Source organism: Pocillopora damicornis, chromosome 14 (assembly GCF_964200805.1).
Source record: "Pocillopora damicornis chromosome 14, jaPocDami1.2, whole genome shotgun sequence".
Lineage (NCBI taxonomy): Eukaryota > Metazoa > Cnidaria > Anthozoa > Scleractinia > Pocilloporidae > Pocillopora > Pocillopora damicornis.
This window is the reverse complement of record NC_142683.1, coordinates 11117403-11402858: the sequence shown is the minus strand read 5'-3', so window position 1 is coordinate 11402858 and position 285456 is coordinate 11117403. Positions and strand designations below refer to the sequence as shown.

Genomic DNA, 285456 nt, shown 5'->3' with positions numbered 1-285456 from the left:
TCGCGATAGAAATCGGCTACAGAAAGGGAGAAGGAAGAACATACGGGAACCTCGGAACTGTGTGTCAATCCCTTGGCGAATATCAGAGGGCCAAAGAATGTTACGAGAAAGTAATTGCCATGGCGATGGAAATCGGCGACAGAAATGGAGAAGGAGCAACATACGGGAACCTCGGAGTTGTGTTTCAATCCCTTGCCGAATATCAGAAGGCCAAAGAATATTACGAGAAATCACTTGCCATCGCCATAGAAATCGGCGACAGAAAGGGAGAAGGAAGAACATGCGGGAGCCTCGGAGCTGTGTTTCAATCCCTTAGCGAATATCAGAAGGCCAAAGAATATTACGAGAAATCACTTGCCATCGCGATAGAAATCGGCGACAGAAATGGAGAAGGAACAACATACGGGAGCCTCGGAGTTGTGTTTGAATCCCTTGGCGAATATCAGAAGGCCAAAGAATATTACGATAAATCACTTTCCATCGCGATAGAAATCGGCGACAGAAATGGAGAAGGAAGAACATACGGGAACCTCGGAGTTGTGTTTGAATCCCTTGGCGAATATCAGAAGGCCAAAGAATATCACGAGAAAGCAATTGCCATCGCGATAGAAATCGGCGACAGAAGTGGAGAAGGAATAATATATAGGAACCTCGGAGTTGTGTTTAAATCCCTTGGCGAATATCAGAAGGCCAAAGAATATTCCGAGAAATCACTTGCCATCGCGATAGAAATCGGCGACAGAAATGGAGAAGGAACAACATACGGGAACCTCGGAGTTGTGTTTCAATCCCTTGGCGAATATCAGAAGGCCAAAGAATATTACGAGAAAGCAATTGCCATGGCGATAGAAATCGGCGACAGAAATGGAGAAGGAACACGGTACCGGAACCTCGGAGTTGTGTTTCGATCTCTTGGTGAATATCAGAAGGCCAAAGAATATTACGAGAAATCACTTGCCATCGCCATAGAAATCGGTGACAGAAATGGAGAAGGAACAACATACGTGAACCTCGGAGATGTGTTTCAATCCCTCGGCGAATATCAGAAGGCCAAAGAATATTACGATAAATCACTTGCCATCGCGATAGAAATCGGGGACAGAAATGGAGAAGGAACAACATACGTGAACCTCGGAGTTGTGTTTCAATCCCTTGGCGAATATCAGAAGGCCAAAGAATCTTACGAGAAATCACTTGCCATCGCGATAGAAATCGGCTACAGAAAGGGAGAAGGAACAACATACGGGAACCTCGGAGTTATGTTTCAATCCCTTGGCGAATATCAGAAGGCCAAAGAATATTACGAGAAATCACTTGCCATCGCGATAGAAATCGGCAACAGAAATGGAGAAGGAAGAACATACGGGAACCTCGGAACTGTGTTTCTATCCCTTGGCGAATATCAGAAGGCCAAAGAATGTTACGAGAAAGTAATTGCCATGGCGATAGAAATCGGCGACAGAAATGGAGAAGGAGCAACATACGGGAACCTCGGAGTTGTGTTTCAATCCCTTGGCGAATATCAGAAGGCCAAAGAATATTACGAGAAATCACTTGCCATCGCGATAGAAATCGGCTACAGAAAGGGAGAAGGAACAACATACGGGAGCCTCGGAGCTGTGTTTCAATCCCTTGGCGAATATCAGAAGGCCAAAGAATATTACGAGAAATCACTTGCCATCGCGATAGAAATCGGCGACAGAAATGGAGAAGGAACAACATACGGGAGCCTCGGAGTTGTGTTTGAATCCCTTGGCGAATATCAGAAGGCCAAAGAATATTACGATAAATCACTTTCCATCGCGATAGAAATCGGCGACAGAAAGGGAGAAGGAACAACATACGGGAACCTCGGAGTTGTGTTTGAATCCCTTGGCGAATATCAGAAGGCCAAAGAATATCACGAGAAAGCAATTGCCATCGCGATAGAAATCGGCGACAGAAGTGGAGAAGGAAGAAGATATAGGAACCTCGGAGTTGTGTTTGAATCCCTTGGCGAATATCAGAAGGCCAAAGAATATTCCGAGAAATCACTTGCCATCGCGATAGAAATCGGCGACAGAAATGGAGAAGGAACAACATACGGGAACCTCGGAGCTGTGTTTGAATCCCTTGGCGAATATCAGAAGGCCAAAGAATATTACGAGAAAGCAATTGCCATCGCGATAGAAATTGGCGACAGAAATGGAGAAGGAACAACATACGGGAACCTCGGAAATGTGTTTCGATCCCTTGGCGAATATCAGAAGGCCAAAGAATGTTACGAGAAAGCAATTGCTATGTCGATAGAAATCGGCGACAGAAATGGAGAAGGAACAACATACGTGAACCTCGGAGCTGTGTTTGAATCCCTTGGCGAATATCAGAAGGCCAAAGAGTATTACGAGAAATCACTTGCCATCGCAAAAGAAATAGGAGACAGAGGAAAGGAATGTTCAGGATATTTAGCCCTTGGAAACGTTTACAGCAGCCTTAGGAAATATCGTCAAGCTAAAGAATATTTCGATAAAGCACTCAGCATCAGTACAGCAATTGGACAAAGAAGAAATGAAGGATGTGCTTCCATAGGTTTGGCAGCAGTGTTCGCTTTTATCAATGACAATCAGAAAGCAAAAGAACTTTGTCAAAAGGCGCTCACCATCAGCAAGGAATGTGGCGATAAAGCTTGGGAAGGAGAAATTTACCTCAACCTCGGAAATCTATGTAGATCGCTTGGTGAATGCGACGAGGCAGAAGATTACTTAGAGAAGGCTCGCTCCATAAGCAGTAGAATTGGACACATACTGACTGAGTTTAATAGCCTTCTCGGCATCACAAAGTTAAAGGTATCGCAGTCACAGATTGTGGAGGCAAAGGAACATCTCCTTCAATGTATTGGAAAATATGAACAATTGAGGAGTTTTCTTAAAGGAAACAAAGAGTTTGAAATATCTCTGTTAGAAGAGCACGGTAGTTTTCCTTATCACTTGCTCACTAACTTGCTTTGCAATACTGGCAAATTTCAAGACGCTCTTTATGTCGAGGAGCTGGGACGAGCGAGAGTCCTCGTAGAATGCATGGCAGAGAAGTTCTCCGTTGAAAGCCACATCTCGGCTGATCCAAAATTATGGTTCGGGATTGAACACATCGTGAAAAAAGAGAGTAACTGTGTCTTTTTGTACATTTCGTATGTTGAGCGGCAAGTTTGTCTCTGGGTTTTGAAAGCAAATGGAGACATTTCCTTTCGAGTCACCGACAAAGTGAAAGACAGCACTCTCATTCCTGAGAAAGTTTGCAACGTGGAGGGAATTTTTAAAAAGAGCGCCGCCAGCTTTGGCGTTTTATTCATAGCGAATTGCGAAGATCGATCTTTGGATGGCAACGTAACGACATCTCTTTTTGAAGAGAGCCGAGCAACTTTACGCGGTGACGAAACCAAAGAAACCGAAAGAATTCATCATTTGTGTTACAAATGGACTATCGCTCCTGTGGCAGATTTACTTACAGAGCCTGAAATCATCATTGTGCCGGATCGTTTCTCGTATCGAGTCCCATTTGCTGCCTTGCGTGATGAATCAGCCGGAAAGTATCTATCAGAGACTTACAGAATCCGTATCGTCCCTTCTCTGACGACCCTCCGGCTCATTCAAGATTGTGCAGCGGATTATCACAGTGAAACTGGTGCACTTGTAGTGGGTGATCCTACGGTTGGCCAGGTGTATTACAATGGACGTGTCGCTAACTTTGTACCATTGTCCTGTGCTAGAGAGGAAGCAGAGATGGTTGGGCGACTGTTGGGAGTTCAGCCTTTGTTAGGAGAGTCTGCAACTAAGCAGGCAGTGCTTCAAGCGATACCTTCAGTGAGTCTCATACATGTTGCCGCACATGGAAATGCCGAAAGAGGAGAGATTGCCCTGTCGCCTAAATGTCCCAAATGTACCACCAACAGTTTTCCACAAGAAGAAGACTACCTCTTGACAATGTCCGACATTTTCGGAACTCAAGTGCGAGCAAAACTGGTTGTATTGAGCTGTTGTCACAGTGCGCGTGGATTGGTCAAAGCCGAAGGAGTTCTTGGAATCGCTCGTGCATTCTTAGCATCCGGTGCACGTTCAGTGTTGGTAGCATCGTGGGCCATAGAAGACGAAGCAACGGAGCAGCTCATGAATCATTTCTACAAGCACCTTGTTCGTGGAGAAAGTGCCAGTGAATCTCTTCACCAGGCCGTAAAATGGTTGAGAAGCAACGGCTTTCCCAAACCTAATCAATGGGCTCCATTTGTGCTGATGGGAGACAACGTGACGTTGGATTTTACATACATCGGGTAGGTCTAGTTCTGATAAGAAATTTCCATTAGCTACCTTACGTTACCTAACATTAGCTATCTTAGGGACTGTTCAGCAGTCGGGGGGGGGGGGGATTGGGTGCTGCTCGAGGATTTTGGTTGTCTCCCAGTAAAATTCACCTGATCCCGTGTAAGGCTCCATAATATTCTTTAGACCCCCCTCTCCCCCTCCCCCACAGAACCAGAAGATTTTGATGAATCATTTTCAAAATTGGCCTTTAATCAAAGTTGCTTTTGTGTGTGAAATTTTCAGAAACTATTCTTCAAACGGAAGCCCAAGAGGATGATAGACAGGCCAAAGCAAATGCAATGAGAGAGATATAAGCTACCTAATGACTTTGAAGTTGATAGCTATTTGAGCTGTGTGTCTGGCTACTTTGAATCTTTTAGAAATTCTGATCCATATAATGATTTAGAGTTGAAATTGTATTATGTTTGTTTCAGGAAAGAGGAACACAAGGAGGAAAACAATGAAGCAGAGAAGAAACAGAGTAACAACTGATCCTGCACAAAGATTATCTTTCCTGCACATTGTTTTTGAATGGACACTGGTATTAGTTTGAACAGACATTTTTCATTTTATTGTAGATAAATGGTTATTTTTTAATGCTCTTTCAAATAAGGCTAAATCAAAAGCTAGTGACACAGAAAGCTGCATTTCAGCCCTCAGACCTATTAAGGGGACTACAATGAATCAGGATGAAAAAATTGACAGCATGGAATTAACTAAACATTTATTAATATGAGAATTTTGGAAAAGTTTCCTTTGAGTTGCAATCAGAAAACTTTAAAACTAAACACTAACTTGTTTTGTGAGTTGTTAGGTAAAAAAACAGGAGAAAAGGAGAACAAGCATTGCACAAAATATTACTGCCAAAGTCAAACTGAGGAGTAAAAACAATTCCTAAGATATCAATGAAACAATTTCCCAGAACTCAGAGCAGAAAGATAACTGATATTATTGAAAAGATAGTTGGAATACCTGAAGGAAAACAAAATCACAAACCAGGAATGCATGGCTTTGTTGAGTATGATGATGCACAAGTGGCAGTTTTCTACACATTTTTTCCTTTACCTTGGGGATTGGGTGGGGAGGTCAGTATTGTCATATTTTAATTTTTTAGAGCTTTCAGGAAAAGGTAAATGCTAAAGGCGATGTTGATATGATGTTTAAAATGGTTCATCAAAAGGATCTGTTAGGAAAAGTATAATTAGTGATTAGATGGCAGACTTTTGTTCCTAATGGTCAGTGGCTCCTAAAAACTTATTGATTCTTAGTAGGCCTACTTATTCTTTGGCCAACTTGAAAGCTTTTGTTCCTGTGATCACTACACATTTTTCTCTTATTTGAAGTACTTTTGCATTTCTTATTTTTCTCTGATTTTTCAGTTTTGTTAATTAAGTGAAATTTATTATTTTACTAAAATAAGTGTAAATAAATAAAACTGAGAATTGGATTGGATTGTTGGAGTTAATTCTCAGATTTATTTTGCAACCTTAGACTTGGTCTGACAAAATACACTAAACAATTGTTTTCTGCAGAGTTTATCCACAAGTTCACAATCGTGTCACATTGGTTTTTTTTTTCACTACCTCTTTTGGTGTTTTGGCCTTCATTAATCTTTCCCTGTGTTTTGCCTCTCGTTATCATTTTTACATTGACTCACAGTCAACTGTATTCAACAGTTCAGAAACTTCATCACCAAACTACCCCTGTTTTGGAATGACCACATTGAATTTTGATGTTGTATGGGGGCTGAAGGGCAAGAGTCTATGGAGAGAGATTTGTGCTGAGGACTGTGTGCTGTTTGAAAGTGAAATGATGGTGGTGGTGGGGGGCAGGGGGGGGGGGAAGGCAAGACAAGCCATAGTTCCTCCACCCTCCCTCCTCTAGGTTTTCCTTAGGTTCTCCTATCCCTGATGCTCCTCCTTATGTCACTTCATACCAGCCAACTTTCACAATTCATTTTCCACACTGAACCATTTAGCTACCAAAAGTGATGAACATGCAACTTCCCGTGAAAACATAAGTGCATTGTAGAGTGAACAAGTAATGAGAATTAAGTTCATCAGCTTAGAGGAGGTAGATTCCATCATCCTTTCAGCTGACATCCCAGGAAATGAACAACTACAAGGTCAAGATAATTCTAAATCCTTTAACCCTTTAACTCCCATGAGTGACCAAGACAGAATTTCTCCTTATAATATCAACACAATATCAACCAGATAAGTGAGGAGATTAAAGAAAAATATCAATTTGGAAATAATTAGTTGATCCAATACTAAATTGTCTGAACTAACATTATAGGAATTGTATGGTTGACATTAAGGAGAATTAGAAATTTGATCTGGGAGTTAAAGGGTTTAGTTTACTTCCCAGCTTCGCAGGTGTCCTTCAGGAAAAAATTTGTACGCGTGCTAGTTTAACCAAAATCATAGCAAATTAAATATCAGAAGAAAGTTTAATAAATGCAGAATACAATAAAACTATCATTTAAGGGACTTTTCTTTAACCCTTTCAATCCTAAGATCTGATTAGTAATTCTCCTTACTATCTGCCATACAATTCTTATGATGTTAGTTCAGAGAATTTGGTATTGGATCAACTAATAATCCCATGATTGATATTCATCTCTATTCTCATCACCTGCCTGCTTGATATCATATTCATATTGTAAGGAGAAATTCTGTCCTGGTCACTTGTGGGAGTGAAAGGTTAAGAAAGTGTCAGAAGCCAGTAAGGCATAAAGTGACCTAAGGTTCTTCTATTGAATTTCTCAGGCATCGGATGCTGCTGCATGAGCAAGATGGCTGCACAGTCTCATTCACAAGGCATCGATCAACAAGTGTGTGTCGGGCTTTTTCAATATTCTGATTGGTTGAGTAGATATCGGCATCCTTAAAGTTAGAGTAGCTAAAAAATATGTGAGACATGTTACATAAATGGACTCCATGGGACAAATATTTCAAATATCGAAATTTCCTGACATATTTTCCTCTGTCATTATTCCCAGAATGCTTTGGGGAAATTTGATGAACATCTATCAAATCTATACACCCTATAAATTTGCTCAAAGTTGTTGTATTCCTCCCTAAATCAAACATGAGATTTTAGCTCCTAAAGGTTTGCAAACAACTTGCACCATGCCAGGAGATTATCTCACTTCCTGAAACTGCACACCAATAGGACAATGGGACCTCCTGGTGTCAATGACAATGGATCAAGATTTCCTGCGTTCTATATCTTAAGAGTGTGAACTCTAGGAGCAGGTGAAAATTTAAAGATCTAAACAAAATGGAGGATTATTTATATCACCACTAAGTTGAAGTCTTGTTCACTTGCTTGCAAGGGCATAAAAAGAATATAAAGCAAGTTCAGTTTAATATGAAGAAGGATTTTTTTGTTGCATCACAAGTAAGGGACAAAACAATTCTGATGGGGAATCAAATCTCAGACTTTCTGAATCAACCCCACAATCGGACACTGAGCCACAGAGACTCTCTCTTGACGAAAGCCATTACAAGGTTCATGTGTCATGGAAGGTTGTTTACACTTTGTTACTGGATACAAAGCCATCTTTGAGTCCACAAACTACACCATACTTTTCTACATATGTTCTCTGCTCTGTTCTGGAATTGTTCCTTTTCAGCCAATATGCTTGTCTCACACCTGGCTCATATCAACTTTACTGGATTCACGAGACATCTCGCCTTAAGTCTCTCTTCTGACTGTTTCTGTGAGAAAACAACAACGAGTAAGTCAATATGTATCATTTTAATTCAAAGTGGTCCTATATTTAAGCACTTTGCTCTTGAAGTATACAAACTAGCTAGAATGGATGGATGAGATATTCTGAGGAAGCAGATGTCCTCGGAAGTTGTAGATTGTGAAGGGGAAATGTAAACAGGAACGAATTCCATCCCCCTGACCATCTCATTAAAAGATAGAACAAACACTAACTCCAACAATGCTAAATTGCTCATGTGCTAAGGAAAGAAACCTTAGTGAAGTTTACAAAATAACCTACTGGTAACACTTATTAAGATTTCCAAACTGCTTAAATTTCCATCAGATATAAAAAAAAATTGAATTATTTCCCCCTACATGTTTCCCCAACAAATTTATTCAAACAAATACTATCATGCCTATAAAGGACACCAGCCATAATAGAGAGAAGAAAATTTGTTATCCTCTTAGTCAGTAATTAGTGCATCATCAACCACAGCCTTGACCCATTCCACAAATACTGTACAGAACATCTTCAGCCTGACTGGAAAAGAACCCAATTTGGTCATTGAAAAAGTCATTTCTGTAGATTTACAGAAATTTTATTGCTACACAAGTGGTAAGTTGAAGACAATTGTTACAACATGCATGACAACAACATAAAAATATTATTATCATAGTTATATTATCATCAAAAATAGTCTACCAAAGTAATTTGCCTATTTGACATTGCATCTGGAATTTTTATTTATTTATTTTGCTAGTAGGCCTGCAATGCATTGGGAAACAACACTGAATGAAGAACATCTGACCTGTCAAGCAAATAAACCATCAATTTTTTTCTTTCTAAAGAAATAAAAATATGGAGACATAACAATAATCACAGTGAATGCAACTGAGGATTTCTGAACTATATCACATATTCTGTTCATGGCTGCACATCAGTGAAAAGAGTTTTTTTTTTCTCATAAAAGGCAGTCTAAGCCTGAAAACATAAGGCAAGAACTTATATCAAAATTGCAGTTAGCACTTTTGGCACTTAGAGAATTATTGTTATTATTGGTATTATTACCGGTACATGTATTCTTGTCATTATTAAAAAAAGTAAACAATAGGCTTGCAATGCATTGGGAAACAAAAAATCTATCTCACGGCTTATTTGTGATTGTTAAGGGACTCTGTAAGCACTCCAACATAGGTCTACAGTGCATACCTGTGTTGCTTTTCATTCACAACAAGGGGTTTTCTCTCTGACAAATCACTAAGACCAACAAATGGATGAAACACAAAACCTCTCTGAGTTTTTAAGAGAAAAGAAATAAGTCTTTAAGTGTAATGAAGACCCCTATACATTTCACCCTTTAACTCTCATGGCAATCACGACAGAATTTCTAATTATAGTGTCATAACAATATCAATGAGACAAGTGATGACAACAAAGAGAATCAACACCATCATCATCTTCATTATCACAAAGTAAGATCTCCATGTACACCTCAGCAGTCTTTTTAGGTAAAAAACAAAACAAAAACAAAAAAAATGGAAGAATCATTATTATCATCCTCACTGTTATTATCACAAGAGATATTTTCTATGAAAAATTACCAAGACCAAAGAATGGATATAACAAAAAATCCTATCTGAGTTTTTACAAGAAAGTGACAATGTGTAATGAAGACCCCAACAGATTTAACCTTTTCACTTTCAAGAGTGAAAATTTATCATTATAATAATATCAAAACGAAATCAAGGAGACAAGTGATGAGAATAAAGAAAAGTATGAATTAGGGGATTATTGGTTGATCCAATAACAAATTCTCAAAACTAACATCATAGGAATTTTAGGGTAGAAAGTAAGGAGAATTACTAATGAGTAATACTAATTGTATTTCAAAAGCATATGACAAAGGAAATATTTTAGCTTCAGACAAGTTAAAGAATCCTTCATATAAACACTCAAGCACTTTGAGGAAAATTATAACCCTCAATTATTCTCAGACAAAGCCAAAGTCCTAAAAGTTAGATAAGTGACAATGTATGATGAACACCCTGATCATCATCATCATCATCAAATTTGAAGTACATAGGACAAAGGAAATGTCTCAGGTCAAGAAGAGTCAAAGAATCCTTTATATGAACAGTCAAACACTTAAAGGAAAGATTTCCCTATAACCCCATACTTTAAAGATGTAGTCCTAAAGCCTATGCCTATGTTTCTATGTTCTTATAACTGAGTGTATAATGATCTATGTGTTACACAGAAATCTTGCCTACTCTGACATAGAGCAACACATGTAGAGATGACTGGCCTCAATTCAAATCATTTCAAACCTCATAATTGTTTAGCCATGTGAGACCTTGAGATCTCAAGGTTGCTTATATATATATCACGCATTGTGTTAACAACTAGGTTGAAAATGTAAATTAGCCACCATAAAGGGTAAAAAAGCTGACGTTTCGAGCATTAGCCCTTCGTCAGAGCGATTAGAGGAATTGTGGGTTGTGTGTGGGTTTATATGCAGAAAGTGGAGCTATCCCATTGGTGGGAATATGGTGACGAGAAAACAGGAATAAATTAGTTAAATGAAAAACGCTCGTTGATTCCATGGGGATTAAGGGTGCCAATTTGGAATATAAATTTTTGTTCTAGTGTTTTACGGCTTTCCGAACTAGTTGGACTAGTTTTACCCTTTAACTCCCATGAGTGACCAAGACAGAATTTCTCCTTACAATATCAATACAATATCAAGCAGACAAGTGATGAGAATAAAGAAAAATATTTATTTGGGAATTACTAGTTGATCCAATACCAAATTCTCCAAACTTTCATCACAAGAACAATATGGAAGACAGTAAGGAGAATTACTAATGAGATCTTAGGGGTTAAAGTGTTAGAGTGATTCCTCATTATAGCACTGCACATCGTGTACTGTGCATAATCACATAATCAAGCCAATAAGCATTTCCATTCCAAGAACATGGTATTGTTTATCAATGGACCAGGTAAAGAAGTGCAATGGTCTTTATCTCTTAAATGAGCACAGTGACTATGTTTTATTTCCCATAATTTTGGTGCACAAAGCCATTACTCAAAGAAGCAAATTATGAACCTGAAAGGAATGACTCAGGGAACATTTTGAGTTGATATCATTTAAAATTTGTGTGCTATTGCGCACAAACACGCAATCACGTGCACAAACACGCGACCAAGCGCACAAACAAAAGCCTTGATTATAAACAAAAGCAAAATGTCACACACATAAACAAAAGCTGAAAAATGTCACACATTTAATTACAGTGATAAACAAAAGGAAAAAAGTCACATTTAATGACAACCTTCCGTACATATTAATTTTTAGCCTTCCCTCTCGGGAAACACAGTTTTAAAGTATAAAAACAATTCAATCAACAAAATCAGTAGTCGCAAATTTACTTCACCTGGTGAACATTATCTTGCGAAGTCTACATTCAGCACAATCATGCCAAACACTCGCCGTCATTCTTACGATCTCAACTTCAAGTTGAAAATTGTAGCTGAAGCTGAAGCTGTTAACAACAATCAAGAGATAGCGAGGGAATACGGAATTTCTTATTTGCTTGAAATTGTAACAATAACTGTGATAAAAAAAATTGTTTTGGGAAAATATTCACCTATAAGACGCACCCAAACTTTGGTGGTAATTTTTAGTAGAAATTAGGAATTTCTTAAAAAAAACAGTGCACCTTATAACCGAATAACTATGGTATATCTCCTATGGTATATCTAAACAAGCGAGATGACCTATCTCTCTTATTGTATTTTTCGAAACAGACATTGGTAAGGAACATTTAGGGAAAGTTTACAAAAGATTGTCCAATAACTTCTTTTCTGATGAATCACCTTGAAGGTAGTTAAATAATTAAATCGAGTGAAATCTATTTCAGAAGTTGTATGTTGTCACTCCAGTCATTTGTAATAGGTCAACTTATTATTCATCCACGACATTAGGTTATCTACTGAGAAAATTGAGCAAGAAAGCACAATGTGTACCTAGATTGAAACACTATAACTTTTAATATTCAGAGCTGTACACAGGAACTTTCTTTCTTACCTCATTCTGGAACAATTCTGTTAGAAAGGGAATGTGCCTGAAAAAGCGTTTATCGAAAAGTGTTTCTCTGTGGTATCAAATACTTTGCTACTGCAAATCCATCAAAAACCAAAAGAAATATTGTCAACATCAAACAACTGTCTATTGTCAGGACTTGGTATTATTACAGTAGGTGATTTGTATTAACTTCCACCAATTTGAAGAAAATTTGTCTTTAAAGAATATTAAAATGTTTACAATTTGTGCCATTCCTGGCTACTCTCCAAGATGATAGAGTTGACTAAAAATATGAGACAAAAGGATGACCAACCATTCACAGAGTTATTAAATAGATTCAGAACTGCTTCACAAACAGAGTGATATTCAATGCATTCAGTCAAGGCTAATGCATCCTGAAGATACTGATTAATTGGATCCATTTTGTATTTTTGGGCAGTTTTTTCTGTATATTTTCCTGTTTATTTTTCATATTCCTAAATTGTTTTTTCTCCAAGAATATTGTTTTCTCTGCTGGCTCCATTGCTTTATAGTGTTGTTTTCTTCCTTTTGTTTAATCATCAATTTTTTTCTTTCCTTTCTATCAACTACTTTACATGAACATGTACCAAACAGTATTCTGTATTGCCCTAGAGTATTATATTTCTCTAGTATTTTTCTAATGGCATCAACAAGTGAAGCCATTCCATCTATGTTTTTAATTTACTGAATAGGGGACGTGTCTTTCATTATAAAGCAGGGGGGAATACATACATTTAAATCTCTTTGTGGGTTTAAAGGTACAACTGATGCAGTATGAAGAATATGATATAAAAAATCCTGTGCATTCACTATTATGTATTATTTCATTCTCAAGAATTGACTTGCTTTGAAGTGAATCAGTTAATAGTCCTTCACTCTCAAACAAATTAGTCAAATTTACTTCAGTTTCACAAACATCTAGCAGTTCTTGGAAGATTAACTGGTGATTGCTGGTTATGCTCTAAACTTGATTTACAACACATCTTTTTGCCTTTGTCAACAATGGTGGGTAAGGATGAATTGTTATTCCAGTAATTACATGATTTCATTATAGAGTAGCAAAGAGAGTGTAGAGCTACAGCACAACTTAGATTAAAGTTTATGGGTTTCATTCAGACTGTTTAGAGAAACCATCCTTTTTGAATATTCTCAATTTGTACTCCTCTCACTTCAAATATATCATTATGTATGCTCTGAAAATAATGCACTAAACTATCAAGAGATGGTACCTCGAGAAGAACACATGTACCTTGAGGCTGCCCTCTACCATGCAAATCTCTTACATGAGAATCAAATATTTTGAACCCCATATTACTATTAGTAATACACCTTACTGTTAATATGAAATTGGTGTAGCTTTCAAATATGAGCAACTCAAAGGCTCTTGGTAAAGATGTACAGTACTGATACCCCTGTATAGCAATTTCTAGGTGAACAGTACCAGAGTAGCTTTCACCGTATTCCAGTTGATAATCAGTATCAAACACATTTAATGCTGTTGTTAATTCTGACTGCATTAATTGTGCCTGTCTGGCTAATCATGACAACATTGAATAAAGCTGATTTCCAATATTCATTATTTGTATAAGATCATTTGCAGAGCTGATCCCTTGTGTGTCATTGTAAATCAAAAAACACAAACTCATTGCAACACATTGTTGTCCTGCATTCTATCCAAAAACTAACTCGTTACCTTGGCTAAGGAAGCTTCTGTTGTTTTTTTAGGGTCAACATATGTTGGAGGGCCAGGATTTTTCTGTCTCAGCTTAATTTATAGTTGCAATAATTTGCTACGAGCTTCATTCTTGCAAGAACACTTCAGTTTGTTACAAGAAAACAATTTTAAATATCGACTGGCACGATATTTTACCTTTCATATGCATTGACGAATTTTTTCACAACAGTTAAACTTCAACGTGTTTTTATTTAATAGTTTTTAGCGCTAACATAACAGTATGATGTAGATGACATGGGGATTCATGGGAGAATACGTGCATAGACAAATTTTTCTAACCTTTCTGCTCTTGTTCCTAAACCTTTTCAAACTTCGTATTGGTATTCTGCTTGGTTCACGATCACGTCTACATATACGATGAGATTTGCGTCTATGCTTCTCTCGATTAACATTAGATAGCTCAGTTGATATAGCATGTTTCTCGACGAAAGGTTCACTCATAAATGTTCGCTCATAAAGAGATATCTCATAAGGTTCACAGACCAACCCGTTCCGAAAACGCTCGACATATTTTAGTGTGGGTCTACCACGAACGAAGTGAACATATTTTGTATGCGTTTTGAGCGTCTTACACACTGTGTCTGTGCTGATTTTGCGCGGCGAGAGCTTCTCTTCGCTCTTCGTCCGCCATTACACCATTCTGTGTGCTCATAAGTCAAAACGTCGCGCATGCGTCAGACTCAAACGATTACGCATGCGTGATGAGGACTCAACTGTGATTTGCGACCGAACGGGAAAAAAATCAAGCCGGAATTTCAACTCGGGCGTCTCCCTTGGAAAGCCCGAGTAATAAAGTACAATGCGTACCTAGATTGAAACACTATTACTTTCAATATTTGGAGCTGCATACAGAAACTTTCTTTCTTACCTCATTCTGGAAGAATTCTGTTAGAAAGGGAATGTGCCTAAATATGTATCTAGCGGAAACTGTTCACCAGATGACATAGTACAGAAGATTATTGCTGCGTAAGAAGACAAGGAACGACTCCATGTTGGAATCCAGTTTCCTCACGGCATGTTTAAGGAAAGGGTTGCACTGGACTGGATCCAGATATGTCTAGATATGTCTTCTAGCGCCCGCGAGAGGAGCATGTTTAGTAAAGATTGATGATTTGATCTCTCTCGCACTCTTAGGAATCTGTTTCAGTGGATTGTTACGTCAGTATCTCTCGCACTCTAAGGAATATGTTCAACTGATTGTTACGTCAGTATCTCTCGCACTCTGAGGAATATGTTCAACTGATTGTTACGTCAGTAACTCGCGGACTCTAAGGAATCTGTTTCGATGGATTACTAAGTCAGTATCTCGCACTCTAAGGAATATGTTTCAATTGATTGTTACATCAGTAACTCGCGGACTCCAAGGAATCTATGCTAATGGATTGTTACGTCAGTATCTCTCAGAATACCGGTCACTTCGCAAACGTGTCACTTCGCAAACTGTCACTTCGCAAACGTCCTTTGTCACTTCGCAAACGCATCCAAGTCTAATTCTTCAACAACTCTGAGGCGGTTTCGATCGAAGCATAGATAGATGTAAATTTGTGTTTTGTTCCTCTTTTACATCTATCTTGGATATGTATTCAATACCCTGTCTTCACTTCGTGCGTTCCAGCTTACACGGTTGTCGTCAATCACACAGAAACCATCACATTTGTAAATATTTGTAAATACTAGAGAATAGTTTAGAAGATCATTTAGTGGTTTAATAAAGTGATACTGCGCGTGTATTTTTCTACATTGCTCGTCAATCAGTCGAGTCACGCAATCAATTCATCATTTATAATGATTAAAAGTAACGTGATTCTCTTCTGTTGATTTTCGTTGATTCATATTACGTTTGCGAATCGACTGGGATGCGTTTGCGAATCGACCGAGGACGTTTGCGAACTGACAGTTTGCGAAGTGACACGTTTGCGAAGTGACCGGATACCATCTCTCATACTCTAAGGAATCTCTTTTAGTCGATTTTTACGTCAGGATCTCTTGCGCTCTCAGGAATCTTTCTTCATTACTCGTTCCTATCGTTTACGTTACCAGTAAACCAAAGTGGCTTATTACGCCGATAGAAAGTGCGTCAATTACTTAAGTAACTCGAAGCGGCGTGGCCAAGTGGTTACAGTGGTGGTCTTGTAATCTAGTAGTCTCGGGTTCAAGTCCTCCACCCTGCCATTCACTGGATTTTTCCCCGGTCGCCCCGAGTTCAATCTCTCGGCTGCGCTGGGTAAATAGCCAACTGGTCAGCCTCCTGTCAGTTGAAATTTTCAAGCACTCTATGTTTAATGTAAAGCGCTATTCGATAGCGATAGAAATAGAGCTATACAAATAAAGTATTATTATCATTGTTATTATTACAAAGGTGACTGATATCACTGTATGTCCCATTGAGAAGCGTCCACTCGACAGCCTTCACTTCATAACATTACCAAAGAGAGTTCGAATTTCCAGTAGAACAGTTTATTTTCCTTTTTACCCATGAAGTTCATCTCTTAAATTAATAAATACTTTTCTCTCTCAAAGCATATTTTTGTCTTTAGTATTTCTTAACTTATCTTTCTATCTCTATATACACCTACGTTATAGCTGGGACTATGCATAAAAATCTCGCCAGTTTGATTACTGGAAGTTCATGTGAGCTGTTGACTATCGGATGAAGCGCATGTAGAAATAAATACTGTTCATGAAAGAATCATAAATAGTCGCTTCATTAATACTTTGAAACGAACGGTTTGCCGTGTTAAGATGATAAAATGTATATTTTTTTCCAAACAAGATTCCCCTTAAGCGAAATATCTTAAAAAAACCTGGTTAAACTGTGGGGTTATAATATAGCACAGGGGCACAATTTAGTTGCTTTCAAACTGTTTTCCCCTCACTATTGTGATTTAGCGATTTTGATACAACACACTTGATGGAATCTTTCACAAAACGTGCAAATTCAGTGAGGGGAGCAAGTTCTTGTGAGCAAGTTCTTGTGAGCAAGTGGCTGATTCGATGTCAAGAAAAAAAATTATAAAACAAATAGCCTGGAGGCTTCTTCCCATCCTCCTCCAGTTAAAACATCCTGCTTCATTCCTAGTTATGTATAGTGCGGTATATATAGTTTACATCAAAGAAAGTTGAAAAAGTTAAGCTGCACATTTGTAGTTCACAGATCAGCGCGACAAAGATGTACTTGCTGAGAAGGGTAAGCAAAGAAATGATCTCCTTGTACGTATGTGTTGAGAGTAGTTTAAGACTTGTTTACTTTTTAATCTTTATGTCACTGTAAGATTCTTCAACATCATCGAATCGTCAAGAAACGCAAAGAGCCTGATTGTCTCTAACTTCTTGCGCAGACGTTTCTGTTTGACCACCACTGGCCACTCGAGCTGCCTGCGTCCGAGATGCCACTGACCAGCAATTGCCGCTAACAAGTTTACACAGAACTCCACCAGAACCTGCTCCACAGTCGCAGAAAAACCTAAAAATATGGATGAAAACATTTCTGATCATCTCAAACGTCGAAATAATCGACAGTTAACCAACTTAAAAAAACCTTCCCAGACGGGAGTTAAATCAAATGAGGGTAGGGAAAGAGATTAACGAAAAAACCGGGAGAAGTGTGCACCAACGAATTCTGTGGCTGATTTGGTTATTATAAATTCAATTCAAAATTCGTTCATGTATAAGACTGGAGATTTAATCCTTGTTGCTGGATTCTCATCATTAAAAATTAGACGATGAACTGAATGATACAGCACTGCCGTTCTTTCTTATAATATATGGGAGGTCAGACGCATAGATGACGTCGACATTAACAGCATTTTGCGTTTCTATGATACAAAACAAACAGATTCCCTGTAGTCATGGCTCTGTGCAGTAATAGACCACAGAAGAAGTCCGAATGTAATAGGAATATCTGTGATCACATTTTGTCATCACCTGTGATCTATAATTAATTATATAATAAGCTCAGTTATGCAAGCATTCTGATTGGTTCTCACTTATGATCTATTGGAGGACAGACGTATAGATGACGTCATCATTTAAACTTTTTTAAATTCTTTATTATATAAAACAAATAGATTCCAGGTTGCCGAGCGTCTGTTCAGTACTAGATCACAGAGGACGTCAAAATGTGGTAAGAACATCAGTGACACACTCGGCTGCGCCTCGTGTGCCACTTTTGTCGTCATCTGTGATCTAGTACTGCAAGACAACTTGGAATCTAGTTGTAAAACAGACACATGCCAAAATGGAATCTATTTTTAAAGTGTTATTGAGTCTCAAAGGGTTTTTTTCTTGACGAAAACCTACGAAGCTTCAGTCTCTTCAACCTATCACTTATCAAACAAGAAGCAAGGATAACTGACTTCAATTAGAGGAACGAATAACAGTTTCAAAATCCAGATTTATTAAAAAAAGTTTCCGTGTTGCTGTGCTTCTGTTCAGTGATAGATTTCAGACGACGTCAAAAAGAGGCGAAAAAGAAACGTGGCACACAAGGTGCAGCCGGGTGTGTCACTGATGTTCTTGTCTATTTAATCAGACTGTCATATATCTAACTAGTGGTTTAAGTGTTGTAATACTGTACCTGTCACGTCTGACAAACTTCACGTCATGTCCCTCGTGACACCCTTTCACACAACTGACGCAAATGGCGTAGCCATCCGACGTACCACAAGTGGTGCACCTAAGGGTTAGCGTAAACACGTTAAGAGATACGTCCATATAAAGAAAGCAGTGATGACTGGTTAAGAAATCAGTCAAAGATAATATTTGAAAACAACAGCGCTGCAACGTTAACGTAAGAGCTCTCCAACCGACCGTGCAAAATCTATTGAATTTGTGTTCACGCAATGGTGACTGAATAACAGAGCTCAGTTAGTTCATATGGCTTTGGAATGCTTATTAACTTTTACTAACTACGTAATCGACTAAATTTATACTAAATACGGAATCTTTATTTAACAAATAGAGAAGCCTTGACTGTGCTCTGTTCTGTTATAAAGCACGCAGGAGGCGGCTAGAGCACGAAAGATGTGTAGGGAGAAACACGAGACGTAGCCGAGCGTTTCTCCCCACTTCTTAAGTGCTCTAGCCGCTTCCTAAGTGCTTTATAAAAGAACAGAGCACAGTCAAGGCTTCTCTATTTGTTTTATAATAAAGAATCCATTAAATTCCCCGAGCATTACTTTCAATTTTCAAAAAAAACTTTATTTCCAAAGCGAACAACAGTGTCGTCAGCATGCTCTATACTCTCATAAAGCACGCTACAATAAGCCAATCAGAATCCCTGTTAGAATGGTTCAAATAATCTGATTGGCTGTACAAGACAAAAGCTGTCAAAAGTGTCAAACCATCAAAGTTCACATTCTACGATAGTTCACAAACTAAAATGGTTCGGCAGGTCGAATTTAACACTTTTGCTTGAAGTTTTTAAGTCTCTAATACAGAATCTTGAAGTGAAATGTTCCGTGAAATTCAGCCGAATTACGGCTCATAAAAACACGCGAGTTTTTTTACATGACAAGGTAGAAAACAAACTGTTCAAGGCGAGTGTTTTTTGAATGAACGACAGCCCAATTCACCGTAACATGAAGATCGCTAGGAATGACAGCGCGGCAAAACTCGGCTGCAGTGACAGATGTGACTTTCCACTCTACGCATCGGAAAGGATATCAGAGCAAGCTCTTATTTTTTCATTCGAAGGGTGGCCGATGTAGTTTCTGAGGCTTGCTTTACTGTGATGAGCGAGCCGCGATGGACTTCAGCATGATCATATTCGCTCAGACACCGTCATGATTAGAATGAATTTTAACAGTTATGCCAGATTGGTTATATTTTTCATCATTTCTGTTTTGTTCTGTTTTGTTTTTGAACACTGAACTTTATATACTGTATGAGTGATAGCTGTGTTTGATTTTTATTTCCGTACGTAAACTTGCAATCTAACTGTGCGTGAATTAATCTTTAAAACTCGGAATGTCTATTTTGTTTTTTCTTTGAGGATTTTCGTATCTGCTCACGTTTTAATAACGTAAATTACGGCGCCTGGTAGGTTTACAAACCTTTGTTTGGTTCTTCTGTTGCTACTTGCCGGCTTGCTTGTTCCGAAATTTCACTTTTAATTATCGGAAAAAAAGCTAATCAAAGTGCTCTGTGAGCAAACTCGCGAATTGACACATGATTTTTTAGATTATGTTTAATGTTATCTGGTTTAGGGAATTTTGTGGTTGATTGTCATATCTAGAGTACAAGCAGTAGTTCAGTGTTCGCTAATGTAGCAAAGAAACAAAGTAACGTTGGGATAAGAAGGCATTACAATTGAAATGATCATGCTATTACATTTGACAAGGTGGATGATGTCATGTGTTTTAAACGTCTATCATTTTTGTTTCTGGTTCAAAAGAAAAGGTTGGAAGTAAATGTGGGTGAAAAATGAAATTTACTGTCTTTCGTTGTAAATATTAGAAAATCAAGGCAATACTGTCTTAATGAAAACATTAACGATTCCCTCTTTATCAAATGAGACAAACGGGAACGAGTTTTGAGTGATATAATTAAGCCAAGCCTGCCACCGTCATTTTGGATCTCCGCCTGGGTAGATTTAAGTCACGTGCTAGGCAACGTATAATCAATAACAAGATAGAATTTCATTTCAGGCCTAGTTATCAATTTCGTGGTGTGTAACTTTCGCATTTTAGTACGTTGTATGTATGTTGAATCTTCAAATTGTCTTAAAAACTTAAAAGAAAATTTTTCTTTAAAAATTCACTGAAATCGGTAGCTAAAATTGTTTGTTTAGGTGTTATCTGATTTTCGTGTTAACTTGTTATTTCGTCAGTCGCCGGCATCTTTTGTTGCTTCACACAGGAAAAACACACGCGACGAAACGTAATGATCAATTTTGTCCTCAATCTCACGCTATAACAGAAAAAGCTTTTGAACATCTGTAAACTCCGAGCGCTTCGCAGTAAGTGATATTTTCAATGAATCTTCGGATTGTTTTCAAGTTCAAGGATTGTAAATTACAATTTTATGAAAAACGAAGGTTGTTCTGTTATTTCAGTGTGAATCCTTGCATGCCTGCCAGTCGCTGGCGCCGCTTGTTGAAACTAAAACGAAAAAAAAAAACTTTTAAGATTATCATTGACTTCTTTTTCACCCCACCACTATTCTTGGTAACAAAGGTCGCCATTTCGTCTGTTTATTGCTCGCCAAAAACTATAAAATGCACTCAAAAGCCTAAAATCTAAAAAAAGTTTACAGGAATCGACCAATCGAGCGAGCGAGCGAATTCCATTCCCCACATCGTATCTATAACTCGCTCTTGCGCATGCGCGCAATTCACGAGTTAAAAAGGAAGTCCCGGAAAAGATCGAACATAGTACAATTTGGCAGATGGCGTGACAGCTTTAGCTCAGCTCTATGCTCTATTTAACAATTATATAATAAGCTCAGTTATGCACGCATTCTGATTGGTTCTCACTCAAGATCTATTGGAGGAGAGACGTATAGATGACGTTATCATTAAAACTTTTTTTTTTGAGAGTTCATATCATCAGTAACACACTCGGCTGCGCCTCGTGTGCCACTTTTTTGTTCTTACCACATTTTGACGTCATCTGTGATCTATTACTGAACAGACGCACGGCAACTTGGAATCTATTTGTTTTATATAATAAAGAATTAAAATATACGGAAAAAAAAGTTTTAATGATGACGTCATCTATACGTCTGTCCTCCAATAGATCATAAGTGAGAACTAATCAGAATGCGTGCATAACTGAGCTTATTATATCAACTCTCATAGAGCACACTCTTTCAACCAATGACAACGCACGTTATATCCGAACTTTATTATAATGTCTGATAGACCGCTGGACTAAGTTGCTGACTAAGTCACTATCCAGCAGAAAAACAAAAAGATTGAGGGGTAAAACGATGGGGACGGTGAGTAATATATTCTGAACTCAGCTTATATTGGTAAATTGGTGTCTCAAAAAAACGGCAGGGCGCTAAGAGATAGAAAATGGAACATAAAATAGATCAATCAATAAAAATAAAAATAGCCCTCCAACCCATGAAGCAATTTTCGCGTATGCATTTCCTTGTTTATCTCTTTGACGAGAATTTGTTTTTTTGTCAAGATGACACCTTACGCCTTAAACGTCTGTCTATCTTATCAGCTGTTTTCTGGATAATGTGTTGATAGTGTTAAGAGAGGTCACATGCTTAACACCTTTGAGTATGCCCACCTGTAAAAATCGTGCATCGGATAGCATGTGTTACCAGACACTTGATACAAACAGCGACAAGACTCTATAGCTTGCTCAACTTCTCTTCTGTTACCGTGTACTTTGTTATCTGAGGGAGGGGAGAGTAGAAATCATTAGTGCCAGAGAATGTAACACTGATAAACGGGTAGGGTAGGGGTAAGTCAAACATTATGCTCACTGCCAAGTTTGGGCTCGACACCAGTGGCCAAACAAATCCCGTCAAACCGGTTATTGAAGACTTCGTTTTCTTCTAGAACTCCGCCTGAAAAAGTAAGAATGACATGATTTGTTTCAGTGTTAGTTTATGGTCAGGAGATTAAACGAGCAAGACTTAATCCTTTGACTCCCAGACCAAATTTGTAATTCTCCTTACTGTCAACCATACAATTCTTACAATGTTTAAAGAATTTAGCATTGGATCCACTAACTATCCCCAAACTGATAGTTTTCTTTACTCTCATCACCTGTCTAGTTGATATTGTGTTGATAGTGTAAGGAGAAATTCTGTCTTGGTCACTCGTGGGAGTTAAAGGGTTAACTCATTTCGGGTCAATTAGAGAATCTATGAAAGTACGAAGAGACCATTTTTAAGATTAATCTTTTTGATGATGTGCAAATTCAAGATGAATTTTATTGCCAAGAGTAAATTCTTTTTCAATTTTTGAAGTGCACAGATCTAGAGGAACAAAAGTGATAACAAAAATTCATGGGTGCAGCAAAGGGAGGTGAGATTTTCTAAAGATCATTCAATAAAGAGTGATGATAGTGAAGGAGTTATGTTGCTCACCAGCACTGTTTGTTATCTCAATTCCCGCGGCACCACCATCAAAAATACGATTGCTTTTTAACACAGGAAAACTTGCTGTACTGATAAGCACACCTGAACAATAGAGAAGTGCACAGGATCAATACATTGTTTAGTAAAAATACTGACGGACTTATTGTTCACGATTCATCGAAGGTTTTGAGTGAGAGTTATTTTCAACCATTTGTCTTCAAAACTCCCGCCATCCTCTTACTCTTCGATCAGATGCTAAACTAACACCAATCACGACTAGCAAACTCGCGTTTTCTTGCCCTTAAAGAAGTTTGCTTATGTTTTATTTTTATTTGATTGGTTCTTTAAAGTACTTCCATCGCCTTTTTTCTGATTGGTCGTTTTCAACACTTTGTTTTTGCTTTAAAACACTTGATTTCCACGAACCCTAACAGATCAACCATGTATCAGAAAAATAATTATTGCTTTAAGTAACTTCGAAAGGTAATATTCAGATTTCTGTAAAGAGAGTAAAGAAGACTGACCTATGCCAGGGAACGAACTTTTATTCAATCCAAATTTACGAGGCTTACCTGTCAAGGCATTTCTGAAGATGTCATTATTCTCCAAAACACCTGAAAAGGAATATAATAGTAGATCAGTGACAGTGAGGTACATCAACTGTTTGTAGACAAGAGATGGCGGTCTTCCTGGGGCCCATTTCTCGAAGAACCGATTCGGGAGTTTAAGAAAACCACTATGGTAACGGCAAAGTTTAATGAGCAGAACAATGGCTGTGCACGGCGTTATAAATCTTTGTACATTTCTTTGCCTCCTCTGCGAAACAACGCAAAATGACCAAACTCTGTGTTGTCTGGAGAACGTGAACGACGACGGCTAATTACTTACATTTCTATTTCTAATTTAACGCTGTGTTCCATATTCAATTTAGAAATAGTTTTGACAGTGAGAAACAAGCCAAACGACTTTACAGTATCGCGAGAATCGCAGGTAAAATATAAGTTCATTTTTTAACCGACTTTGTTCACGGCGTCGCCGCCGTCGTTTCTTAAACTCCCTACTAAACTAACGGGCCCGTAAAGTTGTTCTGTTTTTATATTCAAAATGGAGGTTTCGAAAAGTTGTGAGAATTAAACAGAAAAACGAGCAGCCAAAAAAACAAAATGGACTGGTCAGGTTGCCAGAGCCTCCTTCCCTTTTCAGTAACTTTTGATTTCAAAATATGGCTCCGGGGCCGTTAAGTTACCATGACATTCGAGAAACGGTCCGCAGGTCAGGTATTCTCGTCAACGATGATTAACTCGTTCATTTCCCTGGAGTGACTCGCAACTAACTTGTCCTTGGAACAACATATTACCCAGCACAAAGATAGAAGAATAGAAAAACGAAGCAGCTTGAAAGTTTCATTTCTACTACTAAGTTTACAAAGAAATGTGTTGCTCATAAGAGGGAGAATTATTTAAGATATAAAAGGTTAAATTAGCCGTGGTATGTCGAAAGGGTTTAAGGATACAATTCCAGCCCCAATGGATTCCTAACTCTACACGGCACGTTCCGGGATTTACGTAGGAGTTCCAAGCCTTACCTTTTCCATGGTTGAACACACACACCCCTCCCTCCCGACCGTCGTGAATCTTGTTTCTCCTGAGGACTGGGTTACTCTCAGTCTTGATCCAGACTCCTGCCATCGCGTTGTCGAAAATCTCATTTTCTTCCAACAAACCGAGACCTTGAATAAAGAAAGAAATCAAACGACTAAAGCCAAAGTTTTTTTGTTTGTTTGTTTGTTTGTTTCTGATTTAAGGCGTAATAAATAAATAACTGAAGGACGGCGATATGAATTGCTCAGAGCCAAGGCATAGAGAGATAATTTTGTAAATACTCTACCTCCATTGTAGGCCAGAACGCCACCATTCTGTCCTCCCCAAATCTTATTTTTTCTGATACAGGGATTGCTGCCCGATCTACAGCAAGGAAAGTGCACAAGACATTTCATGATAAGTACACGAGGTTAGTAAAATAGAAAGCTCGTTTGAAGCGAGAGCTGGTTTATCTCGCAGTTGGCCTAAAGGCTCAGTTGATTTAAGCGCCACACAGGCGTGTGAAGCCATGAGTTCGAATCCAGTGCAAGTATGATCACATTTATTCAAACGATCCTTACGTATCAAGAAAAGCTGGTCAAATTCAAAGACAATACCCTTTGTTTAGTATCTCAAATATCCATAAAAGGATATCTTGAAACAATAGCTTTAGAGCCAAACAATGGCTTATTAATTTACGAGGGAAATTCAAACTCGCTGCCATTACAATAGCGAAATTCACGAGGTAAATTCAAACATAGCCGATTACTGCACGAGCGCGACACCAAGTACCATCAAGGCTCTAATGCGCATAAGTGCTACGTTTCCTTTATTTATTTATTTTTTTTTTTTCGATGTGCAAGCTTCAAGAACCAATCGACAAGCTCGAAATGGATATTATTTTTCAAATCCTTTCAAAATACATTTCACAAGTTCTTCACATGCATACGAATTTATGGGTGAAACACATAAGAAATCTTACGAGCGCAAGCGCCTTGTTATACGTAGATAGGCGTCGGCTCCATATACACAACTATTACAGTTTTGAAAAGAGTATGGAAAAGATGATCAACATTGGGTTCTGTCGTCGATCGAAGAAAGATGTCATTTTGTGTCTCTATTATTGTTGTTATCTTTACCTTATTTGTATTCCTGAATATTTGTGATTAAATATTTCGTTTTCCTCGAGAATTCCACATCCTCCATCATAGAAGTAAACTCCAACCTGGAAGACAACCGAATGTAAGTTCCTTAGGCCGTTTGAAGCTTGCTTCTTTGAGCTTTGCCCGAAGTCAGGCTCCCAAGTATGAGTGGGACAAATAACTGAGGAACAGAAGGGGGGAGGGGGGAGGAGAATCCCTGTCCCCACTGAAGAGCCATGTCAGCTGTCTAACCGAATGCTCCTTCACTGACAAACTCGCCCAAGGTTTCCTTCCATAACGTTTTGACGCCTTACTAATATATGGAGAATCGTAGCCTATATACTTCACAACATGCAAAAAGGCAACTATAGTTTGGGTTGCTTGCAGTTTTGTCAGCGTTCACACTCGCATAATATTATTTTCGAATTTTCTTTAAGGTAAGGTACCCCAACCTACTTCAGAGGAGCAGTGTATTTCGAATAGGTTATTAGCGACAGTAATAATCAAAAGAAATGGCTCAGAACGTAATACATCGGCTGAAAAGATAGACTGGACACTTGACGAAGACAAGTTTATCACCTTAGTGACACTGGCATTATAAATTTATATAGAACTGAGTTTATCAACAATGGGGAAAAGCTTAAAGTGAATAAATTTCTCAAAAATAAGATTTAAAAGTTTGCTTTTAAACACTTTGCCTTTTAAAAACATTTACGAGACATTTAAGAATTAACGTTTCATTTTAAATGACGTAACTTGATTGTAACAAGCTTCAGCCATTTTTTTAAAATTGAAACTAAGTTTAAAAGTTATGAAGCCATCATAATAAGGTCAGTCAAACGATACATGTTTGATAAACGAATAGAAATAAAATTAGTTTAGAGGATAATGTAGGCAAGTTAATTTGATACTTTTTTAATTTAAGATAAGCCTTTCATTTAGTAATTACGGTGCACTTTTTTATGTTTACTTAGTTTAAAACTTGGGACGTGTTTTACAATTTCAAACCGACCAAACCGGTTAAACTCGATTTAGCTTTGTGCTTTAACCTCAAGTGCAGTTGTTTGTCCCCAGTCCTAGGATGTGCGTCAATTTCTGAAAAACAAAACGGTTGTTCGTTATGGCTGAATTTTGTCTCTCCGTGTCCTTTGGTTATTTAAGGTGCAGAGTGTTAACGTTACACAGAATTGTTTGCTTGTTATGTCCAGTTTAGGTACGCTTAGCTGCAAGCTAAAACGTAGAGAGAGTGCATAAGCTCCCAAGGGAGTTTATCAAGACAAATATTGTTTCTATTCGTTTAGATTCAGTATCAGTTTCATCTACTTTGAACATTCGAAAAGAACTCTTAATTATGTTGGTTTCAATTGTTCAGAGCAGGATTAAGCAAATCCTAAACAATAGCAATTTTTAATAAAGTTGTCTTTTAAACATTTAATGGCATTACCGTCGGAAAACTTTACTCTATTGATGAATGTAGCTAATGTCGACGAGTTCTACCTGTTTTCCACTGTGGATCCTGTTGTTTCTGAGCGTGGGTGTGCTTCCTAAGCACAAGAAAAGGCAAAGAAGAACATCAATGATGGAGACTTAAGGATGGTTTCCATGTAGGCATTATTTTCATTGCAGTGTTTTAAGAATACTTTCCAGTTAAAATTCATCAGTCTTCACCAAGTTATAGGATAAAATAAGGTATTCCGAACTAAGTCTTCCATGACCATAGTTAATCGAGGGGACTATGCCATGAGCTATTTCATTAAGTCAGCAAGATGTGGGTGTAACCACCCCTCACCCACAAAAATAAATTTTGCAGCACCTCTCCTCCCCCAGCGTACTTTTCCAGTCTAATTGTTTATACCTGTGGTTATCCACACACCAGCCAGGGTGTTATTGTTGATTTCGTTGTCCTCTATGAGTCCCATACCTTCCTCGTGCTGAGAATAAAAACGACAAGATTCCTCGTGAGAGAAGCCGGTAAATCTGATGCAGAATCGCTGTTTTAGTCATAGCGGCACACAAAAGGAGAAAATACCCATTTTTTTTCGTGGTTCGGAAATGCAAGTGTGCACATCCTGGGTGAAGAGTATCTAAGGGATCTTTGTTGAGTTATTTTGATAGGGATACGCAGCGATACAAAATATCTGTTTGGGTATTAAAAAAAACCCGAAGAAGGCAATACTAGAACAAGAAGAACAAGTGTGACAAAGAATGGAGAAGATTAACACGGATTGCCAAAGACAAACTCGCGGAACAGGGCACAAACGTAGAATTATGAATGATTTTTGATTAGTTCTTTGAGAACATAACTCACAGATGACGTCAATTTGTAATAAGAACAAAAACGTCGCACACGAGACGCAGCCGAGTGTACCACGGACGTTCTCATCACATCTTGACATCTTCTGTGATCTATTACTGTACAGAAACACAGGAACTTAAATCTATTTCTTTCATATGATAACAAACAAAATGCCGTATATTTTGACGTCACCTTTGTGTCTATCCTCCAATAGGTGTTAAGTAAGACCCAATAAAAAAGCGAGTACAATTCAGCTCATCATGTAATACAATATCAATAGTTTCCTGCACTGGCCTTTTGTAAATACTTACCACATAAATTCCCCCGTGAAGTCCGCTGTGTATTCTATTGCAGCGAACAATAGGATTACTCTTAGTTCTGATCTGGATTCCGGCCAGCGCATTGTCTGAATGGGGAAAAAACCAAAGAACACCTTGATAAGTTACCGAAGAAGTTTCACAAAATCCGTCATATGAATTGTTGTAGTATCAAGAGTTTTACAAAACTGCACTGGTTTCCCTTTGCTGCGCGCTGTGATTGGTCATTAAAACTCATGCCATCCTCAGCGAATGAGACGCAAAATCATGACTTGATCGCTCGTGTTATCACGCACTTCAAGTAAGTTGAGTTTGTTTTGGGATAAATGTCAATACCTGACAGCACACATACCCTTCCCCTAACCCAAAAACAGTCAACTGATAACTAGTCAGGGTTACTGTTGGGTTAGGGGAGGGGTAGGTATGCAGTTGCTCAGATACTGACATTGATCAATGTTTTCTTTCAGGTCCAATTGACTGTCGTAGTTAATTTTGCTTTTGTTGTACTTAATCGAGAAAACTCTGGCACAAAGGATTATTTGAACAATCTGTTTGACAAACTTGAAGTAGGGACTAAGAGACAAAATCAATACAAACCATGAATGTTATTTCCTTCAATCAATCCTTTTCCTTCGCCGAATACATAAACTCCTACAAAAGACAAACGAGACCATAATGCTTTCGTAAGATTTTTATCAATCACGTCAAATAAAGGTAGCTTGGATTTAAAGAGAAATCTTGATTAAGTTCCCAGTTCACAACAATGGCGCTAAAGAAACATGATGGTGATTAACTTTTATTTGCATGTTTTCAGTGCAGTTATATCGAGTTTCGTAATGTTCTTAATCATGTCAATTTCATGGTGTATTGATGAGCGCGATCACGGAAAAAAAAAACAGTAACGACAATAACAAAGCAATTCAGATACAAAAAGTGTCGCTCACCTCCTTGTTGTCCATCGTAGATCTCGTTGTTTCTAAAATACAATAAATTAAAGTAGTTAGCAAGTTTACTTCGCACTTAAGCTGAAAATAAACCTTAATCTTGTCAAGGAGAAGCTAGAAGCGAAATGGTAAACCTCTCATACTGCACAACGAAGAGCTAACCATGCCGGAGTTTGTGCAGAGTTTGCAAAAAATAGCAAAATCACAGATTAAATAGTTGCTTTTCAAGAAATTGAGGTAATGCGAAGTGCAGCCTGTGAGCATGCGCTCACCATAAGCACTTCGGGACGGACGTTTCTTCACTCGTGGGATAGTATATGAGGCCTTGAGCAATGCAACTCAACTAGATGTCTGCCAGGGGTCTGGCACTGAAAATGCTCATCATTAGTGCCAGACCTCCGCCAAACCTTATCGATATTCGTCTCATATGTTCCCGCGGGCGGAGAAATGCGCGGTCTGCAGCGCTATTACGAGGACCTTCTCGCAGGCTACGCCAAGTGCAGAAGGCACTTCCTTGAAGGTGTACTCATGATGAGTGCGCACCTACTTTTGACAAATTTTCCCCGGCATTGAATATTGACAAGTTTTGCGTGCGAAGTTTTTTTTAATCCAAAAGACGTGAGAGATTTCGAACAAGGAGACTCATGAAGAAATTTTGCAATCTAATAAACAGAAGAACACGAAAATCTTTCTTACTTTATGGTTGGATTGCTCTGTGATGTGATCCAAACTCCAGCGTATGTGTTAGAATATATCTTATTTTCCAGGAATTCACCACGCGCCTGTTAGTTAAATACACCATTAAGTTTTTAAAACACACAAATACATTTGCAATGTAAATGAAACAAAGTGTACTTACATCGTCATGACAGTATATACCACCCGTCATACCGTGGTGTATTTTACATCCCACGACTGTTGGATTGGCGTGTGACCGAATCTCAAATCCGGCTATACGGTTGTTGTAAACATCGTTTCCTTCATAGTAGCCCTGCAATTACAAGAACTATTTTATTAGTCTGTAGTGTGACAAACGGCAAAACGGCCGAAGATGAGAAACTGCTAGAGGCGCATCCAGGAGCAACTGTAGATTCTTTAATGAAAGCTCAAAATAAATGTTCTTCAATTTTTTTAGGGCTCTTAGCTTGACAAAAGCCGAAAACCTGAAGAAGAGTTAGTATATACTAGTAGAGGAAGTTTCAGGTGTACTGCTTACACATTTCTTCGCTAGTTTTTTCCCACAAACAAGAACGCGCAGCTAAACTGGAGGCAAAATGCCACCGCGCACACCATGTTCACACGGCCGTGCCTCTCAAGAATTATATGATAAGCTGTTTTGTACACGTAGTTTGATTGTTTCTAACTTATGATCTATTGCGCAGCGTCTCGTGTGCCTTTCAGTTCTAGTTCTTACCACATTTTGACGTCATCTGTGAAGTCATACTAAACAGACTCACTTGTCTTATATGATAAAAAGGCAAAATGTAATTTATGGTGATGTCATCTATGCGTCTGTCCTCAATGGATCACACCAAGAGAATATTATCGTGATCATACGTAAGAACCGATCAAATGCGTGCGTAATTCTGCTTATCTTAAAAAGAGATGTAGACCAAGATGGTTCAATAAGACCTAAAGACCGCGCGCTATGTCATTATATGGGATGTTGAATGACAGAGATATTAAAATATTGAAATAGTCTGCGAAAAAACTCACCAATCCATAATCGAAGATAAAGAAGCCGACATCTCTGCCATGGTGCACTTTATTCCTTCTCATGATAGGACTGGCATGATTCCGTACCCACACCCCTGCCAACTTGATGTTTGTAATCTCGCAGTCTTCATACGTTCCCTGTGAAACAGTTACAATCAAAAGTGTAAAGGCATGTTCAGCTTTCTCTTTTTCTTCTACCAGTAAGACAACGGCCCAGTAGTTCGCGTGCTAGCCTCCAGTTTGAGAGGTCTAGGCACAAGCCTTGGCTGGGTCATTACAGTAAGGTCCTACTCTTACATGGTCTTTTCCACTCAGTAGTATTGATAAAGACCCCGCAAACTGTCAGGAAAACTAGTCAAAATGATGTAGTGGGGGTCTCCAATACGATATCGTAACAGGGTAAGTCATGAATGATTTTGTCAATTCATTTCCTGCTCTGCCGTTCGGGGCAAAAGCTCTGGTATGAAATCCCTTGTGTCTTTTGATGACCCACACTTGAGTACAGTCCACGGACTAGTGTTAAACGATAAAAATAGAACTATATTTAACCTGAAATATTGTAAGGGTTTCCATGTATTGGTGTTGGGAAAAAGAATGGAAATATTATATTACTTTAAGCCATTCGATACAAAAATTATAATAAGACAGGTTGATTATTTCTTATTCCTTTTGGCGGTCTCATCTAAGTACAATTTCTTTCACCTTTTTCTTATTGCGGTTGTGAATTTGGTACGGAAACAGTTGCTCCGTTTCTACGGTGATTAGATTTTGGTGTACTATTGTGTGATAAACTATGTTTTTAATTATGTCAATTTTCTAGTTGTAAATCTCTCTGGTAAAAGTTAACCTTGCACAGGAATTCCAGGAAACTCCTGCTTCTTATACTATTGATTACTATCAGACTGGTTTTTTTTTGGTCAAATTCTAAGTCAAATTCACGATTCCAGAATATTTCTTAAATTTTAAGTTAACACCTTCAACACCTCTTCTTAAAAAGGTGACTCTGATTGTAAATAGCTTATGCTTTTTCATCTCCGCACTGAATTTGTAATTATATAACTTATGCGAATAGCACGTAGTTTTCTTAGGAGCGGTACCTTGGGTACACCCCTTCTTCTCCGAATTTCTGTTGACTCTGTTGTTATATAACAATCTTCTAAGGCTATTTTCTCGTAAACTATCTTTTCCAGCGTAATTTCAATTCTACCAAAAGGTTAATTATAATTTTTATTTTATCAATCTTGTCTTCGTTCTGGCCGATCTCATCGCCCAGAATTCAGCGACATATCCGGGACTTTCATTGAGACGCTGGCGCTAAATTTAAAAGCTAATTAGAAAATGATTGTCAAACAATAAAGGAAAAGGGCTGAAAATGTCGAGGAAGGCTTACGTTCTCTTCTTTTACGGATAAACTACTTTTCAAATGCTACTTTTACCATATGGCTTTTAAAGAAGAAAGTTCAATTGAATAGTGTATCATTCTCACTTTGTTCTTGCGCTTTCAGAAGAGGTTGCAAATTTGCCTTGAAAATTGACTATGTTAGCATCCTGCTTGTATGAGAAGTCGATCTCAGCGCACTTTTAGGCGTAATTTATCTTCACTCAATTGCTAGATTTCTCTTTTACCATATGGTTATTTTTATTTGACATTCTAGAAAGCGTCATAGAAATTTTCAAGGGATTCCAAACTTTGGAAGTAGTCGCAAAACGCGAATTTCGAAAACGTTTGCTAAGCATCGTAGTGTTCTATCCAAATTTGTCCTTTGGAGACCCCCACGAGAATACAAGTGACCTATTTTAAACTTGAATGAAGGGGTAAGTTTCCAAAGAAACTGTGATGCTGCGTCGGTGGGAGAGTATAGCAGGTAATTTAGTGTTAACAACTGGGTTGAAAACGTAAATTAGCCACCGTAAAGAGTAAAAAAGCTGACGTTTCGAGCGTTAGCCCTTCGTCAGACTGACGAAGGGCTAACGCTTGAAACGTCAGCTTTTTTACTCTTTACGGTGGCTAATTTACGTTTTCAACCCAGTTGTTAACACTAAATTACCTGCTATTTTAAACTTCCCGCGAGAATATCAAGGTATGTTAAGCTCCGCCTCCGCAAACAATCGCGCACACGCCGCCTAATTAGTATTGAAATTGAGGTGGTAACTAGACAATGCTTAAAAAACTGTAAAAGCTTTTAAGATATGATCGCTGAGATCGCTGCAGAAATATTCAGCAATCGTTACTATCATATGGAAACCACATTCCTATTATTGTCGCAAGATAGACTCTAGTTCTATCTCGACGATCGTCGCACTCACAAGCCGGTTGTCGGAAGCATCGCTCATATTTTTCTCTACCAATTGAAGCGATTTTAACGAAGTAGATTCTTCATGATACTTTTTTTCTAAATTTTTCTTTTTTCTATTTTCTATTTTCATGATACTAATTTTTATAATTCCGATAACATTTTGACCAATGGGAGTCTGTCAGTCCATATAAGAATTCGCTGCAAACGAATTTGCTAAACGCTTTGTTAAGAGCGTGGCTATTGTTAATTATTGCTGTTGTTCACTTTATGTCACCTTGGGATTTACTTTACGCATCCAACCGTTTGATTAACAGCAGCTGAAATCTGCAAAGAGACTCATGTATTCCCAAAGCTTTACCTACTGACCAATCACAACCGACTAGTTCAGGATATGCAAATTATTATGCTGCCCGCTGATTAAATGGGCACTGCAAGTACATGTCGCGAAAGACAATAGCATTCTGGGCGATGACCGTAAAATTAAGAAATTTAAGGTAGAAGATGATTTTGTGATTGCGTAAACAATTCCAAGGTGCATACTAAGTATGCAGGAACTGTCGTACGTACTCTAACGTGATTCGCTGGCTGAAACGGAGCGATCGCGATGTAAGAAGATTGACAGCTTAGAAGCGTCATTTTTGGTGTCACCTTTATGAGCTGGTGCACAGCATTTCTCAATGAGAGAATATAGCAAAGCAGAACAGTATGGACTTATGTCGAAAGAAATAGGTTGAACGGTGGTGAATAAGATCAATACTGGGCTGGTTTCCGAGAGTAATAATTGTACCAGGAGTTCAAACCGGAAATAAAGAAAATTCAACCGAGTGTTAAAGAGTAATTCTTCTAACACCAGTTATTCAAACAAAGTTCAGCCATTGTTTAATAAAACCGCGTTCTTAGCTATCTTCAATTTAGCCAAAAGAGGGCCGAAAGCTGTTAGTGGAAGGACACTTAGTTCATTTAAAACCCCCCTATAGAGAATACCTGAGGCCCACTGCTTACGTAAAACCGCGGCTTGGGTTAGACCACGGGACGGGGTGAATAACTGGCCCCATAAGTCTGCAGCAAGGAAAGGGGTTCAGGAATTTGATGTAAATTTTGGATTATTTCTCACCTGCGCATCATCTGTGATGAAAATGCCAACATTTTCTGAGTCTGAGATAAAACATTTTGACAAAATCGGTCTGGCTCCTCTTCCATGTACATAAACTGTGGCACCAGCTATGAACAAAAATAAAATCAACTGTCCACTGATTTCCACATATTACTGACATTACTACAAGTTTGTTTGAACTTTAAAAAAAAAAAATTATAAATATGACGTCTAAATGACGTCTAATGTCTCTCTCTTACCACTAGCAAGGCTATTAAGCTTGCAGTTGTAGATTGTAGGACCACAGTCATCAACAACCTCCACACATCCTGATCTGATCACCTCAGATTCACCGTTTGGGCAATTCTGTGAACAAGGAAGTCCATCGAAATGAAAAAAGGGGGGTAAGTTTTCCAAGAAACAGCGAGAGGCCTGCAAGGGGTCTGGCACTGATCATTCTTAGTGCCAGACCCCCCAAAAAACCTCTCCCGACTCGCCTCAAATCTTCCAGCGGCAAAAAATACGCGTAATGCAGTGCTATTAATTTTTGTGCTAAGTCTAGCCAAGATTTTAAAAATTTCGTTTTTTTGCTATTTAGTTAGAGAAAGTAGTTAAGTTTAATTACCAAAAAAATTTTAAAATCTTATGAAGAACGCGAAATACGGCTGAAAGAGTGTTTCAGGGTAACTAGTACCCAAGAGCGAAAGGTGTCATAACAGGAAAGGCCTCCGGTAGAGTGTTGTAATTTTTTTTCGCGGGCTCTCGTATGGGATCTTGATTTGCATATTAATTCGTGTTCCCAGTTTCGCAAAATGACCTTTCCCGCGAATTTCAAGAGTTCCTTGTCACGAGATTTGCCAAGGGGTTCGATGTTGCGTTTCATTCGTCGGCGGCATAACCGCATGGACACGCTTAAATGAGGTGCGAAAACTGTGAATTTCTTAGGAGGCCGAAAATTCGAGGTTTGTTTTTACGCGAACTGCCTCTACTTGAACGAACCAAAAAAGGAGTGTAGATTTGATAAATTATCGTGAGAATCGGCCGGAGTATTTGTCAGATATAAACCCACAAAAGAGTTGAGTTTAAAGGTTCGCGCGCGCTTACCAAAATCAAAACTTCGAAAAATGTTACTTCCGCAATCCATACTTAAAAAGCTTTACAGTCATATATAGTTTTTCACGGTTTCTTTAAAAGTAGCGCGCGTAGTACGATTTTTCCGTAAGGTTCCCTATTCTTTTGACATTACCCCTTGGAGCAGTTTCTGTACATACCTTCAAGGTGACATGCCCAAGGAAAGAGCTGCCTGAACCAGCAATAAAACTAACAACTGTTGAAGAGTCACTCTGAATGACGACAGGATCATCTTCGCTCTTAGCTGTCGATAAAAAAAGAAGCCATCCCGTGAGCAAGTCGCTCATTTCTGGTTAAAATGTTAACCGAAACTTAACTTTTCATGATGTCTTGTCTGTCTTAGGATGTGGAGATGAAAAACAGTCATTTAATAATCATAAATGTATCATGACAAGCATGATCCATAATTCAGAACCTTGCCTTGGAAGACACTTCATGCCTTCCTTCAAAATCCAAGTTATACGCCCTGGATCCTAAAGATGTCACACGCAGGTTTGGATGAGCTCAGTGAGGAAAATGGAAAAAGAATCAAACAACAAAATGGAAAGGGGGAAGCAAGTAGTGACAGTTATCATGAAAATTCCTTATCGTTGATGTTGAAAGACACACACTTAGTCTAGAGAGGCTCCTTATATGCAAACTGGGGAGCTGGGGAGCAAGGGGGGGAGGGTAGTGTGAAACCCACAGGATGTAAATTTCCTTTCCCTACATTGACAGTGGCTACCTTCAAATTCCCTCTAAAAGTAATCAGAGGGAACAGTTTTGGATTGGCAAGTCGGTAGGAAGTTCAAATGATGAATTAAAATGCAGCTCGAACTGATGACACACTTTACATTGTAAGTTAAAGATCAACGTAGAGACCACCAAAGATGACACTCTAATTAGTGACAGACTTTTCACTGCAAGTTAAAGATTAATTTAGAGACCACTTGAGAGAAATATGAAACATTTACTATGGTTCTAGAAATTAGTAAAATTATAGTGTACCTGCTCCAATGATTGCAACAGGCTTGCTGATTGACAGCTGTTCATCATACACACCACTGTGTACAATTATGACCCCATCATCTTGTACAGCATCCAAAGCTTCTTTGATTGTTTCGTGATACTAAAAACAGAGAGAGTATAAAATATGCAGGTTGTCAACATATTCATACCCCATAAACCATCTCATTATTGGTTCTGATCTCTCAGAAAAGACAAAGGGACACTGTAAAAACTTTCTGCATCACCCACCAGTGCACATGAGAACATTTATGTGGATTTTACCAGATTCTAGGAGCACTATGGAAATTATTCTGACTGAATTATTTGCAAACAAAAGAAATATGTTCTTGGCAACTCAAATGATCAAAGAGGAAAATTTTTAAACAACTGGGTAAAAAAATTCTAAATTCAGTAGTTACCAATGAAAAAAGTTTGAAATTTCTCTGTAATTGTTGTGTAAAATATCTAATAAAAATATATCAATATATAATTCAATATATCATAAATTTTCAATTAAAATCTTCTGAGATACCACAAATGTGGTAAAAACATCATGGCATTTAATTTAAATTTCTCTGTAATTGTTGTGTAAAATATCTACCAAAAAAGATTGCATTTTACCATTCTATATATTGTATATTTTCAATTAAAATCTTCTAGGTTACCACAAATGTGGTAAAAATATCATGGCCTTAGCACTTTGACCCTTAAGAGTGACCAGCATCTAATTTCTCCATACAATATCACCCTCAAATCACAAATTAAGGTCATGAGAATAAATTAAATGATCACCAACTAAGCAAGCGCTTGATTGTAAAAAAAATTCTCCTTGTCAGCACAGGATGAAATGTATAGAGGACAGTATGGAGAATATGCATGCTGATGTTAGGGTGTAAAGGGTTAATACCCCCCCCCCTCCCTGCTCATAACAAAGTGACATGTTTGAATCACCAAATGAATATTGTTTAAATTTACTTTTTATATTAAAGCCAGCTTACATTAATTTTTCTTCCTGTGTATTGTAGTGGATTTAATTTCTGTTTTGCGGTGGTAGGATGAACATGATGGGCATGATAAAGTGTACGGAAGCTTCTTTTCCAGGACAAGTCATTTTCAGGTTCTTGTTTAACATAGACACCTTCAGAAGTCTTTATCATGATGTTTGCGATCTCAAATACTTGACTATAGAGGGATCGCCTGTATTGACATTAAAGACAAATTAGATAAGTGATGAAAGAGAAATGGAAAATCTCAGTCTTGCTTTCATCATGTGGCTTCATAGCTTGCATGTTAGTTTGAGAGGCACCCACTTAGAAACTTGGAGGTTAAGACTAGAATCCTGTTAAAGCCTGAAGGTCGGTCAAAATCTCACTCACTTTCAGGACTAATGGTCTTCTATACATTCACATAACATGATCAACAATGTTCCACTGAATAACTCCCCAGATACTTACCATAAACAGCCATCCTGGCAAATGGCACTAAGTCTGTTACATGTTTGTGCCATACTGCAAAGGTCTCCCTCTTGAAGATAGGAACATATCTGAAGCAGAACCTCATCAGGAACAGCTTTGATATAGCAGTTTGAAACAACTGCAAATTAAAAATGGCATGTAAGAGATATTGTGGACCTCAAGGTTCAAAAGAAGTCAGTTGAGAGGTAACCAGTCACCTCCCCATCAATAACGTCACCACCATAAGACCACCTTGCCACCAACCATTTGTTGCCACCAAGCAAAGTCACCTTGCCACCAACCACAAACAAAGAGATTAACTAGTTAACTAGTTGATTATATTCAGTCATTTAAGCTTGTAGTTTGTCACAGTTGAAATCAATAAACTAGTAAAGTAGCCAATTATATTTAGCTATACACGTTGAATCTATGCTCATTTAAGTAGATTTGATTTGATATACATTTAACCACCATTCATAGGAAAGCTGTGAAGGTCAGTCAAAATCTTTACACTTAGAGTTTGCAGTTTCCACCTGCAAACTATAAGTGTAAAGATACCTTTGACTGGTAACCAAAGTGATTGGTAACCAGTTGAGATGCTGCAGGGAGGTATTTGACCTTTTCATTCCCAGGATCTAAATAACAGTTCTTCACAATGTCTTCCATAATTTTTATGACTTAAGAAAAATTTAAGATATTTAAGTAGAAATTCCATTTTGATCCCTTCTGGGGTAAAGGGTCATAGTGGAAAGATAACATGAGCGTCACTCGATCGGTACGCTACTAAATCCATGCTGAGTTTGTGTCATTTCTGAAATAATACGCTTAAAATCTTGCTCTACTTAGGGCTACAAAACTTTTGCACATCCAAAGCGATATCTTCGTGCCTCTCGACTTGAGTTTACAACTAAATGATGCCAACACATTTCCATTCAAATATTTCGTGACAGCAATTACAATATTGAGTCAAAGGGCACGTGGAGGCTTGATCAACAAAGACGCTGTGAATGAAAGACCATTAACAAAGACATACGCTCACAAAAAGAAACAGCTCATTTCAAATGTTCATTGGAAAAAAAATTAGAACTATCGTAGGACGGCAATGCCTTGCATACCTTTCTGGGATGAAGATCGCTGATTAACGGAACTTGTAAGTTTACACAACCTCTTTCGATTGTGACTTTGAGTTTTGTCAAGATTTCGTGTAAACCGGGGTAGGATCGACTGCAATTAATTCAAAGAAGACATAAAAAAAAAATAACATTAAATTTTCACTTTCGATCCGGTATCATTAGTATAAAAAACCGTTTTAAATTATTCTTTAGCCAAGTGACGCCGACTTGTGCACAGAACAAAGAAGTGAGAAAAAAATTATGGTTAATCGATAGATTCGTAAAACACATGTCCGATAATTTTCACCGACCTCCTCTCTTTCCACGCGATTATATTTTTTATCCATCGAAGTATGATCAGTGCTGCATTTTCTTCGTGGCCTGTCCCTCTCTTTAAAGCGAAACAAAGAGCAAGGTTAGACAAAGTAAAGTAAAACCTGCCGTTACGATTAAGCCAACAGTGCTAGGAAAACACTACCGATTTGAAAGCCGATCACTAGAATTTCTTACTCAAACAACAGCCTCGCAAGTTCGAAGAACATGTCTTAGATTTCCGGTAGTACTCTGTGCAAAGCCTTGTCCTTTTTGAAGAAGACATCACCTTAGGTTTTCTCAAAAGCAAACGGACCCAGCTGTTTGCTTTGTCGTAAAAAACGGGATTGTTTTCATGTGAAGGAAATGACGAACCTTCTTTCAACTCTCTGAGCCAATCAGATCTCACAAAAGACAAAGGTGTGAGTTTCGTCCAATAGGGTTACGGCTTCCAATGTCAATGGAACGAAATTCAAATGCAGATAGAAATGCGATAGAGGTGCTGAGAATGAACGAAAAAATTAGAGGATACGACCTTAATTGGAAAAAAAAAAAAATCGAGGCGTAATGTTGCCTTTATTTCACAATCTTCTTTCATTCAAGACTTTTGTGATACAATTTGATCAAACGCGCTCTACCGTCTGGCAGACAAGTTCGGCCGTATTTTCACGTCTTCGGGGCTTCTGCCTAAACCTGTCGAAATCCTTACTTACGCCCCATTTTGAATTGTTTGGGTTTGCGTGGACGAATACCCTCAAGGCAGTACCTCACTGGAAAGTTAACTGAATAATAAAGATCCACATTTGAACGAAATAACCTTGAAAATGATAGACCTTGACCTTAAAAAAATGCTCTATCTGCTAACCTATGTTTTCACTATTGTCTAACCGACTCATTTATAACTCACTCCAGTCACTCTCTCTCTCTCGTTCGTTCATTGGTTCATTCATAATTCATTTTTCTTCTATACATCATATCTCTATCCTATCCTGTACAAGGGTCAAGGCCGAGACTAAACTCATCAACAAAGTGATATGCCAAAACATTTCAAATTTCGCCGCATTAGAAACTGAAAGGAGAATACACACTGGCACTTTTTTAATTGTGAATCCGGGGAAATTAATTACAAAGAAAAACATTTTGTTTAATTGTTTAACGTAATGGTTTCAGGGTGAAACACCGCAAACCGAGGGTGTCGAGACTGACCGCAAGCAAGCTAGAATGACAAACCACAATAATTTTTTTCCACGCTTTAATTACCGTTAAACCACCTGTAATCTGGCATATTTTCTTTCTTTTGGCAAGTTTCCTGGGTTTTGTTGATGGAAATCTTAAAACGCAAGTTTATTAGCAAGGAAATGTCAAGTGAAGACCTGTAAGAAATGAAACTTGCCGCTGACTGTATACATATATTACTCTCCCTTATAACAATCATTATTTTTTTTCTATAAGAGTAAATTCAGCTATATTTTTATTCTAGATTTGCTTGTAGCCGGCGCTGTTAGTTCCTGGACTATGCTTCCGATCAGCTTCTGCATAACATGTTCTTTAACTCGCCCTGATAACTGAGGGCCTGGAACTGGCTACCGTGAAAAATCCCCCAGTATTACCATTAACAGGGTCTGATTGAATGTCTATCAGAAACAGAGAACTGAAAAAACCGAATTTTCCATAGGATTCAAGTATTTGCTAACTTGTAGACTCAATGTGCTACATTTGATGTCGAAAAACATCGGTTTAAGCCGTGTTTCACAAAACTGAGCTTTCAAAAACGTGTTTAAACTTTGGTGTGAATAGGGTATTATTCATGGAAGTTACTCTCCTACGACCACATATGCTACATAAAAAGGCGACTAGAGACGTACGGAAATCGCCAGAACATGTTACGGAAGCTGCAAACCCATCGGTTGTGCTAAGGAGAGTACCCACCTGTTCTGAACTTAAGGGTACGAATCGAAAGTGATTATTTTACCTGGATCATTCCCATTCTGATTGCGTGAATTCTTAATTAGAAGCCATTTTCCATTGTGCAACCTTCATGTCAGCGCATGAAGTACATGATATATGTCTACATGATCTCTACTGACACAAGTCAGCGTAGCATTTATCAAACTTCAAAATAGAAATACTCGCTCAAAAAAAAAAATCTAAACGAACAACAATAACAAAGACAACAATTGCCAGAAAAAAATTGTTTAAATTTGCCCAGCAATTTTTACTTCCATTTTCGAGTCACTTCGTTTTGTTTAAATCTTATCCTTATGTGCAAGAGCATGCAAGGAAGCCTTCATTATCAACGCTGCGACATAAGCGTTTTTCAACCCGCGGGAAAGTCTGCGTCCTTGAGTAAGGCAGGCCGGCCAGGGGTCTGCTGGGAGTCTGACGCAAATAATGAAACCTCTCTCTCGTCTCCAATCTTCCCGTAGGCGAAGAAATGCGCGTCCTGCAACGCTACTGACGAGGACTTGCTCGCAGGCCATTGACTTCAAAGGGCAAAACCGATTCCACCGTTCTCTTGTGGAGATCGACCGCTGGCATTCTCCAGAGTTACTGAGATATCTTGCAAAAGTGCGTCAATTCTGAGCTGAAGGTCTGTACTTTGCATTTCTATAAACGAATGTTCGTCCTTTAAGTTTACAAGACACTCTTTCACTTTTATAAGATCGTATCGACAGTAGTTCATTACAGAGCACCGCTCCTGTTCTTCTAGAAAGCGGATAGACCTGCTCCAATCCTGATATACAGAGATTTCTGAGCCTGTTTCTGTAGAACGCGCTTGACTGTCCATGTCTTTGAGTTCTCTTGGCGTACCTGTCTTCTTTTCTTGAATGGTTCTTAATCTTTGTCTGGCTATCAAATCAAGAAACTCTACGAATTCTTCATAATTTATTCCACAACTTGCTCGTAGAATCACCTGAATGAACAAAACAAACCTGTAACCAAAAGTCTAAACTTAAAGCGACAGTTGTATCCAAACATTAGCTTTCATATTCTCCACACTGTTCTCTTAAAAAATTGCTATGTTACTAACAGGGAGAATTTGTTTGACAATCAGGAGCTTCTTAAACTGAGTGATCTTTTCCTTTATTCTCATGACCATAACTTTGGATTCAAGGGTGATCCTGTACGGAGAAATTAGAAGCCAGACACTCTTAGGGGTTCAAGGGTTAAACCAGCTTCCCCATTACCCGTCTTCAGCAATGTTTTTGAACGCTTAGAGTAGAAAACAGGAGGCTCTGCGAACAAGGCTGATTAAGTTTACGAGAAATATGAACGAAAAATTTCTACCAACTTGTGTCTAACCATTTAAAATAACAGTTCTGTGTGTCAAATCAAGGTTTTAATGATGAAGTCCAAACGCACAAGAATGGAAACAGAGCGACCTTGTTTCCAATTCAGACAAACAAATGAATAAAGGGGATAAGCTTCTCTACAAACTGTGGTGCTGTGTCAGTAGGGGGTATAACAAGATAGTTTGGTTGGTAAAGAGTTTATAAAGCCGACGTTTCGGGTGTTAGCCCTTCGTCAGAGCGAAACTAATACCTGGTGAAGGAGAAGGCGGAGAGGAGTCTTGCATCTTGTTAAGAAGTCAACCCAGCTTGCATGATGCGCATAATCAACACGCACGTCCTGGGTATTTATAATTTTGTCAGCTCGCCAGCAAATTGCACGAACGATCATTGTGTGTGCGAGTGGTAGTATTTGATGGAAGATTCGCACTTTGAGAATTTTTTGTGCAAGTTAGTTTTACCCTGTTGTTTATCGCAGATTATTTTAAACCACTCATGAACATACCTGACACTGTTGATGCCAATCTTCCATATCTCTACAGTCTTCAATGCTTTTCTGGACCTTCGTAGAGAAAACATTAAAATTCCTGAGGTTTTTGAGGCAAAAGAAATCAAGTGGATGAGCATTTCATATAGGTGCAGACTAACAAAGTGGATAGCGTTTCAGGTGCACTCAGATTGGCTACTCAAGATCCGAATATCCTTTGCTTTTCGACTCCAAGCAATTCGCACGGGATTTGTACCCGAAACTATTGCAATATTTGGAGGAACGAGGGAGTTAAACTCATATTTTTGTGCTTTATTATCTCACTGTTTTAATGGATATATTTTTAAAAAAATATTCACCTCAGTATCGGTGGCTAGCGTTGGATATCCACCTCGTCGCTTAGCAGCTCGGTAAATATCTACCACTGGCCACCTTCACTTCGGTGAATAATTGTTAATAATTAAATTTTAAATTCCAGATATTGCATTTCTAGTGTTCTGATTGGTTCGATCAACTTCGGTTATCAGTTCATAAACCAAATCACCTTATATGGACACTTATTCAGCCAAGTGTTTTTAAATTTTAGAGTTAAAACAAATTCACTAAGCTGTCGGAAACTTTGATTCGTGCGTGACACATGTCAGATGATGAGTGCGAACACTATTGACATTGAATGGTTTACATAATTAACGCAACCTTGAATGACCCTTTTAAATCAGTACTCGGCAACAACCAATCAAAATGCAGAAAATATCGTATGAGAGAGTGATTTCTTACAAATTTTGGAGAGTAGCTTTTTACACACCTGATGTAAATAAGCGAATACGAGAGCGAAATAAAACAGTTTAATTGAGTCTCGTTCGTCAGAGTTCTATCCCTAGTAAACAGGACAAAGTTTACAAGAAAGCTCCCATAGTATAGAAAAAAGGCGGGAATTCAAAAAACGCGCCTTGTTGGCTATTTCTCATCTCACATCCAACGCGCGCTCGTGGAATAATCGTTAATTATTTCAACCCTCTGTCGCAATCTGCTTCCAATTCAAGACCACCAGGTTAGTAAAGTTGTCGAAAACGTGAAAAAGCTCTATCACACTTCCTTATAAGTGTCACTCCATTTAGCGATTTTACTAAAACGCTTCGGTTAACTCCCTCTCACTTATTCGAAAGAAACACACACTGAACGTCCTGTTGTAAGCACGTGGGACAATGCCATATATGGAGAGATAAAACACGTGCCGCATACATGTTTGTTTGGTTAGGTAAAGACAAACGAAATCACTTATAAATGTCAACCAAATTAAGAATAACTAACGTATCTTTCAGTTTCCAACAAAGTGTAGAGACATCAGGTTATAAGCCACGAGGAATGATACTAGATTAGCCATATTTGTAGAAAAAGACAAGCTAAATTGAGACTCCAAGCTCATTGCGAGAATAGGCTACGTGTTAAAACACATCGCGCAATACCAAAAATGGCATCAAGCCTAAAGATTTGTATGGGATTTTCACAACAAGATTATTACGCGCAAAATTTCTCAATAAAAAGCCTCATCTTATTTTCACTGGCTCGTACTTTTTGCCTGTGTCCTTGTTTTCGCCAACTATTTTTCCTCTCATAATGAAATAGCGTGACCTATTCTCACATGATCGCCAACCTAACAAAACTCTTGATTGATATACGAATTCTCTTTGTCAGTACCGAAAGAATTTTTTAGGAAAGAGTATAGAGAATATGGCTATTGATATTAGGGTGTGGAGGATCAATAACCTTTGGTCCCAGTTAAAACAACCCCCGTCCAGGAAACCGTTCCAACATACCTTGACCAGTTCATTTCTTAAATGTTCCCACATTTTAAAAATTCCACAAGCATTGGTCCAGTTGTGATTTATAGATATAGTGTCCTCCTTAAAAGTAAGAAACCATATGCATCCCAATTAGTATAGGTAACAACATGATTTTGAGTGCAATTTGGTGTTACTAGGCATGAGAAAATTTTCCAAGACAACAAAATTGCACAAGATGTTAGGGTCAGTGCAATTTGTAGATTCTGAAAAATTAGCATTTCTTATTTACATCAAACTGCTCACAAAATCATGTCAATTCTTATTAATAATTCACCTGAAAAAAAATTACAGAATTGAGACTGATGAAATTTTGACATCGCACATGCTACTTGTAATTTACACTTGTGTCACAATTTTGCTCTCATGTTACAACTTGAACTTGTTTTACATGAAAAATACACTCATTTTCAGCCAATCAGAAGAGTGCGAGTTTTTCATGTATATTATTAAAAAGTATAAATATGAAATGCATGATAATGTTCATGGTTTGATATTTTAACCCTTTAACTCCCATGAGTGACCAAGACAGAATTTCTCCTTACAATACCAATACAATATCAACCAGATAAGTGATGAGAATAAAGAAAAATATCAATTGAGGGATAATTAGTTGATCCAATACTAAATTCTCTGAACTAACATTATAAAAATTGTACGGTTGACAGGAAGGAGACTTACAAATTTGATCTGGGAGTTTAAGGGTTAAAGGGTGACTTAACCTTTTCAACATTTCCTTAAAGTATGCTAAACCTTCAACTACAGACTATGGATTCATGAAAAAAAAACAATTTGGATTTACTTAAGTACTAACACTAAATGAGATTTAGTGTTACTTACCAAGTTTATTACTTGATGGTGCCATCCACTGAAAAAGTAACAATTTAACCTTTTAACTCCCAAAGGTTATTAACATTTAACCTTTCCATACAATATAAATATTTTTTTCCAGCATACAGGTAGTGAGAAAACTCAAACTTACCAGGTAGGTTTTTTATCTTGATCTAACACTAAATTCTTGTAACTTATTTTTCAAGGAAATGTGTAGTAGTAAGAGGGGAGAGTTATCAATCAGATCTTGGATGTTAAAGGGTTAAGTTCAGCAACCTTACATCATGTGTGATAGACTACTTGAACCCACTGTTTTCTCAAAAATCTGACCAAGGTTAAGTCTTTGTATTATGCACAAAAAGAGCAGTAAGGGAAGGACTGTAAAAAAAAACCTCTGAAACTACTAAGCTGGGAAGGACAAGGCAAAATGTGCTGTTTTAAGTACTAGCAACAATGAAATCAGGGAGTAAAAATGATTTCTTAAAAAATACCTTAAATGAAAAAGTTCCCCTCCCTATTATAGCTTTTTTTGAGGTGGATTCATCTTGTTCTTTGTCTAAAATTAAGCAAGGCCACTATGAAGCAATTTAAGGTAATATTCCAGCAATACCTTGGCACAAAGATGATCTCTCCCTCTCTTTGTACCACTGTAAGTGGCTTTACAGCACTATCAAATTCTGGAAATTGGCATCTGTCACTCATATCATCAGATGTGATGTCATATGCCAGGTTACCTAGTCTATCATTCAAATATTTCTCTTGACCAGGAGGGTAAATCAGCCATTTTTTGCATCCACATATATTGGCAGACCAACTGTATGACCTTAAAACAAAGCATAATTAACATTAACTTTTTAAAGTCTTCCTTATATTATATTGTATTCCTTCCTTGTGTATTTAACTCTTTTACTCCTGAGAGAGTCAGAAGAGTGACTAGCACCTAATTTCTCCATACATGTCCATAAATACACCCAAACCACTATGATTTGTCTACAGTTGTTGACAAATCGACACACACCAGAAGTCGAATCATGTGTCAACATACTGAAAGTGGAGGGTGGTAAGCAATGTGTGAAAATGAGTAGCACGGTATACCAGAAGTCGAATCATGCATTAACATACTGGAAGTCAAAGGGCATGAGCAATGTGTGAATATGAGTTGCATGAAAAGACAAAATGACAACATGGACCAAGTGAAACGCCAACTGTTCATAGATGAAGCATACCTGAAGACATCTGCGTGAAAAGGAGTCCTGAAAACATCAACAAAAACAAAAATAAGCACATATAATTACCCATCAACAACTACATTGTTAAGTGGAGGTTTGGTGCATGAGATTTCCAGGAGCTTCCACTATTGGCAGCTAGCTCCTAAATGGAGACTGCTCCCATGGCTGGCAAATCCTGGCAACCCAGCTATGAGCCCCCATACTGGAAAGGGCAACAGGCACCCAACACACTGATAAAGCAGTGTAAACAGGGAGGGAAGGGGTGAGGAAAACTGCCCAGATGATGAGCTGCCACTCCAAACAACACTGAAAGTTCACACTCATAGTAAACGCAAGAATGCTTCAAATAAGGAGCAACTGGAATTCCAACACATGCGCATGTGTAAAAAAAAAAAGGCTGATTGCAAGAGAATGCTGAATGGATGCTCTTTGTTGTTAACTCCTTTTAAATTGCTCTTAAGTCAGTCAAGTTGTACTTCACAATCTCCTGCATGCATGCATAACTCAATGGTTGCATGCTATTGCTTACCATTTCTTAATTTGCCTGAGTCATTTCTCGCTTAACACTGTTCATCTACTTTTGTTATTTTCTTGCTAAAATCTCTAAATGAAAAGTCAATGTCAAGCATATCACCTCACCAGCTGCCTTTAGGACCCATGTATACAAAGCGGTAGTCATCAGACACATCAGAACGCTTGTCCCAGAACTCATTCAACCAATCAGATTTAAAATAGACTGGTGTTTCATAGGCCTTGTATGATGGAAAAGCCCTGTCATATAAACCATTATAAAAACATTCAGCAAAAGATATCTTGAAAAAGGCTTTTTTTACCCCTTGTCAAAGTCCATCTCGGACTTTTCCTAAGATCTGTACCCTTACAACAACAAAACTGACAATAACTGATAAGAAAATAAGCTATTTCATCCAACATGACATCCAGTTTTTAATTTTTTTTTTGTGAGTTTATTATACATAGAGTGAGTGAAAGCCTACAAAAAATATTTAAATCTGAAAAGAAAATAACTCTTGATCTCCAATGACTAACTAAAAGGACAATTTTTTTACTCAAAATATTACAACATTAATGATACAGACAGCAAAATGTTAATAGACTTACTTACAAAAGTGCCAGTCTTTAAGATAGAGTATTTGACTGGAGTCATCGCCACCTATTGATTACAACAAAAATACAGATGCACTCCAATGGAATCGCAAAGAGTGTAAACAAAGGTAATTGACCTCTATATTTAATCACACACAAAAAAATTTGCTTTTACTTCCAACCCAATAAAGTTATTAAGACTCAAATTGTGTCCTCTTCAAAAATACAGAAACTTGTATAACTGAAACACTACTCTTCAGTTTGAATTCCTAAATACCGAAATATGAGGTTGGTATCAGAACTCTAAGATTTTCAAGCCATATCATGACAGCTGATTTAAAAAATAAGCAATGAAAAAACTCAATGCCCCCCCTCACTTAGAGACCTTTTTTGTCTAGCATCAAAAAGTATACTCTCATGGGAACGTCATGTCTCGTATTCAACAATTAAAATGGCAGAGTATACCTTCCGATCTGTTTTTCCAATAGTCACAAAACTCTTTCACTGGCATCTCTTCCTTGACTTGACTGCCATATTTTTCTTGACAACAGTTAGCGACAGGTGCTACAGCATGGCCTACAGTACAAAACAAATAACTGTTAATAAGTGGTAATTAGCCATCTGGATGAGTTTAGTGCCTGCAAAACAGAGCAATGTTATTTTTTTAGACTTTTAAGGTAAGTGAAGGTATGAACAATTTAGATGTTAAACACTGAGTGCACCCTCTGTCATCTAAAGCTCTAGGCTGTAAAAAAGGATGCCCTGAAATAGAGAAAAAAAAAACCCTCTACAGATACACTTAAGTTGTTCACATACTCTCTTCAAAAACTTTAACAGTCACACCTAAGATCATGTAGTTTTCCACAGCGCCCCAGCACCATTGGGCAACAAGGAAGGTAAGAAAGAACAGGCAAAGGGGGAGGGGAGGGGGGAGGGAAGGGGGGAGGGGAGGAGGAAGGGAGAGGTGGAGGCATAGAAGAGGGGTTAGGGGGGTAGGAGTACTTGTGGGACTAGTATGTCCTGATGATTTAGAAAAACAGAAAAATCTGGTACAAAAGCCGGTTCACTTCTTTGAGATGTTGAGCTAACATCAATATAAGAGCTGAATTACCAAATTCTTTCATGAAAAAGCCAAAATTTGGCCTCCCGTTTATGACCCATTCCTTCCGACTTCTCCAATGTTTGGTAAGCTCGCTAGAAAAAATGCAGAGCTGATTGGCCTCCATATAATCTCTAAAAAACTCCTCGTACTTTAAATCACTCAGACGCTTTAATTCATCCATGACGTCGTCTTCCTGAAGGCCTACCTCTAAAACCTCTGCGCCATCCCATTTTGCGCATAGTTTTATTACTGAGTTTGCTGTACTGTTTTGCTCTCACTGCAGCCTCTTCTCCACATAATGACGTCACCAAGATGGAGGGTTGTCCACGGTCTTTAATGTTAAATGTGGACTTAAAAGAGAGCTTTCCTACGGAATTTACCCCACCATTGAAAACGGTACCATGAAATAAATGTATTTAATTTATTTAAAGCTATTTTTGTGGTTTAAATCTGCTAACGTCGAGCTTATCTTTAGTATATTCGAGACCACTACAACGAAGATGCGGACTCGTACAAGAATGAATGCTCTCAGTTGGAACAACTTCGAACGGTGAGCTTTTTTTTTATAACCCCCCCTTCTACTTATTTTGATGCTTCGGTGATTAACTGAGTTTATTTAGCAACATCTGATCTCTGTTAGGTAAGTAGGTATACAGCTACAGAAATGTATATGTACGTGTATTTTTTACGTCAAATTTGCGCTTCAGTGACAGTTTTGAATTTCTAGCTTAATACGTGCTTGTTATTTGTTTCAAACAGAAATTGTGTAAACGTTAGCGCTCTGATGATTATTTTCAGTATCATTTTTATTTCTCTATGCTTTTTCGGTTGATAGATCGATTCAGCCCGAATTTTCGTTCTTTCTTGTTGAAATTTGCAATTATAAAAATTACATGTATATTTCGAATTCTCTATTTTAAGAACGTAATTTACGACTATTACACAGATGACATAATATTCGTAACTATGTTATCGTTGAGTGTTGAAGTTACTTAGCACTAATTATGGCAACAATTTTTGACCTCGTCAATATGTCTCGAATAATTTGAAACTCCCTAGGAAATGATTGTCATGACAAAGTGCGCGAATTGAGACTTTTTTTTAACTTGTCTTCGTTTTGGTCATGTATTTTTTTATGATAGCAAACACGCAGAAGCATGATAATACACACGTGTTTATGAGCAATCACTGTAATTTGGTCAGATTTCCTTGAGAGGATATAAGTTGCAGTATGCTTTGGAAATCGTCACAAATTTTTGGACAACTTCTTTGGTCAGAATATCAAGTATCAATTCTCAAGTCTCTGCTTTTTTATCTGTCACTTCGATTTATGATTTAAAGTAAGATAATTCACGCTGTCTTTGTATTGGAATGATCCTATCAAGCATCAGATTTTCATTTTATAAATGATGTTAAACATATTACGTTTTTGGATTCTGCATATTATATAATATGGAAGCATTATTGACTGAGCTAATGTCTGGTCAAGATACATGAAGATGGATATTGGTTACTTTGCATTTGTATTGTCTAGGTCCATGAAAATGCAAAACAAGGAACAAGGTTAATATTTAGCCATCTTGACCGAACAAGCATGATCAACAATGGATTTATTTTGAATCATATAGATTTTGCTTTAATAGGAATCAAGAATGAAGCGAGAGCCCGTAACAAAAGCTAGCTGCATTTGTAGCACAACAAGCTTATCAAAGTTGTTTATGTTGTCCTTGTTTTGACTGTCTTCTGCTTTATGTAACTTCATTGCTGAAATTGTCTTAAAATGAGGACATTTTTTAAGTCTGCTTCAAGAGCATGCAACTTTTTTTCTCAATGTGGCAATCCTGCTCAGTTAGTCAATCAGAACACAGGATTTGCTTTTTATAGCATATAGGTGTTGCTGGCTATTTGATACGATGAAATTTAAGATTGTGGTCTGTCAGGATCAACTGTTTCAATGGTGTTTAGTATAGGTTGTGAGGAAAAACTAGAGCAGTCAATACTCATTCTTTTTCAACTGTTTCAACCAATTTGATGGTGATTGAAAGAGCTTATAAATCAAATCAACTGAATAAGGGTTTTAGCAATAGAATATGGAAAAACTGAAATCAACCCAGAACAGTTGATCAACATAGAACATAGAAAGATATTGGTTGTAGGATATACCCCAGGAAATTTCTTGTTATATTGTTACAGACAGCATTGACTGACCATGCTGTTTTTATTTTTATCTAGGCCTCTCTTCGGCCATCACATGATCACTCAGGGTGCAGTACACTACGGCGGTATTATGCTCAGCTGCAATTTTTACAATCCAGATTTCCACTGGGTGAAGGAGGAGCAGTTAATGTGCAGTTTACATGGTGTGTACATGTACCTGTTTAAAATTCAAATTCGAATTCTTTCAAACTACTTGTAAATGTATTGGGGTATAATTTGTAAACATTTTGTTCAGGAAGTTAACTCAATTGCAACTTAGATAAATTACATATGCATTCTTTCATACTTGACGTGAGCCTTGAGAATCGAGGATTGAGGAAAGAGTTTCAAGGAACTATCTACTTAGAATTGAATAGTACTGTAATTGTAAAACTCATTCAAAATAATTTTAAACCTATAGATAACCCTTTAACTCCTAAGATTTCATGAGTAATTCTCCTTACAGTTTGCCATACAATTTATGTGATGTTAGTTTGGAGAATTCGGAATTGTATCAACCAATAATCCCAAAGTTGATATTTTTCATTATTCTCATTACTTGTCTTCTTGATATTGTACTAATAATGTAACAAGAAATTCTGTCTAGGTCACTAGTGGAACTTAAAGGGTTAAATTTAAACTATAATATATGCCTTTTTTTCAATTCCCATATTTGTTGGTTTATATGTCTTGTTGCTGAACCATTTGCAAAGGGAACATGTTATGGTATACAGTGTTCAAATATTTCTGATAGTTCTAAAAAATCTCCAAAGGCTTAACTCAAACCTCTCCATTTGTTTTTCACGACACTCAAGGAACAGCAATTTCAAAATCTCGTTCTAAATGGGTACACCTGTTATTGTGGAATACTAATGCTTTGAAAATGGTTGTCTATAAATATTTATTAATATTAGTATGAGTATTATTATTAGTAGAATCATCATTGATTATTTTTTGTTGTTGTTATTATTACTAAATGACTGACAAAGTTCAAATTTCTTATTTTAATGAATTTGTTTTTAAAAGGACTGATCTCTATTCAGAGGAACCAATCTCATTGTCTGATATAAGATTTGAACAAGCAGCCATTCTTCATAACTTAGGTAAGACTCATTGTTAGTAGTGTACATCCTAACAACTTCCAAGTTATTACCTCTTAATTGTCAGTAACAGTTGTCATTCAATAATGGTGACAGAATCTCTCAGTGTTTATAGGATTAGATATCATATTCTTCCTCTGGTATCTTTGTAGGGTAGTTTCGATTAACGTTTTAGACAATTCATTTTACAACAGTTTATTGTTTATGTGATATACTAGAGAGACAATTATGGATAGTAAAACTACTATGTTACATTCTCCATGACATACTACAGACTATTAAACATACAGTACTCTGACTCATAAAAGAAGACATCCTTTCTTTGCAGCTGCTCTACACTCTCAGCTAGGATGCCAAGAGGACAGAACAGCAGAGGAGGTTTGTTTAGTTCTGATTGTTAGTCTATTTCTGTTTGCAGGATAATGTATGGATATTTTAGGGAGAAGTTCCATGTTAATCACATCTGGGAGTTAAAGGGTTAATTTTTTAAACTGCTGTATTCAAAGAATTTGCAACCTTGGGAACAGCTGTTAACCCTTTACACCCTAACCTCAGTATCCATACTTTTCCCATACATTTCCTTTGTTATTGACAAGTGGAATTCGTTCAACAATCAAAGCTACTTAAGATGATGACCATTTCCTTTATTCTGATGATCTTGATGAATGATTCAGCAGTTTTACTGTAAGGTGGAATTAGATGCAAGTCACCCTTAGGGTTTTTAGGTGTTGAAGCACTCATGCAAAACTGTGACAATTCTCTGAGTGTGTCTAATATCACCAATCAGCTGCTGACGTGTCACTCACCTTTTTCTATTTCTACAAGCAACCATGTATTATTCTCCGTTTAATTATTGTCGTCAAGAATATATGTCTCATTTGACGTTTTGGTGTGTTGTATTATCAATTTTTTTAATGAGTTGTGCTGTATTTTGACAAACTCACAGTATTAATGATATGTATTAATTTTATTATTTTTCAGGGCATGAAAGTAGCATGCACTCATTTCCAAGCTGCTGCTGGAATTTTTCAGTTCCTCAAGGTAAATTCCCAAGTTTAATGTTAATTATAGTTACACTTAAATTCCTTCCTCTACATTAACCCTTTTAATCCCAAGATCTTATTTGAAGTTCTCCTTACTGTCTGCCATACAATTCTTAGAATGTTAGCTCTGAGAATTTGGCACTGAATCAAGTAATAATCCCCAAGCTGATATTTTTCTTAATTCTCATCACTTGTCCGTTTGATATTGTATTGATTTGGTAAGGAGAATTTCTGTCTTGGTCATTTATGGGAGTTAAAGGGTTAATATGATATAGGTAACCTTACATGCTGTTCTTGTTGTCATGCTTTATCAAGGCTCCATCTGAGCCCAATTTGATATCTTTTGATTAATTATTATTCTAATATCACCAGCTAATCTGGTTATGTTGTGTAGACTTATTTGAAATGAAACAGTGATATTTAACCCTTTAACTGGTAGAAGTGACTAACATGTAACTTCTCCCTGTAACATCTGTATGTTATCGAGCAACACAATAATGAGAAAACTCAAACATATCAGGTAGAAGTTGTTATCTTGAGCTAACATCACATTTCTGTTAGTATTTTACAAGGAAATGTGTAGCAGATAGTGGGGAGAATTATCAATTAGATCTTGGGAGTAACAAGGTCAAAAGTGAACCTAATGACAAAAGTATAATTATCAAGCCTTTTTTTTTCTTTTTCTAAAAAGGAAACCCTATGAACTTCCCAAAAAGTGATTAATGATGATAATGTGTCTTTCTAACAATGTCAACACATATAATTAAGAATCAAAGTATCAGCTAGAATGTGATATCTTGATACAAAATAAATTTTCCACACTAGGAAATTTACATTAAGCATTTAGAAGGGACAAACATCAACTCAATTTTAGGACTTGGATCTCAGGATTTGGGATGCATTCATATGGCATAAGTGGAAGACTCTGACTTCCAAGTGTGATGGTCAGATTTGTTCTGAGATTTATAAAACAATGAAAAGCATTTGAAGCCAACTTATTTTGGTTTAATTTATAGGTTGGCTCTTTCTGTAGAACTGAACATTTTATTGTAAGTTTAAGCTGCTCAACTGCTTCTTCTGCTTTTGAACTTTTCTTTGTGTGTGTGTTTTTTGTTGAGGCTCTTTATGATTGCTGGTAACATGTCTACCTTGAAAATTTTCTAAAATTTTTTTATGTTGCAGGATCACTTTGCCAGTGATGCATTTTTTGATATGGCTGGCAATCTGCTTCAGCTGTACATCAATGTAATGCTGGTAAGATGATAAATCCTAGGCATGCAAATCACTATAATTATCATCAAATTTTCATGCCAGTTATTTTATGTGTTGTTTAATAATATGTTATTTTGAAATACTAAATTAAAATATATTGGTTTTAAGTACTAACATCAATGTGAGGCTAAAAACAAGTTACTCAGATATGTCTCAGAATGTTTGAAATCATGTCTTGAAGAGTTTAAAATTTCACCTCTGGACCCTGTAGAAGGACGAGTTGCCTTGCAATACACCATTGTCCAATTAATTATAAGCTTTATAACACATGGATAAATTTAGTAATTCATGAATTGATTTATTAGATCAAAAATTGTATAAAAAAGTAAAACTGTTATCTACAAAAGTTAGATTTAGGCAATAGTTATTGCAGTTACTAATAAAATTCATTTACTAATTTTTAACTGGCTGGTAATGCTTTCATTTTAGGGACAAGCACAGGAGTGTCTATTAGAGAAGTCAATTTTAGATTCCCGCAAGGACTCACTGATAGCAAGAATAAGTATGCAGGTACTGTCTCACTAGATACTAATAATTATCAATCAGTAATGAACAGCAATATTATGTCAGTAGTAAATATATGTAATAATCAATTCCAGTTGGAGTCTGTAGAAAAGCTGGCTGTCACTTGTGATGCAAGCCTAGGAATGCTTGCAAGTTTAACCCTTTAACTCCCATAAGTGACCAAGAAAGAATTTCTCCTTACAATATCAATACAATATCAAGCAGACGAGTGATAAGAATACAGAAAAATATCAATTTAGGGATTATAAGTTGATCTAATTCCAAATTCTCCAAACCAAAATCACAAGAACTGTATAGTAGACAGTAAGGAGAATTACTAATGAGATCTTGGGAGTTAAAGGTGAGAATAGGTGCAGTACAGATCAGAGTAATAGTGAATTTTGTATGCTAGACTGTAAGGAAGGTTTCAAACAGTTGGCATCAAAGAGGAAAATTTCTAGTTACTACTGTTTAAAGTTTTTTTTGGAAGAGTGGAGGAAAGCAGTAGATGATTAACATCCCTTTATGTTCCTCTTTGTTATACACTGTTAGTAGTGTTTATGCCTGTATCAATAATACTAATAAGTTTAACCCACAGTTGTGTTTTCTTTGGTTAATGGCTTGTGATTTCCTTGAAGCTTGACACATGATTGTTTATTTCTCTTCATTTGCTAGTTGTTTTCTTAACAAATGTTTGATTTCCTTCTTGTGCTCTCAGGTACATGATTATTACAATCAAGCCCTACAGTTTTTGGAATCTCAAGGTCCATCCTATGTTGGATCCCGGAAAGCTAAGGTAGATGTACAGTATACTTGCCATAGATAATTGCAGGTGAAATTAAGAGTCTGGCCTGATGATGATACATTCTAGTTTTCCCCAGAGGCCTTCTCAGGTGCAAACCCCATTAACCCCCATAACTGATTAACATATAACTTCTCCCTGTGATATCCATACATTATCCAGCAACCAGTTAATAAGAATACTCAAATTTATCAGGTAGAGGTTGTTATCTTGATCTAGCATTAAATTCTCATAACTAATTTACAGGGAATGTGTTGTAGCTAGAAAGGAGAATTAGCAATTAGATCTTGTGAGTGTAAGAGTTAAGGAAGGTGGCTGTTATACATATTAAAAAGCTGTGGATGCAAGGGTGTAATACAACAGTTTGTTTTTTTTAATACTATTTTCAGAAAAAAACATTCTTACAGCAGCACAGAGGAACCACAAATCAGTTGTTAACAAACCTATAAATCAAGCACACTATGGCTCATTGAGTACATCAGTTTGTACAACTGGTGTTGTGGTGATCTCCATTGTTATGGAGAGGTACATACTGATGGAGGTTTGAACTGCACTGTTGTTATCATACTGACAATTAATCTCTCCCAACAGCTTTGGACCAAGAGTCTCAAGATAAAGTGCTGTCATTACCTTGCTGTGTCATATGTGAGTATAAAACTGTATGTGTAACAACAGGCCAATGAAAAAAGGCATTGAAAGCCTTTTTGTTGTAGAGTAGAGAAACTTTTGTAGCACTTGATAATAATTTTTTTATTATTATTGGTACATTGCAATATATTAAATTATATTTGACAATTTAGGTGACAGTACTGTTCCTTTAAATTGCCTATATTTTATTGCAGATATATATGTCAAATAATGCAGATGAAAATCAAAAATTTGGCGAGAAGGTAACAATTCTATTGTGATATAAATTTTATGGTTAATGAACTTGGTAATAAATTAGAAACATTTTTTAAATACATTCCATATTGCCATGTGTCTGTTCAGTAATAGATCACAGATGACATCAAAAATGAGTTAACCCTTTAACCCCCGATAGTGACCAGCATCTAATTTCTCCCAACAGTATAACCTCTGCATCACACAGTAAGGTCATGAGAATAAAGGAAATGATCACCAACTAAATAATTATTCTCTTGACTGATAAACAAATTCTTTTTGTTAGCACCTTAGGAATTGTATAGAAAACAGTTTGGAGAATATGCATGCTGATGTTAGGGTGTAAAGAGTTAAGAACAGAAAGTGGCATATGGTGTAGGCCAGTATGTCACTGATGGTCTCACCACATTTTGATATCCTCTGTGATCTAGTCCTGAAAAGACCCACATCAACATGGATTCTATTTTTTTTATTTAATGAAGAAGCAAAAGGGTGTTATTGGTGATGTCATAAATGCATCTGTCCTCCAATCAGTTATTTGTAAGAACCAATTGAATTACTTAGTTTCAGGCTTATTACATACAAACTTTTGTTGCGAACCCTTTCATTCCCATAATCTCATCAGTAATTCTCCTTACTATCAGCCATACAATTCTCATGATGTTAGTTCTGAGAATTTGGTATTGGATCAACTGATAAGCCCCTTATTGATTTTTATTCTGAATTCTCACCACTCGTCCACTTGATACTGTATTGGTATTGTGAGGTGAAAGCCTGCCTTGGTCACCCATGGGAATTAAAGGGTTAATGGACTATCAAAATCAGTTAAACACAGGTTACTTCAATAAACGTGAATGAAACAACAGTTTGAAATTGGTTCTGTTGAACTTTGCCGCAGCAGCCTCCCTGAGGCAGGTGGCCTTTGCAGTGATGCTTCAGTCAAAGAAACAGTATATTCTGAGTATTGCAAATTGGAGTTTACTGGTTTTTATTTGTTGCTTAAGTTAGTTTTAATGTGGGAAATGCTGAATGTGACATGTGATGACAGAGCATTAACTGTTGTATGAACCTTTGGTTTAGGTTGCTTATTTGAAAGCAGCATCACAAAAGATAACAGAAGCACAAAAGGCATCCAAGGTAATTTGACTGTCTTTCTTGAGATTGACCCTATCACATCACAATGCAAAAACTTTTACTGGGGTCACCAACCCAAACTGTCCAAACCTATAACAGGAAATGAGTTCCATCTAAATTCTTTGCCATCTTTGCTGCCTAACTGTCAAGGGACATGAAACTATTTAGAGGGAAAACCTGAAGCTGGATTTCTATTCTAAGGAAAGTGCCAATACACTCTCTCATTTCATGCCAACAAAACGGGCAAGGGTATCTTCAGTAGGACATGCTTTTGGCTCATAAACTACCTCAATGATACTTTTGCATTAGGAATCAGGCAGATCATTAAACTTGGCAGCAGTTGATATTACCATATGTTTGGTGTGAAAGTAGGCAGTTGTTAAGTGTTACATGTTTCCCAAGTCCTTTGGTGTTATGAGAATCTAGAATCCTGTTTAGGATGCCATGTGTTAAAGGAAAATACAGTTAGTGATTTTTTGGATGCCATGTTTTTTTAAGGGTCAACCTGAACGAACTCAGGAGGTTTTACAGTTTGTTGTAGATGTTGTAAGCAACAAGTAAGTAACATTTTCTGTTTATTACTAGCAGATGCAAAGTTGAACTTCACTAAGCTAAACTGTGTTAACCCTTTGACTCCCAGATCAAATTTGTAATTCTCCTTACTATCAATCCTACAATTCGTATGATGTTAATTCAGAGAATTTAGTATTGGATCAACTAATTATCCCCAAATTGATGTTTTTCTTTATTCTCGTCATTTATCTGGTTTATATTGTTGATATTGCTAGGAGAAATTCTGTCTTGGTCATTCATGGGAGTTAAAGGGTTAACTTGTAACCATACATGAGGTTGAACATTAAGTGTAAAGCAATTTCCTTTGAGGAGCAACCATTTGTGCTTACACTTCCTATTATCTGCAATTGCAATTTTCTTTGTATTGCAGTTACATGCCTAGTAGGGTTATCTTCATTACGTAAATTGTGCTGTGGACTCTAAGTTGAGAAGTCCAGGTTTTGAGACTTGGCCAGGTCACTGTGTTTTGTCTCTCTCCGCCCAGGAGTATAAATGGGTATTGGCAAATTGTCAAGGAAGCCTGATGAAATGTTAAGGGGAGGGGAGGGGGGTAACCTTACAATGAACTAGCATCCTATCCAGGGGAGAGTAGTAATACTCCAAGTCACTTTATGCTAGGAAACTGGGATAAGCTCTGGCAGGGTGAGCTACCTGGTTCAATTACAGACGTTACTTTTTTCACACAATTTACCAGTCTCCTTGATTTCCATGAGGATTACAAACTATTTACATACTGGTAACTCTTGGGAGTTTAACACCACTTACCTTAACTTTTTATTTTTAAACCTTTGCTGTTATTTCCAGGTACCAGGGTGCAGTTAAAGACAATGATTTTATTTACCATGAAGCTGTACCTGAGCTGGATGCCTTGCCAGAAATAAAAGGTCATAAATTTGTCTGAAAATTATTGAATGATAAAGATTCTATTTGGTCCACTCTACTTTTGGAACTGTGAATGCAAAACAATTCCTTTTGCAAATTTTTGGCAGGATGAAAGTAGGCAAGCACTTCTGAAAATGCATACCCTGTTTACCCTTTCACTCCCAAGATCCTATCAGTAACTCTTCTTACTGTCTGCCATACAGTTCTTGTTATGCTAGTTCAGAGAATTTGGTATTAAATCAGTTAATAATCCCCTAATTGATATATGTCTCTATTCTCATCACTTGTCCACTTGATATTGTATTGATGATGTAATGAGAAATTCTATATTGGTCACTCATGGGAGTTAATGGTCAATTATCTGACTGATAAGATTTTAAATTTATATGTTTGGCTCTGTAGGAGGTTAAGATGTTTAGCAATGTGTAATGTTTGACAGGTTAGGCATGATGGGTCCCCAGGATGGTTTTTTTTGCAGTGAAAATAACAATGTGTTGTGAAATCCCAGGTGATATGAGACATCCTTGACTGACTGAGTTTGTCTGGCCAAAATTTCAGGGTATAGCCCTCACTGGAATGTTTTTATTGTCATGATTACACATGCATATGGACATTGACATTTTCTAAACTCATTATGGTGCAGGAAAAAGAAAAGCAACCAGTAGCTTGGTAGTACTGACGGTATAATTGTGGCATGCCTTTCAACAGTATAAAAATTATTTTTCTTGAGGAAGAAGTATTTCTTAATAGTTAATTAATAATATGATTAATACTAAAATATGACTTGACTTGATTCACAGCTGCACCTCTTGTGAAGCCCATTCCATTTCAACCATGTGACTCCAGTGTGTCTGGTCCAGACATCTTCCAAAGACTCATTCCAATTGAGGCACACACAGACTCCTCATTGTACAGGTCAGAAACTTTGTCAAAATCATGTAATGTTGTAAATAAGCTTTTTGTCTCATTTTAAGGCAGAAAACTGATCTTGCTCAACAGGCTTGGTAGGAAAGTGTAAGTACTCAAAGTCTACATTATGTTAATAATAAATTTATCCTTTTAAAACCACTGTTGAACCACTTGGTATGGCCAATACTTGGGGGCCAACAAGGGGATGCTATGACCAGGAGCAAAACAGGGCATTAGGCTCTCACAATGCCCTTTGCCAAGAAGAGATTATGTAAATTAGGAATAAAACAAAAGTTCCAGTTTAGAGCTGTAGCCTCTTTCTCTTTCCCTCCCCTCTCTCTCTCCCCCTCTCTCTTTTGAATGCAAGGAGCTAAAAACATGAAAAACACAGAGGATCTATAAATAGCCATAGTCACTGCGTCTACTGTAGGCATTTTTGGTTATTCAATTTGATAGATGTGATAATTGTAATGATTCTTGCAGTGAGGAGAAAGCAAAATTACTCAGACGATATGTGAGTTCCATTGACCAGAAAAATCAGTTGCTAAGGTAAAGATACTCATGTCACATCTTGTATTTACACCCTCAGTAAATGTACACTATTCCATGGTACATACTATCAAAGTTGGTGTCAGTGGTAAGGTATAGGAATATAAATGAATACAGTCTTGAACAAACGAGGACTAGTTTGAGCAGAGAGAGGAAAACTTGTAGTAAAGTTACAGAGTTCATTTATGAAGGTGGAAAGTGACAATGATGTTGTGATGTGAAAAGTGATCCTGATTGTTGTTTTTCATACTCTTTTCAATTCAGTAAAGCTTTGGCTGACCTTCATATTGATGATCTTCTGGAACCTGAAGGATATGACACACTGCCAGGTTAGCGAGAGAACTAATTCTCTGTGAATGTTTATAACTCTGTAGAGTGTAATCTACTGCTTTGTGCATTGGGAAGTTGTGTGCCAAGGGGGTTTTCATTGTCTCCTGCTAGAAAGAATACCTCCCCTATGAATGGTAAATCTTCATAACATAGCTATAGGCCCAAATTTTTTAGGCACTTGTTAACTTTGTGAGAGAATGATGTCAGGATAAGGGGAGGTTTGGTGGGGAAAACAAATGCTACTTTCAAAGCTGCTTGAGAACTCAAAGACTGGGTATTATTCTAGTTGCAACATTTCACCTGAGCCTGCACTCGTGAGATAGACTGCTGATCAGAGGAGTCTGCTAAACTTTTGATGGTTATTTTGGTTAATCATCGTTCAACTTAATTTTTTTTCCTTGTTTAACCAAATTTTGTCTCTCACACAGCTGCTGTGAAACAGAAAAGTGACTCTTTGAAGAAAGATGGAAATTTAAAAGAAGTGGAAAATAACATAGAAGGTACAAAAATTTACTTCACTCCTAACATTACAACAGACCTGTAACTAATTTTAGCAACACTCTTCCAGAAAAAGTTTCTGAATCTCTTAGAGTCTGCCCAAATATGTTTCAACAATTGATTAAGTATTAGAGTAAGAAACATGCTCTTAGTTCTATGCTGTTGCAAAAAAAAAAAACTTGAGAGTACTTATAACCTATTTAAGTCATAACTCCTTTATGAATATGGTTATCTTTTTAATTTCACATTTTAGGTCACAATTTTCTTTGAACAATCAGCAAACAATTTAATTTGCATCAACTTTATTTCTGAGGAAAATGGGTTTGACGTATTGGGTCATAACCAAACCATGTTGAGCTCTGACAAATAATCTAGGTAGCAAATAGATTCCATGTTGTGGTGCATCTGTTCAGTAGTAGATCACAGGTGACATCAAAATGAAGAAAGAACAAAAAAATGGCACATGAGGCACAGACTCGTGAGTCACCTTATGATAACAAAACAAAACGTTGCAAATAATGATGTCATTTATGCATCTGTCTTTGAATAGATCATAAGTAAGAACCAATCAAACTGGGTGTACCATTCAGCTTATCATACAACCATCAATAACTACATGGATCCTAAGTGGGAATAATTGTTTTTATTATAGAACTGACAAAGATTGGTTCCAAAGTAGAAGATTTGTTAACTTCTCTTGTGAAAATGTTGGAAGAGGACATGCAAAAAGAAAAGGAATTACTGGTTGGTTTAATTTTTACTTGACACAATATGACTTAAGTATTCTCAGTGGACTCAATTTGGAAAGTTGGTTTACTTTGTTACAGCTGACGTCTCACAATGAAGGCAACAGCGGCCAGCACCCTAGCAATGACTCATTCACAATTTTAACATGATAACCAATGAACTAGAAATAGCAACATTGCCTACTCAAATGATGAAAATTGTCCTAACACTATGAACAATATATATGTGAATGTTACACCAAAAGCATAAGACTACAACAAACTGACAAATCAGTTCCCTCAAACAAGACTTATAACCTTCAATTTGCAAACAATTCCACATTTGACAGGAGCTTGTTGGTCCAATGACCCCCCCGCCAGAGAGGAAGGATTTTGAGAAAGAACTTGAACAATGCCAACAATCACACAAGAAGGCAGTAAGTTCATCTCAATAAATATCATGCGTATCAGTACTATCCAATCTGGGTTTAGTCATTACCTATGGTCAGTGAGAGTATGTAGCTGAACTCTTGAAATATGTATCTTTTCTATCCCACCAGATGCTCAGCTCTGAAAATATTTTTGACGTTTTTCCAGATCAAACAAGTGCATGCCTGCTCTGAAAACTATTTTTGAAATTTTTCCTGATCAAACAAGTGCATGCCTTCTAAGAAGTTTAGCAAGTGCCGTTAGCTCGCCAAAAACAACCACAACAAGACATCATCTCCTAACCCCTTTACATCTTAACGTCGGTATGCATATTCTCCATACTGTTCTCAATTCATTTCCTGAAGGTACTGACCAGGAGAATTTGCTTAACAATCAAGAGCCACTTAGGCTATCGATCATTTTCTCCATTCTTGTGACCTTTGATTCAGGGTTATTATTTCTAGTCACAGTAAGGGGTCAAAAGTTAACAATTCTATGCCTCAGGTTAATGGTTCACAGGGCATAACTGAACTGACTTCAGTTTACATACCCTCATATAAAGATCAGTTAGCTTTTTATGATATAAATAGTAATATTTTGCCTTTTTAATAAACTTTGTCCTATACTACAGATGCAGACAAACTCTGAGCTGATGAAAGTTTTTAATGAGCACAAGCATAACTTAGTCTTGCTGTCTGGGCCCTCAGAAGGACTAATAGCAGCTTTACCATCTCTCAACATCATAGACAGTAAGTGCACCAGTAGTCCTGTAGTACTGGAGCATTTTAAACATGTTGTAGGCTGCTTTTGTCTGGTGATATATGTACAATGTCATGCAAACACCGCTCTGAGATGAAAAGGCTGGACGTACAAGTATATGAAGTTTTTTGTTGTTTTTTATCTTCAGCTCCAATTGATGATGGAGCAGTTCAACGTCTCAGAGATCTTATTGTAAGTCTTACTCTTTTTGGACTTGAAATGGAGTGTTGTGTTATCTTTTTTGTACATCTAGTGTTAGATGTTGGTTGTTTTTTAGGGTCTATCTTTTTGGAGAACAGAGGACCAAAACAACACAGTTGAACCCCAGGCTGTAATTTAAACTTAGCTACCAGTATTTCTATCTGACTCAAACTAAATGAGGCCTTCTATCCAAATGTTTTTGTGGGGAGGTGGTGGTAATCTAAAAGTCATCTTTCTTAATCACTGAAAACAATTATTTTAAATCATTTACAAACATTGTGTGACACAGAAACTTTACGATATCACTTCGAAGAATGGTGTGGACTATTTTCTCATAATTCCCAAATGAACTATACATTCCCCTCATTGGGTATGGCATGTAGTTGAGGGCAGCATTTAATTGAGTAAATATGGTAATTTACTTTCATTTGACGTGTATTCTCTGATATCTCGAACCCTTCTCTGTTTCCCTGGCATTTCAAGTTAGCAGGGTAACCTGGACGTTATTCTAAATTGTAACATTTTTACTATGATGTAAAACCTCACCTATGAAGTGGATTTCTACCTTGCATTTTACTGAGGCATGTTAGTCACATTGGTTGATCCTGTTTGTTTCCCTAACATGTTTCATTCAATGTACTGACAGTTGCCTTTCATTTTCTTTATTTCAAATGATTCCAGTCTAAGGTGGACCACATGAAGTCTCAAAGAAAGCAGCTTGAGGCAGAGTTAAGAAAAGAGGTACAACTTCTGTTTACAAGTGTTACAAATGTTTCATGAACGTGCCATAAACAAATAATTATCTAAGTCTCCTTAGACCTTTTTATTTTGAAGCCTGATGCTATACTGCTGAGCTTCAGAGAACTTGTTAGCCTGTGGCTTGTTCTAGCTCAGTGGAAGTGAGTGAAAGAGCAGGTACACAAACGACTACGGGGTCAACTGTTCCCTGACAATAACAACTGCTGTTTGTTCCTCACTCCTTGGACAATCAGCCAAGCCTGGAACAGGCCAAGGACTTGTTAATAAGCTCGGCTGTATACAAGCATTGTGTTTGTGTTCCTCAACCTCTGCTGTTGTTGCTACCTTTCTGGACGGTGTATATACGTATAATACCAACCCAAAATGCATATAACAAGTAATTTTTTGAATGATACGTTCATGTACTATTTGATTGAAGTGAAATTGTTTATATATCTTCAGTTATTACAATCGATACTGTATTAATGACCAGTGTGTTTCTCATAGTTGGCTGATGACGACATCACGCAACTTCTCGTCACAAGGGAAGATGGAAACAAGATGGTACTTGTCACATGTTTAATCAATATTACTTGGTTTTCTTTAACACAGCCTTCTAATGATAAGAGCTTGATTCAATTATGGATGTTATCAAATATGATGGTTAACATTTAGGGTTGTTGCCCATCAAACTAGTTAACCCAAGGCCTTTTGTTCGGTTTGCTCGACAGTTCATCAGTAGCAATTAGCACTCGTATACTGGAGAGGCCCTGTGAGAGCTATTTTTTACATAAAAGAATGAAGAACAAAATGATCCAAAACCGCCTCAACCCTATTTTTTTTGTCAGTTTTGAGTCTTGGTTGCTCTCTTTACTTTCTATTTTATTTGAGATCACTAGACATGATTGTGTTTTAGTGAACCGTGGAGAACCTAACTTGCTTCCATTTGATCAAAAGTTGGCTGAAAAGCATATGTGCACAATGTAATTGAATTCTTACGAGTGATTTTATAGTAAACTCAGTCAGGACTTTGTATATATGTTTGTGAAAATGGTCTTGTTTACATCTTTCAGGTTTACTTTGAAGAGCAACTGAAGAAGCATGATGGCAAGTGTGCACTGATACAAGCCAATTTGGATGCTCAGCCAAAAATTTTAAAGTGAGCCACCAAAGTCTAATCATTTTCTTAGATGATACAATCGGCCCTTCACGAGGAAACATTTCAGAGATCTATGTACAGTAGGAATTAGTACCCAATATATTTCCGGTTTTGCAATCGGATGCTCTAGTAACTGAGCTACGGAGAACTCTTGTCAGTGAGGCAATATGCCAGGTCCACGTGGGACAGGAGTCTTAAATGCAGTTTGGACCAACAATTCTGAAAGCGTCGTGTGTGGAGCTAGAATGATGTGGTTCAGTAAATGACACAGGCATACTCAGAAAAAGGAACTTCAAGTGCTTCCGACAGGTGTCAAAGCTACGACCTTCACATTAGCACTACAGATGCTCTACCACGGAGATATAGGTGACTCGTGGTATGCAAGGTCGTTAAACTTTCCAAACACTATGCAGGAAATTTGTCACCATGGACCTAGTTTAACGGCCTAGCTTGAATATGCCAGTGTCATTTACTGAATAACATCATCTATCACTGTCATTTACCATCTTCATTTACATCGTCATTGCAAAGAATGAGTTCTAAGTACTCTGAGGTACCTGCCCTCTTTTGATGCCTTTTGGTGTTCTTTCAGGGCACTCACTGAAGCTAACGCAAAGTATGCACCAACAAGACAAGCTGTTAAAGAAACAGCACAAAGGTAACACCGTTTCCATCTCAGTTTGGGGAAGGTTTTGGTAGTCTTAAGATTAGCGCAAGCCTCAGTGTAATAATTTTTCTTGTGGCTTATGGCTTTCCTATCCTCAGTTACATAGTGCCACATGATTTGAGAACCTCTGGCAAGTAGAGTACTCCCTATTAGTATGGTTTGCGCTAAGGTACAATTTCATCAAGCATTGAGACTAAACCTTTGTAAAGGAGCGTAAAAGCTTGCTGGGTGGAGACCATATTTCGCTAAAATGCCAGAATGAATAAATTCCCATTTGCGAGTTCAGCTCTTTTATTAAAGTTTGTGCTGTTGATTTCACTTCTAAAATTCAATTCCAAACAATTAACGATTAAAGGACCTTTCCGGTCTTCTAAGCAAAATTTGTTTGCGACCAAAGTAAGAACACTTCTTTTTTTGCAGGCGTGATGATGCGGTGCAATCATTTATTTTGTCACACGATACATTTTTTGAACTGAAAGAGAAGCTCAGGTAAACATTTTCACTTATGCTTCCGTTGGCTATATAAATGATATGGTAGATGTGTTGGCTCAGTGGCTTGTGCATAGAACTCCAGGTCCAAAGCTCCAGCTTTGATCCTGAAGCAGGTCACCTTGTTGTGTTTGTCAGTAAGACACTTTGCAACGTAAATTAAACGGAACATAAGCTTACATTTGTCGCAATGCGTAGCACTGTGCTTAGAAACTGCAAAATGACGACCAAAAGCTCCCGAACGGAATTAGTTACTAACAAAGTTACTAATTTGAACTGCATTGTAGCAGTTTAAGTTTTAGTAAAAACTGCGACATTTGGGAATGCGTAGGTAGTATAAAGCTGTACTTCCTAACATAACGAAACAAGTTCAAAACTAAAAAAGCTAGTGGTCATAGAAATGAATAGGTAATTGATAAAACACTTGCACCAAATAATTCACCTTACCATTCATAAAGGGAAAAAAGGTAATTTTGATCTGACACCAGGAGTTCCGTCCAAGGGAAAGTAGTATAGAAATCCTTCTTTACACTTCTAAGCACAGAAACCAGTATCAGCTCCGGCATGCTAGAAAGCACACAAATTAGGTTTACCTTAATTTAGAACGTACGCTGGCAGTACATGTGTTGTTTTTGTCAGCCAATTTGTTTCAAACTAGGCTAAAGCTACCAACATTCCTAAATTTTTCGGACATGGAACTCGGCCGATGTTTGGGTTTTAATATTTCATTCATGGATGTAACAGAAAGTAATATTTTGTTATTTGGTTGCATCTGAGCTTGGGTACGTAAATTTGAATGTAATACGAAATGTTGTATCTTTTCTTTTCCGTAAGCCGTGGTTTGCGATTCTATCAGGGACTGGAGAAGAATGTCTTAAAACTAGAAGAGAATCTCAAGGAATTTTATGAAAATCGAAAAAAGGAAATGGCAAAGATTGAAGAGAAGGAGAAAAAGGCTAAAGGTGATTACCATATTAATTTTTAGGCTTTAAGTCTTATTTCTGTTTTCACATGATTTTTTAAAAATATTTTTGTTTTGGGACTACGGTTTCATTTGTGTATTTTAAGTATTAACAAGGGGTGTGATTTATTAATGGCTTATCAGCTCTAGCTGTGGGCAACCTAAGTCTTTAAGTTTTCTCATGTCCGCTTATTGATGATGTAAGTATGTTTACTAGCTGTCAAGTTTCTGATGCGTTACATACTGGTTTCATGTTTGCAGAAAGAGCCAAGCCACCACCTGTTCGCCCTTCAGCAGTCAAACCAGACCACCTTGTTCATCCTCCAGCATCATCAGTACCTGTTCCTTCAGCCAGTCATTACCCGGGAGGACCAATGATACCAAACCCTGGAATGAGACCTGGAGTTCCCAACCTTACACCTGAGGGAATCCTTTTACATCCAAGGATTCCTGGTGGGGCGTTTCCGCCAACTTCATTTCCTCGTGGTCCTCCTCCACACCCACCTGATGGGAGGTTTAACCCATCTGGCTCACCAAGACTTACAGGCAGGGCTCCTTTCTCGATAGGTGACCCCAGGGTGCAAACTCCCGCTGTCCTTCCACAACCTGTACCAGAACATAGGGTTCCTCAAACACTTCCTTCGCAAGTTTCTATACCTCCAGTTAATACGGCTGTACAGCCACACTCTACAGTTCCCTTTTCACAGGGAGGCCCTAGGGGGCCAACACCAGCTGAGCACTTGATTCATTCCACACCAAGAATGTCGTATCCTGTACCTGTGGGACCCTCTATTCGGCCAGGGAGTCAGCCTGGATTTCCGCCCGGCCATCCTGGAGAAACCTACCAAGTACCTCAGCCACCAGGACACCAACCTCATGGTCACCAACTTCCTGGTCAGAAACCCCTAAGTCAACAAGCCCCTAATCAATATCCTTCTGTTGCCCAACACACTTCTGGTCCACAATCCCCTGGTCAAAGCTCTGGCGGTCAGAAACCAACAGGTCACCAGCCTCTTTCACCCTTTGCAGTTGGGCAGGTACATGTTCCTGGTGGTCCTCAAGGATTGCCATCGTATGATCAAGCGAAACTCATTCAAGGGTTTCCACAGTTGGACAGGACACCTCAGCCACCAATGCAACCTAATCAAAACTTGCCACAAGGGCAACACCCTGGAATAGCACAGCAGCAAAGAGATAGGTTTCCACTACAAACATTTACTTCCCAGCAGCAGTTTCAGGCTCCCAGAGGACCCCAACCAACATCACAGCACCAGCATTCCAGTCAGGCAGTGGCGCCTCAGAGGTATCAGCCACCAGTTCAATCCAGTTCAATTTCACAACCTGTTTTACCTGGTGCAAGTCCGCAGCCTCCACGAAGCTGGATAAGTCAGCCATTTCAGTTTCCCAGATTATCCCAACAACCTCTCCGTCCTCCACCGCCTTTGCATCCTCAGCAGGCTCCGCTTTCTTTGCAGCCTCAACGACCACAGCATCAGCAACAACCAAGACAGCCTCAACAGCCCCCAGGCTCTCAGCAGCCGCAGGTGCTTCAGCAACCTTTGCAGCCTCAACAACAACTGACACCTCTACAACAGTTCCAACCACTACAATCGCTGTATCAAAGACAGCAGCAACCACAACAACCACATACCCAACAGCAGCTACCCGCGTCAAGTCAACCCCAACTTAAGGATCCCCTTCAACCACAGAAAATGGCACAGGTTCAACCACCTTTGCAACCTCAGCAACAATCTCAACCGTTGCTGCCCCCTCAAAATCTTTCACAGTTTCAGAAGCAATCACAGCAGCAGCAACAACAATCCCAGCCACCTCATCAAGTTCAACACTCTAATCAACAGTTTCAACAACCACCGCAGTTTCAACAACAGTTTCCACATCCACAGCCAAGAGAATTAGCTCAACATCCACAGCAGTTCCAGCCAACTCGTCAGCTAGATTCCCCGCAGTTGTCGAAGCAGCAACAATTTCATTCACCAATTCAGCCTCCTCAGGGTTACCAGCCACCCTTACCACCTCAGAAACAATCCCAATACTCGCAACCTTTACCGCTACAACAGCAATCTCAACAACCAGTGCAGGGTCAACAGTTTCCCCAGAAGACACCTCAGCCACAGAACGTTGCGAAGCCAGAAGTTATTCCTCAAGTTCCATCACAAATTGGCCAGATATCAGGGGTATCTCGGCAGCAGCCAATCTCTAATACACCTTCACAGCCATCCATGCCAGGTTTATCTCAGAAATATACAGGATACAGTCCTGCTCAACAGGCCGGGCAGCCAGGTGGTGGCAAGTCCTCTCAACGTGATAATCCCTACCAGATAGACAAAAAGGGTGCGCAGGTTGGTCAACCCTCACATCAACAACCTAGAGATGGCTTTCCATCCCAACACACTGTTATGCAGCCTCCTGGAGCTAGTTTGCTGCCACATAATCCCTCTGCATCTTCGTCAAACTGGGCTTATCCTCAAACTTCACAGCCTTTGCCATCAACTGGGGCGCCATTTAATAGGCAGCCATTGTCACGTCAAGACTCAAAAGAGCAGCAACAAGGATTTGGAGGAATGCGAAGACAGGGTGTGCAGCAACTACAGTCAAACTATCCGTCACAAGGATGGCCACCCTCTCCTGTTCCCCAGCCAGCACCACAGGAGCACCTTCGTAAGGAACAAGCAGTTTATCCGCCAGGTGTGGTTAGACAGACTTCGTCCGATTATGGGAAACAATATCCTCAACAGAACATCGGAGGATCCTCATCATCTTCTTCCTACCCACCTTATAGTGGAAGTCCTGGTAAGCCTGTTCTACCTGGATCGGAAGGTAGCCAACCATACAGTTTCAGTCAGGGATCGGCTCCTTCATCCCCTCTGGTTCAAGGGGTGAGGCCGAGCCCAACAAGTACGCCGTCATCTGCATATGCTAACAGCTACTCTGTTTCTGTAGCTCAAGCGCAGTTAAGTCAACAGCAGCAGATGCAACAGCTCCAGACACAGATGCTACTTCAGCAGCAACAGCTTATCTTACAACAACAAGAGTTGCTGCGGCATCAGCAGCAACAGCAGCAGCATGACTCAGATCAAGGTCATATTGCACAGCTGTTTCAACAGATACTTCAGCAGCAATCAAAGTTGACTGAGATGGAGAAAAAGCTGAAGGACAGAGAGGATCATGAAATCCATGATGATGACCACGATAAAGAACATGTACAGGAAGACCTTGAGGGTGTATCGCCTTGCAAACAGAGCAAAGAGGTGACAGAAAAAGACCTCCATTCTCCATCGCCTCAAAACTCTACCGGTTTTAGTTCGTCGTGGAGCAGTGGCCTCTCACATCAGGTTAATAGCAAACTTGATATGGATCAAATATTTAATGATTTGGCCAAGAAGCAGATAAGTGAAATTTCTGAGAAAGGTAAACACGAGGAGGGGGAGGTAGTGGATTCGAAGCCGACTGGTAATATAGACTCTGATATACAAGAACCCTTAATGAAAAAGTCAAGTAATGATCGTGACTCCGTTAGAAATGGGGATGAAGTGAGTTCCGTTAACTCTCCTACAGTTACTGAACAGGACACAGCAACAGAAAGTGCAGGTCATGGAATGCTAAATAACACCAAGGGGGCGTCTCCCGATAGATCCGAACAGAAATCGGAAGATGAGGCTTCGACTGATTCGACGTCTTTAAAGGAGAAGAAATCAGAGGGAAACTGTCAGGAAACAGAAACCTCTTCTGAGAGAGACAAAGAGAAAGAAAGACTACGAGAAGTCGAAGAACAGATTCAGAAGATTAAAGATCTTCAAAAAAATTCTTTGTCATCTCTTCCTCCAAAGCAGCAATACTTATACGAACCAGGCAAACTGCCTGAAACGTGTCAACTGCCTGTCAAGCAGCGTGATTCAAAGCCAGCTGTTGACCCAAGCAAGCCATCTTTGCACCGGCAGTGTGGCCATTATTACCAGACACAACAATCCGGCGCCAGCATTGGGCAGGACGAGAACAACGAGTGTCTGAGCGACGAAGAGTATCTTCAAAAGCTATGCCGCACAGTGGAAACGTTTGAAGCTCTTGTGGTCAACATGGAACAGAGACGGGAAAATGCGCCTTACAATGGATTCATTCACGAGTGGAAGGTTGGTGAGAGTGAAAGTCAAAACCACTTTATGTTTGATTCTAGTATGGAATAGGAATCAACAACACTTGTATCGTTAACCAAAAAAAACAAGCCAAAGAAAAGGCGTATGTGATACCGCTGTTGCGAGAAAGGTTATCAGCAAAAAGGACAAAATTGCACGCGAAAATCTCAAAAGGTGATCTGGGTATCCGGTAATCAATTAGTGTTGATAAGTCACATGACTAAAAGAATTCATCCAACCCACGATGCCTCGTCCTTACGGTGATGTTTTCTCAGATTTCCCTGAAATCCTGAGACAAGGAGCCGTGATCTGAAAACCAACCACAATACCTTTTGAGATGGTCGCGTGCACTTTTACGCTTTTTTCCGACAACCTTTCTTATAACAGCTGTATATGTAACTGATGTTGCACTACATACGAACGTGAAGGTTTTCTGTGAGCGCTCTCTCTCTTGATTCCTATTTTTTCCCTTTCTATTTTTGATATCACTAAGGATCATTGCGGCTCTGGGGAAGGGGAGAGGGGGGTCTAATTAATGATATTGCGAACAAAACAAACTCTAAACTTCGTTCTGGGGGCACAGGTGGTTGTGGACAAGGGGAGGGGGTAACCATTTGACTATATCTGAGCGGTCGCTTGGCGACCATTAGGCTGATTAAGAATTTACTCTTGAAAATCATAATTATTTGCGTCATAACTAATCAGTTTTGTAGTTAATCGGCGTGAATTTTCTGTGTTTGGGATAAAATCGAAATAGCTTTGGCTTGCTAAGAGAAAGCTACGTTTTTAAGTTTTATTATCATTTAATGGTTTCAGGTGCTGGATAAGATGCAGGAAACCGACGCTGCTATGTTTTCAACTCAAGCAGCCACATTGAATTCATCCAAGAACAGATACAGAGACATCTTACCATGTAACCATCTAGTGAATACTCTGTTGATATTCTGTCTTTTGGGCTATACTCTTGTTCTACATGGCATTAAGTATTGTCTGTGACGTAGTAACGACTCAGTCATGTTGCTATGTTACTAGAGGATAGTTTCTGAACAGCTGATTGTCAAAACATCAATTTAGGGCAGAATTGTTTCCATGTGTGATAATTTTTAAGAAGTTATTTTGTCTTCACTCTTTGCTGTGGAAATCCGAAACTTTTCCATGGGGAGTCTAGAGCGCACTCGTCAGAATAAGTCACCACTGAATCTCGCATTCCCTTTATATGGTCATGAAATTGTGTTCATGGGCAAGACACTTCACTCCCATATTGCTTCTCTCTCCATCCAGGTTTTTGAATGGGTGCCAGGGAACCTAAACAGCAGAAAACCTGAGAAAGTTCTGAAGATGGGGGAGGGGAGGGGGGGTAGAGGTAATCTCTTGTAGCCAATAATTTCGAGGTGAATGGGTGCACTCTCGGTCGATTAATGTAGCGGAATCCGGAATAGGTTTAAATGGTGCTGGCCATTTGGCTTGTGTTCAGAATCATCGTTAAACAACCTCTTCGCTTAACGACTGAAAATGATTAATAGTGTCAGTTGCAGGAATTATTTTGACCCTCTCCTCTACTTCATGCAAGAGACGTGTTTTTTCCTTATTTTTACAGGGGACCACTCAAGGGTGACACTGGATACTAAAGAAGGAGGAGACTACATCAATGCTAGTGCTATTAAGGTATACAATAGTGGCGCTCACCGGCTACGTCAGCGCCAGGATAACTTTTTCGCGTTCTTCATATGCAGTCTTTTTAATTCAGTAGTTATTGTCCGTAGACATCCTCGTTCCTTTCTTGTTTTTTCCACGCCAAAGAAATATTAATACTACTTTTATTATTAGTATTATTGTTATTATTATCATAATTATCACTATTATTATTATTGTTATTATCATTATCAATATTATTACTATTACTATTATAATCGAGTTACGAAGTTTTCTCTAGGTAGCAAAAGAGACTAAAAACTTTTTTGTGAAGCTCTTCTTTGCCACTTTTATGATCAATATTTTTTTTGCTTGAATTCCACCATTTCGGGAATAAGGAAAATTTTAGAGAACGTGTGTCAAAATTTCAGTTCTGCTAAAGTAGCTCAGTTGAAGTTGTTGCAGTTGTTTTTGCAAAAAGTTTCGATATTTGCGTCGTTTAACTTTATTTATTGGCTTTGAAAGCTGCTTATTTTAAATTGCTTTGCAGCACAGGTTTGCCTTTTTCAACATCTTTTGTGGTTTTATAACCATGAGTAAATTATAATTTAGCGACCAACAAAAATAATTTCTGTGAGGTATATGTGCTTCAAGAGCTTGAAGAATATATGAATGGGATATTTGTAAAGCGCAAACTTGCGTTCTTATTTTCTTGCGTACTGATGGAAAACCTTGGTATTTGTGTCTGCAGAGAGTGACGCCACTGTCTCCAGATTATATTCTGACCCAGGGCCCCATTGCCGCCACCTTGGGAGACTTCTGGCTGATGGTCTGGGAACAGAAATCCACAGTTATTGTCATGCTTACAAAAGAGGTGGAAGGAAACCGGGTAAGTTCCTCTATAAAACAGAATTGTTTTCGCATCAATATTAACACCCTCTTTTTAAATGAATTACTGAGAATCGATCCGTTTTGATTAGTCAGTCGATAAATTAGCGAGCCAACCCGGAGACTTGTGGTGGTGATTATTAATCAAAAAAGCTTTCGGCCGTTGAGGTGGCAGAGTTTACGTATACTCAAAGAGGATTATGTGACAGTATATAGGGACATAATTGATAAGTGCTCTGTTGTGTTGCAGCTGAAGTGCCATCAGTACTGGCCAATAGATGAGGGTCACACAGTGGTGTATGGAGCAATGAGGGTCCATATGAGGAGCCTAAATCACTGCCAGGCCTGGATCGAGCGAATTATGCACGTTCAACATGCTGAGGTAAAAGTTAATGAATAAAGGGGTAAGTTTCTAAAGAAACTGTGGTGCTGCGTCGGTGGGAGAGTAAAGCAGGTAATTTAGTGTTAACAACTGGGTTGAAAACGTAATTTAGCCACCGTAAAGAGTAAAAAAGCTGACGTTTCGAGCGTTAGCCCTTCGTCAGAGCGATTAGAGGTAAAAGTTAATGGTCAAGCGAGTTATTATTGCACGACGACAATATTTTCCACTTGCCTTTTTATTGTTAAATTCAAGTAAAGATAGGTTACGTTGTAGCCCGTTGTGGTAAAGAACAGAAGAAAAATGCCAAAAGTCGTTGAATTTACCGTTATCCCGACATTTTCTTGTGCTATGTAGAGCAAAATGTTGTATGGTTTTTATATTTTAATATTTTTACCTTTTTTTTTAGAGCGATGAACTGCTGGTCGTGACGCATTTGCAGTTTGTTGGTTGGCCTGATCAGTAAGTAACACGCTGATAACCATAACAATAACGACAGTGACAATGATAACGATAGAGATCTAACGATCACAGTAACGATAACGGCAACCTTTACTACTTATGAAAATAACAATTTATGTGATAAGCTGAATGATACACGCACTTTGATTAGTTCTTACTTATGATACGTATGATTTATTGGGGGAAATACGCATAGATGACATCACCATTAACAAAAATTTTGCTTTATTATCATTTAAAAACAAATTGATTCTATGTTGCCGTGAGTCTGCACAGTTACAGATCACAGAAGATGTCCTAATATGGTAAGAACATCAGTGACATACTCGGCTGCGCCTTGCGCGTCACTTTTTCGTCCTTGCCACATTTGTACTCCATCTGTGACCTAACTGATCAAACGTACGGAGGCAACATGGGATCTATTTCTTCAACCCCTTTCCACCCTAACATCAGAATGCATATTCTCAATACTGTTCCCTATACATTCCCTAAGGTGCTGATGAGGAGAGTTTGTTTCTTAATCCAGAGTTTCTCTTGTTGGTGATCATTTCCTTTATTCTCATGACCTTAATGTGTGATTTGGGGGTGATATTGTAAGGAGAAATTAGATGCTATCACTCTGAGGGATTAAAGGGTTGTGAGATAACGAAAAAGGTAACGATAACGATAATGAGATGGCGATAACGATGTGGATGATGGCAACAATGATAATGATGTTTTATTTGCCGTTGTCCTGGTAATTTCTATAATGGCCCTTGTTTAAGGGTAGAGTAAGAAATATGATACTGCATATTGAGTTCGAGCGGCGAGTGTGAGATGGAAGTAGCGTGTTTGTTACAAGCTTGTGACAATGAGAAAGATCCGAGTTCCCCTTTAGGAATCGAGCCTCAGACATTTGGGTCTATTGATTGAATGCCTTACCTGCTGACCTGCAGAGATCTGGTTAATTAACCAAGCCATATGCTTGATTCACATTTGACAAGAGTTCTGCATAATATTCAGCAAAGGATCAGCGTTGTTAAAAGCCCACCGTGGTCGTCCGTTTTTGTTAATCAGTTGTATGATTACAGATCGAATTAGACTCCACTCAGTCCTTTTACCATTAATAATCCTTTATACCCCAACATCGGATGCACGGTCCTAAGGTACCGAAAAGGAGAATTTGTTTGACAATAGAGAGCTTCTTTAGTTGATCATTTCCTTTATTCTCATGACCTTGATGTGTGATTCAGTGATAATATGATATGGAGAAATAAGACGATAGTATGTATTAGGAGTTAAAGAGTTAAGAAAAATGCCTGTAAACCTTCTCTTAAAACTCATTGTCTTTGTGTTCGTTTGTTTCAGCGGAGTTCCTCATTCACCATCCGATTTGTTGACCTTTTTGTCGGAGGTCCGTAATCAATACCAGGAGAATGACCCTAACGCTGAGAGGCCGCTTTTGGTACACTGCAGGTGAGCTTGGTTGTGGTGTGCCTGGAAGAGCCCTTCAGATATTAGGGCAATCTCTTTGTTACAGTGAGCGACAGGAGAATTATGATTTGGAACACATTTCGATTGAGTGTTGGAAACCAAAACCACTATGCAAGAAGCCTGTTAGAGCTTAAATATTTGTGTTTTGTCGGCCATCTTATGGAAAACCTCCATCCTGGAACAATTTTTCGTTTGATATTTGAAAACTTTCTGGTTGCCTAAGATATGAAGTAAAAAATTGGAGTGGAAATAAATAACCTATAATTTTGATTTAGAGTTTTACAGGTGACTCCGTTTTGGATTTTGTGATGGAATTTTTTAAAATGCCATCATTTCAAGGGAAACTTTTTCTAAGGAGTGATTAGTTCAGCCTGCAACTCAAACTCATTTACGTTATGTGAAAAAGGTGTGTTGTCTTATTTTCAGCGCTGGTGTGGGCCGAGCAGGAACGTTCTGTGTTATTTACACTGCAATCTGTGAACTGATCGGTACTGGACTCATTGGTAAGCCTGGTTGAATGTAACATCCCACAGTTACAAAAACCGCGTCTTAACATGGTGTTCATCGTCTTATGTTAACCCTTGTACACCTTAACATCAGTATGCATCTTCTCCCTTCTGTTCTCTTTACATTTCCTCCGATACTGACCAGGAGAATTTGTTTAACAATCAAGAGCTTCTCTAATACATGATCGTTTCCAATATTCTCACAACCGTAACGTTTGATTCAGTGGTGGTAATGTTTAAAGAAATTAGATGTTAGTCACTCTTAAGGTTTAAAAGTTAAGAACAATCTTCTGTTAGTAATTCCAAACGAGATTTGGGGAAGGAAAAACTTAAAAAAATAAAGGCACGGAATATCGATTACCTCCTGACAAACCCGATAATATGTTTTGACCGTAAAGCGGTGCCCCCAGAAATATTAGAGAGTGGAATGTTTCATCGTTAACATTTGTCTAGCCAAATTCAGTTGTCATTCCTAAAAGAGATAATAGCTGGTGTTTGAACAATTTATCACATTGCATTTCCTTTCCTGCTACTTTGTTAATAACACGATTGCATTTTACTTTTCAGTGAATATTCCTAAACTTGTCAGAAACTTCAGGAAACATCGCAAGCTCACTGTTCAGAAAAAGGTATTGTGATCAATTGTAAATAAACAGTATTTTGGTTTGTATGTTTTAATTTTTGGTTAGGAGTTGTCTCATCGCATTTTTACCAATGTTATGTCGTGGTTTCTATTTTAGGAGCAGTATCAATTCTGTTACCGAGCCATTCTGTTTTACGCAAACCAGTTTATCCAGCTAGGTAAGCTCTATCTCTTCGTCCAGATTTGTTATATCTGTCGCATAGCCGAAGGGAGTTTCAGTCTTCTCTTAATTATGGTTACGATATTTTGTTGAGAACTTAGCTAACCATTGATCTCGTTCTCGTAACCTTTTGGTTTAAAGGGTTGGTTTTGCTTGAAGGGTGAAGGAAATCGTGACAAATTTCCATGTCTTGTACATGAAAAGTTATCGTGGTGCATAGTTTAGCGCTCACCTTCAAAAAAAAAAACCTGAATGGTTCTTAGTAGAGAAGGAATCTGTCCAACGGTTCCCTGATGTAGTCCTTGACGAAGGTGATTTCTTTGAATGAGAATTGAGTACGAACTACCCTCTCGTCCTATACCATACCTCAATTCCGGTCTTCGCCTGGCTCCTTTCGTTCTCAAACTACACAGAAATTTATTGGGGGAAGTGTCGAAAGTTATCCTGAAATGCATTCAGTTTGGTTTATTTCGCTCTCTTGTTAGCTTATGAAAATTGTGCTACGCTCTCAGCCAATCAGATGGAAAACTACAACCAACTATGACTTTGTTACTCGCATTTTCCCGCGCTGTAGGCAGTTTTCCTTGTGTTTACTTTGAGTTATCTTTGACTTCTCGTGCCTTTTCCCTTGTTCCCCTCTTAATTGAAAGGCTCTGTTCTTTGAGAGAAAACTCAAATAAAAGCAGACTTAACGAAAGAGCGGAACAGAGGCCATTAACAGACACTACCATGTTATTTCTCGTTTAATATTGTTCACTTTAATAAGGGTAAAATTCTCTATAAACTTCACCCACCATTGCAATTCGTTTGACCTCGCAGCTGGTTTCCAATTGCATATCTGAATTCAGTGTTCGATCATCCGATAACATTTTGTGATCTCTTTGCAGAGAAAACTGCGATTGAATTCAAGAAAAAAAAGATCGCCTCAACCTCCGACATTGGTGACATCAATGTTGCGCCGTCGATGACGTTACTTGATGCCGATGGTCATCGGAAACCTGATGAAGTCAGTTTTTTGGGAGAAATCTCTGACGAGCACAGCTCTGATGACGACAGCAAGGACACAAAAAGTTATCCAGGGCTTGAGCCGATAGAGGTTGAAGACAGGATACGCGAAAGTCAAAGTTTTAGAGCACAAGATGGAAGTCAAGATGCGGCCTTACCAGATGTGAATGATAATTGCGAGTCACAAAGTGCTGCTAAAGATACTGCGAACACTTGTGAAGATTCTGTGGGTGATGGAGATCGCCTTGAATTGAGTGAAAGAACTGAGGAAAAATATCAACCACAAGAAGTTTCTAAATCGACAAGTGCGTCCATCGACGTTGATGATAACAAGGCGTCAAGTTTGGAAGCCGTATCTGGTAATACAGATGTTTCAACAAGGATCGACAACGAAGAGGAACAAAATGCTGTTCAAGATTCATCTCAGTCAAATTATAATGTCGTCAACACTGTGAATGAAATTCAGGATATTAGTGAATCGCCAGTGGCTGATGAAGATCCTTCAGCAACAATAACAGCATCTCCAAACGAAGACAATAGGAAGACGAAGACTTGTGCAGAGGACGATGTCGAGGAGTCTGTGAAGAGTGGATTAGGGGAGGTGAAAGAGGAAACTGCTTCAAATGACAGAAAGGGTAAAGAGGTAGAGGTCCAGGAAAGCCAAACAAGATATTCTATGGAGGAAGAAATATTGGATGGTACGGAAAGAGATGGAAAAGAAACTGATGTTAAAGGAGAGATTCAAAGCGGAGAAAATGCGCAAGAACGTCAAAATGTTGATCTTCCGGCCAGGGTTAACACGAAACAGGCGGGCTGTAGTGATCTATCAATGAAAGAAATTGATTCACAGGTTGTGCTGAACGACGAAACCCTTAAACAGCAAGAAAAACAGCAAAATAATATTGACTCTACGCCACAAGATGGAGTGGGAGAAATACAAAGCATGGAAGAACAATTTGTGGCTAAGTCTTGGCAACGAGATGAAGGCAGCGGAGAAACTAATCCAGGTAAAACATATCAACAAAAGAACGATGTGGTTACAGATAAACTACTCAATGAAGAGAAAGCTGAAAGTCAACCCGCTCAAGATACAGAAGAGAGCGCAACGACTTGTCAAAAGGATGCAAATGTAGAGTCAATGTCTAAAACAGACAATGAAGATGAAAGTCCTCAACATATCACCGAGTAGTGTGATAATGAGAAAAAGAACGAAAATTAGGTTGAAATGAAATAGAATTTCGTCTTCTCGAAGGAAGTGTCCTCTGAGAGGACAGTAAGCAATCATATACTATGCCTTTGAATTTTTTTTATTGACATTTTTTTAAGTTAAACCGAAATTTGTTGTTGATTGAGAAGTACATCAAGATTATTGGCATTTTAGGTTCAAATTTATCGTAATTGGTTTGGTTAAGTTTTGAAATTATATCAAGTATATTATTGTAATCAAACAGGCTTAACAGGAATTCTCACTAGTTGAATATTTAATACTTCCTTGCAAAGATGGCAGTCTGTTTAACCGGCATTTCCCTGATGAGGTCGTGTTCAATGTGCCTGCAGTAAGTGTCAACAGGACAATCCTATTTTTAGATCTAGGGAAAAACCGTGGTCACGTCAGGGTGTGAGAGTAATGTATTTATATATCGGATGAGTGCTTTGGATGTTTTTTTCTTCGGTAATTTTATGAGCATGCAGAGCTAGTTTCACAATTACCGGCAGTGTCTGGTCGTTTCTCCTAAATCAATCTGGGACTGGGGGAATTTCAATTTAAAATAAAATACATGGCTGCAGCCATTTTCAAGTTTCAAAATAACAATAGCACGAGCACCATTTTGAAATGAACAAAGGAACAATAAATTACGTAGCCAAACAATGGAATGATAGAGGAGATCTCAGTCAAGGAAACCCTTATAATTGTGAGTGTTATTGGGACAGTATGAACGCAGTCCAGTATGAATGCGGTCCATTGTCTGCCCTGTTTCTGTCGTAAGACACCTGAATATTGTACATCCGGGTTTTTATGAGCAATTTTGCCTCATTAAAAGTTGTTCGTGGTTTTCAAACGTTTGAAAAAACAGCAAATGGAACAATTAAAAGATCATAGCAAAGCAGTCTGTGTGAAATTTTTAGTGCGGTATACATTTCCTTTGGAAATTGGAGCTTTCAAAATTAGCATATGTCCAAAAAAATGTATTACTCAGCTATTAGTAACCCCATAATTTCTGCAGTTTCTGAAGCTTACGTTTTGAGCTTTAGCCTTTCGTCAGAGCGAATAGAGAAACCGCGGGTTGTGTGTGATTTACATACCGAAAAATGGAGCATGTAGACAAAAGTATTATTAGTTTACTGCTTTGTTTACGGATGAACTCACATGTCCGATGACCCCACATACATGAACACGACAGCTTCGATAGCTTATGTGTAGCCGTATCCTCCCTCGCAAGGGGAAACAGAAGGTAGGGTTCCCTCCCTTTCATTTCACCTTGCGGGGGAGGGTAGGGCTACACGTGGGCTATGGCTTCGACCAACAACAGTTACGATCTGTCAAAACTCAGAACATGGTCATTGAGGCAGAAGAGGCTCACCGGTCTATATAAATTCACCCCACAGTTCGTAATATGGCGAACTTTCCCATATCAAAATACATATTTTTTCTTCCATGGCATTGTGAGAGAACCTAACACGGCCTATTTATCCGTTGAAACCCAAGAAGAAAGATACACCACGACTTGCTATCATTGTCTTCAAGACCAAAGTACCGTTAGTCAGTCGTGTTCGAACTAAGGCGAGAAGGCACGCGGTATCTGAACATATAGCCCAGGCTCCCAAAGAGTTGACCCAAAGGGAAACAAACGAAGAATTTGTGCCCTTTGGAATCGATCTAATTAATAAATTTCCTTTATTCTTTCGTCTCGTCGGCAATTCAGTCGAACTAAGGCGAGAAGGCGCGTGCTATTTGAACAGGTAGCCCAGGCTCTCCTGGAGTTTACCCAAAGGGAAACAAGCGAAGAATTTGTGCCCTTTGGAATCAATCTAATTAATTAATTAATTAATTTCTTTTATTCTTTTGTCTCGGCGGCAATTCAATCAGACTGTTCTTTATCTTGAAGGGGCTTACTCGAAAGAGTACGTGATATTATCCAAAGAAGGCAAGGGAACGTGACCAAATTCAGGATACTTGACGGAAACGGGGTGTGACTGGGGTAAGGGCAAGAAACGAGTCACATTTTACAGAATCTCGTGCTCATACTAGATAGTATTTTGCTATACTTTGGGAACAAATTTTTGACGATCATTAACCAGTCAAGGTTAACATGTTCAGAATATTCATACATGCTTATGCTCTGTTTGTGATTTATGGCTTGCTACATCCTTCGCACACTGAAGGTGAGGAAACTTTTGCTTTTATTTGCACACAAGTATGTTTATGCTTAGTCAGCATATGTGCACCGGTATGAACCGGTGTCATTCAGTCAGAATCTTTCGTAGTAATATGCCAGTTAGCTTGATCTCGTAAATTAAGAATTAAGTTCGTGTTCATACTTCATAGTATTTTACTATATCCAGGAACCAAATTTTTGACGATCATTTAACGGTTAAGGTTAACATGTTCAGAAGAGCTATTCATGGTTATGCACTGTGTGTGTTTTTTGTCTTGCTACATACTTGGCAAATTGACGGTGAGTAATCTTGTTTTTATCTCTGTACTGGTATAATTAGTCAGTATATTCCGTAGTGATATCCCGAATGGCTTGATCTTGTACATTAAAAATCAAGCTGACATTAAAGGAGATATTTATGCTTTCGGATTGCAGGGCAAGGTGTGAGGAACGACGATGGTAGTTACACCTTTCCACCTGAAACCATCCAAGTGACGAAACATCAGCACAACTTAACAGTTAAGAGCGTTATGCTACTCTCGAATGTCACTGTTTCGGTAGACGAGGTGCAGCTATTTGTTTTCGCAGAAAAAAATGGCGGTAGTCTCGTTTCACTTCGTCCTAATTCTGCTGGAGTGTTTGTGGCTAGAGTGAACCCGAAAATGGTTCGGGACTTCAAATTGAAGGAGGCTGGTATCTCAATGAAAAGTGAGGTCAACGTTACTTATATCCCAACCGGCCAGGTGCGAGTTTATACAGTATTCAATCTCCGCCTCTCAAACACGACACTTGGTGGAAATTCCGTCGTTGTACATAAACTTGTTGTTGTCGTGACTTCTCACGACAAAAAGGGTACAGAATACCGACACGATCAACATTATTCTCTGAATTACACCGAGACACAAAGTAAGTACCCTCTTTAGTTGCTTAATTTAAGTTGACTGCCCGCTATTTTTACTCAAGATGATATCAGAGCATATATACCTCTTCCAATTCTGGGATTAATAGCCCAATTTATATTTGTGTACTTTGTTGCCAAGCCTTCAATTTGGAGAGAGGCTGAAAGTGACCATTTTGGGATAGAGACCAGTGTCTTGTTAGCATGATAAAAAAATAATCTACTTTCGAAAGGCAGCAACGTTTGTATCAGAACAAGGTCAAAGGCTTGGCAACCAAGTATGCAACGGTCAAATGAATTAATGGTTTTGGCAAGCTTCATATTTACGATTGGCAAAACAAGCATGAATGCTGCTGTAAACGGAGTAACTGTCGAGTACCCTGCCACTTTGGTCCACCTCGAGCTCATGTACATGTTTCGGGAGGCTGTGAAGATTGAGGCTTTGACACAATAGACCATATTCTTAATCAATGACCTGTAAGTAAGTGGCAGGTGATTTTGCAGTTTAATCCTCGTGCCTTTGATGTAATAAATGATTCAGATATAATATGGCAGAAGAGAGTGTTAATTGGTTCGTTGTTGCACTGTATATCAAGACGAAGATCAAATTGGTGTATTGCATGTTATAGGGGCGTTTTATTTCATTGGGCTAGAACTATTTTGCCTCAAAACGTCAACAGATTTATCGAAAATTGTACTTATTATTACCTTAGGTGGAGTGGAAGAGCTATTTGTTTATCATAAGAGTCATTAATGTCAATTCATTAAATTAACATTATATTAAATGGATTGAGCTACTGAACAGTTCTTAATAATGGTCCATAAGTGGAATTTTCTCTAGGAGTCATTGGCAGTTAGCATACTAACTGAAGGATGCTTTCCCTACATATCAAATTTTGGGTGATCATGCATGATTTTTATTATTGTAGCACCTTCAATCTACCTATAATCCCATGTACACCCTGGGAATTGGAAAAAGTTTCTGTTTGTAGAATTGTATGCTTACAAGAGTTATTGCCTTAAGAGGTCAAAACAAATTAATTTTTGGTCACTCCTAAGAGTGAGAAAATTAAAGCATTATCTAACCATGAAAGGTCTCAATGTCTGAAATAGTTGGGCATTCATTATGACTGGCTTGTTATATTTTATGTAGGGCCTGTTGCATCAGTTGGGGGCCAGGCAGGAAACCCATATTTCCTTGTTTTGCGTGACTGAACTGAGTCAATAATAAGTATTTTGATTTATGACCAATCATTTTGAAACGTTGTTTATGAAAATGATATGCATTGTGTGCTAGCTATCTGGAAGTGACATTGTTTTCTCTTATTTCCTTTTTACAGCTGGTTTTCCAGGTAACGTTAGCTCAGGATCAGTCCATTTTGGGCCAACAAGTCATCAGAAGGACAATCATACGGCTAAAGGTACACCTTAAAGTTGTTTCCACCTCCAAGTAGATACAAAAAGTAAAACCATCTAAAGTCAGTTTGCAAAAATCTGCCAGCAGTAGTTCAAAATTTACTCACATCTACCAGTACTTGGGGATGAAGTACTTAAGAAATTAATAAACTGAAAAATGACTAACATTCTAATATTAACTTGCCTTCTTCATTCTTTTTTTAGATAAAAAATATTGTAAGTTGTTGAAAATTAAAGTAACTATAAAAAAGTAACTAATTAACTCAGTTGGAGACCAGACAGGAAACCCATATTTCCTTGTTTTGCCTGTCTGAACTGAGTCAATAATAAGTATTTTTATGTATGACTAATTTTTCTGAAACCTTGTTTAATTTAAACCTAAACAGGACAGGATTATAGATGACTCTAAAAGGATGCAGTCAACAATAACAAACAAAGATTCTGCCATCAATTAAACTTTTCCTTTATTTCTTCAGTTTAAGAAGATACCAGCTATCCATGAAAAAATTTTAGTTGCTTTGTCTTATTTCTACTTTATTTTGATAACTTAAATTTAAAACAGAGCTAAAGAGTGCTTGGCTAGATGGTGTTTTTTGTCAGGCTTATGCCAACCCATTTGGCTCCACACATGTTAGCTTTCAATAAGTATAGGAAATCGTATGAACGCGAGTGCATTTCGTGATTTATGGGCACGAGTGATGTTTTGAAAGTTCTCAAAATTGCACGAGCCGTAGGCGAGTGCAATTTGAGAACTTTCAAAACATCACGAGTGACCATAAATCACGAAATGCACGAGCAGGTTCATACGATTTTTTATTTATTATATTCTCTGCCATTTTTTTATAATTTGGTGTTCAAATTTGGTGCTTCCCCGGTGTTTCCATGGCAACTTCTCCGTATTGCACTCTATAACCTCTATTGCACTCTATAACCTATTTATGCATTCATCATTGACCAATCAGAAACGTGATATTTTGTTGAGTATATAATAATACTCCATAGGGTTGTGGGTGTGGGGCTGTGTGTAGAGTCAATGTTATGATTAAATTAACTATTCCCTTAAGGTGGCTCTCTGCAGTTTGTTAGAGTCACCTGTTGTTTTTAGTGATGTGCTGTATAATCGTGGGTGAACATTTACCAACCATTAATACAAAGTTGAAACTATTATACAAAAGAATCAAGTATGTTATTTATTTTCATTGTAACTGTGTCTTTTTTGGAAGTAACTTGGGGTAAACAATGGGCCAACATTAAAGGGTGCCATCAGAGGATACATTGTTGTAATTCTATGGGACTTTTTAACTCTGAGCTGCTCTCATGACCCAACCTAAAAATCTTATCTCATAAAATTGGATAAAAGAAAGTAACAACAAAAATGCAACAAAAATTCACTAAAAGCAAATTAAACAAAACAACAATTGCAACAGAAATAAACACTAATGATACTTTTTTTATGTATCTTTCTGTTTCTTGAATGAACATGCATGACTGGCTCATCACACTTGTTAAACTTAAATGGGTTTCTGGACTTGAGAGATGATCAATCAATGAGTATACGTGAACAATTTGTTTGACTGAGCTTTGTTAAATATATCAACCATGGCAATGGATATAAAAATGATATACATTGTGTGCCAGCTATCTGGAATTGACATACTGTTTTCTCTTAATTCCTCTTTACAGCTGGTTTTCCAGGTAATGTTAGTTCAGGATCAGTCCATATTGAGCCAACACGTCATCAGAAGGACAACCATATGGCTAAAGGTACACCTTAAAGTTGATTTCACCTCCATGTGGGTACAAAAAGTAAAACCATGTAAAGTCTGTTAGCAAAAATCTGCTAGCAATAATTCAACATTTACCTACATCTACTTGGGGATGAAGTACTGAAGAAATTTACAGACTGAAAAAACTTTCTAATGTTAACTTGCCTTCTTTTTTTTTTAGGTCAAAAATCAAAAATATTGTTGTTGAAAATTAAAGTAACAATTAACCCTTTAACTCCCAAAAGTGATTTAGAGGTAACCTCTCCTTATAATATCCATACAATATCTAGCAAACAGGTAAGGAGAATACTTACACTTATCATATAGAAGTTGTTTTTCTTGATCTAACACCAAATTCTCTGAACTAATTTAGAAGGAAATGTAAAGCAGCTAGAGGGGAGAATTAACAATCAGATCTTGGGAGTTAAGGGGTTATTTAATAAGTGATTACTTGAGTGTCATTTTTATCCCAGAGGGTCTCTCTAACTTTTTTTCTCATCATTGTCTTTTGATATTTTTAGGAGCAGTTAGTTCAAGTAATCTGGCTGTGCTAATTGCTGTTCCCACTGTTTCACTAGCTGTTCTAATCACTATCTGCATTGCATGTGTGGTTTTGAAAGGAAAAAATAATCGTGCAATATATGATGCTGAAAATCCTATCAACACAATGATGGGCAAGTTAAGTGGACAGGGAGAATTAACCTTAGTTTCTTAGTTTAACAATGAAATGAGAAGTTCCACCTTTCTATGAAAAGGCAGTTAATTACTAAACACTGCAAAAGTTTACTCTGACTAACTTGCCTCCCACCTCTGTGGCCCGGGTTTGATTCCAGAACCTGGCAGCACATGCATGTTGATTGAGTGTGTTGTTGGTTCTCATCCTTACTCCAAGGGTTTTTCTCCCTCCACAAAAGCCAACATTCCAAATTTCAATTTGACCCAGAAAAAGTGGACAAGAAGTGCCACCACCAGCAAATGTCAAAAGCTAAATTCCCATTCATTTTTTCCCCATTTTATTTATTTATTTATTTATTGGCAAATTACAGAGTCCCCATCCTGTAAACCTGTGAATATGATTCAAATCTTTAGAAACTACAGTAAGTTAACCCTTTAAACCCGAACATCAAAATGCACATTCTCCATACTGTTCTCTATACATTGTTAACTGTGCTTGCAGATCAGGGCTGATATTGAAAGGAGAAATTAGAGGCTAATCACTCTTTGGGGTCAAAGGGTTAAAAATATTTTGTTTGACTGGTTAAGTGTTGCAAAGCAATTTTAGCTTTAGAAAGTACATGCATGTCATTGAATTAGCACTGTGGGCTTGTTCATCATCAGCTTATATTTTGACAAATGAATAAAGGAGTAAGTTTCTTAAGAAAGAGAGAGAGTATAGAGAGTATAGCAGGTAACTTAATGTTAACAACTGAGTTGAAAACGTGAAGTAGCCACCGTAAAGGGTAAAAAAGCTGATGTTTCGAGTGTTAGCCCTTCATCAGAGCAATATATATATATTTTGACAGTTGATTGTCAAATTCTTTAAACCCATGTCAAGGTGGAACGTCTTGTTTAAATTTGTTATTGGAGAGAAGTGAAGTTAAAATGACAAGGCTCCATATCTCAGGGTTGATTTTGGGAAATATTTCAATCCAAATATGGTACTATTTAACAAAATTTTCATGATTTTTTGCTACTTGATCTGGGCTAGCAATTTTGATTGGGAGAAATTAGATATAGAGTTAAATATGTTTTAGGGCAAAGACTCACTGAAATGCAGGTCAGAGAAAACACATTGCAAATCGTAATTTGTGACATGGATACTTTTGTAACTGTTTATTCCTGTCATGGAATTAAAAGTTGTTCAAATTCAAACTGGTTTTGAATTTGGATTTTGTTGAATTATCATTATGATAAATTATAGAGATGTTACATAAATCAAAGTTAACTTAAACTTTGAGAGCAGATCAACCCATTGTCATTTGTAGTAATGACTTGATAATCAGTGAGTAGACTCATCCTTACCACCATATTGATTATTTATTAGGTAAAGCTAAGGGTTACTTTCATTTAAAACCACAAGTATAATTTCAGACCACAATTTGAACAGCACTAAGTTCAATAACCACTTTATTACATCTATTTTGAAATTGGGACATTCAGTTACTCAGAACAAGTTTTTTAGCCTGTACAGATGTGTTAGTGACCCAGTTGTATTTTCCTGCAATTCAAGTGATTCTTTAAACAAAGGTTGAAATTTGATTGGTCGCTGTGCTTTAGTAAAGCTGTCTGCCATGGGCTGGGAAAAGAGATGCCATCTAGAGCACAAAATGGTGCAATTTGTGAATTAGCAACACTAGTGAGAGCCAATCAGATTTCAACAAACACAAGTGATTTTGAAATGGATGTAATAATTCAAATAAATGCTGTAACATAGTTTCAGAATGATTTAATTATGGTCAGTGGTGAATAATTGAACTACTTTTAATTATTTATTGTCATGTAAAATACTCAATTGTTAATTCCCATTGTTGCAAGGTAACTGACAAAATTGCTTAAATTGAAAGAGATATTTTCAAACTTTTTACAAAGGATAGTTTATTTTTAAGGAAGAGTAAGATAAAATGAAAAGGGGAAATTATTTTGTGTAATGAAGTCCTTACACCGCGATATTGATAATAAAAGTTATATGATAATCACAGTGGCTTTAGAAATATTCTCTTCACATTGTTGCCTCTACAATTGGGAAAATTTGGGGTGGGAAAAAGTATCATTGAACTTTATGCTGAGTCAGTAAAATTTTAAAATGATAAAAAGTCAGGAACATTTTAAATTATAACACCCCCAGTTTGACACATGGACTACCGTGAGCTGTAACTACATTTTTCATTCATCTTGATCTTGATGTTCAATTTCTTTTAATTTGATTAGTTCCTACTTTCTTTCATCTTTTAGACCACAGTACAGTTGCTTTATTATAGGGGATTTCATTGAATTCTATATTAGTTAGATTAAGGGTGAAAGAGGAGACTGCCAGCTACTTAAAATTTAATTTTATTGGCCAATAGAAAAGTCAGGGAAGTTGTGTTAGACGTGGTCCTTGGCTTTGCTTTGAGGAAGCATCAATCATACAGTTTGTAAAAAGTTTTACGTTGCAAGGTTTAGGATCATCAATATCCTTTTTCTTTTCCTTATTACTCATGATGATAATTTCATAGGGTGTTCTATTTCAGTTTCATTTTAAAACAGATCTGGCTCACTTAATTGTTCCCAGGATAACAATACAACAGTGGAGTCAGTGGACAATGCTTAATTCAAACTTTTCTGTTGGTGATATGAATTTTAACTACAGGTTTAAGTTAGAAACACTTTCAAAGCATGCTCTTGCCTCATCTATGGGCTTGTGTAACTTACAGTGCAAAAGTTTACAGTCAGCACTCAAATTTCACCTTTCTGCACTGTTTGGGATTGACTGACAGGCATTCTCACCCAGTAAGCATGCTGTAATCATTTATTGGACATTATATTTGATCATTTGTGAAGGATTTTGTGCAGGACTTCCTGCTGATTGCAATGCACGGTGCAATCATAAAAAATCCCTTGTTTCCCAAAAAGGTGTGCAGTGCTCTTAGAGCACAGATAACTTGAGCTCAAATTGGGTTCCATACCATACAGGAAATAGGAGCATTACTACTCTCTCCTCCTGGACAGGAGCTAAGTCAATGCAGAATCCCCCATCCCCTGGTATCCATTTCTTATCCAGGAGAGAGGCTCTGTTGAAGGAGTGTCTCCCCTTAGAATATGACAATAACTGAACCATGGCTGAAATAAATGGGACTTCTTGACTCTTAGACCACAAGCAGTCTTTCCTTTTTCAGTAAAATGCATTGCAGGTAAAAAAAAAATCAGAAAAAAAAACATTGATGTACATATGCTATGCAGAACTCTGGGAGTGAGGCACATGCAAAGTATGTGCTAGTTTTCAAGGTTATTATGAGGCCACATTGTATTCCCTTGATTTTGTCAAACGTATGATTACTTCTTACTTTCAACATTGAGAATACCATTAACTGGAGCTGCTTGCTATTGAGAGGGTCACTTTGCACTGTGTTGCACAGAATTCCAACAGGTGTTGTTCCAAGGTTGTAACATGCACTGTTTCTATAATTACCTGAGGTTTAAAAGGTGGTAGAGAGGATGGAGAAAGACTTCAATTAGGTACAATTAAGTACTTAATATAAAGTTTGTGTTTGCTCAGACACAAGTTTGAAGGTCCTAAATGGAAGAATTGCCCTTCCTTATGACTGGTGTTTTGTTTTTGTCCCAGTGAGATCAGGATAACCTTTCAAAGTTACTAACAACTTAGACTTAGTAATAATCTAGATAAGCTTTGCATGGGTTTTTTTTGGTAGCTTCGTGACATACTACTCCCTTAACAGAGGAAATTGCTAAAGCCCTTTGTGGTATTTCACTATTTTAAATACCAAAAAGGTATTTGAAATAACATAGAATGACATAACTGATGGTCACCAGCATACTTTTACAAATCCCTAGCTTGCACCTTCAGGGATACCTCTCCAAAGTAATGGAGGAAATGATGAATGTCAGGTTGTAGGCAAGTCCTTTGCTAATTTTGAAAAACAACTCTGGCTTTACTACTCCCCTCTCCAATAGTTATGTTCACCCAGAGTGGATTCACTATTGACCAACAATTCTCTCCTTTTTAATCAAAAGTTAAGCAAAAATTTATTTCCTATTAAAAATGCTCCTACATATACCTAAAGACTACAGAACACTTTTTACATCAACACAACCAAAAAAAGTCTACTTTTTATAACACTAACTCATGTTCAAGCATGTCTATCTTTAAAAGCTTCCTAACTTGGCTTTCATGCACCAGCTGACAGCAAGAAAAGGTTGTCAGTAACATTTGTTATTATGTATTTTGACTAAAAGCAAATAACACTTGTACAAATATTTCTATAAAACTAATTTATGCAACTGTACTTTGTATAAAGCTTTGGTAACTGGTTCAAGGGAGAGGCTTTTAAACAACACCTGTAAAATCTCAGGAATCTTAAAACTCCTAAAACTGAGTAAATTGAATGGTGGGTTTAAACCCTTCCCTTTATATTTTCTACAAAATTTAATATTCAAAATACAGAAGAAGAGTTGCAGAATTGTTTTAAAGCAAAAACAGATACATAAATGAGAAAGAAAAGGAAATCCATACCCAGATGGGCTCCAAATTGCAGTGAGAAGCTATTTCCCACAAAAAAATAAATTTCAACCTTTAAATAATTATCCATTTTGTGATAACAACCTCTACCCAAGTTTACACTGTACATGCAAAATTTGAGCCAAATCAGTGAACCTGCCTGTCCTCAGATTTTAATCTGGCTCCTTTTTGCAGAGTATCAATCTAAAGCTGTCAGTTAAAAAACCCAGTATAGCACAACAACCATTGACACAGATGTTAACTTTGCTGAAAGTAAAAAGAAAAGTAACCATATAAGTAAGCATGTTGATTATACTTATGGAAAGTGATAAGATTATGGTACAAACAATGATTAATCAAATTTGAACAATTTTTTTAAGGTAAACACTGAGCTGATGAGAATAGTGTAACAAGGTAGAACAAGGGTGTAATCACGATGATAACTAACACCACACAATTTCCCAACTAATTTACAGCAAAATTTATAGAGAGGCCATAGGGTAAGAATACAGGTCTTGCAAGTTAATTAAAGGGGTATTGAAATTCATGATGACATGAACTTTGCTGGCTTTTTGTGGTAAAAATGAATAAAAACAACATACACTGTATTTAAAACAGCATGCATTGGCCTAAAAACAAAATCTTTTTCTGCAGAAGCTGAGGATTTGCATTTGGCTCAAATAAGCATTACCTAACCAAGCTGATTGTTGAATGTTCATTGCAGATCCAGTGAAAACCACTTGTGTGGGACTTTCCTCTGTCATATTTTCTTTTTCTCCTTGTGGAGTGTTTTGCTCATCTGCAATTAAGAAAATGAGAAGGTTTTCTCAGAGCAGTTTATAGGAATGGTAGAACTTTGTGGTTATATATTCTCTTCCATAACTATATGAAGAAAATTGCATGAGGTCACTGCAAATGTACAATTTCAATGGAAATTACTTATTGTTAACTTCTGCTAATACCCCATATAGGCTAAGCTACTTGTCCATCTCAAACCACAATAGCTCACTCTTGGCCAAAAATTGGGATCATCTGCATTTATTGGAAACAAATTATGGTATGGTCAATGTTTGCATCACATGTAGGGTAAGACAATGTACTAAGTGACCACTGGGGTATTCTAGCAAAAAATGAATTATCTAAAAATAAGTAAACCATCTGACTTTACCTTCAATGATTAACAAAAATGTCTTAATAGGCCCATCTCTGGTACAGTTGTGGTCTGCCCAATAGCAGTAGTCGTACAGTCCATAAACACCCTCCATCGACTTTAAAAGTAGTCTCATTGTGATTTGTATAACATTTTCTCCAATGTGGCGAAGACTGTAATACTTGTGGCACTCAGGTGCCGGTTTGTAACATGTGCCATTTCCAGATTCACCTTTGTTAAGCTTTATGAGGCGATTTTCAGAATGGTCTCTACCCTCTCTTTTGAGGTAGATGTAATTTACCCTTGGGTCTGTTATGTGGAGTTGGATATTCCATGTTCCTCCTAGAGGAACTGTTGAAGAAAATTTTGAAGGTTTACCAAATAATTTATCAAAAATATTTTCTGTCACTTACTTGATTTACCCAGCTTTGAAATAATGCCATTCCTTCATTCAATAACTAACATGCCCTCTCTGATTAGCCCCACCCATCCCCTCTGAAACACACCCTCTTTTCTCCCACTTTCCCAAAATAAAACCTATGAAATCACTGATTCATAATAAGTAGCATTTCTGTGCAAAAATGTACATGACATTGTAATTAATTGACCACATGTAACACTGTAATCCTGTTTTACGGTGGTTTGCCAGCATAACATTGCACACCATTTCCTGTTTATAATAACACATGCAAAAAGCTAAAAACTTGCATGTTGGCACTCTATCATTTCTGTCCAAAATCTTAAACCCTGTAACCCCTAAGAGTGACTAGCATCTAATTTCTCCTAAGAATATCATCCCTGCATTACTCATTAAGGCTACAAGAATAAATGAAATGATCACCACCTAAAGAAGATCTTGATTGTGAAACAAATTCTCCTTGTGAATATAAATGTATAGAAAACAGTATTCTTTCCCAAAGCTTTAACCAAATATATTTACATCAAGGAAAAATTAGTGATCTTCAACAAAAAGATGCCTATAGTATATCAGGTATTCACTTATTCTGGCAGCCTCCACAAAGTTTTTTGTTTTTGGTAACTTCCCTTGCCCTTCTCTAAGAAGAAACCCACAATGAGACTCTGGGAAATTAATATGCTCCCAAAAGCATATTCATTTGAAGCAAATAAGGCAATTTAAACCTTGGTACATACAAGACACAGTCCGGAAACTGCCTTGTAAGAGAATAAGTTACTATCAGTGGCATATCCAAAGAAAAGTGGTGGAGAGGGTATGCTTTTAACACCACAGTCATTTTCAGTTTAATCATAGGTAAAAAAACATGAGCTATGTAATCATATAAAGCCCCTATTTTGATGGTAATGGCTGCTGCCTAGCTCGAGCATGATTTGAAGGTGGTCTGGTAGTAGGCTACAGCTAAGTCTTTGTAAATGTACAGACTGAAGGACTGATAGGTGCAAAAAGCTATAGGATACATAGGTTCACATTTAACCCTTTCACTCCCAAGATCTAATTGGTAATTCTCCCTACTGTCTGCCATACAATTCTTCTGATGTTAAAAGGGTTAAGTTTCTAAAGAAACTGTGGTGCTGCGTCGGTGGGAGAGTATAGCAGGTAATTTAGTGTTAACAACTGAGTTGAAAACGCAAATTAGCCACCGTAAAGGGTAAAAAAGCTGACGTTTCGAGCACTAGCCCTTCATCAGAGCGATTCTGATGTTAGTTTGGAGAATTTTGGTATTGGATCAACTATGAATACCCAATTGATATTTTTCTCAATTCTCATCACTTGTTTGCTTGATGTTATTTTGATATTATAAGGAGAACTTTTGTCTTCCTCACTAATGAGAGTTGAAGGGTTAAAGTTAATTAATGGACATAGAATTGAGCTTGACATCAAACGTTTATATATGCCTAGGCAAATCAGGACTAGTTAGATGAATTTTAAACAAAAATGTAGTTGTGAACTTGCCAGAAAAGTTTTGAACAGCTGCAGGCTTGACAGCACCTTGTCCCATCACACCTGGGAAGTAAATGAAAAACATTGTGACTGTGAACATTAATGGAAATCATCTACAGGTGAACTGCGGATAAAGAAGTGAATATGAGAAAAACATTGTGTTACCAAGGTCTTTTACGGGTCACTTAACTTTAACCCTGTGGATATACTTAAACCCAACTCCAAGTATCATACCCTTTGTGATGGGGTAGTTTCTACTAATACAAAGCAAGAACAGATTACTGATCTAAATCCCACGAAATACCCATATTAAGTAGATCCCAATAGAGTCTACTTTACAGCCGTTCTTAACAAAGTAACCAAATTGTTGGAAAATCACTAAACAGCGGTATTTGAGTCAGTTTTGAGGAGTTTAACGGTAAACAATAATTGAAATGATAGCAAGAAAACTCACTGCGCATGCGGTATTGGGAGGGGTCTCACACTTACAGTCATGTGACAGTAACACCATGTGCTTTATACTCTCGATAAGATTTTTCTTCGTTCGGTCGAAAACAAGTGATCAATAACAGCAGGTCAAGTAAGATAAGAGCATATTAAAGCTTTTATGAACATGGGGCTGTGCGGAAATTTTTCTTCCCGAGCTTATAAACCTCTCTCCTTGGTGGCGCTGGTTCGACTTACTCTACATTGTAATCCAGCTAAAGCGAAAATAATCGAATTACAAATACCGTGAGTACCCGCTATTAACAACGAACACTCACCTACACAGATGTATATGAAAGCATTGAACCCAAAGATAATTGTTTTTAGCACAGAAGCCATGTCGTTCACTCCGCAAGAACCAAAGGCTAGAAGAGGACTAATATATCGCAACATGGAAATTTATTCTCCTCTACATATGACGTAACCCAAGAGTGAGGGTTCTAGAAGGTTCTAGAAGATTTAAGAAGCCTGGAACAATCCTTCTGATCTTTATTTGACAGATGTCCAATTTTCAACCAATCAACAGACCTGGCAACCGCAACATACAACCGCATTAATTTCAAAAGCAACGTTAAATCACCGGAGCGCTCTAAGGCCTGTTCCAAACGACGTGCTACTGCCGTGCCGAACTCAAATGAATTTGGCTCGGCAGTGGCACGACGATAGCACGGCAGCGGTTTCAAACGTCGAACCTAATGCAGTCGCGCCAAATTCAAAAGACAAAACAAACCATCCATCCAGCGGTATCGCCCCATCCATAATGGCGGAGGGAAACCTTAACGAAGAGCGCGAGAAGTTTGTTTTGTTTAAGACAATTTTAAATGCCAGAAGGCAACGCAGGCGAATGCAACAGTCCATATTGAATACTGTTATTGCAAGGAGAGGATTACTTTTGAAAGTTTTTTCATTTATTCTTCTTCTGGTTTCCCTTGACGAGAGCCAGCAAGTTACTGTATTACGATCGTGCCGGCGTTTCCAAACCCTAACCCTAACCCTAAACAATTTATTGTCACCGTCGGATTCCTCTCCTCTCAAGCTTTCGGGCAAAACGGGTAGATTTGTCTTTTTTTATTAGTGCGCATGCGTAATAGTATGCAAATAATGCAAAATCCGTTAAATTAATTTATGAATTGAGTTCATAGGCCTTAGGCCTGTTCCAAACGTCGTGCTACTGCCGTGCCGAACTCAAATGAAATAGTAATTTCGATTTAAGCACGGCAGTAGCACGCCGTTTGAAACCATTAAGCGCGGCACGGCTGAATTAGGTTCGGCACGACTACTTAGCGCGGCAGGCCCTGCCGTGCCGCACGGCAGTAGCACGACTTGGTTTCAAACGTTGTGCTACTGTCGCGCCGAACTCAATTCATAAATTAATTTAACGGATTTTGCATTATTTGCATACTATTACGCATGCGCACTAATAAAAAAAGACAAATCTACCCGTTTTGCCCGAAAGCTTGAGAGGAGAGGAATCCGACGGTGACAATAAATTGCTTAGGGTTAGGGTTAGGGTTTGGAAACGCCGGCACGATCGTAATACAGTAACTTGCTGGCTCTCGTCAAGGGAAACCAGAAGAAGAATAAATGAAAAAACTTTCAAAAGTAATCCTCTCCTTGCAATAACAGTATTCAATATGGACTGTTGCATTCGCCTGCGTTGCCTTCTGGCATTTAAAATTGTCTTAAACAAAACAAACTTCTCGCGCTCTTCGTTAAGGTTTCCCTCCGCCATTATGGATGGGGCGATACCGCTGGATGGATGGTTTGTTTTGTCTTTTGAATTTGGCGCGACTGCATTAGGTTCGACGTTTGAAACCGCTGCCGTGCTATCGTCGTGCCACTGCCGAGCCAAATTCATTTGAGTTCGGCACGGCAGTAGCACGTCGTTTGGAACAGGCCTTAACTAGAATCAGAGGCGATGTTTTAATAATTGCTAATTTTCCATTAAATTTCTCAATAGATATAAAACATTTTATCCCAAAAGCTTGTCTTCCTATTATACTCATCCAATTTACGACGAAAATCGAAACGATATATATATTTTCATCGGCTATTAATTTCGATTTTCACTTGTGGTTACTCCAAACCTTTGCCGATATGCCTAGCGATTTTCTATGCCGAATTTGTACATCTATGTGATGTATTTTACAAATATTTTGTGGTTTGTCATCACTTCCCCGATTGACAAATTGAAAATTTGGCGGAAACAAATTTTTAGTCGAGACTTTCGATGGAGCCAAACAAATTTTGTCAGGTCAGCGCTCCTGGGCCCTGAAACACAGAGTAAATATTGACTGGACCTTCGAATTTTTAAACTATATTTTGGCATTAATTCTTAGAGAAGGGTGAATAGGTATATTTTTATCTGTGGTGGAGGGGGGGAGGGAAGGTGGTTGTATAATTAAAGCTCTTGATTGACGGAAATTTTGCAGGCTCAAATTATTTATTTTCCATTGATTCCTTTTTTAGTCAAAATGTTTGGGAAAGGTTGGGCAGGAATATTTCTTCACTTTGTTGTCATGCAAATGTGAAACAGGCATCGAAACACACAAGCGGGCTGTTGAACATTTGTCGGAAGCAGGATAATTAGTATTTATAGGAGCTAAGTTGATGTAACGATTCAACGTTTACAGCTTTCAAAACATTCTGGGTACACTCGTACAAAGCAATCTTCTAAAAAACAGTTCTTGCTTTTAAGATACACTTTTGAACTCGTATCTCTTTCACACATACTTTGATTTTAAAATAAACAAAAGCTGATTACATTTTCCTTTCAGAGGCTCTACAATTATGTAATTTGCGAAACGAAACGAAACGAAACCAAAAGGAAATCTGTAAGTTGCGAAATGAGAGATCTGTAATCAGCGAAATGAAAATCAGAAATTTGGGAAACGAGAATCTGTTTGGAAAACTCCACCGACTGGAAGGATAGATTGGTCAGTTCACCTCTTGTGTGGATTGCATACGAAAGACTACCCAGCAAATAATAACGACTATAACTAAACATAACTGTTTTTTGTGGAGTCATACCATCATCGAAGCTTTTTTCTCTAAAAATGGAAAATGGCATGAGTTTGTTGTTGTGTTTGATGGAGAATTCGAATGCTTGTCGCTTCCAATTTGGTGTCGAACAGTGAGGGAAAGTGTTGGTCACCCATTAAAGTTATTCATCGACGATGTATATTGACGACACCTTAATTTAGAACAGCATAGCTACAGCGCCAGATAACTTTTCAAATTATAGATTTGCATTTCATGATTTAATGGCGCAATTCTTTCTTCTCATAGCCCACGCATAGATTGATCCAATCCACACAAGTGGTGAAATGACCGATTCATCCTTCCGACCGGTGGAGTTCTCTCTTCTGAACCGGCAAGTTTCAAGAAATTTTCGGCCCCCCATCCGCCTTCCCTTCGGTGACGTTTTTCGCAATAAGCACTTTAGCATCCAGCTTCTACTTGCCTCGGCCACAATCTTTTCCTATAACTTAACCACGCTAGACAATGAACGGCATAAGTAATGAATTAATGGCTGTAATGAGGATGATTTGTTATTCCGGCGATATCTCATATCCTACTCCACCATTTCAGCCAGTGTTTCGACGCCTGTTTTGCATTAGCGTGACAACAAAATAAAAGAAATATACCTAGCCACCCCTATCTAATAATAAATGGTGAAAATAAAATGGTTCAAAAATAGTCCCGAATGGCCCAATCCATATCTATTCTGCTCTTTTTTAACTGATGAATGATCACGTTGCGAGCAGAGGTGCCAAGCTTTTAACTGTTTTTCATCGGTAAAGCCATAAAGCGTGACGCGCACTTCCTGTCTCAAGATCATGAAGGGGTCTTCGTTCTTGGTTTTATGGGTCTTCGTTTTCGCTACAACCTATAAAATCGCTGATCTGGCATGTCAGATATCAGCGTTTTAACTGGCCATCAAATCTGCTGCGATCGGCGAATAAAATTGTCAAGTTGTCACCAACTTTAGGGAAAAATAGACGCTATTGAAGCGATGACTCGAGCTTCCTTTAGAATTTGTTGTGGACTCAAAGGCGATTTTTCATGCGAGGTCGCAAACTAGTTTTCGTAGCTGGTGGTTTCGTTGGGGAGAGCCTGAGCAAGTTACGAAGTCGCGAGGGGACTGATAAACAAACAAAAAAGAACGTCGTCACGCAGGCTACACAAATGGTACTCTTTGTTCAGTTCAAACCAACATTACAATCGCTTGTACAATAATAGTAGTGACTATAAAGGCAATATTCCAACAACTGTTGTTAAGGGTAAGAGGGAGGTGCGGATTATGAAACAAAAATCTACTTATACTGGTTACTACTCTTATATAGTAATTACCGGCTTGATACAATCGCACATTACCTGTAAACAAAGCTGCAGCCAAATCCCGAAAATATGACACCAAAGAGAGTTGATACGTGTAGCCGTACCCACCCACCCCCGTTTCACTTTAGGGGAGATTGTACGGCTACACGTAATTAGTTGCATGTGTCAAGAAAAGTTTTGGCCGACAAAACCTTCATGATGAAAAAATTCACACGATGCGAAGGAACAATCACTTAAGCGAGGTAGGTTTGTCTTAATTAAAAACTAGTTCAGACTTTTTTAGTTCGGGTTGATCATTAGTTGACTTAGTTCGCGAATTTTGCTCGGAACGTCAGCTTTCAAACACTTTACGGTGTCCAAATTACGTTGTCAACTTAGTCGATAACACCAATTTACCCTGTATACTCTCCCACCGACGCAGTACCGCAATTTCTTTAGAAACTTTTTTTCATTAGTTTGCAATGAACTTCTGACCTAAAAGCAGTTTATGTTTTTGTCGCGTCTGAATGAAACAAGTGGAGGTTGGGGATCATTTTGAAGTATTTTAAAAGTTTCTTAGAATGACGAATTTAACTGCATGCGTGATTGTACATTGCGGGGGTGAAATGTGGTGGAGGATGGAATCGATCGTTCTTTTCCTTCTGTGCCGTTTGTAGTGCTGACTGTCGCTCAATTTGTAGGGTGCGGTGGTGGCCCTCTTGAACGACAGAAGCAGGGTGGCCACGTTTTTCGAAGAACTGGCACACCGACTATTATCTATTGGAAAAACCAAAGACGTCGCTACGTCAACGACGAGGTCTGACAGACATGCTCGTTCCCAGAATCCTCGTCTTTATCAGTCACATGGTTGATGGAAACAAATGTCAGAATGCCTTACAAATGATAGTCTAGTCGTGCGCGATGCCATCTCCACGCTCCACGCAGGAAAGTGGCTCGCTTCCAGCCGATTTCTGAAGAAAAACGGGTGACTGATAAAATAATTATTGACCTTGCTTATCGTGAAATATCGAGACTCGTTAGATCGACCTTCGGCCTGGGAAAACTTGTGATCTCCACGCCACCGCGATTTTTTAGTTAAGCTCGTCTCGTAAGTGTTTCAACAATCGAGATGTTTCTACCCTTTTGAAAGGGGCAATGACGAGGATAGTTTTTTAAAGTTCTAGGGTAATCTGTGGGGAATTTTGATGAGAAAAGCGTTAGCTGGGAAATCTTAGCGATATCAGTCGGAAATCTGACCAGCGGTGTCATATTTCATAGAGAAAATTTTTGTTTCAAACATACATATTTTCAATCTCCATGTCGCGCGAAGCGAATTTTGAAAGCTAGAGGCTCTTCCGTGCAAGTGATGGATATCATGGGGGGAAAAAATAGGATTAACTTGCAATCTTTCTAACGGAATTTTAAGTTAATTTTCTAAAGAGGTTGATTGAATCGGATTTAGTGAAAAATCGGATAAAGTACGTACGAGAAATTCTCTGGAAAGAACTGATGTTGAAGCGGATTTATTCAGTCCGAAAAACATAAGCGAGGAATCGTCAAATTCGGCGTCGACCAGGGGGAATCGAGCTTTGACTAGATCTTGGGGAGGGGTGGGGTGGGTATTCCCTCGTAGTATTCTCGTCCCCAGATTCTACCGTGTAACTGAAACGTAGTACAACCGCTTAGCCGTGGAAGGTCTGGGTATAAAACTACCCTCGTATGGACTCTCCAATCATTACTTTGGCAGCGTTTTGAACGGAAGCCGGAAAGGAACAATCCAAAAATATTTTGCAAATCCGAAAAAATATTTAGAATCGATATCTCGATTTTATATAGAAAAATCGCTTTTGAAAAGGTTCCCAAATCGAGAAAACAATGTCAAATCCTGGCTTAATTCGTCGATCCACCAATAACCTTCATGAAAATCAAAAAGGTGCACTAGGTCTACTTGAAGTCACTACGCAAACGGACTAAATGGTACCACGATGTTCTGAAAAAAATTTGGAAAAGAATTTGTGAGCAATGAACTATTCTACCGTCGATGTATTGTTCAGTTTTTTGAAAAATACCATGGTATTTCTATGAACTTAAGGACTCTAAAGAGAAGGTTGCGTGACTTTGGGTTGAGAAAGAGAAATGAAGTGTATTCAGAGCACGGAGTTTGGGAGATAATTGAACGTGAAATCGAAGGCCCTTCATCGCATCTTTTTCTAAAAACTTAACAATAGTATCATAACGAAATCCTCTTTCAAATTAATGTTCAATGGCAGATCTTTTATTTGACGAAGTTCCACATCGATGACAGAGTAGCTCATTGCTCACAAATTCTTTTCCTTTTTCGGCTTCCGTGGTTTTGTTCAGTAAACGAGTACAAATTTTGAAAGACCAGATCGAGTGTGGTTTTCAAGAAAGCATCGAAAGCGTATAAACATATTCGTCTTTTCAACTCCAAAAGAAGAGCGAGTGCCGATGACCAAAACTTGTCCTTCTTGATAAATTTTCTCAACCTCGGCTAAAATAGCGCTACAATAAAGCCCGCCAAGTCAGGGGTGAGAAAAAGTTTTGTTCTGCGCATGAAGTTTCAATAAAAGAATAATTGATTATTTGACCCATGAGTATTGACCCCCACAGCATCTAAAACAAGAGCTACACGTCAATACAGCGGTGAGATAAGTTTATTAAATACAACACTGGAAGATCTATCATCGTTACTGGACAAAAACTTTCACAAGACGTTTTTAATTTATACGAGTAAACACGGCAACGGGGAAAAATTTATCGCGGACCAACTACAAGCTGACAGGGCAAGATGAAAGGAGAGAGTTGTGGCGACTTGGAAGTATTTGCTTCAGTTTTAACCCTTTACTCCCTAATATCAGTATGCATATTCTCCGTACTGTTCTCCTTACGTTTCCAACAGTACCTACATGGAGAGTTTGACAATCAAGCGCTTCTTTAGTTGGTGATCATTTCCTTTGTTCTCGTGACCTAAATGTGTGATTCAGGGGCGATATTGTAAGGAGAAATTAGATGCTAGTCACACTCAGAAGTCAGAGGATAGTTAAGCCTAACTCTTTTCATCTTAGCTTTAACTCTCCCTACGAGATTTACACACTTCCTGGTAGATTAGTAAGGAAAATTTGCTGTTATATCAACAAAACCTTTGAATGAAAAGGCGTGATATTTGTTATCACCTGTTTTTATTGAGTGTATTGATTAAGTAAAGGATGTTTTTGAGTTAATAGGCATCTTATAAGGACGAGCCCGCGTTGCTAGCTCTCTATTGATATTCCGCCCGCCAATGTATGATTTAGAGTTAGAGTGGACGACAAAGGGAGGGGGTAGCGAAAAACACGATTTCTATTGCCCTACCCCTCCCCTCTCATTTCTTTTGACTATCCCTCAATCCCTCTCTTTCTACCAGCCTTCCACTACAGCAAAATTAAAAAATGGCAGCTATAATTTACTGAGCACTAGCTCCCCGGTATCACGCCTGTTCTGCATTTAAAAGATGAACATTTGTCCTGACCAATAAATAATGTTATAGGGTATAAATTTAGCAAAAAGTCACAAGAGAAAGTGTTCAGAAACTTCTTAAAATGTCCTTAACCCTAACCTTAACCCTAGGGTGTGTGAGAAAGAGTTGAAGCAATTCCTCTACAAAACCTTAAGTCCTATCTGCTGGTAGTTGGTCCCTTGTTTTATTCAATATCTTCAGGTCTAACAGGGTCCTTTAGTGGGACAATGGACTTCTGGTCTTTGTCACGTGACAGTGCTTTACGCATGTCTATATTCCATAGAGAAAAAATGCCATTAGTGACTATCACACCATTCAATTATCTTGTGTTCTCCAGGGGGGAGGAGTTTCTGTATGAATGCTACACTGGTTGTGTGCCACAGGGACTTGGGAATACCACACCAATTTCAGAGGAGTTTTGCAATCCTTCTTTATAAACTTGACAACTCTAACTAACAAAGATATTCTTGCATACCAAATACACTTAACTGGGCCAAAGAGAGATGATGTCTGTTTGTTACAGTTGAAAAATACAATCAGTTTCTGAGATTCTTAAATAGGCAGGACCCTGATTTAGAGCATTTCCTGTCCTGGCAGTCACTGCCCTAGTCCAATTGTAGAGTCATTCCATTTTATCAGTTTATTACTCACCATCAGCTTTGTCAACTCCATTCTCCAATGGAGGTTAACCTCCTGACAGAAAGTTGTTTTTCATCTGCGAATTTGCAGTCTAGCTGACCAATTTCAGTACATGACTTATGGCCATATAAAATGCCAACTGTTATCAGATTACTCAGTTATTCACTCCTAGGATTTAGTTTCTTGCATGAAAGACAAAACCATCTTTAGAGTAAATTTCAAATTAGAAATAGAATTCTTACCAAAGGCATCTTCATCTGGATCTCCTGAATAGTACTCAAGGACTCGTCTATAAATCACATAACCTAGCTGCTTGTACATGTCTACAGCAACATTGTTACTCATGCGCACAAATAAGTCCACAAAAAAAGCATCTTTCCTAAAAAAAAGTTCAAGATATATAAATTAAGTGCATTAATTGAGAGAAAAATTATTGTATCTATGATATCAACCTTATCACAATGTAACATGGTCATTAGACATCTAGATCAAAGAACTATCCCACAAAATTTCCATATCCACAGCTGTTTCTTATCCATACCTGAAGGATGTTCAGGTGTTGCTTTACACTACTCTCCTCTTATTACATTTCTTAAACCCTAAGAGCGATAAACATCTAATTTCTCTCAACATTCTCACCCCTGAATCAAACATTAAGGTCATGAGAATAAAGGAAATGACCACAAACTCAAGAAGTACCTGATTGTTTGACTAATTCTCTACTTAAGGATCATAGGAAATGTAGAAAGATCAGTATGGAGAACTTGTATTCTCATCTTAGTGTGCAAAGGGTTGAAGTGAAGACCTCAAGAACTGTATTTTTGTGTTTGAGTTCCCAAACCACACAATCCTCTGGAAATTTTATGTCCAATGCAGTGTCTCTGATAACAGCTACTTGAAGATCAGCTTTTTGATCAGGACTGGACATTTAATTTAAGGTAACTTATCAGTCCAGGTCACTTTTTAGAATTCAGTCTTAAACAGATGACCAGCAGGTCCTTTTTTTTTCAGGTGGATAAGCCTTTGACACAAATCAATAATCTATTATTTTGGTGTAAAGTAAAGCACAAGTCATCTCTGGCTAGCCTCTAATTACTGCATAGTGATCTATAGTTTATCCACTAGATAGCCTTACACATGTTATACATTATCAGGCTTTCCATTCAGTGAATAATTCTAACTCTTTCAAAAATGCAGTGCCTTACTTTTCTGAGATCTCTTCCAAGTTGGAAATCAGCTTTGCTGCTAGTCCAAGTCGTCGATACTCAGGGGCTACGGTTACTGCTGTCACATGACCATGCCATTCTTCTTGTTGCACACTTCCTTCAGCTTTTCCCATAACTGAAATTTAAATAGTATTGGAATGCTTACCATTTACACCTGAAAAATGGTACCTCTAGTCTCATTGTAAAATCAAAATAGATTGATAAAGTTGTATGTTGTGGGCCACAAGATAGCATCATGGTTTTTTCTTTCTACAGCATCTCAGTGGGTTGGAATCATAAGCCCTCTACTTTAACTGCCTGAATGCATGCTTATAGATTGGTGCAATTACAAATGGTTTGTAGAAAGTGCATTATAAACAGTGTGGTTCATGACAGCTGCCGGAGCTTTTAGAGAAATATCCCCAGCCCCATCCCCACCAGAGTCCAACATGCTGATAACTAGACCCTGAATCAAAATAGCCTGTCCTTATTTGCCTTCACTTTCATTTTAATTGGTGACATTGAAGACTTATAATGTTAAAATGAAAAAGTCACAAATGTTAATTTTCATCCCTCTCAATATAATAGGTCAGACTTTAAGCCACTATCCAACACTAGTTCAAGGCGTCATTCGGAGTCTCAATATTATCATAATTCTGAATTAAAAGTACATATTAAAAAAAAACAGTTCAATATTTTAGCACTTACTGTAACCCATAATTTGTCCTGTAGGTGATTCTGTTACTTGAAAATACTCTGGCCAGTGTGCCAGATATTGAAGATAGAATGCTAGTCCATACTGCAGTAATGTTAAGAAAAAAATTTGGGAAATGTTGCTATAAATAAAAACTATTGTATATTAAATTGTAATTACTTCATTTTTTTGTACAAATACATCATAAGATCCATTGTTCTTATTTTTCCAGAGGTTCTATTCCAAAATGGGCAAAGTTGGTACTGGTTTAATACTTCTAAACTTTTGGAAATGAAAATTACATCTAAGGATACAGTTTCAGTCAAGGGATCTAAGTTCCTGGAAAAAGAAATGAAAACAAACACAGTCACAAATTAAGTTGATCACATGTTCTTGAATGTATTCAAATTGGAGGGCAAGGAGAATAAATTTATCCTTCTATCTTGCTAACTTTCCAACATAATTATTTCATTTTTTTCACGTTCCCCTCATTTCATTCAGTCATCATCATCACCATTTGATTGCTGTCAAGATCATCACACATTGCTCTACCACTGGCTCTTCAACCACATGACTGAATTATTCCAAGACAAGGCCAATGTCATGTTAGGGTATCAGGGTGTGTTGGTTGGATGATATAAAAAGTTTTCTAACTTCAGCAGATTAAAATACCTCATTGTCAAAGGATAATGTTACCTGGGGTAATGAATAGTAAATGGTAGAGTTAATTTTAAGAAAATTTCCATGAGAGCAATAGAGGACTTTTTTCCATGTTTACATAACTCCATCTTAACACGATGGGGCTGGGGAGAATTCGAGAGAGTTATTCAATTCTGAGACACAAACCTACCCAAAGGGTCAACTTAAAGCTATGTTAAAAAAAAACCCAGGAAAAGCATAGAAACAACTATAGAAACCACGTCACAAGTGAAGTGCAGGCTTGCAAAATTTTGACTTTGGTTTTAAAAGAAGTAGGAATCATACAAAGATGTTGTAATGTTTTTAATCAAATGCAAATTAGAATTTGAAGAGTTTTGTTGCAAATTCTGCAGCTTGGTCAAGATACCTTGGTCTGTTCAGTAATCAATGACTGAAGAAGTCAAAATGGGGCGAGAGCGTCAGTGACACAAACAACTGCGCCTCTTATACCACTATTTTGTTCATACCACATTTTGATATCATCTACGATCTACTACTGAACGGACGCACGGAAGTATGAAATCTATTTGTTGAAAAGACATCAGGTCATAGTTGCATTTTATGCCATTCACTTGGCTAAGCAATGTCAATGAACTGAATATACACTGTGCTCTTCTGATATTCAACTGTTATTCCCATCGCATTTACCCGATATCAGACACTTCAACGTTAACGAAAATATATCATCGTACTCACACATTGCTGAAATGAAACATATCCTCGCATCTGAAAGGTCTAACAGTGGTCATTTTAGAAAAAAAAAATTGGCCACACATTCACAGATACATTTGAAGCGAACAACTGGCAAATACTACAAGGCGTCAACATACTCCTGACGAGACTAGTAACCAGTCTCACCAATCACCCCTCCCCTGAAAGTAGTACGTGACATCAGCATTTGGCTCTCCCATGACAAAAATAAACGTAAAACAACCAGATTTCTTTTTGCGGTTAAAATTCCAATGCGCTAGACGTTAGTGAAGTCTGATATCCACAACGTAACCGCGCATTATGAAAATAAAATGTTTACAATGTGAAGTTACCAAATTTCTTTACAAATTATTTGTAGGCGGGGGCTTATGCAATTACGCACATCCGATTCTATCTCAATTTTTTAAGTTTTTGATCCACGCTGAGTCGATAAAATGGCCATTCTAAAGATATGAGTCCAATTTGAGCCAGCGAGGGCTCACGTTAACGTCAGTTTATTTAGTGATAAAAATAGTAAGGAATCAAGCAGCTGCCTTGAGAAACTGAATTGCGTGACATCACATCCGTTGTAAATTGCGTTTTCATTTCACAAGAAACTTCGAACCTTTTAAGGCCGTAAGAGGGGTTAAGCTGCCGAAGAATTCTATTGTAAAGGTACCCACAAAATTCCCTATTTCAATAATTCTTAGCTTGAACAATTAGTTAGATTGATTCCCCTGCGATGCGACATTGTGGAAACTTTCACCACAGGCGCGATATGTCATGCGAGACATATGACTAAATCTTGTCACGACTCGCCAACGACAGATCGTTTTTGTCCCAAGTGAGTAGCACACGACATTGTATAACATTTTTTACGAAAAGGACGCCGACTTCGTCAACTGCGTGGAAAAAATATTTTAACCACACAAGTTTGTTTTCCCACTTCAATTTTCGCGGCACGTGCAGAGTCGATTGTCATAGAAATGAGGCCGTGTCATGTTTTGTGAGGACGAAAATAACATGGCGGTCGCTGTTATTTTGGGGAAGGGTTGATAGGGTTAAAACGGTTTTACAGCCATATTTTACTGAATTGAAGGATTACAAGATATTCAAGCCAGGTAATCATGTTTTACCTTTCTCCATGGACGCTTTTCGGATTAATTTTTTGTACCGCCTACTTCGTTTTGGTCTTGTGTGGTTTCGGGAGAAAAGGCGATCAGAGAAAAGTGAGTCAGAAATCCAATGAGGAATCGGTGTCCTCGACGAAATACTGCGACGATGAAATCGAGGAAACACAAGCGAGGATAGCCGACCAGAAGTTGAATAGCATTGATCTTGGAAATGACTCGCAAGGCGGCAGATCGGACACGCAAAGGCAAATTCACGAAGGCACGTTATCATGCGAAATACCTTATGCTAACAATTCGTTAGAGAGTTCAAAACAAGCACCTGCCCACAGTGATGAAGGGGACAATTTAACAGTGAAACAAATTCTTGCACCTGTGAAAAGCAATGCTTCTTTGCGCAGTCAAGATGCCTTGAATCTACAAGAGTTTAATATCTCCGAGGACTTTGTCACAGAGAGAGGGGAAATCCGAGGTCGAGGGAATAACACATCGAACTCGAACGCGAACGAATATTTTTCAGAATTTTTAGAAGGGAGTACCAAGCATTTTGAAGAATTGAAATTTTCTCGTGAGAATCAGGGTGAAATATCCAACATCGTTACGAAGACCTCTGTGGGCACGGTTTCATCAGCTCCGGAGGAATATAACTTTGCAGCGTTTGAGAATGAGCAACCAATATTGCACTCTGAACCATGTGTCGACGCTGTGGAAGCAAATTATTCCGAGACAGATTTAAACAAAAACAGCTTATTCGGTGACTTCGCAGAATTGTTGGTTACCAAAGCTGCGACAAATGCCTTAAGTGACGTCGACCTGGAATTGAGAGCCAATGTTTTGGCTGAAAACATTTCCACACAGATAGTTTATGATGCCATTGGTCAGTTATCAGCTGATTCTGGCAAAGAAGAATTTGACGCAGAAAATGTCCAGGAAATACACAGTTTTGCGGGAGATGTGATTAATTCTTTGTTCCAAGGTGCCACTGGCAAGGTTTCTTTGGTTAAAGATGTTGAGAGTTTTGCCAAAGATTTGAGTGAACAAATTATTAGTGAGGGTGTACTCATCTACACTGCAAAACAGAAGTTTGAGCAAGGGAGAAAGAAAAAGGTATCACTCGGTGAAATCAGAATTTTCAGTGAAGATGTTGTGAGTGAAGTTTTATCAGATGGCATTGAAGAGGCAGCTCTACTGAAAGATGAACACATGGAGGATTACTTGAACAATAAAAACACTGCCCAGGTTACTGGCTTGGAGGACCCAGTTCCACACAATGCTGACAGTTCAGGTGATGAAGTTTGTCAAGCTGCTTATCAAGAAGTCGCCATATCAAGCTCCTTACAACCCCATTTCAGTGGTGTAGTGGAGAATCTGGTGAATGGGGCAATCTATGAAGCTTCCTTGCGAGTAAGGGCTCATCCAGGGAATGAACCATTACAGGAGTCAGAGTTACAACCATACTCACAAGATGTTTTGGAATCTCAAGTCGATGAGACAGTGAAGGAGTTAATTTTTTCAGCTGTAAACGAAGCTGCTGATCATGAGAACCAAAAAAGCAGCATTGCCCAGGAAACAATGCCAATGATTCAGAATGAGCTTGAATCTCAAGTGGGGTCATATGTGGATAATGCTTTACAGAATGCAGTCAGCGAAGCTTCTGTGAAAGTTCTAGAAGGACATAGTGAAGCTACGCACCAACATATAGTATTAAATGGTCATGTTGATCTCTCTCAACACTCTGTTGTGGAGTCACACAGCTGCCAAAGTACACCTGAAGATGTTGGTCCAGTAGAAAAGGAAACTGAAATTGTAGACCAATCAGAAGGATATGATATTGTGCCTTCTAAACACAACAATTTACAAACAGAATTAACAGGGCAGAAAAGTGGCGATAATGGTGATTTCTGGAGAAGGAGTTTGATTTTAGACTTAGAAGGAGATGAGGAATTTGATGAGGCAGTTGAAAGTGAAAAATCTTTGCCAAGTGCAGGAGATTCAACCTCACCTACCAATGATGACGAACTTATTTCTGATGAAGATGTAGAGTTTATAGATTCTTCGGAAGATGAAGTCATTGATCACGCAGAGGATGCCAAACTGGGAGCAGTTGGGGGGTCAAATGCAGCAAAGCATGGAAGAAGTGATGATGACAGACTAGAAATTGAAGATGACATTGATACTGTCAATGAGGATGATGATGATGACACTGATGATGATGATGAAGAGTTGTTTGTACCACAGTCAACTGTAGATGGATTATGTGTGAGTAAACCTAAAGATAAAGATAAGAAGAAAAAGCATAAAACACTTCCAAGAGCAAGGATACAATCAGGTTAGATAACTGTTGGCAACTTATTTCATTTATTTTATTTGTCAAAAAGCAGTCTTTAATTACAAGTAATATTGCATTGATTAAAAAATTTGTTAATGATAAAAAAATAATTATAAGTAATGTAGCAAGGAAACTTTGACTTATGCCAGGTTTTTTTTTCATCCCTGGTTCAAATTTTAGTTCCTAAATAAATGTTTTCTTGTGTGGTAATTCTTGGAAATGTAAATACCACCAAGAGCATCTGCCCTTCCATGTATGTCATACCAAACTTCTATGTTTTGTAATTCAGTGAATAATGGTACACCACTCTTGAAAGTACTGCTTTGTTTTTTTACTGCAAGCTCAGTTTAAAAAAAATGTCTTCTTTGTTTGAAAGCATTTGCTTGACTATCTTGAATTTAGCACTCATGAGTTAAAAGGTTGAGAGTTTTTAAAATTACATGAACTTAAGAGCTTGACTTTAATAGGAGTTCTGTTGACCAGTGTCTTATTGAGTCAAAAATTCTTCATTCAATTATTTACATTTAGCTGGATCACATTACAACAATGCTGTGGTGATAGACAATGGCTGTGGTACCATTAAACTTGGCATGGCTGGGGAAAAGAAACCTAGTGTTGTACAACCGGCTTTGTATGGAATTCCTAAAAGATATTCATTGCAAATGGCTGGACTGGACAATAAAAAAGACAGACAATTTGGGGATGCTGCTGCTATGAAGGCTGGCGTTATGCAACTTGGTAAGTTAATGACAGAATACTAGTATGCCAGTTTATTTAGGAAGGTAAAGTCTGTTAGCCAAGTGGCCCATCCAGCTGGAGCTGATCTTAGTTTCCATAAATGAGATGACTAGGACTATTACTACTCCTACCTGCAAGTCAATTGCAAGGTTACCCACCAGCATTTCTTCAGCCTTCCCTAACAATTGGCCGCCACCCATTTATACTCCTTTTGTGAGATGACCCAGAATTACTTAGCTAAGCCTCAAACCCAGACCTATTGACCAGGAGTCCAGCACACAAACCATTAGGCTGCAATATCTCACACATGCTAGGTTCTGTACTCCTTGAAAAATTTTGGTTGATTTTTATATGTGAGGCTCACTGAAGAAAATCCAATAAATAGATGAATATTAATCACATTTACTGTTAAATAAACTATTCAAAAATATATTTGATCCTGAGAAAAGCAGTGATGAAACTTATGAAGGAGTTTCCATTGTGATCTTTCTCTCTCCAGCCTTTAAGAATGATTACTTAAATTTTTTTTATTTCATTCAAAGAGTACCCAATGAAAGCAGGACTTATTGAAAACTGGTCTGACATTGAAGATATCTGGGAATACATGTTGTACAGTGAGCTTGGAATTGAGGAGGGAAGCAATCCAATTTTGGTCACTGAAGTTGCCAATACTCCAAGGAAGAACAGAGAGAAAATGGCTGAGGTAAGATTTCATTGTATATGTGTATGCAATGCAAGGACTATGTTCCTGTGTCTATTGATACCTTGATTGGCAATGTCTTGCACTAATGAAGTTCTGTCAATATGATGAAAAATTTCACCAAATGAATTTAATTATCTAGAAATCCTTTGCAGGAAAATGGTAGGGGTTTAGCTGTTTAACTCCCAGAAAGAATTTCACCCACAGTGTAACAATATCAAATTGAATACAATATCAAACATGCAAATAATGAGGAAATAGAAAAATATAAATTAAGGAATTATAAGGTGATCCAAAACCAAACTCTCTGAACTAACATCAAAGGAATTTTATAGTCAAAAGAAGGAGAATTACTAAATAAATGAGATCTTGGGAATGTTAAGTTTTTCAGCACTATTCTCATCAATTAGTGATTGTCAAAATCTCTATCTGTTAAGAAAGGAAAGGAACTGAACTGAGAAATATAGAACTTTCTTTTGAATAAGGACTGAAATATTAAATCAATTGTGTAACTAGGTTACTTTGTCAGAAAGTGGTTTTAAGCTATCTCAATGTTGTTGTTTTTGATAGCCAGATTCAGTCAATCAACTTACTGATCACAAATATTGGAATACATGAAACAATTTGGTAGACTTCAAACTAGGCCAAATTTAATATTTAACTTAACATAGTTTACAACACTATACAATTTATAACACAATACAAATATTAAAACTTAGGTAGTGAGTGCGAGTTGAGGTCATCCAAATAGCAAAGCTCCCACCCCACCCTCCTCCCCTAAAAAAGAAATACGTTGACACATGATATAACAAGGTCCATACTAGGTAAAAATGATTTCTTAATGTGCAAAAGTTATAATAAACCTGTATAAAAATTAAGCATAAAGGTTTTAAGAGTATTATGAAATAATTTCTTGTGAATTTACAGTAGATTTTTTGATAGAAGGAAGTAAATAATTCTAAAATGCCAGCCGCCAAATTTTAACGAGTGTAGACCAAATTGTGAGGCTGACTCCTGGTTGTCTCTTTGATGGTCTCTAGTCTTGCAGATGTATAGTTGTGTATCATATTTTGGATTGCAGATTTTATTTGAGCACTTAAGTGCTCCTGCCATGTATCTTGCCAATCAACTTGTATTGTCTCTGTATGCCTCTGGCTTGACAGTGGGCATGTGCCTGTCCTCTGGGTTCTCTGTCACTCAAGCTGCAGCAATTTATGAGGGATGTCTGCTGGCACATACTGTCCAGGAACTTGACATTGGAGGCCAGTCACTCACAGACAACCTCCTGAAACTGCTAAGGGATAACAAAGGTCACAACTTCAATTCCTCTTCTGGCTGGCAGATTGTGAATAACATGAAGGAAAAAATGGCATATGTGGCTCAAGGTAAGCTTAAAATAGGTGTAATATTTAAAATTTCAAAGAGTTTTACTCGTGAGTTTTTAATTTTGTAAATAATAAATGTACATTTTGAGTGTGGGATATTTTAGATCACTTCAACTGTCATCTAGGTACAAACAACAAGCTGCTATCTACTTAATAAAAAAAGATGGAAAAGTTTGTATTCTGTTACTACTTAGTGAGCCAAAGATTCAAGTCTGAATTTGTCTACTGAAGTGTATCATTGCTTCTCTTGCATTATGACACAAGGAATGTTTATTTATTACTGCTTTTTGATGGAAGAAAGTTTGTTGATAGTAACCCCAGCTCCCCCCTTCTCATAAACAACCTTCCACCTCCTGCATCCTTGACTTCATCTCTTTATTTAATGATGAAACACAACTGACTACAGATTAGCATATGCTCACAGTTTTGCCCCTCCCCCCTGCATCCTACCCTCACAAACACCTGCACCCCTCACACTCTATTCACTGGACCTTTAACCCTCTTGTTTCCCTGTCCCAATACAATATACTATAGTTTCGTTGTCTTTTTTTTGTTTGTTTGTTTATTTTTACAGATTATCCCAGTGAGTTGCGTCAGTACAAGACAAGTGCTGCACTGACTCAGCACTACAAGCTGCCAGATGGGCAGTTTGTAGACATCAGCAGTGAAATGATAACCACTGCTGAACCTTTGTTTACTCCTGAAACCCTTCTTGGAGCAGATGACACTGTTGCCTCACAGTTCCCCATTCACAAACTGGTCAACAATGCATTCAGGAGGTGAGATGAATTCCTTTATCTTTTTTTTTCTGTAAATGAATTGTAAACAAAGCCTAAGCTGAGTGATTTTAACCCTTTTACTTCCATGAGCGACCAAGACAGAAATTCCCTTTACAATATCAATACAATATCAAGCAGACAAGTGGTGAGAATAAAGAAAAATATCAATAAGGGGATTGTTAGTTGATTCAATACCAAATTCTCCATAATACAATCACAAGAATTATATGGCAGACAGTAAGGAAAATTACTAATGAGATATTTGGGGTGAAAGGGTAAAGAAGTTACATTTTCTTTAACTTTAGTCCTTTACCTATAGTGTAAGCTTGATCACAAGATCTGCAACTGGTTAGTTTTAGGAGAAAAATGTTTTTAATTGAGCTTTGGTTTATTTTGAATCCTGGATTGTTTTAATCAAGGTTCTATGATTATTTGCTTATTGCCCAGATGTTCTCCAGAGCTTCAAAGTGTTATGAGCCGAAACGTTGTATTATCTGGCGGCACGACTCTAATGAGAGGACTGGTGCCAAGACTCGAACACGAACTCAGCAAAATCAACCCCAAGGTACGAACCGTGCGTGCGCCTGACAATAGAAGGTATTCCACTTGGATTGGAGGCTCAATATTGGGTGCCCTGTCGACTATAGACAGTATGTATGTCACAATTGATGAATATGCTGACTATGGAGGGCGAATTGTGAATCAGAAATGTTTCTGACGTGATTATTGCAAGGAACATCATGTCCACAATCCATGAACTTTTTTTTAGCATATAATGGTTGTAGCCCAAAGTGAAGAAAATAATTTTGAGCAATCACAGTTTGTGGCAAATTAAATTAGTATGCCGTGTTTTTGTTAGTAAATCAAAATAGAAGTTGCTTGTTTTCCCTGAATTTGATATACATAAAGTGAGTGGAGTGTTTTGGATCAAAGTTTTTAATTAATCATTCTATACAAAGCCCAGGAAAGGTTAAAACAAGCCGATTTTGACTGAAATTTATGGACGAGTGTCTATGGACGAGTGTCTAAATGGAAGAGTCACTGGCCATTTTATTGATTTAAGGAAAACTTTTTGATGACCCAGGAATAGGTATTGGTTATTATTACCGATTAAGTTGTGGACATTTTTATAAAAAATATCACCCCCTCATAAAAATGAATAAAAGAAAAAGGAAAATAACCGGAAAAAATACTGGCTCAAAGCCTTCTCCAAAATTGTTTTTCGGACGACAAACAGCAGTTCAAAGAAGACAATTTTTAAACATTGAAAGTTAAAGTTGAAATTAGCCATTCAATATTCGTAATTATGATAATGATAATATCAATGATGTCTCGAAAAGCTCAAAACTTGTTATAATTTTTTTTTAGAGTATTATACATAAGGGATTAGTCCACGCCTATTATTTCTAATTCTTGTAGACGAATTTCTAGAATGCGTAGAGCTGAAGAAAAATTACAATGTAAGGTTAATCGTACAAAGTTCATTTCTATTGGTGTATTATAATGTATATGACAGTCCTTTGCCTGTAGAGTTCCAATTGTTTGCAGTTTTTGGAAGCAAAATTTTCTAGATATACATGTACACGATCGAATAATTTGTAATCCATGTTTAATTAATGCCTTACATTTCATGCAACTACATGTAAATGTTGCATGGGAAGGATGGTTTAATTGCTTTCTTCCCGCCCAGTTTTTTCGTAAGGTAGCTCAGTATTGGTTTAAAGATTTTCGCTGTAAGTCTGCGAAATGGTAGGATAGTCTGCGTAACTGGTGTGCAGTGAGAAGGGAGAGGGGAAATTTAATTTCCAACGCTGGAGTTTAATCAGGCAAAAGACTGTATAGATCGATGGGAATTAAAATTATCTGGGAAGCTATCCATGAATATTGGATAATTTTTGGTACAGTTGTGTTACAATTAGTTAGAATTTGAAATATATGAGTCTGTAAGAAGCGCATGTACGAAATATAAGCGAAAACTTGTAAAAATTCCTTAATTTCGTCATTAACATAAGACGGAACGGAAAAACCCTGAATTAGGGAAAAATATAGAAATTTCGAAAAGGAGGTTTCTTTGGAATCCTCAAGATCGAGCTGTAAGATGTTCACGTTATTTCAAACAAGGGTTATGCACGAATTAAGGCAGTCGTGTTTTTAATCATCTTAAATGCCAAAAGTAATGCAAAAATGTGACCCAACAACTAATTATGTCGGTGTGATATGAGATTGTCATCAAAAATTTGAATTATCCCGAACATCTCCATGGATGATTTTGGTGGCGTATTAAGTTAAGATCAATTCGGAAATACTACACAAATGCACAATTTGCAAATTCAATGATCAATATTAATATTCGTAGTTAATCAATGCTATTAAAATTTTAACAGAAGATCGTTCTTTGTTGCCGTAATTTTTGTTATTAAGAGTGAAGGGTCGAACCAGGATGAAGATTATTTAAAAGTTTAGACCGGTTTTCAATTGAGTATCGAAAGCGATCCTGAATTGCTTTGATTTTGCTTTACTTCGCTCGGTGATCAAATACTAAATTAAAACAAATCCTTGGTCACTCGCGTTTTCCCACGCTTCAAGCAGGTTGCCTGTTTTTACTCTGAATTTCAATGGTTATGATGGTTTTCATCTTTGTTCTGATTCAGTGTAAACAATGCTCAGGGAAAATTAAATTTAGCCGTTAGTTTTCAAGTTGGTCAATTAAATTCGTGTCAATACTTTCCATCCTTGGCTCTCCTTTTCCCTTTTTAGTTATTATTTTCATTTTTGTAATTTTTTTCTTAACCAAACTAACCTCTTTCATACTAAAATTAGTTTTGCATAACGCAGAAAATAAATCAAAATATCTTGGTGTTGTTTGTTTTTTCTTGGAATTGCGTTGTTATCGTAATTAGCAAAATTCCTCGAGTGATTCAGTACATTCACATTTAATCAAAGATTTTATTCGGGCCTGTGCTTCACAGTTTGTCAGAACGATAAAATTTTAAAGTAAAGATTTATGATCTACAGGGAACTATTATGTCTAGAAATTACATATATATTTCGTTAAAATAACAGATACTGCGAGCGCCCTGATTGTTCAAAAACCTATCGTTCATTGCACCAGTAAACCGACTGAAAATTAAAGGTTATTTTATAAAATGCATAGAGTACACCTACTGTCAAATTTCGGGGCGTAATAATCCACTTGGAATGGTGGGAGAACGCCTGCAAAGTTTATAAATCACTCGCCTCCGTCTCGTCGTTTACAAACTTCTCTCGTGTTCTCCCAACATCCTGCGTGGTTTACTATGCCGGTAAACCGATGAAAAGTGCGATCTATTGTTGCTGCCCCTGAAAAAGCAGGGGAAACCCCTTGGTTCTATTTAAGAAAAAAACGCAATTGCAAAAGTTTTGAAAAAATGAAACCGTCCCTGTAAACATTCGTGGGTTCCCGACTTATTAGCCTTTGTAAGCATGGTAAAGATGTTAGGACAAGATGGCTTCTGCATTTCAAGAAAGAAAATGGTCCAAGTGCAAGTGAAGGCAGTGTAACACAATAACACTGAGATAGATTACATGACGTCGCGTTAAATTTTTAATTTATCCAGTCAACCTTGAAACAACATAGCGCAGTACCTCACAGTATGTAGCCCACGGCCAAATTACGCCATATATGCAGTGTTGCGTGAAATGTTACGGTTGGTTAAGATTTTTGCGCACAAAGCAACTTTAACTCGCATCAGAACGCACGTGTACACTGAAAAGCTCATCTCTAGGCCTGTTATCTGAAAAATATTTATGGATAAATCGACAAGTTATTTTGGGTCGTTTTCCGCGACTAGCAAAATCCTGCTAATCTTGAAGGGAATCACATAATGTAAAGTTGACGAGATAGGAAAAAATTGCAAAATGAGAGGAATGATATTAAACAAAAACAGGAGCCATTACTTAACTAATGGGCTCCTGACAAAATCGAGAGTAGAAAAGGCAGATAATAAACGCCCCGGTTGTTCTAAGGTTGGATAAAGGTATTAAATCTCTGTCCAGTGGAGAACGCAGTACGTTTTGCCGTCCCTCACAGTTATCCGCTGGATAGCGACTTGTCCTGAGGATATTGGAACAAGTGGGCCCTGAAATTCCCAATATAAACACAACGCTTGAAATACGCCCTTAAATAATTTTACGAGAGGACGATTAGCCAGAGAAGCGACTCGTACAATCCAGGCCATGGACAGTTTTGTCTCTAACATGACGTCATGAAACATAGTTTTCCATCGACAACATTAACGAGTGCAAAACTCACGTTTCCACGGGCTTTATTAAAAACCTTTTACCAGCTGATTACAGCCCCCTATAAGACATCTTATCACCTTCTGTTTAGCGTGCGAACAAAATCTTGTGTTTGGGTTTCATGAATCTCAGTGCTCAAGGGCCGGGAGTATTTTGTGAGAAGAAAACAAGAAAAACCCGCTTGATTTAAGCTGCAACTGGTCTTAAACCCTAATGCAATTGAAATGGTAAAAAATAGGGCTTGTCCGTTAACTTCAGTCATAAATGATTCAGTTGCACTTTCACTTTTCAGGCTGATTAGTATTTCGTTAATGACAAGAGTCAGTTGAAACAAGAAATATCCTCCAACTTCCGGTCGCAAACTGCCGAAAATAGCCTTTGACGTTGCCATATGTTTTGGGATGGATATTCAAGACAGCTTCGAATTGCAATCATTCTGGGAGATAACCTATGAGTTTTCACTGAAGAATACTAGGAACAGTCTTATTTCATTACCAACGCGTGTTGTCAGTAAGACAAATTTTCCCATCAACAAATTCTCAGACAGCGTTTTCGGGGAAATACAGAATCATTTTCTATTGAAAGCTAGGAAATAAAAGTGAAACTGCTGTTCGGGCACTTCCTAATGTTGTTTTCATGATTCCACACCCTGTCTAACGTGAGAAGAGCGATTTTTTTACCTGCTTTTTTTTTTCCCCCCGAAGGCTTTTTCCCTTTTTCAGGGACCACGGCTGCTTGCTGTAACGGTCTATAACGGTAAGTCTGCATCAATTGGTGACAGGGACGAGTACCAAATGGGATTGTGAGACTGTAACGCGAACCAATTTGTCTCATATATTTTCATTTTAGTTTCTGATTACGATGTACTGAAGCGACAAAATTAAGGTTTGGCCTTTTAGAACTGACTGAAGGCGGCATTGTTATTTCCAGGAGTTTTATACAAGCTCACTTGTATTCATACTAGCTTACTACTGAAATACGTTGCAACTCGCGTAAAATCATAATTGAGTGTTCAAGTCCTCAGATCGAACGTTTTTATCCTGGCGCACTTGTACTAAAAGAAAACATCCGAGGAAGGTAATGCATTTTAAGTATCAAGAAATGTTTAGTGGCAAATAGGTTATGATTTATTCATTGAATCAAAACGCAAGCAGTTACCGGGTTATTGTTGATACAAATAGAGACCGACACATTTTGTTTCTGGAGAAGAGTGTGAAAGATTATGCCCGAAAATTAAATATCTCGGTAAAGAGAAATGCACTGTGCCAATATAAAATGTTTCCTTTATTAGCTGTCTAATTTTTTTGTTAAAAAAACGCTAAGTTTATCGCCATAAAAACTAACATTTAACAGAAACTCATTGTCATGCATACGTCATTTCTCCACCAGTTTGAAGGGAAAAATAAATTCAATATGGCGGCGGCCAGGCATTCAGAAACAAGAAAGCTTCGCAGAGACAAAGAAGGCACCCACTTCAGCTCTCAACTCAGACAGGTTGTGTGATTTATATTTGATATTCTGTCTAGCCGGTTGAATAACGAAATTATTCATGTGAAGGTCTAAAAATCCTAATCACATTTCGTCGGCCGGTCACTGAGATCGTGTGAGCCATGAATGATCAGTAGGAACAATAAGCCGTCAGTTTAAAAGAAACAGCACGTTTAAAGAGCATTATTTGTGATCCCTTTTGTCATGATATGATAAATATGTACATGCATAAGAGAGGTAAGTGGTTACTCTTCAGTCTTTTGTAATGCTTGAAGCCTTAAACGTCCAACTTTTAATGCAACTCAAATTGGAATATTCTGAAGTGCGAGTGTGAGCAATGTCAGTTGGTGTTAATTACGACAAAGATTCAATGTGGAAATTTCATTTTCAGATGAATACGCATGTTATTGTATCAGGGCCGTTTAATGATAAGCCACGGATTTCATACGTTTATTTACAAGATAACGTTATTATCCTATACTGTTTATTTTTTATGATTTCTGTAATATGTGCGATCAAACATTTGGATTTTCAATTGAGGGCCAGAGTTCTCAGCCTTTGACGCCGGCTCGCTGGTGTTCCGCTCAATCACTTCTCAGTTGTATTTCGTTCCTCTTCGGTGTTGAATGCATTCCCACAGTTTGCCCGCAGTTACATTTACTTCTTTCTAGAAAGAAAAAAAAAGAGTGTATCTCAAATTATCCCATGTGGCTATCACCCAACTGTCACCATGAGCTAACCGCCCGCAAACCATATCTTTCCGGCCTCGCGGCATGTGACGCCGACTGGATGTTGGCTGCCCAAACCTACTCACAGACCCCTACAAACATTTTTTTTAACTTCTTAACAATGGTTTTAAGCCACACATGTAGTGCTGAGCGTTGCCTGAGGTACCGATTTGAAAGACAAATATTTACTTGTCGGCCATGATCACTCACATGTTTTATACGTGACAGTGGCGAGTAAACACGAATTGATAGCAAATCAATCAAATTTCTTTATTCTGGCCAACTCACGTCTGCCTGATTTTAGAAGTTAGTTAGGACTCTAGTTCGAGTAAGAGCAACTAATACCCGATCATCTCACCAAGATCGCCATTCACCGGGCCTTCAGTCTATCCTGATAATGAAGGACTAAAGCGTAGTACTTAACCTGGAAGAAACGCCAAGTTTTTGTAAACTGAGCTTACTTAACTTTAATCTCGCAAAGAAGCTCTGCGACATATTAAACAAAGACTTTGAGCATTACCCTGTTGATCTATTTTTGTAAACCTGTCGGCAGTCCGAACATCTCCGAAGACACACAGACTTTATATGTAGAAACTGTAACCTTCATCGTTGAGTTGTCGTTTAGAGCTAGTGCGACCAGTTTCATTTTTGTTTCGTGGTTTTGTTAGTTGTGTTATTATACAAAGTACCTTTTAATGAGTGTGCGATTTTCAACCAAGAAAAGGCAAGGTAATTTGGTATTACCAACTGAGTTCATGATAACGTACTTTGGCCACCGTAAAGGGTTTCAAAGCTGACATCTCGAGCGTTAGCCCTTCGTTAGAGCGAATGAAAGAAAAGACATCCTTCTTTGCTCAACTGATTATTATTACCGTTAGGGAAACGGTGTACTTTTCGAGATACCGAGAAGTTCGATTTAGCTGATCATTGAAAATGTCTGTTCTGCAAGGGAAATGATTGAATGCTCGGTGATGAGCAGGAATGTTTCTGAACGCTGGTGGTCCTGAGAAAAAATCAGCCGAGATCGATATGTGATGTAGGCTTGTTCGTGGTTTATATGTTAACTCCTTATACCTCGGGTGAAAGATAGCAAGTATACCAGGTATTGTCTTATCTCAGACCTTTGTTAGTTCACGGTAAGAAAAAGTACTGTATCTTGTCTATCTTGTGCGCCATGTCATGAGCTCAGTCAGAAGTTAAGACGACCGGCTGACGGTCCTTTCACTTTCTTTTGACCTAAGTCGATCCAGCTTGCAATCAGTCGCTCTGACGAAGGTATAACGCTCGAAACGCCATCTTTAGAAATTCTTACGATGGTCGATTTACATAATCAACTTAGTTGATGAAGCCAATTTGTCCTTTAATCCTGCTTGTGTCGACCATTTGATGGTAGGACAACAGCAAGACAAGCCAATGGCTATCGAGAGCTGGCATACGAAATTTATTTATCAACTGACCGAAGTTACCGGACGGTAGAATTTTTACCACAGCTAAACCGGTTACGTTTTTACTACTCAATATTTCAATCCTGCCTCTGAATTTTGAATTTTGATGTATTCATTTAAATTATTCATCCGTGTGCAATTATTCTGAAAAATTGAACTGATTTACAACCGATCGGCTTGAATCACTAGTTGATTCACATTTTAGCGAAGAGAGAAATTGTTGTAAGAGAGAAATTGGTAATGAAACTGGACTGACTTGTCTGAAAGCTGAAACAATCGCCTTCACATGGTGGCCACGCAATATTTTCGGTGCTGACCATTCCGACAAAGAATATACTTTCATGGATTTCTCTGGAGAAGAAGTCCATGACTAATGCCGGTCTCCCCAGGAAATGAATTGAGTATGAAAATTTCGGCTTTTCATTTCTGAAAGAGGTCTATAAATAACATGCTCCAATTATTGTTGGTGGAAATAAAAGGGCATTGATGAAACAGTATGTTATGGACTAAAAAAAGGACATCTGATTCCCCTCTCTATTTGAGAGGAACAAGGAATCGATGGATGTTTAGTCAACTGATTGTAAAGACTTCTCTTCCAAGCTTAGCGGCCGTTACCACAGGTTAAACATCATTAGCGAGATGAGAAAATTTAAAATTGATGCGTCTACAATTATTTGAATAAAAACGACAGTCTTCCAAAAAGAAAAAACAATCGTTTTTGATGAATGGTGGAAATGGCTCAAAATAATACCATATGGAAATTCATAAAGAGTTCCCGTGCACATCATGGACACATTGTTAACCCTTACAAATTCCCATAATCCACACCCTTGGAAATAAATAACTAATTTAAGATTTTTAGAGAGTGTTAATATTTACAACTTAACAAACTCCCCGGCTGACAATCATATATTTATGTCTAACAAAAGGAAAACAGAGGGTGGAGGGTGCTATATTTAGCACAAGCGTCATGTGACGAGAAAGGAATTCAGGAACTAACTGAGACCGACAGAGCTGAGACAGATCGAAACCATGAAACTTAAGTTATTTGCGCTGCTATTTCTGTTAACATTAAACGGCATATAATTAGCATATGGGAAAAAGTTCCAATTAAATCTGAGGAAGATAAATATTTTTTACGATTTCTCGATCTATGCTACTAGCACTAAATGAGGATATTCAAACGATGACGTGTCGAGCATCAGTTTCCAATTCCGTGTAAACAAGAGTGACGTTTAAGTTTTTTGTTGCACATCAATCACATGATCTTATTTGGATAGATTTTACTGTCCTTGATGCCGTCACTTTAGTCAAATTTTGGTTCGTGTTGGATAAACAGGCCCCTACCATCACAGAGAAATAAAGGTAAGTTTTGTCTCGAGATAGACCATGAACATAGTCCAACCGGTCTGACTGTTCCGCACAAACAGCGGCACTGAGGCCTTACTGATTTTACGTATGCAAATGTTTGGATGTTGTTTTGAACTGATATCAGAATAAACTTGCGGGCTGCCGAGGCGAGCTAAGTTTGCTGCGACGTGGGAAATACACAGTATTTGTCGCGTTCTATTTTAAAGATATAACATGCTTTACAGCATTTATTAGGTTGTATTCGCCAGTGCCGATCAGTTAAGCAGTGTCTTCTCTAATACTTCCTTGATTGGGTTCGATTACTGCTGGAACGATGAAACTACCAAATCGGAATATTGTCATGAAATTTGTGTGCAAATTAATTTTGTTGAACGTCATCTTAGGTGGTTGTTTTCTGCTTTCAGTGGATTTGAAACAATAAAATGCTCTTTGCGGCCTTCTGCAAGCGCCAATTCTATGTTTTAAAGTCGTGTAAGATTTGAATATAATTTGGTTGATTACGTTTACGGTCAATTCATGACATAGCAATATCATTGTGCATGTGCATGACTACCTTTAATTCGTTCCGTTTCAAAACATGATTTCAAGTGATAAATATTTTTGCATGATAATTCGTCTGAAGGATTGTGAGTTTTCCTGAAATCGGTCTCAACGAGTGGTCCACTCTTAAAATGAAAATGTATGCAGCGACCCTACTAAGAATGTAGAAGAGCCGATGGACCGCAGTACGTTGCTTGGTGCTCACGGAAAATTCGCTGTTAATATCAAACATTTATGACGTTTTTTTTATCAGACTTCTTAAGATTTCTCATAAGGGTTACCACAAACTGCATGTAAAATTGAGTCTCTTTTAAAGCAGCCCTACATCAAAAATGAAAAGTTGGGCGCCACTGAATTAACATTCGTGCCCTCGTGTAAAAACTGTCTTCTGCACTCGTATCCGATGATCTAATACGATTATCCAACAATTCAGTATGTAGTAGGTGGTTCACTGCTGTCCTTATCAAATCCAGCGAAATACGGCAAATATTCTTTTAGGCGGCTCTATCAGTAATTTCCGGATAGGAGGAACTGTTCAAATAGATGTAATGTGTCACGATATAAGTTGCATTACACTCCGCTGTTGAACAACCTCCTTTACCATGGCCGAACTTGACAGCGTGCATTAAAAACTCAGAAGAAATCAAGATGAAAATTTACACAAAATACCCTTAATGAGGAGCGCTTGAAAACTGTGGCCTTATGAAAATTTAATGAAACGTCTTAACTCTCTGCTTAAACTCTTACTAAGGTCTGATTATATAAACAAAGTTTAGCCGTTGTTTCACAAAACCGCGTCCTAAATTACCTCAATTTAGCTGAACCTTTTATCTGTACATTTATTCTATGAACAGCGTCAAAAGGAACAAAAGCTAACAATTGAAAGACATTCATTTAATTCAATCAACTCTCTTATAAAGAAAACCTGAGCCCCTCTGATTAGATAAATCCGCGGTTTGAGTAAGATTTCGTGCAAATAACCGGTCCTTAACCTTTTCATTCTTAGGGGGTGACGCGAAAGAAATTTCGCCCTACAATGTTAAGCAGAAAGGTAACGAGAAAAAAGAAAATGTATAACTGCTTCCATTTTTTGATTCAACACCAAATTTAATTATAAGAAATGCGTGGCTCCTTCACTTCATTTAGCTCCTTCACTTTAAGGTTTAGCCATACTAATGAATTTAAATTCCGGAAGTTGTTAATGCCAATGTGTGACAATCTTTTTCCATCCTTAACTCTTTACACCCTAACATTAGTGTGCAAATTCACCATGATGTTCTTTATTTATTTCCCGTAGTTCTGAGAGGGAGAATTTGTTGAATAATGAAATTTCTTAAGTTGGTGATCATTTTCGTTATTCTCGTGACCTTAATGTGTGATTTAGGGCTGATATTTTTAGGAGAAATTAGATGCCAGTTACTTCAACATCTTCGCTTTCTTCTCTATTCATTCTCTCAGCAGTTTTCCATCTCACCAAACATATATTTTTTGGTAAATCTCGCTCATAACTGAGAAAGTTTTTGGCATCGCGAAAGAGTTTCTCCGCAACATATCGTGTAGTTGTAAATCTGAAAAGCAGAAGGCGTTTTTATCACTAGGTTCGTCTACACTGCACCCTCCTGTATTTGTTTTTTTACCAAACTGACCACAACAAAATTAAAGAGAAAAAAAAAACACATTCTCACCTGGTAATTGTGACCGAAGGGAAGAACAGATGAAGATGATGTAAGTAAACAGTACATTTACAAGTACAGGAAGGGTGTAACTAATATCTACATTCCTTTTAGCCTTGCCCTGCACTTAGCAGCTATCAACAGAGTCTCAAACTGACCAAAATTTGAAAACGATTTACTTTCCTGCTTGCTTACCCCTATACTTCTCACTTTGCTAGTAAGGATTCGACACGAAGAGGTTTTGTCAGAAAGCAAAAAGTTGAAAACTATATCGCGTCCACTTGTAAATAGCACAGTCTACTTCTGCTTCCTCGTTCCAAGATAACCAGAGAACATTCGCTATGCTCCTACAAATGATATAGACACTTCTAGCAATTTCCAAGATCTGTTGACTTTAGTTACTGATTAACCGTGGCAAGTTAACTTGATAAATCTCTAGACCTAGCAACGAAGAATAAATTTTCTGGCGGACGGTTTATTAAGATTTCCTCTGAGTTGAGCTGCCAAGCTTTTTCTCGAAACGGGTGCGGTCTGTAAAGGGAACATGCCATCTTGCCGTATATGCAGTCCTCAAGGAAGGAAATTTCACCGCTAAGTTTTAGTGTTAAAGTTACACCAGCCCGATCTACGAATGTTGCGTCCAGAGTATTTTGCACAATAAAATCCAAAGTAAAATTTTCAAAAGAATTTAACACTTACATATTGAACACTAAATGAACCTTGCATCTTGGTGCTTCGCCTGAAAGCTGAATACAACAGGCATAAAAATTGTAATTATTTATTTACTTTGGACAAATACCTGGGATTACGCATGTAACACAAGCTACATTTTTTTTAGATTATAAGACGTTGGTTCGAATCCAGGAACTTTCACGCTAGTGACGCGTTTCCTTATCATCTCCAAACTCCGGATACACATTTCCTTTCGTTTTGAAAAGTTCTGTAGAATGCAATGCTTTGGAGGCGTTGGCAGACATTTTACACAACTCGCGCGAATCTTCATGCGTCACTATGACGTCAGAGTAATGCTTTCATTTCTAAAATTTTCGTGTAGACAGATTAAAATGCAAATCTAGAGAGGACGGTTTGGTTGAACCTTCTTTCGATCTCGGAGAGATTTAGCAGACTGCGATCAGTGTAATTTGATTCAGAATTATAGGAATTACGGTAAATAACAGGGTAATGTATATCATTCAACTGCCTTTTACCTTCGTAGAATTCGTGTTCTAATTATTATTACACTTTCCAACCATTGAAAGCCATAGTCAATCAACCCTTATGTTGTCACATCTACTTTCAATAGCCTTGAATCCTGTTCACTCTCAATCTGTCCAATTCAATCAGAACTGCTTTCTGAATTTACTCTCATTGAGAAGGACCGCGGAGTTTAGCCAGCTTCGAATGATTATTTATTCAGATGTGCCAATAACATAATTAAGTTTGAGTATTTTGACTTGTTTTTTTGTACTTCATAATATCATGCTTGCCGAGAAGATTACATAATCAAACGACATTCAAGGGTCATTTGACTGGAAACTTTCGACCGTGCGAACTTTAGCTACAAGTGAACAGAACAGGATACAAACACCACTGCTTTTCCAGATATTTCGTTTTCTACTTTCGCTATTACATAAACATTTTGCCACCTCACAGGGCAATTAAAAATCCTAACTGATAACAGAATTAAAAACACGCACTATTATTTTTAACATCAAGCAAAGATATCACTAAAAATAAATTTTACCCAGACAGTTGGCTGTCTGTTCCCGAACTCTAGTGAACGTCGTTCGCCTTTAGGCTGTTTTCTGCTATCCGTGCGCTTAGTCGAGGAGAGCCTGTTAATCCGGTTCCTTGTAGTTTAACATAATCTTCGCGTGGTAATCAGCGCTCTATTGATTGGAATAGGATTAACTTGATAACGGAACTCGTTTAGCAGGAAGAAGAAACACTGACCTCTGCATTCATACGTTTTTCATTCTGAGCATAAAAAAGCCGTCAGCAAGCTCATAGAATGAAAAAAAAGTCAGAGCGGAAAGTCGAAGTGGAATTTTGAACGTTGGCTGAGAGGATCTAGGATACCAATAAATCAGTTGACTCAACGTATCTTCAACGGAAATTCCAGTTCTGCTCAGCTTCCTTTGCTTAGCTCAAAGTAGTTAAGAAGATTACAAACAATGAATGAATCGAAGACCCAGCGCCAACGCGGAGGTTGAATGATCTTCTCACAAATATACTTGAGCAATGCTCGACTGATCTGCGATCTAGACCGTGAAAAAACCGACGTAAAACTTCTCCCAGGTTTGATAAAAAATGTGCCTTTTTTTTTAATGTACTTTTATTTTATTGCAGCGAAAAAAGTACACTTGCCTCAGCTGTCATTTCTGAGGCTGTCTGTTATCTGCCGGATTTCACTCGGCCAAGTTTTTCATTGATCATTCCGACTTCCTTTTCAATTTCGAACCAAGGCGATCTTGACGGGAAATTGTTTAGCGAGTTAATTATGATTAACTGACTCTCAACGACCTTGCAGCCGACGGCTCCAGTTTAAATGCTTGAGATTTTTTCACCTAAGATACTTGAGTAGCGACGTGGAGTAGATAGCTGACTAGTTGTTGCAAGAGATTCGAGATGCTTATAAGGTCCCACATGAGGCAATATGGAATTTCATTTCGCAGTGTAGTGACGTTGTGCGGTTATTTCAAATTGACTGTGGTGACTTCTCGTGAGGTCTATCTTTAACGATAACCTCTTAAGGGCCCCGGTCACACTTTGTGAACTGCGCAAATAAGTCTAAATTTTTTAAGGTTGTAATTTACAATTAGTGTTGAGCTTGCCAGTTCGCAAACGTCTGGGTTCCTCTCTTATTCCCTTTATTACATTTTCTTCCTTAATACCAAACCATAACCCTTTAATTTTTCATAGCGCGATGCAGGACTCCCCGCTTTTGAGCACCGTGTTTTATTTTTCGTTTCATTTCAGCTAAACAAGCCGGTTTTTGATACTGGGATCACCTGCCTGCGATCGAAGTACAACTAATTTTACTCGGAAAATTAGAAAGAAAATAGGACTGGCCTTCTGGGCCGCACTCGATCAAAAGAAATTGATGAATTTGTTTGTTCGGCATCTCTTCAATTCGTTAACTATGTTACCGGAGGCGACAGAATTGTTCTAGAAAATTTATTTTTACCGCGAACAATTTATGCGCTGGTATGTATATGCTTGCACAGACTTGAGTTTAACACACCCAGTGACGTTCGTGACCCGCGGTTAGCTTAGAGAAGAAACGATTCAAATTGGCGATGCACTGAATGACTCGCTCGTTTATCACAGCGTCGATATGACATTTTCAGTAATCCTGATAGTATCTGCTGATTCTTTGTACTTGTTTTGTTATCATTATTATTCCCTTTCTACCTCGTTACTTTCTTACTTCCTGGCGTACAAAGAAGAACTGAGTTAATCAAGTAGTTATTGAAATTACCTCGGCTTTTTCCGAGATCGATAACATTTTTGAATATTTTCGAGACACGAAAACCTGAAGTACCAAAAGCATTAGTATCTTCTTGAAAGTTATTGAAAATACCATTTAAATCCTTAGCAGCCCGACTCAATATTAACATGGAGCGTTTTTGAGTTGTAATTATAATTGTTTGCCTTCCTATCCATGGCCCAAGATAAATTGTTTCTTTTTTACAATATTCAAAAGCACTTCTGTATGATTTTGTCGAAGTCAATTATTATTAAATGGTTGGTAGGTTGTTTCATCTACAGTCTTTTAATACGACAGAATCTTGGTTATTTGTACTGTTAGCCAATCTAACTTCCTTGCATATCAAAGACGCATTCACTCCTCTACACGAAACAATGAAAAACCGTCCGACTGAGACTTGATGTGCGGCAACAAATAATTATCCATATTAACCAAATGTAAAATACGACATTTATCTAAATTAACCGTGGAATCACCAGATACAGTGTACGAAGTTCGATTCACGATTGGACTATTTCAGTCGATCTTTTTTTATTTGTACAAAATTGTCGTCAGAGTTAAGCCGGCTAATGTTTTAGATGAGCGTTCATTTTCCCTCGCGCGAATTGTTGATTATAGAAACGTGTTTTCCAAGCCAGCTGGCCAAGGACGCAATTTTAAAGCAAGTGTTATCTGTATCGGTGATAAAAAAAAAATGAAGAAGAGAAAAAAACATCTGGGAGGTTGGCAGCCATATCATCGTTTAGTGTTTCGTGAAAACAATAAGATTTATCTCGGAATAAACGAACCGATTCGCCTAATACTCACATCTGAAGCCATTTTGATGTCAGATCATATTGTTAGGAACAAGCGAAAATGAGGAGGAGGTATCGTGGGTTGAAGTAAATAACTTTTCACGCGTCAAGTTACAGTTGGATGGCAAAAGAATTATTTTCCCTTTCAGAGATGAGAGGCAATTCATGTTGTGGTGATCTTTATGTTTTTTTTTCAGTTGATTTAAAAGGTGAAAATGGCGAAGTTTGGTCCGCCATTTGCCCGACATAAATCCGGGCGAAAAATAGCGGCTAATTATTACGAAGGAAGCGAGATCTTTTCATTACCGTCAATCAGTCCACTGTACCTCGGCTGTTCAGGTTTTAAATTTAAGCGCTTTGAGACCCTTATACATTAAAAATTTCCATTTGAATGACTGTACTACAGACACTTACCGAAGACACGCAGGGAGAACAAAATTTTAGTTTTAATGTGTCCTTTGCCCCCAAGATTTCGACACTCATAGTTCTAAAAACCCAAAAATAAAGAAGCGGAAAACGAAACATTATGAACTAAGTTTTGAACTGGGATCTGCTCCACCATTCCACAGATGTAGCTGTATTTTAAAATGTTGATTCGCGGCGTGCCCGCAAAGTTTCTTTCGAGAAAAGGGCTTCTGGTTTAGTCCTCGAGAACTCGAGTTTGCTTGTCTAGTCGTAAACTTAATTTTCAACATCATAAATCTGTATCCATGATGAAACTGAAAAAGAAAATTCTACAAGTTTTTTTGAAAAGAAAAGAAAGTTACCGCGCAATAATTCTAATCATGTTTTCGTCTGCAACTTCCTTACACGTGGCTTTAACCTATGCCTCGTTACAGTGTAAATTTCGCCTTCGCAGTGCATCCTGGGACTCGAGGGATCTCGAAGTTCACTCGTTAAGTTCAGTCAGGGCATATGTAATAGCGTTCGTTTCAGCCAGGTTTGTCGTGGTTTTTATTCAAAATTCCCACGTAGACGTATCTTATGAACAAGTATACCTTCCACCTGGGAAGATTTTCCTCAAGGTAAGCTCTTTCGCGCCGAAAATGTCGCTGCGATAAGGAAATATCGAGTGGCACCCGCGTAATTAAGTAATTTATTCAACACGAATGGCGCCAGCCGCTTGTTTCGTTTTCTTACAACCCTCGTGATATCTCTCTAGCCGGTCTTTTGGCAAAAAAATTCAGCAAAATTTAAGTTATAGACTAATCTGTCGTATATACGAGCTTTTTGTAAGCTTTTCCGAGGTATTATCGGTTCACGCGTGAAAAGGTTTTGGGCGCGAGTGGATTTACTGTCACACTTAAGAAGAGGCTAGACGATTTCAATCGGTTGAACTGTCCGTTATCAATGTGACTTGGCTTTGAGAACTCTTTATTGAAATACAAAGTTACTGAAAGCTGCAAGGTGTCTGAAAACCTACAATAGGGGAATCAGTGACATATTTTGCCTCTAATCCGACGATATTGAACATCTACTATACTACGTTATTGGATTAGGTAGACAACTGTGCCCAATGTAACTCAGAAAAACGCGAAATCGGGTGTTTTCGCACATCTCTAAAACTTGTTATCCATTAGTTTAACAAGTTCAGTAGTTTCTGCTGCTTTGTGGTCAAAATTTCCGTTTGGAAAGGAAATTCCTTTCCTGTCTTCACCCTGAGGAGGTTTCCTTGGGATGTTGTTAAAACCCTAATTTGGATGTTTTCAAGTGCGTTGTTTTTTGTGATAAGCGTTGTGGTAGAGGAAGTAGCTAAAAGAGATAATTTATGAAGCCAGTTGAAGCTGAACATGCTCTTATAGTTGGGCTGCATTCAACTCTATGGGATTCATATCCTGTTTTGAAGGTGTCATGGAAGACCAAGCTTTCCTCATCACAGAAAAAAAGGCTTGGAAAGGGTGGATGTTTTTTGTGTTGCCAAGGCAAGGATGAATTGTAATATGTAATATGTTAGAGTTTCTCTCTGCCCAATCCTTCGGACCTAGCATTTCCTAAAGAAATCTCTAACAGCCATCATTATGCTGTACCCTTTCTGTCTGTTAGACAGAATGTGACCCTTTATTGCCATTCATCCTTACCTATCTGTTTTTTGTCTGTAGTGTGTGCAGAGTTTCTTTTAGTTAAACTTGAATAAAAACTTAATGAAAGCTGGGTTATCACCAGTAAATTTAAATATTCAATCACATAGTTGAGGGGAATGTGTCTAAACAATGATTTGTTTATTAAGCTGTCCTGAAAGTCACCATGACCTAATGGCAATGATAAGTTTTTGTTTGAGAGTTTCACATACTTAAACCTGTATTTCTTAAGATCTGATTTTAACTCTCCCCTCTAGCTGCTGCAAATTTCCTCGTAAATGAGTCACAAACAAAAATTTGGTGTTGGATCATGATAACTTTGAATGTTCTTGTTACTTTTCGGATGGTTGTTGTATGGATAATTTAGGGAGAAGTTACATGTTTATCACTTTTGGAAGTTAAAGGGTTAGAGTTGAGATTAGTTTAAGGCTTTCGATATTTAGACTCAAACAATGCATGGGCACATATTTTGCCATGACTTGTATTTCACAAGATGACCATCTCACAGCTGGAGCTTGGGCCATCTGTGATTGGATATGAACTGTCCTTGCATTCTAATATTGTAGCCAATGCACATTGAAACTCAAATGCTGCCACAGTCCTAAATTTCTTATTTTTTATTTCATTCTTTTGGCTCTTTTGTTATGGGAAATCACAATCTCAGATATGTGTTTGATCACAAAGATTTGATATGATATTTATCTGAGGACAATTTAAGCAAAAGTAACAACTGTAGGCCAATCTATTTGTTAATGTATTTTTGTGATGTGAAGAAAGTTAGGAGCTTTCACTTCCTCATTAGGCATCAAACACAAAGGTGTCAAGCTGGGAGGTATTCATGTGGGAGTTAGGGATCTCTACAAATTTTTGCGAGGAAAGCTAAGAGCATTAACTCAAAGTTATGTCCTTAGCTGGTCATGATAATTTAAGATGCCAATTTTTCTCAAGCGCTTAGCTTTGTATTTGGTTTCATTCAAGCATTTTCAGAGTTTGAGCATTCTCAAATGGCATTTCTGCCAAGAAAGATATTGTGAAATGATCTGAAAAGTCCTGATTTTTGTCTGTTAGGGAATTGCTTCTGTGAGTTTGTCTTTTTTATCATGTTTTATGAAAAACTTGATAGCAGCAATTAGTCATGTCCATTATGGTCTGTTGACCAAGGAGAAGATGTGCTTATGTTTTGATTGGATAAAAGGTGATTGTCACTAAAACTTGCTTAATTTTAATAATGTTGCTTCATTTCTTAGATCAGAGTGCAATGCTATTCTTTGTTATGCAAATTATGCCCAGCAGCACACTGGGTGTTTTTCACATGAACAGCAACACCTTGAGCCTTTAGTAACCTTGGGTTGGCTATCTAAACTAAATGTTGAATGTTTTTGATTACTAGTCCAACTTATGTTGGGATTGTGGTACTCAAACTTGCTCCTTAGTTCAAGTTTATCTGGTTTTCTGACTGAAGAGAAAATTGCTTTTTTCCTCTTCTGCCTATCATCATAACCATCATTTACAAATGAAATGTATTTTTTTATGCAACTACTGCATTTGACTGATTGCAAACAACAAATCCTATCACAGACAATAGAATAGTCCAATCTTGTTACTGAACTTTTAATGTTTACAGCAAAGGTCCTGTTGAAAAATAAGTATAAGCGTGCCACTAGCTTCATCCAGTCAATTCTAGTAAAAACAGCATTCTGTTTGTGTTCAGTGAGCAGAAACTGATAAGGTGTTTTGAGGTTAAATTTCGAAAAGCACAAAATTGTTAGATCATTCCTTTTGTGTAAGGTGAAGTCATTTACAGCTATATTTGACTCTTATCTTTTTGTTGAATTGATTACTGTTTCAACAGCCATATTCTGTTTTCGTGACGCTTCTTTCGAGTCTTTTTTCTCACCGAGGTCAGGCAGAGACATCCTCTTTGCACGTTGTTTATTTTCAGTATGATTTGATGTACATTCGCCAACATCTCAAGGGCACTGAAACAGTATCAACTGATGAAATAACATTGATTTTTCTTGCCCAATAAGAATTGGTTTAGGAAGTAGAACACCAAAATATGGTCCGTCAGAGTAGCAATAAAAGGGTAAAATTTTGAAAGTATTACTATTTAAACTACCATTATAAATTTCTACTCAACGCAAACAAAATTGTCGTCAAATTTGAAGAGTTTCACTGTGATGACCGAAAGCCGGGTTTTTGTTTCCTTCTGAAAGCGCTCTCTGCTTGGACTTGATATCAACAGTAAAATATTTACGATCTACGGCTGGCAAATGTGATATTTTATTCCACTTAAAGTGAGTGATTGTGTAAATGAATTCACCAGAACTTGTGTCAGGAATGATACATCGTAACTGAAGAACAACTAAGAGAAACATGGGATTCCGAGTTTGCCTTTGTCCCTAGATCTCAATAAGTGCTAAGTATTTTCACCTCTTTGTTCGACGACCCAGCGCACGCAATGAACAATTTTTCCGACTGTTTCGACTCAGTGCGCTTTCGTTTTTGAGATCCTCGCAAAGAACATGCCGAAGCTCATCGAAGGGTTTTTCAACTGCAAGATCGGAATGTTCGCTGATGTCAGTTTCCTCGCGGACGACCTAGTGTTTTCTTTGTCACACGCTCGTGACGATTGTGCAACATCATTCTCGAAACCCCTAGGATATTGCGAAGAATCTTGCCGTATCACTCGAGGTATGTGTGTATTACACAGGTTAAACCGGTGTTAGCAGCTCTAAACGATTCAGTGCCAAAGTAAGCTATAGTATCCGTGACCTTGATCGTGGGTGGGAAGTAATGCTTCACACCTCAATGATCGCATATTTGCTACTCTTGACTGTGTCTTACATAAGAATACCTCAAAATATTAGTTCGGTTAGAAATTAATAAACAAAAGAGACCGTGATGAACGCCGCTTAAAGAAGAAGGAACAAGGATGCCAGAGGATAATTAAGATTGACACCGATGGCGAATGATGAACTTGAAAACTCAGCGCGTAATTGTGTTAATTCCAGAACTGATCTCCGTTGCTTGTTTCTCCCAATCTCTCCTTTTGTGAGTAACCAAACGGTTTTGTTTAGATTGTTTCATTTACGCATTACGGTCCTTCCTTCCTGTTATCTTTCATGTAAAATGCCAACTTGCAAACAGCCTTGAAACAATTTTTTTGCTTCCACCGCATAAGGGTAGGAAGTCAGTGTTGGACAGCCGCTCATTTCATTGTCTGATCATTTTGTGTGCGGCGATGACCTTTTTGTAAGCCGTTTTACGGTGAAATTACTGAACGCTTTTTATCAGATAACGCTGCTGATATGAACCAAGGGAAACGAGAAACAGTCAGAGATAAAGGTTAGCTCAAGTGAAGTGATTGTAAGGGCTGTCATGGCTCAGAAAGGCACTTAGGGAAATGTGTGTGCGGTTACGTTTTGGCGATAAGTTAGTGTCAACGAGTTTGAAAGTTGATACGAAGCCTGGGGTCTGATTGCGTAACGTTGTAATGATTTCCCTCTGCATTATGTTAACTTCACGCAACCAGCGGATTTTCAAGTTGATATCGAGTGCTGAATTCCTCGAAGTTCACCAGAATATACAAAATTGGTTTCGTTTTTTATTTTTATTTTTTATTTCTGTGGATTTCGATTCCGATTTGAGAAAGAAGCTTACATTTATTGCGGGCAAATTACGTGGTAGATCTTATTTGCATTTAAGTTTTTCAAACAAGAAGGTGCCAACGCATGTTATGCAAGAGTTATCAAGTTTATTTTTCGTTTTTTTGGTGGCTTGCCTGATACGACTTGTTGAGAATTCGTGTAATGAATTTTATAATTAAACACAAAGCAAGTTTTTGTGGTCAAAATTAGTCTGAGCATGTAATTGCAATTGTCAACTACCCGGAAAAAACTTCTATTTGGTTTGTTTGTTTTGACAATTTTTTAAGAGCTTCATCACGACTGTGCCTCATTTTAATTTTTTAACTTCGTAATCTGTGGCAATCTTCTCCATATTTAGACATCTTTTTCCCTTCCTCTGTTTTAAATTTCCCCAGGTGTGTTTTTCTATCTCACCTGACTAACATTTTGTAGAGTCCTTCGAGTTCAACATAATTTTTCTCGTCGTGGTAAAATGACTCGGATTATTGTGACGCAGCCCCGTGTTTTGATCCTTGATTTCTGATTATGATGAATTTTAACTGACAACGCGACAGCACCGTAAAGTGGCGAATAAGGTCTTATATCGTTGTGTGCCAAACCCTTTAGAGAGACCTAACAAACATGTATAGGTTACCTAATTTTTATGTCGTTTAGCATCAAGTGCAAACCAATTTTCGACAATGAAAACATGGGAGTTTTTTTTTTCTCCTTGTCGTTATTGTGTATTTGTCAGTATACCCATAAAACAAGAGTAAATACTTGTAGATTGGTAGAAGTTTGCGCATCAAAGTTAATTTGTCGGAAAGAATTAATAAATGTTGTATTATTGCTGTCTTGGGATTTCATGGGTTTTTGCACCGCAACTTATGAATAGCTGGTTTTTCTTCATTTCAGACACGATCAGGAAGGCAGCTTGAAAAGACTTTTAGTGAACAATATCCAATATTAAGACGAGCGAGAAAACCAAAGTCCCAGTTAAACGAGGAAGGGAAGAAGCAGAGTTGGATTAATAGTGAATTACACAATGATCACAGCGTAACCACGGATTCTACTCACTTGGAGTTTCTCAGTTACGCGAATTGCCCCACATCAAAATTACCGATCACTGAAGAGAGCATGGAAGTACAAGAGAGACATACAGTGGGAAATACAGTAGATAACCCACCCTTATTTGACAGTGAGAAAGACTTAACCGAACACAAACGTACGCGGCGGACGCGAGCGCGGCACACGTCGATGTTGGAACGTCTGGCGCCCACACCTGGGTACGTAGATAAAACGCCTGTGGACTTTGAGGGCGGTTCTCTGGCGCAGAGGCGAACGCCGCGGATGGCGAGTTTGAACGCTGCGGCGAAAGTAAATGTGTTTTTTGAACCTTCAAGTCCCTTGGCTGGTAGGAGTATGTTTGAAATTCAACAACACGCCACAAAGAAACCTCCTGGAAGGCTTCCATCTGAAAGGAAGCTCTCAGACAGATCAAATTCGAGTTCCAATGCGGCATATGGAGCCGACATAAAATTTGACAGAGAGGATTTTCCTGAGACAGACGTGTTTCTACAAAGTGAAGTTACTTCTACATGGGACCCACCGGCGGGCGCTGGAGTGATCGTCAGTCCTAAGGGACTGGGCACCTCACTAGATACGGAACTCGCCGCTAATAATTTAGAATTTGTTCCCAATGGGCACAAAGCAGGGAAAGAAAACCACAAGCGAAAACCTGAGGCAGACTCTACCTCTGAAGGTGAAAGGAAAACGAAGAGGATATTCCTGGAAGGCAGTAATGAAACAGATAATACTGCAGAGAAAGAAGAATTGTTTGAGTTTGAAGACGAGCAAGAAGATAAGGACATAGAATGCGACACAACTACTGACTCACCTCCTAAGACAATGAAGGACGCGTGTATCCAAGTAGACCTTCCACGTCCCCCGCTCAAACATGTGCGTGTGCTCTCTGTACCAATTAAAGGACAGCTTGTCACGTCAGGCGGTCCAGTACCCTTCACAAAGAGTCACTTGGTCACGCCTGTCACGCCATCTAAACCTCCACCTGAACTTAAAATGAGTAAGACGGCCACTACCAAGCGCGCTGTCGGGCTGAACCATCAGGCGATGGAGAACGTATTTTCGGCAAATGATGGGCCTCTTGGCCGTTTTAAATCAGTGGGCGGATTGCTTCACGAGCGCAACAAGGCTAGGAAAGCCAAAGAGTTCATCAAAATGCCCGACTCCTCATCTTCTGTGAAGCTTAAGATCCCTAAAATAAACTTTGCGGCGACTTCCACGTCCACTATGAGTGCGGGACGAAGCCGACCCGTGGGAAACCCGTTAAAGAGCATCCAGCTAAAGAACTTGAATATTCATCTTGAGAAGCTGGCTGCTGAGAGAGCCCGCGCGGAACCAAAGCAACCCAAGGTTTGTACGAGGAAAGCAAGGGAAAGTCGTAAAGATCTTGCTAAAGCTATCCAAGGGTATCTTTAATTAGCCTGCGAGCATTTCTTAAATAATTGGTGCTGCAGCGCGCGAGTTTCTCCACCCGCGAGAAGATTTGAAACATGTTGCCGGCGAGGTCTGCCGGGAGTTTAGCATCAGCCCCAGACCCCTCGCGGACCTCTCGCGGCTCGCGTTGCTCAAAGATTCAGACTTCGGGCAAAGCTTCGGGCAAAGAAACGCACGTGCAGAAGTGCTAAAATTGAGGGTTGGCTCGAAGGCTAATCCTCAAGTAACATGTAGCACATGGCAACTTGGGCCTTTAGCAGTGAGAGTATATCTTCCAAAGTTGTCCGATTTTGGCTTCAAAGCCTTCAATAAACAGCAGACGGATTCGGCGAACGCGTTTACATCATCGTCTCCACCCGATTCAGATGATTTGATAATTGCTTTGGTAGGTTACACTTGTGCAGTGTTTCACACAGATGAGTAGAAGCGAGTATGTGTGAACAACACAACTCTAACATCCAAAATGAGCGATAAAATGATCTGAATTCGGTGGCTTGTATCGAAGATGACACGTTTACGCTTAGTTGAATCCGTCTTTTGTAGAAGCTTCTCTTTTAGTATTCCGCATCCAAAAGAAAAACTGAAAAAAAACAAAAGCCATTAATGACTGTACCATGATCGATTCAAGTCTGTGTTAGAAAATAGTGTATTAGCACGAGCTGGTACCCTAACCATAGGGAGAACTGACCCTTATGCAGGGGTTTCAATAATTTTCGGTTGCCTGCGGTCTACCGCTGACTGTAAGACCTCTTATAGCCGTCTGTTTAGCCTGCGTGTAGGCTCTCGTGTTTGAGTTTCGCCTTACGGCCCCTCTCCAGGTACAGTCGCATATTACACCATTGGCAGCCACTTGTGGGAAAGTTTTTGAAACCCCTGCTTATGCTGTTATTTGGTTGGAATTGAGTGGTATGCTTGTGACTTAAATCGAACGCTTCTCTTATGCGTTAACTATAAATCAGCTTTCACCAGTAATTGATGGGGCGGACATGTCAACTGCTATTGTTTCTTTCATTCTCAAACAAAACGCCGATTTATTAACTAGTTATGTTTAAGGTCTTCATCATTAGCGCTGCGAGACGAGCGTTTCTCCGCCTGTGAGAAGTTTTGAGACGATTCGGTATGCTTGCATATCGACTTATTGACGAGATCGTTATTGTTAACTTTACAGAGAACGAATGGTTGGATGTTCATCGGCGAGCCTCTTGACAAACCGTATTGCTACGTAAGTTAACAGTACATACGTTTGCTACATTCAGTTAAATCTGTCTTATTATTACTGCTGTAACCAGTCTCCTCAAGGAAGGTTTTTGAAAGTGTCCTCCCCTGATACACTCTTAACTATGTAGATATGAAGTATGTGAAACACAGTTGCATAAAAAGTTATGGGAGGCACACACCAAACAAGTCCAGCGTGCAATCATTGGGATAAGTGCCGAGAAATTAAATTTTAAATTTGGAGAAAGTCGTCACAGACATATTTATAGATTAGGCATATACTATACCCAACACAGATGTCAAACGTCGGGCATGCGCGAGAGGAACAATTCTGATCGGCCAGCCAATTTCCCGCGCAAAATTTTAAAGGAAAACATAAGAAAAAACGGCCATTGTCTCGCAAAATAAGCGAAAAAAAATTGATTCGTTCAAAAGTAATAAAAGTAGGGAAAGGAAAAACTCGAGATTTTTCGAACGCAAAGCTTATTTAAGTACGGGTGTCCAGTTGATTTACCAGTTTGTTTTGAGTTTTGCCTAAAAATTAAAAGTTTTTTTTACAAAACAACGTGATTTACTGGCTTGTGTGGTCGTTTGTAACTCGTGTGAGACAACTTGGTTCTGACGAGAACACTGCCTTGGTATTACCACGTTCACACATGCGCAATTTGACCGCTGCCCTACTATACAACAGCCCCGTTAATTTCTGTAAATATGATAACGTTCAGGCCGTCAATTCTCCAATGATATGACTTGTATTGACCTTACATGTTTTGTACGCACTATTTGGATAAATTACCTGTTACAATGGCTTTAATGTTTCCTCATGATAATTTTAAATTTGGCCGTCTGTTCGGTATTCTCCTTCGTAGCCGTTCATGGGTTGTCACTCAACATCTCTTTGGGGTAGTGTTGCAGGGCATTTCAAAGAACAGCGACAAAGGAGGCTATAATGTTTGAAAAAAACTCTCTCGAATTTCGTCCTAACAACTAACAAGACGTGACCTCACTTTCAGGACGAGACTATAGTGATACGGCGGTATTACAGCGGTGTTCAGCGTGGAGATGAGATCATCAATGTGCGCGACTCGGTTCTCCTCAAATCAGGAACCCGAAAGAAGGATCCACCTTTCGTTGCACGTGTTTCAGGACTGTGGGAAGAAGACGAAGGTGGGTTTGTTGCTCCTTGTTTTTTTAGTTACGCAACCAGTGCCTCTGACTTTTATCAATCTGCATCGTTTCGATGGGGAAGGCTTTGATATTAGTTTTAAAAAAAAGTCTTCTCACAAACATTTAAAACAGATACTACCGGTTTTGCAGGACCACTTGAGATTGCATGGTAGTCAGTTAAATTTGATAGCGCAACTTAATTAGTTGAATTTTGACCGAAGGTGACATTTAGAATGTTTGTTTGTGTTGGACGACTGCAGCTCCCAAAATAATTTGAAGACTATCGCACCCTTTTATAAGGTAGATGCTATCACAACCATGGCAGAATTCCTTTACTCCATGTTAACAAGGATCAACATATTTTTTAGCAAGTAGTAATAGAAGTCTTCTAATTAAATTTGTTACTCTCCAAACTATTAAATTTTAAATCATTAACATTAACCTTGTTCCTCGGGTTAGTGTTGTTCTGTAGTGGCCGTTTTATTATGTACTAATCATTAGGCAGGTGTTTCGGTTTATCAAACTAAAAGTGAAAAGGCAAATAACTTTTTTCTTGTGGCATGGCCTGTACTCGTGAAAGAAAACCTTCTTTTCGTTTACACTTTGGCATTGGCATGTGTCGACTGACACCGCCTTTTCCCGATTGCAGGTCCGAACGCTGGCGAGATGATGATGAGTGTGTTTTGGTATTATCGACCAGAGCAGACTGAAGTCGGGAGAATTCCAAACTTTCATGGCGATGTAAGACACCGTTTTTTTTAAACTTCATGTTCTAGTGTTGATTGAAGTAGTTGAACGTAATATTTCATGAAATGTGTACGGCTGCTTTACCTCGGCAATGATTCCTTATTCTTTTTTATTTTTTCCTTCCTTAAACACTTATTTTTGTTGTTTATGGACTATAAGTGTTTCATGTAACACTGTTTTAGAAAATGTCGTTCACGTTGCAACTCGTGCGTTCGTGCGTTTGTTATCCGTAAATTGTAACGATTACTCTAACTTGTCTTAGACAATGTTGCGATCGCCTTTTTTTTATGAACTATCAATAGATGGAAGTGATGGCATCGAGGCACAAAGATGATAACAGTGTAGCGTGTATTGTAGACAAGTGCTACGTTCTCAGTTATCCAGAGTACTGCAGGTAATATTACTTAAGAAAACAACGCCTTCTTTTATTTAACCTACATGTCGTATTGTCTCGTCTCTCGGCTTCTTCGCCATATTTTTTGAATTATGTATGCTTTTCTAAATTTTAAAACATATTGAACATCCAAACAAAGAGCCGGCATGGGAATGCCCTCCACTCTTCACCTCCTTGTCGGTCACGGGATAATTAATATAGAGATTTAGCCACGCCTAAAAGCGGAGCTCGCATTTTTTTTTCCGCACGTCTCAAGGGCACAACGCCTTGCCCCGGCCAGGACTAGAACCCAGGTCGTCCGACTCGGAGCCCAGTGCACTGACTACTGGACCACTGAACAAAGCCGTGACGTTGGCGTGCCCGCGGTACAGTTGACCACGCATGTTAAAAGAAGCACCTTGTACGATCGTAAAACCAAATTTTGTCGGCTTGATGGGCTACTACTATTTTGTATAATTATGGGGTTACGCTCTGCGAGCTCCGCTATTAATTACATTGGACACTACCTTAGACTAATAGATAAAGGATGTAAGTTTGTAAAGAAAGTGTAGTGTTTTATCGGTGGCAGAGTTTAACCGTAGACTGATGTCATACTCTAACACACTTACACATGCTGCTGTTTCGAGAAAGTTTGTTGGAAAAGAAAATACTAAAAGTACGCGCAACAATCTCGAAAAGTTACCTGGGTATCCGTTTATCAACGAATTTTAATGAGTCAAATAAATAATTAAATAGATAAATATATTCATCAAACCCTCGTCCTTGCTGTGGCGTTATCTCAGATTTCCTTGAAATCCAGAGGTCAAGAAACCATGATCTGACAATTACCCACGATACATTTCGGGGTTGTCGCGTGGTACTTTTACGTATTATTTAGACAACCTTTCTCGAAACAGCTGCATAACAAATTTGCTGTTAACTTTAAGCTTGATGTTAATGGCACTTTTTATTTTTTGTTGTACTTGGCAGGTTCCGTGCTCTTAATAGACTCTTTCGTGAATTCAGAGAAGCTCCACTCTCTCCGGTTCCCCCAGGAGAAAGTACGAAACCTGGCTCGGTTCCTCAGCCTCGAACAGATCCCAATCTGGTGTTCTTCTGCCGGCAGGTGTACGATTATCGTATGGGTAGAATCATCAAAAATCCCGTGTGACATACCCCAGGGATAAAAACCTGGAAGTACCGTACTTGTGGCGCGTGACTCAAATATAAATCATTGTAATTAGGTCGCACTCTGGAGCAAATTCTTCAACACTACTGAATAAATGTCCACGGGGCAAATAGCCATGGCCACTTATAAAATGGTCAAATTCGAGTAGTATTCGTAAAGAGAGAAAATTACACTTGATCACGAAACTTCAGGAGCTCATCAAAATGGGATTTTCCTATGATAAAACTTTCTATTCATAAAAATTGACACGTCAGTTCTCTTGTGTTGGTTGATTTGTACCATTTGTTTCTATTTAACCAGAAACTCGCTCAAAGCAAATTTATAGACAATTATTTATAGACGAAAACTAAAACAGTTCACCTACCTCGATAATTATGTATTTTGTGTTACTTTGTCAACGACGGTTACTAGTTGTAGTGTAGAAACGATCCAAATGATGTTTACAATGTGATAACGACTATTGGTGCTGCACTAATGAGATATAGACCCCGTTTGTGTCACTTTTCTTGTCAACAGTGTAATTTTTTAAGTTTTCTGCCCAAACTTTGTGGATTACTTTTTTGACGTGATGAGGATATTCATTATCCTCTTTGGACATTCCATAAGTTAATCTTTTAAAAATTTAAGTTGCAATGATTATTTTTAATTTGTAAAACAAATTAGGGAACAACGGCGATGTTATTCCAGCGAGTGTTACGAGTTGCGCGTTACTTGATTAAATCGAAGGTTTCCATATCTGATATTGTGTTTTCTGTTGGCAATCATGAGTGATATGCCTCGGAAATGTTACTTTAGAGATAGAGATAATAAAAAAATGTTTTGTAAAATTGTTTCCAAACATACAAGTTGCCATCAGCAGCATTTACAAGCGCAACTTTGAGTGTCTTTGACAAGTTCTCTTTTTCAATAGCTTTTATACCAGATCCATAACGAGAGGGTTTGTCGGGGACGATTTGTTAAAGTGTAGATGCCATTATCCTCTCAAGAGACACGTTCAAGTTGGAATCCTCTTTCCTATTGTACTAAATCTTGTTATTTGTTTCCTTGTTTTATTATTCATTGAAAGATATTGATCTAAGGAAAGGGTGTCGCAAAAGTCAAGAAACATCTTTCTAGCCGAGTGCTTTTATGAAGGAAGACCTTTTGGCTCTCATTTACTTTGCAATTTAGAAACACATTGTCTCACAATTTTGCACCATACGTTTGTTCCTAGATTTGTTAGATTACGTTCATGAATGAATCCATCGTCCTGTTTCAACGCCCCTTGCAAAACCATCCGAAGTGGCATGGCCTGCGACGTGGACTGACGTATTTCTGCGTGGCAAGAAAAACGATGGAAGCGTCACATAAGAGAAGATCTCGTGGAGTAAAAATTCTGTGCAAATATATTTCCTTGTGCCTTTAGAGGAAAGTTCGGATGTTTGCGCTTCGAGCTTGGATTAAAATTTCCTTTATTCTTTCCCATTGGGTGTCGACAAGCTTGGTTACCTTATCACACGCTTCTTAGTCTCGTCACACAAAATGCTGATTGGGGAGCGATGGAGAATGCAGACGGAGCCTAGAGCTTTGAGTGTTTTCATTGTGTCAATGCCGATATTGTCCTTTTTTCTTCGATATCTATGTCTCTGTTATTAGCCATTGCATTCATATGCGATGCCTAAGTTTATGAGTACAAGTTCGCAGCCGTTTTTAAGAAGTATCGCGCGACTAAATTACTACTATCGTGGCAGAAACAAAAGGATTTCGAGAATCTAGTTTAAATGACAGCGGTGAGTTAGATGCTCAAAAAGCTGTTCTTCGTTTGTTGGTCGTTTTATTTATTTGCTCTATCTGTTTTTTTTTTTGTTTTGTTTTTTTTTATACCTTTGCGTGACAAGTCCTCAAAAAAAAAAAACTTGCGTTACAAGAGCTTGAACTTGTTTGAAAATCGCCTATTGATTGAAGGAAGACTGGGTAAGAAGATTTCAACATGGCAAGCAACTCGAACAGGATTCGTATTCACGACAGAGATGTTTTTGCTGCAATAACCGAGGGTCCAGCAAATGTATTTTCAAGCACTCCTTTTCTTCTCGTAAAGGCCAGGTGAGAGCCAAAATGCTAAAGATATTAAAGTTGTTTTCCCGCTAATTGTATTTTTGTGGGCTCGCTGTTCATTGATGGTTGTAGGTAGATCGGAGTCACCCCCTGCGGGTAGTGGCCTGAACGTTGTAAGAGTCGCTATGAAGCATTTGGTTCAAAAAAACAAAAATAGTGGAACAGATTTATAAACTACCCCGTTCGTTATATAAAGCAATATACTGTTTTATGTAGGGGTCGAATTTAAATTTAAAGATGGGCGCCTTAAGTATGTAAAGTAGGATTAACAGGCCTCTGCCCACAGCTCTACTAATGGTCGATCAAGCAAGTACCTGATCGACCTAACAAGTGATCTACCAGTCTATCACAGAGTTCTTTCTTCCAAATAGGTTACAGAAGCTTAGCTTACAGTCCAAACAAATATTTATTTGTCTCCAAGTTGAGTTTTACTGTCAACATAATTGCGAAGCTCTCGAGCTCTGTCTTGGATATACTTACACGGTTTTGCGCTGGATTAGTAAAAGTATTTCCGCCAGCAGCTTAGTATTTCGCCTTCACTCTTTAAGAATCAGTCGATTGGGAAAGGAGTAGTAAATGTGCCATTTTATATCGAAATCTACTTCAATACAGCTGACTTTCTTCAAATAGTAAACTTCTTTGACTTGTATACTTTATTTATTTTTCCAAGGCTAATTGTATTCAATTCAATCGGATAAAATTTCACAAACATTTTATTTATATTCTAGCTCATATCTGAACTCATTTCAGTTTTTGAGCAAGACTTTGCCTATGTAACTATTAATATTGATTTCTATGCCTATAAATAATTTTGCCTAATATGAAGTTATTCAACACCCATGCAAGGGGATAAGTGTGCTCTAGAAAAGAAACATATTTTTTTATCTCTGCCGTTGAAAGTCTTGAAAATTATCTTGATTTACATATGTGATTTTTTACGCTGAACATTTAAAAATTGTCTTCGAATGTGATGAATGCCGTTGTTTTGATAACAACTTGGTAACCAGGCCATGTAGGTGAAACGAAACGCTCAGTTCATAAACAGCTCTGATATTTGTCAATGAGCTATGATTGGAGTCAAAAATCCCTGTCTGCCTAACTCCTAATTGTTGAAACTGGTTATCTTAAAATGGAAATAAGAGGCAAGAGACTGTGTTACAAACCTTTCTTTAAATATTCATAAAAATTAGCCCTTTTGGCTCTGACATGTCTGGAAGCATTGTGTTGTAAGCTAAATCATATGCACATTTCAAATGGTTTTTACTTATGGAGTGTTAGAGACATAGATGACATCCCATTAACAACATTTTGCCTTCTTTGTTATATATAAAGCAAATAGATTCCATGCTGCTATGGGTTGGTTCAGTAATACATCAAAGAAGACATCAAAATGTAGTAAAAACCCTTTAACTCTTAAGATCTGATTGTCAATTCTCCCCTGTAGCTGCTGCACATTTCCTTGTAAATTAGTTATAAGAACTTTGTGCCTTTGTGCTTGATCAAGATAGCAGCTTCTACATGATAAGTTTGAATATTTTTATTACTTGTTTGCTGAAGAATGTATAGATATGTAGGGAGAAGTTTTATGTTAATCACTTCTGGAAGTTAAGTTTTATCAACTGAGTTGATAACATAAATTGGCCATTGTAAAGAGTTTCAAAACTGACATATTGAGCATTAGTCCTTCATCCTTCGAATCCAACAACGGGCTAATGACATTTTGACATCATCTGTGATCTTTTAGTGGACAGATGTGAAGCACAAGAAGGGTTATTTGAATGAGTATTTGGGAATTATTATTATGCTGACCATGTCAAATGTGACCAGGCTAGTGAACAATGTTCACTACATGCTATACGTGGTTAAATTTCCCAACAAGGTTTTTACAAATTATATCTCATTTTTATTGCTTTGCTTTAATTATATCTCAGCACACCATATGATGATCAACTCCAATATATTTTTTTTCAGGTGGCTTGCAGATGATTCAGCCCAAGTCTGTCCACTTTGCTCTCAGAAGTTTACACAAATCCGGAGAAAACATCACTGTAGGCAGTGTGGAAAAGTTCTCTGTAGCAAGTGTTGTAATGAGAAGGTGACCCAGTTAACTGTTAACTTCATCCCTGTTATCATATAATGCCTTCTTGGAGTGCCTTCCTTGTCGATTAAATACCCTTCATTCTCTGTTACATTACAGTGTGGTTTGCATGGAAATGTTGTTTTAAAATTCTTGTGTTCATCTCCAAGTTAGATTTAGTATAATTTGTTTTAAGTCTCCAGTTCTTCATATCATGGTAAATTAACCCTGTGATTCCCATAACTGATTAAATTGTAACTTCTCCCTGTAATATCCATACAATATCTAGCAAACAGGTGACGAGAATACTCAAACTTATCAGGTAGATGTTTTGTTCATTAAATGCCAAATTCTTGTCACTAGTTTACAAGGAAATGTGTATAAGCAAGAAAGGAGACTAAATGATCAGATCTTGAGAGTTAAAGGGTTAAGATATTATTGGATAGTGTGTAGGGTAAGGATAAGGTGTAGTGAACACACCAATAAATTCTCAAGTTTTAATTACATAACCAGTGGTATGTCAAATACATGAAGTATTACTCATAATAGTAATTTACAATGAGAACAAATAAGGTAAATGAAAATCAAACAATGAAAGGGAAGCAAGAACTTACCTGACAGTTAGGAGACATGTACTAAATGACACCCAAGGATTAAGGATAATTAGTGCGAAAACTATTTGAATAAGGTGATGTTGTGCAGAGGTTGGGGACCAGCTAACAGCTCAATGACATCACAATACTAGGGGTTTCCATAACTTTTTCAGAAGCAGCTGCCCATGGTATAATAGTCGACTGTGCCAAAAAGGGGGCTGTAAAGTGAAACCCAATGGCCATTTCATAGTCTAATCAGAGTAAGGCTGGGTTAGACTGCTGTTGACAGCTTTTACCGAAACTCAAGGTTCTAACTTTTCAATTGTGTGCTTGTAAAATATTCATTTGCCAAATTTGCTGTCTTCATGCAGCCATATAAAATTTAAATTTGTTTTGTTAAGTTCCCCTTCCACAACTTGAACATGTTGGCATGTACAATATTAATCTGAAATTTGCTGTCTTCATTATTATGAGATAAAAATGTGTTTTGCTAGGTTCCTCTTCCACAACTTGGATTTGATGAGCCAGAGAGGATCTGTGACTACTGTCTTGAAGTAACTTCCCTTGTCACAAAGTCAAGATCACTTCAGATGGTAAAAATAATTAATACAACCTTGTAATTGCAATACTTCTGTCGAATGGTTTTTCTACTTCTTCTTTACTGGTCACCAATTTAGTCTTTCAAAGCACTTTTCAAATGAGTGTCAAAAAACCAAAACTAAAGTAATCACAGAGGCCAAGCAGAAGAGAGGAGGAAACTGCTTAACAGCCAAATAGAACTCAAGGTAAAATGGACCAAACTGTTTAATGCAGAGGGAAATGTGGGAGAAAAGTTTTTCTTGTTTTTTTTATTTTGTATCTGGTTGGTTAAAGATGTGGTGCAAGTTTTCTGGCCCAATTATAGAGTAAAATAAACCAAAAAAAAGTAATCCAAAATTGCTTTCACAACTCAATTGAAAACTGCTCTATTACGAACATTGAATAATGTTTCAATGTTACAAACAGTAACCCTTGTACAATGTATCTGTAGACATTCAAACTAGAAGCAGCAAAAGCTTTAACAGAGTTATGCAAAGATCCTGATGGACTCACTAAGGTAAAACATAGTTAAATGCTTTTTTTACTTTGTTGTTTTAAAAGTGTTGTTTTGTAAATAGCTTGGTAAGTTTTGGCAATGATGCAAATTGGTTTGAGAATGTCTTTTAATTTTTCTTTATTAAATTAACATGTATTCAGTTTTATTTCTGGTTTTTGATTATCCAGCCTTTCAATTATCCCAACTTTAATTCAGCTCAGTCTCCATGAGTCTGTAGTTTCCTGAATTTGGCTGAAAGAAGATTTTCTCCAAGAAATCAATAATGGTTAGACTAAAGACTTACATTCCAAATCAAATGATAATTTACATTACAGCCAATAGATCATATCATAGCAGTCTGTACTATAGGTGTCAAATGTTTTCAGAAGTTCTATAAATTACAAACTGCCTAATTCAAAGATCTTGATGTTTGCTTTTTTAATGTAGGTTGTGGAGATGGGTGGGGTACAGACTCTTATATTTCTCAGTCAAAGTGAGAATTATGACGTAAAAGTAAGTCTATGGATTAAACGGCTCTCATAAGTTAGACTAGTTGAATTTTGTCCCTGTTTCCCTTTCAGGTTTTCTAGCATGTTCACTTTTATTTTTGCTGATGTACTTGTAGGTTGCACACATGACATGGATGATTGCTGGAGTAACACTTAATTTCTCCTTCACCAGTGTGCATTTGATTGCATGTTACAAAACAGAAACCAAAGTTATGATAATGGTCAATTAGAACAAAGTTAAATATAAGGAACCCTTGTATTAGAACTCATAGTAAATTATATAGATTTGAGTGGAAAAGTGTGGAGTTGTGTCAGTTTGTAACTGATTGGTCAAGAGTGCTGTACAAATTTGTGTAGCTCATGTTAGAGAGTGCTGCACTGCCATGTGGGATGGAGGGCAATTTACCTGACAATTTTGGAGTATGACTGGCAAAAGAACATACTCGTGATTGCATTTCAACAGGAGTTCACACCTTTCACGTGCATGATCTGCACAATTGTTCACCAAAGTGGAGGCGAATAATTGTTTTAGTATCTACCACACAAAAACCAAAAAAATTACCATTAAATTATTCCTATCAACATACCAAAAAAATGGTTGGAAACTAAATTGTTGATGAGTGATTTTGTCTCTATGGCTGCTCAGAGGTGAAAAGTACTTGCTAATCACTTCCTAATTAGCCAATCAGGGCACACAAGAAGCACCATTCACCTGTGTGGTATAGACTAAATATGGCTAAGGTCCATTGTAACTGAGGATGTTAATTCTCATTTGTTAGGCAGCTGTTGCATCAGGACTTCAGATCCTTTCTACTCATCCTCCATTGCACTCAATGTTGGCCAAATGTGGAGGCATTAGAGCCTTGTGCAGGTGGGATTAACTGTGTTTTTATTACTACCTACACAACAAGTGCTCTTACAATAACTACTTATATATAATAAATATCCTATTGTTTTAACTGACCTTAATGAGATTGAAATTTTAGAGCACACAGTGCTCTCTTGATTTCTGTTGACTTTATTAACACTCTTAATTACATCACTCCACTGTTTTGTTTAAGTTAGAGCAAAGCTCTGTAAGATTAGCCATGGTGTGACTTCTCCAGAAGGATGCAGTTTTTTTTATTAGCTGTTTCAGTAGCAGCCAGATAGCTGGTAGATTTGCTGGATTGTGATAGGCTGGATACTCGCATGTAACCTTTACATGTGGTTGTCATTTTACTCCTGACATACAAGCAGTTCTCTTCAAATCTTTTTAAATTGCTTGACCTCAAGGAACAATGTAGACACAAATTTGAGGAGACATTGAAATATAGGAAAATGTGGCTGCAAGAGTGTCAGTAGCACTTCAAATTTTTTACCTGGGAAACTCTGGACAGCCCTTGGAACAAGAGGCTCTCCAGGCTGTCGAAATGTTTTGCCTGTTATTCTAAACTACACATTTATACCAAATTGTATCAAAACCACTGTGATAGACTTGATATACCTTTCTGACTACTTCCTTGTTTTAGAAGTGTTAAATGGGTTATTGTTGGTTAATATGAATTAAATTATTTTGTTTATTGCAGCATACTTTCCACTGTCAGTGAGAGTCAGGAGCAAACCTTGATTGATGGAATCAGTGCATTGATGATATTTTGTAAATCACCTGAATTAAAAGCACAAGGTCAGTTTAACCATTTGACTCCCATGAGTGACTGAGACAGAATTACTCTTTACAATTTCAAGCAGACTTTTTTCTTTGTCACACGCTTGTGGCAAGAAAAAAATCTTTCTCCAGAGTTACAATACTTTATGAAGCTGTAGTTGTGAGTTAGCCTATGAAAAGCTTTGTGTAATTCACAGCAACAGACACCCACTAATTAAAAGCACTGCTTTCTTTTTCTTCTAGCCTTAGCTGATGGTGCATTAGATCCTGTGTTAACAGTGTGTGCAATGAAAGAAGCCATTGCCCTCCTTGCCCTGATGACATTGAGTCACATTGTTGAGCATCATGGCAATGTAGCTCCCCTTATAGAGGTTTCAATTTGTCTTTTGAGCTTCACATGTTTGTCATAATTATTTTATTATTGATTTTTTTACAGGCATTATCTAGTATTCTAAAAATGATTTTTTTTTTAACTTTTTTTCATTGTGCTGACAGAGCAATCGGAATGCTCTGCCAAGAATTCTAGCTTTGACAAAGGCACAAGATGAAAAGGTACATGACTAAAGTATTAGTGGATTAAACATGTGAACAGATTTATCTTTTTTAATCCCAAATTGGAACTAATAAAGCATTTGTCTATATTCCCTTGAAGTCAACAGCAGCTAAAGAATTTTTAAGTTTGTCTTTACCTTTTCATAAGTTTCAACAAGAATTCTGATCATCTTTGTTTTGGTGTTGCACTGTTACTAATTTTGCACAGAACTTGCAGATAGCAGTGTACCCTTTATGTTTTTTACTTTATGAGATAAAATGTAGATGTACATCCATTATAGATTCAAGAAATATCCTTGAGAATTTTGGCACAGATGTCTGTTGGTACAGACTGGCAGAGGCATCGCATTGTTCAGGTGGTCTTGCCTTTTTAAAATTTATTTTATTATGTAGCTGGTAAATATTAGAAGCAGATCGATGTGCAATTAATATGTGTTAAATATCATGATCAGTGCTGCCTTTTTTCTAAATTCAAAGAAGATTTAATGTTATTCTCATATTGAATTTTTAAACAGTGGTTGATAAGAATCAATTTGTGCTTTAAAAAATTAGTACTTAATTTAAAAATGGAGTTGAATATAATTTTTTTGGTTGTTAATGAATGGAGTGGACTTTGACATTCTCTCCAATGAACCCCCCTAGGCATTTGAACTTTAAAAGATTGATTTGTTTGCATTCCCATTCCTCCCATGGGGCAAAAGCTGTGTTAAAATGCCTCCCCCCTTCAAAAAAATGAAGGTAATTTTTTTAAAGGCTAAATCAGTGACTGAGACTCTCTACACATTGACAAGGTGATAAAACCTAGACCTTATAGACCTTTTCTTCTGAGCCATTTGCTTGCACAAGTGAACTATTTACCTTTAAACTCCCCCATATTTAAATATGAAATCCATGTATTCCACTGGAAAAACTTGTAACTTCAGGTTCAAATTCCCAACCCCATCCAGTCAGGTAAGGTTCAAATTCCCCACCCTGGAAGATGGTTATGCAAATACCCATGGGTTGCCCAGAAGAGGGGGGCGGATAATGACCTTGGCTAGTGAAATTATAGATTAATTTAACCTTTTCATTCCCAAAATCTTATCCCTTTCAGCAAATCTCCTTACTGTCTGCCATACAATTATTATGATGTTAGATTGTAGAATTCATTATTGGATCAGCTAATAATCCTTAATTGATATTTTCATTACTTATCTGCTTGATAATGTATTGGTATTGTAAGGAGAAAATTTTGTCTGTCATTTGTCAGTTGTCAGTGTTTATTTTGTCTCTGTCACTCATGAAAGTTAAGTGGGTTAAGATAATGATATAATATACCATTTGATTATTGGTATATTACTTGAGGCTTTCTCTGTAAGTATAACACAATAAATGTAGCAGCACTAATTCTGTTTCCAGGAAGATTTCTCAGCTGGTCGATGTTTAGTTGAAGCCCTTACAAGAGGACCAAAAAATCTACAGGTGACAAAAATTGTATTTGGAAGGCCTAACTCACAACTGCTCATTGCCAGATTTTAATTTCTGTAATATTCTGACTACAAGAATGTCCAAGTTCTACCTCAGCTTGTTGTTACATGGCAGTCTGTGTATTCATGAAACATCTAAGCTCCCATAAGTGGTTTCCCTCAGACCTCACATTTTGATATCAGTCATGTTTTCCATGATTTAGTTAATGAAAATATCAGTGAGAGGTAAATTTATTAACAATTGAGATGTAATAGAATATTCTCTCATGAAACCAATTCTTGATAAGGAGAATTGATAATCAGATCCAATGTGTTTTTGAGATTTTTCTTCTTTTTTTTGTTATGGTTTATCAACCCATAAAAAGCTGAGAGGATACCTAACTCTTTGTACTTGTTATTTCTTTCTATCAACAAAGCGTAAAAGCAAAGTGAGAAATCAGCAGGGCTGACACTCAAAACATCAGCCTTAGAAAGTCTTTAGAGTGGCTAATTTTACAATTAACATATCAAATAATGTCTTTTTCTCATAAGGTCCTTGTAAATGCATCTTGTCTGATTGCAAATTTGGCAACAGGGGACCAAGATCAGGTACAGTGCCTTGACAATGTACATTACATTCACATGTTTAAGAGGATTTCAGAAGAATTGATCTGGAAACTTAAATACTTACCAGACATCCTCCACTGTGAATTTTGCTCTTGTTAATAGGTCCCAGGCCCTTTCAAAGACCTGGTTTCTTAATGTAAGCATGAAGCTCCATCATGTTGCCTCTGATATCTGTACTTCTCTTTTCCTTCTTGATTTTATTTCTTATAAATCTTTAACTGCTTTTCCTATGGTCCAGCACTTCTTTAAGCTTCCAAAGTAACAATATTGTATTAATCATGTGTTCTCTTGACTTCCCATCTTATGAAGTGTTCAAATGGTTGACTCAATCACAATGTGTAGCCTTTTAAAAGGCTTGTCAGCAAACATTTGTTTATTTGCTTGTGTTTGTTTATTCAGATGTCCCTTAGGGATTGTTTACAAGCCATGTGTTCTCTGACGTCATCTCACACTGGTCATAAAGACGTCCAGGTACCCAATGATTAGTAGTTGATAGCTCTTTACTGAGAATTACCACTACTCCATATTATGATAATTTGTCACTGACAGTATATTCTTTGACTCTTTACACCCTAGCATCAGTAAGCATATTCTCCATTCTGTTCTCTATACATTTTGAAAGCTGCTGACAAAAAAAACTTGTTTAACAATCGAGAAATTCTTTTGTTGGTGATCATTTTCTTTATTCTCACAAATTAAATGTTTGATTCAGGGGGGTACTGTGAGGAATAACTGGATGCTAGTCAATCTTAATACTTCTTTTATGATCTTAACTGTTCTTAACTATGAATTTAAAACTCTTGGCTTTTAAGAGATTTTTGGAACAGTTCCTAATCATTGTCACTATTTGAGTTATTTTATAACATCATAGTTAAAAACAGTTTACATATTTTCACAGACACATGTATCCAGAGCCCTTGGTAACTTTTCAAAGTTTCATCAGAATTCATCTATTATGGTATGTCTTTATTTTTCAATATGGTGCTGGACTGTATTGGTAACTTTTCTCCAAAATTCACTTATTTTTTATACTTGACTCTGTTTGCATGAAAATAAGAGGTTGTCATTTTTTCTTTTGTAATAATTTATGTCTTTTTTCTTTTAGATACAATATCTACCAAGAATTATAGAGACACACCTGAAGGTACTTGTAAATCTAAAAGTGGAAGGAGCTATACATTACTGACTGAGGGCAGATAACTATAATCAACCTATTGAAAGGTTCCATTACTGGTCCATTAAGGGCTGATATTTTGGCACTATTGGACTAAGCATTCTCCCAAGTGATTCCACTTCCTTCAGGGGAGGAGTTTTGCCATTTCAGACAAGATTGAAGTCTGTAGGGATGACATCCTTTGGAGAAATTGCACTTAGCCAAAACTCCATCACCAATTGCCATTATAGCGTCATGTTCTCACCTAGAGCTGAGAGAAATTGAAAGATGTTGAATTGAAAGATTGTTCTCATGAAATCTTTAAGTAATGAGTGTCAAGCAAATATGTTGGGTGAGCCCTCTTGATTTTCAAACACACTTCACAGTGGGGCGTGTATGCAGACATGCAAAATAGTTATTGTTCAATTAATTTTAGTTGTTAATCATCATTTCCAAGAAATATCTGGAAGCAGCTTTCATTTTGCTATAACTTTGAAATGAATCACTAAATGGTAAATTTACCAGTTGGATAATGAATTACTTACAGTGAAGAAGCTGATGATCATTGTAAGTCTATTGCAAAATTTTGGGTTTGGCTTTTGAGTTCCAGAAGAGCTTGTAAATCTTACAAAAGAAGGAAGACAAAACAGCAAAAAGTTGAGAAACCAAAGGCAGTCTCTAGTCATCTAATAAATCTTTTACGAAACAAATGTGCTAAGTACCATACTGGTGGAATATTGGCTCTTGGTTCCTTCTTCCCTAATAATTTTTTTTCCAATATATTGTGGATCCTACCATCCTTACTCACTTTTTGAATGGTCTGTTGACTGAAATCAAAGTGTAGGCCACAGAAAAAGTTTTGATGTAGCAACTTGCTTTTGTAGTCAACAGACAAGACGATCAAGTGTCATGGCCTAAGGACTGTCATGTACCTTCTCAGCCATCAAAGAGAAAAGGCTGTAGATGTTCTGATAAGGTATGAAAAGAAACTAAACTAGGCATATTGAAAGAGGAGTAAGCATTCAAAACATTACCATAAAATGGTGTCCTTTGCCATTATAAATTAAATTAAAGGTGATGATGAAAATTGGTGTACATGCATGTTTCTTAAGGCAGGAGGGCAGGTTTCTTGAGGAGGCGAGCGTGGCCTAGTGGTTAGGGCGCTGCACTTGTAAGCCGGAGGTCCCGGGTTCAAGTCCTCCTCCCTGCCACTGGATGGATTTGTCTTCGGTGGCCCCGAATTCAACTCCTGCACGCTTTGTAAATAGCCAACTGGTCTGCCTCCTACCAGTTGGGGTTTTTAACGAGTTTCTGTTCATTTACGATATTTGTTTCCTTATTTACAGTGTCCCCAATTAGCACAGCAGTGCTAAATACACTGACACTTAAATAAAGTTATTATTATTATTATTATAGCTACTCTAGGAAACCTTTAACTGCTAAGATCAAAATATCAACTCTTTGTACTGTTCTTTATAGTTACATTGTTTACAATTTTAGCTCTTATAATTTGATGTCATATCAAACAATATCCCCAAATTTAACCCTTTAACTCCCATAAGTGACCAAAAGAGAATTTCTCCTCACAATATCAATATCAACCAGATAAGAGATGAGACTAAAGACAAATATCAATTTGGGGATAATTAGTTAATCCAATGCTAAATTCTCTGAACTAACATTATGAGAATTGTATGGTTGACAGTAAGGAGAATGACAAATTTGATCTGGGAGTTAAAGAGTTAATGTTTTTCTTTCTTTTCATCTCCTTTTTACTTGTAAATGTTACAATATTGAATGGAAAATTTTCTTTCTGATCACTCCTCGGAGTGGAAGGGTCAATGCAATGCATTCATATACATAATTGCAAGTATAATTATTGTACTGTGCAAAAGCAGGCAAGCCCCTTAATTCCCCACCCTAGTTTTTTTTAACTCATCAGCTGTTTTGATCACTTTTATTTACCAGCCTGGTGCTGGATGCCAAATGCTTGGTCATTTAAAATACATGCTACAAACTGAATTATGATTTGCACCTCACTGATAAAGAAGTTATATATAAAAACCCAGTGACAATATAACGAGGAATCATGCTTTTACCAATTGGTACATTTAATTTGTTTTATTAGTCAAAGCTCTTTGATAATAATGTTAAGTCAAATTTATATAAGAAAAACAAAGGTTGTGCTTTCTCTGATTGCCACTGTTGTGAAGGACATTTAAGCAAAGTTTTTTAATTGTGTGTGCAATATTTAATCCGTTAATTACGTAACCTTATTTATTTGATTAAACACCGCCCTCGAATAAATACTGCATTTTAGAGCAGAAATATTGATAAACACTGTCCTTGAATGAATGCCACAGCATGAGGCTATGTTTATTCAAATAATAGACTCAAAAAGCACACAGCAATCATTGCTTCAATCACAGTTGGAAATTTAAAGAGAACCAGACACAAATTTTTTTTGAATGTACAGGTTCTGACGTCGAGAAAGTGTATCCAACATAAGGTCTTTATTCACTTTATGTATTGACATGCAAATTGTGAAATTGAGAACAATATAAGAAATGACTTTTTAGACAAGAACTAAAATAAGTTTCTGTTTTTTTAAGTTAAAATGGTCAGTTACCATACTATTGTTTGCAAGAAATAAATTGGATTTTAAATGCCACCTTACATACTCCTCCCTTGAATAAATGCTGCACATGAATCACAGAAAATTTGATAAACGCTGCAGCATTTAATCAAATAAATGCAGTAATTATGTCATGTTTGGACTGCATTATCTTAGAAAGAAATTACAGGAATTACTGTAGAGTAACTTGTCATATCAACAATGATCAGATGCTTATTGGGCTTTCATGGACTTCAACATTGAATTTTTATAAATGTTATCACATTCATATAAATCGTCATTAAAGATTGGGACATGTTTATTAGCTATGTTCTAAAACTTTAATGTTTATCAACTAACATATTTACCACCAGCTCCAGTTATCAGGGTAAATTTGAGGCAAGAGAAAGTAAAATTAGTTCAAATTAATGGGAAGTTTGAGCTAATCGGGAGTTCAAGGTAGCTGATTGTAAATGATTTACTGAAACAATAAGGTCAAATCCAAATTCAAAGCTGATGTTTCAAGCGTTAGCCCTTCGTCATTCACTCTGACAAAGGGCTAACGCTTGAAATGTCAGCTTTGAAACTCTTTATGGAGGCCAATTTATGTTATCAACTCAGTAGGTAATACTAAATTACCCTGAGTTTGAGGTAGCAGTGTTCTACTCTATTCACATTGATTGTGATTTCTACTTAGTTTGTGTTGATGGATCATGACAACTTTGTCCCACAATTGTTTTCTTTTTTCTGCTATTCATGTTCACTTCAGGGAAGGAGCTCATGAAGTCCTTACAAGTTTAGGATCATTTCCTGGCATTGTTGATGCAATTCAAACTGGTTTGCTAAAAGTAGTCACCACCATTAGCGACTGTACAGTCACAAAATAATAGTCATATTAGTTAGTGCTGAAGGATACTGTTATTGTCAGTCATTTTAACTTGATTATATGTACATGTATGTTGTAATTTTTGTAGACAAGAAAGAGATTGCCTTAATTTGCTATTTTGACCGATATAGATTTTTAAGCCGAAATGTATCATGTAAAGGTCTTTATTTGATGCGGATTAGGAAAGTTATTTTGGAAAAAAAAAAAAACAGACTGGAAACACAGAACTTAGAAATCTTTTATCTATAAAGGCTTTCAAATGAGCTTGTTCAAATTAGAATTAAGTTTTAATGAGGAAAACCTGGGTGATCTTTTCCAGCTCTTGTAAAATTTGCAGATTAGAATTTTACTTAAGGGTAAATTATATTTTTATATCAGTATATTTGTAGAAGCTTCCTTCAGTACAGGGCTCTTAAATTGACTTAATTACAACTCATCCAGTTTCATACCAGCCACAAAGAAGAACTGGTAATCAGTTCTTGAGGATTAAAGGGTTTTAAATCAATCAAAAAGAAACAAAGGATGAATGTGGATAAAGATGATTGAAACAGATTATGATGACAATCTGGAAATATTTTAGGTTATAACTTTTCAAGATGCTCAAATGGTGACATGTATTGTCCTTTTGTTGTTTAGGCCAACAGATGGTTCCTTGTAAAACTGTTTAGATCTTAAATTACTTACTCAAGAAGCTATCCAGAATTGTTTAGGGTTTTAACTAGACAAAAGTTGTCCCAAAAATTCTCTCTCATTTATCATGTTTAAGAATTGCTGTGCCAAATGTACCACATTTTGATGTCATCTGTGTTCTACTACTGAACAGTGGCATGGCAATGTGGAATCTATTTGCTTTATATGATACTAGAAAATGTTGTAGATTATCTTCTTTTGACCACTGTAGTAGCATGTGAAACCCCAAAGATGAATCAATTTAGTTAACTGCAGACTTGTGCATTCAAACCTATGGAAAGTATTTGGCTTATTGACTCTCAGTGTGATTTAATTATTTTCATTCTTTTCACAGAATGAAACAGTCAGTACTTCTCTCACTAGATTATATAAATGAAAAGATATTGCATAAAAAAGTCTTCTTTTTAAAATACTGTTTCCAAAGACATATTTGAATGATGCAGCAATTTTACAGCATGAAAATAATGGTTTGCAGATGTAAGAGAAGAACACCAACCTAATTTAGATACAAAGCCCCTGCTTTCTGTAGGCAAGGACAGTTCTGTGTATTTAACATCAAATTCTGCATAGTTCAATTTTTACTGAGTAAATTTTCATTTTAAAATGGCCAACATTGAGCTGAGCAATATCAAATTCCACAAATTTTAGGATCTGTAATGTTATCTTGATGTGATATCATCAATCTGTAAAGTTTATGCAAAAATTAAATGTTATTCTTAGACACCACATGAAATGATCTATACATGCATATGTTCATATATTGTAAAACTGAACAATATTTTAGAGTTCAGATATATACGTGCAGAGATTTTCACTATATTGGTCTACACTCAAATTTAATCTATGTGTTAAACAAGAAGCAGTATCAGTTATGATTATCATGATTGTGGATTGTTGGTGTGCCATGTAGTAGTAAAATTGTACTTGATAAGGAAATAATTCATGTTTACCTGAATTGTAATTTTATATTACTTCTGTAATTAATAAGGAATGGATAGGAATTACTACACTGACAATAACTGAATAAAGAAAAGGATTTTTTAAGCAATGTTGCTAGAAATTTGTATGGTGTATTGTTAAAAGGCTGTTATCTAGTCTTAAATTTGCCCGATCAATATAATTAATTACCAAATAATGTAATAATGGCATTAGCAGACTATTTGAAAGTTTACAGCCTTTATGATACTAGCGCAGACTGTTTTTTCTTTAATTTATCACAGTTTTCTTTATGGTCTTGCTGTAGGTGGATGTTGCCAAAAAAAAAAAGGGTACATTGTGCACTCAGCCTTCTGGCCTTCATGGCTACATCTTGGGTTGATTAGTGAAGAGACTAGGGATTAAACCATGCAAAAGTATCGTGTAAAACTCATTGTCTGGCAGAAACTCTGATATGCTGTGCAGTAATGTGGATCTGTGTATGCCTACAGTCTGTGCAACAATTGAATCAAATTTTTCTGAAATTTTTCTGAAATTTTTCAGCCAACATTGATCGAAGCCAACAAAATGTTTGATGTCATTTTCTGATGCTGAATGTACAGAATACATATTAAATTTGCTAGTAAGCCTAGGAGAATTTTTGATAACCATTTTATCCAAGGTCAGTAGAACAATTTGATAAATATGGTGTGTAGTGTGTTAAGTACATTAGGTAGGTGAATGAGTGTGTAATCTGCAGGTATTTCCGTTTTGCATTATATTTGCTGTGATAAAAATGATACGTAAACAATACAGCAATACTGCACTAGTCTTGTAATTTTCTGATGCAGCAATTTAATTTAGAAGCATAATGTTACTCTAACTAGCAGATAAACAGTTAGGTGTATGCAATTGCATTCAGAGGGCCAAATTGAATTCTTTATGGTTCCTAAGAAATGATTAACTTGACAAGAATTGATTTGGTGTGTAGTTTTTTGAAGTAAGTAGTGATCGCACATGTGTATGCTAGGGTAGTAAAATGTATTGTTTCCTGACCTGAATTGAAATGGTTAATTATATTCCAGGTGTCATTGGTTTTTGTTTGAGATAAAATTGGTCATGCAGGTCCATTGCTATCAGTGATTTCAGTGTGCAGCATAATTTAAGGTAGTAAGTGAATTCTTGTCATCATAGGAAATTGTTTAAAAGAGATTTGCTATGAGTGATATTCAGTGTACATGAATATAGGGAAGGATTGCCTTGGGCCTCTACATGTGCTGGGTTTCCATGCAGGATGATAAAATGTATTGTTGTCATGACCTGATCAAATTAAGTGGGTCAATTACACACTTCTTGGTGATGTTGCGTTCTGTCTGAAATTCAATAGTCAGATGCATCCCTTGAAGCGTTAAGTAAAGAGTGAAATAATGTCATTACAAGGGAGAAATTATTAGTCATAATACCACTGAATGTGCAAGTGGTCAATAAAATCTTTTAATACAGAGCATATAATTAGCTCAATGATAGTTTAATTACCAACAATCAATGGCAAAAATGAGTCTGCTCTTGCTTCTTGTCTAAACATTAAAACAATTTGGCACAACATAGGATGAATCACCCATTCACTGTCAGTGCTAGTTTGAGAGAAGCTGAGCAGATGGGGTCTGGCAAAGGTTCAAAAGCTTGCTTTAAATGATATGTTTCAGCACTGTTTTGTTTTGTTCTTGATTTAAGTTTCTCTTAGCATTCAAGTGTCTCTATTACCTGTGCCGTTATATATTTACAGAAAACTTCAGATCATACCATTGTTGAAGCTCAATATAAAGGAAATAGAAATGGTGACATGGTTCCCTGAATTGCTTGTAGTCAACAAAAGTTACATATTCAGTAGGTATAATAACATTCTTCAAGGCAATTGGAATTAATGGTGACAATAAGAATAATAAAAAAGTGAGATCTTTAGATGGATTCATCAATCACCATTCCATCAAATAAAAGTTTACTCGGAAAGGGTTGATTAAAACTTCATTTGACAGTGTATAATTTACAACAGTCAGATCTTCTGTGCCTGTACCTTTCAGAGCTGCAATTGACCGACAAAAACAGTTCCCACAATATATACTTGTAGAACTTGAAAAAAAATTATCACTTATCGAAGATGTCAGAATAATGCTTTTCAAAACCTAGCTCTTTGAACCATGGTATCTATTTTATTATTTTTTTCTTAAAGTGAGCTGTGGTGAAGCATAAAATCTCAGAAAACTCAGTCTTGGAAAACACTCTTCATTTTGCAAACCCATAGCATTTTCACAAAGTGGTTTTTAATTATTAATCAAATCTAAGAGTATTTGAATTAAGAGATTGCCCATTATAATAAAACGTTTTCAATGTCTCAGTTATACTTGTATGTTTGATCTTTTTATTTAAGTGTAACATATGAATAATTCACTTTTCCCACAATTTTTCCGTCTTCTATTACAGTGGCTAAATCTTCAATTCCAATCCTAAAAGGTGAAGTGAAATGAAAGGCACAGGTCATGAAATAATCCATGCTCTCAATAATATGTTGAAATGTAATTTTTCATGTTATGTGAACAAAGTTAAGAAAATTATTGCAGCTGAACTATTGTTTTAACACCATTCTTAATAATTAATCATTTTAAGTGTTTAAAAATGTATATAGTTAAGTTTGAACTTGATTGCACCAAAGGAGATGTCTTTGTGGTAGCAATCGATCCACAACCATAGGTAAACAATCCCCCCAAAAGTGGCTAAATTAAATGGAGTTTTAATTTGACCACAGTTGATAGAAAGCCTTTGTAATCAGAGTTTAACTCTTCTGTGTCTGACCTGATGATCTCCAATGTGCAAAACAGCTGGCATTTGTAAATTATAATTTTGGAAATGAAAAAGACCTTGACAGCAATGTCAAATCAGGGACTTAAGTTTCCCTTAATTCAGGGGGTTCTTGACACTTATCCGTTGCCCCTTTCTAGAAATTTTGCATTGATACAGTTTCTTATAGTGTTAAGTGTTAAAATAATTGTATTAACTCCTTTTTTCCCCAGAACACTTAAATTTTTAATTTTATAGCCAATGATTTTAATCCTAATCAAATTATGTTTTTCTTTCATATGCTTGGTTCTATATTGTCTTTTTTAAGTTGTCTCCTCTTCAAAGTGTTTCCTGTACAGGAAAATTGGAGCTCTCACAGACACTTCCTTTACAACAGCAATAAATAATTGTACAACTCTATTCTAGTACAAAGTTTACTCAAGACCCTTTCATTCATATTAAATACCTTAAACCACAAACCGGTTTGTTACTTATTGAAGTCATCATCAGAGAAAGATCTCATAACTGTTCATGACAAAATCTTAGCTCCTAAATGAACACAGGATTATTATCCTCAAAATCCTCTTGTGATAATCACTTCCTGAAACAATTCTCAATAAAAAGATCAATCCGCCTGTGCACCTCTAGACTAAACTGGACTTGCTCCAGAATTCCTACCTCAGGGCAAAAAAAAAAAAAAAAAAGAGTGACATCACATAGGCTAAAACACAAGCCTCAAAGGTGGAAATTACCTTAAAGATCATGTAGCTTGGAGTGCATTATCCATAAAATAATTTCAAATGTGGAGACTCAGAATTGCTAATTTTTGCTGTGAATTTCAGGGCTTTAAGAGTTTTCTCTATTTCCTCTGACTTTCCTTCTCCAACCACACTAGGTATATTGTTTGGTTATGTTTCACTTCAATATTACTCAGATTTTAAGCAGTACAAAACTCTGATGATATGTTAAATAAAAGTATCATTTTTGTGAACTAAGACCTGGAAAAATTCACTTTATTTACACCACTGTTATCTGTACACATCTCTGTGCAGGGAGACTTTTAAATACAGCATGTGTTTGCATTATTTACCTGTACATCAACAATTGCAAGGATTTCCCATCATTTCTTTGATTTCATTGGTGCATTTACACATTGTTTAGTTTTTAGATAAAGGTTCTCATTGAGAGGTGGTTGCTGACTTTTTTCCCTCAGTAATTTTATTTTTCTTTGAAGCCTTAAGCTGTTCAATCCAGTTAGTTTCTTTTTCATCAAAAATTTTCCCACCAAAAGCTAGAAGACCAAGTTGTGAGTGAGAAGCTTCTGACTTCACTTTGCTCTTAATACAGGATAAAAACTGTGACTGAGTTAGATTTCGACTGCAGTACTTTGGATGCCATGTATGAAAGATTCCTCTGTCTGCGGCCCGAATAACAACCAAGTCACTGGCAAGGTAGCTTCGATATAACTTCACATCTTCCATTCCCCATCCTTTGATTGAAAGATCAAAACCACCAATTTTTATGAAGTCATTTCTGTACTGGCAAGTCATTCCATAACCAAAATCTCTCCAGTAACCAGTGTCACGATTTATGCGAAATTGGTTCTGGTTTGGAGGCGGTGATCCTCCATATACTATGGTGGGGTTGTAGAGACTAAATACAACTGGGTAGTAGAGTTTCACCCCAGGGGTAGAGTAAAATCTACAGCGATCTAAAAATTGAGATGTAAATAACACATCGACATCACAAAAGAACATGAGGACATTGCCCTTCTCCCAGGAAGTAGCACCCTGTTGGAGACCATAGCCTCTGGAAAATGTCTCATTCGAAAATATGAGTTTATAGTCTGTGAAATTCTCTGCCTTGGAGACGTTTGCCATCATGGTTTCCAATTCTTCCTTACCGGCCTGGCCAAAGAAAACAACAGTGAGAAAAACCGATCTGTCCCATCTCACACAAACGTCGACAAAATTGTCCAGGAAGGCTTTAAATTTATCCAGCCTACCCGATAGCGGCAGAATCAAGTTTATAAGCTCGTTGTTTGTGTCGACTGTCTCAATGCTACCTGCGAGGTTCAGAGGACCAAATGGGCGTTCAATTTTGACTCGGTGAAAAACTTTGTTGTTTGTTGATCTGAAATAAAAATCGTACTGTGAACCAATGATCCGATCGACGCGCATTACTCCATCCACAAGATCTCTTGCCGTGATTTCCATGTTCCTGCCCTCGTAGTTTTTAAGAGCATCAACGGCAAACTTCATAACCTCTAGGTAATCTTTTCCTTTGTGTCCATGCGGTCTTTCGGCAGGATTACCCGAGAGACCGTGATAAATCTGATAAATCGCATTGAACGCTACGCCGTCGAACGGAACGACCTCAAATTCAGTTCTTAAAGGTTGACCTTTCAAAAATTCTCCTTTCGCCTTTCGGCTTTTTTCTCGGCTGAGTTCTTGAGCGATGGTGAATTTCTCCGCGTTTTTAAGCCGCTTTAAACGCTTCGAGATGTCCTTGTTACGTGCGGTTAGATCGCGAATGACACCACTTAAGGCATTATTCTCCTGTTTCAGATTTTCAACATCGAGATTCAGGAGTCGAATTTTTTCCATCAACGACGACAATTTTTCCGTGGGAATTTCAGCTTGCCGTTCATGATTTTTCGAGTTGAGCTCGTCATCTCCTAGTCCTTTACAGCGTGTCAGTGCAAACAATAAAATCTGTCCCATCAAAATGAACAAAACCAACGCAAAAGTCGCTCGGAAAACAACGACAGTCGAAATCCTTGGCATGGCATATTTTAAGCGCCTCTTGCTTGTTCTCCAGAGCTCCTGAATATCAAGGTTTACTGTGTTTTGAGCGACATATAAATTATATATTGTTGGCTTTTCCGCTAAGTGATCGTCATCCAACATTTGAAAGACCAGTCAACGCAAATACAAGTCAGCTGTGTTTTCTATTGCCACATGTTTGAATAGCACAGCGTGACATGTAACGCAATGTTTAACTGTGTAGTTGAAGAACCACGCGAACGTGTTTTAGTGTTTAAAGTTCGTAACTTACGAGTTGAAGAAATATTGTTGAGTAGCAACGTTCTAGTCACTATAGCGTAGGTTGTCGCCGCAAGATTCCGAGTTGCCTTTGTAAACGAATTCAATTGACTTTTAACTACTGTCAAATTTGAATCGTTTAGGGAATTGCTTTTTGTGTCTTTTGGCGGAACAAGATAAACCATTTTTAATTGCAAATGTTAGGAGGTTTAAGCATAAAACTATACTATTGTTGCTGCATTTGATGAAAACAATATCTGGAATTTTAATGAAAACATTATGGCTGGTAAACAATCTCAAATAAGGGAAATAAGTTGTTTTTTTTTTAATTTATTTGACGTACTTGTTATCATCACATATTTGTATTCATTCGAGTTGCTCGGTAAATGAGTTTAGCGGTGAAATTGGGTAGAACCTTACTGATTTTTGCAGCATTTATTCTTGAGACAAAGGGGATAAAAACAATACAAAAAGGAATGTGATGAGTTCCTCTGTTTCGGTGAAACACTGTAGGAACACCGTGATAAAATACAAAGAGTTGATTGCGTTGGCGAGAACTTAAGGGTTCTCCTCCACTATCACACTTCCTTAACGAATCTTTAAGAGAAAAATACTGTTCAATATGCCATTGATAACCTCATTCTTAGACGATTGCCGCTCTCATTAATACCACCAGTATTGTTTTCGTGGTGTTTCAGAAACACGCCGCCAAAACAAGGAAAAGTTATGGTGTAATTGAAGGAATTAGGAAAAACAGGCCGTACATTTTTAACAATATAAATCAACAACTGCCATAATCACCCTTAATAACGACATTTAATGAAATTCAGCTTGGAATCATGACTTTATTTTCGCAGTTATTTTGATGGGTGTAACGGAAATTCATCACCTAATCCTTGAGATTTGTTTTTGTTCATTATTATCTTACAACACGATTGAGATAAAGCAGGGTTAATAGTGCAAGACACTTCTGTCAGTCAGAAGAGGTTTTTACATGTTTTATGATCATTTTTAAAAAGTATTTAAATATATGACACCGAGAAGGCAGGCAACATGCACGAATTACCTTACCCACTCACATTTTCTTTCAAAGACACTGGAAATCAATACTTGTAGTCGTTCACATTGTTTGTATTAATTCGTGCATCCCCATTTACAAAGAAAAACTTTCTTTCGGTTTGAAGAGGAATGGATTCTCGGAACACAGCAAACGTAGGTCTTGAAGAGAGCTTATAAAGATACTAAAACCTGAGACGGGTTTCAGGATTTTATTTCGCAAGAGGTCGAAAAGAAACAAATACTCTCTTGATCAAGGTTTTTCGGTCAAGATGAGTGGCCTGTAACAACATTCTTATTTCTTTTATCAATACCTTTTTTACGTTTTTGAAAGGTCCGGAAAGAAACCTGGCCAATATTTTTGCCACTCTGACTTGGCACGCTTATTTTAAACTGTGCGAGCAAAGTCCAAGTTTTGAAAGTTGATGAAATGATTTTCCTGCTCTCAAAAATAGAATTTGATTGTATTGTGCTTTTTTGAAGGCTTTCCTTGAAGGACCAAATATTTTATTTCTTTGTTTTTCTTAGCTGAATGAAACCCAGGATGTTTTTTCTTGTCACATGCAGGTTTCAATGTCTCGTACGCCTCATTCATGCACTGTTACCCCTCCATTTTGATCTGCAGACGTTGTTATTTCAGTTGGTGATTAGTGGCAGTTATAATTGTTTTGATCATTAAAAGCATTATTTTTATCATAAGAATTGCTTGGGAAACAAATTGAGCTAGAATCTCACATACTGCACCAAAACACCAGATCAATTATGAAATTATCTCGTTAAAAAACAAAATTATAATAATAAAAGTTAAAAATAAAATTTTGGTTTCCGGTGCGCCGTGGAGATCCAGAGAATTCAGGAAAAGGTAGCCTAAATATGAAAGTGACATTTCAGTCTGTCTATACTAACAAAGCATCAATACAACCTTGAAAAAGCATCACGTACGAGGAAAGGATAAAGATGTTAAAAAGAAAAATGAGAACTACAATGAATACTCAATAGGAAAAGGGGGCTTTAAGTCCCTACAGACCCATCGCCTCGCCTTGTCTATATCTCGATTATATCTCGGAATCTTAAATGATAGCACATTTGTTGTTTCTAGTGTTTCCAGATTCATAGTAGTTTACAAAGGGGCATTAGGATTCCAAACTGTTTTCACACATCGAGACCCCTTGCACATCCCTCGTGTTCCTCAAGGCCTCGTATTTTCCCGCCGTTTAGGAAACACTCGCGCCTAAGAACTTATAATGAGGCGCTGCTCGCAGGCCATGGTAAATCCGGCGACATTCCATGGTGAACTAGTGATTTACCAAACTTTTCGGTTCGTGCTTAGTCCCTAGTAATTTAGAGCGGATGCAAATTCCACAAAAACCGTCCTTGTCTTCGTTCGAATTGTGATGAAGTAAACACTCGTGACATTCTTCCAAGAGCTCGAGAGTGTTCGTATTTTTCCTACAGGCCACCGAACACGATAGTGCAGGATATCGAAGCTGGGGAAGGTTTTTGTGGCTGGTGTCTCTACCTGAGTGTAGTGAAAGTTACCCCATGACGTGAGGGGTAGAACACTCTGAGCAAAAGCACAGACAAGGCAGCGAAGAATCGTTCCGTAACCTTTGAAGTAATCGGATGCAAAGCCAATGTCTACGCTAAAAGAGATTTTCATGGATTTTAAAATTCTTACTGCATTTATTGCTTTTAAGGTACTGGGATTCAAATGTTTACATCAGAGGGGAATGATTAGGAATCTCAACTGTTTTCGCACACCTACAAATCCGTTGACATTCCCCGGTGACGTGATTTTCAGCTTGACTGTTGTCCCAAAATAGTTTAGAATGGATCCACAGGTAACAACAACTGCTTCGGTTCGACGTGTAATACAAAATTTACTTAGCACTCATACTATAAAGAAATTAAAAATTTTAAAATTCTTACAGCATTTATTACTTTTAAGGTACTGGGATTCATAGATGTTTACACTAAAGGGGGATGATCAGGAAGCTCAACGGTTCACACACATCTATAAATCCGGTGGCATTCCCAGGCGAACTGATTTTTCAGCTCGAATGTCGTCCTAGAATAGCGGATCCACAGGCAACAACAACTGTCTTGGTTCGATATCTGATACAGAATTTACGTAGCACTAATACAAAAAGACATTCTCAAAGGCGCTTTATATTCAGTGATATTCATTAACTGAGAGTTTTCCTAGATATAAATGTTTTAAGTTATTTTTATTAAACGGCGAGGCTGCTACAAATTCGGATCTATGATACAGCGAGTTGCAAAAAACAGGAGTAGTAAAGATGAAGGCCTGCTGGATCCCCAAATGTAGAGCAGATGACTTTTGGAACGCACAGAAGATTGTTTCTAAGAGCGGAGAGCATAACTTGGACAGAAGATCTTTCTTGTAGAGTGAACTTACGTTGTTGAAAGACTTAAACAAAAAGAGACAATTTAAACTGAATGTCACACTAGGCTGATGAAGGTCGATAAGAGTTGTGATATGATCAAATTTTGTAATCTGAAAAAGTCGCGGCGTTCTGAACCTCATGGAATGGAGTAAGAGCAACGAACTATTTGGACTCTTCCTTAAAGAAACCATTAATAATAGATCGCAATAGAGTAAAGTCTTCAAGCCCCTCAAACGATAGAAAAGATATTTTCAATCGGTATCTATATCTAGAAGCAGATTATTCCTTTGAGTTAGGGAAAGGCACAAAAACGAAGAAGAAAAATAAAAAACGTTAAGATTTGAGATAAAATCGTTTGCACTACAAATAACCAAATTTTAGTGTATTCGAAAACTAAGTATGGCAAAATCTCCGAAATCGCGGCAAAACCAGAATGTTTTTCTTACAGACTCGTTTATTGATGTGTGAAGGGAATAACGAATCCGATGATTAAAAACCTCCCGAAGGGGTGACGAAGCTTGAAAATCTGCTTCAGTGTAGACCTATTCGCTGAATAACAGATCATAATTGAGTATTCATTATTTAAGAACCAAATGGTTGATTGGAGAGATTGAAAGAAACAATTAAACAACAAAACAATTCACTAAACGAACAATCAAGCGAAGAATTAATTTTGATCGACTTAAAATCCTCCACAGCGCCCAAAAGAAATATAAAAAAAATTTACCCGTGAAAAGAAGATAAGAAAATTTGGTCCCTCTGTTTCACAAATACACTCTGCGAAAACACTCGTGACGCACTAAAAAGAGGATGTTAGCACTGCCAGATATTTGAGAGCTTTTGTCTCCGTTGCCACCTCATTTCCTGTGACCAACTATCAACGGTTAAATACCGACCAATATATTAATGACATCTTTCGATTCACAGACGATCACCGCGGCTATCAATATCACAAATATTATTCCTGTGGCATTTTAGAAACACGCCGCTTGAAAAACTATTGCAAAACAAATTTTCCAACATGTAGGAAAAACATGGTAAACTTGTTTTGACACAGTATTTGCAACAACGTATATTTGCTCCATCATAATATCATATCTTATATCATATCTATCATAGTTATAAACCCAATCATCTTAAATTATTTAAAACTAGCTCGGGGAAGTCTTAATTAGGAAAGATCATTTTTACCTACCGAGCTCGAGGTCTGTACTCGCTCTTAATTACGGACCTATTTTTTTCCCGAAGATCCATAACCTAAAGACAGGTTTGGAGGAGGATTTCTAGTCACGCGCAATGCCAGGCCTGAAATCACTAACGCACGTGGAAACAGAAAAAATAAATTCAAAATCGTCGTTCAGTCTTCTAAGATGTTTTCAAAGCCTAAGAAAACAAACGACTTGAACTTCGTGTGCCAAGTTGCGAAAATTGTACATAAATTAATGAGAGATTCGGCAAAGCTAGTGGGAAGCATGGCTGATTAAGGCAGGTAAATTGACAATGGAATCAAAGGGCGAGTGGTAACTGAGAGATTTAAGTCGATATATCGTTGGATAGAGTTGGTTGCTTAATTAAGAGGAGGTGGGGAATTGAAATAGACGGGGCATATCAGAGAGGTTCGAGTTAAATAATTGATCCTTCACTTTTTTTTTTCTACTCCCGGAACAGGCTGAGATCTCAGTGTGACTCTTGAGTTCCTAGGATGTGAATCGTACTTTGCCCTTCAAGCTCCAGAACACTCATGCACCTCAATAGTCAAATAGTTAAGAGAATAAGCCGATATGCTTACTTATTTGTAAAACTCTTTGGTGCGTATTGTATTGATATTGTAAAGAGAAAATGGATATTAATCGCTCCGGAGAGAGAAGGATATCAAAAAGCATGAGCTATTATGCGCAAGTCGATTTCCTCCCAATCCCACGCCTAAAGAGTGATCAAAGAAAGCGAGACTCTAAAGGGAGGGCGCAAGTGCAATCTTTGACCCCTACTTTTATCATATAAACTACGGTGTTATACAAGGATTTCCAGCCCTGAGAAAAGCCGTAACAACACGCGTGAAAAAATATCGTATTTTTCACGTGTGTTTGTTATCTCCAATTAGCTGCTGACACGTCACTTGCCTTTCGCGCCACTCGATCAGGTTGATGAATGAACGGCGAAGCCTTCACTATTCTCAATCCAAGGTCGTTTGTCGAAATATTTCGGATTACTACTACTAAAACACTTAAAAAATCCGTATCGCTTACAGTCAGTGACGTTCAAACTTTCCTATAAGTTGAAGAAAACCAAAATACGGATAGAAAAACCGAAAGTTACGTTGTCGGTGGCTTTGGTAATGTCATTTCTCGAGGCTGAGAGCGAAAATCGACAACTGGAAGATTTGCTACAGGCCGATTCTGGCCGTGTACCTGAAAGATTTCCTCTGTCGGTAAGGACCAAGTCAATAACTGAGAATTTTGTGTATGGAAAATTACGCCCATTGTTTGTTTTCATAGTGTTTCAACGCATTTTTTCATCTTGAGCCTTAGCGCCAACGCACTTTACGATCATTACTCGGGGATTGTCGATCCTTCTATTTTCATTCATTAATAAGTTGACTTTTCCTGTCAGTAAAGGGCTATTGTGTCTATATGATAAAGAAAATAATACATGGTTGCTTGTAGATATGGAATTTCTCTTCTCGTGTTCAACTCCACATCTCACTCGTTCGTTTCCGCTCACTCGTGAGCTATCGAGTGAATCACTCGAAGAGAAATTCCATATCCACGCTCACCCATCTATTATTCTCTATTTATCGTTTGAAGTGGGACATATTTGATCGGTTCGCGCATGTCATGTAATGAGTGAACTCGTCTTCATTTTTTTTTCACCCTCCAAAATGGCGACACTCATTCATGTGGATAAAGGTTGTATCACCATACCATTGCGCTTTTTACGCTGCTGCGATACGCACTGAAGCTATACGTCCGAGAAGTCAGGGATAGAAATGATCTTTTTTTGCGGACTGATGACCAATTCGACACACATATCAAAAAACGAGAATTTGTGTGTAATGGACACACAAAACGGGGACGAGTTCGGGATGAAAACTCGGGAAACTGGTATTGTACAATAGCAAAACTTAGAACTTGTTGCCGGGATACATAGCAAGGCATGTAGTGCTTGTGAACAAGTAAAAAACGGAAAATGTATTCGCAACTCGACAGATCTTTGACTCCTTTACATGCAAAAAAGTGTCGCAAAATGCAACTTAAAAAAATTAATTTGCAAAAGCGGACCGAGTGCGGGAGCAAATATAACGACATTTTGCACAGAATCAGACTGATGTTGGAATTTATGGATCGGATATGAGTTAAGGTGTGAAACGCTTAATTATAAGTACAAAACTGATATTGAATTCACATTTTCCGAGTACTTTGACTCATTTGCATTCTTTGCTTTGGAAAGAACAGCGCCAGCGATCAAATTCGCGGTAAATAAAGGCTATCAATTAAACATGCGCGATACCTGACCAACCAGAACGTGCAGAACTTCACAACTGAGTGACCTCACAATCGCTAATTGTAACTTAAAGAGCCAGTCTTAAACACAAAGTGGCTTCCGCGCCGAAAGATAATAGTCCTTTGCTTGGTAATGCCAACATGGCTGAGCAGTGCACTTCAGAGAATGTCTCCGATCCGAGAGCGGAAGGTAAAGTAGAAATCGAAAACGTTCATGTAAGCGAGAAACAAAAAATAAGGGAATCTACTGTCAATGAAAATATACCAGAAATCGATATAGATGACATTGAAGCTGATCAAGCACATTCAACTGACTGCGATGACTACGATGACTTTATTGGAGAAATTATTATTTCAGTAAGGAGTGAGCTCGCTGAGGCTGAGAAAGAGCCAGAGAGGTGTTGCAATGATAGAAAATTCTCCACACGTAGCCGAGACAGCTCGACCTGCAAAGAAGGACGGCGCAGCGAAATGAAAGATCAAAGCTCTCAGGCCAGTTCTTTGCCAGAAGACGCTGTAAGCGACGAAGTCAAAATACTGAAGGATAAGCTAGCTATTAATAAGAAAGACACTGAAACTTTGCGGAAATTACTGGAAGACGTACGAACAGACTATGAAGAATTACAGAAAAGTTTCGATAAACGCACTAGTGAGACAAAAAGTGAGGAAGGCGAAGTGCCGATGAAAGAGAGCAATGAAATGAGAAAGCGGAAAGCTGAGAAAAAACGATCGAAAAAGGTTTATAAGGTTTCATCTTCAGATGAGATAACGGAGTGGAGATTTTCAGATAGTAAGACAACGGGTTTTACTAAAGAATCTCCAAGTGCTCTTCAAGTAATTGACAGTGGCGAAATAGCATGCCCCTGTCTTGAGAAAAGTATTCGTAAAATCGTGAAGGATATCAGAGAAGAATTCAAAAACACCATTCTGGACTTCAAACGATGCTTTGAGGAACAGTGCACAAGCATCGGTGAAGAATTAGCCACGTTAAAACATGAATACTTGGGCGCTGTGGAAAGAAGGGATTCTGAAATTATCGGCTTTGAAAAAATCATCAAAGGCTTGCAGTCACGATTCCTGGAAGAAGACAAAGAGTTGATAACGTTCAGATCGGTTACTGCATCTGTTTTGGAAGAGAAGCAGAAATTATACGACGATATTCGTTTGCTGAAAGATGAACTCTTGCGAAAAAAATTCGAAAAGGAAGCTAGCCAAGCAGAGTTAGGGAAAATGAAACAAGGTTTAAAGAAATATTGCACCGCTGAAGAATATGAAGATTTGCAGAAGTTAAATTTTCAATTTGATGGAGACTGTGGAAGTAGAGGAATCGATGGCTGCGGTCAATCTTCTGAGAATATGAAGGAGTATGATAATGTCGGTGAACTTCAAAACAAAATGGAACAGTTCCACCCAGTTTTGAAAAAAGCTAAGCAGGAAATTGCAAGGCTAAAAGAAGAAAGAACGGAGGCTCAGAATCGTTTGGAAGAAAAGATTTCCGAAACGATTAAATTAGAGAGTTATTTTAACAAACAGTTGAGCGAATCTGTAATGGAACTGAAGCGAAAGGAAAGAACAATTACCGAACTGAAAGAACAGTTGTCCAGTGCAGAGCTGAAAAATTATCAACTAAACAGTAAAATAAATCAGCTGGAGAAAGAGAAGGAAGATTTGAATAAAAAGCATATGCAAGAGTTGGAAGAAGTTAAAGGTGAGTTGAGGCCATTGTGCAAGAACCGTCAACTAAACAAAAAGAGGGGCGAACAATTACAAAATGGGAATGACTTGCCTAACGATGATTACATTGGACCGAAAAATCAACTTGAAGACAAAGAAGCGAAAATGCTTGCAAGAACGACAGAGACTGAAGAATATTTATTTGACGAAGACTACCAGAAACGATTTCTTCAGGTAAGAAAAAATTGTAAATCTGTAAAAGTAAATCTGAGTCCAGGGCTGTAGGACTGTTTGCTTTAAAAGCAATGCCCAAAGTTTAAAAATCACAGGAATGAAATGAAAGGGAGAAAATGGAGGGAAGGATAGGAACTAAAGAGGAATAGTATTTTAGACCCAACTGGCGGGCTACCTTACCAGGCTCAGGAAAAATAAGGAGGCGAAGCGTGCATTCCGCAGCGGTTTCGTTGGCAACTGCCTTCACTCGCTGGTCTACTCGATAGTTTTCATTGACTGAAGGCCTTAAAAAGGTTGGTTTAGTTAGCGTCAGAGATTTTTAATGACGCAAGCTGTTTGAACGCAAAAAATTCTTTGTTAGTACATCACAAACGAGCTAGCGAAATACAAACAAAAAACAAACGTACAATAATGTAGAAAATCTCTTTCGTTTTTAAATTTTAAGTTACGATTTTTCTCTTTCTCTCCCCACTTTGTATTCTTTTTGTATTCACGTGCGGCGTGCGTGATTTCCCAAATTAGCTGAGCACGTCCGATAACTTTAACCTTGACATTGGAAAACTGTCATGGACATTTTTCGCGTAGTTTTAGTTTGTTTTCACGGAGTTTTACTCAGTTGTTTGTTAACGTAATTTGTTACGCCTTTGTTTGGAATTTTAAGAGGTTTCGGAGATTTTATTTCAGCCAGATGTTGTGGTTTATTTAAAAAGTTTAATACATATTTTCTACGGAGTTTGGACTCTAGCTTCTTTTTTCGTAAATGGAATTTTTACAAATAACTACAACGACCAAAAATTTGGTTAAATCTCCCACGTGATACCGTTGGCTTCCGGACCTTTCTCTCGTCAGGAGAAGTCCTTGCTTAAGAAAGATCTTGAGGCTGAAAAGAGAAAAAATGAATTGTGCCTGTTGGAAATAGAAAAACTTCAGAGAGAACTCGATCAGTGGAAGGAAATCGTCCGAGATGATATGGATGTGGGCGTGGGATTCCTTCGGATCGAAAATGAAGATTTGAAAGATGAGTTACAAGAGAATCAGTAAGTTTGACAGAATTATTTCTGTATCATGTTTTTTTTTTAGATGTAGCTTAGAAAATGTTTTGGGATTTACAATATCCACATCACCTTCGGCAGATAATGACGGAGCACGACGGGGAAAGAATAGTCGTAAGATAATCAGTGGAAATTTGCCGCCGCTTAAAGTACTCCCGCTGGTTTAGACCAGAAACATACCCCTTTGATTAGACTTGAAGGCATCACTTATTTGTTCGTCACTGTCGAGCCAAAGGGAACTTAAGCGATCAGGACGGCAACGCCGAGGAAGACGTCAATAAAAAAATGAGTTTACGTTTTTGGCTAGAATTTCGCGAATGTCCAAATATGTTTAGCGTCTTTTATGGCGCCACACCTCAACTTTAGCATACCATATGTGAGCAACGTTGAGTTCCAAATGGAATCTTTAATGATTTGTTGTCGGGGTTTTCCGTTCTCAAACCATGTAAATTTTGTATTTTTATGTAAAACACTCGTGCTGACCTACTTTTTTTCCCCATTAGAAAGCACTTCAAATTTCCTAGCGATAGAAGTAACTTCGCAAGCAAGACTGTCAAGAACGACCTCTGACATTTTTTTTTAAGCTTTACGTACACAATCCAGTCAACAGAAATATTGCAATATGTCTTGGTTTACGCTGGATTTTAACTCTATGATTTCTCTTGCACATCCAGGATATTCATTAAAGAATTGATGTCAAAGAAAAAGCGACATACCCAAATAATTAAGAAGTTGCGGGCGGAAAATGCCATGTTGAAGGTTTGTTTTATCTATTCCTAAAAAGACTACATCATGTTCCTCGTTATGGGAATGTTCCATTCTAACCACCACCCCTCCCTAATTTCCTTTTGGGATAGCTTTTTGGTAAAAAGGCTCGGATTTTTCTCGTGAGAAACCGACAAAAATTGGACCAAGAAGAAGCAATTTCGAAAAGATGTTTAACGATAAAGAATGACGATCAAGTATTTTTAAAAAGATTATAATACATTTAAATCAAACCCCTTAACTCAATTAAGATTACGGCCTTTCCCCCAACTCTCTCGATTTCATTTTCAGAAGGAGCCGACTGAACATTGAGGAACGTTTCCCTTTTTGTAGGATTGGGGGGGGGGGAGGGGAGGGAGGGGTGACGGTGGGACTGGAAAGTGGGACGTTTCATGTTCGCTATACAGTTTAAAATACTATTATAGGTCAAAGAAAGAGAAAATATACTAAGAAACGTTTTCTAAATAATTCAATTTTATCATTTTAACGTTTTAACCTTTTACTTTTGTCAGATAGAAAATTGCACATTACACATTTCTTTGTAGATGAGAATTCAAGATTAAAACCGAGAATTTGTTCTTTTTCACTCATTAGAATTCTAAGAACACAACAGAAGATGAATATGACGATTTAATTTCATTTGAATCTGACGACGGAACGTTTGATGAGGGGTTTAGTTTCGAACAAACTACAACCCAAGAACAGAGAGTAAGACTGGACAAGAATGGGAAAATTGAAATGGTATAACATTCTACTTAACATATTCATTCGTGTAGCACAAGAGCAGGCACCTAACAGTCTAAGATTTGGATTTTTTCAAAATGACACATCGTAGATGAGAAAAATTCTATGGTTAACTTTTTTACGACTAACGCCGGGTTAAATTTCGTCAATTTTTTCGCCTATAAGCTGATCTTTTTGCTGTAAACTCAATTGAGACTCCTTTATGAAGACCAAGTTATGCTATACAAAATGTACCTTTAAGAATCAGGGAAAAAATATAGGCCCAGTGAATCTCAATTTTTAGGCCACTGACAATGAATCAATACATTTTCCTGTCATTTCAAAGTTAACTTTGCCTTTCAAGCGATAAATCTTTTAAAACTGGCAAACTTTCTGAGATTCCTGAATTCTCTAAGTTAAACTTCCGTAAAAATTCAATGTGTACTTATTTCGTCATGCTCTTTAAATTTATGATGTATTTATCTGTTGGGCGTCCTCTTAAGCCTGGATGCTTAGAAGACAAAGAATTATTTGATTTGATCAAACAGGGAGCTCCACTTAAAAATGAGAGCAAAAATCTTTACACTGATTCCAGTTTTGACTTCTTGGAGTACGACACAAGCATTAGCGAAAAGGTAAGAGCAAGAGAGAGAAGTATTATAACCGGGAACGGAAGACCCTATGTTTTTGAAGTCAAAGCCTAAAAACTCTTAGATAAAAACTTCATTTATCTTCCATGCTGATGGCTCTAACGACCGAGTTTGAAGGGCGCATGCTCAGATTCCTTTTTCCGTGTTATCATCCGCCATTTTGATTTGTTGTGCAGATTAACGCTGTACTTTCGGTCCCAGACTCCGGTTCGCCGTTTCTGGTTTTTAGTAACATCCCGTAGCAAAGTTGATAATTGATGATTGAACCTATTATCTGTTGTTTTTCAGGAATAGTCCAAGGAAAATAGTATGCTGTAAGCAAATGGACCGACCTATAAATTTATAACATTACTTATTGTAAACGAAATAAACTGAGAATCTTTGCGTATTTGTTAGATACCAGCTCTCTTTGTCATCTTAACTATAGCCTTATGATGTTATCGGTTGTATTATAATCATATAAGCTTTGTGGTTTGCTACATCATGTGCTTCTGTTTCTAGGTACTAATAAAAGAAAAGCATCTTCTTTTACTCTGAATATCTGAAAAAATGGTTTTATTACCTCTGTTTCCTACTATTTCTTGAAACAGTTAAAAAACTATAATAGATACATGTTTACTAAATTCACTGATTCTGCTAATAGCTGGCTGCCAAATTTCGACTTCCAATTGTAGGGCTGACTCGTTTCCAGACTTGCCCTATGACATCGGAGACTGGGTGCAAGTCAGCTGCTGGGTGACAGTTAGTAAATATATAAGAACACTTAACACTAAATAACGTGGTTAATAAATACGTTTCTATTTACAGTTCGAGTTACTTAAAATATTTGGGTAAATATCCTTCAGTTATTGAGACCAAGAACTCCTTTTCCCCTCACTTAGGAGAGAGAATCGGACTCTTAAGTTCACAATCGCGATGATTCAGATAATTTTCAAGCCTTCTAGAATAATTCATGTTGTTCGCTTCAAAGTTTAAAGTATATCGCTAACGGTTTCTTATCCGAAATACTAATAGTGGGCACTTGCGATGATTTTCTACCAATTGCAGGACATGGTTTGGGCGACCAATCAGAAACGGAACCAGGGGGATCACTGCGATTGGCTGGTACGATCTTCTCGAGCTTTCTCCCCTTTGCATAGTTCTGTGTACTAAAACAATTCCAAAATCCCTAACATTGCTCCAATCCAATTTTTTTCCTCATAAAAATATGTTATCAGGCGTTAAGATTTCCTTACTTTTAAAAATGTTCATGTTCTATAAGATGTGTGCAAGTTTCCTTTCTTATTTCTCACATTGAAGCAATGTTACGTTGTAAATTGAAAACTCTTTGGCTTGCTTAAAAACACTCCTGTTCCATGAAAAAAAAAGAGGAAACCGACTGCTCACTTAAACTTTTTAAGCCTCTTTAGGTACTGGCTTATTGAAATTAGCAAACATTCTCAGGAATGAAGCATAAAATCTCGTTACTATTTCATAATGGCAAGTTTAACTTTTAAGTGACCTTCTAAACTAAGGGTTATCAGTGGACACGTTCAAGCATTTTTAAGTCCTGTACTATACTATCTACAATTATGTTTCAGTTAACAATACAGCGCAATGTCGATACCACGAAATTCCTCATTAATTTTGGCGATTTCCCTTAATTGTGTTTACATAGAATATGGGCGATAAAAAATTTATAGGATTTTTATGTCTCTCAGAGCAAAATTTCCAATTTACTCCAGCATAAAGACCCTGAGAAGTAGGCAGTATATACTTTCTTCATGGCGGACAAAAGTGTAAAAAAAAAAAGAGATATTATTCTCGATTTTGTGGGCTGCATAAAACCAAAAATAAGACTCAATCTTTAAAATTTTTTAAAATCATTAAAATGATTTTAAGTTGATTGTTTGGGAAGTAGTTTTCTGTCTTAAAAAAAAAACATTTACCTTCGTTTTGGAGATATCAACGTCATTTCACCAGAATCAAATTAAACCGAGCTTAACTTACCATGAACAAAATTATGTCTGGGGCAAGTGGGATCGTAATATCGATATTGCACTATGATTTCGTAATGTTCGTTCATAACATTAAAGAGTGTCCAAAATTGTCTCAAATTCACGTATAAATGTTGTCTAAGTATCCAAACATGTGTTCACGTTACACATGACTGCCAAGTGCCTCACCTCAGTGATCATTATGGCAAATCTGTGCGTCGGCGCTCAGTCCGATTGACGTATGTCTCTCCCATCAGCAGAAATTGTGGTGGTTTCAACTGTTATATGTAAGATTACATGTCTTTCGCGATAAAGGGAGATTTCTTCCACTTGATGCCCGTGTTCCTGTACAAAACTTCCACCATGCTAGTTCCTTGGGTCGGTAAGGTGGTTCTGTCCTTGAGTTGATAGAGAGCTGTGTCCGTATTTTCGTACCAAAAGCGGTCTCCGTCACGTAATACTCGATACTGGAGAGCAATAATTCGAGCGAAAGTTTCCCCGACACATCCACCATCGACATGTGGCTCTGCTAATCCACCGATCCACAGGTCAACATCATCTATATCTGGGTAAACTTGTGAAAGTCTTTCTTGAAGATCTTTATCGGGCGTTATCTCAGCAAAGTTTTTACGTCTTGACAAACCAAGTCCTTCCCGCACTGTGTTGTAATCTGGAATACCGTGGTCCCTTCCTCTCTGTATGTTGATAGCCACGAGGTCGAGACCCATTGTGTTGGTTCCAAACAAGAAGTTTCGCACAGAGTCTGAAAACTTCAAGTCAACTTCCTGAGCCTTCTGTGTCAGCATGCCTCTTATCAGCGGTTCAATTCCACCTTCACGTAGCACGCGCCCTGGATTGAAGTACGCGTCACGTAGAGTTAGGTGACCATGTCCTAACATGGTCCAGTTTTCGTTCAGTCGCGGCATGATGTTTCCAACCTGACTGTGGCCAAATCTGAAGGCCGCCGTGGCGAACTCGTTGAAGATGCCAACCTTTATAGAGGCGTTGTATCCCTTGTAGGGGCCCAGTTTGTCATACTCCGCCAGGCCGATGACAGTTGGCAAAAACTCGCTCCAAACTATCTTCTGCCACTTGGCTCGAGCTAAGGCTCTTGCGTGCTGGAACAGAGTCTCGTCGTCCATATTTTCGTTCCCTGGATGTTTCATCAGCTCATCGCAGATAAGATTGTGTTCGCGTGACCAAAGCGTGTGAAGGGCGATGAGGCCAGGCTGCACATTCACTCGGTTGTCCCCAGAGACGAGCATTTTGTCACGTGGTCCATTCAGAAGGTTCAAGTTAGTGACTTCTTTAGTGTTAAAGTCGAGGATATCACTGGATTGGTGCTTCAATTTACCGTTTTCCATTGTTCGTAAAACTTCTGCTCGCCCTTCATCGCATCCATAAACTAGAGACAGGTCAATGAATGCTGTAACCTTGTTGATCTGATGATAAAAATTACACTGATTAACATCTGATCATTAGAAAAAGAACATGTCTTAAACGCCTGGTTTCCTTATGGTCATCCAAATAGCCAAAATGTTCAACAAGATCGGAGAATGATCCTGTTTTGCGGAGATCAGGCTTAAACACAAACTAGATATTGCACGTTTTGTGTTCTCGGCGAAGTTTGCCGCAGAGTTTGAGATCCTTATCTTCCTTGAACAAAGCCAAATTTAGCCTTAAAATTTTCAGGCATAAAATCTTAACCAGATGGTTTGAGTAACAGAGTAGCCTTGATTTTGGAACAGTTCTGATGACGTAGTCCATCATATGGAAACAAAGCTCAAAAGAGGAACTACTAGTCAAATGTTGTGATTTCAAGAACGATTCTAGGCACGAACTGCGTATAATCAAACATAGCGGGGGAAAGGGAAAGAAGGGAGGATAAATCCCGAAATCAAACATTTACCTGTTCACGTGGTCTACCATGCATTTTCCCGCTCGTCTGAAGGATGCCAGATCTTCTAAATCGCATTATTTCTTTGCCTGTTCCATGCGGGTCGAACCAAGGGTCACCTTCTGGGATTTGAATGCCGAGGTTATCAGTGGTCAGGAAATTGGCGTACGGTGTTGCAAAATCAGTGTCATGAGCTAACATCTGACCAAAGTGCATATGGAAGTCATTCAGACCGGTTTTGCTGAATATGTCAATGCGCTGATCGCAAACAACATTGGATATAAGTCGTGGGCTTGATCTGTTGGAGCCCGCGGGTGCATCGAAGCTGTCAGCGTATGCTGGGGGAAACAGACGCTGTAGCGGCATGAGTGGCTTTCCGCAGTCAGGGTCGATCGGGTTGTTGTTGACTGCGTCCAAGCGGGCAAACTTTTCTGACAATTGCTCTGGGGAAGGAGCGGGGGTCTCCACTTTAGTGACCTGAGAAAACATACAACATCATGTCGTCTTTGAATTTATATAACATCGTTGTGGCTCATTATGCAGCACAAAAATGCGAAACCAGCCTAAAACTACTTTGCAAAAGATTTTTAGCTATTTTCCATTCCTTTTAAACACTCCTTATAAGGTATCTTCGGAGAAGAGGTTTCTCTGATTATTGTCTTTCCTCCTCCCGGCTAAAATTTATTAATCATATAATTTAGAGATCGACTCGGAGCCAGCTCAGGTATGTACAAGATATGACAATATTTTCGATTTTTTTACTCGTTCATGTTTTTCCTCCTATCTCTTCTGTTTGAAAGAGTGACATCAAGGTTTTTGGGTCTAATTTTTCTAAGTTCTTTATAAGTGAGCCATTTTAATCGTTGCAACATTAAGATATATTTCCGCAAAGTATCTGATGAGTCTCTTTGCCAAGACGAAAGACTGCGTCATACCAGCCACGAAGTATTTTTTCACAAGTATTTGAAAATTCTTCGTGGCATATATTTTTTTCTTCCTGTTTTATCAGTCCTGTTTTTCTAACCGCACTTTAAACCAATTTTGTCAGTCTTTTAGTATTATTTATGTAAAAAAATAGTATTACTTGGCCGGAAAATATCGAGAAAATAGCTCCTCAAAGCACAATTTAGCCATCTCCCTACCTTGACTTTCACTGTAGCAATAGCTGTGCCAACTCCGTCACTAACAGCATAGTTAAAGTTATCTTCGCCAAAGAATTCTGCGTCTGGATAGTATGTCACGTGCTTGGGTCCTACCATCACCTGACCATGCTCTTGTTTCCGGGTCACTTCCTTCACTAATAACTTGGTGCAGCCTGGAACCGACTCACTGGGGGATGTTGTCTCCTCAACTGCATTGCGATGACCCCAGATATCTCGTACAACAAGGGAAGATCTCCTGGGCACGTCCTGAATAATCCGTGTATTGTTAGTGGCTGGCCAATAAACGCGGATTCGAAAAGTGTCGGCGGTTTCCGCACCCAGCCCATAGTGGACAACGTACTCTCCTTGGGCTGAAAACCCGGATGAGCTTCGCACTTCACGGAGAACTTCTTTCTCTAGCCGAGGCGAGTACAAGTAGACGCATGCGCCATGACTTTCCCTCTCGACGCTGGCCTCCATAACTTTGACGCGGATGAAATCAACTTTGTTGCCGCCAATGTTTCGATAAAGGACAGGACGGTTTGCGTTGTTGGCGATGAAAACGTCTAAGTCCCCATCTTCTTCGTAGTCGAAGATGAAAACGCCTCTTCCGTCGAAAACATCAGTGATGCCCAGTTTTTGGCCAACTTCCTCAAATCTAATTTGGCCGTTATTGTCCTCAAAATACATATTTTGATACAGACGGGTTCGGGTGTGATGAAGAAAATCTGTGTCCGTCACCTCTGGATCATCGAAGCCATTCGTGTGGATGAGATCCAGGTCGCCATCGTTGTCGAAGTCAAAGAAGGATGCACCCCATCCCCAGTTCCCATAGCGAACTCCGACCGAGTCAGTCTGGTCCGAGAATTTACGACCTCCTTCGTTCCTATGAACAGAAAGTACCGAATCAATATAAAAGGTAGGAAAGAGAGGATGTTATCATTTCTGACGTAGCATGAGCAACTTATTACCATTTGTACGAAGTTAAGCAAAATCGTAGTTTTGTCACAACTTTCGTACGAGACTCTAAACCAATCAGGGCTTTCATTGGATTTGCTTCAGTACACCATGTGATCAGTCGAGAACACCGGTGCCACTTTCTCAGAGGTAATACTGACGCTAATCGCAATTCGTACATTTTTTTTTCGCATTTACTTGTGAACAATCAATTAAGTCTCTTAGAGAGCAAAAGGAAACTCTTGGCATCCATCAAGAGCTGGTTAAAAGAGACATGAATAGCACACTGAATTCGTTTCAAATAATGTAAATTAGAGACGTGCTCACTGATTGGTAACTCAATTAAGTGGAATAGAGTGTTAGTTTGAGTGACTCCTCTCAGAGGTGTCAGACATTTTTCGCATACATCACGGGTTACAAACCTGTAAAGCCTGTTTCCAGTATGCCCAAAGATGATTCCTCCACCGAGATAGACTTCTCTAAATGGCTCCATTTGTTCCGCAGACATGTGAATACTGCTTAAAAACCAATCCTGCCGGCCATCAAGATCATAGTCGGCTACTGTGGAACCCATTCCATTCTCGTCCGTTCCAACGCCACTCGACTCGGTCGCGTCCGTGAAAGTTCCGTCCCCATTATTCCAATATAAAACGCTTGTTTTGAAATCCCCGTTTATTATCAGGTCCTGATAACCTACGAAATATTTAAACATTGCGATCACTCACAAAATTATTTGATGTATTTCCGCGGTTTTTGTGTGAGTGTATATAAAGCCTAAAGTCGTTTTCATACACCTTTTTTTCATTCTACGACCAATAATTTTCAGAAGGCGCTCGATATATAACCTCAGGTTGCATTGGAGGAAAATTGCTTAACTGAAAATGGTGATGTGTAATTTGCAGTTGGGTAAGTTCTGTATCGCACTTTGACTATGGACTAGGTCAACTTTGAAGATGGAGCAATTGCAATTTTGTATCAAGTATAATCCAGCGTTGAGTTTCAGTTTCTTACGCGCTATGATTCATCTGAGTAAAACCTTGCGCTACCTCTCGACCAGTAAGATACAAAGTTGCTTGACATATGAGTCATTCCTTTATATCCCTCATGGTTGAGGCTACTGATATCTATCCATCTGTTAATTTAAGTTATCTTGGGCTCCTTTACGATTGGGTGCTGTGATTACTTTGGAACGATTTTATGACACTCATACGAAAAGCGTTTTAAGACTTGTTTGCTTATCGTAGTCCATACAAGCTCTTTAAAGCAGTCGGAAATCCGCATCGAAAAAAAAATAGGCCATCTAAAAGACCCCCTATATAGTATAAATGTTTAAGCCACATCTAAGCTATTGTTGTGTTATAATAATTAGAGACTCGTTGGTAACCTAAAATGAAAGATTTTTGTTTGACCCTGCAAAACGTTACTTGTCAAAACCACAATATATTTGATGTTCTCAGTTTTTCCTTACCGTCACCGTCCAAATCAGTGAACATGGCTGCCAGCTGGAATGATCCTGGGATGATGTCTCTGAGAAGCCCTGTGTTCATTACTCCATAATATCTCACATCCACTCCACCAAATCTGTCTGCAGCTACGGATGGTTCCTTGGTGATACCCAGTCCCGCACCTTCGGTTACATCTTCAAAGTATCCCGGTTTGCCTTGCGCGCCAAGGTTTCTAAGCAAGCGACAGTTGGAATGAGTGTAGTTTTTGTAGTCGAAACCAAGATCAAGATGAGGAAGCCACTCTGTTGTGTAAACATCCAGCCAACCATCTCTGTCGTAGTCTCCAACTGCAATGGTCATGGTACTTGTTTTGTAGGGTGATATTGCAGGCCTTAAAGCAACGCCCCTCTCCTCTGCCTCATCTTTAAAATGGCCCATGCCATCATTTATGTACAAAAAAAATTTGCTCTCTGCCATGGTGCCTACATAGAGATCCATATCACCGTCGTTGTCAACATCCAGCCAAGCAACTGCCGACGAACGATGGAAAGCCGTGGAGCTCAGGTTGGCAGCGGCGGTGAAGTCTTTGAAAGTTCCGTTGCCAAGGTTACGCCACAATTGATCTGGACCATCCATACGAGCATAGTAAATATCCATGAGCCCATCACCATCGTAATCAGCGGTTGCTGCCGCTCCGGAACTGATTTCCACGATGCAAAAGGAGCCCGGGATCCAAATTTTCATGTTTGGATCGTACTGGTCAAACAGACAGTCTGGAGCCTTGGGCGGCTGTTGTTGTATTGCTGTCATACCTAGACTGACTGCTATGTCTTCAAACTTTATCTGCTGGATAAACAACAATTTAAATTTTATTTGAAAATACAACTTCTGGATGGCAATTCTGGCCATGAAACAATAATGTAACAAATCGTTCCAATGGATAGCCGTAAGTGGCTTTCCTGACTGTATACTTTAGTTTGAATTTAATTTATGTGAAGGAGAGACTTGAAACTCTTTCAGTTGTCAGCCTGCACATCACAGTGTTTTTTTCCTTTCCAGTTGAGAAACGGTTGTTACATTTTATGAAAAGTCTAATTTTTTATGTCGAAGTTAATTTATAGCATATGCTGTCAGATTTTTTGAGGTTTACAGTTTAAAAATAAGCTATTCAATAAAGACAATATCAGGGAACGAACCAATTCTAAAGATCTCAATTAAAGACACGAAATATGCGAATGTGATGTCACCGTTAACCTACATGCTTACTTATTAGAGCATGTATGCCAAGAAAGATCACTTACTTAACAGAGCTCTTATTTTTCATGTAATAAGAACAGTTCAGTTGCAATTGGTGTTCATTTAAGACAGATTTTGACGTTGAGCTCGGCATTATGCGGAGTAAGAACATTATAAGAATGCACAAACGCAAAAAGGCGTTAAATGCGCACCAATTACGATCACACCACATAACCTGAGCCCAGGATTGCCGGAATGAATTGAGTAATTAGATAATTCAACTTTTTATAATCGTTTATACGCTAGTTGTGCGCGAGAGGAATCGTCTAAGAAAAAGGTTATTTAGAAATACTACTGTAAATGGTTACGTTTGGATAAATACCTGTTTGTTGTCCGAGAAATGGTTCTCTTCCTCTGTTGTTATACACACACCGGAGCCATCCTTGCTGTAATCGTTCTTTAAAACTGGGATGTGCACGTGACCTTCATCGGAAGTCATAGTTACTTCATCAGAACGAGCTACAATTGCATCCGGCTTTGGTCGGACAATGATTCGAGCCTGAAGACTCCCGTCAGTAGTCGTCGTAAGGTTTTCGTAAAGATACGAATAAACGAAGACATCTTCGCCTGAAAAGTCTTCATACGGTATGTATGTTGCTTGAGCGTCACAAAGTTCATTTTGTACGTTGAGATTGCCGTCTGGTGAGCTGGCAAACGCTCCGTACTTCGGCTGCTGGATGACGACAACCTTCGGAGCAAGTTTCTCAGATGCTTTAATGTATTTTAAAAAGTCGAATGTCACTGGTTCATCCTCGTCTGTGATGATTGTGAAGGAGTCTTGTAAACCTTAAGAAAAAAATTGTCATCGATAAGTCTTTGCAGAATATATTCTGATAAATATTCGGAGTTCATAGAATGGCTGAACTCTAAAACTTCCACGAAATACAAGTGTATGAATCGGTTCTTGTTATAATGGACTGTTAAGCATGCAGGTACAGAGGATTCGAAAATTTCTCAATTAAGGTATTACGTTGGGATAAAAATCCAAATACTTAGAACTAGCAATAAAAGAAACGTATAGTTATGTGTATGGAGAATTTCTTCGTTGATCTTTGGAGTTTAAAAGAGTTAAATGACATTAAAAATACATGTAACATCATAACAGATAACAGCATACCAAAAAACATTACAAATAACAACATTCCAAATAACGTTACAAATATCATTGGATTTGAAGGGGTATTTTGTAAGCTACAACTGCAGACAGGACTGAGGTGTTCAAAATTGGTAATACAGTTATTATCCTTTCCCAACCTACTGAACAAATGTCAACAAGCTCATGTCTATGTCAATCATGGGAAATGTTTTGTGAGAATGAAAACTTCTGTCCGATCAAATGTGGGTAGTAGTAGAAGTCTTCTTAGTTTGTATTCCGGCAGTGGCTTTATTTTTAGGAGATGTTTCCTGAAAAATATTCCATTCCATTTTCCTTTTTGTGCTGAATGCTATAACGATACAACTTTAATGTTCAGAAACCTTAGCAAACAATGAGATGAAAATGGAACGGACATGGATAGGGAGGGACGCAAAAAAGTGGGAAGACACAGTATACTATCACCTGGTGTCGTGGCTGTATGTCTAACTATAACGTCAGTTGAGTTTTGGTCCGCCTTTCATACGTTGTCTCTGAGCTTTAAGCCAAGCACGTTAAACTTTTCCATGTGAATATGATAAACATGCTGCGTGGCTTATCAACAGTACTCGCTCGAAAAGAAATTCTTAACACTTGCGTTTATTTCCGAAAACTAAATGAAAACGGAATAAAGTGAAACAAAAGACAAATAATGTAAATCAATCAAGAAAGGTATGTCTTTGAAGTTGGGACTTATTTCTGACTTTTAAGTAATTCGAAATTTCCCAAGGAAAGTGCATCGTGTTAAAAGGTTCGATCAAAAAAAAAAAAAAAACTACTCCTACATAAGAACTATATAGGGGAAAATAAATGGTGATTTACTCAAAATAGTCAAAATAGAGTCCTCCCTATAGTCTGCAGTGTTTACAAAGTTGCAAGTTCAGATGCTGTAAGGTAAAATGTGAAAAGTTTTTGGCTGAACTAACTAATCTTATCTCCGCATTTTCATCTCTGGACTTGTCTATACTTTCACTTTTTATTTTACTTGGCGATATCGTAATGTCATTGAGAAATATGCGGAAGACTTGAAAATATGATAACCCTTTAGCTAATGCAAACGAGCTAAAACTGCAAATAACGCGAACTACTTTTTTAAAGTAAAAGCTTGGCCCTTGAAAATCATGGCGTGCCGCTAAGATTGTTTTACAGTTAACAATGTTTGTTAGTAAATGGCGCAGTGTCATACTAGATTGATGACCCAGTTTTCGACCTGGTAATATGGTATTATCAACTGAGTTGATAACGAAAATTGGCCACCGTTAAGAATTTGAAAGCTGACGCTTCGAGCGTCAGCCCTTCGTTAGAGCGGATGCAAAGCAATTTTCGACCTGAGTTAGCAAAGAAGAACTAGGTAGACAACTAAACCTTACTCAAAACACTAACCACACAATTAGTTTATGATTAGCGGGGGGCCAATTACTGAACTTTTTCAACTCAGCGACTCCTCTTTCATTAGAAAGAGAGGTTTAACCTCAAGGTAAAATTAAAAAGGTACAGGTTTTCAAATTGTTGACATGTGTTTCCTTCCATGTAACGAAGAGTGTTGTTTCTAGTTGAGCTCAATTGTATTTCACCGCTTTAATTCTCAGTGGGACAGCAATTACACTTTAAAGACGGAAATTAGAAGTTGAAGGGATTATGGCGGACAGTGGTAACAGTCGATGAAGGCGGAAATTTGTTCAATAATTTTCCTGTTTATTTCAAAGAGCTCAGCGTGAAGATTTTGAACTAGTGATTTTACCTGGAGTTAAGGAAATGATTCTCAGTGCTTTTGAAAAACAACGCCTCTTAAATAGATTATTGTGGCGGTAATAAACACCTTTGTGCTGTTACATGGAATGCAGCAGATTTCCGCACCATTTTTGTCTCACTGTTTGCCCAGGTTCCTCAGGCGCTGAGCATTTAAGCAATATTGTCATAGTATTCAGCAAAACAAGAAAAATTGAATGGAACATTTTTCTGTAAGCGTCTTATGAAAAAAAAGCCGCTGCTGGAATACTACTTCGTCACCGCGGGAGGCACTGCGTAGATAGTACTAGATAGTTTATCTAAATCGAGGAGACAGCGAAAACCGCTCTGTGGAAAGGAGAATAATATATGTCCTTGCTCTAAACCATATTGAAGTTAGAGATGTAAAACGTAAACAAAATGGACCAATAAAGGATTTATTTTGGTACAATAGTGCTAATTTACTAAATAATTTACTACGTTCACTGCTTCTTTCAGTTATCTCTCTCTCTATCTGTGCAAATGTTGACACACTGGAATTAGTAGAACTGGAGAAATGATGACACTATTAGAGACGTAAGGGGTGGTATTGGCCTTCAGTAAGGAGTCTTGTTCTGTCAGGGATATGATGTGATAACGTTTGTACATCCCGCTAGAGAATGTAAACGCGAAGAGAGAGCTAATTTTCCTGAGTTTGTTCACAAAAAACTTCAGCACCTCAAACGTCTGATTGAGAGATGCATTCTGTTTTATAGTTTGCTTCATTGATAAAGCTAACGGCGTTCTCATTTGCATTTACATGTACCATGTAAACAGCATGATAATCCAGAGGACCTAGAGATCAGCGACATTTTCTCGTTCTGGGCTATCAGTTTAGCAGTTGACTTTGCTTATGGTTACAGTTCTTCATTTAAGGAGTTCGAGAAACTTATCCCAGTTAAGGTATGCAATGAAGAGACTTCCTTTAAGGTGTGCACATTGTTGAAAAACTAATTGAGAACCCTTCCTCTGTTTTATATCTTGATACTGAATTCAAAATGCATATTACTCAGCACAGTGATGTTGAATACATCCTTTGAAAAGCCACTATTGACATGATATTACCATACTTCAAAGCTATATATACACACACATATATATATATATTTATATATCCCACCGTTTCAGAAATAGGATAACTTTAGCTGCTTTGGGCGTGACAAGCAGCATGAAACGTAACATATACTGAAGACTACTTAATCAAGTGTTTCATTCATAGTCTCGATGTACTCATCGCTTAAAGTTGAAGCTAAAAACTTAAAACGAACGAACTGAGAGCAGAGTTGCTTAAAGAGCAAATCTCGTTCGGTGATTGAAGGCCGGGCTTTAATTACGGCAGACATCAAGTCTCTTCGTCCACTTGGCAAACCCTTACGCGAAGAGCAGATATTTTGAAAACTGGAAGACGTACATTTTTCCTGTTTAGCTAGTAACCTTTCCTGGTTACTATATGATACTAGAAGTATTCAAAAGTTACTGAGCAATTATAAAAGCTGCGTTTGTGAAGGGCTTACTTGTAAACTAATTCCATATATGAAAGCGAACATGACAAATGACATAATTCGAACTCTTCTACTCGTATCGCTTGACGCTGTGAGATTGTTTTGAGCAAATATTTTGTTAAAAAGAGGCGATGAAAAGGCGGCTGTAGGATCCTGTTTCGAGAATACAAATGAAACTTTCTTTAAGTCTTAAGACGCATTTCCTCAAATAGCAGCGACCGTAAAAGCGGGAACTCTTTTTCTTACAAGTGCCTCTACCAGCTAAGCTTATCTGATCCTGACGAAATTTAGTTTACTTAAACGAAATCGTTTCGACAAACAAAGTTTTGCATGACGAAAATCATTTCAAAAAAACCTTGGATACCAACAGGCAAGTCACTCAAAATATCGTAAGTGCACTTTAAAAATGAAATGCGAAATCTACATGTATAGTCTAATTTTCTGCCAGTTTCCTCCAATTCTCTAACTTTTCAATGCAATATTTTTTCTTTCAGGTCTATTCACACATGTCAAAGTAATGACTCGGTTATTTTCAGAGCGAAGAAAACAAATTAACGAATATTAAACATCCTTGACAGACTGCCACACCACTGAGCTAAATACAAGTTCGTCTTGGACTTAAACAAATAATTTGAAACAAGTTTGAAAAGTATTTGAGAGCACCCCTTGAAAAGCTAAAATGTCGGCCTAATTAGTTTGGAAACAAAGAAAACAAATTAAGTTAAATCGCAAAAGGATCCGGCTGCGGTTTTTGTCTTTAAGAAATCACCGCGATGCGCTCTATATAAATTGAACGCCCACTTAACTAGCTCTCGTATTATCATCTGCCCTTGAAATAATTTTACAAATTGGTAACAATTGTTCTCTAAGCAAACATTCCAGCTTCTCTGAGCTTCAGTTTGTTACTGTTGTGCAATAGAAATAGTTACAAAAGTTTTGCACTATAATCTTATCAATTAACGAAATTTCAGTCCAGTTAAGATCGTGGTTAATATCAAGTTAAGAACCATATATCGCTTAAAGAACGTAAAATACCAATACTACTTGGAATTTTCAGGCTCCATCTCGTTGCTTTTGTCAAATTGAGCGTCAAATATCGCAAAAAAATTCGAATTCCTTTGATGGCAAAAGATAAAATTTAGTTCATATTCTAAGTCATCGAACAATATCGTATTTTTCTTGAAAGCGATTTCCTAACGTTTGTGGTGAACCGACTAACCACATGAGCTTTAAGTATCTTTTTCATACACCAAGATAGATTTTTTGCATAGCTTTCTCGTTACCGGCTCTTTCAGGAAAGCCGTAAGCGGATGTACGAAATGTTGGTTTGACTAAGAGAAAATACGCTTCACTTTCGATTCAAACAAAACCTTTCTTTTTTTATTCATAATGCACAACTGTGATAGAAAACAAGCTACCATTGTTTTGGGTCCAAAATACCACTTTTCATCAGCTTAATATTTTAAGTAATGCTTCCCAACTAAATCTTCGTGGTGTAGGGCCGCATTATCAACCTAATTTCCAAATGAGCGCATCGGTAAACTGTTTTAAAATTTCTGTGGTTTTACAGCAATCATCGATCACTGCCCCTAACCGACTGCTCAATTCAAGAACCTTCCACCGAAACCTCGACCCCTCGAGATTCACCAAACGCAAGAAACATGTCCATCTCAAATTGTAGTTAAAAATCAATTAAGGACAAGTTTTTGTTTTAAAAGTGCTCCTTCTCGGAGGGTTTTTGAGTGATCCTTTCTCCTTCTTTATACAGGTTTCCAAAGGTTTCCTTGACGGAAAGCGGTTTTAATGATCTGACTGAGATTACGGAGGAAGAATTAAAACGATAAATTACTAATAGCATCCCACGAAGTTGACAAATGATGCGTGCCGTCGAAGAATAATCCTTGAGCCTTATCTCAGATTTGTACTCTCTGTGAAAGGTTAGGAGAAAAATTTTTGAAGCCCATTGCCCAGGAAATCAAGGAAAAATTCACTCACCATTAGTCACTGCTCCTGTTAGGAGGGCACAGAAGAAAAAAAGTCTCATCTTCCAGCAGTGAACCATCGAACTCTTATGAGGCGCGTGATGTTTTCTCGAGACTGGACTACTTGTCATCTGCATATGACTGTCCTACTGCCAGCCGTAATCAGCTTATCTCTATAAGTCCGCTCTCCCGTTTATATCCGCTGCTTCAATGTGGATCATGCAGCTCCGCCCCGTTTTCCAGCTCAGTTCACACAGCCTCTCTGACAGAGTGTGAATTACCGAAGAACAGAAATCAAAGCCAATTCTTTTGTGCTTTTGTTTGCGCGACTTTGGCACGTCATCTATAAACACAATTTATTTTTTAATTTGACTGTCTTTTTGAACCTGTCACGCAGTTTCCGAAAGTGTCTTGTTCACTCACTTTGGAGTTACCCCCTCCACCTACGATAAACAGCAAGGTTCTATGCGTAATTATAAACCACTTCGACCTCCCTTGGCGATGAATCCGTTTTGTTATCGCCTAGTACTGTGTAGCTCAACGCGCTTTCCTCTCTTTTGTGTTTGTACTCATTGCTCAAAATACGTCACCACGGTGCAAATCCAGAGCCATTTAGCCCGCCAATCTCGCTTGGCACCTTATCGTCTAAAACAAGTACAACCAACACCATGTTGCCATTTCCGATTCCTCTTATTACCGTGCGGCATAACTCAGCTCATAAATCAGCCCTGTGTCAAAATGCTTCTAAGAGCTACAAACCCCAATTCCCAGTATGACGTTCGAAGGTGAATTCATTCGAACGCAGTTAGCGGCCATTTCGTTTTAATAGCTTAAATTTGTTAACTTAGTCGCGGCTGTATTAACATAACTATCTACGGTAACTCGCATCGATTGTCCGTACATATCAATGCTTTGAATGGGAAGTATTGGATTGTCTACTCGCAGATCGATAAATTTAAAATTTCGACAATTAAAATTAGCAGCATAGACCTTCATTTTCATGTTTAGCTGGCGTATCGTTTAAATTCGTACAGCGATAAAAGAGAGATTAGGAAAGGAGCTTTTGCCCCCCAGAAAGGTTTTACTTATTTCTCTGTAAGCTACCGAGAAGCTGCTAAATTCCGGATATTGTTCAACGTATTAAAAGCCCTCTCCAACGATGAATTATCCAAATAGACAACATTTTTAGTACGGAGGTATTGTGAATGCCTCTATAAATTGTAAAACAACTCAGTGCGAACTTTGTTAGCTATACTCACAATAAACAAATTGTTAATGGACCGTTTTGAACTTGAACCTCTCTCAAGAGGTTCACTTTTACTTCCACCCTCCGTTCTCGCTCGATCCAGCACATTAAATTTATTTACAGACCTTTGACGCCTAGGATTTTGTTTTTCAAGTGCTTTAAGACAATTTTCAAGTCATTCATCGGCCTAATATCTTTATGGATGTGCATGTTATTTAGCTATCTTGAAAGCCTATGACATACTTTTGACACCTAACTCACTTTACTACACGTGGAGATAATGCTTAGATATTGCTCAGGAAAACTTCTTGAAGAACTTTCCCATAACAAATTCAGTGTCTCAACCTATTTTTAACCGATGTGCGTAAACATTTCTTTGTTCTTTAATTTCGAAATCGATGCTTTGTTTTATTGCTCTTTTTTCTTTTTAACGGTTCAGATAAGTAATTTAAAAGTTCAACGAAAACAATGCGGGAACATTTCCGGAATTCGGGCGAACTTAGCCTAAATAATAATAACACTTGATTTTTGTATCATTCCTGTTATTCAAGCTGCCCCCAACGTCCTAATTCTTTCCGTATGTTCACCAACCTCGAAACTTACACCGGAAAAAGCGACTCCGAGGATGAACAGTGAAAGCTAATTTGATCAAAGTTGTCCTCTGCACGTTGGAAGATGAAGGACACTTGGCTTATTGCACTCACTCCTTGCACCTTCAATATGCTAAGTATTTTTAATGGGGTCTTCAAATTAAATCGATATTTTTTCCAATGTTTTTTGGCAACTTAAAAAAATCATGCTGGTTTTTTTCATCCAGACGAGTAAACTGTTTAAAATGCATGTTTTTAGCATGTAAGGTGTTATCTCTACTTTTGTTTTGTTTTGACTGATTTGGTCCTTGCATAAATTTGGAAAAATAGCCGGCGTCTCGAATTACCGGGAAAACTTGCTCCTTTTCTTAGATATACTGATTATTCTGCTCAGGAAAAAAAACACTACAAAAACATTCCTTTTTTTGTTTGTCTAACGCGAAAAATTAAAATAGCTTGATAATTGAGGAAGAAAAATTCTCACAGAGTCATTCTGACAACAAAGAAATAGTAAAAAAAAAGATTTTTCTTTACAGTTAACTTAGCTTGTAAACCGACTTAGAAATAGAAACTTTCGTTCCCTTAGTGAGAGTAAAATGTATGTTTTGTTATCAGTTATGATGCAAAATCTCGCTTTCAGAGAAAACAATTCACAAATAAGGGCAAAATAACTTAAATTTAGAATCTGTCGGCCGACTGTGCGCGGAAGGGCGACACGACATGAGAAGACGGCCGCCTCGCGCCTTACTGCGTTGTGCCGTCAAACCACCTGCGCTTCCTTTAAGTAGGCGGTTTAACGGACATGCAGCCAAGTTCATTGTTTAAACTCATTTAGCACTCAAGTATAATTTCGCAAATGAAGTAAAAGTAGATGGAATATTTAGAACGAAAATTTTTCGCTCATGAACCTGGCGATTTGGGAAATTGTCAAGGAAATTTTGAGTCCTTTCGATCTAAGAGAGTCGAAACTTTGATCTTCAGATTTTGAGTTCTTCAATCAGTTTGTTCAATTACAGAATACTGTGGAATGTTTTATTTGCGGTGGAACTTTTGTTCAATGGCCCTTCTCTTGCTACTCACCTACAGGACCCTAAGGCTCATGAAATGAGAAAAACGAAGGGTAATTGATTCGATTTCCACATGTCGTTGTTTTTATTTCGGATTTTCTCAATTGATAGCAGCATTATTCATCTCTCTATACACTTCATTATCTTAAGCGACCGCAAGGTAAGATCGTTTTAAAAAATAACTTTTCTGAACAGGTAGTTGATGGCGCATATAGTTACGTAACGAAAGTTAGAAATGTTTTCCAGCCTTTGCGGTTTACCACGAATTCGAAATCATTGATTTATCGAATTGTCTTCAATCAATCTTCGTTGATTTACAGGCCTTTTTTCAAATTTTATTACGTCAATTCTGTCCTAGAGTAATCAGTATATCAACTGAAATGAAATTATTACTTGAATTAGCTGGGAGCGCCAAGTATCTCGATTCGAGAGCGACACACTTAGAATAAGAGAACAAAACACATTTGGGATCGACTTACAAGCAAAGAAGGAAACACTCAAAATTAAAAATAGTATCCATCTTTCCTTCCGGTATAAGGGCAAGATCTTGAGAACAATTTTGCTTTACCCTGGATGTCGCCAGCCACTACATCTCTGTCTGGAAGCAACAACACTAGCAAATCGCTTTAGGGGTATCATAACTAAGAAACGTATTGAATTTGCAAGATTTTGCCCCTGAAAATTTTTCCTTCAAACAGAACTTAAGCCTGAACAGAAAATTTTTGTCACCCACAACTGAAAAATACAGCTCAATCTCGGTTGTACTGAAGAATTCCACAATCTTTTCTATATCGAACAGCTTTTAAAATATCAATTTCTCACTTTGAAAAACACGCTAAAGCAAATAACAACTATTTCCTTTCTGCGCAAGCCGAAGAAACCACAAGAGCTTAAAACATTCAGCGAGACTTAGGCTAGTCTAAAAACTTGAGTATTGATCTTACGGCAAGCTAACATGGTAATAAAGGTGAAGTATGAATATTAAAAACGTTTCTATTTCTCTGTATTGTTCCCTGTATTTTTCTACAAATTAGTTTTCGGGCGTGTCCAAAGAAAGTATGGCTGCAACCACTTCCGGTGCTGTTAATAGGTCAACAAGGTTTTCCCAATGTAAGGTATATTTATCCCTAACAATTCCTAGGTATTACGAATGATTCATGATCAAAAATTTCAGTTTGTTACTGAAATGATTATCAAATGGAAATTAAAGTGCTTTTGTTTTTCATTTTCCAGAACATAAGTACATAAACTTTTCAATTAGTACAAGTATACACAATGATAAGAACAATTTTTTTCAACCTCTCAATTTAGCATTTTCGCTCCAGTGCTTTGCAAATTGTTTATATTTTAAATTCATATTAAACGACAATTAAGAAATAGATTACGTTTCTTGACATCGACCTTGTTAATGATATCGGAATGACGTTAACTCTTAAGAGGCTTGTCTTTAATATTGCTTTGATCAGAAATTAGTTACAAAAAAGATACCTAAAATGAAAAACACCTGTTTACCGCCGCGTTGGCGCTTACAATTGAGGCGGGAGATTGAGAACTAATGTGACTTGCTCAGAGAAGATATGAGGCTGAAGTCGTGTAAGTTGGAAAACACTTCCGGTAGACAAAGAGAAAGAGCGTCCGAAATCAGCATTTGCAGGAAAGCCAGAAATAAATCATTGTTAGTTGGATATGATATTAACGGTGACTTGCATGTATGAGGATTACCTGTTATGGTCATTTCTTCTCTGTTTCGTGACCTAGAAATATTAACTCGCTGCCTGGAAATAAATTTTCAATGAACACTGAATTCCTTATATGATCATTAGCGAAAGTTGAGCGTTATCAATAAAACTTCCGTTAAGATATCCCTTTTAAGGTAGAAGTGGTTAAATTGTTGAAATGATAATAATGAAATAAAATACACCAGTAGAAATAGTTTTCAATTGGGGGTCGACCGAAAATAAAATCTAACAAATAATTCAAGCAGAATGCTATAAAAAATACTTTAAAGACAAATCACAATAAAACTTTATAAAAACTTTTGCCTTTTTCTTTTTGCAGATCTGAACTGCCAAGACTACCTCTTAAACAGAGCAATTTTCGAGTTTCTACCAATCAGATGTAAAACTAAAACCTACGAGGCAGTGTTGTACACGAGGAAGTTTTCTCGCTGTTATTTTCAGTTTATTGGTCATTTGAAATATTTAACTTTGTTTCGATCGGCCGGGTTGGCGTTTATTTCTATTCTTGTAGAAATTTTTTGTAAAAAAACAGTTTTTACAAGAACAATTAAGAGGACATTTTAGTGAACCAGGCAACAAGCAGATGACGACAGTGACTTGACAAAGACTATGTAAAGTGTTTACCCATGCAAGTCAAGTTGTCATTGCACAATAGTTCATACAACTACTGTGATATGATGCAAAGTACTTCAAGATCGTTCGTAAGTCTATTGAAAGTCTTGTCAAAGGACACAACAAATGCGGCATTAACCAATTAAACGGTGCGTCTCTAGATTACATGACTGGGAGCACTCTGTCCGGTGTCGGAACCTCTAGACACGCAAGCAGCTAGTCAATATAGCTTGAGGATTAACTCAATGGTTACCAGGTTACAGAGCATCAAAATAAACTGTAGTATTTATCTCACAGTCCTTCCTTCATTCCGTTTTTGGTAAGATTCCCACGAGCTCGTTCATGGCTTTTGTCTACGTGGAACTTTATTTAGCTAAAAGCTCCATACCAAACAGTTACTTCACATGAGAGAGGGTTTAGTGCACTGAACTAGATCTTTGTCAGGCGGACATTGAACACTTAGAAGGAATAAAGACGATGCAACTCGGTAAAACTTTCCTAGTGTAAGATCTTAAGGAAATGAAAGAAAAAACCAGATTGACGGTTGTCAGGGGCAAATTTAAGAAACCGTCTTAAACTGAAGCTTTTCAAAAGATAGCAAGGTGCACGGATCATTGTAAAGTTATAAAATTTAATTAGAGTGCTTTTCAACAGACTATAAATTTCAATAAACGCAAACAAAACGTCATATTGATAAATCACACTACAGTTTGTAAAGTTACTTGTGGTTGGTGAGGAGTTTGGACAGCCAATAACTAAACAACACATCATGCGATAATGTTCCACTTCTGCGATTGTAACAGTTTTGTTAGATAACTAACTCGTGAGAAACATCTATTGGTCGTTAATATCATTCACATGCACTTAGTTTCATAATTAGCAGATTCTGTGTGATATTGCCGCTGAGTAGGAAGCATTCTTTACAAGTGTCTCTTGAGAGCAAATCTGTTAACGTTAATGGATCCAATTAATTCATACCTTGATTGATCGCTGTGCGCACGCACTTCCGTTAAGGTGTAATTAGAGACGTGACTCAGTATATAATCAAATTCTTACCAGTTGAAGATATTGTCTAAACGTTCAGCCTAGCATGACCATGGGAAAGTGCACGAATTTGCTAAAATTATTGAAGCCGAGCAAAAATACCATATACTCATTCACCTGTGACAAAACTGTCTAGATTAGGGACATGCAAACCATCATGGGCTAAAACTTCATCTAGTCATTCCAGAATAAGTATGAGAGGTCGTATAAATTTCCAAGTTCCAGATGAGACAAAATGTCTTATATCCAGTACGTAAACGGCAGGAACAGTGACTGAATACTACCACGCAAAAGTTGCATGAATATTGTTAGTCTAAATTTCAGTACAAAAATAAAAACATATAAGGTACTCATTCTGCTGAAACAAGCCCAGAACGGACATCCAACCTAATATTCTCATCGAACCTAATATACTCATTTAGTGAGTATGACAACATCGTGCTGGACACGAAATGCTACACGAGTCTCTTCGATCTAAGATCGATACATAAGATAAAAAAAAGAAAAACAGAAAATGCACTCATTTCTTTGAATAGCCAAGAAAGCACCATAAAAGTTGTAAAAATTTTATGTGTTATGAATCTGACAAAAGTGTAATTTTTCCATCTTCATCGAACCGTGTAAACCTTTCCGTCCAAACTAAAAATTTTTGAACACTTCTGACTATTTCATTCATCAGTTATGTGGAAAACCCGTGGGACTACAAAAAGAGTTTGGAATTGATTGTTCACATTCCTGCTTTGATTTTCTTATTACATACTGAGAGTAATATTTGTGCACTTAAAGACAAAAAAAAAAAGATTCAAACTTTTAAGTTTGATAAGCGAAACATTTTGTCTTCGTATTTTGTAACATAAGTAGATATCAATATTCCATCTTACTTAGGAAATTGTTCAGTTTGTCTCTGATGCTTTCTGGGTGGTAAACCATATCATAGAAGTAATAAGGATTCCTGTGGTTCAAGGGTAATTGTGAGCACCGTAAAATATATTTCGAAATATTACATGGTTAATTTTAAATATAGAAACCCTGGAGGTTTATATTTTATTCACCAGCATAACTCATAACTGGTTACTGATAAAATCTAGCTGCTATTATCTCAATATTTCATATCTTATGATCTTAGTAACTTGGTTTGTGTCAGTAAACATACAAAACCCTGCCATAGATTATGCTAAAGGATTATGAGTCCTCTTTCGTTTTCTATGTCAAAACCTTAGAGCGTGATCTAACAGGATAGCAAAAATTGTTAGGCGGGATGGAAGACCAAGGCCGATTCTCTGTGTCTTGTTTGGACCATTTTTTTCTCTTACTACAGCTGAGGTTCCACAATCTCGGAGGGAAAGTAAACGCATTAATGAGTATCAGCGGGAAGGCTCTTGGTAGAGACCACAAAAATCGGCTCTTATCGCCTTAATCTCTTCTCTTTCACGCTCCAATATAAAGAGGAAAAAAGACACTCTGCTGTTATTCTATCGCTTGTTAATCGTCACCACCTCTTTCTAAGATGCAATCCAGTTGAAATGTAAACGAAGGTGACCTCTTCCTGATTGCCACCATAAAACCGAATCAACTCAGCAGCCTATCTACATGAATTGCTTCAAATCGTCTGAATAGCTCTCCGGAAATTCTCAAAATACTTTCTAAATAGAAAAAAAAACCGTAATATATCGAAAAAATATCCGGCTATAAATAAGGGGGCATCGAGCTTTCTTGAATTTAAATACCCCTAGTAATAATAATGATAATTTTCGTCATCACTATTATCACTGATTTACTTTACCAATTTTGCAGATTACAGGCTTTTTGTTAATAATTCAATTGACCAAGAAGACGATCCTTAGAAGGTGTGGACTTCCTTTCTCGGTCATTTATTTGGAATGAAACTAGACACTAGAACTATAATCTAAGAAGGGGGAGGGGTGATACTCTTTAGAACAAGGGTTTTGGGGATGTGTCGTTAGATGGGGTCGCATTTTCCCGACTGGATTGACAACAATAGGGTTGCATTTCCTACAGAGTAACTAGAATGGAGAAGCACATTTTCGGGATTTTGGGGGGGTAAGAAAACTCTGATAAGTAGGGATTTAAAAATGGGAAGATTTGCGGCTAAAAAGCTGTTACATTCGCCAAAAAGTAACTACGATGGGGTTTTAAATTGGCCCCAGAATATACGATAATATGGTCGGGGTTCTGAGAGGCCAGTGGCACATACCCAGCAAAAATTGACCCGAGTTCCCCTACCCCCACGGGGCTATAATATAAGCCTAGCTATGAACTGGTTTTAAGACAGATGAAACGGAAGTAACTCATAGAGTTACATGTCCTTGATGCAGCAGCAATACAGTCTCCTATTTTCGAGTAACTTTGAACAAGGCAAAACAAATTGTGTCACTAGTCTGTATATCTTGGTTTAAAGAGCAAATTGTCTCAGAATCTCAATTCCACTTGTGTTATCTCTAAATATATGTTCACCCATATCGAAGAAATGGTAAGCACGTACGCGGTCAAGGTCATTTTAGATCCTCAAGGTAAACGAAACACAACAATACATGAAAACAATTTTGAAACTACTTGAATTAATAAAATATCAAGGATTTCACTTCAAAACACAATACAATGTCTCGCATAAACTTCAGGCGAGGGAGTGGAAAAAAAATTGGGTGCCTTTTTTTTGACGAGCTGTATCTTTCGTTGCATTTGAAATCCAGCTTATTAGAACCATGGCCGAGAGGGGCCTGGAAAGCTATGCTACTGCGAGTTTACGTCAAATTTCAGGGGCAACGTGTTGTTGAAATTAAGCTGATTACAGGGGTTGGTTTCATCCCTCACTTCAATAAGAATATTGAACCTGAATATTCGCTCATTCTCGTGGTGAGGGATTGTTCTTCCAGCTCACTACAGACTTGGTGTAGTTGCGATGGTCATATCGAACAGAAGAACAAACTTAAAATAAGGTTATATTTTGTTTTACAGCAGTTTACTAAGTGTGACTTAACCTGCAGAACTTCACTTAGCCAGCGGTCATTCAGTTCAAGATGGGACCCGAACCCTGAAATCGCACAGCATCTGGAAACCACACGAATAATATGCGTTCTGCTAACCACTAACCTACTTGGCGTTATTAATTGAGTCTACGAGTCTGAGGAGGCTGTGGCTCTCTTTTGGACTCATTTCCCCTCAAACAACTGTTTAAAAGTTCTTTTAATATGATAAGGAGCCCATCGTTGGTGATGAGCTCCTGACATGAACTACATGTCTGAGTATAAGCTTAATTAAGAACACTTTCATAAGTTGTAACGCGAATGATGTATTTCAGTTCTGAGGATTAATTTTAATGAACGCGTCGCCACTTTATCAGTAAACCCAAGAGTTGCTGTAATGACATTATAATGGTGATCCAAGAATTACAATCGCAAAATGAAACAACTTTGAACTAATCGCGTTCCAAACAGCTATACGACACCAATACAGCGGTTAAACGTCGAGCATGCGAGAGGGGATCAATTCTGGCCGCCCACGCGCCAATTTTCCGCGCAAAATTTTAAAAGGAAGACGTAAGAAACAACCCCTGTATCGCAAAATTGAAACGTTCCTAGAAATCTGTAAAAGGAAAACTCGAGACTTTACGAGCACAAAGCTTATTCTAGTATGGGTATCATGTCGATCTGCATCTCTGTTTGGAGCTTTATCGAAAAAGTTATACGCTTTGAAAACACCGTGACTCACTGGCTTGTCTGCTTGTTGTAACTCGTGTAAAACAACCTGATTCTGACAGCCAATAAAACTTTCACACACACGCAGTCGTTTGACCGCCTTGTTTACAACATCAAAAATAGGTCCGCGCTGCTTATGTGTGTCTAGTGCCAAATGAAATGAATGTAGTATTGGATAGTTGCATGCCTACAGCTGTACTGCGCTCTAGGTCTATTTGAAAGGTATGATGAAAGATGTCAATCGATGCACGAGTGTACTAAAGTGCAGCAGTTTTTATGGAAGTTGTTTCATGGCCTATTTTACCATGAGACTATGAGTTCCCAGTTCAGCTATATATGCAAATTGATCCACTGTGTAGCAAACACCTTTTTTGTTGTGTGTAACACACGTTTTTGACATTGGCACACTTTTTGAGCAAATATACAGACAATCTTGGAGTTTTTTTTTTTGATTGATGTGAGGCAATTGAGACAGCTCTTACAGTTCGGTCTTCCAGTTGGATTTGACAATTAAGCCATTTAGTATTCTTTTCGTTTTTCTTTATTGGGGAACTTTTAGTAAAAGCAGTCGAGTACAGTGAATATCAGCAAAAAGAGCTCTGCTTGAAAATGGATAACCGGCAAAAACGGATTTAAGAGAACGATAGTAATTATTCAGTTTTAGAATGGTTGTCAAATCACTCTCCAAAGTAAGTGTAACTCTGTGGCTGTTTTTCTTAGGAGAGTTTCTCATTTAATCGAAGCAGAACCATAGGCAGATCGCGCTATGTGATCGTGGTTAATAACCGTTGACACGAAACGAGCAAAATCTATGAGGGCTATGAATAAAGCTCTGAAAATTGTATTACATATTGATCTGAAAATCTCAATTAAGTTAAATTAAATTTTAATCGACGCATTTGTGGTAGTTTTTCGCCCTTGTAAGCCGTTTGAAGCGTCTTTTACGAAAACACTTTTGGCCGGAGGCACCTTTCTTTTGCATATCTGATCATAACGAAGTGCAGTTCGATTGAAACAAAACATAACACCTCGATGGAGCATAAACATTAAGATAATCATTAAAACCCTGGTCACTTCACGAATGTGTGAACATCATAGGGTAATTTGGTATTATCAGCCGAGTTGATAACGTGAATTGGCCACCATAAAGAGTTTGAAAGCTGACGTTTCGAGCGTTTAGCTTTCGTCAGAGTGAATGACAAAGGGCTCGAAACGTCAGCTTTTAAACTCTTTACGGTGGCCAATTTACGATATCAACTGAGTTGATAATACCAAATTACCCTGTCATACTCTCTCACTGACACAGCACCACGGTTTCCTTAGAAACTTACCCCCTTTCATCAGTTGTGAACATCACAGCCAAACTACTGCATGTGAAATACGCGCCCAAATCGGTGGTGTTCCTTCAGCCTCATCTCCATGCTGAGCCCACAGAGTAGTTCAGCGGGTGTCCCGCGGTAGAAACTCTGCCAAACCTCCCCTTATTTACGTGATAAAATAGCCAAAAATGCGCCTTTTAACGCATAACATGCTTACATCTCACGTCAAAGGCGTAAAGAATGGATATCCTTTGGCTATAGAGGTAGTTGATTAACTTTTAACGAAGTAGTTGTCAAATAATTGAAACAAAAAATGGACATCTTTGACGTGCACGTGGATACATTCTGGAGTCGCTTTATTTGATCTACAATGTTAATAACCTTAAATTCGTTTACTTTGAAGCCGTAATTCATTTATAAAATCTATTTTAGTGTGTTATATCCTCTCTTTTTTCCCTTTAGGTCGTGAATGTTGTTGTTAATGAGGTGGATTTCAACCCTGAATTCATCTCTCGTATGATTCCGAAAGTGGACTGGGGTGCTCTCGTACAAGCAGCGCAGCAAGTGAGAATACTGAAACAAATACTTACTAGTCACTCTTAGGCGTTGAAGGGTTAAACTCAAGAAAAGATCTATACAACTGACTTAATCTATTCTTCACATTTGTTTTAAGGTTGGACGGTCTGGGGGTTTACCTGATGAACTGATCCCAGACTATGAAAAAGATGAAGAGTTCTTAAAGAAAGCACATCATGTTCTGCTCGAGGTATATGGTTTTGAAACAAATTACTAGTGATTGTACGTATTTGTTGTATTTTACGTCCACACATATGTTCAAGTATGGGATTTTTTGAATTATAACATTGGGTACCCTGATAAAGGTTAACCTGTATTAAATGGTGACTTGTCATAGTCCCAAACTGTTTTTGCCATAAACTCTGTAATTTTCAGCTTCATTGAGTGGTCACATGGTGTGAATCCCAAAAGCCTGTCTGTATTGTATTCACCTGTTTTGAACAGTCACTCAAATAAAACTGAGAATAATCTCTTAACTAGAATTAATTTCATGTTTTTCTCCTGAAATCAGTGTTATTACTTTGAGTTAAAATGTCTTCAATGCAAAGCTGATGATCTCTCTTCTTAGGACTGTTAAGACAAATATTCTGCATGAACTTCATGCAAGTCATTTGCTAGTTAATGACTTGGGGGTCCAACTGCTTGATAACAGTATACTGCGTACAGTAATTCTGCTGTTATTGCTCATTTTTTTTTACTGTGCCACCATTTTGTTGTTTGCTATTTATTAACAAGAGGTCAATGCATTTTTTAGTAAGGTGTTGAATGAACTGTATATTAAGTGACCAATTATGGCATAAAATGGAGATTTTTTATTGTGGTTAACCCCTATTCCAGGAAACCTTTAATAAGTGGTCAACCTGTATTAAGCAGGTGCCCCACTATTCCCAGTGACTGCTTAATACAGGTCCAACCATAATTAGCATGCCAGACTCCGTGGAAGCATTGTATATAAGCATATAAATTCCTGACTCTAAAAAATTAACAAAACTAGATGAAAATTCGAACCAACATTTTTGAAAATGTACTAACATTATTTTTGGTACAGGTGGAAGTTCAAGAAGGATCACTGGTCTGCCCCGAATCAGGGAGAAAGTTCCCTATCAAAAATGGAATTCCAAATATGCTTCTTAATGAGGATGAAGTTTAAATGTGCTGTATTTATTCTCCATGTGGGCTGGAGGACATTGTGTGGGATTGGTACTTAGAGTTATTTGACCAGCTTAGAGGAATGAGACAAAAATCCTGGAGCTATACATCATGTTTGGGAGATTGGCAGTGGATTGGATTAATCTGAACTGCAACACAGACTTGTATAATGGGCAACAAATTTGCAGGCTCACAACAAGACTTGTATAGTGCTGTAAATAAATATGTAATATCATGTGGCTATGGCACTCTTTTTTTTTTAATATACACCCAGCTGTAACCCTGATGAATAATACATGTACTTCTAAATTAAAAAAAGAGTATTTTTATAGGTATTCTTTACTAGCAGTAGAAATATCACAAGAAATTTGATAAATGTCAAGAACAAAGGGAGTAGAGTTGCCCAGCAACAGATTGGCAACCCACTTAAGACTCTGACCCCAAAGATCTTTGTTGGATTAATTAGCTTGCTTTCTTGGGAAATATACTTAAAGAATAGGTTTCAAAAGGCACATTTTTCTAGTCTGGCTAACCTGAAATTTTTTTTTAGTAAAAATCATGTATCCTTTGGGGCTCAAACCATAGTGGAATTTTCATTTTGGAGAATTTTGTGGTTGTTTTATTGATACCCTTGAGTGAGTAATTTGATATTACCAAAGATTTCATGCCATTAAGGTCTCCTTTCACTGCAAAACTGATGTTTTACAAAAGTTTGATATTTGTTCAGGTGCACTTAATTATTTTTCCTTGACATGCCAAATTCAAGACAATGAATGACAATGAATCTCTAACATGGAAAAACTAAATATCCAGACAGTAAAAGGACTTATCAGCATGGCCTGTATGATTTCCATTGCAAGTGAATAGCTTATTTTTGTTATCTTTAAGAGACTTGTTTTAATTAAAGTTACTGTCCTTGGATATGATGCGAGTTGACTTGGAGCCAGATGGTGGTTCCCCTGGCATTTTTTTGACACATCTTTATAATCATTGGTGAAACTAGGCACTGTGAGAATTTGTTAAGATTCTAGCTTAAGAACTATCTTTGAAGAGGCCTCCAATCTAGATATCTTTATGAAGTGAGGCATTGTTACCTTAACCCTCTGACCCCTAAGAGTGACTAGCATCTAATTTCTCCTTACAATATCACCCCTGCATCACACATGAAGGTCATGAGAATAAAGGAAATGATTGCCAACTGAAAAAGCTCTTGATTATTGAGTGTTTATGGTGAACAGTGTGGAGAATATGGACACTAATGTTTGGGTGTAAAAAGTTGAAAACTTTAGGCCCAATTATTTTGCCTCATGGGTGAAACCATGTTATACTGATGCACCTGCCCTGTATTAAGTCGTGGGGATAAAAAGCTTAGGAGAAAATAATTAAGTTTTGTGCACCCAAATGTCTTGGGCCTGGTTACCTAATGGTTAAATCGCTATCCAGTAGATAAGTGATAGTAAAACTTATAGTGTTATCCATTGGGTAGAGATTTATCCAGTGGATAGTGTTATCCGATCTTTGAACATTGGGGGCCTGCCTCTCATCTCGTTTCCTACCTCTCGTCAACTTAAGCTCTTGGTTCGGAGGATTTGGTTCTGTGACTTCTGATTCCCCCCACCTCCTCCCCCACCCTCTCTGTAATGCTCTGAAATATTCTTGTGATCCCTCATCATGGGCCATCAAATATTTTTTTGTCCACCCTCAACCCTTCAACTCCCACGAGTGACCAAGACAGAATTTCTCTTTACAATATCGATACAATATCAAGCAGACAAGTGATGAGAATAAAGAAAGATATCAGTTACGGGATTAAAAGTTGATCCAATACTAAATTCTGCAAACCAACATCACAAGAACTGTATGGCAGACAGTAAGGAGAATTAATAATGAGACTTGGGAGTTAAAGGGTTAATACGTTGTTGGTGATGTCTGATCCTTGTCTCATTCCCCCTGAAAACCATGTGACTCCCTCAAAACTCCTCCTCACCCTCTGGGATCAATAATGTAAGGCAGTGACTTTCTCTAAGGTTCCAGTAACTGAACAGGCCCATAAAGCTGTTCTGTTTTCTTTCAAAATGGGAGTTTAAAAAGTTTGAAAACTCTGCAATATATCTATCAGTTAAAAAAATTGACTTGTTAGAGTGCCAAAACCTGCCTCTATAATCTTAAAATTTTAACTTTAAAACATTGCTTCGGGCCATTAAGTTACCGGGATCTTCGAGAAATGGGGCCCTGGTCCATAATGGTTATCAGTTGAAAATTACGCTAAATGTTCAGACACCAATTTTACAGCGCTCTTGAGAGGGCAAGGACTTTTGGTGGTTTTTTACACGACGGAGACCGCATTATTATTAGCGAGCCTTCGATTATAGCTGCTGACGTAGCAAAGAGTTGTGGTACATGTATATGATTCGTTTTCACCATGAAAATGCCGGTATTTACGGTAAGCTAAGGCTACTGATATTTGAACTTGCAGTATATTTCCCAAATGCTTTACTCAGTGAGGCGTTTCTTCTAGGAGCCGGACACGGACGAGGTTTTTGTAAATAACCTTTCCTCCTCTGATTACGATGACAGACTTCAAGCCGTAACGTAAGATCAGTGACTTTTTATGCTCTCGTAAATTTATTGTTGTGGGTTATGTAAGCTTAAATGTTACCTTCTGGAGTTCCATGAAGATATTCTCTTAGTAACAGAGTGTTATTTGTGATTTCTGCTCTGCAGTTAACAAATTCCGGCGAAGTCGTAATTGTCTATTTACTCACACAATTAATCTACAACTCAAGCTCGTCGTTAAGCTACAGAAGCTTACTCATGTATATTTTAGGACAGCATGTAGCAAACATCTCTTGCATTTGTCTGAATTTTCACCCTAAAATTTTATCTTTTTATTGTTTCTAGATTTAAACATCTATGTTCTTACATAGTCTTGCATCAGTGTCTATACTGTTGTGGTTACAATTATATATATCACAGGTTACAAAGACTAAAGCTTTAGCGACACGATCTTACATTTAATGGGGAAGTCACTAAATGCTCTTGTGATCCCATGGTCCCAAATAAACTGCCCCTCAGTCCTGGAATCCTTATAGTTTTTAAAGCTACTCCCAATTCTAGTAAACTTTTGTGTAGCCTTTAATGCTGACTGAAGAAGCCCTTTTCAATTAGTTCAGCCCCCTTATATTATATAACTATTTTCACCACCTGCTGTATCACCTCTTATCTCACAAGAGATGCAGAATGATCTAGAAATCCGTGAAGGACTGATTCAAAATGACATTGCGAAGGCTGATAAGTCTGTGTGGGTCTGTCGCAAAAAAAAACTTAAAACTTCTTAAAGTCAAGCTGCACCTTTTTATTTTTTCAAGTTAACAGATCATTTGATTTAAGTGCATTTTGTAATCATTCATCCCAGTTTAGTTCTTCTCTACGTAAGTCCAAATCCCAGGCTTTAAATTATGCCACAGGGTAATGTACAGTATGTGATAATTATAACTGTGTGTAAAAAAATTATGTTAATTTGTTTCTATCTTAACTGTGGATACACACAATCAAAATGATAATCAAAAATATATTTGAAACCATTGTGGAGGCTTTCTTGATGGGCTTAATAAATAGATATTGTAGTAGGAGAATGAATATTAAAGCACATGTACCAATAACAAGAAAATATTTTCCATGTAAATTTAGAGTATTGATTGAAATATAGCAGGTTAAACCTCCTCAGCAACAGGAGCCACTATTCTCTTGTATACAATGCCCATTGATTGCCCTGGGATCATTTATTTTCTGTCATTGCAGTAATATAAAGAATGCTGTCATTGGTAATAAGGCAAAGAAATCCTCATTCATCAGACTTGATATTATACCAAAGATACTTCAACTACTTATGCAAGATGATACTGGGATTGACTTTGTTGTGGAATCAGTTGTACTGTTAGGGAGTCTGGCAAGAGGTAGGGCTTACCAACAATTTCCACTCTAAAATTGATATTTATATTCCCTATACAATTAGAGCTTTGGGAGTTTGGGGTTATAATCTAGAATCAGTATTTATTGTATTTTAGATTATACTGCCTTGATTTCCTTTTATTCTCTATTTTTTGGTTAACAGGTTCAGCTGAGAATGTCCAAGCTCTTATAGATGCAAAATCTCTGGATGTGTTCTTAAAAGGTAAGTTGTTATAATTATTGGTTCCTATGTAGTAAACTGTCTTTCATTGTGATGAGCTAATGTTAACAAATCAGACAAATACATGTCAGATCAGATTACCAGAAACAAGTATTCTTGGTTGAAACATTAACCATCTTTTTAAAGATATAAGGTTATAGGACATGTAATTTATTGATAAATACATAAATGATTTCCTAACTGGGTAAGGTAAAGCTAAATTAAATCCTTTGGCCAGTTACAGCCATCCAGCCCTTTTAGGATTGCTCACCTTAATTCAGCTGGGAAAAAATTCTCAAAGCTGGTTGGTTTACTTTGTAAGTAGCTTGTGGGGGAATTTTTTTTTCCTACAAGAAAAATATTTCCGACAGTTTTAAACAGCAATCAAGGAACTGCAAAATGTGTGTGGATATTTGCTCCATTGCGTCTATTTTTTTGGAGGTGTTTAAATTTTAGACCTGTAATGTCTTGGCCCATAAAAACTCATTAAAGAATATAAAAATGGCCTTTATCTAGCTATCTTGACTGAACGAACTTGGGTGGTTATGCATGTAAACAATGCAGGGCTCCTGTATCTGCTTTTGGTCACCATGTCAACAACAAAACATTTGTTAACTAAAGTTACAGTGTAATTGGCCACTTTGGAACTTTTGTTCAGCAGTCAAGTTGCTGGCTGTAACATTTTTTAACTTCTAAGAGTCAGTGGTCAATTTTTCATTCCCTGAAGTGATTAACATTCAACTTCTCCCTGTAATATCCATACATTATCCAGCAAACAGGTAATGAGAGTACTTAAACTTATCAGGTAGAAGCTGTCATCTTGATCTACAGCAGTAGTACCAAACTCTTGTTACGTAATATTTACAAGAAAATGTTTAGTAGCTAGAGGGGAGAATTAAGAATTAGATCTTGGGATGAAAAGCAAAGCCAATGCCTGACTCCATGGTACTGAGTCATACTGGACACATTTTACTGAAAAAAAATGTACTTGTACCAAATAAATGATCTCTACAAGAATGCAGTCTTATCTAGATAGGGTGTATGTATGAGTAAGCCCTTGCCTGTTTATTGTTGTGGCAGGAATTTGTCATTCAGATTCTCGAGTTGTTGAAGCATCTGTCAGATCACTGAGGACAGTCTATGAATCTTCATGTGTACCAGTTATTGAGGTTAGTTTGTTTAGAGTATATGCCTCCCTATCTTTTCTGTTTTGTAGTGTAGATGTAAAATTGCAAAGTTTTATTTGGATTGTGTACTCTTCATCTACAACTGATTCCTTTATTAATCTCATTAATAACTCAAACTGAGATTCAAGACTCCCAAAAAGTGTGAAGAGTAAAGACAAATTATTAAAAGAAAAGGAAAGAAATCTGGAGTTTTTTTCCATGGTTCATGCAAGAAGTGCCCAATTGATAAGTGAGGTCTTAATGAAGTTGGAAGAGTGGAGGTCTCTTAAATTTACTTAAGTAAGAATGTTTTATAAGCAGGATGCAATAATGTACAATTTTAAGGCAAACACTCACTCATGGATCTTCTGTGGTGCATCCAAGATCTAACTCTTACAGTTGTGAGTGTATAAATTGTGAAAATTACTCCAACTAACTAAATTCTCCCAACTCATGTTTGTTTTTCGATTGTGTTTTGTAGTTTTTATTATATTGCATGTCACATTAAATGTTACCTTACAAAAATTATTTATAATTATTTGACTTAATTCTCAGGATCAAAGCATAGTACCACAACTTGTCAACCTGTTGTCTAGTTCTTTGTCTAATGCAGAGGGAGCTGCAGCAATCTTATCCAAATGTTGTCAGGTAAACAGAGATTGTTACAGTATATACTGTTTATATTTCTATGATTGGTACTTTCCAATAAATACACCTTATATTTCTTGAGCTGTTCCTATGTTTTTCACTCAAAGCTCTAAATTACCGGAAAAGTAGTTATTTAAAGAAACAAGTGAAACAGGATTAAATATAATATACAATTTTAAATTGATTACAACAAAAAATGCAACTCCAGGAATCTTTACAGTGTAGCTGTGGCCTGCTTTATGCTCTGCATGAGGCCTGTGCAGAGTGTTGGCTCTGAGCTTGTATCCAGGTGAACACCTATCATAGTGTTTTTGTGCCATTCTGCAGTCATAATGTGAGAGAATGTTCATCATGAAGAAAGTCCATTACTTTCATGTTTGAATCAAAACTCTGACTTACAACTTGGCTGAAATGTTTTTAATCTACTCTTACCTTTGAAGTAAATATCTCAAAATGAAAAATGCCAGCCCCTAGCAAACCTCTCCCTGACTCATCTCAGATTTTCCTGTCTGAAGAGAATAGCTTAAAAAAATTTCTTGGGAAAGAGGTAAATTAGGAGCTTGAGTTTTAATTGAAAGTAAAAATTGCATTTTGTCATGTACATGTTCTGTGGAGGACATTTCATCTCTTGTTAACATTCAATTACATTTTACTTTTAGGGTCCAGCACATCAGGCTTTGTTATGTAATATGGGAGCTGTCACAGCCTTACTGCCACTTTTGGTCTGTGATATTCCCAAGATACAACAGCCAGCACTTCAGTGCTATGCATCTATGTCATTTCAAAATGGGGCTGTGTCAATTGCTATGAAGTCAGGTAATGACCAGAAAATTGATATTAACAACCTAATTTTTTATGTACTATTTAAAGGTGTATTACTGTCAAACCTGTATTAAGCAGTCACCCACAGGGAATGGTAGGGCCACTGCTTAATACAGGTTGACCACTTAACAGGAGTTCCACAGATTAGAGGTGTTATAAAAAGTGGTAAACAATGCTGCCTTATGCCATAATTGAGCATTTATTGTACAGAATCTTTCTCCAAAATACTACCGGTACTTTAATTTTGAGAGAGGAACAAGGATTAAAAATTACTCGAATAGTTATTCTTTCAGTGACCATTCAATACAAGCAGAAGACAATAAAAATAGGCAGTTGGGACTTAATTAAGGGTGACCATGACCATTTAATAGAGGTGGCTGCCTAATAGAGGTGAAAATTACAGTGATTAAGGGGAAACTTTCTGCTTTCTGTAGTACAGGGTAACCGCTTAAAATAGGGTGCCACTTAACTGGCCTTTAACTCATGAGATCTCATTACTAATTCTCCTTTCTGTATGCCATACAGTTCTTGTAATGTTAGTTTGGAGAATTTGATATTGGATCAACATACATACATGTATAATTCCCTAATTGATATTTTTCTTTATTTTCATCACTTGTCTGCTCGATATTTTAATGATATATTAAGGAGAAATTCTTTCAGGTTCAACTTTAGCTACAAACAGCTTTCATCACTGTACAGTACTGCAAGAGTGTAAAAGCATAACACATTTTTTGTTCCTAATTCAATTTTTTGGCTATTTTTTGCAAACCCAAAGCAACACATCAAGGTGAGCAGCTGGTTCAAATATTTACTAAGCTGCTGTCAAGAGACAGACCCGATGAGATTCAGCTTGGAGCTGCAAAGTGGTGGGTATCAATCTGATCTTCCAACTGTCTGTTTGTAGTGTCTTTTACTCCTTCCTTCCTTCCTTCCTTCCTTCCATCTGTTTTTGATGTGGTCTGATGTCCACCAGTCTCTCTTTCCATCTTTTCATCCATCTGTCTATCTCTCTACCCACCTGCTTGTCTGTCTACCAAACTGTGTGCACATGTGCCTTTCCTAAATTCTTTTTTTTTTGCTGGTCCAATCCATCTTTCTTTCTGGCTGTTTATCTGTTTGTCTGCTTGTCAGTCAATCTATCTGTCCATGTAATCCCTTTTGCCTTTCTGGGTCCTTGAAATTCAATCTGTCTTTCTATCAACATGTTCTTAACTGTATCCTTTAACTGTACGTACATGGTGCAGTTATGCTGTTTGAATGAATTATTTGAGTTTTTGTCTCTGACTAATTTAAGAAATAAATGTACACTGTACATTGCAGTTTGACGAACATGCACAGGGCAGGGGCAGTACCAGCAGCAGAACATCATTCGCTACTGATCAAGGTGTGTATAGACCTACTTGCAGTCATGTTGTTACTCATTGCACCTAACTTCAGTTTTCAGCCTTATCTTCTCACTTCAATTCCTGGCCTGGGTTGTTCAAAGCTGGGTTAAGATAACCCAGGGTTAGGGTGAAATTTGATTTCAGGTCTGAAAGCTTTAAAAGAAAATTCAATGCAAATCTTTTTTGCTTACAATTTGGTCATTGGATGGTCTAAAAGAATAGGGAATATTCTTCCTAAATGGCTTTTGAACAAAGAAATATAGAAACCTGGATGAAATTTAAGTCTGGGTTAGCGCCAATCAGCCTTTAAACAACTGGGCCCTGTAGTATATTGTTTGAAGGAAGGGAGGGGAGGGGACTCTCATTGAGAGGGATGAAAGGATGTTTGTTTTCTTGCCTACAGTACATTGTATGTGCACCTGTCACAGTGTTTTGTCTCACTTGGGTAGCCTTGGAAAAATATCCAATATTTCTTGTTCCTTGTCAAGTTATTTTTTAGAGTCTTGGTTGATTTGGAAGGAAAGGGTGTCTGTTATTGAAATTGTGTAGCTTATGGAGTTCTTGTGTCTCTCTTGAAGGGATTAGATTCAATTCAAATGTCTCTGCTTCCAACATTCTGATAGATCATGGTGTACAATGATTTATACTGTACATACAGAGCATAAACTACATGACCGTGAGTTTTTAAAACACTGAACACAAATAAATGTACAAGAAATACGTATGTACTATCAAGAAGGCATGATGGCAGTTCTGACTCCTTTCTGCAATTCAGTGGGTTGAATTATTTTTGCCTCCATTTATAATTGGTAAATATGATGTCAACACAATACAAGTGAGTGATTGCTTTTTAAGGTTCTTGCCACAGTGGTCAGAATGTGTAAATTGGACAAAAACCTCACCGTCAGAGCTGAGGCAGCAGAGACATTAGGTTAGTTTTGATGAAATCATTTTTTTTTTGTAAGGGTAGAGGTAATGGTTTATATTGAAGTTTTGCATTTAACTCATTGATCAGAATGAAAAGTTCAACCTTGTGTTTCTGTTTGAGAGGCAAATGACATACAGTGCCTTAGTTTATCCTAGGGTATGTAGCATGCAGTTACTAGGAACATTTCCAGACAGAATTGATGTAGATTTATCAGTAGTATAATGTAGGCATCCCTCGAGGTTTTTGCCAGGTTTCCCTCGGCTGACAGTTTTTATAGTCATCATGAGAGAGAGAGAGAGAGAGAGAGAGAGAGAGAAATGCGGTGTTATAAATTAGTGTTCTACCCAAGAACACATAAAGATGACCCTCTTTCAGGCTCGATCCAGGACATTTTCTTCCTCAATCAACTTGTTATTCAACACTCACTACAATTGTCTCAAAGAGTTTTGATTCTAGGAGAACTGGTGTGAAAATTGGGGTTGAAACCCAATTACTTTAATACTTAAAAGAAAACACAGTCCTGTTAGCGGGTTAGAGTGCAATTCAACGGCCAATCAGAGGAAAGGAAAATATCACAACGAGCCAATGAGAATTGATAATGGAAAGCATACTGCTCAAAGCGCGGGAAAACGCGTGTGTTGAGGCCGCGATTGATTTTGGTTTTGAAACTGATTGGTTGAGAGGATAGCGCGAGTTTCCTGAATCAATCACAGGGCGTAGAAAAGTTAAACCAATTTAATCCTTGATTACTTTCGACACTCGATTAAGAATTGTTATATTAAAAAATTGCTATTTATGTTGGTCCAGTGGACCATTCAAACAGCAGTTCTTGGTACAGATACAGGTTAGTGTATGAAACTGCCTTTAAGAGTCTACTATTTGATTCGCCACTTCTTTTAGCATTCCTCATTGAAGAAGACACAGAGCTGCAGAGGACGGCAGCCATTTCTGATCACTTGATTAAAACGCTAACTGGCTTCTTGGTCAAAAGTGACTTGGACGACAGCTCTTACGCTCTCATGAGAGAGGTGGGTATAACCACATTCGGGCAGGGGAAGAGTGGGGGAGAAATGGGTAGGGCAGCCTTTCTCAGGTTGTTATTCTTCTTGAAACAGTGTAGGGTTGCATAAGGTTTCAGAAGTTTAATCCAGGGTAAAGTACATTCAAAGTTTTCCCTGCAATGATCACAGAGCCATATTTAAGTGTTAAATTTGTCTTCACGTACGCATACTTCCTTTTCAAACCTCGAGTTTGCCAGTCAATTTCTTGTAAGCGACTGATGGACGCGTACATCTCTAGTCTCTGCCCACGAGAACCTTTTCCACTAGCGGCGAGCCTCACTTGCAGAGGGTTACCGCTACCGCTTGAAAGAGGTGACCGCCTAATAAAGGTGAAAATTACAGTTTAAAGTTGCAGAAAATTCCACTTCGGGACTTTGACTACTGACCGCCTAATACCGTGCCGCTAAATACGGGTTCGACTGTATTTGTTATTATTGTTATTATTTTTATGTAACTATTTATTCATTTTTTATAGAGTGCATTCAAAGCTCTTGCCTCTGTTGGCGCAAACGATGAAGACATCAGGAAAAAGGTGACAAAAGTTATTTTGGCCGCCTAACTCCCTTGAGTGATCAAGACAGAATTTCCCCTTATTAAATCAATACAAAATCAAGCTGACAAGGAATGAGGATAGACAAAAATATCAAATAGGGTTTTATCAGGTGATCCAATACTAAATTCTTTTAACCAATGTCACAATTATTGTATGGCAGACAATAAGGAGAATTACTGACAAGATCTTGGGAGTGAACAAGATTTAAGCTCTTCTGCAAAATAAGGATCTGCAAGATATGTTTTTGATTCGGGAGCCGACTCTCTTATTTTCTTCCTTGTAACCGTTTGTTAATGTTTGAAAGTGTATTAGATTGAACGACATGACTTGCTCTGCAGATTATTGATATCGAATGCACCATGGATCACGTGGTGTCTGGTCTAGAGGATCCCAACACAAATGTCAAGTTAGCCGCAGTGAAGTGTCTACACAGCCTGTCGCGTTCTGTGCAACAGTTAAGAACTAGTTTCCAGGACACGGCGGTTTGGAAGCCCATTATGAAATTACTTCAGGACGCCAATGATAACATGATGACTGTGGCCTCCTCTGCACTCTGTAATCTGTTGCTGGAATTCTCTCCCAGTAAAGAGGTAAATATGGAAGTTATAGCCTAGTCAATACACGTTCATCGACCCATCACTGTCTGGGTACTTTATCCCACAAACTCAAAGTGCATTGTCATATTTCAGGAGGAAATTAGTAGAATAATTTCAACGAAAGCCATTCCATGCTCATACTTATCCTTTTTTCTTTTTTTTTTAAGAACTTACAAATATTAAACTTTCCTGATATTTATTTCAATTTGCCAAGTTTGTGTTTCTATATAAAATAGACATTCTTCTTAATGTAGTTATATAAATATTTTTATTTACAATTTGAATCAAATTTATTCGAACAATACTACAAACTCTGATATCTGTTGGTTATTTTATGCTCGAACTAATATAAGACGGTTTGTTATAAAATTTCAGGCACCAAAAGTACTTAATTCTTTTAACCACAATATACAAAGTGCCCCTACCGTCTCTCGTTTTAAATCTACGAGCATTGCTCCTTTCCTGATTCTCTTCAAGTAAATATAATTTGCTGTTTTTTGTCTTTAGTCTGTCTGCACGCGTGCTTTTTGTGTGATTGTGTTTGTATTTTTGTGTATTTTTCTTTTTGAACTGTCATTTTTCGCCTTTCGTTCCTTTTTATCTTAATTATATTTTGTTAATAGTAGTCCACGCATGATAACTTTATTTTTGATCTATGTGAGTGGGGAGCTCATTGTCAAGAGCCCCATGGTTTCCAAATGAGCTTCCTTGCCAGGTATAAGAAAAAAAACATATATCATTCACGTATAATTATTGTAAATACTTTCTTGCGAAATAAATCAGTCAATCAAATCAAGGCCATGACTTGACACACCAAACGTTGAGATGTCGTACGAACCAAATGGCCCACTATGCTAGAACGTATCATGGTTCCTTTGGCATGACGCCACTGGGAGTATTGCTATTCCTCCTATGAGGGGTGCAAATCTATTACAGTTAAATTTTACCCCCTCTCCCCCCTCGCTCCTAAGATTTTTTCGGTGTACCTGTTCTTGATTCCCATTTATCTTCATGGGTAGAGAGAGTAGTGCTCATATGTGGGTTGTGAGAAAGGTCATCGTGAATGTGAACTGGCATTTAACAAGCGCCCGTACAGTGTCACTCAGGAAGTAAAATGTTGAAATAGTAACAGTATTTTCACTTTCTATTTCAGCCCATATTAGAAGCAGGAGCCGTCAACTTGTTGTCAAATTTAACCAGGCGCTCAGAAACTGCACTGCGATTGAACGGGGTCTGGGCTCTAATGGTAAGATTTACGAATCATTACTCTTCTTTTCTCCTTATTGGGAGTGGAGTGACAAGATAAATGGAGAAGACATGAAAAACTTAACATGACGCGATCGTTTGGATTTGTTTGGTTTATTTAAATTTGTTAATATTTAGTCAGAATGTTGCGGTTGCAAGTGTAGTGCGGGCCTGAAAAGGGAGTGGGGATGGCGCAGTGGTGAGAGCGCTCGCCTCCCATCGCCGGGTTCGATTTCCGGACCTATTGTCACATGTGGGTTGAGCTTGCTGTTGGTCCTCGTCCCTGCTCGGAGGGTTTTTCTCCGGGTCCTCCGGTTTTCCCCCCTCCACAAAAACCCACATTCTAAATTCCAATTCGACCTGGAAACAGTGGACAAGAAGAGCCACCTCCGGGAATGCGCACTGCTAAATCCCATTATTATTATAACTATCATTAAAAAGTTATTATTATTATTGCACCTATTAATTGGAACTCAAACCACTACGTTTATAACATGACTTATAACATATTCGCCTTTCTTATTTTAGCTGTCAGTTACTACGCATCCGATAATTAGTTGTTTCAAATGTTGGCACTTTGCTGCATGACTTGTTAAAGTTTATAGCTTTGAGATTGCAAAATATAACAACCGAACGTTTTGACAGTAACAACAGAATCATTTATTGAACCAGCTTGTACGCTCAAGAAGGCAGCATATTGGCCTTGGTCTTTTTCATGCGTTGTTACGAAGCGAGATGAAGTCGAGGTCCGTACAACGCAATTTAAGGTCATAAGAGAACTCGCCAATATCCCGCCATGTGATTAACTCGAGCGATGAACAAGGTGTTTTTTCTCTTGTTACACTTCGTAGAATATGGCTTACCAGGCAGATGAAGGAACTAAAAATAAAATACTTGAAGTGTTGGGACCCGAGCAGCTGTTCAGGTTGGTAACTTGTGAAAAGGCCTAAAAGAAGTCATGTGTAATAGTTGGAGCAGTGGAACAATTTTCGACCCGTATCAGATTCGCTTTCTTTCAGAAAAGCAATAAAATATAGCTCTACAAACAAGAGAGTGCCTCTTTCTGCTTTAAACCTCAGTAGATATGATCGCCATCACACCAAGGTTTTTCTTCTCGTGCAATTTAGTGACTTCGTTTTACAATGTATGTATGTATGTACAGTTTGTTTTTTCTCAATTCACACCACTGCAAGTAGGCTATAAAAAAATATAAGCTTTTTGTTTTCATTTTGCAGCCTTCTTGATGATCCAGACACACAAGTGACGATGAAAACGCTGGGTCTGATGAGGAATCTGTTGTCAGGGCGTGAGGTAATTAGCAGTTCTTTGATATGAAAAATACTTTCTTGACCAAGCTTGCTTTGTCATTAAAGGTATTTATGAACTGAATTGAACCGTTATCGAAAAAATTGTACAGAAATACCAGTATGAGGGCTGTGCGCCGTGCGCCGTGGTATGCAAGGGCCGTACAGGAGCCATACTGCCTCGCGAGCTAAAAGAAGAAAGGAAAAAAAAAATGAGCGACGGCCAAACTTATTCCCGACCGACCCTACCACTCAGTCAATAAGTCAAGTTTTTTGAATAACTTCTTACGCTTTTGTTTATTTTTATAAGTAGTCTGCATTGTTCCGCAAACGTAAGTAATACGTATACAAAATTAATCTACTGTGTTTATCTGTTGTTACTTAGAAAACGTTTTTTCTAACAGTCGCTGATATAGTTAGATACAGTGCACGACTTACAAATTCACTATGTTCCTTACAATAAACTACCAACAGTACATTACTGTAGGGGAATAGTTTGAAAATAGAACAAACTTCACTCGGGTAATTAAACCAAACCTTTTGGTTTCATACGCTAAACTCTTGAACTGTAATTTTCAAGAAAACGCCAACATAAAGACCCCAACAATGATCAAGAAGTCGTTTGAATTTCGAATCAGTTGAGGGAAAGATATTATATTAAATTCATCTTTTTATAAACATTGATTTACGCAATATTAATGTTTTAAAACTTGAACGCTACGTATGGTAAATTGTCGAAAGGTCTGAATAGTTAACTTGGTTTCGTTTCGCGAATAATATTACTTTCTGATTCTGGTGAGTAACAAGGAAAACTGAAGCATTTCTTTATTGCTTTAAATTTTTCCCTCGAAGAACTGTTTTATACCCCCTCTTCAAGGAGCTGTTTAATTATTTTAATGGCCGTTGGTAGCCGTTCTTTGGAATTTTTCGTGACTCTTTCTTTTGCTTGGTATGTTGCGTGATATCCTTAAGAACAGCTGCCAATTAGACTATTACCAAGTAACAATTTGTGGGTGGAGTTGAATGTCAAACACTTGTGGGAAGGTTAAGATACAGAGTATGCCCCATTAGTGAACACGCTTTGAGCCACAGAATGCGATGTCACATTAGAGGGAGTATTCGAGAGATTTCTTGCTCTTATTTGCCTGACTGTTATGTGAGGCATAGCGTAGTACAGTCTCTGCCAGAACCACTTGTTGTTGACACTGAGATACGTGTTAGTGCGCATGTATAATTTCATTTCTTCATCAAGCTCGTCCATGTTCACGTCATCTAGCAGAATGATGATTAGATAATTAGTACGTTCCTCCAGAACTTTCCGATGTGCGGCGCGGAATTCCAGCAAGCACCACTCGCTTTTTAAGAAGTTATTGGATAACACCATGATCATTCGCTTGCTTTGGTCGACGCTCTTGAAAATATTTTCTTGTATTGTTTTACCCACTTGGAAGTCGCGGTCATGGACACACAGTGTGTAGGGGGGGTCGTGATTTTCAAGTCTGTCCCATAAAGTGTTTGACACCCAACGGTGGTCATTGCTATTGTAAGACACAAACGCATCGTATAGTTTACTTGGGTCGGAGTCGTCTATGCGATCAAATGGGTGCCAGTTGAAGTGAGTGAACATGAACACTTTTATTTCTCCGCGGTACTTGAAAATCACAAAGAAAACGATAAGAGTCAAAACCAGCGCACCTGCAAGAGTCAAAGCGATGACTTTATACTCAGTACCCATTGTTGTGGACGGCATATTTGCATCATCGTTAGCAGAAATTTGACAAACAAACTCATCATCTGGTAGGCTGTAAATTGCTTTCCCTTGAGCATTCTCGGAGTTGCACAAAACGTTTTCCATGTTTTGAATTCTACTTGACTCTCTTAGCAACCAGTACTTCATCCATTTTGTTGTACAGTCGCACTTGAAGAAATTGTGGTTTATCGCGAGAACGGTGAAATTGACGTCTTCAATGTTCCGCGGTAAACTGGTCAGCTTATTCGAATCAATGAAAAGAATTTTAGTTTGCGTTAACTTTCTTACTATGGACTCGTTTACGACATGGATATCGTTTTCAGTGAGATAAAGGGCTGAAACGTTTTCTAAATAGGAATGTGGAAGAATCTCCCGGATGTTATTGTTCTCTGCATGAAGAACTAGATTACCTCTTGGAACCTTGGAAGGAAGCTCAGTAAGGTTTCTTCCTTTGCAGTCGATGACCACAACTTCATCCATGGCTCGTACATAACACAAACATCTTTGAGGACAGTTTTTGAGATTTCTCTGGCATTTGAACTCGTCTTCGTGTACAGATAGTATAGGTTTATCGTTAACTTCATCATTAGCCGTACATTTCCAAGTTTCAAAGTGCACATTTTGAATACGCGGATGCTTCAGCATCAATGATCGAAGCCAGCGAGTCAAAAACAAGATATCGCAATCACACTTCAGGAGGTTCCCAGTCATGTCGATTGTATAAATTTGCAGGAGAAACTCGAATAGACCTATCTCTGTTTTGTTGAGTGTCTTGACGTTTATTTTCGAAAATTTATTATAGGCAAAGCTGATTTGATTGAAGCTTTCCTTTAGTCTAAACCGGACTGAACTCGCCGTATCACGATGGTGGTACAAAAACGTGTTTAAGTCTATTTGCTTGAAGAGGTTTCTAAGATCTTGAAAATTCAATTCATTGAATGACAGATTTATTTCTGTAGCATGTCGTTGCAGGAGTAAAGATGAAGGAATCCGCGTTATTTTGTTGTTTTGGAGGTTAATCTTTTGCAAAGAACTTGAATCGGTGGGAAAAGCGTCATCATCCATAAGAGTGATTTGATTATCATTTAAATTCAATATTTCACAAGATTTCAAGTTGGTGAACAATTCATTTTGAACGAAGCTCAGTTTGTTACTTCCTAAGTCAATTCTTTTGATATTTGTGAGGTTTTTAAAAAGTTGGATCGGTAAAGACGAGATATTGTTGTGATCTAGTCGTAATTCCAGGAGACTTCGGAGTCCTTGGAATAATTGTGAAGGCAAATCATCCAATTTGTTATTTCGCAGGTTTATTACTTGTATTCCATTCAAACCGAGGAAACACTTTGGTCCAACTGCTTTTAGTCCATTTCCCTCTAGATTTAAAGCATTTAGAAGTCCTTTAAATTCGTGGGTCGCCAAATCTACGATGTTGTTATACGACAAATCGAAGAATCGTCGGTACAACTTCGGATTAACGATGGTGCCGAATTGATAGTGGTGATTTGCAGTTGGCGTTCTCTCCAGTCCTCTCGGCAGTTCAAGTGTGGTGTTGCACCAAGGAAATGGCGGTGGTCTTGAAAAATTGTTGTGAGAAACCTCTAGAGACTGAAGTAGCGGCATGGTGTTATTTAGGTTTGCAGGGATTGAGGAAAGCTGTAAATTGGAAAGTGAGACTTCGGCTATCTTTGGCCAGACGTATTTCCTAAAAATTCTGGGGATGCCTCGCGGGTTAGAGTTGTCAATAGCAAGAGAACCAATATTTTTCAATGCTCGACGTGAGCTAGTTTTTAATGTTTCGTTCGTTTCCATTAAAGTTGTGTTCGCCATTGCGTAGAACACCCGAAAATCTGTGGCTTGCCCCCAGACAGATAGGGCCTCTACTGAAATGCGGCAATGTCTCATGATCTGCATGTAGGATATGATGTTTTTCTTGGTGACGTTTAAAGAATTGTTAAAAGAAATTTGCGTCGGAGTTAAACAGTCGGTGACAAAGTACAGCACGACATCGCTGCTGGCCGGTAGTAATTTTAAAATCTGGTTTATGTCCATGGTACATGGTTCACCCGTGCTGCTCTTCATCGAACATACAACCCTTTGTGTTGGAACTTTCACGAATAGAGTGGGTGCCTTCTTCCAGTCGCAGCGGCGAAATGCATTACAGTGTTTTGATCCCGCACTTTTTCGGCTGGTGACTTTGACCATGCAGAAGGTTAAAACACAAATTATTATTTGATGATATCCTTTCATTTCAAACGCAAGAGAGCAGCGTAGTGGTCACGACTATCTAAATTGGATTAAACACGCAGCTGTAAATTTTGCAGCCATCCATGTGCAATATTTATCACCAGTTCTTTTCTCTTCCGTTTCCTCTAAATTGACAATGATAAATGTAATGTTTCAGCAGTGTTGGTCTGTTTCTGCGAGAGAATGTCTTAGCGTGAATACGACGTGAAGTCCTTCGATCTTTCCGTTCGTCCTCCTCGGGCTTAAGATCCAAATGACTTGATTTACGTGATGATTTGCGTGATGATATTTATACTTTTCGTTTCAGACTGTCTCAGACGATAATATGAACAAACATCTATAAATAGACCCAGTCACGCCACTTTTTTTTTTTTTTCTTTTTTTTTCACAGTTCCTCCTCAAGGAGATTGCTTCAACTTATAGTGTTACTGAGTGTTGGACTTAAGACATCGCGTTGATTTTGACGAAAAATTGGGAAGAATATTATTTTTCCAATTAAATTTTATTCTTCGAAGAGAAATACGAAAGTGAACGAGATGTGATGGGTAGGGGAATCCCCGCTGAAGCTTACCTAAGTTTACTTCAGCGGAAGTCATTTGTTGTTGAACATACTGTGTGACCTTGTAAGTGTTTGGTGCCATAAAATAAGTTGAGTTAGGGGTTGAGAAATGAGCCCTTTCGGACAAAAGCGAAGTATGTTAGATGCAGGGAGATTTATTTGTATCTTTGACTGTCGGTTTCCAGCATAATCCAAACAAGACTTGAAGAGTATTACCGCGACATTTGCTAGTGATTGGCACACGATTAGCATTCTAAGAAATTTTGGAAAATTTTAGATGCGAAATAGTGGTTGATCACGTAGTAGTGTGTCAGATAGGAGATGTAGAATCGAATTGTGCTCTAAGACGAATCAATACCCTCCTTTAAACGAGTTTTCAACCTTCGAAACGTTTGAGACAAGAATTTCGATTACGTACGTGAGAGAAAACATTGTAGTTGAAATATATTCTATGTTAATTTGGTTCTTTAATCTGGAGGATCCATTGTACAATTGAGGGTCATATCACTAGGTTTCAAATCCAGACAGGGGCCTTTGGAATGTCCTTTGTCCGACTTTAACTCTGTCAGTAATTGAAAAGTTCCTTTCAGTATGTTTTATTTAACCCGCGTCGGTCGTCAATATCCCCTACTTTGATTTTGTCACATTGAATACTTGTCTAACTTTTTCATTCAGCTAATCATCGTTTAGGGTAATTTAGTATTATCAACTGAGTCAACAACGTAAATTGGCCACCGTAAATAGTTTAAAAGCTGACGTTTCGAGCATTAGCCTTTGTCAACGCTTTACGGTGGCCAATTTACCTTATCGACTGAGTTGATTATACTAAATTACCCTGTTATACTCTCCCACCGGTGCAGCACCACAGTTTCTTTAGAAACTTACTTCTTTTATATTCGCCATTTTGGACAGCTTGTATTTTCTTCGCTCATTTGCATACGATGTAAAACAAATAACAGGCGTCTGCTAGGTTACAGTGTAATCTCCAGCCGGTTGTTAGAGGCTAGCGTTAGGGTTTATTTTGGGGTAAGGCATGAGGTATAAAAAACTGCCAAAATTTACACAATCTAAGATTAAGTTTATCAAATTTTAAACTACTTAACATTGGAGTTTTACTCCGACGCAGCGAGTTCGTTCATCGGCTATTTTTTGCCAAATATTATTTGACCGAGGGACTCATTGTGAATCCTTGAATCCACTCCTCCCCTCGATAAAGCGCAATAAATCGGTCAATCATGGAAAATTTATCCTATTAAATCAGAGTGCGAAATGCAATTGTTTTCGAGAGTTAGTACGTTCATCTCTCAAATTTAATAATAAAGTTGCCAGGAGTAGATTCAAGCAAAGAAGAACAAGTGGCCCGTTGGGGAACTGGCCTTTTTCCATCTAAAAGGTCATTCTAGACGAAGAAGAAAACGTTTATTGACAAGAAGGAACAAAATTCGTATGTGACGAAAAATCCCTCCGATAACTATTAATTAAGCACTGAAGTGATTAATTTAAGGAAGATTATCTTTTGTTAGTACTTAAATATTACACTGCTCTTGAGAATTCAGTTTAAAATATCACCAAAAATAACAATAATAACAACAGCAACAAAACACAACAACAATTAAACAAAATAGACAAAACACAACGTTAGTGTGGTTGCCAGGGGACGGGGAAGAGCTCAATCTGTCTCTTACCAATTTTTTTCTCTTGCAGCTGTAATAGTAATAATTTGCTTGAACAGCAAAATAATTCATATGGCTCGTCAGGCCTCATCAGTGGAGCATGGCCAACATGATGGCTCATGCGCAGTGTTCAGTGTCGCAGTATTCCTTTTAGGGATTCGTTCAAAATTACGTATATCTTTCCTTCGTGACGAGCAAACTTTCGCGTCCTTCATTTGAGCACAAAATTTTATTAATTCGATTTCCTTCCTTGATCTACTTGTACCTCAGGATATTGATCGTATCATGCTCCTTCATGGCGCGCGGATTATGGATAGTGTGAAGCCGATACTGGACAGTGAGACACGCACTGAGGATGTCAAAGAACAGGTACAGGAGAGAGAGATCACTAGAAGCCCATTTCTCAATTTGGTTGTATCATTTATAATTTCCTTAGTTTTCGTGAACACCTGACCTGGTGCCATCTTGTAAGTGGTCGATTAAGCACCCGCTTCGCAAAAGTGCCCCTTTAAGGTGATCCCCCTCCGTTAACTGAGAAGGACCAATTTGCCACCGAGTATTTGTTTTTTTTTAGTTATCATATGCGGGGCAAAATAACTGAATGCTGATTGGCTGACGTAGGGGGCATTTTTTTCTTAAACGCGAGGGAACTTTTGGTAATCAAGAGGGCGTGATTATCTGATGCTGATTGAGCCTCTTTGCTGTTAGCGGCAATGATTTACTGATTGTAGTTTAACAGAATGAAGCCGTGTTACGTTAATTGTATTTTGAGAATAAGATGTTCAGTGCATATGTTGGTCAGCTACGTCTGTTGTGTCACTTTTGGCGGCATTTAAAGGGCTTCATCGCGCGGACATCGTGCGCAAATACGATTCCCTCAAATATTTTTCCCTTTACATAAAAACAAGTAATCGCTATTGCACTCGGGCTTTGCGACTCGGGCAATTTTGTGAAAACTTTGAAAATACGCGTAAATTAATCTTTAATTGTCTTCGGGCCCATGCTATTACACATACTTATTTATTATTTTACTATTTTGTTTCGCGTTTCTAGGCGTTGTGCGTGATCGCCAACATCGCCAATGGTTCCTCGGCCAAGGAATTTGTGATGAGAGACGAGATTCTGCTCAAACGACTCATGCATTACATGATGAACGACAGCGTTAAGCTACAAATGGCAGCCACATACTGTGTCTCCAACCTGGTGTGGAGCACAGAAGAGGGTGCTGTGGACAGACAGCAAAAGCTTCGCGATCTTGGAGTGCAAAAATTACTGCAGTCCCTGCTTACAACATCAGACGTCAATCTGTTTGAAAGGTACGGCGGTGATTTCTTGTCGGAAGTTTTATTAGTAAAGGTACTTAAAGAGCTAATTTAGGATTACATGAGAGCCCTATCTGGGACTTGTTTCAAGTTAAGCCACGGATGGTAAACGGAGAACGGATGCCACTACCTTTGGCCTCCTTTGCGGACCAAAATCAATCAGTTGGTACTCTCTGACCTATACAAAACAGTTGCGAAATATTTTTTGGCGAATATTTTATCATTATTTCCTGAGAGAGGACTGTTCAGTTTCGCGTTTTTTTTTTTTTGAGAATTAAGGAATGTAGACATCGTTTAAAAGACAAGTCATCGCTTGGAGGGCCGCTGCGAATCAGATGCAATTAGAGAAACATAGCACAGACCGTACGTACGGAGAACAAACTATAGGCATAAATTCAAGCTTTAACAAGCACATGGGGATGCGATTTATTACCAGGGCTTCTTGTTGGAGAGCTCATTAAAAAATTCACTAGGAGCTAAAATGCGGATCATTTTTTGAACTGAAGTGTTGCCAGGCTTCAATAGTTATTACTTAACGTCCACAGTGTTATTTCTCCGCTAAAATTGCAAAAAACGGAGTAGTGATATAGCCTTTCTAATGCAAGCATAATTTTCTTTTGGGCTTAAAGGCTGCCTCTTGCCGTTTAATAACGATAGCACTCTCCAACCCTCTGTGGTGCATCGTCATCTTACCTTGTGCATTTTATTTTGGAGTTTTGTTTCAAGGAGAGGGACTAAGAGCAGACACTTGTTTTGTGTTTTGATAAAGAGGCTTTATTGGAGAAGGAGGCTTATTGGAGAGAGGGACTTTTTTGGGAGAGGGGCTTATTGGAGAGAGGAGCTTATTGGACAAAGGGGCTCATCGGAGAAAGAGGCTTTTTTTTGTAGAGGAACTTTTTTGGGAAAGGGGCTCATTAGAGAGAGGAGCTTATTGGAAAGAGGGGCTTTTTTGGAGGGAGGCTTTTTTGGGAGGGAGGCTCATTGGAGAGAGGGGCTTCTCAAGTAGGAAGTGTTTACGGTACTCCTTCATGGTATGGAGTATTACAGTGTACACTGACTTTTCTGGAGTAGATTGTGGTTCAAAGGCATCTTATATCTCGTTCTTTTTTCCTTTTATTAACAGTTTTATTTCCTTATGTCTTCACAGAGTTAAAACTGCACTTCAACAGTTCACGTGACGCTATGACGCCAACGGAATTCCTGTACAAAGTTCAGCTTTTTAATAAAATAGTCATTGTTTCCACTTTCCACTAGTTATAGCAAAGCAATAACATAAACAATGATAAAAATAATAGTAACGATAATAAAATTGATAAGAATAATTACAATGATAATATATTCGTAAACAAGTTAAACTTTCACCTTTGACCGTCTTTCTAAAAGCATAGGGTGTCCCAACGAAGAGCAGCAATTCTCTTAGATTCTATCACACCTTGCCTAATTCTGAACCGTTTTGTGCAACAACTAACTGGATTTTTAGTGGCATATGGGTAACTGATTACACACAAGAAAGTTAACTGTTAACAGTCACCTTGGAACTACCATCAAAGTTTTATTTGGGAGTTAAAAACCTTCAATTTGGTTCAAACTTGTTATTGTATTAATAATGGTAATAAGAGTCTAATTTGGTCTGTAATCATGTGAATGATTAATAAAATCGGACGACCGCGAAGCGGGAGTCCGATTTGTTAATCACGAGTATAATTACAGACAGAATTGGACGAAACGAAGACTGAGTTGGCTGTAATCAGACAGTTGAAGCAGCCAATCATACCAAGTTCACTCGGCTAAATCTAACAATCACAGAAGTGATCACAATAACTGTAGCAACAACCACTTCTCCGAAGAAAAACTGGGGAATTTCAAAAATGGAGGAACTTTTTACTTTAGCCATTGTCTTCACCGGAGATATTTGTTCTAGATAAGTTTGTTTTTTCGGAAATTGTAATGGTTATGATTAATTGGTTACAGGACTTCGTGTCGTCCTATTCTGTCTGAGTCCGATTTTGTCAATCACTCATATGATTACAGACCGAATTGCAAGACTCCGCTCATTCTTATTACCATTATTACAAAGCAATTTGTGAAAAATAAAGCGGTTAGTACACCAATCACATTTAAGGAAATAGTAACGGTTATGATTAATGCTGAGATAGTGCATGCTAAAGTGTTGTGGTAAATTACTCTCTTGCTCATCTTGTTGCGCAAACAGTGAGCCTTTAGAGTAGCAAACTCAACTTAAGGCTTGTACGACTTCAGGAAGGCATTTTTTACGAAGATACGAAATGTAAACTGGTAATATACAGTATCAGCGTCTTACAGATGCCCACAAGTAACAAAAGAAAGGACGGGCGGAGTGACGGTTCTCTTACGCGTACCATGCATACACATCAACACAAGCTGAACCACTGTTCTGTCTTTCCGAACAGTCTTTCAAATCCTGCCCATACCATATCTGCAACTCTTGATTTCGAGACACAGACAATGGACTGGAAAGGTTACGGAAAACTAGCACTGTAGAATTGTGGCTAGTCTCACCAAGACTGTAGAAGTGTTTCTTGGTGCTACACCCGTGAAGTTTTGAGGCAGGAAAACCTTCTAAGTCTTCGACGGGAGGTAGAACGATATTTTTTCCGGTATCTGTTATAATTGTTGACAGTTTTTTGCCATATGATGCGAAGGTGCAGCCCCAGAAAGATGGACTCGTTTCTGAATTGCAATGTAGCGATCCATTTTTGTGAATGAGCTTCATTGTCCTGAGGTGTCCAGTTTTCGTGATGTTGATGGAACCGTACATGTTGCCTTTGGTTCCAAAGCAGACTGGATCTTTGCCATTTACCTTCTGCCAGCCACCTGTAGTAAATTAAATATTAATGTAATTGTAAGCAATCTATGTGGCTGGGGTGTTCTTCTTGTCAGGAGTTCTGTTTCTAAGCCCCTACATCATCCTTAGACCTGAATCAGCCCTAGTACCCCGAGCAAAGGGTTGGATAAAGGGAAAAGTCCCTCGGGAGTTTCACGGGAAACACAACGGAGACTGTGACTGTTTCTTTGCCTTTGAACAGTTTGATTAAGGCCCATATTTGTAACCAGTTCCATCGAAATCACTGGTCAGAACCAGTACCGTTGTTGGATGTAGTATATTAGGTTTACAAATCAAATCAGACTACCTTCACAGTAAGCCTCAATTGACCCATTCTTCCCATCGGAGTGTATCCAGTATTTCTTGTATTCCACCGCACCTCCTTCACTGGCTATAATCTCACTGCATGATTCAGCTGGAAGCTGTGGGATGGATCCCAGGGATACTATACGATATTAAAAAGAAACGGGTCAATAGAACAAAGGAGTTGGTCTTGTGCGACAGTTTCGGATGTCAGCTCGGAAAACTGGCAGTAGCAAGTCGAAGGTTACTGGAAAACTTCCCTAACTGAAAAATTGGCGACTAATACTCATCTTCTGAACTGTGTTATTTCTCGTTTACCGTGCACTATGGGTCTCTAACTAAAAGCGAGTGGATTGTAAGATGCGGCTCAGTAAGAGGGATAATGTGCAAATTGTTCATTGGAAACTTAAAAAATCAAAACGAAAAAAACGATAAGTCCAAAGAAAGTTATTAGAACGATAAAATAACCCTTTGCATGGGAATAAAACCTAGCTCGGTATATAGCTTAACTCGATATATAGCTTAGCTCGCGAAGCAAGCTTTCTAGAGCTTAGTTGATAGAGTATCCGATCGCGAAATCGGAAGCTCATAGAAAAGCTTCGTTGTTTGCGACACACTTATGCGTAACACCTCTCTTTTTATATGATAACCTCTGTTAGTGAGACGTCTCATGTAGTATCTCGTCTTGTCTGGCAAAAAATCTTTAGGTCTTGCTTCTTTTGTACGATTGTTTAGCTCACAAATGTTTTGACCAATGACGAAGTTGTAGCTCTGACATGTGACTTCTTCGGTGCACTTGAAGTAGCAGGACTCGTGCAGTCCAACTTGTACGTTTTTGAATGTGTGACCTCGAAGATACATTCCTTTGACAGAGTACTCCGTTGTGTGACATTGCCCATCAACTTTACGCGCACGAATCCAAGAAGTGAAAAAGGCGATTACCAACCAGAACCTGGGGTCCATAGAGATTCGTTGAACACAGTCTGTTGCTCTTACCAGAGAACGAAACAGCATTGATCCTAAACGTGTATGACGTGTTCACTTCTTTTAGTTACATCCTGCTGCTATACTGCATTTTTAGTCGTCTTTTAAAATGTTGCACGACTGGTAGAGCCCTGCTTGACATCCAAAAGGATAGCCGTGAGGGAGACTACAGTGACATATATTAATAATAATAATAATAATAATAATAATAATAGGACCGAGTGGATTCCAATTCGGTCTTCAACCGTGCGAGTTATTGATACTGGAACTCGGACGACCGCCAAGTGGGACTCCGATTCACCATTCACCAATATGATTGCAGACAGAATTGGACGACACGAAGTCCTGTTACCAATTAATCACAACCGTTACAATATCTGAAAACAACAAATACATTGAAGGAAAATATCTCAGAGAGAATGTCTAAAGTAAAAAATTCCTCAATTTTGGAAGTTCCACAGTCTTTTTTTTAGGATTAGTGGTTGTTGCCTTATTAATTGTGATCAATTCTGTGATTGGTGGATTTGGCTGAAAGGACTAGTTATGATCGGCTATTTCAGCTGTTCGATTACAGGTGGTGTTCGATTACAGCCAACTATCCGATTTTACTGGCCGACTACAACTGTACAGAATGGTTAGTGAAAGATAAAAGACTCGAAATTGGAAACGAAATGGAGGTAATATTTTGCTCTGATACTGATTGTGATAAATCTTTCCTAACTGGTTTTGGAGAATTCTACCTTTATTGTAAGGTGGCTATGGAAAGTAGTATTGTTTAAATAGGATATGCTATTTGTTTGATAAATAAAGAAAAACGAGGGAAGTTTCGGTATTAAAATCTTTTCTCGTTCGCCCTTGAAAGAATTTAGTTGAGTTCATTGGTTTGACGTGCGGCAAAAGAGTGGTCAATATGAAGACGTAAGAGTTTAGCTTCCCGAATTTCTGAGAGACCACAACCTCTTGAATGTTATTATTAATTTTATCATTATTAATATCATTATCATTGTTATTATTATTTTACTGCTAACATGTCTTTTAACGAAGATTGAAACAAATCTGTTGAAAAATTGGTGAAGTCCGTAACAGGCTGAGAGAGTTTTCCCTGTCACCCATCCAAGGGCGCATCACATTTGGCATTTGGTACAGCTCAGTTCCATTGTTCAGCCGAGTTAAGGATAATAAAATCCGACCAGCACGTTATGGCTTGGCTTATCTTTCATAATAAGATCTACACGAGTTCTTTCTCGTTTATCTAATTTCACTTTTTTAGACTAGGGTCGGAAATTTCTCATGCTAAAGCGAAGGATGTAAATAACTTGATTGAAATTGAACCTCACTCTGCATGGAATCACACTGAATCATTTGATAATTAATTTTAAGGAAGATCTCTGGAATTATTACAGACTCATGATTGAGTTGACACTTGAAAGTCGGCGCTGCTTTCTTTGATATATTTTATCTACAACTGACACGTCAATCGTGACAGAAATTTGTTTAACTCATTCTTATTAAAATGCAAGGAGAACGACCTCTTATCTTTTATTAAAAAGGCGGTTGTAAATGTTGCAGTTTTCGTTTAGTCCTTAGGAACGCCGATTTGAGGAAAATTTGCTTTAAATGAACCACAAAGGATGGCGAGGAATAAGCGTAACCGTTTTTGACACATCGACGCCTTAAAATTCGTTGATCGCCTTTTAAAATCATCATCATCATCTTTTTTTTCCTTTGCCAAAATCCTTTATTTCAGTGGCCGCTTGGTTGATTCCATTTCTGACTTTTTTCTTCGTTATACGTTATAAACAAATGATTCCTAGAGTTTTTGTTTTCAGAAACATAGGATCAGGTAAATCAATATTGAATTTGTTGTGTGCCTTACATGTTTGTTCAAAGAGGACATGGTTCCTTTCTTATTAAATGTCACAACTCATACCATTTAAACTGTCTACAAAATTAAGGAAATTTAGAGTCATATCCTTATTTTCAAGTGACTACACTGAAACTTTCTCTTTATGGCCGCAGTTCTGTTTATCATTTGACATCAATCACTTCTTTTGATTGAACAAACATGTATCACCCCAGGAAGAGATGCTTGATATGCTAGATAACGTGCTTAGTTCATATGTGTATAGAATTCACCGTTCGTAAAATGCATCTCAGTTATTATAGTTTTGATTTCAATAGAAGTACAATGTGTTCCCCCATAGTACACGCCACTCACTCACCCGCCTTAATACAACCACACGTCTAACATTTTCGAAATTGAAAGACGTTCTTGATAATTATTTCTGAACCTTGCGATACAGTCATAACCAATGAAAGAAAGCAAGGAAACTATAGTATTATTGAAATTCAGGGTGAACTAACCTTTTTCTTTGAAGTAGATCCAGGGATCTTGGTTTTCGCGAATGATGCGACTGACCGACATTCGCATCTGTCAGAATAAACGATATCAGTTCTTGGGTAAACACAATAAGGTTGAAATTGAAATAGTAATAAGTTAACAGTCACCTGTCTTATATCATGTTTGTGGATAGATTGTCGTCTCGGATTCCTTTCCATATAGGACAACTTCTTCTCATTAAAACTTTACTTGGTTTATCGAAGGGCCGCCTGTACGGGCCGAAATTGACATTCGCACTTGGCTGACACCTAAAGCAAAAGTCATAATTTTTTTATCATTTTTCATCAAATTTGCCAGCAGAGAATTACAGATATTCTCTATAGCGAGGAAGCCCAAATTAAGAAACCATGGGGCTTAGAAAGTATGGGTTTCCTGAGTAGTAGTGTATCACTTACAATGGAACGACAGTGACGAAATGCGTAAAATAATCTTATGAGAATGACGAAATAAGTTTCAAAAGTATGCCTCTCTTTACCTAATATATAATATCGGAAATTAGCAACAGAAAGAAAAAAAAATGATAAGAGACTGTAAGGTGGGTTTATCTGAGATATTTTTGTTTAGGGCCTTTCCACGCCAGTAAGCAAAACTAGAATTGTCCCGACAAAATCGAAGAACAAATTTTGTCGTGATAAATTCTTGTTTCGTCTGTTGCATCTACATTAAAATCTTCAAAGCCTTCAAATTCCGTTAACGCCTGATCTCTTCGTGTAAAACCTGCCACCATAGTTTACCTAAGGATTTCACCTCAAATTTCAGGATTTATTCCAAGTAGTTTTAACATATTAGAATCCCCAAGTTGTACAACAGAAGACAATATTTGTCTTTCTAGTAAACTGATTTCAGTTCAGTTACACGCTGGTAGTAGCTTTTCCGGTAAGTGATTGACAAGTTTATCACAGTTTTGTTTATTTAGTCGATTTTGTCCAGTTTTTCCCGCAGACAAATTTTATCGGCGGTGCATTTGAAGATTTGTCCGCTTCGGCCAAAATTTGTCAAGTCGGACAAACCATCTACACTTGTAAAATGTTGGTGATGACAGGAAAGGAAAGGCCTTAAGTAATTAAATGACACTTCCCATTGAAGCTGTCTTATCAACCTCGCGAGCGGAAAAAAAGCTTTCCTTTACATATTTTGCTTATGAATAGTTTGGTACACATTTGTCAAAACAGTTACGGATTATTTCTAATTTTTTGGATCATATCCACAATATGTAGATGACAGATTTTCTTGGGCACTGCGACTGGAAAACTCTGGCACCGAGTTCTATTTTGGTACAACTGAATCCAAGTTGAATTCAATTGGTCTAAATAAAAAATATGGAAACTTCAACACGAAATCCTACGTACACCAGCATGATCTGAGGAGACTCTTCTCTTCAACCTTAATCTGCATAAAAAAATCCACTGACCAAATTAAAATTCTCAACACTCAGTTCTAAATCGAACTAGAAAGGCAGTCATCGCTGCTAACTCGCGGCTTGCTTGTATAGTTTTTCCCACCACCATCTTAGAATTAACGCATACCGTGCGTTTTACATATATATAGTTAGCACTCTTTTAAAAACTTATTTAAAGAATTTTCATAGTTAACTTAAGGATTTATCAACTTGTCTAGACCGCTGACATACCTTTGTTATATTTCCCTGAAATAAAGTGCGGACTGGATTAACTCTCGACACTGTGATTTGTTTGTTAATTCTCTCATCTAGCTGTTACACATTTCCCTGTTAATAAGTTATGAGAATATGGTGTTCGATCGAGATAAAAACTTCTACGTGATAACATCTTGAGCAGTTTATTTTCAAATTGTCATATATAAAACTTGGGCGTTTTTGTGAGCCACAATTCAGCCAGATTTAACCCGCTTCAGATTTTGCATCAGACTGAAAAACTTGCCTAGCAATTTCAGTTTGTGAACTTTGATGGTTTGTGAACTAGGCCTGAGAATTTTATACTAATGCGTTTTCTGTGAACTTTGTTTGTTTTGAAGCCAGCATTCTGTTAACTTTCTGTGTCTCACAGGTGTTCTTTTCACAAACACTGTTCGTTTATTTACTAACATGACGTTTTACAAGCTGACAGTAATAACGGTAATCTTTCTCCACAGATTGAGATAGATATTCTTTACTAATGGTTTGATAGAAAATGATTTAACCTTCCATTGGAGTTATGAAGTCATATTTTCCTCTCCTCTGATAAGCAAAATTACTCTGCGTGTCTAAATAATGATAATGATGATAAAATAAATTCTTCAAGTGCGAACAAACAGTGCATATCGTTATCTTGGTACAAGTTCTTGGTTTTTGTGTTCAGGCTTAGAATACCTTTTTAGGAAGAAAAAACCTCACTCTGAAGGACAATGCAATATAGTTTAGTAATCCTCATTTGCATTTATCGCATGTATTGATTATCTATTTTAGAAAGCATAATGATATGAAACTTTTTAGACAATCATTACTTTGAATTACCTTTTTGGCAGCTTAGATGTACTAGCTTTGTGCAATGTTTCAATTTTCATCACATGAAAGATATTCTAAAAAAGAGTTTAGAAAATGTCACGGGCAGAAAAATAATTCGTTACATTTTTTCCTTCGTGAGAAATGGTCAAGTTTGTTGTTTATTGACGTGATCAAAAATGCCAAGCAAATATTTTTTCACAAACTTTGTATTCTACGAGCTAGCACTTCTGACAAATAGTTATCTTCAACTTACAGCTTGTGCAGAAATTGTATTCTTTAAATGTTCCGCTATGACTTTTCCAACGGCCAAATCGGCTTTTTCCAGTCATAATTGAAATATTTTGGACAGTTTTTTGTTCAAGCAAGTCAATTCAGGAGCTCGCCATACCGTTATACCGAGACTATCTTGGTCGCTGTGTTTGAGAATGGTCCGGAATATTGTGAAAGGGCGATATAATTGGACAGAAAGCATTGATTTTCCCACGCATTTCTATAGTTTTCAAAGCAAACTTTATTTTCCAAACTAACAGCGGTGGTGTGATCTTATAAAGCACGTTACAATAAGTCAATCAGAATCCTTGTTAGAGTGGTTCAAATAACTTGATTGGTTGGATAACACTAAAGCCGTCAGAATGTCAGACCATTAAAGATGACAAACTGAAACAGAAAAAGTAAAACAAAGAAGCCTTTAGGAAGCGGTCAGAGCTCTCAAGACTCACTTCTTTCGTGCTTTAGTGGCTTCCTGCATGCTTTACTACAGAAAAGAGCACAGTCAAGGCTTGATTATTTGTTAAATGTATCTAGTGGAAATATTATTTGTGTCTGTCTAAGGATTTCCAGACCCCGCATTTTCGGTCATTGGCCTTACGATTTACCTACGGTGGCTTTTTACAATAATTATGACCACTTCGATTCTGATTGATAGGAAATGAAAAGGGTGTGTGGTAATATATATAAAAAAAACCAGAAATGAAAATGTCGAAGAAAAGGCACATGGAAAGAATGTTTCGTTTCAGTGACACATATTTATGATATTTTTATTTCGGATCCACTTTGAGGGGGAAAGCAGCATGAGGTGAAGTTTAATTTCGCTGAAATAACAAAGTGTACAAGCTGTTAGGCGCCTACAGATCACGGTCATTAGAGGGCAGGATTGGTTTTCACAATAAATGCAGACCCAAACGTACTTAAGGATTCCTTTTTAAATCAAGTGAAATAGTAATCAGCTCGAGGAGAACTTTTCTGCAGGAGTTATTTCAAAAACCTTCAAGTTGGTTGAATTCAGCGCTACTGTCTGTCTCCCTCACCAATTTATCTGTCATTGTTGTTTTGTTTGTAACTTATGAACAGACCCTACCATTTTAGGATGTAACATCTCGCCAAAAGGATACAGCTGCCGACCTTCATAAAATATTTTATGAAAAACACTGATATCAAACGTATTTCTTCGTGGATGCAAGAAAATAAGTTTTTTCCTAATATGAGCAAAACTGAATTTGTAATTCATAGCTCACACCAACGAATGAAGCGAAAGGGGAATGTAATCTTATCCTGTACTAGATCTTCTTACTTTGATGGAATCTGATTCTTTCAAATATCTTGGAATCATGATTGATAAACACTTGAGTTTTAAAAACCATATTGAGCGTGTAGTCAGCAAGTCTAAGGGTGTCTTTAGGCCTCTGAGAATCTCTATTCCCATGGCAGCAGTTGAACGCCTCTGCAAGACGATGATTTTACCTATTTTTGACTACTGATTAGCTTGGCACGGATGTGGAAAAGTTAACTCTGATGCCCTCGAGGGACTACAGCGGAGAGCTGCGAAATTAATTTTTCCAAATTCTAGTCTCGATACTAAAGAACTGAATGCTACTTTGGGTCTAATACCCTTGATTAATAGGCGTAAACTTCACATTGTATCGTTAATCGGCAGAAAATACATTTTTGGTTCAGTAGCACCTTATCTAAATAATTATTTTTATTTTAATGCCTCTGTACACACAGTTTCGACCAGACACTGTAATGACATTCGTATTCCGAAAGTCAACCTAAAGGTTGTCAGGAGATCTTTTTATTTTACTGGTGCGATAAAATTTAACGTCTTCCTTGCCATATTAAATCAAAGGAATCTTACTGAATTCTCAAATGAGACTCAAGACCTTTTTCTTAATTAGATGATAAGTTTTATATGTAGATGTATACTTCTTTTTATATATTTTCGGCCGTCTGACAATTTTTGGTGAATTTTTACCTTTTAGACCTTTTGTATTTTACCTATGTACTCTAATAAGAGGACTTCCTTTGATACCAGTGCTTCTTACACTGACTGGGTTATCCTGCATAAATATTATCATAATCACCTCAAACTGTTGCGCGTAGACAATGAACCTTGGGCAATGTAAATCAGGTTAGCTTGATCAAAATACCAATCTACTTTTGAGGTTGTTAATTTGAGAATTGTTCTTGCTTATCAATCGTAGTGTGATTTTGCACTGCTCAGCATACCGCGAGTACTTATTAAAATATCCAAGTCTATTTGGTTGACGCTTTAGCACACTTGGAGAACAGCTTTTTTTAGATGTAGTGGAAGACTATAAAACAACGAAAAAAATTACGCGACATTTTGATCGATGTCCACAAATCTGACCGCAACTCTGAATGGTACAAGCCGAGAGGAGCAGCCATCGAGCTCTGAGAGAGTCGAAGAGACCCTCGCTCTTTCTCTGTTGTTTCATGGAAACAATTTCATCGGTACAATTGTTTACAAAATGGAAAAGTATGAAAAGACCCGCAAACATTTTGCATCGTAAACATGGCCATGTCTGACCTGCTGTTGCCAATTTTACAGTTCCCGCAGATTGTAATCGAACTGTTCAGCGACTCCTGGTTGATCGATAGTTCTCTTGGCAAAGGACCTGTGTAAGGTGGTTTTCTCTTTACCATATTTTTCGCTTTCAATTTCTATTCAGAGTATGATTCTAATAGAGCAGTGGTATTCCCTCCCTACTCATCAGTTTGAAGCTGTGCCCTGCCTTTATTATCACCACTTGGATTATATCAGTTACTTAGAACTCTCCATATCTGTTTGGACTTGAAGTGCTTTTATGACTTTGCAGGGAGGCAAACATGCGGAATTCATGAAACTGAGTCCTTAAATAAGTATGCGGTGTAGATTGCTAATATTCTCGTTCATTGGTTCCCTTGATTTTTATTTTTTTATTTACTTTATATTGTAATCTGTCTAAGGATCCATTTCCACAAGATTCCAGGAGAGTGATCGTCCACAAATGAGGAGCAGCGAGTAAAAAGGGGACAAAATGTACTCAAGTTGGGTCTTAGTATCGTGTTAAGTTTTATACCTCGCTGGCCGGGCTGCCGTCCAGTTTTGCCTAGTTACTTCTTAATCTCCAATCGTCTCTTTCATTTTCCTGTGGACTTTCTTACTTTCATGCTATCATATACTATCATGTATCATATAGGAAAGCTGAGTTTCGCAGGGTACAGTAAACAATAAAATGTTTAGTCAAGAGTAACTTGCATGTCTTTCTGCCCCTCTTGGAAGATGCTTACGAAATCAGTTATGCCAAGATGCATGGGCCATTTTCCATTGTCCTAAATCAAACATATTGATCTTACCTTTTAAATTATCCTCCAACATCAGTAAGCTCTGGGATATCTTCATAATTTTTAACACGTGCTTATCAGCCAACATAAAACGACACTTCTAATTATTTCACTTCTCAATACAAATATATATTACAAAAAAACTGTGGGAAGTATTTTTTAAAAGTATTTATTCTCGAAATATGACATGGAATGAGCTTTGACTCGATAACATAATACCCCAGTTGTTACCAACTCTTTACAAGTTCGTTCGGAAGTATTAGAAAGTATCAGAACGAATAATAACTATTTCCTTTATCATTTCAGCACAATGCAATTAAGGAAATAAAATCATCAGAAGGTCCTTTTCACCTTTGTCCTTCCGCTCATTCATTTTTTTTTTTGTTTTCTTAGTGGCTTCGTTAAAGGCTCCAGCTTATCATATGTAAAACTTTCTGTCAGATTACAGCTGTTACTGTTTAAAAGATTGTCATGAAGGAAACAATAATGATTTGGAGAACAAAGAGAATATTAGGCGATGCCTTACTCTCTCGAAGGCCTTGAGTTACAGCTCTTTATAAGTGAAGAATACATATATATTTTCGAACTTTAAATCAGCTTAACCCTCTAACTTCCAGATCAAATTTGTCATTCTCCTCATTGTCAACCATACAATTCTTATAATGTTAGTTCAGAAAATTTAGTAGTGGATCAACTAATTTTCCCCAAATTGATATTTTTCATTCTACCCATCACTTATCTGTTTGATATTGTATTGATATTGTAAGGAGAATTCTGTCTTGGTCACTCATGGGAGTTAAAGGGTTAAACACTTGTGGGAGAACGAACGCTAACTTATGTCAACATTGTCAGTGCGTGATCCAAAAATTAATCAGAAAAGCCTTGATTTGGTCCCTCTAGTTATGGTTTTCGAAAAAAGTGTTGACATTTTTCTTTAACATCCGCCGACAAATAATCAGTAGCACTTAGCTAAATATTCAAACGTAATAGGTTTCCATATGGATACTCCCGTAAATCGCTCAGTGCTGCCCTTCGAGTTTCTCCTCTTTTATTGACAATGGGATGAGTGGAGTAATAAAAGACTGGGGGAATATGAGAGCTAAAATTAATATGCATGGGTGAGGTGTACTGTAACATTACTAGTTTGAAGATGATGACGGTGGAGCAGAGGTGAAAATATTTTGGTCAGTAAAAGATTTATGACATTGATGTTTGATAGAAAAAATGGCGTGTGTGGGATAACATTTTAAGTTAAATAAGATACGGGGTAAAATTTCACTCAAAAAATAATGTATTCCAGCTATCACCAGCTGGTTTTTAAGTCGTCAAAAAGGTTTAGAGCGTTGCACAATACAATATTTCTTCTATCATTTTGGCAGAATGTAATTGGCGTGCGCGTTATCCAGCATGGAGGGATAGCTAGACATTATTAATTATTTCGTTGCCAAATGTCAAATGTCAGTTAAAACAAAACTTTCGGAAGGGTCTATTTTAGCTTTTTTGTCCCGTCCAGTAATTCGGTTTTTTTCTCTTGACAGCTGTACAAAAGATTCCGGCTGATTAATTGTAAAATGTTCACGATATGAACACAGCTGTTAGCGTTTGAGAAGATATCAAGGAAAATAAAACTAATCGAGGGAACAAAGACGATCTGAGGCGATGCGGGGGAGTCTTGCTAACACAGCCTGAGCAGAAATGACGTGATAGAGTTGGGTTAGAAAATGTTCCCAAACTTGAGTTTAAAACTGAATGGTTCCCATGCTTTGGTGAGGACATCGAGCTGTTTCGATCCTTCGGCAAAAAAAATTGGTGAGACTTTCGCTCTTTGCCTATCATTTGTTGTTTCATTGGGTGGTAACATCGTTATCGGTATAATTGTCAACAGGACGAAAAACATGAGAAGACCAATCAATTTTTTCATTGTCAACATGGCCATGTCTGATCTGCTCTTTTCGATTATCCTGTTACCGCTCAGTGTAACCAAAAGATTATTGGACTCCTGGACGATCGGTGGTTCTCTTGGCCAAACCTTGTGTAAGCTGGTTGTCTTTTTACCATATGTCTCTGTAACTGTGTCCTTTCAAAGTATGGTTCTAATAGCAGTGGATCGTTTTCTAGCTGTGTTATTTCCTCTCCGATCACCTTTCATCAGCTCAAAGCTCTGCTTAATTCTTATTTTAGCCACTTGGATTATTGGGATGATCACGTGCACTCCATTTCTCTTCGAGTCTACAGTTCTCTATGACTCGCATAGAACACAAACTTGTAACGTTTGGGTGAATAGTGCTTTTGGTGTTTACGCAGTTTCAGTTTTCAGTATCCTAACTTTCTTGACTTTGAGTTTTATCACCATGCTCTACATTGTCATGTATTCGAGGATCAAATCGGAGAGGATTCCTGGAGAACACTCGGTGGACATCCAAAGGCAAAGAGTTAAAAGAGAGCAAAACTTGCTTAAGTTGAGCATGACTATCGTCATAGCCTTTACATTTTGCTGGCTGCCACACAATATTATCCTGTTACTCCCCTACCTCCATAAATCCAATTTATCCGTTTCCTGTGTCTTCAGTAGCTTTGCAGCTGCCGCGAGAGTTCTGGCTCAGTTCAGTTGCGCCATAAATCCATGCGTATGCTTGTTTTTCAGTAGAAATTATTCTAGGGGACTGAAGAACTTTATCAGGTGTGCTAACCACGAACTTGGTGGAAATCAGTTCGCCCCATAGCAGTAAGGTTTATTCTAAAGTAAAGTGGGTCGAAAATAGGTAAAATAAGACACATTCAATGAATCCATCCCTTGGAGTGAATCTAAGGATAAGTTAATTACGAATGAATCATTACGCTTTCCCGTTTGATAATTCCGGCGGCTAACTGGCCTGAGTGAACTCAAATTGTCAGTCGTATTATTCATTCATTTTGCTTGACCGTTTGCTCATACAAAGGAAAAAAAACTTGTCGAAGATACATAGCTCTTAGAGCGTTCTTTTCGAACTTCTTAGTTCGACGCCTTCATTCAGAGACAATCAAGCTGTTAGTATACAAGGGATCAAGAGGGAACTTGAAACTCTTAACAACAACAATTTGCCTTATTCCCATAGGGTAAATGATATAGAGCGCTTCTTATCTCTTCATAATATAAGATAGCATTAGTTCCTTAGTACTTGATAGAAAGCGATACCGTCCACTTTTGCAACTATATTATTGAATTCAGGAGAACACGAGGCTTGGCCATATTTGCTTGAAAACTGTATGTCAACTTTTAAAGCCCTTTTGAAAGATACCCAGAAGTTATTAAGAAAATTAGCTTTCGCCGCCTTCTTCCTGCGCGCGAAAGGTAATCAATGCATTTGTCAGTACTTTTCCGTTCAGGTGATGTAACGCCTGGAAGTAACAATATGAGTTAATAACCAAATATTATTTATGAGGTAAAATCATTTTAGTAATTAACTTTGTGGAAAGTTTGAAGTTCGAAGTTTGAATCAATTTTACGACTTCAGCGGTTTTTCCTTATCTTGGCTAATTTTAGGCATTTTTCGAGCAAGAAAAAGTATTTTATTCCCAAATTTTTCAAAATGTTTTCTGAATTGAAAATTCTTTGAAAGTGTTAGGAATATAGCCTGCCTGGATGGTGGTTTGGTGTGCCAGCGCTGAGGGATCAGCGGCTAAGCTCGAAAGGTAAAAAGGTAAAATCTCAAACAGCACCTAAATCTATTGTATATCAGAATGCTGGCTATCTTAAAACTGAGAATGCTTCTGCAATCTGGCAGTGGTCATCATAATCTTCCCCGACAGTTACCTTCAACTAATAGTTTATGTTAATAAGTCAGTTAAAAAAATGTTTTTTTTCCAACGCCCAAAGTAAAAAAACAGAAAAATTGAATGCAACGTCTGATTAACCTTAGAGAAACAAGAGCCGTCTCAGACGGAAAAACATTCCATGTTAATGATATCTAACTAATGCGTAATATATAAAAAAATATTCTATAGGTATTTCCTAAAATGAAAATAAAATCTTTGAGTTGGTTCATTTCAGCTTCAATGTTTCACCCCACAACTTATCTTTTTATAATTTTTAGTTTGTACCTTCGTAACAAAACCTGGACCACTAAAGTTATCGGTTATTTAAGCACAACCACATTTTCCATCGGTTTACCAGCTAATATACAACTTTGGATGTTAGGAGAACACTCGAAAAGTTCGTTAGCCACGAGGCGCAGCCGACGGAGAAAACACGATTTTTATTCTGCTTACCTTGTAGCACAAACAGTGAACCACGATACCCAAATAAAGACTTGCATGAGTTAAGGTTACTTCCCACCTTCAGAGGCCGAAAAATCGATTTTTCTTGTATTTGACTAAACTGAATTCAAACGTTCAACCTAAAGTTTCTATAAAAAAATTTTCTGAAATCTTTAAAAGCACCCTAGTTATTTAGAAAATGTGTTTTCAAATAAAGTTAACAAATCAGGAAGATGTCATAATCTCGGACCTGGGCAAGTTCCCTGGGGGATTTTCGTGACAACCGCTCAACCTTGGGGCTCGTTTTTCATGTTATTTCCATAATTTGTATGCATCGCGCTCTTTACAAAATTCATACGTGGAAACTCTTGATTATGGAAAAATCTTTGCTCATAGAAAAACGTTCAACCTAAAGTTTCTATAAAAAAATTTTCTGAAATCTTTAAAAGCACCCTAGTTATTTAGAAAATGTGTTTTCAAATAAAGTTAACAAATCAGGAAGATGTCATAATCTCGGACCTGGGCAAGTTCCCTGGGGGATTTTCGTGACAACCGCTCAACCTTGGGGCTCGTTTTTCATGTTATTTCCATATTTTGTATGCATCGCGCTCTTTACAAAATTCATACGTGGAAACTCTTGATTATGGAAAAATCTTTGCTCATAGAAAAATAGAAAGTGGAAGAAAGTCCTTGGTAAAAAAAATAAAGAAAAGCGACTGGTACTGGCGGAGCTTCAGCAGATTTTGAACAAAGAAGTCGCCGTCAAACCATAATTTGCCATGCATGATGTCAAAAACGAGCTTTCCTTTTCTTTATGCAAGTACCAGCTTTGATACCAAAACGTTATCAATCGCCTCGAATCGTAATTTTGAAAGTTTATGTCGATTCGTTGTCTTACTCCTCAGCACATTTTCCGGTTTTTCCATTTTTGCTGCGGGTTTTCCTTTCCTTTGGCAATGGGTTACTTTTCCCGGGAAACATTGATCCATCGTCATTGACGCTAGGAGGTCTCGTTGTCCCATTGGTTTGCGGTTTCAGAAGGCGAGATAATCAGATAATCTCCTGGCGTGACACGAGTTGTTTACGATCCTTCGTGAACTTAAATCTCGCATTTGAATCTGAAAGGAATACAACCACTTTGAGCGAATCTATAGGATATATAGATTTGACCTATTTTTGTCCAACTTCGCCAAAACATTCTAGGAATAATGACAAACGAAATTGTGTCGGGAAATTTTGGTATTTGAATCCTGTAGCGTCCACTATTGTAACATGCCATGCATATTTTTAGCCTCTCCAAATTTGGATGCCGATACCTAGAAAACCAATCAGAAGGTCGAAAAAGCCTGACACACTTGTTGATTGATACCTTGTGAGTGAGACTGTGCAGCCATTTTGATAGTGCTGCGCAATCCGATACCTGATAAATTCAATAGGAGAATCTTCGGTCGTTTCACGCCTTACCGGCTCCTGACACTTCCCTAAAAGAAAAGTCGCTTAAATTATATTTTTATCGTAAACTGCCGTTATTAAGCTTTCTTCTGATAAATAGTTGGCTAGGGTTTTAGTGAAACTTGCGCGCGTACAAAGTTTTTTTTCCTGAAGGACACCCGCGAGGTGGGAATAACCTCAACCTCTGTGTTACTACTTTAATCTGCTGGCACTTTTCGGTATCTGCTGGTACTATTCAGTATCAGCAGATTAAACATGCTCAGAAGTAATGTACTAGTCTGGCAGTAGGGATTTCGACGGTGGCTCGTTCGTAAGAGCGAAACCAAAATAATGAAACAGGGGAAAAAGATGAGGATGCGAAGCCCAATTAAACAAAAAAGCAAAGTCATGATTGGCTTTAGGATTGAGTCTGATTTATTGAGAAGATGGTAAGAATTTCCTAAACCAAAGAACGAAGTAAAACAAAACGAAAGCTGACTTTTGGTATTCGATTGAAATTTTTTCTGAGTGACGGTTCTCTTACTCGTACCATGCAAACACATCAACACAAGTTTCACCACTGTTCCCACTTTCCGAACAGTCTTTCAGATCTTGCCCGTACCATATCTGCAACTCTTGATCGCGTGACACAGACAACGGATTCGAAAGGTTGCGAAAAACCAGTACAGTAGAATTGTGGCTGGTCCCATCGAGACTGTAAAAGTGTTTTTCGGTGCCACATTCGTGAGATTGTGAGACATCAAACCCTTCTAGGTCTTCATCAGGAGGTAGGACGGCGTTTTTATCAGCATCTGTTATAATTGTCGACAGTGTTCCATTATATGCCCAGTAAGTGCAACCCCAGAACGATGAGCCAGTTACGCGATTGCAGCGTAACGATCCTGATTTGCGGATGAGCTTCATGGCTCGGAGACGTCCACTTTTGGGGATTGTCACGGAACCATACTGGTTATCTCTCGCTCCAAAGCAGATAGAATCTTCACCATTTACCTTCTGCCAGCTACCTATAATGAAATTGATAAAAAATAAGAACTTTAAATTAAACAATCAACGTTTCTGAGGTCTTCATCAGGTAAGGACCTAGCTCCCCCTGGAAATGAATACGTGGCTATTAGTAGTGGGCGTTACTATTTTTTTCAATAATTAACTTTGTAATCATAAACAGTTTGAATGTAGACATAAGTTTTGGATATAGCTTGGATGCTGAATAAAGTTACCGTGAGTCCATTGTAGTCCAGTACTGGAACATTCCACACCAATCGGACGGGCAATGGTGCATATTCGATGCAGCACTCTTTAGGACAGTCTATAAAAATTTACTATTATTTGCGATTAGTTGCATCGAATTACTAGTTAGAGCTTACAGACAAATTACATACCCCTATAACACTTAGGTTCTCAATCGATGGACCTTTAAACGTACAGACAGGTCGACTGATAAGGTGACAAACAAGACTACCGATCGAAACGTCAGCTTTAAAACTCGAAACGGTGGCCAATTTACGTTATCAACTTAGTTGATAATACTAAATTACCCTAGTTAGACCCATACTTTCGAACAAATGTAGTGTATAGCCTCAAGTCTCCAATAAGCTTTCTATAGCTCAGTTAGTGGAGAAATCAGAAGCTCAAGAGAGGTAAAAAATGTTTTTTGAACTTATGTCTAAGACTTCTCTATCAACATTATAACAACCTCTGTTAGTAAGACGCTTCATGTAGTATCTCATCTCATCTGGCAAAAAATCTGCTGGTCTTGCTTCCTTTGTACGATTGTTTAGCTCACATATGTTAAGACCAATGACGAAGTTGTAGCTCTGACATGTGACTTCTTCCGTGCACTTGAAGTAGCACGTCCCATGTAATTTCACTTGGACGTTTTTAAACGTGTGACCACGGAGGTACATTCCTCTCACAGAGTATTCCGTTGTGTGACACTTGCCACTAACTTTATTTGTACGAATGCGAGAAGTCAGAAATACAATTACCAACCAGAACCTCGAATACATAGAAGTACTTGAACGTGGTCCCTTGCTCATCCTAATGAAGCATGAATGTAAATGTTCAAATTGTCGTATATTCTCCGGGGATGCTGTGCAACCGGTGGAGCCCTGTGTGAAATTCAAAAAACCGCTACAGCGTTTATTGCTGCAAAGGGGCAACATACGTCCTCTGGATCGCGAACAGTGGTTATCGTTTCTGACTTCATTGAAAACTCTTCATTTTTTGGATAGAATGAGAGGGTCCATGGAATTGTAAATTCCATTTCATTTCATTTTCTGGTTCATGAAATATAATAATTTCATAGAACAGTTTTTAAATATCAAAATATTGTCTCGTATTCATAACTTTAATAAATGATGATTTACATGAATTTAAAACAACGTTTTTTAACGGTATCAAATATCGACAACATAAATCCCGGCGCTAAAAAATACATTTGTTTTATTTTTTAAGAGTTATAGCGGAGCGCATAAGTGAGAAAATACGGTTATTTTAACAAGATGATAAAGTTTGGTCGTGATGTTAGGCTTTCTCGTTCGACCATCCGCACATACCTTTTTTCATGGCTGCATCACACTTTGTATCCACACACACGTGCCAGTCAATAAAACAAAAAATTATATTTCTGTGTTCCTTCGTGATAAAGATAAACATTTTGGTGACAGAGCTGAAAAGCAGACCTGTCAAGGAATGTTCGAACCTCAGATTTTCAAAACCTGAGTTAAATTTTCGTGTACTCTATTATAGAGAATAACGTGAGAAGTTTCGGCTCCCTCATGTTTTTGTGATCACCAATGCAAGGATTTGAGTTCATTGATTGGACACCGGGGAAAGAGCGGCAAACTGGGAGACCTAAGAGTCAGCCTTCGTTTGGCTGCATTTTTGTTATTATACATTTTTATCATTCACTGCTGACATGTCTTGTGACTATCATTTGAATATACCTATTAAATTATTTCTAATTCCTTGATAGGTCAGGAAAGATTTTCAAGATTACTCATCCAAGACATCCGTGAATTCCAGGCTCGTACAATTTAGTAGGCTTGGCTTGGCTTACCATGGCTTACCTTGATCTACAGTGGTAAACATTACATACTAAAGTAGAGTAAGTAAACAACGAGACTGACAGTGAACATCAACTCTGCCGGAAAGCACGTTGAAATCTTTTCTAAAGATTAAGAGAGGATTTCAGTAATTTTCAAGAATACGGCGACAGAAGCAAAAATTCAACATTTTTTTATTTGCTCCAAAAGACTCTTTTGGTGAATCGTTTCCAAAAATAACATTCAAAAGTTCCAGCGAGTTTTTATTTTGGAAAAAAATACGAAAGTTCGAAGTCGGCCAAAACGTACCTAATTTGCATAATTTCTATTGGGCTTTTAGTGCATTTTCACAATGCTCATACAAGACAACGAAAAATTATCTTGGATTCATTTTTTCATAAGTTGTTTTTCATCCCTTGGAGTAGCTTGGCAACTATATTTCATCTCCAACTAAACTTTCTTTCGTTTATAACCACCCGCGTAAAGTACACTATATTTTCTATTCTGTTTGTACGCTGAATTTTGCTATATTTCAGACGACCATAGCATCAAGGGTATACAAATGTACATAAAAGAAAAGAGCTCTTTTCAACGAGAAATTCTCTGTGTTTATCATGTAAAAATATTATTTTGGGCCCGTGAAAAGCGAGCGCGCTAGACTAAAATATATAGCGTGCATTTTCACGGAGTTAGGCCATTTTTCTTGCTGTACTCCTACTGCAAATCGCACGCTATTGGGACAAAACTCGACGTGTTTGGTCTCTACTTCAGTTTTGATTCATCTAAATATATCAATTTTAACTTAAAAAGTAACCTACCTTCATTGTTTAGTGAACAAACCAACGTTTTAGGTAAAATTTTAGAGTTGATTTTTCTCGAATGCTAAATATACAAATCGCTGTTTACAAAGATACCAGCTCTGTTGACGTGTTTTTAGCTGAAAAATCGATGGGAAAATCGTAGCGTTTCTTTCGTCTGTCGTTTATTACTTTAAAGATTTGCTAAAATCAGGATATAGGGCACTTGTACAAAACCAAAAAATTCATTAGTCTACAATTAGATTGTTTATTATCATTATCGCACAGTTCACAATAAGGAAACTGTAACAGGAGGAGATTTTAAATTCACATGTCGCGTGCTTGTTGACGTACAAGTTCCCGAGTGTAACAATTTCGGCTTTTCCAGAACGCGGATGACGGGAAACTCTGCCCCCCTTATTTGATAGGAAATATCAATAGCCCCATAAAATTCATTAACTGTGCCATGTTTCCGGAAAATAAGACTGGAAAATGGTTTTTCCACTTTCCACCATCAAGAAATTCCACGTAGAAATAGTACTTGCAGCCTGACTGCGTGACCTTTCATGAGAAGTAAAAATTGTTTTTTTTCTTTATCCTTCTGTCATCTTATTTGCCTGTTTTTTGACTGCAAATATAATCTGCATTTGCCATTATTTTCGCTGATTGTCATGGCCATTCCTGCGTGCACGTGCGAACAAGTTCATATACAGCACTCTTTCGAGTTTCTTTGCGTAGTGTCGGGCATAAGTGTGTAGGTCTGGCTCAAAAGATATCTGCGCGCTGCAGCACGAGTTTCTACTTTTTTTCCTTTTTCTTTATTTGTATTTTTATTCTCCTCCTTGCATTATCACATATGTATGTTTTTTTTATTCCCTCAGCGCGTTCCCTCAGATTCGGAAGGAAGAGGAAGTCTTTCAGCAAATACTGACGATTCGTGTCGGAATTTACTATGAATATTTGTACTGCTCCACCTTGCGCGAAAGCCACGATGACCATAATTCACGGACGTCAAGAAAACGCAATACAAACGATCTGCTCAAACCTCAAGGGCTTCAGAGCTACAATACAAATTTAAGTTGACAATGAGGACAAACAGATTAAACAAAATGCGATGTAAATTTACGCTGATATGCCAAATACTAAAAATTTGTTGATAAATATTTTTAACATGACAGTTTTTAATGAGTCGTCGACATTGTAGTTCAAGTAAATGTATGTAAATTTATGACTATTTTTTTTCGCCATACACACTATCTTGAAATTTGCTTACGTCCTTTTCATATTACTCATAGTTTATTGAATTGTCGTCTGTCTTGTCTCACCCAAAGTTAAATCAACACGTAATAATGGCTCGAAATTATTTGAAAAGTTGCTATTCTTGTAAAATCGTTCATTTTTCTTCCCACGACTTTGTCACTACAAGTTAGACAAAAAGCACAACGTTTTCCGTCCTTATGATAAAATCATCCCGACAATTTGTGCACGATGAAACATTTAGCCGGCTTCACGCACTCCGTAGGAGTTTTAAAACATATTTTAGGCGCACTTTTACCAGAATAAACAATACATTTTCCCCCATTATTTAACATAGTAAATGTTTTGTTCAAGATGACAGACAAGACAGATACCAGAAGCTGTTTATGTCTTTTTATAAGACACCAAATGACTTCATTAATAAATCATCTCCTATATTTTTCCAGCTTGTCTAATTCTTCGGCGGAAGTTGTCGAATTTTGAATTCAAGTTAAACTTGAAATTGTTTAAGTTCTCATTAGGTGTGATATGCCACTGAAAAACAGCTTAGTAAAACGTCGGAAAAATTGTGTGATTCACATTTCTAGTCATTAAGTCTCTATTGCTTACATATGCAATTGTATTAGTCTTAATGCACGGATGGTTTAATTTGAAAACTGTCAAACAATCTTTAGAACTTATGCATGGACGAACTTTTTCCAACAGTCGTTACCTATTTGTTTTGTATCTGAGGCGAAGAACTGAACATAAATTCAAGAAAAAGTTCCAGTAAAGAAGAGTGAAATTGTTTCAAAAAAAGCTTCAAGAGATGGGGTTTTGCCTAAGTTAAAGAGGCTTGCATTTTTCAGGGAACTTATTCAGCGTCGCTCTTAAGGCCCTGTTTACCATTCGAGTTGTTATCAGATAGTTGTCTTTTAACTGTCGACTGGTCTCATTCGCGTTTTCAACGACGTAGAGAGTACTTTATTTAGGCAGGCGATAAATTAAATCGTGCTATTTTTTGCAATTACGTAGAGACCAAACTGTTCGAGTAAAGCTCCTGTGGACTTATTTTCTATGGATTACGACTCATCTTTCGTTAAATGTGTTTTATTGGCTCCTTGAAACGAAGTAAGTACGTGCATATGTATAATATGGAATTAACAATCAAGGAAATGCAAGACTAGAAATACAGAATATTGTGGTGAAACTTGTCTTCATCCTGAACTTTTCATCTTACACTTAACGAAGGGTAAATTAGGATTTGCATGGTTTTTACTTAAGCATTCATGAAATAATCAGTTCGGGAAGTTAAATGCTGACAACCATAGCAATACTGCTTCCGATGAAGGAAAACAACTCAAGGCCTCTCAGAAAGTGGCATTACATCGTCGTTTTATAATCGATAACAGAATCCTTGGAACCTTTTAGCCATCACGGAAACATTACAGCATTTAGGTTTTTAAAATCATGTAGGAACATTAAGCAGCAGGCTCGTAGTATATCAAGGTGGTAAGACATCCAATAAATTTTATTCGTGCCTTGAGTTATGCATTGCCTCTATTTCATTTTTTACGGTCTTTTTAAGGACAGGAGTCTATGAGGAAACGGTTGCTAGATCCTTTTTTCCTTATAACCTATACTTTTGGTGCGCTGTCTTGTAAAAAAAAAAGAGAAATTATAATTTCCGCGTAACTCAACCAGCCCAGGGAAAATGGAGGAAAATTAATACTGCCCTCATTTGCGGATTTTTGCCTATCTGATAACAGGAATTTGGATAATTTTATGTCTCAATTCCGCGCTCAGATATTTCCTCATGATTTTAGCTGAGATAAAGGAGGTTAACACATAAAATGCTTGGGACAAGACAAATTTGAGTAAAGTTTTTCATTGTTTTTGTTGATGTCGCTGTAACCGCTGTTATATTTTAAATTCCTAACTTTTTGTATAAAAAGGCCCTAGATAAATAGCTCCAGCCCTCTCCCTCCCAAAAACGGTAAAAAAAAAAAAAAAAAGAAAAAAAAGTTGAAACAAGAGCAAAAATTGGTAGCATCGAGCATCACTTGTCTTTTGTAGAGAACATTTTCGATATTATTTTAGGAAAGAGAACAAAAGCCATTGATAAAAGCTATACGCAAATTTTTCTCAAGTTCCTTTTCTATTTCATGATCGATAAGTCATAAAAAAAACTTTATTCTTCTTTATAAACCTTTTTCTCTTCCTTCATTATACAGGTCCTTGAAAATTCAGATTTTTCCTACTTGAGTTTACACGATCGCCTTTGGTTATTTAGACCGATTATCATAGAAAGAGGAAATTTATGCTAATTTCAATTGAGACAAGCCATCTTTTTTCTGGCATCACGCAACAGATTCATACATGGGGTGATGTATGAATAAATTCAGTATACATTGGACAATTCGACTTTTTCCCGGAAATAGTAAACTTAGATTAAAAAATGTCAAACTCTATATTTCCCAAACCAGAAATATCGAAATAATCGGCAATTTAACGGTCGACAGATGCCACCTTCTATTGAGGTGAGTACCTTTAAACTAATCATTGAACATGTTTGTGCTAATAACTTTCTCTTAGACTTGCACAATACGCGATTTTAACTTTTGATAGATAAGCTATGTTTATGGACGAATATACAACAAAAAATTGCAACTATTCTTTGCCATATGTCAGTACTGTTCTCTTGTAAAAACAATTTTTCAGATATGATTGAGAGCGGTTAAAATGTTCTTCCGTACGATGCAGAAAGATTAAATTTCCGCCTAGTAAAACGCGGGAAAATTGAACATAACATAGTGTCATGCTTAAATGTTATTGAGAGAGGAGAGATGGGAATGTAACTATTTTAAATGAAGTAATTCGTATTTGCCGAAGTTTTTAGTCATTTTGCATCTAAAATCCAATTTTCTGAATAAGAAACGCCAAAAAAACTTTCGTTAAATACCCTTTAATTTTTCAAAAATGAGTTCCAATCATGGGTAGATGTTGAATGTCGGATTTTGACTTAGTCTTTGCTAGTTGTTGTAACTTTAATTCTTTTTGTATTAGTAAAATAGAATAGGAGAGATACATAAATGAAGTTGTACTCATAAGTGAATCGAAGGATAAAAAAATGATTCGCCGTTTGCGACTCACCTTTTCCAAAAGTGAAGTTAGTCAACAATGCAGTTCAGGTTTTCTGTTTATACCACGCGCGCATGACACAAGTTTTAAGTTGATCGTTAGCTCCAAGCAATGGATTGAGCTTCCCAAATCGACCTGTCGTTATGAACAAAACCTTTTTATGAAAATAAATTTAAAAAAAATGCTTGCAGCTGTCAGTTCCATGTGGAAATTAATGCAAATGGCGCAAATGGATGTTATCCGCTTCGCTCGATGGAGAGAATTGGGTCTCTTAGGAATATCTTCACATGTTAACATACGTATTAGACACCGAAATTAGTCCTTTGACCAACATTGTAAAAATTTCGATTAATTCTTTTAGGTCCAATTGACGGCGAAAAACGCTAGGAAAAGCAGATACTTAGACGTTAAGTTGTACGTTTTTAATCCAAAAACTTTTGGATTAAAAACTCCCTATTATTTAACATAGTAAATGTTTTGTTCAAGAAAATAAAATTTAAGGATGACGATCTTGTGTCTTTCAAGCAGCTGGAGATGTTTTCTCGCCAAGTGTTTGTGATACCCACATTTGGAAACTCGGTAAATTTCATTTTCGCTTTATTTCAACTACACAGAAATAGGAGTTAAGGCTGAATATCAAATCTTATCATGGGGTGAAAGTCAAACTCAAGTTTATCATGCATTAAGTACAGTCATCTCCTACCTTCCAAGATCCAACGTTCTTTGGTGCCCAACACTAGACTTATTTAGCCAAACGCGTTTTCTTTTATTAGTCTGGTAGCTATGGTTACGATAGAAACTGTTGGTTTCAAGCCAAGATGAAAATTAATATTAGAAATGAACTTCCCTCTTCCTGTTTGGGCTCTTTGCACAAAAAGCTAAATTGGTAGAATAATACGCGGTGAAGAATTTAAATTAGTACGGATTGACTGGAGTAATGTGTCTTGGACAATAAAATGTCATTATTAATTCCTTGAAAGTGTCGCACGTCACGTTAGGTGAAAAGGCATTATAATTATAGAGCGTCTTTGGTAATTCATGTCAAACAAACGCAATGCAGGTGAATTTGAGAGAAGAAACGAGAGACTTTAATAAGAATTAAAGGCAAGTCCAGCGAAAATGGTTTTGAGACTCACACAAACATAGATAAAGAGGAAAATTTTGCGCTTCGTACTCCTTAGCTTGATTTATTTTATTAAATTGATTACAGTATGTATGTAGTTAAACTATGTTAATGAGAGTGGAAAGAAATATGTTTTCTTTCTGTCATCCATAATTTTCTGAAACGTGTTGATTTTCCTTGTATGATTCTTTATCTTATTTTCTACAATCAGTTTATAAAATAATATAAAGATAAAATAATAAAGATTTGAACGGCTGCTCATGCACTAGAAGTGCTTATCAACATTGTCTGTGTGCGTACAGCGTTTAAAGTCTGGTTAAACAGGTGTTCTTAGGCAATATTGCCTAATGCGTTATAGTTAAACAAACCCCTTAGAGACTGGGGCTCCACGCTGTGGTAGACCAAGCACATACCAGGGCAGGTGAGATCCAGATATAGAAACTTCTTTCCTTAGTGTAGAGGCAGTAAAATCATTGTGCTTTCGCTATAAAATTGGGCTGAAATGGCCGTGACCATAAGCTGCACTTGCTAGGCTTGAAATTTTGAGAACTATGTCACTCCAACCAATCTATTAATAAAGTTTTCATTGTGAGACATACGTTCTAGGGTTGTTTAGTGCGATTGTAAAGGAACTGTTTGCGTCCGTCTGCGATGACGGACGTTGGGTTATTTTTCCTTTCATCAAAATGCTCCATTCAAATCTCCTTTTTCTTTTCTTCAAAAAACTTTTTCTTCATTAAAAACCTTGTTTCTGGCGCACAGCTGTTTTCAAACGAGGCGCTCATCGTTTTAAGAACCAGCATGTTTACCTGACACGAGGATCCTTCTTTGCAAAGGCGCCGAATTCATGTAACTATGTTGATGATCCAAGATATACTGATCAAAGCAATGATTTCTAGTTTTTGCGAGAGCATGTATTTGAGTTATTTTCGTTTTCAATCAAACGCGTGGCAAGATGAGGGTGTGATATTTTTTCTCTCACAAGTCTCACAATGAAGAAGGTGCGAGTTTTTTTTATTTATCTTTTGCAAAAAAAGCAGGTCCTGCTTAAAAGTAAGTCTCTCTCATTAAAAACTATCAGATTTTTACAGCGGATTTTAACAATCTTTGTTAAAAGTAAGGAGCTGTCAACAGCTTCTCCAAATTTTCGTAGAGGGCAGGCGCTGACGCACAGCTGTTTTCTAACGAAGCGCTTACTTTCTGGAACCAACAAGTCTACCTAAGAAGAGGATTCCTGTTTTACAAAAGCACAGAATTCTTGCAACGATGTTGATGACACAAGATGTACTGATCGAGGAAATTATCTCTAGTTTTTGAGAGGACATCTATTTTGAGTTATTCACGTTTTCAGTCAAACGCGCGGCAAGACGAGAGTGTGATATTTTACTCACAAGTCTCGCAATGGAGAAGTTACGAATTTTTTGTTTTTCGTTTGTTCTATATTCTCTTTCGGAGAAAAAAAAAACAGGTCTTGCTTGAGCTTACATAGTTTTACGACGGATTCAAACAGTCTTTATGAAAATTATAAAGCTATCAACAGTTTTCCCAAATATTCCCTTTGTAGAAAGCGGACCTTAGGACTTTATGCTTGTTCTCAATCAAGCGAGGCGGCATTTAACGAATCAAGGGGTGTGATTTTTTTCGCGTGTTAAGTTTTTGCTGGGCTTATGCATTTACGCTACGGTAAGCAAATTATGGGAGGCGATTGCGCAGCGCTTTATGCAAACTAAGAAAATAGGATAACTTTCGTAGCGCGAAATTGGATTGCCCTAAAATTTGGTAGATGAATCTGACAGCATCAGTGATGTGATTGAAGAGACGTAACCTGTTGAGCAAAAAAAAAAAGGAAGAAACTAGCAGAACATGACTATGCGAAAAAAATCTCACCTCCTGCTATCACACAAAAGGATGAATAGGTATCAATTTGATGTCGGTTTGTGTAAACCAAAAAAATTGTGGGAGGAGATTATTCAGTTTTTCTTGCTTACGAAGCGCAATACGGATTGAACAGTCGAGTCGAATGGGAGAAATTGACGAGCGTGTGCGACTATTTCCACTCGCCATTGTTTTTTTAACTCCTTTCGTTGAATTGAAATACGGAAAGAGAAAGATACCCGTAAAACTACATGAATTAACGACGCGCGAGGCTTCGGACGTTATTACCAGGTTTAAATCATACACTAGAGGAAGGAGAATATGAACCTTTTTGTGCACATCAGGAACAAAATCTCATTCACGCAGCGAGAAATTTAAATACCCGCACATTAAACAATCGAGCAAATGACGATAGTCTTCTACATGATTCAACGGTGTGGTAGGCTTCGGACGTTAATACCGGTTATACATGCTCTCAGCACTTTTGTATCGCTCAGTGAGCCTCTAATTGAATATATCTTTCGCCAGTTTTAAGCAATGTAAAGGAAAAAACGGTGACATTTCTTTACTTCAGATACGAAAGCTACAGTCGCCCCACCATCCACCCCACCGTGACTATTTGCATCCTAAAAAATCTACCATAATTACCCCCACGGGGAGGATTTGTCGTATCATCAGTTTTGCCGATGGTTTAAATCTGCCGCTCGTATGATAATCGGAAATTTGAAAAATCCCGCGTGTATTTTAAAGCTGTTTCCGCCATTGTTCCAAAGTAGCCATATACGGTCATTGTTAATCGTTAAACAAAGCTTGCTCAACTTTCAGCTGATCCGCTTTTCTTGATACGTGTAGCCCTCTACGCGCAGAAGGCAAATCCAAGTAATGAAGCTTTCTAAGACCTCTGTAAACTAGAGACATTACGTGACGTCGAGGGGGTCAAATATTTACACTAAATCTGTGACCCTCAAACAGATTACATACTCGTACCCATGTAACGTTCGAAAAATGTCACGCATGTATAACACGGTAAGCGCACCTGGCGAATTATATCCACTGGCTTCAATAGTAAAGAGACAACTTATTTACTATTTGTATATGAGAAAACTTATTTACCCTACTTGTAAAACTCCTTGATGAAGTCTACTATTGTTAGACGAAATGCGTGGGAGATAAATACAAGTTTTTAATTCCTCAGTTCTTGCGGTGATGCTGACTAGTTTGTTTTAAAAACGTTCCTAATGTGAAGTCACGTCGACCTCGACAGAAAAATTAAGCTCACCCTGTCATAATCAATGGTATGATACCGTAAGTACCAATTTAGGTACATCATTGGGCTTTGATCACAATAATGAAAAAAAACGTGCGTTTCCCCACGCTCGCCACATTTATTCTTTGGAAATTATTTTACCGGAGGGCGATGTCACTTTGCTTGGTGTGTCTTGACTCTGGCCGACGAAAATTATCGAGGTGAACCCCATGAAATTCTTGTCAAATGTTTTATAAACTTTGTCTACCCTTGATTTGCACGCAAAAAAGGCAAATTCCGAACGATACTTCAAAATATTTTATTCACTGGTCAATTTATGATCTGTTTTATAACAGCCCGAGGAAAAAGCAAAATTGTTTGTAAGGAGTTTGTAAGTTCATTTTCCCCAGTAAATTTAAGAGAGGGTCAATTTTTTGTGACAGCCGAAGAGATATCTCTGAAAAGTCTCTGAAACTCTTAAAGAATTTACACTGCCGGTAATGTTTTCCTCCCTCTTGCAACAGTGCAACAGACATTGTTAATCCTATGTAATGTAGGTGTATCAGTTATATTACGTCTTCATAATGATGCCGTATAAGAAATCGAGTGTCCAAAAAGGTCTCAAGTCGCGCTGGCTAGGGACGGCAACAGCTCACACCTCTAAACTCGTGGGTGTACAGCATAAAAAAAACATTTGAAAGACGTCAATGTACCCCAAATATGCGTTTCGTCCGAGAAGAAGCTTATTCTAGCGCGCACTGGCTTATTTGGAGATTACGAAGGCCGCGATTTCACGATACGCCTCCAATATCGTGCATAACTTGGTATGAGATTCAGACCTTCGGGTTTGTAAATGCCAGTATCCTCATCATAAAAATCGGAGTCGTAAAGTTGAGAGAGAGGTGAATCTGAAGATGGCGGAAGAAATCAAAGCTGGTGGCGAGTCTTCCTGGTGGCAAGGTGACTGTAAACCTAATAGAACGCGTACTGTAACTGCTATCTTAGAGTCAGCAATGAATAAGGAAGAAGGGCAAGAAGAGCGCTTATCTGAACATCAGTTTTCCTAACTAATGATTTGCGACTGAAATGAACTTTATATCATATGATTGCTAGGGATACGCAGGTACTGTAGAGACGCTCACATAAATAGAGGTGGGCGATCCTCCCTCTGACTTTAGAACTGCGACAAGTTTATAGCGCAGACCAACTGGCTCAGTTTGGAGCACCTCAGGGTCTCACTAGGCTCATCACATTAGAAACCTTCAGCAAACTAATCGTAGAAGTGGGTGGTTATCAGCAACGTGCACAGATCCCTGAACGCGGGTCATCGCGAGAACTATATTCAATCCGTCACATACAGAACAAGAAAGCGAGATATTCTTGTTAAGAGGAAGGATTTATCAAGATGTTTCAGTCATTGGCTGCCATCCAAAAGCACCCTAACAAAGGCAAACAAAAAAAGCTGACAAAAAAACCCGCCTATGATAAGACCAAGAGAAAATGGACGAAGACCAGCTTGCCATTTTAAAGGGGGTGGCTACATTCAAGGTCGGACCTCAGGAAAACTTCTAACGAAACATCCCTAACTAGCCAAATGGACTTTGCATGGGCTCTTTGGAAAACACAAAAATCAGCCACCTTTTCTCAGAAAGCAAAGAATTATCTCCTTGACATGAGCTGGACAGGGAAGGAAACTAGTAAGGCAACCGCCTCTAACAAGACAGAAAATGAGGAGTGACCTTGCAAATTTAGACGAAGACTGCAGGAGAGGGTACAGCTGCTATTAAGCTAAAAAAAATAATAAAGATCTTTGCATCTCACTTTTCAAAGTTGTCAAATATTTGGATGAATCGAAAAGTCTAAAAACTCAGTCGTTTATTTGCCTCTGTTGATTGACAAGACGTCAATCAAATTGACTGATACTTGAGGTGGACATTAACTAAGGATCAAGAAAAACCGGAGGGGTGGTCTATATCCCCTCGGAGAAAAACCAAGACAGAAACCAGTTTGTCTTTTTTAGTTTTGGGGTAGATCCTTTACCCTGGCAAAGTTTCGTTGAAATTGGTGAGATGGAATGTAGCACGACTGCCCGGTGCTACGTGCCATTTTTCTCGGATTTCTTCGACAATTTTTACCAACAGAATTCCAAGCTACTGTTGATTTGAAAATGTATCTAAAGAGGTGGACTACACAAACATACTATTTTAATTACAGTGACAGTGGTAGAATTCTATAAAAGCAACCGAGCAAAACACCGAATGTACACACAAGGTTCACGCACAATTAAGCGAGTATTTTCATGCGACAACTACATGTTTCGAATATTTTATGTGTGCGATAATTTTATTTAAATCACGCTCACGTATTTACAACAACATTTCTAGTTACATGTAATTTACTTCAAAGTTATGCCAGTGAGATAGATTGTAAATTAAAGAACAATATATGCGACGGGCCGATTTCAGCTAAAAACACGTCGACAGAGCTGGTATCTTTGTAAACAGCGATTTGTTTATTTAGCACTCGAGAAAAATCAACTCTAAAACTTTACCTAAAACGGTGGTTTGTTCACTCAACAATAAAGGTAGGTTACTTTATAAGTTAAAATTGATATATTTAAATGAATCAAAACTGAAGTAGAGACCAAACACGTCGAGTTTTGTCCCAATAGCGTGCGATTTGCAGTAGGAGTACAGCAAGAAAAATGGCCTGACTCCGTGAAAATGCACGCTGTATATTTTGGTCTGGCGCGCTCGCTTTTCACGGGCCAAAAATAATATTTTTACATGCTAAACACGAAGAATTTGTCGTTGAAAAGAGCTCTTTTCTTTTATGTACATTTGTATACCCTTGATGCTAGGATCGTCTGAAATATAGCAAAATTCAGCGTACAAACGGAATAGAAAATATAGTGTACTTTACGCGGGTGGTTACAAACGAAAGAAAGTTCAGTTGGAGATGAAATATAGTTGCAAAGCTACTCCAAGGGATGAAAAACAACTTATGAAAAAATGAATCCAAGATACATTTTCGTGCGAGCGTTGTGAAAATGCACTGAAAGCCTAATAGAAATTATGCAAATTAGGTACGTTTTGGCCGATTTCAAACTTTCGTATTTATTTTCAAAATTAAAACTCGCTGGAACTTTTGAATATTATTTTTGAAAACGATTCACTAAAAGGGTCTTTTGGAGCAAATAAAAAAAAGTTGAATTTTTGCTTCTGTCGCCGGATTCTCGAAAATTATTGACAACCTCTCTTAAAATAAATTATAATTGAAATAACTAATATCAAGTGCCAGTATAGTAGTAAGGAATATGTCTTTGCACTTTTATTTTTATTTTTTATTTACACTTGACATTGCAGCCGCTGTAGATATTAATTAAATTCATTTTAATCATAACTCGAAGAGATCGACTTGTTAATAGGCGACTTCCGTTTAGCCGTTAGTAAGGCTGATCTAAGGAAAATTTGTATAAAATTGACCCACAAAATATGGCGAGGAATAGGCATGACAGGTTGGAACAAATCCATGCCGAAAAATGTGTTCCTTTTGATCACGTACATCAACTAAACTAAACTAATCATCTATTCTCTGCACAAGCTTCTAACTCTGTTGCCGCTTTGATGGTTTCATTTGTGATTATTTCCTCTATATGTGTTATTAGCAAATGAATCCCAGAGATATTTTAGTCATCTAGATTTGTGTTCGATTGTCATTTTCATCCGCAGGTCAAATGAAATTTGGTACTATTTTGTGTGCCTCCCTTGTTTGTGCGAAGAGCACAAGGTTCGCACTGCATAAAATTGCCAACTTCAATTTTTCAAATCGTCGAAGAAATTAAAGAAGATCCACGTTTCTGGTCTTCGATTGTTATCAGAGCAATATTCCATATTGTCACTGAAGCGAATACACTGAAACTTTCTATTCATAGCTGCAACTCTGTTTATCATTTGAATCCAATCACTTTGATTGAACAAACATGTATCATGGCAGGAGGAGGTTTGATATATTAGACAACTAACGTAGAGCTTAGTTTTGTTCATGTGATTGCAGAAATTGTATGTTAGTTCAAATCCATCTTGCAGTCTGTTATCATAGTTCTAATTGCAGTAGAAATACATCGTCTACCTCCGCAATGCACGTTAGTAAGAACAGACGTGTATAACGCTTTCAAAATTGAGAAACGTTCTTAATCTGACCCCTGCGATGCAAACACAATCAGTAAAAGAAAGCTAGGGAACTAAGCTTGAATTGATATTTAGGGTAAACCAACCTTTTTCTTTGCAGTAGACCCAGGATATACTGGTTTTCCTGATCGATTCGACTAACCGATGTTCGCGTATGTCAGAATTAACGATAAATACTCGTGTCAACAGACTAAGGTTGGAATTAAAATAGTGGTAAGCTAATTCTCACCTGTCTTGTAACATCTGGATAGATTTCTAGTCCCATACCCTTTCCATGTAAATTTATGCCGTTAAAATTTCAATTAGTTAATACAAAAGTCGCTTATACGAGCCTGGAATTGATCCCCTACACGCTACATCATAATTGGCTGAAAGCTAAAGTCATCAACTTCAACTGTATGCCTTTGTTTACACAACAACGTCACTCGCGGAAATTGGCAACATAAAAAAAAAAACTATGATGAATGACAGTAGGCGCAATTGGATTTATCTGAGGTATTCTTGTCTGAATATTTTAATGAAATTTCTAGGCCATTGGGACAGAGTGAAAGTTCATGCTCATGAAAAGAGTTTAAAACACATTTGTATTGATCAAAGTTGAATTTTTGGCCATAAACTGTAAGGAATTTTTTTCCAAAATAAAAACTTGACGATTTTGTGAAGCACAGCGTCCGAAATGTTGTTATTCTCCAAATTCTACTTAGTTAAAATTATTAGATGTATTCAGTTAGTTCTCAACCTCTGTGTTACTACTTTAATCTGCTGGTACTTTTCGATATCTGCTGGTACTATTCAGTATCAGCAGATTAAACATGCTCAGAAGTAATGTACTAGTCTGGCAGTAGGGATTTCGACGGTGGCTCGTTCGTAAGAGCGAAACCAAAATAATGAAACAGGGCAAAAAGATGAGGACGCAAAACCCAATTAAACAAAAAAGCAAAGTCATGATTGGCTTTAGGATTGAGTCTGATTTATTAAGGAGATGGTAAGAATTTCCTAAATCAAAGAACGAAGTAAAACAAAACGAAAGCTGACTTTTGGTACTCGATTGAAATTTTTTCTGAGTGACGGTTCTCTTACTCGTACCATGCAAACACATCAACACAAGTTTCACCACTGTTCCCACTTTCCGAACAGTCTTTCAGATCTTGCCCGTACCATATCTGCAACTCTTGATCGCGTGACACAGACAACGGATTCAAAAGGTTGCGAAAAACCAGTACAGTAGAATTGTGGCTGGTCCCGTCGAGACTGTAAAAGTGTTTTTCGGTGCCACATCCGTGAGATTGTGAGACATCAAACCCTTCTAGGTCTTCATCAGGAGGTAGTACGGCGTTTTTATTAGCATCTGTTATAATTGTCGACAGTTTCCCATTATATGCACGGTAAGTGCAACCCCAGAACGATGAGCCAGTCACGGGATTGCAGCGTAACGATCCTGATTTGTGGATGAGCTTCATGGCTCGGAGACGTCCACTTTTGGGGATTGTCACGGAGCCATACTGATTATCTTTCGCTCCAAAGCAGATAGAATGTTCACCATTTACCTTCTGCCAGCTACCTATAGTGGGATTGATAAAAACAAGAACTTTAAATTAAAACAATCAACGTTTCTGAGGTCTTCATCAGGTAAGGACCTACTCCCCCTGGAAATGAACACGTGGCTACTAATAGTGGGTGTTACTATTTTTTTCAATAATTAATTTTGTACTCATAAACAGTTTGAATGTAGACATAAGTTTTGGATATAGCTTGGATGTTTGCTGAATAAAGTTACCGTGAGTCCATTATAGTCCAGTACTGGAACATTCCACACCAATCGGACGGGCAATGGTGTATATTCAATGTAGCACTCTTTAGGACAGTCTATAAAAATTTACTATTATTTGCGATTAGTTGCATCGAATCACTTGTTAGAACTTATAGACAAATTACATACCCCTATAACACCTAGGTTCTCAATCGATGGACCTTTAAACGTACAGACAGGTCGACTAATAAGGTGACAAACTGACTAAATTGCTGTTTTTAAATAAGTGGATCAATAGGTTTCCAGTTCCAAAATCTAATGACGTGTTGTCAGCTTTGTGATAGAATTTCTTTAGGATCAGACCTTTCTGTGGTTACTGACTATAATATATGATTACCTTCACAAAGAGCCTCTATTGGCAAACTTTTCTCATCAGAGTATATCCAGTGTTTCTTATTTTCCACATCATTTCCTTCACTTGCTCTAACCTCTGTGCACGATTCAGCTGGAAGCTCGGCGATAGATCCCAGGCGTACTATACGATAACAATAGAATGGGTTACAAACCTCCTGACTATCAAAATTAGGCTAAGTAGAAAACCTTTCATGCGAGGAAGGGATTCATTCATTTGCAAATTCGGAAAGATAGTTTCCAACTAGAAGGCTTTGCAACTGTCATCTTCTCAAGGAAGAAGTTCTGTGCATCTCTAATGGTCTATGAATAATGTGCGACATATCCGCTCGCAAGTAGATGAAAGATTGCTGGTAAACTTCCCGAACTGACCAATTAGCGACTGACCCTCGTCGTTTGAACCATCGTTTAGCGAAGTTCCTTTTCTAAATTTCGGTTGAACCCTCTAGCTTCAGTCTCTGACGTAACTGATCACAAGAGAATGGGTTGCAATGCGTAGAAATAGATTATTGGAAATTTTTTTAACTGAAATCTTCTCTCTCTATTTGATCCTACAGATATAAGAAATGTCTAACCTTATTTCTCGGTTTTCTATTATAAGTTATAGAACTAGTTTTTTTTTCCTGCTCGTATTTATATCTTACGTATGTTGAGCTTGGGCCATAAATCCGAGCAGAAAAAACCCGGTCCGTAACTTACAGAACGGACCTCAAACTCGATAGTAAGAGGCATAAGAATAAAGGGGGTTATTTTCTAAAGAAACTCTGGTGCTGCGTCGGTGGGAGAGTATAACATTCAGCAAACGACTAACGATCGAAACGTCAGCTTTAAAACTCGAAACGGTGGCCAATTTACGTTATCAACTTAGTTGATAATACTAAATTACCCTTGTTAGACCCATGCTTTCGAACTAATGTGGTGTATAGCCTCAAGTCTCCAATAAGCTTTCTGTAGCTCAGTTAGTGGAGAAATCAGAAGCTCAAGAGAGGTAAAAACATTTTTTTGAACTTATGTCTAAGACTTCTCTATCAACATGATGACAACCTCTGTTAGTAAGACGCTTCATGTAGTATCTCATCTCATCTGGCAAAAAATCTTCTGGTCTTGCTTCCTTTGTACGATTGTTTAGCTCACATATGTTAAGACCAATGACGAAGTTGTAGCTCTGACATGTGACTTCTTCCGTGCACTTGAAGTAGCACGTCTCATGTAATTTCACTTGGACGTTTTTAAACGTGTGACCACGGAGGTACATTCCTCTCACAGAGTATTCCGCTGTGTGACACTGGCCACTAACTTTATTTGTACGAATGCGATAAGTCAAAAATGCAATTACCAACCAGAACCTCGAATACATAGAAGTACTTGAACGTGATCCCTTGCTCATCCCAATGAAGCATGTATGTAAATGTTCAAATTGTCGTATATTCTCCGGGAATGCTATGCAACCGGTGGAGCCCTGTGTGAAATTCAAAAAACAGCTATGATGGGGGCCACAGCGTTTATTGCTGCAAAGGGGCAACATACGTCCTCTGGATCGCGAACAGTGGTTATCATTGCTGACTTCATTGAAAACTCTTCATTTTTTTGGATAGAATGAGAGGGTCCTTGGAATTGTAAATTCCATTTCATTTCATTTTCTGGTTCATGAAATATAATAATTTTATAGAACAGTTTTTAAATATCAAAATATTGTCTCGTATTCACAACTTTAATAAATGATGATTTACATGAATTTAAAACAACGTTTTTTAACGGTATCAAATATCGACAACATAAATCCCGGCGCTAAAAAATACATTTGTTTTATTTTTTAAGAGTTATAGCGGAGCGCATAAGTGAGAAAATACGGTTATTTAACAAGATGATAAAGTTTGGTCGTGATGTTAGGCTTTCTCGTTCGACCATCCGCACATACCTTTTTTCATGGCTGCATCACACTTTGTATCCACACACACGTGCTAGTCAATAAAACAAAAAATTATATTTCTGTGTTCCTTCGTGATAAAGATAAACATTTTGGTGACAGAGCTGAAAAGCAGACCTGTCAAGGAATGTTCGAACCTCAGATTTTCAAAACCTGAGTTAAATTTTCTTGTACTCTATTATAGAGAACAACGTGAGAAGTTTCGGCTCCCTCATGTTTTTGTGATCACCAATGCAAGGATTCGAGTTCATTGATTGGACACCGAGGAAAGAGCGGCAAACTGGGAGACCTAAGAGTCAGCCTTCGTTTGGCTGCATTATTGTTATTATACATTTTCATCATTCACTGCTGACATGTCTTGTGACTATAATTTGAATATACCTATTAAATTATTTCTAATTCCTTGATAGGTCAGGAAAGATTTTCAAGATTACCCATCCAAGACATCCGTGAATTCCAGGCTCGTACAATTTAGTAGGCTTGGCTTGGCTTACCATGGCTTACCTTGATCTACAGTAGTAAACATTACATACTAAAGTAGAGTAAGTAAACAACGAGACTGACAGTGAACATTAACTCTGCCGGAAAGCACTTTGAAATCTTTTCTAAAGATTAAAATAAATTATAATTGAAATAAGTAATATCAAGTGTCAGTAGTAGCAAGGAATATATCTTTGCACTTTTATTTTTATTTTTTATTTACACTTGACATTGCAGTCGCTGTAGATATTAATTAAATTCATTTTAATCATAACTCGAAGAGATCGACTTGTTAATAGGCGACTTCCGTTTAGCCGTTAGTAAGGCTGATCTAAGGAAAATTTGTATAAAATTGACCCACAAAATATGGCGAGGAATAGGCATGACAGGTTTGAACAAATCCATACCGAAAAATTTGTTCCTTTTGATCACGTACATCAACTAAACTAAACTAATCATCTATTCTTTGCACAAGCTTCTAACTCTGTTGCCGCTTTGATGGTTTCATTTGTGATTATTTCCTCTATATGTGTTATTAGCAAATGAATCCCAGAGATATTTTAGTTACCTAGATTTGTGTTCGATTGTCATTTTCATCCGCAGGTCAAATGAAATTTGTTACTATTTTGCGTGCCTCCCTTGTTTGTGCGAAGAGCACAAGGTTCGCACTGCATAAAATCGCCAACTTCAATTTTTCAAATCGTCGAAGAAATTAAAGAAGATCCACGTTTCTGGTCTTCGATTGTTATAAGAGCAATATTCCATATTGTCACTGAAGCGAATACACTGAAACTTTCTATTCATAGCTGCAACTCTGTTTATCATTTGAATCCAATCACTTTGATTGAACAAACATGTATCATGGCAGGAGGAGGTTTGATATATTAGACAACTAACGTAGAGCTTAGTTTTGTTCATGTGATTGCAGAAATTGTATGTTAGTTCAAATCCATCTTACAGTCTGTTATCATAGTTCTAATTGCAGTAGAAATACATCATCTACCTCCGCAATGCACGTTAGTAAGAACAGACGTGTATAACGCTTTCAAAATTGAGAAACGTTCTTAATCTGACCCCTGCGATGCAAACACAATCAGTAAAAGAAAGCTAGGGAACTAAGCTTGAATTGATATTTAGGGTAAACCAACCTTTTTCTTTGCAGTAGACCCAGGATATACTGGTTTTCCTGATCGATTCGAGTAACCGATGTTCGCGTATGTCAGAATTAACGATAAATACTCGTGTCAACAGACTAAGGTTGGAATTAAAATAGTGGTAAGCTAATTCTCACCTGTCTTGTGACATCTGGATAGATTTCTAGTCCCATATCCCTTTCCATGTAAATTTATGCCGTTAAAATTTCAATTAGTTAATACAAAAGTCGCTTATACGAGCCTGGAATTGATCCCCTACACGCTATATCATAATTGGCTGAAAGCTAAAGTCATCAACTTCAACTGTATGCCTTTGTTTACACAACAACGTCACTCGCGGAAATTGGCAACATAAAAAAAAACTATGATGAATGACAGTAGGCGCAATTGGATTTATCTGAGGTATTCTTGTCTGAATATTTTAATGAAATTTCTAGGCCATTGGGACAGAGTGAAAGTTCATGCTCATGAAAAGAGTTTAAAACACATTTGTATTGATCAAAGTTGAATTTTTGGCTATAAACTGTGAGGAATTTTTTCCAAAATAAAAACTTGACGATTTTGTGAAGCACAGCGTTTGAAATGTTGTTATTCTCCAAATTCTACTTAGTTCAAAATCATTAGATGTATTCAGTTAGTTTGAAGACAAAATATGGAAATTAAAATTGGATTTTATGTATGCCAGCGAGATCTCGGGAGACCCTTCCTAAAATATTAATTTGCGTAAAGAAATTGATCCATTTAAAGGAAAGATCTCAAAATTAGAGTCTAAATCGAACTGAAAGGTACATGAAAGCATATCATGCTCAAATAAATTCACCCCGGCATCGTTTCGTACCTCTTTCCCAGTAACTGTTTAGAATTCATACAAATCAATGTATTTGTAGAGATATCACTCTTGTCAAAGTTTATTTGCAGAATTTCCACAATTAACAAAAGTACCTTTTGGATCGTTCGAACGCATTTGTTGATCTTCTAATAACAGATCTTACCTTCCCGTGATAATAAATGCGATATAGACCCTGTGCTATGAGAAAATGATGCATAAACTGGATTGATTCACAGCTTGCAGGACTCCACAAAGTAAAAACTTGCAAATTTTGTTAAGTGAGGACATGAAAGGACAGTATGGATAAAGTCAAAATGTCCTTCCCTTGATACTTTTTTATATGAAAGATAGGGGTCATTTCTCGATTTGAACGAAAATAGAAGAATGGAATTCAGCTTCCTCTGAACTCCCCAGTCTGTGTGTGTCGCCGTCAATTGTGTGATACATCGAAATCGCCAAGAACTGTAGCACGGGAATTTACATGGAAGGTCTCGAAAGTTGCGATACTTTGCGCGAAAGGAAATTTGTTAGCCTCCTTTAATTTCGGACGATTTACCAAAAGTCGTTTCCATTCCGACATAGTTGGTTCATGGGCTGAAAGGAGAGACAAAGAAACGGAGATTATAGGAAACACAAATCAAAATGGATGGCATTTTTGGAACACTAATTTCATAAAAATGCCAAAGAAAGAGTTGCAGTTAAGGTACTTTATTGCAGAAAATCATTCTCCTGGATCAGAATTTTTAGGAAAAATGATATAAACCAAGACTAACAACACCATTCAGGATTTCATCGAATTATTCTACCTTCCTTATTCGAGTAATGTGATAATTAATCTCGAACTTTTACTACCAGGGAAAAAATGACTTACAATTTCAGTAGTTCCATTCCCAATTACTCAATATTACTTTCAAAACAACCTTTGAGATGGTCTATTAACCCTTCGTTCTTTTGTTTTGTTTATACCTTTTTGAAAGCATCTTGCTTATCAAGGATGATTAGACATGTGGAAATATAACTTACAAGATTAGCTGAACAAGATTAGCCACACTATGTATAGTTTAAATGAATTATATCCCTTGCCATATTCAAGCAGAAGGAAAATTACTTTAAAACCCTTAGTACATGCGAAAAAATAATCCACAATTTTAACACTTTCAAACACCCAATTATAATCCTCACAAAAAAAATTCGCGATGAAAGCAGAACAGAACCAATTTATCATCATTTCTTTTGTTTTTTTTGTACCTTTGTTAAGACCCCGGCTGATCAGAGATTACTGTATGTGTCAATTGCTGAGCCAAATAATACAACTGTTAGCGTATGAGAAAATCGCCTCTTAGAAAAAACAAGAGTAATTAAATTTAGAGTCAAGGATGGCTTGATTGTCTCAAAGGCTATCTTTTACCTTCTTCAGCTTTTTTCAGAAATTACTGTTGCATTGTGCCATGTTGATATATTTCTTCAAGCTGATGACAATCCCTGCCAGAGTTTGTTGTCAGAAGCTGTAATTGCTATCGCTCTTTGATGCAAATACTAATTTACCCTTGAGCCTCTGAAGTGGTCTTTTTCGATCTATTTTCAGTTCTCCCACAAAGAAAAATGTTTTCCATCTTCGCCAGCAAGTTGCAGTGAAATTTAACCAGTTTTCTTGTGTGTTTACCCACGAATAGCACAGTATTCATCTCACTCAGAGAATAACGTTTTTTAATTTGCAAGGTTATAAATCATCTGTGTGACGTAAAACCGTTAGTAAATACGGAAAAATGTCTTCAAACTTGAGTGGAATATCACATGGTGCTCATAGTTTCTTACAGCCATTGGACTATTTCAATCCTACAACAGGAAAAATCGCTAGAGCTTTTGCTTAGTGGCTGACACCTGTTGTTTCAGTATGTTTAGGATGATCCGCTTTAATTGATTTATATCTTATCACAGATTATATGATGTTTAATTTGAAATAGGTAAGACTTCCAATCAAACGCGCTCGCACTTCATTACGTAACTCGCTCGCATTTGATTTTAATTAATAACTTGTTTTCTATTTTCGTATCGATACACGGTCAGCGTATACCCATGAGACATTTGAGGTTTAGCTATGTTTCATGCACGAGGCTCATTCTTCAGGTACAATAGATTTATATCATTTGTATTTTAATTTCCTTTTGATTTCAAATTAGTTATTTCTGTCTTCGTTTAGTTTCTATTTCATTTTGTAACGTTTATATGGCAACGCCACGCCTCAAATGTTAGCGGAATGTCGTCGCGGATAATACCAAATTAAAGTTATCATTGTCTTGCAGGATAATTAAATATTATAGGATTCCTTGTGTCGGAATCGTGCGTTTGTTTGTACCACGGTAGTTGAAATACATTCATCACTGTGCACAAGACGAAGAGTACGAGGAAACCCACCAACTTTTTATCGTAAAAAACTGATGGTCATGTCTGATCTGCTGATCCCATTTTTCTATTCCCGCACATTTTAACAGTAATGTTCAACGAATCCTGGTCGATCGGTGATTCTCTTGGCCAGACCTGGCGTAAGTCAGTACACTTGAAAACAAAACAAAACAAAAAAAATAGCGCTCATACATTAAACCATTACCTTTTTAGACACAATATCACCCGCCTTTGCCAAACCTCAAGAATATACAGATGGCAAACGAAAGTCATTTTAAGAAATCCTGATAACAGCTCAGCTTTCAGGTCAGAAGATTTAAAAATGCAAGCGAATTGCAGGAGTCGAACAAGTCTATCAACACCTTTTAACGATCGACTACCTTTTGCTTTCCGGCTTACCCAGCGTGTCGCCGTGTGCATTGTAGAATCATTCATCGGTCAAGTGACTCCTTTCATTACTCTAATTCAACTGTCCTTCATTCAATGATCAACATAGTAGATTTACCATACAGCACTTACGATTAGTTAATTTGCTTTTACTTAGGAAAGGAGATTTACTACACAATTGATTATACAACAGTAACGCTGTGTAACGCAACAACAGGCCTTAGGGTCTAATCATCGATCTCAAACACTAGCACGTAAAATGCTAGAAACACATGTACCGTTAGAGAGAGTTTGTGAGCGTTTGGTCAGAGCTGTTGAAGAAGGATCAAAGCGGCCATCCAAATCTTTGAAAGGCTCCAAACCACGACATACATCAACTTTGACCGGCCTTCTCGAAAACCGGTCTTAAATTACATGCTAAAAAACGATGATTGCGTTTGTCCTTGAGCACCATAGAATACGCGACAAATACGCACAAAAAATACTTTTACATATTCAGAATAAATCAAATTACATTTCACTAAGGTGACAAAAAACAGGAACGGCCTAACTTTTACGGAAAGATCAGTCAAAATCTGCCGATTTCTCTTACTTTCACCGCCATATTGAAAATGAAGCTAACACAATGCAAAACAATCGGAGTGCGCACACCGTCTAATTTTCGCCATATTACGCAAAAACGAAAAATTCCGGAACACCCACACTTCTTCCTAGAAACCATACAAATGTAATGTTAAGACACATTATAAATTTACTTTCAAAGCTTATTGAAGTAGGGACTTTTAAAGATATTTTCTTCCAAAATCTGATATCTCCATATTCTATACAGGTTATTCACTAGATAACCATTCTGTCACTTTGAATTAACAGTTGGTTCTTTCTTAGCGTGCGCTCATGGCCGATAAACGAGAGTTTGAGACAGCGACAGAGAAGTTGCTCGAGGCGTCGTTTCAAAACTTCCCACGGCACGCGCTCCATATCTCCATTAACGCACGCATGAAAAAATTGTTTTAAAACAACGTAAACGCAGTTGTTTGGATATTGTTTTCTTGCAGTTTAAAACTTTTGGGGAAAAGACGGCGCTCCATAAATGTAAAATAAATCGAATTTTTACTAAAAAATACTCTACGGAAATAAAGGTTTAACAACTTGCTCTTAAACTAAAACAAATAATAGTTTTAGCCAAAATGTACTTTTGAGTATTTTAAAATCTTATCGCCAAGTAGTCTTTACTATTTTTATCTAACATTTAGATCAATGGAGAATGGAACCATTTAGCGGCACTTTGAAAAATTCTGACTGCCGGCCATTTGGTCTATTCGAGACCGTGCCCTGCAGTCTGATCAGAAGCGTACAAAGTGTCGACTGCCAGATATTTCGTCTATTTTAGAACGAGACAGCGTATTCTAAATTTAGAAAAAATGATAGTTTTAGCCAAAATGTACTTTAAGTATTTTGAAATCTGATCTTCGAGTATTCACTAATATTTTTATCTCACATTTTTTATAAAGAAAAACTAAATATACCATTTATGAGCGAAAAAATTCAGAATTCTCTCGCTATGACAAAGGGCTAACGCTCGAAGCGTCAGCTTTTTCACCCTTTACGGTGACCCATTTAAGAGTGATTGTCAGTAAAAATCAAAGAAATCGTGGCCACGGTCAAAAAATCGATTTCGCTCATACTTTGTCAGTTTGAAGGCCTAGGTAAGTAACTGAAGGATATGAGGTTAGTTTTTTGAAATATTCCATATAACGGCAGAAAACCACGAAAAACGGTCACCCTACCGGAAGCTCGGATTTCACCTGGCGGAAACTCGAAATTTTACACTTTTCAGCTTCTCGCTACACAGACGTTTACATAGCTGTGAATCTTTCTTGAGTATAATTGAATACATTGATTCTTCCTTAGTCAAACCATGGGAATTATTTTTATCTCTGCTTATTTGTGAGCGAACTGAGACCCGATTAAGAAGACACACTTTTCTCATTTACGCGAAGGTGTAAAATAATCCAAACTCAGCGACGAAAAAAGCTGACCGGTAGTTCTTCAAATCCTCTGATATTATAACCAAAGACAGTTCAGTCATTGATTTTTAGGTCTATGGTTTTAAATCTTTAGGATCTAGTAGCACTTTTGCATGAACGCCGATCAAAATTCGATAAAATTCCAATTGAGCGCCTTTGAAATCTACAACTCTACATAACAATGCACTATTGAATAAATTAACTCCTCGGCCAAAGTTTGTACATAAAACATGAGGGTTTTACTTTCTTAGCGGTTTGAACCTTTTAAAAGTATATATTGATGTTAAATATTGTCTACACAGGTAAAACAAACTATGAAACACCAAAACTACCACGAGCTGAAATTAAATCTCACAGGCTCGCTCCCTAATCTGTGTCACGCACGAGCGATTTCGCCACAATTAGTACAGTAACAAACAGATATTTACATCTGTTAATTTACAATAAGTCTTATTTTAAAACATCTTACTCAACGATGTGCCAGGTTCCCCAGTTAACTTGCTGAAGTAAAAATAAAAGAAAATATCATAATAGCAATTCAAACTGAAACGATAAGAATTGATTTTATTAAGAATGAGAAGCTTTATGCCGTCGATAGCCAAGCAGAAGTACCTGTTCTCACGAAAATTGCATCGTTCTTTAAATAAATAAATCGAATTATCTGTGAAACATTGCATCTAAAACCAGAGTTTATTGTCGGGGAACTTCATAGAACAGCGATATCTTGCTCGTTCTTGAATATTGTTGGTAGGATTTGCGGCGCAGACGAACGCACAAGTTCTTCAACTTCCGTCACGCCTCTCACGCGGTGTAACAGGGATATCAAAAATCACAAAAAGTCGTTGAAATTTTCCGGAATTGAAACGGAGGTAGAATTAATTTTGGCGAGATGTGGATGTTTTCAAAAGCCGGCGAATTTATCGGATATGACTATCTGTCCGGTTCATCGTGACAAGTTAGGTTTAGGTTGGCGAAGGACGGGTAATCTTTGCACCATCCCGGAAGTTGTTTATAGTCACTGCAGGGAGCTGAGGAAGGCACCCGCACTGGAAAAAGGAATAAATTTATTCCAATCCATGAAGATATTTGAGCTTTCAAAACAGCTCGTCCCTGCTCAGGTAAGCAACCAACTGCTTGATGTTCTACCAAACAGAAACTGTCTCCAATGAATTATTTTTAGTCTATTCATTCTGATGACTTGAGATTATATGAGAGAATCATTTGTTTAAACGACGGAGAGAAATAAGTAAGGTTGATGAAGAACATTTCGTTACTTATCTCTTCATTCAGTTGTCCAATCCAATTTTTTTATAACAACCTTTATTTCATGCCTCTCATTTTTTTATGGATTGCGCTTATATTAGTGTGTGCACTGTATAGTGCCCTACCCACTTTGTCGCCAGGTATGTGAGTGAGTGAGTGAGTGAGTGCCGGTGTCCGTAAACAAACAGGTCCGCAGCGCGTGCACAGCACTACCCACATGTATACAATGAGTTCCTATTCTTTATCAGTATCTCTCAGTTCGTACGCGGGGTGTGATTGGTCAATTTTGCGCGGCCCACTAAACTTTAACTAGTTTCCATTCCCGCGCGCCCGATTGACCTCAGAGACATAATGAATATCTTACTAACCTCGTTTCACGGTCTGTAACTTACAGTACGCACCTGGAATTCGGTTAGTAGGGGTTAATTTACTTTGTTTAAAACATTTCAATTTCGTTTCGCAAAAAGCCACTTGAGAAAGATATAAACAATAAACATAGGATAGTCTAATCACAATGCTACTCCCCCCCCCTTCTTCTCACCTCTTATCGCGCAGTCAACTTTCGATTGTTATTTCATTCTGTGGGTCGACAAAACTTCAGACTTTTGTGTTTAAAAAATACGCACCTTTCGGTAATTTCGGAGTTTTGACGGGAATGCTTTTCGCCCCTTACAATAGGATGGGCACTTAAGACAATCACAAAGAAGACACTTTTTACGCAAAAACAAAATGAATTTTTGAAACAACAATTTGAAATTGGCGAGCAGAGTGGAAGAAAAGCAGATCCGAATGAATTGTACCTCATAAGCAGGTTAATAAACTGTTTTCTGTTAACTAATTATGCCTTGCGCATAATTGTATACAAGATAACATCATTTATTTTCTTTCGAAAAAATCGTTTCATTTGATCGTTATCTTTTTTTAAAAGTGTGTTCAGTGAAGAGGTAGATACACTAATGGTATGGCGACCACCTCAAGGCTGCCACCGAATTAAACCAGCCAACCAGTCACGTAATGTAAGCTAATTAAAAGTGTATATCCATTCAAAGTTTTAGGGCTAAAAAGTTTGAAATTGTCTCCGCAAGAAGCCAAGAAAAATTCAAAGTAACAAAGCTTGACGTACAAGATTGATCAAAGATCTACTTAAATATAGTTTTGTGGGGAAATGGCCATATTGGAGTGGTGCAACGACCGTAATTGTGCTATTAAACGTAAACATATAAATGTTGATGTGACGTTTCCACTAGTATACTGTGCAAACTGTGCACTTTGTGGGTGGTTGGGGAGAGAGAGTAGTATGGTTGTTAAATCCTTTCCCCCACCCCTTCCCTCCTTTTTAAATGTCGTAAAAATGACAGTGCACATTATTTATTCTTCGGTGCCCTCTTTGGAAAATTCTTAGTATTTTTCATCCAATATTGTCAAAATTAAACTTTCTTTTCTCTATCAATGACAGACTGTAGTGTTGTTTGACAAGCGCAATCAATAAAACATGCAAGTCGTAAAACTCATAGTATTTTTAATAGTCGCATTGGACAACAGAATGAAGAGGATACAAAACTCATTGGAGACAGTTCCTGCTTGGTAGTACATTTTTTAGTTGTTATTTACCTGAGCCCATAGGGACGAGCTATTTTGAAAGGTCAAATATCTTCATGGATTGGAAAAAATATATTCCTATTCCAGTGCGGCTACTTTTCACAGCTCTTGCTGAGTGACCCGAAACAACTTCCTGTATGGTGCAAAAATTAACACTTTTGAACATGATGTATTACTTACTAAGTGACACAGGCATAATCGGAAAAAAAATCCGAGTGCTTCATGGGACAAACATCCTGCATACTTCTAGGATTGGAATGTCATGTGTGGCATACGCGCAATGGAATAAATGTGATGGAATATTTTTAAGCCTGGTGAATAAATGAGAATGATGTATTATTCAGTAAGTGACACAGGCGTACTCGGAAAAAAAGAAATCCGAGTGCTCTCGGCCATCAGGAGTCGAAGCTATCGACATCGTGTCAGGTTATGCCTAAGTGACACGATGAGACGGTACGGGTAGTCATCTCCAATAAACTCGTTGGCTTTTAAAAACACGCAATCTTGCTAAAATTAATTCTGGTTCAAGTCCGGAGAGTTTTTTAGGACTTCGTGCGATGTTTTATATCCTTGTTACACAGCGTGAGCAGTGTGACGAAAGCTGAGTAAGGGTAGAAATTATCCATTGGAAGTTACTTAGCAAGTGCGTTCGTCTGCGCCGCAAATCCCACCGACAATATTCAAGAACGAGCAAGACGTCGTTGTTATATATGTATGTCTATTAACTTCGCCAACAACATACTCTGGTTATATGGTTAAGTAGATTTGTTTATTTAGAGAACGATGCAATATTTGCTTTTCGTGGAAACAGTTACTTTCGATTGGTTTTCGACGGCACAAAACTTCTCATACTAAATAAAATCAATTCTAATTGAGCTAGAATTACTATTAAGGTTTTCTTTTTTTTTCAGCAAGTTAACTGGGAAACCTGGCACATCTTTGAGTAAGATATTTTAAAAATACGACTTACTTAAAATAAACGGATGTAAATATCTGTTTGTTACTGTACTAATTGTAGCTAAGTCGCTCGTGCGTGACGCAGATTAGGGAGCGAGCCTGTGAGAATTAATTTCAGCTCGTAGTAATTTTGGTGTTTCATAGTTTGTTTTACCTGTGTAGACAATATTTAACATTAATATATATTTTTAAAACGCTTCGAACCGCTAAGAAAGCAAAACCTTTATGTTTTATGTACAAACTTTGGCCGAGGAGTTAATTTATTCAATAGTGCTTTGCTATGTAGAGTTGTAGATTTCAAAGGCGCTCAATTGGAATTTTATCGAATTTTGATCGGCGTTCATGCAAAAGTGCTACTAGATCCTAAAGATTTAAAACCATAGACCTAAAAATCAATGACTGAACTGTCTTTGGTTATAATATCAGAGGATTTGAAGAACTACCGGTCAGCTTTTTTCGTCGCTGAGTTTGGATTATTTTACACCTTCGCGTAAATGAGAAAAGTGTGTCTTCTTAATCGGGTCTCAGTTCGCTCACAAATAAGCAGAGATAAAAATAATTCCCATGGTTTGACTAAGGAAGAATCAATGTATTCAATTATACTCAAGAAAGATTCACAGCTATGTAAACGTCTGTGTAGCGAGAAGCTGAAAAGTGTAAAATTTCGAGTTTCCGCCAGGTGAAATCCGAGCTTCTGGTAGGGTGACCGTTTTTCGTGGTTTACTGCCGTTATATGGAATATTTAAAAAAACTAACCTCATAACCTTCAGTTACTTACCTAGGCCTTCAAACTGACAAAGTATGAGCGAAATCGATTTTTTGACCGTGGCCACATTTTTTTAATTTTCCTTGATTTTTACTGACATTTACTCTTAAGTTTTCAACTCAGTTGTTAACACTAAATTACTTGCGTTCTAAAAGAGACGAAATGTCTGGCAGTCAGAAAATTTTGACAGAATTTCCACCGAAAGGTTCTTTCAAACTTGTTAAGATTATCAGATGTTTATTTAAAAATGTCAAAGATTAATTTGGCTTTTAAGTGGACAAATTCTCCGTGTTGTGCAGCCTATAATATCGCCCGGTTGTCGACACTTTGTACGCTTCTGATCAGATTGCCGGGCACGGACCAAATGGCCGGCAGTCAGAATTTTTCAAAGTGCCGCTAAATGGTTCCATTCTCCATTGATCTAAATGTTAGATAAAAATAGTAAAGACTACTTGGCGATAAGATTTTAAAATACTCAAAAGTACATTTTGGCTAAAACTATTATTTGTTTTAGTTTAAGAGCAAGTTGTTAAACCTTTATTTCTGTAGAGTATTCTTTTATGGAGCGCTGTCTTTTCCCAAAAGTTTTAAACTGCAAGAAAACAATATCCAAACAACTGCGTTTACGTTGTTTTAAAACAATTTGTTCATACGTGCGTTAATGGAGATATGGAGCGCGTGCCGTGGGAAGTTTTGAAACGACGCCTCGAGCAACTTCTCTGTCGCTGTCTCAAACTCCCGTTTATCGGCCATGAGCGCACGCTAAGAAAGAACCAACTGTTAATTCAAATTGACAGAATGGTTAACTAGTGGATTACCTGTATAGAATATGGGGATATCAGATTTTGGAAGAAAATATCTCTAAAAGTCTCTACTTCAATAAGCTTTGAAAGTAAATTTATTATGTGTCTTAACATTACATTTGTATGGTTTCTAGGAAGAAGTGTGGGTGTTCCGGAATTTTCGTTTTTGCGTAATATGGCGAAAATTAGACGGTGTGCGCACTCCGATTGCTTTGCATTGTGTTAGCTTCATTTTCAATATGGCGGTGAAAGTAAGAGAAATCGGCAGATTTTGACTGATCTTTCCGTAAAAGTTAGGCCGTTCCTGTTTTTTGTCACCTTAGTGAAATGTAATTTGATTTATTCTGAATATGTAAAAGTATTTTTTGTGCGTATTTGTCGCGTATTCTATGGTGCTCAAGGACAAACGCAATCACCGTTTTTTAGCATGTAATTTGAGACCGGTTTTCGAGAAGGCCGGTCAAAGTTGATGCATGTCGTAGTTTGGAGCAAATATATATATACTCTCCTACCGACGCAGCACCCCAGTTTCTTTAGAAACTTACCTCCTTTATTTATCTTAGAACGCACCTGGTTGCAGGGCATTTAGAGACAGCGTATTCTGAAACTAGAAAAAATGATAGTTTTAGCCAAAATGTACTTTTAAGTATTTTGAAATCTGATCTTCGAGTATTCTCTAATATTTTTATCTAACATTTTTATCAAAATGGTAGAAAAAAATTAATACACAATACTTAGCGATCAGATTACGAAATCGGTTTGCACATTTGAGGTTTGACAGAATACCACGTGCTAATCGAAAACTATGACTATGAGGCGAGACAAATATTACAATTAAATATTTTGTGTAAAAGCTTTATTTCAACAAAAACTAAATACACCATTCACGAGCGAAAAATGTCAGAATTCTTTGCGTTTAAGCGACCCGCGTAAGAGATTCGCCATGCTTGAGGCATTGTCTACTTTGTAGACGTCGTAGTCTAAAATAACCATTCGAGACCAGTTGATTGGCATGCCCACACATGTCTATCTCTAGTGACTATATAAGCATGTACTTCATAGTTCATTTAGTAGCATGCGAGACACAAATCAGGGAGAGGTCAGTAAAAAGTACTCAAAGAGAATCAAATTGTAAGAGTCGAAGAAATTCACCAGAGTTCCACAGACTGAGGTAAAATTTAATGTAAGTAGGATTGATTGTGTATTAGAGAACCGAGAAAGGCAGATCGAGAGTACTTGGTGCCTTTCGCTGGGTATGGTGGGCTTGGCAGCGCATAGTTTTCTCTCTAAGTGTGACAACATTATTCTGAACTCTTCAGTAACGTGGTTTTTTGCTCAGGTAATGTAATGTTCGCAACATCATTAGTATGAAAATAGTAGCCACTATCGACCGTGTATTTGCTTCCCACAATTTAGGAAATACTTAGAGACTGAAGTGGATAGGATTTTGAGACAAATTTATGATAACTTCAACAGAAACATTGATACCAGTGATAAGGTTTTTTTTTGTCTGCGGTAAAGAACTGCCGGCTTGACGTGAAGAACAGTTCTTCTGTCATCTTCAGTTCTGAATAATACAATATGGCAGCTCTGTTATTTACAGTTCTTTCTAGATTCCTTGACCTGGCTAATTCATGTACACTCTGACACAGAGTCTGTCATGTGACCCTTTAATATAAAAGCCACCTGATCGTCATGAAGGTTATTCAAGGTCTTTCCACTTCAGAGTAAGCCACACTCTTAACTGACAAATTCTTAACCGGAAATTTTGTCTTTGATGGGTGTACCGTGCCGGCAGTGGTGTTCCTACTTGCACTTAACTCATATCGCGTTCTAATAACAAACAAATACTGCGATAAAAATACGTGCCTACGGTTCCACCCACCCAAAATTGTCAGGCCAACGAACTTGATGTCAATCATTCATGACCAAATATAGTCATAACATGAGATTAGTCAACCTACTCTGTGCAGTGAAACAAGGATTTTGATTGATTAACACAAGCAGCTGTGACCGCATGGGTCTGAAGCTGCTCGCTTGTATACATTTCTTGATCAGATTTACCCGCACGGCAGATTACCCGCATCGGTCAATTTTTACAATAACGAGAAAAACATTTCGAAAGATTATCCGCACTGCCAGATGACTCGCACCCCAAAAACAAAAGAAAATCGTCGACTCGCACAAAGTTCCTTCAGTGTTTTTGTTGACATGATATCCTTTGGCGTGCAATTAACAAATTTTCACACTTTTTGTCTTCGCTGTTTCATTGAGAATGATACTCCCTAAAATCTGTTGTAACAAAATCGATATCTCGAGATTTTTAGTTGAAGAAATCCCTTGAAAGGCAATGCTAGCTAAGAAATTTCACTGATGCGTCGAAAAGTCTGTCGCATCATTAATTATGCGGCGCCACGAAATGAACATGTCAGCATCATTTTCCGTGTGAATTGCCCTGAAGCCAGCTTTTTCACAATTAAATTCTTTTATATTCAAGTTTACTTCCCGTGTAAGTGAGAATTGTTTTTTGAAATTAAAAAGAAGCGAGCTGTGAAATTGACCAGGTAAGAAAGTAAGAGTACAAAAAAGATAAAAGCTTTGTTTTCGAGTTTTGTATGTTTTCGATTTGCATCGGCTTTCACCGAGAGCGTTAAAGTCTCTGTAAGAATCAAAAATCTTGGGAAATGAAAATTTTCAACCCCCTTCAAATTTTGCATGCAGTTAGGCACTCAGGGGGGATGCGCAAAAATGCCCTTTTTAAAGGGTGCAGCACTCTTGTTGCCATGGTAACAACGACTGCTTGTTCGAGGCCTGGGGCCTCATTTTCATAAAAAACGTCGCAAAAAAGAGTGAAATGTTTATTTCTCTATCTCAAGCTAAATACAAATTGGCATTTCTACCATACATAGTAACATTATTCGTCTTCACTTTGATACATTTTATTTCCCCTGGGATTGAATGTGAACACGCTAATAGATTATTTATCTCGGTACAGTTTCGGTCATTTTTGTTGTCGGGTAAAACAGGGAAAACGTTTATCTGAATTTCTCCAAAAGTACACCGATTCTGGAACTGAAAATACCCACCTAGCTGGTTATAATATTCTAGTTTTTAAGTATGTAAAACTCTCTGCGGGCCTGTCTCTACTTTTTATAGGGGCAATGCGCGAAAAAAGGTCCAAATCAGATATTGCATAATGTGGCGATGTTTACATCCAATGTTCTCAACAACAAACTTTTCAGAAAAATGAAGCATGTGAGGCTATGAAAGAATGTTTATGAGCAATATCCCGAAGAGAAATCTCACCTCTGGTTGTCATCTTTTGGAAAAAATTGATCAACCTTCATGGAGGACAACTCAACGTAATACAAACATATACCTCAAATCGTGTGCATTTCATCCAGATTCAGAGAGCTGCACCTTCTTTCATGGGAATTTGAGCGATCCGAAGTCCTCTGAAGATACACTGTTATACTTGTATGTCATTTGAAACATGTCCAAGTCGAGTGATCTACACAAAACTATCCTCACACCGGTCATTTGTCATAAACATGTACGTTGTCACGATGGCGTGACGCTGTATTTCTCCGTGAAGATTCCATCGGTCGCTCCAAAGAAGACGACAAATTGATATTCTTCATATATGTCAGCAGATTTCCACTTTCAGGAGTAAAAACAACCAAAAAAAAAAAAAAAAAGAGGAAAACTTCGATTGAACGGTTGTAAACACTGACAGTATGGGTTCAGGCTTGAAAATCTTACCTTGACAAGCTCCTTAAGTTACAGAAACGAGCTGTTCGCTTTATCTAATTTTCTGATCATAATGAGAATGCAATTCCTTTATTTGTTGACGCTCATATCTTACCGCTAAAATTTGTTCATTATGAATCTATAGCTAATTTGATGCTTGACGTTCACTTATTACTCAAAGAACAGCTCGGCTAAGAACGTGGATGGGAAATGAATTGCTTTTGTCAACGTCGTCTTCCAAGGATCGCTTTGTCAGTCAATCATCAACCTTACAGAGTGGCGCAAAAGGCGAGTGACGTGTCAGCGAGTGACGTGTGAAAAAAATTACCGTAATTTTACACGTTTGCTGTTAAGGCTCTTCTCAGGGCTTGAAATCATTACAAAGCACCGCACTTCATATAATAGAAGCCTTCATCAGACAAATGTATATGACATTTTGCATTTTGTCCCTCAATACAGAATGGATGAGAAGCAGTTAAAAGCAAGCTTGATGAAGTATTTCGGAGAAACAACAGCAAAAGTAACTAAAGAAACAACCGAAGATGAAATCAAACGTATCTATGCTGCACGGTCAACAACATATGACGAGGTACTCTAAAATAGTAACATAATAATAATAAGGGTCTGGGGGACCATGTAGCACATTGCCGTTTGACCCACCGGACAACTGATGCATCACTCAGCGTTGCGTTTCTCGAATGTTCCAGTACTATTGGAAAGGGGCCCGGTGGTCAGGGCGCTGCACTTGTAAGCCGGAGGTCCCGGGTTCAAGTCCTCCTCCCTGCCACTGGATGGATTTGTCTTCGGTGGCCCCGAATTCAACTCCTGCACGCTTTGTAAATAGCCAACTGGTCTGCCTCCTACCAGTTGGGGTTTTTAACGAGTTTCTGTTCATTTACGATATTTGTTTCCTTATTTACAGTGTCCCCAATTAGCACAGCAGTGCTAAAATACACTGACACTCAAATAAAGTTATTATTATTATTATTATTATTATTATTATTATTAACATCTCTAATCGTAATAACCGGCTTGAACTTTCTCATCTTATAGGAACATTCAGCGGCGCGCACTTCATATTTCAAGCCACTGGCCGAGTCTTTACATAAAGCCCTTAAAGAAGTTTACCAAGACAAACCAATGGATCAAATCAAAATCATTGACGCCGGAGCTGGGACAGGTCTGATTGGAGTTGAGCTCAAGAAACTCGGATACACCAACCTATGTGCTTTGGACATCTCAGCTGAGATGTTAACGGAAGCAAAGAAGAAAGAGATCTATACTGAATTCATTTGCACGTCTTTGAACGGGCAGCCGATACCTCAAATTAAATCTGGGCAATTCGATGCTTTGATTTGTGGTGGGGCGCTCATTACAGGACGTATCGGCTCCTCTGCTTTCGTGGAGATGATAAGAATGGTTCAAACTGGTGGGTCTGAGTATGATTTTAGATTGAGGACCTAACATAAAAAATCTTCTCACAAGTTTTTTGCTGGTTTGTTTTTGTTTTTTTTGAAAACTCAAATCGTAAGATAGATCAGGTAATGAAGACTCGTGTAACACCCTTCTTGATAAATTCCCTTGACATCTGGCATCTGACCCTCAAATCATCTGCTGGGGTCAAATCTTCTCTCTGCAAATTCGCTTAAAGAATTTTTTGAGGTATCAAGAGCACGCCCCCAAGCTGGTCTCTTCAACTTCTCTTTGGATGATGTCACAGGCTATAGGTTAACCAACTCTTTGAGTTAAATCTAATGAATACATGGACAAAAAGGAAAAGAATAATAAAAATTTCCTATGATAAAACCAGTTACAAGATCCACACTAAATTCCAATGTTAACTTCTTTGCAGATGGCGTCCTCTGTTTCAACATAATGAAAGAGGAATTAAAACACTATCAAGAAATGATGACGGAGCTGGAAAAAGCTGGCGAATGGATGTGCATGTGCAAAGAGTCTTCAGCTTTCTATGCAGCCGAGGACTTGCCCAGTGAATGCTGGGGGTTCGTTTACAAAGTTTTAAAGAATTAAGAAACATGTACCATTACGGTTAAGCCTACCTCATTTAGGCCATACTGGATAATCATTGTTTTAGCTGACATAAAACATCAGTTATAATGCTGCTGTGAAGTTTTGATGTTTAAAAAGCAAGTATATGAAATAAATCAAACTGTTTAAACGACATTGTCCTGATGTTGTACTTACGTTTTCGCACGTGCCGGTGGGCGGCGAGCCCGTAGCCATTTCAAATATTCTTTCAAGGCTTGTGTTTCGTTTCCTGATATGTTTAGTTGTATTTTAATGCAAATGCGAGGAGTTCTCTATTTTCAAAATAGAGTCATTTTTAACTTCAGTTTTTCTTCGCTCGACACCGGAAAGCTGTAAAATATGAGCTGTGACATTTTATTTCCTAAGCATAAGAAAGATTAGAAAATATGTTTAGATAAATGTTCGCAATTTCAAAATCCGTAACTAATCCCTTTAGAAACGAAACA

At 37.7% G+C, this 285456-nt stretch overlaps 20 protein-coding genes and 1 long non-coding RNA gene across 40 annotated transcripts in view; 10 read left to right on the top strand and 11 right to left on the bottom strand.

Moving 5' to 3' along the window:
* Nucleotides 1-5781, top strand: part of LOC149034433 (uncharacterized) — a 7324-nt gene extending 1543 nt beyond the window's left edge. Inside the window, exons 1-2 of the mRNA XM_089194870.1 lie at nt 1-4303; nt 4769-5781. The exon at nt 1-4303 is cut by the window's left edge and continues 1543 nt beyond it. Of these exons, the coding sequence (XP_089050996.1) occupies nt 1-4303; nt 4769-4826 (4361 nt within the window). The 3' untranslated portion in view covers nt 4827-5781. The remainder of the gene's footprint in view (nt 4304-4768) is intronic.
* Nucleotides 5782-7679: 1898 nt separating this feature from the next.
* On the bottom strand, nt 7680-12207 carry LOC149034432 (uncharacterized). Its single transcript, XR_016182883.1, has 2 exons — nt 12143-12207; nt 7680-8059 (listed from the first exon to the last, which is right to left on the bottom strand). It is a non-coding gene; the product is annotated as an uncharacterized LOC149034432 (long non-coding RNA).
* Nucleotides 12208-16336: 4129 nt separating this feature from the next.
* LOC113666362 (uncharacterized) lies at nt 16337-39695 on the bottom strand. Of its 2 annotated transcripts, XM_089193960.1 has the most exons (26): nt 39517-39695; nt 39318-39397; nt 39010-39118; nt 37895-38033; nt 37439-37637; nt 36441-36561; nt 35594-35697; nt 34583-34688; nt 34344-34450; nt 30933-31070; nt 30076-30207; nt 29913-29998; nt 29217-29248; nt 28870-28923; nt 28267-28361; nt 27515-27590; nt 27157-27203; nt 25657-25742; nt 24825-24901; nt 24523-24666; nt 23510-23551; nt 22947-23039; nt 22338-22421; nt 22139-22247; nt 18472-18570; nt 16337-17358 (listed from the first exon to the last, which is right to left on the bottom strand). In XM_089193960.1, exons 1-26 carry the CDS (start codon nt 39602-39604, stop codon nt 17190-17192), a joined length of 2616 nt encoding a protein of 871 aa, XP_089050086.1. In that variant the 5' UTR covers nt 39605-39695; the 3' UTR covers nt 16337-17189. The 2 variants fall into 2 exon arrangements, with proteins under 2 accessions (XP_089050086.1, XP_089050087.1); XM_089193961.1 differs by lacking the exon at nt 30933-31070 and having other exon boundaries at nt 39517-39689.
* Nucleotides 39696-41495: 1800 nt separating this feature from the next.
* On the bottom strand, nt 41496-49437 carry LOC113666361 (2-oxoglutarate and iron-dependent oxygenase JMJD4). Of its 2 annotated transcripts, none has more exons than XM_027182138.2 (10): nt 49212-49437; nt 48566-48676; nt 48116-48167; nt 47636-47767; nt 46994-47020; nt 46378-46590; nt 45777-45804; nt 44913-44999; nt 43114-43170; nt 41496-42232 (listed from the first exon to the last, which is right to left on the bottom strand). In XM_027182138.2, the coding sequence occupies exons 1-10, from the start codon at nt 49381-49383 to the stop codon at nt 41804-41806; spliced, it is 1308 nt and encodes a 435-aa protein (XP_027037939.2). In that variant the 5' UTR covers nt 49384-49437; the 3' UTR covers nt 41496-41803. The 2 variants fall into 2 exon arrangements, with proteins under 2 accessions (XP_027037939.2, XP_089050088.1); XM_089193962.1 differs by having other exon boundaries at nt 48566-48738; nt 49212-49349.
* Nucleotides 49438-49475: 38 nt separating this feature from the next.
* Nucleotides 49476-81408, top strand: LOC113666364 (uncharacterized). Of its 2 annotated transcripts, XM_027182140.2 has the most exons (40): nt 49476-49598; nt 49678-49752; nt 51435-51562; nt 52425-52501; nt 52827-52876; nt 53480-53539; nt 54558-54590; nt 54724-54795; nt 55243-55323; nt 56036-56113; nt 56711-56764; nt 56962-57009; nt 58082-58138; nt 58634-58692; nt 59513-59592; nt 60391-60505; nt 60983-61048; nt 61313-61377; nt 61807-61878; nt 62529-62620; nt 62952-63038; nt 63662-63779; nt 63938-63981; nt 64672-64731; nt 65236-65292; nt 65802-65887; nt 66480-66545; nt 66975-67043; nt 67878-68005; nt 68266-72152; nt 72972-73068; nt 73753-73820; nt 74539-74676; nt 74926-75057; nt 75464-75516; nt 76864-76971; nt 77416-77492; nt 78063-78124; nt 78236-78296; nt 79186-81408. In XM_027182140.2, the coding sequence occupies exons 1-40, from the start codon at nt 49515-49517 to the stop codon at nt 80490-80492; spliced, it is 8151 nt and encodes a 2716-aa protein (XP_027037941.2). In that variant the 5' UTR covers nt 49476-49514; the 3' UTR covers nt 80493-81408. The 2 variants fall into 2 exon arrangements, with proteins under 2 accessions (XP_027037941.2, XP_027037942.2); XM_027182141.2 differs by lacking the exon at nt 54558-54590.
* A 1053-nt stretch (nt 81409-82461) lies between these two features.
* LOC149034431 (uncharacterized) lies at nt 82462-89458 on the top strand. 2 transcript variants are annotated; one of them, XM_089194682.1, is made up of 5 exons: nt 82462-82687; nt 83116-83586; nt 84919-84999; nt 86678-86758; nt 87282-89458. In XM_089194682.1, the coding sequence occupies exons 1-5, from the start codon at nt 82615-82617 to the stop codon at nt 87473-87475; spliced, it is 900 nt and encodes a 299-aa protein (XP_089050808.1). In that variant the 5' UTR covers nt 82462-82614; the 3' UTR covers nt 87476-89458. The 2 variants fall into 2 exon arrangements, with proteins under 2 accessions (XP_089050808.1, XP_089050809.1); XM_089194683.1 differs by lacking the exon at nt 82462-82687 and adding an exon at nt 82712-82980.
* Nucleotides 89459-90993: 1535 nt separating this feature from the next.
* Nucleotides 90994-95957, bottom strand: LOC149034430 (uncharacterized). Of its 2 annotated transcripts, none has more exons than XM_089194684.1 (5): nt 95808-95957; nt 95056-95106; nt 93144-93476; nt 92667-92774; nt 90994-92242 (listed from the first exon to the last, which is right to left on the bottom strand). In XM_089194684.1, the coding sequence occupies exons 1-5, from the start codon at nt 95920-95922 to the stop codon at nt 92193-92195; spliced, it is 657 nt and encodes a 218-aa protein (XP_089050810.1). In that variant the 5' UTR covers nt 95923-95957; the 3' UTR covers nt 90994-92192. The 2 variants fall into 2 exon arrangements, with proteins under 2 accessions (XP_089050810.1, XP_089050811.1); XM_089194685.1 differs by lacking the exon at nt 95808-95957 and adding an exon at nt 95234-95491.
* A 6549-nt stretch (nt 95958-102506) lies between these two features.
* On the bottom strand, nt 102507-107638 carry LOC113673316 (N-alpha-acetyltransferase 20). Of its 3 annotated transcripts, XM_027189708.2 has the most exons (7): nt 107300-107626; nt 106219-106243; nt 105919-106009; nt 105211-105346; nt 104248-104384; nt 103516-103636; nt 102507-102837 (listed from the first exon to the last, which is right to left on the bottom strand). In XM_027189708.2, the coding sequence occupies exons 1-6, from the start codon at nt 107377-107379 to the stop codon at nt 103551-103553; spliced, it is 555 nt and encodes a 184-aa protein (XP_027045509.2). In that variant the 5' UTR covers nt 107380-107626; the 3' UTR covers nt 102507-102837; nt 103516-103550. The 3 variants fall into 3 exon arrangements, with proteins under 3 accessions (XP_027045509.2, XP_027045508.2, XP_027045510.1); XM_027189707.2 differs by having other exon boundaries at nt 102507-103636; nt 107300-107638; XM_027189709.2 differs by lacking the exon at nt 106219-106243 and having other exon boundaries at nt 102507-103636; nt 107300-107431.
* Nucleotides 107639-107711: 73 nt separating this feature from the next.
* Nucleotides 107712-117211, top strand: LOC113673289 (uncharacterized). Its single transcript, XM_089193836.1, has 7 exons — nt 107712-107968; nt 108393-110752; nt 111281-111490; nt 112033-112193; nt 113272-113575; nt 114150-114354; nt 114802-117211. The coding sequence occupies exons 2-7, from the start codon at nt 108421-108423 to the stop codon at nt 115070-115072; spliced, it is 3483 nt and encodes a 1160-aa protein (XP_089049962.1). The 5' UTR covers nt 107712-107968; nt 108393-108420; the 3' UTR covers nt 115073-117211.
* A 2810-nt stretch (nt 117212-120021) lies between these two features.
* Nucleotides 120022-143903, top strand: LOC113673301 (uncharacterized). Of its 7 annotated transcripts, none has more exons than XM_027189688.2 (7): nt 120022-120126; nt 136784-138301; nt 139554-139607; nt 140614-140767; nt 141417-141508; nt 141817-141908; nt 142878-143903. In XM_027189688.2, exons 1-7 carry the CDS (start codon nt 120046-120048, stop codon nt 143056-143058), a joined length of 2172 nt encoding a protein of 723 aa, XP_027045489.2. In that variant the 5' UTR covers nt 120022-120045; the 3' UTR covers nt 143059-143903. The 7 variants fall into 7 exon arrangements, with proteins under 7 accessions (XP_027045489.2, XP_089049963.1, XP_027045492.2 ...); XM_089193837.1 differs by having other exon boundaries at nt 120022-120357; XM_027189691.2 differs by lacking the exon at nt 120022-120126 and adding an exon at nt 123534-123658.
* A 1013-nt stretch (nt 143904-144916) lies between these two features.
* LOC113673293 (uncharacterized) lies at nt 144917-162355 on the top strand. Its single transcript, XM_027189679.2, has 17 exons — nt 144917-145158; nt 147142-147265; nt 148335-148433; nt 148871-148936; nt 149363-149428; nt 150204-150295; nt 150993-151090; nt 151316-151443; nt 151568-151624; nt 151906-151980; nt 153023-153085; nt 153622-153678; nt 154096-154167; nt 154595-154654; nt 154802-154840; nt 155734-155825; nt 158233-162355. Exons 1-17 carry the CDS (start codon nt 145046-145048, stop codon nt 158348-158350), a joined length of 1419 nt encoding a protein of 472 aa, XP_027045480.2. The 5' UTR covers nt 144917-145045; the 3' UTR covers nt 158351-162355.
* Nucleotides 162356-163010: 655 nt separating this feature from the next.
* On the bottom strand, nt 163011-166015 carry LOC113673292 (chondroitin sulfate N-acetylgalactosaminyltransferase 1). Its single transcript, XM_027189678.2, has one exon. It carries the CDS (start codon nt 165696-165698, stop codon nt 163968-163970), a length of 1731 nt encoding a protein of 576 aa, XP_027045479.2. The 5' UTR covers nt 165699-166015; the 3' UTR covers nt 163011-163967.
* A 5433-nt stretch (nt 166016-171448) lies between these two features.
* LOC113673291 (uncharacterized) lies at nt 171449-178279 on the top strand. Of its 2 annotated transcripts, XM_027189677.2 has the most exons (6): nt 171449-174705; nt 175555-175742; nt 176432-176516; nt 177117-177263; nt 177794-177880; nt 178184-178279. In XM_027189677.2, the coding sequence occupies exons 1-6, from the start codon at nt 172939-172941 to the stop codon at nt 178187-178189; spliced, it is 2280 nt and encodes a 759-aa protein (XP_027045478.2). In that variant the 5' UTR covers nt 171449-172938; the 3' UTR covers nt 178190-178279. The 2 variants fall into 2 exon arrangements, with proteins under 2 accessions (XP_027045478.2, XP_027045476.2); XM_027189675.2 differs by lacking the exon at nt 178184-178279 and having other exon boundaries at nt 177794-178084.
* A 142-nt stretch (nt 178280-178421) lies between these two features.
* Nucleotides 178422-193772, bottom strand: LOC113673290 (uncharacterized). 2 transcript variants are annotated; one of them, XM_027189673.2, is made up of 7 exons: nt 193005-193772; nt 186931-187394; nt 185336-186158; nt 184290-184560; nt 182911-183796; nt 181781-182245; nt 178422-181313 (listed from the first exon to the last, which is right to left on the bottom strand). In XM_027189673.2, the coding sequence occupies exons 1-7, from the start codon at nt 193126-193128 to the stop codon at nt 180165-180167; spliced, it is 4182 nt and encodes a 1393-aa protein (XP_027045474.2). In that variant the 5' UTR covers nt 193129-193772; the 3' UTR covers nt 178422-180164. The 2 variants fall into 2 exon arrangements, with proteins under 2 accessions (XP_027045474.2, XP_027045475.2); XM_027189674.2 differs by having other exon boundaries at nt 185336-186155; nt 193005-193229.
* A 10652-nt stretch (nt 193773-204424) lies between these two features.
* LOC113673321 (multifunctional methyltransferase subunit TRM112-like protein) lies at nt 204425-206970 on the top strand. The gene is made up of 4 exons (XM_027189714.2): nt 204425-204587; nt 204787-204888; nt 204998-205090; nt 205949-206970. Exons 1-4 carry the CDS (start codon nt 204513-204515, stop codon nt 206048-206050), a joined length of 372 nt encoding a protein of 123 aa, XP_027045515.1. The 5' UTR covers nt 204425-204512; the 3' UTR covers nt 206051-206970.
* Nucleotides 206971-208406: 1436 nt separating this feature from the next.
* LOC113673295 (armadillo repeat-containing protein 8) lies at nt 208407-229595 on the top strand. The gene is made up of 19 exons (XM_027189681.2): nt 208407-208492; nt 208568-208641; nt 209851-210005; nt 210164-210223; nt 211301-211389; nt 211942-212034; nt 212694-212850; nt 213635-213725; nt 214180-214243; nt 215100-215175; nt 216073-216200; nt 216709-216765; nt 217125-217376; nt 218536-218628; nt 219479-219552; nt 219863-219938; nt 226428-226526; nt 227211-227473; nt 228627-229595. The coding sequence occupies exons 1-19, from the start codon at nt 208472-208474 to the stop codon at nt 228655-228657; spliced, it is 1953 nt and encodes a 650-aa protein (XP_027045482.2). The 5' UTR covers nt 208407-208471; the 3' UTR covers nt 228658-229595.
* Nucleotides 220201-226342, bottom strand: LOC113673294 (toll-like receptor Tollo). Its single transcript, XM_027189680.2, has one exon. It carries the CDS (start codon nt 223926-223928, stop codon nt 220977-220979), a length of 2952 nt encoding a protein of 983 aa, XP_027045481.2. The 5' UTR covers nt 223929-226342; the 3' UTR covers nt 220201-220976.
* Nucleotides 228579-234057, bottom strand: LOC113673296 (uncharacterized). The gene is made up of 4 exons (XM_027189682.2): nt 233994-234057; nt 231296-232006; nt 230650-230787; nt 228579-230332 (listed from the first exon to the last, which is right to left on the bottom strand). Exons 2-4 carry the CDS (start codon nt 231657-231659, stop codon nt 229848-229850), a joined length of 987 nt encoding a protein of 328 aa, XP_027045483.2. The 5' UTR covers nt 231660-232006; nt 233994-234057; the 3' UTR covers nt 228579-229847.
* Nucleotides 234058-246194: 12137 nt separating this feature from the next.
* LOC149034429 (uncharacterized) lies at nt 246195-254183 on the bottom strand. 2 transcript variants are annotated; one of them, XM_089193941.1, is made up of 4 exons: nt 254034-254156; nt 248359-248437; nt 247497-247911; nt 246195-246807 (listed from the first exon to the last, which is right to left on the bottom strand). In XM_089193941.1, exons 3-4 carry the CDS (start codon nt 247837-247839, stop codon nt 246323-246325), a joined length of 828 nt encoding a protein of 275 aa, XP_089050067.1. In that variant the 5' UTR covers nt 247840-247911; nt 248359-248437; nt 254034-254156; the 3' UTR covers nt 246195-246322. The 2 variants fall into 2 exon arrangements, with proteins under 2 accessions (XP_089050067.1, XP_089050068.1); XM_089193942.1 differs by lacking the exon at nt 248359-248437 and having other exon boundaries at nt 254034-254183.
* A 9220-nt stretch (nt 254184-263403) lies between these two features.
* On the bottom strand, nt 263404-268404 carry LOC113673285 (uncharacterized). 3 transcript variants are annotated; one of them, XM_089193935.1, is made up of 5 exons: nt 268315-268404; nt 266535-266577; nt 265661-266075; nt 264603-264740; nt 263404-264016 (listed from the first exon to the last, which is right to left on the bottom strand). In XM_089193935.1, exons 3-5 carry the CDS (start codon nt 266001-266003, stop codon nt 263532-263534), a joined length of 966 nt encoding a protein of 321 aa, XP_089050061.1. In that variant the 5' UTR covers nt 266004-266075; nt 266535-266577; nt 268315-268404; the 3' UTR covers nt 263404-263531. The 3 variants fall into 3 exon arrangements, with proteins under 3 accessions (XP_089050061.1, XP_089050060.1, XP_027045469.2); XM_089193934.1 differs by lacking the exon at nt 268315-268404 and having other exon boundaries at nt 266535-268301; XM_027189668.2 differs by lacking the exons at nt 266535-266577; nt 268315-268404 and having other exon boundaries at nt 265661-266294.
* Nucleotides 268405-280281: 11877 nt separating this feature from the next.
* On the top strand, nt 280282-285143 carry LOC149034428 (methyltransferase-like protein 27). Of its 2 annotated transcripts, none has more exons than XM_089192945.1 (4): nt 280282-280394; nt 283421-283550; nt 284015-284390; nt 284814-285143. In XM_089192945.1, the coding sequence occupies exons 2-4, from the start codon at nt 283422-283424 to the stop codon at nt 284990-284992; spliced, it is 684 nt and encodes a 227-aa protein (XP_089049071.1). In that variant the 5' UTR covers nt 280282-280394; nt 283421; the 3' UTR covers nt 284993-285143. The 2 variants fall into 2 exon arrangements, with proteins under 2 accessions (XP_089049071.1, XP_089049072.1); XM_089192946.1 differs by having other exon boundaries at nt 280358-280382.
* Nucleotides 285144-285456: the final 313 nt, after the last annotated feature.

Coding starts and splice junctions, on each gene's coding strand:
- LOC113666362 (XM_089193960.1), bottom strand. CDS start 39,604: ATGTCTTCTTCAAAAAGGACAAGGCTTTGCACAGAGTACTACCGGAAA. Junction 25,743..27,156: donor GGATCCACAGTGGAAAACAG/GTAGAACTCGTC, acceptor GTTGTCTTCCAG/GTTGGAGTTTACTTCTATGA. Junction 22,248..22,337: donor TGTCGAGCCCAAACTTGGCA/GTGAGCATAATG, acceptor CCCCTCCCTCAG/ATAACAAAGTACACGGTAAC.
- LOC113666361 (XM_027182138.2), bottom strand. CDS start 49,383: ATGGATGAATTAAAGCGTCTGAGTGATTTAAAGTACGAGGAGTTTTTT. Junction 47,768..48,115: donor AAAGACTGGCACTTTTGTAA/GTAAGTCTATTA, acceptor TTTATATGACAG/GGCTTTTCCATCATACAAGG. Junction 45,000..45,776: donor ACCATCAAGTAATAAACTTG/GTAAGTAACACT, acceptor CTTACTTTTAAG/GAGGACACTATATCTATAAA.
- LOC113666364 (XM_027182140.2), top strand. CDS start 49,515: ATGGAGGGTTGTCCACGGTCTTTAATGTTAAATGTGGACTTAAAAGAG. Junction 56,114..56,710: donor TTGGATCCCGGAAAGCTAAG/GTAGATGTACAG, acceptor CTCTCCCAACAG/CTTTGGACCAAGAGTCTCAA. Junction 78,297..79,185: donor AAACCAGTTTATCCAGCTAG/GTAAGCTCTATC, acceptor ATCTCTTTGCAG/AGAAAACTGCGATTGAATTC.
- LOC149034431 (XM_089194682.1), top strand. CDS start 82,615: ATGTTCAGAATATTCATACATGCTTATGCTCTGTTTGTGATTTATGGC. Junction 85,000..86,677: donor GGACAATCATACGGCTAAAG/GTACACCTTAAA, acceptor TCCTCTTTACAG/CTGGTTTTCCAGGTAATGTT. Junction 86,759..87,281: donor GGACAACCATATGGCTAAAG/GTACACCTTAAA, acceptor TGATATTTTTAG/GAGCAGTTAGTTCAAGTAAT.
- LOC149034430 (XM_089194684.1), bottom strand. CDS start 95,922: ATGTTGCGATATATTAGTCCTCTTCTAGCCTTTGGTTCTTGCGGAGTG. Junction 95,107..95,807: donor TTTCATATACATCTGTGTAG/GTGAGTGTTCGT, acceptor TTTACTTCCCAG/GTGTGATGGGACAAGGTGCT. Junction 93,477..95,055: donor AGCTGTTCAAAACTTTTCTG/GCAAGTTCACAA, acceptor TTTCTTCAACAG/TTCCTCTAGGAGGAACATGG.
- LOC113673316 (XM_027189707.2), bottom strand. CDS start 107,379: ATGTGTGGCCAATTTTTTTTTTCTAAAATGACCACTGTTAGACCTTTC. Junction 106,244..107,299: donor ATGTTTCATTTCAGCAATGT/GTGAGTACGATG, acceptor TTCTTTTTCCAG/GAACTTAGATCCCTTGACTG. Junction 105,347..105,918: donor AGGACAAATTATGGGTTACA/GTAAGTGCTAAA, acceptor TTTAAATTTCAG/TTATGGGAAAAGCTGAAGGA.
- LOC113673289 (XM_089193836.1), top strand. CDS start 108,421: ATGTTTTACCTTTCTCCATGGACGCTTTTCGGATTAATTTTTTGTACC. Junction 113,576..114,149: donor AATGGCATATGTGGCTCAAG/GTAAGCTTAAAA, acceptor TTATTTTTACAG/ATTATCCCAGTGAGTTGCGT. Junction 114,355..114,801: donor GTCAACAATGCATTCAGGAG/GTGAGATGAATT, acceptor CTTATTGCCCAG/ATGTTCTCCAGAGCTTCAAA.
- LOC113673301 (XM_027189689.2), top strand. CDS start 130,947: ATGTTTTCGTCTGCAACTTCCTTACACGTGGCTTTAACCTATGCCTCG. Junction 139,608..140,613: donor TTGACAAACCGTATTGCTAC/GTAAGTTAACAG, acceptor CCTCACTTTCAG/GACGAGACTATAGTGATACG. Junction 141,909..142,877: donor AGTTATCCAGAGTACTGCAG/GTAATATTACTT, acceptor TGTACTTGGCAG/GTTCCGTGCTCTTAATAGAC.
- LOC113673293 (XM_027189679.2), top strand. CDS start 145,046: ATGGCAAGCAACTCGAACAGGATTCGTATTCACGACAGAGATGTTTTT. Junction 151,625..151,905: donor CAAAGGCACAAGATGAAAAG/GTACATGACTAA, acceptor CATCCATTATAG/ATTCAAGAAATATCCTTGAG. Junction 154,655..154,801: donor ATCAGAATTCATCTATTATG/GTATGTCTTTAT, acceptor TTTTTCTTTTAG/ATACAATATCTACCAAGAAT.
- LOC113673292 (XM_027189678.2), bottom strand. CDS start 165,698: ATGTTGGATGACGATCACTTAGCGGAAAAGCCAACAATATATAATTTA.
- LOC113673291 (XM_027189675.2), top strand. CDS start 172,939: ATGGCTGAGCAGTGCACTTCAGAGAATGTCTCCGATCCGAGAGCGGAA. Junction 174,706..175,554: donor ACCAGAAACGATTTCTTCAG/GTAAGAAAAAAT, acceptor TTCTCTCGTCAG/GAGAAGTCCTTGCTTAAGAA. Junction 177,264..177,793: donor AGAATGGGAAAATTGAAATG/GTATAACATTCT, acceptor TTGATCAAACAG/GGAGCTCCACTTAAAAATGA.
- LOC113673290 (XM_027189673.2), bottom strand. CDS start 193,128: ATGCAGATGACAAGTAGTCCAGTCTCGAGAAAACATCACGCGCCTCAT. Junction 187,395..193,004: donor AACAGGAGCAGTGACTAATG/GTGAGTGAATTT, acceptor TTTTTTCTTAAG/GTTTACAAGACTCCTTCACA. Junction 183,797..184,289: donor ACTGGAAACAGGCTTTACAG/GTTTGTAACCCG, acceptor TTCTGTTCATAG/GAACGAAGGAGGTCGTAAAT.
- LOC113673321 (XM_027189714.2), top strand. CDS start 204,513: ATGCGCCTTTTAACGCATAACATGCTTACATCTCACGTCAAAGGCGTA. Junction 204,588..204,786: donor GATATCCTTTGGCTATAGAG/GTAGTTGATTAA, acceptor TTTTCCCTTTAG/GTCGTGAATGTTGTTGTTAA. Junction 204,889..204,997: donor TCGTACAAGCAGCGCAGCAA/GTGAGAATACTG, acceptor ATTTGTTTTAAG/GTTGGACGGTCTGGGGGTTT.
- LOC113673295 (XM_027189681.2), top strand. CDS start 208,472: ATGAAAATGCCGGTATTTACG. Junction 212,851..213,634: donor GTCAATTGCTATGAAGTCAG/GTAATGACCAGA, acceptor GCAAACCCAAAG/CAACACATCAAGGTGAGCAG. Junction 218,629..219,478: donor ACGGGGTCTGGGCTCTAATG/GTAAGATTTACG, acceptor TACACTTCGTAG/AATATGGCTTACCAGGCAGA.
- LOC113673294 (XM_027189680.2), bottom strand. CDS start 223,928: ATGAAAGGATATCATCAAATAATAATTTGTGTTTTAACCTTCTGCATG.
- LOC113673296 (XM_027189682.2), bottom strand. CDS start 231,659: ATGCTGTTTCGTTCTCTGGTAAGAGCAACAGACTGTGTTCAACGAATC. Junction 230,788..231,295: donor GAGACGTCTCACTAACAGAG/GTTATCATATAA, acceptor AATATCGTATAG/TATCCCTGGGATCCATCCCA. Junction 230,333..230,649: donor AATTGAGGCTTACTGTGAAG/GTAGTCTGATTT, acceptor AATTTACTACAG/GTGGCTGGCAGAAGGTAAAT.
- LOC149034429 (XM_089193942.1), bottom strand. CDS start 247,839: ATGAGCAAGGGACCACGTTCAAGTACTTCTATGTATTCGAGGTTCTGG. Junction 246,808..247,496: donor GAAGCGTCTTACTAACAGAG/GTTGTTATAATG, acceptor ATTTCATTATAG/GTAGCTGGCAGAAGGTAAAT.
- LOC113673285 (XM_027189668.2), bottom strand. CDS start 266,141: ATGTTGCCCCTTTGCAGCAATAAACGCTGTGGCCCCCATCATAGCTGT. Junction 264,741..265,660: donor GAAGCGTCTTACTAACAGAG/GTTGTCATCATG, acceptor GTTATCGTATAG/TACGCCTGGGATCTATCGCC. Junction 264,017..264,602: donor AATAGAGGCTCTTTGTGAAG/GTAATCATATAT, acceptor ATCCCACTATAG/GTAGCTGGCAGAAGGTAAAT.
- LOC149034428 (XM_089192945.1), top strand. CDS start 283,422: ATGGATGAGAAGCAGTTAAAAGCAAGCTTGATGAAGTATTTCGGAGAA. Junction 283,551..284,014: donor GGTCAACAACATATGACGAG/GTACTCTAAAAT, acceptor CTCATCTTATAG/GAACATTCAGCGGCGCGCAC. Junction 284,391..284,813: donor GATAAGAATGGTTCAAACTG/GTGGGTCTGAGT, acceptor ACTTCTTTGCAG/ATGGCGTCCTCTGTTTCAAC.